Genomic DNA, 288358 nt, shown 5'->3' with positions numbered 1-288358 from the left:
ACAGAGTCCATAAATTACATTGAGAAGTGCCAAAAACTAAAATTTTAACCCCCGATCACATCCAGTTTGCAATATTGGGAACCATCGATTTAACTGGCAGACATTCAAAATAGATGCAATATTAGTGAATCACTTCCAAAGGTTATTTAAAGAGGTGTTAAGTAAAATGTTTAAATCGACAGGCAAAAAAAAACTTCAAAATTACCAAGCAAGAACAAAAGTGGTAAATTGAAAATAACAGAGAAAATGAAATCGCAGAGAGCTGGTCAATTAGAGCAGAGAACTCAGTGTCATAGCTGGAGGATTGTGTCCAATTCATTGTAATATGTGAAGTATTTTCAGGCCCTGGTGAGGCTGCCCAAGTGGAAATTTACTAGAATGGTGTCTGGATTGTGGAATTTCAGTTATGTGGAGGGGCTGGAAAAACTGAAATTTTTTTCAGGTTAGCAGGGAAGGTTAGGCAGTTTAATAGAGTTGGTCCCTACCAGATAGGGTTTTGTGGTGTATTTCAGGAGGTACTTGCCACAGGCTAAAGGGACAAGGGACAAGGGACAGATTTTAATCAGAGGCAAGCTGTTCCCAAAAGTTGAACACTACTTCCAGACAGCTGACATCTCCACCAGGTAAGGTGATGGTCTAATTGTATTATCACTATACGTTCATCCAGAGACCCAGGTAACATTCTGGAGATCTAAATTGAAATCCTGTCATGGCAGATAGTGGAATTTGAGTTTAATAATAATCCAGAAATAAGAATCTAATGATAACCATAAAACCATTGTCGACTTTCAAGGGGAAAAAAACCCATCTGGTTCACCAATTCCTTCAGGGCCTTACTTGGTCTGGCCTACATGTGACTCCAAACCCACAGCAATGTGGTTGACTCTTAACTGCATTCTAGGCAATTAGGAATGGGCAATAAATGCTGGTCTAGCCAGTGACACTCACGTGATGAATGAATTAACAGAAAACATGATATGAATGAAAATTCAAAGGCTTGGCAGTGAGCACGTGCGTGTGATGGAATAGGATTCCATCAGAGGATCCCACTGGCAAGAATCAGTTCAACAGATCATTGTGGGCTATCAAAGAGCTACTTGGACAAGCAGGGAGGTTCAAGATTAGCAGTGTGGCTCTGAGTCAAGGCAACATGGAAGATCTACATCCTACATACAGGCAGGTTCTGTGTCAAGGTAGCAAACAGGATCTAGATCAAGACAGTAGGGAGATTCAGTATTGGGGTGACAAGGAGATAATGGATCAAGGTAACAAGGAGGTCTGGATAAGATAACAAGGTTGTACTGGATCAACGTTAGAAGGAAGTACTGATCAAGGTAACAAGGAGGTACTGAACCAAGGTAACAAGGACGTACTGAATCAAGGTAGTAGGGAGGTTCCAGATTGTGTCACAGAGAGGTTCTAAAAGAAGGTAACAAGGAAATGCTGGAACAAGGTAACAAGAGAGTACTGCATGAAGCCCACAAGGAATTTTTTGGATCAAGGTCACAAGAACATTCTAGAACACGGTAGTAAGGTGGTTCTGTTTAAGGTCACAGGGATGTTTTTGATCAAAGTAACAACTAGGTCCTAGACCAAGCTAACATAGAGGATCTGGATCCTGATAACAAGGATGTTCGGGATCAAGGTAACAAGGAGAATCTGGTCCAAGGTAACAAGGACGTTCAGGATGAAGATAACAAGGAGGATCTGGATCAAGGTAACAAGGAGAACCTGGTTCAAGGTAACAAGGAGAACCTGGAGTTTCTGATTCAAGGTAACAGACATTTTGTATCATGGTAACAAGGTTCTGGGCCAATATAACATGGAAGTTCTAGATCAGGTAATAAAAATATAACAAGAAGGTACATGATCAAGCTAACAATGGGGTTCTGGATCACGTTAACAAAAGGCTATGGATCAAAGTAATAGATAGGTCTGGATCAAAGCTACAAGCAAGTTCTGGATCAGTGCCAAATGGAAGTTCTTGATTAAGCTCACAAGAAGAATCTGGTTTAGGGTAGGAAGGAGGCTCTGAATCAAGACAATAAAGAGGCTCTGTGTTAAAGTAACAGGGAGGGTCCTGATCAAGGTAAAAAGGAGGTAGTGGTCCAAGGTCATAGGACAGTATGGATCAAGGTACAAGGAGGTTCTTGTTCACAGTAAAAGGTAGGTTTTGGATTCAGGTAGCATGGAGTATCTAGATCCATGTATCAAGGGAGTACTGGCCAAAAGTGACTGGATCCTGATCAAGGTAACAAGGAGGTTCTGGATCAAGGAAACAACATGAAATGTTGCTGCTGCAGCATGTGGTAATATCTGGATACCAAAGTGATCCAGGATGAACTCATCTGTAATAAATGTTCGCATTTTGAGAAACTTCAGGTCAAGTTAAGTATCTGCAGCCAGAGCTGCCGAAAGTGAATCCCAGCAGGAAAGGGAACTGTTACTGGACATTTTATGTTACCTGTCTAGACTAGATAATTCAAATTTGATCTGTGATCAGAGACAGAGAATGTCACTGCAGGCAAGGCAAGTTTGGGTCCCTAGAGGATAGTACACAAGAAGCCTCAGTCCCTGCAATTGTCCAAGTTATGAAATTCTTACAAGCTGTGCAGACCAGAGTGGAGATTGCAGGGAGGATGAGCAAACTGACCATGGTAGTTTGTTACAGAGAGTCATTCAAGTTGGAGGAGCTAATAGCGATGTAAAAGTGGTCAGAGATAGTTAGGGGAATAGATACTGTTCTCTATAGCCTTGAGACCTGAAAGCTGTGTTTTCTGTACAATGCCAGAATTAAGGACCTCTCCTCATGGTTGGGCAATAACTTGGGGAGGGAGGGCAGGAATCCAGTTATCACTGCCCACGATGATACCAATGACATTGGTAGGACTAGGAAAGAAGTTCTGCTGACAGAATTTGAACAGTCAAGAGCTAACTTGAAAAGCAGAATCTCCAAGGTAATAATCTCTGGATTACTACCTGAGCCGTGGCCAAACTGGTCTAGTAAATAAATTCAAGGATCTGAATGTGTGTCTCAAACACTGGTGTAGGTGGAATGGGTTTCAATACTGACATCAGTAGAGTAGAAGGGTATTCCAGTGGGACATGCTTCACTTGAATTGTGCTAGGATCATGTCCTTGTGAATCAAGTAACTAATCAGAGTGGGGAGGGTTTGAGAGAGGGCAATTATAGGCTTACAAACAACAGGATTTGGTAATGGTACAGAGCAACTATTTGGATTCCAATACCCAGTGAGACAGGAAAGGATAGAGTGTGTAAACAGATCAAAGTGGAAAAAGGTGGTATAAAGGCAAGATTAATGGCTCTTTTCTTAAATGCATGAGGTTGTTGAAATAAATGAATTAATGGCTCACATAGAGATTATGAGATGTGATCTTATGGTCATTACAGAGACATGGTTACAAGTCAATCAAAGCTGTGAACTAAATATATAGGGTATGTCAACAGGACAGGCAAGAAAGGAAATGGTGGTGCGGTAACTTTGTTAGCACCAGATGGAATAAGTACAACAGCAAGAAATGATCTTGGATTGGAAGATACAGAATCCATAAGGGTGCAAGTAGAAATAAAGATAGGAGTAGAATGGATATGGGCAGCAGCCATTCTGTAGGAGAATAAACCAGGAGTCAAAGAGGACATATAAAAAAAGGCAGGGCATTAATCACAGATGACTTTCAACTTTGTGTAGATTGGGAGAAGCAAATTGGCAGAGATAGCGATGAGAAGAATTCATAACAGTGTATATGGGACAGTTTTCTGGAACAGAACCTTATGTAATACGCAAGCTTTATTAAATCATCTCAGAGTAAAAGATTCCCTGGGGAATAATGACCATAATAAGGTAGAATTTAGTATTCAGTCTGAAGTTGAGACCAGGAGATAAGAATATTTCTCCTGTAGCATTTTGTTACAATTTTGAATGCACAGCCTGAAAATTGATTCTACAGTAATTCTCCAAAGGCAACTGGTGGCTATCGCAAATGGACATATTTTAAGGGCATGGGGACAGAGGGAGGGAGTAGGACTAATTTTAAAGGGCTGCTAGAGGCAAAATAGACAAAATAGCCTCCTTCTACAGTTCTAAGCCTCTCTTGGGACCATGATTTGTCAGGAAATTGGCCAAATTTGGTTTTGGATCAGAGGCCTGACTTGAGAAGAAACTGATTAAAGACCCAATGATATTTACCCTTAACAGGGCTGAAACAAACCTAATTACCCACCTGCTGTAGAGGAGCATTCCCTAGCCCTGAAACCATCTCCAACAAAATGTCCAGTCTCGAAACTGACACAAAGCCCTGAAATGGTACTTTTGCCACACCTGCAAACCCAATCCTCCATGCACAGCTTCACAGGTCCAAAACATTGCAACCCAACGAAAGGCTTTCATACTAGTAAAAAATAATTCTAATGTTATACAGCCAACTTCAGTAGTCCCTATTGAATTAATTTAGTTCCTATGTCTCTATGCACATAATGTGCCCATACTAATTTGTGCCTAAAAAAAAATTGAGTTTTGTTTAAACAATGTAGCTGAGAATTGGAGTTATTGTAACGAGGTCAGCCAGGTGGACGTCCTAGAATCCTGACTGGACCCGATCAGCAGCCCCAAACAGGGAGTCCTGGCTGACAGATAAAAAGAGACATGTCTGAAATTCTGACATTCTGAGAGCTGGCTCTGAAGGAGCTGGACCAGTGTCAAGGACTTTCCACATATAAAGAGTGACTTAGTGAAAGGATAGCGGTAGAGTTATTTCAGTGGCAAGGAGAGTAGAGCCAGTCCTGAAGAAGCCGTTGCAAAAGAGTCATCTTTGAGTTGGCTGGGGGAATGATTTCTGGCATCATGCCATTATTTAGAAAGTGGGGGGAAGCATTTCTGGCATCGTGCCATTATTTAGAAAGCCTGGCTCTTTTGACACTGCTGTCAAAGACTGGACCCAGTGTGTGGAAAGAATGTGTTATATTCTTCTGGGCAAATGACATTGGAACTGATGAAAAGCAATGAGCAATTCTCAAACTATTCACAACTTCATCACCACAGATGACTTCCCACCCATAGCATCCAACCTCATCATTCACCGCCCGTTTCAATCTTCTTCCCAAAATCCACAAACCTGACTGTCCTGACTGACACATTGTCTCAGCCTGCTCCTGCCTCACTGAACTTATCTCCACTTACCTTGACTCTGTTTTCTCTCTCTGGTCCGAGAACTCCCCACCTATGTCCAGGACACCACCCACACCTTCCACCTCCTCCAAGACTTCCAATTCCCTGGCCCACAACACCTCATCTTCACTATGGGCATCCAATTCCTGTATACTTGTATCCCCCACGCAGATGGCCTAAAAGCCGTCCTCTTCTTCCTCTCCCACAGGCCCAAACAGTCCCCCTCCACCAACACCCTCATCCGCTTAACTGAACTCATCCTTACCTTTAACATCTTCTCCTTTAACTCCTCCCACTTCCTACAGACTAAGGGGGTGGCTCTGGGAACCCACATGGGCTCAAGTTATGCCTGCCTCTTTGTAGGATACGTGGAACAGTCCCTCTTCTACTGCTACACTGGCAATATCCCTCACCTCCTCCTTCGCTACATTGATGGCTGTACTGGCACCGCCTTGTGCTCCCATGAGAAGCTTGAACAATTCATCAGCTTTCATCACACCAGCCTCAAATTCATCATCTCCAAAACTTCTCTCTCCTTCCTGGACCTCTCCACTTCCATCTGTGGTGACCACCTTGAAACCGAAATCTATTTCAAGCCCACCGACTCCCACAGCTACTTAGACTACACCTCCTCTAACCCACCATCCTGCAAGAATGTGATCCCCTACTCCCAATTCCTCCACCTCTACACCCAAGATGGGGTGTTCTACTCCCGAACATCCCAGATGTCCTCTTATTTCCAAGACTGCAACATCCCCCCACTTCGGTGATCAAAAATGCCCTCAGTCGCATCTCTTGTATTTCCTGCACCTCTGCCTGCACATCCCCTCCCACCAACAAAAATAAGGACAGAACCCCCTTGTCCTCACATATCACCCCACAAACCTCTGTATCCTACGTATCATTCTCTGCCACTTCCACCACCTACAATCTGACCCCACAACCAAAGAGATATTTCCCTCCCCAACCCATCTGCCTTTCATGGGGACCGCACTCTCCATGACTCCCTCATCCACTCCACACTCCCCACTAACCCTATCACGCCTGGCACCTTTTCCTATAACCGCAGGAAGTGCTACACCTGCCCCTATACCTCCCTCCGCACCTTCATTCAAGGCACCAAACAAACCTTTCACATTAGACTGGGGTTCACCTGCACATCTGTCATCATGGTCTATTGCATCCGCTGCTCCCAATGTGGCCTCTTCTACATTGGTGAAATCAAGCAGAGGCTCAGTGACTGTTTTGTAGAGCATTTGTACTCTGTTCGCAACAAACAACAACACCTTCTGGTCACAAACTATTTCAACACCCCCTTCCAATCCCTGGGTGACATCGCCATCCTGGGCCTCCTCCGGTGTCTCAATGATGCCACCAGCAAACTGGACAAGTAGTGCCTCATATTCTTGCCTGGGAGCCTTCAGCCTGATGGCCTAAACTTGGATTTTGCCAGTTTCAAAATGTCCCCACCCCAGCCTCATCCCCCATGTCCATCTTCTCTCCCACCTTTCCACCCCTCCTACCTCACTGACCAATCCCAAGCACTCCTTGCTTGCACTCACATATCACCTTCCCACCTACCTTCCCTAGTCCCACCCCTCCTCTCTCTATTTCTAGCCCCCTCCCCCATTTCTGAAGCAGGATCCTCGATCCAAAACATCAGCTTTCCTGGTCCTCTGATGCTGCCTGCTGTGTTCCTCAAGTTCCACACTTATCTCTGACTCCAGCTTCTGCAATTCTTACTATCTCTGTACAACTCCCCTGGAGGCTTGTAGACCCACAGCTTTTTTAGTTATTGTGATCCTAATTTTCTAAGGCCTTGGAGACTAAAACTTTTCAAGAATTGATAGATTTAGTTAAGGAATGTTATGACTCCAAGCATCCTCTAATTCTGAAATGCTATAGTTTTTACTCAGCAATTCAAGAACCAGGGGAATCAGTACTGAGATTATCGACAAGATTAAGATGCCTGGCAGAGGCATATGACTTTGGGTGAATTCTGAATGAGATGGTGAGTGACTAGTAGGCACGTGGGACTAATGATGTAACCATGCAAAATCTCCGACTAGTGAAGCCCGTCTGGACTTCAAATTGGTCTGATGAAGCGTCTAGGCCCAAAACATCAGCTTTGGTGCTCCTGAGATGCTGCTTGGCCTGCTGCGTTCATCCAGCTCCAAACTTTGTTATCTTGGACTTCAAACAGGCACTTTAAGCGGTTTCATCATTGGAAAACATGGCAAGTGCAGCATATGAGTTGCAGGGTATTCCAAATGGAGGTGGACACCCTCACCAGTCTGACCAACCTTGGGGAACACCGCTTAAATGAAGGCAATTGCACAGCCTCACTCAGGGCATTTCTTGAACAGAGGGACACTCAGTTATTCCACACAGCAAAAACCCTAAAATTAAGCCAAGCCTTGGCCAAATGGTTAAAACTTTTATCAGGATCCAGGCCAGCAAGCCATTGTAGTTGCTGTGGGTGTGTCGTCTCAAGACAGCAAAGGAGATCTAAACTAAGTCAAAAAGAGAACTCATAGGCCAGTTTCCAAGATAGTACACACCCTGGAAAGTCCACATATATCTGGTTTGAAACAGTTAAATTGTTAAGCAACATCCAAATCAGAACCAATCAAAGTAATTGTCTGGTTAAATAGTCACCCAGTTCTAATTTTACTACAAGCAGTGGTAACTGAACCAGCTGCCTCTCATCAGGAACCTGAGCCGAAGTTCCCAGTCACCCAATTCTAATAGAGGTTGAAACTGGCGTGACCATTTCAGTGACCACAGAACCAGTTATTAACAAAGTTCATTCTGGACTCCAATCCTTGAGATTGCACAAAACCTTGGCCAGACTGAAAACCTATACCGGGGAACCCTTCCAGATTAAGAATACATCTTCGGTTCTGGTGTCTTGAAAAGCAGCTGAGTCCGTTATAACTGAGTATCGCAAAAGGCTCAGGCACAAGCTTGATGGAGTGAAATTGGTTGAGAAAGATACACATAGATTGGCTCAACATTTTTCAATTAGAAAATGGCTGCCTGAGTGAAGTCCTTATTAAATACCTGGAAGTCTTTCAGGAAGGGCTAGGGACAATCAAAGAAGCCAAGGCCACGTTCCATTTTGATCAGGAAGCAATTGCACGATTCTGCCATTTGCCTTATGGGCAAAAGTAGAGGCAGAAATCAGAAGGCTGGAAAATGAAAAAAATCATCAAACCCGTCCAGTTTGCAAAATGGGCATCACTGGTCATACCAATTTTGAAGCTCAAGGGGTCAGTTCACCTTTGTGGAGATTTTAAACAAACTGTAAACCACTTCTCACTGCTTGATAAATACCCAATCCCTCAGAAAGAGGAATTATATGCAAAGCTGGCAGGGAGGCTGCCTTCCATGAAGTTGAACATGAACCATGTGTACTAGCAACTAAGGTTAGATAAGGACTCTTAGAAGTATGCTACAACTAATACCCATAGGGGTTTGTACAATATACAAGTTTGCCATGTGGGGTATCATCAGCCTGTGCAATTCTTCAGATGAAAATGGAGAACATTTGTCAAGATCTACCTTAGAACGCCATTTATTCAGATGTACTATTACGAGGAAAGATCAATAAGGAACACTTAGAATTTGGATATAGTCCTTAAGATGTTTCTCCCAGGTGGGTGTACACCTTAGAAAGCAGAAATGTGTGTTTCACACACCCCAAGTGACCTATTTGGGCTACAGAGTCAACAAAACTGAGTTACACCCATTGGAAGATAAAATCAGAGCAATCAAAATTGTCCTGGTTCCCACGTCTGTACTGAAGCTTAGGTCATTTCTTGGGCTGCAAATTTTAAGGAAGGTTTGTACATAATCAGGTCTCCATCTTGGCATCCTTAAATCAACTGTTAAAGGCTCAGCCTTGGAAATGGTCACGTATCTAAGTCACAGCTCTCAGGGAAGTGAAAAAAAAGCTATCAGCCTCAAAGGTGTTGGCACACCATGATCCCAAGCGAGATCTGGTATTGATAAGCAATGACCCCTGCAAATACAGCACTGGGGTAGTATTAGCTCATAGGTGGCACAGAGGAGAGGGACACCGAATAGCATATGCATCCATGACTTTGGCTAATGTAGAGCATAAATACACCCACAAACAGAAAGAAGGTTTTATGGTCTTATTTGGAGTCAGGAAGTTCCACCAATGCCTTTTATGGATGTAGGTTTGTCAAAATAACCAATCATAAACCCCTACTAGGTCTACTTAAGGAGGATAAGGTGGTGCGGCCCATAGCTTCAGCAGTGGGCTCTAATACTGTGTATAATTACAAGTTGAAATATTGGCCAGGAGGCCAAGTGGTAAATGCAGATGCATTAGGCTGTCTCCCACTGACAGATGCACCACTGGTGGTACTGCCACTGGAACAGTCCATAGTTGTTAACAATTTTATGAATGCACTTACAGTCACAGCTGACAATATCAGACTTTTGATGCAGGAAGATCCAGTCCTGGCAAAACTGAAGCAGCTGCAGGTAATGGGGGAAACCAAAGGGCCGTCACAACCAGAACTGAAAACGTTTGGACCCGGAGAGACCAGATGACAGTAGATAATGGCATATCATTATGGGGAGCAAACATGTCTGTCCCAAGCAAAGGTCACTACCAGATACTGGCTGAAATCCATTAGGGGTCTCTAAAATGAAAATGTTGTGAAGTTGAGTCTGGAAGCCAGGCTTGGATGCAGAAGAAGCTGCGTTGGTGCAATGCCCAAAGTGCCAACAAGAACAAAGATTACTGCCATCAGATTACTGGGAATGGCCGCATAAACTCTGGGCTTGGTTACACTTTGACGACGCAGGTTCTTTCATGGGCTCAAAGTTCTTAGTCATTGCAGACACCCATTCAAAGTTCATCAAACATGGTTATGACAATAGAAAAACTGTGCACATCTTTTTAAATACACAGGCTCCCAGAAGGTCACAGATAACAGGCCATCATTTACCAAGGGGGAGTAGTCAAATGGGATTTAACATATAAGGTCAGCTTCACAGCATAAATCATCCAATGGACTGGCAGAAACAGCAGTCCAACCGCCAAAGACAGGCTTGAAGGAATAGCTGACAGCTTTGCTAGGTACCAAACCATCCCAGTTCCTATTTGATTATAGCATTGGTCCTCATGCAACTACAGGGATAGCTCCAGCAGAGTTACTAATAGGGAGACTACACCACGTTCTTCCTGGGACTGGGTTGGCAGGGGAACAGGTGCAATATAACGGCATCAAGAACACCATTGTCAGATGCCAGATGTCAGCAACGATCATCCTGAACAAGTACATGGGCCATAGAATGCTGCAAACTTGCAAATGGTGTGGGAGCAAAGTGTGCCCTGCTCCTCCAAACAATCAGAAAGGCTGTCAGAACCCATGGGTTCTCCATCTCTGTCAAGTTCTGAAGAAGCTTCTGAATCTAAGACGGACACGGCTGATCTCTCTGCATTGATGCCTTTGCTACCAGCAGAATAAAGTGAATTTCTCTCACGATGCTCCAGGCTCAAGAGGAGAACTCCGTACATTACATGCCGCCCATATCCAACGCAGAATCGGAGCAGCCTGAATCTGTGCTAAGACACCCAAGGAGGCGCCTCAAGAGAAGGGACCAGCTTATATCCACGGACTCAGACGGGGAGGGATACACTGATTGTAACGGTCAGCCAGGTGGACTTAGAATACATGTTCCTTGAATGGAGTTGATAATGGGAACTGCAGATGCTGGAGAATCCAAGATAATAAAATGTGAGGCTGGATGAACACAGCAGGCCCAGCAGCATCTCAGGAGCACAAAAGCTGACGTTTCGGGCCTAGACCCTTCATCAGAGAGGGGGATGGGGTGAGGGTTCTGGAATAAATAGGGAGAGAGGGGGAGGCGGACCGAAGATGGAGAGAAAAGAAGATAAGTGGAGAGGAGAGTATAGGTGAGGAGGTAGGAAGGGGATAGGTCAGTCCAGGGAAGACGGACAGGTCAAGGAGGTGGGATGAGGTTGGTAGGTAGGAGATGGAGGTGCGGCTTGGGGTGGGAGGAAGGGATGGGTGAGAGAAAGAACAGGTTAGGGAGGCAGAGACAGGTTGGACTGGTTTTGGGATGCAGTGGGTAGAGGGGAAGAGCTGGGCTGGTTGTGTAGTGCAGTGGGGGGAGGGGACAAACTGCGCTGGTTTTGGGATGCGGTGGGGGAAGGGGAGATTTTGAAGCTGGTGAAGTCCACATTGATACCACTAGGCTGCAGGGTTCCCAAGCGGAATATGAGTTGCTGTTCCTGCAACCTTCGGGTGGCATCATTGAGGTACTGCAGGAGGTCCATGATGGACATGTCATCTAAAGAATGGGAGGGGGAGTGGAAATGGATTGCGACTGGGAGGTGCAGTTGTTTATGGCGAACCGAGCGGAGGTGTTCTGCAAAGCGGTCCCCAAGCCTCTGCTTGGTTTCCCCAATGTAGAGGAAGCCACACCGGGTACAGTGGATACAGTATACCACATTGGCAGATGTGCAGGTGAACCTTTGCTCAATGTGTAAAGTCATCTTGGGGCCTGGGATAGGGGTGAGGGAGGACGTGTGGGGGCAAGTGTAGCATTTCCTGCGGTTGCAGGGGAAGGTGCCGGGTGTGGTGGGGTTGGAGGGCAGTGTGGAGCGTACAAGGGAGTCACGGAGAGAGTGGTCTCTCTGGAGAGCAGACAGGGGTGGGGATGGAAAAATATCTTGGGTGGTGGGGTCGGATTGTAGATGGCGGAAGTGTCAGAGGATGATGCATTGTATCCGGAGGTTGGTGGGGTGGTGTGTGAGAACGAGGGGGATCCTCTTTGGGTGGTTGTGGCGGGGGCAGGGTGTGAGGGATGTGTTGCGGGAAATGCGGGAGACGCGGTCAACGGCGTTCTCGACCACAGTGGGGGGAAAGTTGCGGTTGGGCGGGGGCGGGGTGTGAGGGATGTGTTGTGGGAAATGCGGGAGACGCGGTCAAGGGCGTTCTCGACCACTGTGGGGGTCTGCTCCCACAATGAGGAAAATTCCATCCACTATTCCCAATTCCTCCGCCTCCGCCGCATCTGCTCCCGCACATCCCAGATGTCCAAGTTCTTCAAGGACCGCAACTTTCCCCCCACAGTGGTCGAGAATGCCCTTGACCGCGTCTCCCGCATTTCCCGTAACACATCCCTCACACCCCGCCCCCGCCACAACCGCCCAAAGAGAATCCCCCTCGTTCTCACACACCACCCCACCAACCTCCGGATACAACGCATCATCCTCCGACACTTCCGCCATCTACAATCCGACCCCACCAACCAAGACATTTTTCCATATCCACCCCTGTCTGCTTTCCGGAGAGACCACTCTCTCCGTGACTCCCTTGTTCACTCCACACTGCCCTCCAACCCCACCACACCCGGCACCTTCCCCTGCAACCGCAGGAAATGCTACACTTGCCCCCACACCTCCTCCCTCACCCCTATCCCAGGCCCCAAGATGACTTTCCACATTAAGCACAGGTTCACCTGCACATCTGCCAATGGGGTATACTGCATCCACTGTACCCGGTGTGGCTTTCTCTACATTGGGGAAACCAAGCAGAGGCTTGGGGACCACTTTGCAGAACACCTCCGCTCGGTTCGCACCTCCCAGTCGCAATCCATTTCCACTCCCCCTCCCATTCTTTAGATGACATGTCCATCATGGGCCTCCTGCAGTGCCTCAATGATGCCACCCGAAGGTTGCAGGAACAGCAACTCATATTCCGCTTGGGAACCCTGCAGCCTAATGGTATCAATGTGGACTTCACCAGCTTCAAAATCTCCCCTTCCCCCACCGCATCCCAAAACCAGCCCAGTTTGTCCCCTCCCCCCACTGCACCACACAACCAGCTCAGCTCTTCCCCTCCACCCACTGCATCCCAAAACCAGTCCAACCTGTCTCTGCCTCCCTAACCTGTTCTTCCTCTCACCCATCCCTTCCTCCCACCCCAAGCTGCACCTCCATCTCCTACCTACTAACCTCATCCCACCTCCTTGACCTGTCCGTCTTCCCTGGACTGACCTATCCCCTCCCTACCTATACTCTCCTCTCCACCTATCTTCTTTTCTCTCCATCTTTGGTCCACCTCCCCCTCTCTCCCTATTTATTCCAGAACCCTCACCCCAACCCCTTCTCTGATGAAGGGTCTAGGCCCGAAACGTCAGCTTTTGTGCTCCTGAGATGCTGCTGGGCCTGCTGTGTTCATCCAGCCTCACATTTTATTACCCTGAATGGAGTTGTTAATCTGGTCCAATCATGTAGTCCTGGCTGGCAGACATAAACAGAGTGTCAGACATTCTGAGAACTGGTTCTAAGGGAGCTAGATCAGTGCCCAGGATTTTCGATGTATAAATCAAGGGTGACTTGATGACATACTGGCCTCTGCAGTTATTTCAAGAATTCTCCAAAACAAATTGGATAAAGCATATTTCACAATCATTGCTCCAGTTCATTGTGTAAATGGGAGTGGCATTTGAATTTGCTAATGTTGACATTACTGGGAGTGATTATACAGCAATTTTTGAAGGTGCAAATAAAAGGCTTGTAAAATCCAAACAGAAGATTTTAGTACATGCAGTACCTGTAAAGAGAAAGGACAGGTCTCTGTTGAATTAATTAATCTCAGGAAGGCAGCAGTTGATTTGCTACCATTGGCCTTAATACCTTGACGTTAGGAAGAATTAAAATGAATGACGCTGTTTATTCTTGACGATTGTTGTTTCAAAGTGTTATGTGGCTAATTTGCGATAGAATAATTTAGCATTACTGTTGACTAGCCTTGTGGTAAAGAAAAATCACTTGGGTTGTCTGTACCAATGAGATAGTACTATGTCATAGTAATCACAATCTCAAATAGAGGACAGGAAAGGGAATAAGTAGTTTGCATTTTTAAATGTTGTAATTCTTTTTCTTAAAAAAATCAAGTAGCTGCCAGCGCACAAGAAACAAGAAATTATTAATTTACTTGAAAGAAAATTCCTTCTTTCTTAAAAGCAGTGACTCATTGCTGGAGTATGACTTTACAAGGATCAAACACCAATAGTATCTTATACAAATATCATCACTTGCATAAACCTTGGTAGTTGACAATGAATACAGCTCATGGAACCCTTACAATAATTGTACAGTGGTCAGAGAAAATGCTATTAAAATGGAAGGAATGAATACAAAGATATCCTCTGTGATCAAAACTACACTCGACTGGAGATAAAAAGCCAATTATATCTGCTTTTGAATTGGGAAAACTCATTCAGCAATTTATACTGACTTCTATTTAAATTGGATACAGAGACTTCAGGTACAAGGAATTTTATAAATGTATGGGGCAAAGTGAATAGTTCAAATTAAATATACTATGGGTATGCAAACAATGCTGTTCTGGAATGTGCAGGAATCTGCCCTCTCTAACAATTACCTGCATATATGCAAATCAATGTTACATGGAAAATGCCTATTCATCTTCTTTGGAATACTACTTGCTTATCTGTAACAGCCCTTAGGTATGAATGACGCCTGCTCTGTTTAGTGCCTTTAATACGCCTTATTTGATAAGAACCAGTAACATTAAAGAATATTGGAACCATATTTTTCTAGTTGCAAACTGTCAATGTCAAAATATATTAGAAACTTTGAAGATTTGATTCAACACTTTATAGATAGTCACCCTCAGTAAATGTACTTAGATATTCTATCTAGCACCCAATCCAACGTCTCTGGCATTCTGTTCTGGTAAGCAAGCGGGATGGGTCCACAAAGGTAGATAACAATAGGTAGGAAAATCATTTACTTTTATTTCAAAATTGTGCAATGCTCCAGATACCACAACCATTATCCCCACCACCCACATTCTGCTAACTATTTCTGTCTACCTAGATCTGTTTCCTGACACATATTCCTTTCCAATAGTCCGTACTGCTTGTACTAGACCCATCTCTGAGAACATATTTATCACACACTTCCATTTTACTATTGACTAATGCATCAGTTTCTGTCGCTGAACTTGATTATGGGATGGATAAATTTCATATTTAGGGTTGAGAGGAGTTGAGGATAAGCAGGTCAGCCATGGTCTCATCAAATGGCAGAGTAGGCTCATTGGACTGAATGGTCTACTTCTGTTCCTTTATCTCATGTGGTTAAACATAATTAATTAATAAAGGCAAGTTATTCTTGCTGTTTAGGGAAAAAGGAGTTATTACAGCAAAATAATATGCAAAGTCTAGATCAACTTCCCAATAAGTCAGAGAATCCAACCTATGTTACAACAGCAAAAGGGAAGTCATTGTAATCACAAGCACTACCAATCATTAGGTTGTAACAGGTCCCAAAATGGCAGTAGGGAAGGCCTTGCAGAAATCAAAGGGATCAATCAGACTTGCAGGCTTCCAATAGCCAGTCTGTGCTATCTGTAGGAGCAGAGAGAATGTGGATGGTAATACCTTTGGGGTTCTTGAATGGGCATGGTTGCCCAGAAAGCAGCCACGTTGTTCCAAACAGGATTTAACTGATGAGCCAGCAACAAGGAGCTGCAGATAAACTCTCAAGAGGCAGCAGGAGGAAATTCTAAAAGTCCATAAGTGAGCTGGCAGATGAGCACTGATGTAACAGAGCTGCTGGCATGGTGCCCAATCTTAAACCCACTTCATACCCTTAAGTTTGCCATCCTACTCAAGGTCAGAAGAAATTCTTGTCCCCGTAATGTTGTTGTTAACTTCAATTCAGTTTGCCATGGTTTTATATTTTAATCCTGGGGGCATCAAATCTACACTAGTAATGTAAACCCTAGGACCAAGTAAGCTCATAAGAATTAGGAGCAGAGGAAGGCTATTCAGCCCTTCATGCCTACTCCACCATTCTATAAGATTATGGCTGATCACAGCACAAATCTGAAACAATTCCCTTAACTCTTCACTCTCTTGCAGATCAAAAATCTATCTAATGCAGTCTTGAATAAATTCAATATCTGGAATTCAGAACTGAAATAGGTGGCCTCAAATAGGTAATCATACTGAATGGTGGAGAGATTAAAGGGCCAAATGACCTACTTCTGCTCCCAATTCGTTGGGTTTTGCTCCAGTAATCAGTCACATATTTCTTGATTAAATCTCAACTTTTGAAAAATCTCATCCTGAAATTTTGCTCATCTTGAATTTAATTAATAATTGAGTTATGTACACATTTACAAACCACCCTTCAAGTCCATGATTTGAGTCAGTTTCATTTAACTGAAAATAAGTCATCACTTTTAAGCATAAGACTTTTAGCTATTAGCTAATATGTTAACACGTTACCAACATCACGAAATTCACCTACAAATAACATAATTTCCTCTCACTGAAAAAGTACATTTAATAAAAGGTTTTGTACATGAATCGATCCAATCAATTAAGGCTGTAAGAAGTAGCAATCAAATATATTATAGTTGCTAACTGGAATGTACTTTTCAAAGGGTCACCATCAGGAATTTCTTAGAAAATGTAACATAAGATCCAATGAACCGTAGTAAAGCTACTGGACTCGCATGGTAAATTATTTGATGTATTCAGGTATTATAAGCCACTGGCCCTTTAAAACAAAACGTGCTTAGCTTGGCTATTTTGACATTCTTTTTTGACGAATGCAATAATTTAATCTATATATAGGTCTCAATAAGAACATCGAGTGAGTATTCTGTATGATTAGCACAACATATTGATTGAGCTACAGTTGGGTAACTGTAAAGGTACAAATATTTGGACAGATACAGTTTTAATGCAAAAGCAATTCTAAGGTCATGAGTTTAAGTCTATGACAAACAGCTGTGAAATAAATGCAGTATTAAATCCTTGAAAAGGAGTTATTTGAAGGATTCTGGCACGAAAATACTGACAAACCACCACTAGTTGAGATGTAAGAGGCCTTCAAAAAATAACCTTCAACAATATCATAATTCTGAAGACTAATAAAGCCTCATGCCACTTGCATGTAATCTAATAAATTTGTAAAGTTCATCAAAACATTGTGAAACTATTCCCCTTTAATATCAAATTCGAGAGTCAGTTTACAGGAACAGCGTTTCTACCCATTCCCAGGAAATCATAGCTTATCTCTGCAATATCAAAAACTTGATAAGCATGTTCTGGAGAAAGCAGGCTGTACAGGGATCCATTTTTTTCTTGACTTTCTTGTAAAAAGTTAGCAATGGCCTTCCAGCGGCTTATTTCAACTTCATCATCGGTCCATTTGTTTGCTGGTAACATGGTGGAATGAAGAAGAGGATATGCACTGTCATGGTACACTTGGACAAATAAATTCTTCAGAAATGTTGCATCCCTCTGAAAATAACAGGAACAAGCTCTAGCTTATTTCAATAATGAAGATATTTAATATTCATTTAAAAATAAGATTAACTTTATGACTTTGTCGTCAAAGAATTTCAAAATTTAAACCAAAATAAAACAAAAGTCCTGAGTAAAAACATTCTATAGGATAGAGTCCCATGCGAAACAATAAGGAACTTATCTTGGTGTATTCTGCACATTTCATAGTAAAATACGAATGTAAAATGCAATAACTACTAATCCAAGGTATTGGTAGGTTTTTTAAACATATAGATTTACAAAAAAGACTCTTATGGCACAGTGGAAGTGACCCTATCTCTTTGACTGAAGGTCACCCATGTTGAAATTCTACCTGCCATGTAGGTGTGACACAACTTGTCTGAACAGACTGTTTAAAATAATTTCTGTATGTAAAAACAAACTTCAGAAATTGTAGTTGTACTGCCACTTCAACATTTTCAATTTTGCAATGACACAGTATTGTTGTATAGTTTAACACATTGAATATGATAGTATAATTCAGAAGTCAAACTGAATATCTTTCATATTTATACTTTAAATTTAATTGAGTTGCCTTTTACGGCCACTGGACATCTTTCAAAGCATTTGTCAGCTAACAAAGTACTTTTTGAAGTGTAGTTACTGATGTGGTAACGTAACACTGTCACCTCAGTCATGATATTCAAGGTTCACTTTCCAGGAGAATGAGAGATGCAAAATGCCAGCTGCAGAAAATTATAAAATGGATTGCTAGTTGCGGTAAATGTTTAGCTTCATGATTGCAGTTTCACAGAATATCGGCTGATTGTGTTATGTCATAATGTTATGATATCATGAAATCAGAGTATTCATTAATTAGCAAGATATAGACTACCATTTCTAAGATAACAAAATGTGGAGCTGGATGAACACAGCAGGCCAATTTGTGCTGCTGAGATGCTGCTTGGCCTGCTGTGTTCATCCAGCTCCACACTTTGTTATCTTGGATTCTCCAGCATCTGCAGTTCCCATTATCACTGACGACCATTTCGCCTCACTTGTTAACAGCATGCATTTATGGGGCAATGAATCTCAGAAGATTTAAAAACAGCATTTAATACTTTACCTTCATAGGCCAGCTGAGAGTTGCTTCCTTTTCAGACCATGCACTCTGTCAAATGGAAATCATACTTCCATCAATTGCAAAGGAAAATGTCGCTATTTGCGGTTACAGAAATAAAAATATTCAAATAAACATGTAGAGAAGTGTAAAGCATTTATTTTGTTATAAAGAACAGGGAAAGACTTTTGTCTAAGACTATTTACCTAGACTATTGTCTAAAGTAATGGTGAATGACTGAATGTTGTGGATGTGCTGCCAATCAAGCAGGTTGCTTTTCCTGGACAGTGTCAAGCTTCTTGATTGAGGTTTGAGCTGCACTATTCCAGGCAAGTGCAGAATGTTTCATCACACTGCTGACTTGTACCTTGTAGATAGGGGGGACAGGAGGTGAGTTATTTGCTACAGTATTCCTCGCCTCTAACCTGCTCTTGTAGCCTCTAATTATCTGGCTGGTCCAGTTCAAAATCTGATTAATGGTAACTCTCCCTGCAAGATGCTTATAGTGGGAGATTCAGTGAAACCACTGAATGTCAAGGAGCAAAGGTTAGATTGTCTCTTATTAGAGATGACCTGCCTGGTATGTGAATGGATCAAATGTTAATTGCCACTTTTCAGTCCAGGCTTGGAATTTGTCCAGGTTTTGCGACACTTGAACATGGACTACTTCAGTATATGAGAAGTTGGGAATGGTGCTGAACATTGTGCAATCATCAGCAAACATTCCTACTTCAGACCTGATGATGAAAGGTCGCTGAAGCAGCAGCTGAAGATGCTTAAGCATAGGACACTATCCCAAGGAGCTCCTGCAGAGACGTCCTGATGCTGAAATGACTGATCTGCAACAACTACAACCATCCTCCTATGTGCCAGTTATGACTCCAACCACCAGAGTTTTCTGCGATTAACACAGACTCCAATTTTACTAGGGCTCCATGATGTTGCGCTTGGTTAAATGTGGCCTTAATCTCAAAGGCTGTCTTTACTGGAATTTATGTTTTAACCAAGTTTATCATGAGGCCAGCAGCTGGATGGCTACGGTGGAACCCAATCGGTATGCTGCAAGGAGTGGTGCTGGGTCCACTGCTTTTCATCATATATAAATAATTTGGATGTGAATATAGGAGGTATGATTAGATTAGATTCCCTACAGTGTGGAAACAGGCCATTCAGCCCCACAAGTCCACACCGCACCTTGAAGCATCCCACCCAGACCCATTCACCTATAATCCACAGACCTCTGAACACTACAGGCAATTTAGCATGGCCAATCCACCTAGCCTGCACATCTTTGGGCTGTGGGAGGAAACCGGAGCACCTGGTGGAAACCCCCACAGGCAAAGGGAGAATGTGCAAACTCCACACAGTCGCCCGAGGCTGGAATCAAACCCGGGTCGCTGGAGCTGTGAGGCTGCAGTGCTAACCACTGAGCCACCGTGCCGCCCACCTAGGTATGGTTAATAAGTTTGCATATGACACCAAAATTGGTGGTGTAGTGAACAGCCAACAGGTTATGTCAGAGTACAACAGGTCCTTGATCAAATGGGCAATGGGCCGAGGAGTGGCAGATAGAGTTTAATTTAGATAAATGTGAGGTTCTGCATTTTGGTGAGGCGAATCAGGGCAGGACATATACACTTAATGATAAAGTTTTGAGAAGTGTTGCTGAACAAAGAGACCTAGGAATGCAAGTTCATAGGTTCTTGAAAGTGCAGACGTAAGTGAACAGGATAGTGAAGGCAGCGTTTGGTGCATTTGCCATTACTGGTCCCTGCACTGAGTATAGGAGTTGGAAAGTCATATTGCAGTTGTACAGGACATTGGTTAGGCCACCTTTGGAATACTTTGTTCAGTTCTGGTCTCCCTGCTGGTACAATAACAACTTTTAAAAGGCATCTGGATGGGCATATGAATAGTAAGGGTTTCAACGAATACGAGCCAAATGCTGGAAAATGCGACTAGGTTAATTTGGGATATCTTGTCATTGTGGGCAAGTTAGACTGAAGGTAACAAAGCGTGGAGCTGGATGAACACAGCAGGCCAAGCAGCATGTCAGGAGCACAAAAGCTGACATTTGGTCTCGGCCCGATATGTCAGCTTTTGTGCTCCTGAGATGCTGCTTGGCGTGCTGTGTTCATCCAGCTTCACACTTTGTTATTTTGGATTCTCCAGCATCTGCAGTTCCCTTTATCTCTGATCACAAGTTCGACTGAAGGGTCTGTTTTCACGCTATACATCCCTATGACTCTTAAGTGCCGAGAGGGTGAGCCATCTTGGTCTTGCCATAGGTCCAAGCAGTAAGATGCCAATTCAAATCACTCCATTTGAGATTAAGAAACAGCTTGATTCATTGGATAATGCAAAGGCTATGAGCGGTGACAGCATTCTGGCAAAAGTACTGAAGAATTGTGCACCAGAACTTGCTGGTACTCTTGGCCAAACTGTTCCAGTCCAACTACAATATTGGCATCTATCTGACAATGTGAAAAATTGCCCAGATTTGTCACGCACACAAAACATCCAAAAAATATAACCTGGCCATTACCTTCCCGTCAGTCTACTCTTAATCGTCAGTAGTGATGGAAGGTATCAACAACAACAGTGCTGTCAAGCAGCACAAGCTCAGCAATAACCTGCTCACTGACACCCACCACAGTCATCTGGACAGACTTGGTTAAAACATGAATTTCAGAGAAGACGGCCTTTGAGTTTAAGGCCACATTTAACCAAGTGTGGCATCATGGAGCCCTGGTAAAATTGTAGTCTGTGCTAATCGGAGAAAACTCTCTGGTGGTTAGAGTCATTCCTGGCACATAGGAAGATGGTTGTGATTGTTACAGATCAGTCATTTCAGCAGCAGGGCATCTCTGCAGGAGTCCAAAAAGCAGCCTTGCAGCAAAACCCTCTGTCTCCCATCTTCGAGCCACCCATGTATCCAAATTGCTAGTTTTCCCTGTATTCCATGTGATCTACCTTGTTAACCAGTCTGCTATGCAGAACCTTGTCAATCACTTTACTGAAGACCATATTGACCATGTCCACTGCTCTGCCTTCATCAGTCTTCTTCAATACTTCCTCAGAAAACTCAACTGTTAGTGATTTCTGGCTGAAGATTGTTGCTAACGTTTCAGAGTTATTTTTTGCACCGATGTGCTGGGTTCTCCCATTATTGAACAAAGAACAAAAGAATAAAATTACAGCACAGGAACAGGCCCTTCAGCCCTCCAAGCCTGCACCACTCCAGATCCTCTATCCAAACCTGTCGATTATTTTCCAAGGATCTGTATCCCTCTGCTCTCTGCCCGTTCATGTATCTGTCTAGACACATCTTAAAAGACACTATCGTGTCTGCCTCTACCATCTCCGCTGGCAACACATTCCAAGCACCCACCAAAGAACTTTCCATGCATATATCCCTTAAACTTTTCCCCTCTCACCTTGAAATCTCACCTACAAAACGGGATCAGTGGATTGGGTCAGTCAAATTAGAGAAACATTTTCAGAATGCAAGGAAAATTATTATCACAGAATGATTCAAAAAGCAGTCTTTCAAATTTAGAAACTTATTTAGATGAACATCAATTATTAAAGACCAGTGAAGCAGCAAATCTGGCGGATACCAATACTCTCTCTGACAGACCATTATATATGGAGTAATGGACATATGGAAATCTTTCACCTCTCACCTGACCTCGAGTTACTAGAAATGTTCTTTTCTCTTTCTTGCACAGTCAATTCTGATGGGAACTAAAAGAAATGTAGTGATTCCTCAGCATGTGGAAGATTGTAGCTAGCTCCTTCTAACACTTAAATCAGTCCATATATTGAAGATGGAGATATTTGTGGGTTATCTTCCTACAGGGAGTTGTTGAATTGTTCACCACCATTCACAACTGAATTTGGCAGGGCTGCAGAGTTTAGATCTGATTCATTGTTTATGGGATTACTTACCTTTGTCTATCACTTGCTGGTCACACAAGTAGTTGGCAAACAAGTAGTCCTGTTTTGTAATTGTGTTTACCCCTCATTTTTAGTTCTGCCCAGTGCTGCTCCTGGCATGTACTCCTGCAAGGATGCCACATGCTTATGGTAGACAGGAGATGTGCCAAGCAATGACATTACTGGTTGTGTTAGAGTACAATTCTGTTGCTGCTGATGGCCCACAGCATTTAACAGATCCAAGTCTTGATTTGTTAGCTCTGTTCAAAGTCTATTTGATATAGTATGTGAGAGTGCCACACAACACAAAAAGCAGCCTTGCAGCAAATATTATCAATGTGAAGGTTGGACTTTGTCTTCAAAACTCCTGTACGGTGGTCAATATTACCAACACTGTCATGGACAGATGCACCTTTGGCAGGCAGATTGGCGAGGATGAGGCCAACTACATTTTTTTCTCCAATTTTCTCCCTTGCCACTTGCTTTAGTATTGTCCTTTTGGACTCAATCAGTTCTAGTTCAGTGGTTAGTATGCTTCCTCACAGCGCCAAGAACCTGGGTTCGATTCCACCCTCAGGCGACTGTCTGTGTGGAGTTTGCACATTCTTCCTGTGTTGCGTGGGTTTCCTCCGGATGCTCCAATTTCCTCCCACAGTCCAAAGATGTGCAGGTTAGGTGCACTGGCCATGCTAAATTGCCCATCATGTGCAGGGATGTGTAGATCAGGTGGGTTATAGGGAGATGGGTCTGGGTAGGATGCTGAGGATCAATGTGGACTTGTTGGGCTGAAGGGCCTGTTTCCAACACTGTATGGATTCTGTGATTCCTGCAGCAGTCCAGTTGAACCACTCTTGGTGGTGGACATTGAAGTCCCCTACCCAGAGTACATTCTGCACACTTGCTACACTAGGAGCTTCTTATAAATGTTCTAAATGTTGCTCAACATGGAGGAACACTAAGTTGCCAGCCAAGGGAGTACAGCACATGGTAATCAGCAGGAGGATTCCTTGCCCATGTTTCTGATACAATGAGACTTCAGACACAATGAAGTCAATATTGAGGACTCACATGTTAACTCCTTCCCAAATGCATTCCACTGTGCCACCACCTCTGCTGGGTCTATGCTGCCAGCAGGACAATACATATTCTAATCAGTGGACATTAATTACTGGAGCGGATGGGGAGGTGTGGATTTTAGATGTGTTGGAATACTCCACTCTAAAAGGTGGTATAAAATCGAGAATGAAAGGCTGGTAAGAAGGACATAAAGATAGTCATGACCTGCAAACTTTACATAAGATTCTATTGGCTGTATTGGTGAATATAGGGCAGGTGCACGTTATCGAACAGGAAGTAACTTGTTGCAATAAACTGTAGTTTTGATAATGATCAGAAAATGGTAGTTACCCTAAGAGCATCTAAAATGTCAGTTTGTTCCAGCAGTTTCGGAAACGTCGCCAGCACTGGGTTACAGATGAGATCTGCAAAGAACGTATATAAAGTAAATCAATGCTGAAAGGTGCACATTATTATAGCACATCAGAAGTTTCTTCATTCAAAGTAAATTAAAAGGTACAACAACTGGCCCCACTGGTCTAAAACCAGTAGCGTCCTTTGGCAGAGTTACAATAGTTTGGGTGGGGAGTGTTATGCATTGTGTAGTTGATGGAGTTACCACAGTAAAATGGGAATAAACAGTATTAGCTATGGTTTAGCCAAGTTTATCATCTTAAAGCAGGAAACAGTGAAGAGGTGGCCCTTGTACAATAAAAAGGAGTGGCCATAATGTGGAGAAATTTGCGATACTTAGGTTATCTTTTCTTGGCACTTAAAAGGCTGAGGCGATTTAATATTCTGAGGTTTTGATAGAGTGGTATAGTAAAAGACTACTCCTCTAGTTATGAAATCAGTATCAAGTAGATGTTTATTGAAAATTGTTAACAGGAGAGTGAGGCCAAAGATTAGGAAAAGATCCTTTACTTCTCTACACTGAAGTAAGGAATTGTTTGCCAAATTAGTGGTGAAATCTTTGTTTGAATCCTTCAAATTGGCTTTCACAAAACAGAAATGATATCCCATGATGAAGAAGTAAAACTAACCCTCAAATAAAAGCAAAATACTGCAAATGCTGGAAATCTGAAACAAATAAACTTACCTAAATGGTTGTCTAGAACTGAGACTTATTAACTGTTTCTCTTGCCACAGATGCTACCAGACCTGCTGAGTTCCTTCAGAATTCTCCAGAATTGTTATTTTTTCTTTAAAAACTATCCTGTCTTGTCCTCCCTGACTTGTCCGCAATTTGCACTGTTAAGCACAGCATCCTCCACAACTCTTCTTAACCATAATCCAACTGAGTGGAACTATATATCACTTGACCATTTGATTCTTATCTATCCAGTCTAGCCAGGGAATCACGTACATTGGCTTCTCAGTACGGTTCCACACTGTTATCAAAGGATCTTATTGTCATACGTATATTATTCATTAACATTGTCCAAAACCAAAGGGCAGTATATTAACCATCAAGGCAGGAAACTTCATGATTCAGCAGATCCTTCTTTGTGGAAACAATCCCAGTATAGAATTTGTATTCCAGTTTGGGAGGGGGGTGCCTAGCCATGGCGAATTGCGAAAACATATCAGGCCTGCTGTTCGTAAGGCAGTTCAGTGATTGACATGGAGACATGGCTTTCATTAACAGGGGGATTGAGTTTAAGAGTCGTGAGATCTTGTTGCAGCTCTATAAAACTTTGGTTAGACCGCACTTGGAATACTGCGTCCAGTTCTGGGCGCCCTATTATAGGAAAGATGTGGATGCTTTGGAGAGGGTTCAGAGGAGGTTTACCAGGATGCTGCCTGGACTGGAGGGCTTATCTTATGAAGAGAGGTTGACTGAGCTCGGTCTCTTTTCATTGGAGAAAAGGAGGAGGAGAGGGGACCTAATTGAGGTATACAAGATAATGAGAGGCATAGATAGAGTTGATAGCCAGAGACTATTTCCCAGGGCAGAAATGGCTAGCACGAGGGGTCATAGTTTTAAGCTGGTTGGTGAAAAGTATAGAGGAGATGTCAGAGGCAGGTTCTTTACGCAGAGAGTTGTGAGAGCATGGAATGCGTTGCCAGCAGCAGTTGTGGAAGCAAGGTCATTGGGGTCATTTAAGAGACTGCTGGACATGTATATGGTCACAGAAATTTGAGGGTGCATACATGAGGATCAATGGTCGGCACAACATTGTGGGCTGAAGGGCCTGTTCTGTGCTGTACTGTTCTATGTTCTATGTTCTATGAGACAGGCGCATGCTAAGATAGGCTAATTAGGCCTCTGTTCTCTGATACTTCAGTCTAGTTGTATAAAAAATCTGTTAAGATCACTCGTCCATGAAAATTGATTTGGAGAAGCTGAGTGAGTGATTTGGACATGTTAAGGAGTTAGGCAAATGCATGGCAGATGAAGTACAAATGTAGATAAACGTGAGATTAATCACTTTGGTAGCAAAAATTAGAAGGTGAATTATCATCTGAATGGTGATAAATTGGGAAAAGGGGGGGTGAAACCTGATCGGGTGTCCTTTTACACCAGTCACTGGAAGTAAACACGCAAGTGCAGCAGGCAGTGAGGAAGAAAATCAGTATTTTGTCCTTCACATCAAGAGGGTATGAGTACAAGAGCAGGGATGTCTTGATACAATTGTACACAGTCTCGGTAAGACCACCCCCTGGAGTACTGTATGCAGTTTTGGTCTCCACATCTGAGGAAGCACGCTTTGGCTACGGAGTGAGTGCAACATCGATTTAGCTCACTGATGCCTGGAATGGCAGTACTGTTGGATGAAAAGAAACGATGTTTGGACTATATTCACTGGGTTTAGAAAAATGAGGGGGGAGTCTAATAAAAACTTACAAAATTCTAACTGGACTAGGCAGGTTAAATACAGGAGGTATTTTCCCAATGACACCTAAGGAGTCTAGAAATAGGGGTCACAGTATAGTGTAGGCCATTTAGGACTGAGATGAGAAGAAATTCTCTTCACTGAGAGAGTCGTGAGCCTGTGGAATTCTATGCCACAAAAAGCGTTCGATGCCAAAATATTGAATGGGTTTATACAATTATGAAGGTGGTTTAGGTCGATTTCAATTTTTCAGAAAGGTCAAGTGCTATTTTACGGAGCTTTTAAAATTTCCAATAAGTGCCATAGAATGTCCACAAGTTAAATCACAGGTGTGTTGCTGACAACTTAAAAGGAGTTGCGAGAGTGCAGTCAGTGGCCTTCAAAGGGCACATATTTTTGCCCTTCATGACAAAGGCACACAGTTGCCAGCTAGTAGAGATCCCTAGATAAGGGAACACCCTGCACTGTAGCAGCAAAGTGGCAAAACAGGCGCGGCACCATCACAAAATTGTATGATTAAGGTATGTGAGAGTCCATAATGTGAGGACAGAGAGAGGGGTAAGATTACACGCTGAAAACAACACAGCACTCACCAAGTAAACAAAGGAGAATGGTAAGTAGATGTAGGCCTGACTGTTGTGATCATGTGCATATATGTACAAAGAACGAGTGCTGAAAGTGGTTTAGGTTAATCTGGGAATTTGGACCTATGGTCCAAAAGAGGATTTGCTGAAATAGCAGGCCTTCCTTAAGCATTAGGGTTACCGACTGCACTCATATCGCCATAAACACTTCAACTCACCAACCTGACACTTTTGTATACAGGAAATCCTTCCACTCCCTGAAAGTGCAGGTCATATACAACCACATCATGGGTTTTCTGCAAGTCTGTTCACAGTATCTTGGAAGCTGGAGTATATCATGGTTAAATGAGAAGTTATCTGCTTTGGTCGTGAAAACAAGAAGGCGATTATTCTGAGGAATTCACAACTACCTCAGCTTTTTCAAACACCAACATGGGGGCTAACGGGTATCTCTAAAAAAGGTGGCTTTTTAAATTCTATTTTAAAGATATGGTTCCCAAACACAATCAACTTACAAAATTAATAACTAACATAAACAGCTTTGCATCAGCTTTTTCTCACAGTGAAAGTAGTCAAAACACACAGTAACTTTCATTTTTGGAGGTAGTGGCTTTTAGGTTGTGCTCTCACCAGCTTTTTGCATATTAAGTCTGTCTTTATGAAGTGTATCAGCAAGCAACTGTCGATAAAATGCCAGTAGGTGGATGTAGCAATTTGGGCCAACTAGAGTTTCTGGAAGTAAGCTGTAAAAAAAAAGTATGCACTTAATAGGGTTAATAGGGAGGCAGTCTACCTAACTACCATACAATAGCCACAGGACATTGGCCATCACCATTTCATAGATTCTGCAGTGTTCACTTAAGGATGTAACTTGCCAACAAAATGATTCAATTTCAGCATATGATTACATTAATTCTCTGCATAATTTCTTAGATATAATTTTGACATAATTTACTGAATATTACATTCTATTAATTTCTATTTGAATTAAACAGAAAAACGTTACTATTAGACGTGATCACACATTTCACAGATCAAGCATGTTGTTATCTGAAATCAGTGAAGTATTTTATCACACAGTGAATTTGTGGTATGCCCAATCATATCTTTATACATACCTGTGTTGAAGTCTCTCAGCCCGCTGAACCAAATTTCTTCCAAGCTAACCTCCACTGACGAAGTCCTTGCCCTAAGTGTGCACCATTCTCAAGTTTTGAGCCTATCCCCACCATGGCTTCTCTGGGTTTATCCTGAGGCCCATCTTCCACTCCCTTGACCCTATTCCCAATAAGCAGCTGACTATCCATTTCCCCTTCCTGATTCCTAGGCTAATGAAAAGGAATGCACACATCAGAAGCAGGAATAGGGCATTCATCTCCTCAATCCTGCTTTGCCATTCACTAAGATCATGGCTGGTCCTGATTGTAGTGCCAAATCTACAACCCCACCTCGCCCAAAAACTTTTAACTCTTTGCTTAACAAAAATCCAACTACCAATGCCTAAATGGTTTTCTCTCTGCTGTTCCATTTCATTCAAGTCAGCTATCACAACATAATCCTCAACAAAAAAAATCCTTTAAGCCATCTTTCCTTCCAAAATACAACCTGTAGCCAACCTAGCTAAGTCCAAAGTCTTTGGATATGCACTCCCTAATCTGCATGAATTTTTCTTGGAATTTCATTTTGAATAGCTTCATTTCAGTTTCTGCGGTGATTATAACAAGGTCAGCCAGATAGACCTCATAGAATATGAGTTCCCTGATGGGGGCTGCTAAACTGGTCCAATCAGAGATCCCTGGCTGGCAGATAATAACAGGAGTGTCAAACATCTTGCTCACTCTTGGAGCTGGCTCTGAGGGAGTTGGATCAGTTGGATCCACATGTAAGTAAAGGGTGACTTGGTGACAGGATACCAGTCTCTTTGCAATTATTTCAGTTTCTATCCCACCTCAGTAATTAAAAGCAACAAATCAAATTCCGTGTGACTGGGAAAGAAAAATACCATCCTCTTCTTTCCTGCCTTCTAAAAAAAAAGCAGCATTTGAACTTGACAACAGTGGGAGGCAAATTATTGGAAAGGATCAACCAACATTTGGATAGTCAAGGTCTGATTACGGATAGTCAGCATGGATTAATGCAAGGGAAGTCATGTCTGACAGATCTTTTACAGTTTTTCAAAGAGGTACCAAGAGGATAGATGAGGGTATGGTAGTGGGTGTTGTGTATATGGACTTCAGTAAGGCCTTTGACAAGGTCCCACATGGTAGGCTAGACATGAAATTTAAGTTGCATAGGATCCAGGGAGAGCTAGCTGATCGGATTCAAAATTGGCTGAATGGTGTGAAGCAGAGGGTGTTGGTTAAAGCCTGTTTCGAGTTAGGGAGGCCTGTGGCTAGTGGTATGCCACAGGGGTAAGTGCTGGGGCCTTTGTTATTTGTTATCTATATAAAAGATTTGGACGTGAATGTGTACAAGTTTGCGGATAATGCAAAATTAGGAGGTACTGCTGATAGCGAAGAAGGTTATCAAAAATTACAGAGAGGACCTTGATCAGATGGGGAATTGGGCTGAGGATTGGCAACTGCAATTCAATACAGATAAGTGTGAGGTGTTGCACTCTAGAAAGTCAAACCAAGGTAGGGCTAATATATTTAATGATAAGATCTTGAGGAGTGTTGTGGAACAGAGGGACCTAGGAGTACAAGTACGTAGTTCGTTTAAAGTGGCGTTGCAGGAGGACAGGATAGTAAGAAGGCATTTACATGCTGGCCTTCATCGGTCAAGGCATTGAGTATAGGAGTTGGGACGTTATGTGGCAGTTGAATATGTCGTTGGTGAGGCCGCACATGGGAGTACTGTGTACCGTTTTGGTCACCCTGTTATAGGAAAGACAGAGTTAAACTGGGAAGTGTACAAAGAAGATTTATGAGGATGTTGCCAGGACTATTAGGCCTGAGTTATTGGGAGAAGTTGTCAGGATGGGACCTTATTCCTTGCAACACAGGGGAATGAAGGGTGAATTTATTGAGGTGTATAAAATCATGAGGGGCATAGATAGGATGAATGCAAGTAGTGTTTTTCGCACGGATGGAGAATTAAAAACTAGAGGGCATAGGTTTAAGGTGAGAGGGGAAACATTTAAGGAAGACCTGAGGACAACTTCTTCATGCAGAGAGTGGTGCGTATATGGAATGAACTGCCAGAGAAAGTGGTTGACGCAGATACAATAGCAACATTTTTTTAAAAAATTGGATAGGTGCATGGATGGGAAGGCTTTAGAGGGATATGGACCAAATGCGGGCAATTAAGTGGGCACCATGATCAGCATGGATCAGTTTCCATGCTGTATTACTCTATGAGATGTAGGCATCGCTGGCTAGGACAAGATATGTTGCTCATCCATAATTATCAGTGTTGGTGAATTGCCACCTTGAACCACTGAAGCCTGTGTGGTGTTAGTAGTCCGCAGTGAAACAGTTTGAAGTCAAGATGGTCTGTGGCATGGAGGGGAACATGCAGGTTTTTAATTGTGTCTCCATATATCTGCTAACCTTCTTCTTCTAGGTCGTGCAGGCCAAGTGCTTGGAAAGTGCTGTTCAAGAAAGCTTGGTGATTTAATGCAATATAAATGGTACACATTGCTGCCACTATGCCTTGGTGATAGAAAGAGTCAATGTTGGAGGTGGTGGATGTGCTGCTAATTAGGTCAGCTACTTTTTACTGGATGGTATTGAGCTTCTTGAGTGTTGCAGCAGCTACAATCATCCAGTCGAATCAACAGAAAGTATACATATGCAAAAGGACATGAATGCCCTTGTCGCTAAGACAGTAAAGGCTAACATTCAGAAGTAGTATGCAATTAGGATAGTAAATTGATTGTTAGCCTTTATTTCAAGCAGTTTTAGGGACTGAAGTAATGAAGTCTTGCTTCAATTATGTAGGAGCCTGGTTAGATCGCACCTGGTGTACAATGTGCAATTTTCATCTTCATATCTCAGGAAGGATAATAATTGCCACAGAGGGGGTACATTGAAAGTTCACCAGGCTTATTGCAGAATTCTCAGCCTCTGGTCTGCTTGTGTAGCCACAGTATTTACTGGTCAGTGCAGTTCAGTTTCTGATCAGTAGTAACTCATAGGATGCTGGCAGTGGAGAATTCAGAGATGATAATGGCATTGAATGTTATTGGCCAATAGTTATTCTCTCCTGTTGGAGATGGTCATTACCTGGGCAGTGTGTGGCACAAGTGTTACTTGTCAATTGTCAGCTCAAGCCTGAATTTCAGTCTTGCTGTATTTAGGCGGACTGATTCAGTAACTGAGGAACTTTAAGTTGTGCTGAACATAGTGTAATCAGTGAACGTTCCCATGTCTAACGTTATGATAGGAGGGTCATTGATAAAAAGCTGAAAATTTTGGGCCCAGGACACTACCCTGAGGAACCCCTACAGTGACATAATGGGACTAAGATAATTGAGCTTTAACAACCACACCATATTCCTTTGTACCAGTATGGCTTCAATCAGCAGGGACTTTTTCCACCAAATTTCCATTGACTCCAATTTGGCTACAGCTCCTCAGTCAAATCCAGCCTTGATGTCAAAGCACATTGTCCTTATTCCTCCTCTTAAGTTCAACTCTTTTATCCATGTTTGGACCAACTCCGCCTAATTATCTGACTAAAATCTAGGGAATCTATTTTCACAATGGTACTCATCTACCCTGAGAAACCCTGGATAAGACCAAAAGACCATAAGACATAGGAGTGGAAGTTAGGCCATTCGGCCCATCAAGTCCACTCCGCCATTTAAATCATGGCTGATGGGCATTTCAACACCATGTCTCTGCACTCTCCCAGTAGCCCTTGATTCCTTTTGAGATCAAGAATTTGTCGATCTCTGCCTTGAAGGCATCCAACATCCCGGCCTCCACTGCACTCTGCGGCAATGAATTCCACAAGCCCACCACTCTCTGGCTGAAGAAATGTTGTCTCATTTCAGTTTTAAATTTACCCCCTCTAATTTTAAGGGCTGTGCCCACGGGTCCTAGTCTTCCCGCCTAACGGAAACAACTTCCTAGCGTCATTGCGCTGGTAATCATCTTCCCAAATTCCATAGATTCCAGAATGATTCTTGCAGACTAGAAGCTTGGAAGTGTTACCCAGCTATTTGATGGTGAAAAAAACAAGTAAACTACAGACCTGTCGGCCTGATATCTATAGCATGGAAAATGCTAGAACCTATCAAAAAGAAGTTGACAAATGGACATCCAGATAAAGTGAACTAATTGGCCTTAATCAGCATGGATTTGCAAACGGAATGTCGCCCTTGACAAACTTGTTGACAAACCTTTGATGATTTACCAACAAAACCGATAAAGGGGAGTCAGTGCATGTGGTATATTTGGCTATTCAGAAAGCTTTTGATCAGGTCCCCCACAGGAGTTCGGATGTCAAATAAAATACATGGCATAGAGGACATAGTACTGATATGGATTAAGGGCTAGCCAACAGACAAAAAACAAAAAGTAAGAATAAATGGGTCATTCTCACATTGGCAAACTGCAGTTAGTGAGATAGCGGAAGGATCAATACTTAAGCTCCAGCCATTCACTATATCAATATATGTCAATATTTAGGTGAGGAACCAAGTATAATATTTCAAACTTTGCAGATGATTCAATGCTGAGCGGGATAGTGTTCTGAGCAGCACTGCCACCAAGCTGCACAGCCATCACTGAAATTCCACATGCACAACATGCACACAATCACTAGGGCAATGTACTGAATTCCAGTTCAAGAAACTGTTGCTCTGAATGGATCTTAGAGGTCCACACAATGGAAAAAGAAAATTTATAAGGACTGGCGGTTGTGAAGAAGTCATAGAATATTTTCAGGAGAATTTGGACAGACTTCGTGGATGTGGTAGAATATAATGTGGAAAACTGTGAGATTTTCCACTTTGGTATGAAGAACGGGTGTACAGAGTATTTTTTAAATGGTGAAAGACTGAAAAGTGCACATAAGGACATGGGTATTCCTGTCAATAGATGCTGAAGGCAACCATTTAAGATGGCAAATGGAATGTTAGCCTTTATCGGAAGGAGGGTTCAAGAACTTAGAGAAGTAGTGAGGTCATGTTTCAATTATATAGAAACTTGATTAGACAGGACCTGGAATATTATGTGAAGTTTGGTCTCCTTATCTCAGAAAAGAGATGATTGTCGTAGAGGGAGCGCATTGTAAACTCACCAGACTTATTCCCAGGATAGTGAGGCTGTCCTATGAAGACAGATTGGGTAAAGTAGGCCTTATTTAAAGAGTTTCAAAGAATAAGAAGTGATTTCACTAAATCTACAAAAGACTTAAAGGGATAGACAGGGTAGAAACATAGCAAACAGGAACTGCAGCAGGCGTTCAAACCTTCTCTATCATTCAATATGATCGTGGCTGATAAAACACAATACTCGTTCCACATTTTCTCTCTATGCCCTTTGATCCCTTTAGAACTTTGATCCCTTAACAACTATAATTCCTTCTTGAAAATATCCATTGGTTTAGCCTCAACTGTTTTCTGCAGAAGAGAGTTCCTCAAGTTCATCACTCTCTGGGTGAAGAAATTTCTTCTCTTCTCAGTGCGAAATTCCCCATATCCTTAGTCTCTGATGCTGGTTCCAGACTCCTCGGTTATTGGGAACATCCTTCCTGTGGTTTACCCTATCTAGCCTTGTTAAAATTTTATAGATTTTGGTGAGATTTTGCTATAGATATCAGGCTGACAGTTTCCTAGTTTTTTTCACCCTTATATAGCTGGGTAACATTTACAAGCTTCCAGTCTGCAAGAATCATTCTTCTAAAGTCCAGTTAAAATAGTCCTAACCCATTTAGTATCTCTTGATACATCATCTTGCCATTCTAGGAATTAGTCTGGCAAATCATTGTTGTACTCCTTACACAGGCAGAACATCCATTTTCAATAATGACACCAAAATTGCATACAATACTCCAGATGTGGTCTCATGAAGGTCCTGTAGAATTGCAGCAAGACATCCCTGCTTCTGTCCTTGACTCCTTTTGCTATGAAAGCCAATATATGGGAAAAATCTAAACCAGAACAATGGGGAATTGTCAAAAAGGAAATGGATAGAGTACAGAACCAACATGTTCCCTGAGAAAATAGCAGATGGATAAATGGGAGGTTTTGCATTTTGGTACACCAAACAAAGGTAGGGCTTATATAATTAATGGTAGGGCTTTGGGTAGTAATGTAGAACAGAGGGACCTAGGAGTTCAGGTACATAATTCTTTAAAGCTTTCGTCACATATACACATGGTGGTTAAAAAGGTATTTGGCATGCTTGCCTTCATTGTTCAGACTTCTGAGTATAGAAGTTGTGAAGTCATGTTGAGGTTATACAGGGCATTGGTGATGTCTCTTCTGGAATACTGTATCCCATTCTGGTTGGCATGTTATTGGAAGGCTATTATTAAGCTAGAGACAGTTCAGGAGGGATTTACCAGGATGTTGCAGGATATGGAGGGTTTGGGTTATAAAGAAAGGCTGGATAGATTGTGCTCCTGAGATGCTGCTTGGCCTGGTGTTCATCCAGCTTCACACTTTATTATCTTGGATTCTCCAGCAACTGCAGTTCCCATTATCTCTAGATAGATTAGGACTCCTTTCACTGGAGGGTAGGAGGTTGAAAGGTGACTTTACCAAAGTTTATAAAACAATGAGGTGTATAGATAGAGTTAATGGTAGTTGTCTTTTCCCCAGGATTGGTTGGGGGGGGTGGTGTTCAAGACTAGGAGGCATATTTTTAAGATGAGAGGACAGAGATTTTAAAAAGACACGAGGGGCAAATTTTTTACACAGAAGGTGGTTCACATGTGGAAGGAACTTCCTGAAGAAATAGCAATTACAACATTTAAAAGACATTTGGATGGATAAATGAATAGGAAAAGTTTGGAAGAATATGGGACAGGTGGGATTAATTTAGTTTGGGATTATTTTCAGCATGGACTGGTTGTACTGAAGGATCTGTTTCTGCGCTGCATGACTCTATAAAAAGCCCAGAGAACCCTAGATGTTTTGGAATATTCAGGACTGAATAACAAGGAAAAGAGAGCATTTTAGATGCAATGAGATCAAATCATTGAAGATCCTAGTGGTATACAGGTAATGTAGAGGAACTTAAGAAAGCAATTAGGTGAGCAAAGAGGACATGAAAAGAAAAGGTGATTAAAATAAAGGAGAATCTCAAGATATTCCAATTGTCTATTAAGGAGAAGATGATAACCAGAGAAAGACTAGGACATATTAGGGACCAAGGAGACAATTTGTGCATGGATCCCTGACTTCAGTAAGGTGTTAAAAGATGTTTCACTTCTTTCTTCACTCAGGAGGATGTGGATACTAAATTTTGGAAAACAAACTGTTCATCAGATTGACAGGAAGGAAGGAGCTATTGGTGGGCTTAAAAGTGGACAAATAGCCAGGGTCAGATAAGTTCTATTATATACTGTTGTGTGAGGCAAGGGAGGAAATTACAGGGCTCTGACTCAAATTTTTAATTCCTCTCTGGTCACAGGGGAGATACACAGAGGACTGGAGGCCAGCCAACTACAGTGGTTCTAGTTTTCAAGAAATGTGGTAGAGATAAATAAGAGCGTTATCGACCAATGAGTCTCGCATTAGCGGTCGGAAAACTATTCGAGAAAATTCTAAAGGAGCGAAATTTCACTGGCATCTATGAAATACTTAAAGGGGAGAAATTTCACAGGAAACAAGGAAGTACTTAAAGCAATACAAAGGGTCAAAGGTTTTCAAGTAGATTTATAGCTCGGGTTGTGGGTGCTGAGGTTGGTTGGCTCGCCGAGCTGGTTTCTTGTTTCACAGACGTACGTTACCATGCTGGGTAACATCCTCAGGGCAGCCTCCGATGGAGCAGTGGTGTGTTTTCCCGCCTGGTATATAAACTCTGGGATCCGTTGAGATGGATTGCCTCACTTCCGGTTTTCCTTCATAGTGGAATATACATGGGGCCGAGTTCAATGTGTTTGTTAATAGCGTGCATTGTGGAGTGCCAGATTTCTAGGAATTCTTGTGCCTGTCTCTGCCAAGCCTGTCCTGGGATCTTGGTGTTGTCCCAGTTGAAGTGGTGGTTTTCCTTGTTCATGTCGATATATCACCTTGTTGACAAGTCAAACAACCTCAACAATACAAAGGGTAGAAATAGAGAAAATAGGAACAGGAGTAATTTCCACTTGGAGAGAAGAGGTTTGATCAGAGATAGGAAAATGTGAGGCTGGTTGAACACAGCAGGCCTAGCAGCATCTCAGGAGCACAAAAGCTGACGTTTCGGGCCTAGACCCTTCATCAGAGAGGGGGATGGGGTGAGGGTTCTGGAATAGATAGGGAGAGAGGGGGAGGCGGACCGAAGATGGAGAGAAAAGAAGATAGTTGGAGAGAGTATAGGTGGGGAGGTAGGGAGGGGATAGGTCAGTCCAGGGAAGACGGACAGGTCAAGGAGGTGGGATGAGGTTAGTAGGTAGGAGATGGGGGTGCGGCTTGGGGTGGGAGGAAGGGATGGGTGAGAGGAAGAACAGGTTAGGGAGGCAGAGACAGGTTGGACTGGTTTTGGGATGCAGTGGGTGAAGGGGAAGAGCTGGGCTGGTTGTGTGGTGCAGTGGGGGGAGGGGACAAACTGGGCTGGTTTAGGGATGCGGTGGGGGAAGGGGAGATTTTGAAGCTGGTGAAGTCCACATTGATACCATTAGGCTGCAGGGTTCCCAAGCGGAATATGAGTTGCTGTTCCTGCAACCTTTGGGTGGCATCATTGTGGCAATGCAGGAGGCCCATGATGGACATGTCATCTAAAGAATGGGAGGGGGAGTGGAAATGGTTTGCGACTGGGGGGTGCAGTTGTTTGTTGCAAACCGAGCGGAGGTGTTCTGCAAAGCGGTCCCCAAGCCTCCGCTAGGTTTCCCCAATGTGGAGGGAGCCACACCGGGTACAATGGATACAGTATACCACATTGGCAGAGGTGCAGGTGAACCTCTGCTTGATGTGGAATGTCATCTTGGGGCCTGGGATAGGGGTGAGGGAGGAGGTGTGGGGGAAAGTGTAGCATATCCTGCGGTTGCAGGGGAAGGTGCCGGGTGTGGTGGGGTTGGAGGGCAGTGTGGAGCGAACAAGGGAGTCACGGAGAGAGTCGTCTCTCCGGAAAGCAGACAGGGGTGGGGATGGAAAAATGTCTTGGGGTGGTGGGGTCGGATTGTAGATGGCGGAAGTGTCGGAGGATGATGCGTTGTATCCGGAGGTTGGTGGGGTGGTGTGTGAGAACGAGGGGGATCCTCTTTGGGCGGTTGTGGCGGGGGCGGGGTGTGAGGGATGTGTTGCGGGAAATACGGGAGACGCGGTCAAGGGCGTACTCGATCACCGTGGGGGGAATGTTGCGGTCCTTGAAGAACTTTGACATCTGGGATGTGCGGGAGTGGAATGTCTTATCGTGGGAGCAGATGCGGCGGAGGCGGAGGAATTGGGAATAGGGGATGGAATTTTTGCAGGAGGGTGGGTGGGTGGGAGGAGGTGTATTCTATGTAGCTGTGGGAGTCGGTGGGCTTGAAATGGACATCGGTTACAAGCTGGTTGCCTGAGATGGAGACTGAGAGATCCAGGAAGATGAGGGATGTGCTGGAGATGGCCCAGGTGAACTAATGGTTGGGGTGGAAGGTGTTGGTGAAGTGGATGAACTGTTCGAGCTCCTCTGGGGAGCAAGAGGCGGCGCTGATACAGTCATCAATGTACCGGAGGAAGAGGTGGGGTATGGGGCCTCTGTAGGTGCAGAAGAGGTACTGTTCCACGTAATCTACAAAGAGGCAGGCATAGCTGGGGCCCATGCGGGTGCCCATGGCCACCCCCTTAGTCTGTAGGAAGTGGGAGGAGTCAAAAGAGAAGTTGTTGAGGGTGAGGACGGGTTCGACTAGGCGGATGAGGGTGTCGGTGGAGGGGGACTGGTCGGGCCTGCGGGACAGGAAGCAGCGGAGGGCCTTGAGGCCATCTGCATGTGGAATGCAGGTGTATAGGGACTGGACGTCCATGGTGAAGATGAGGTGTTGGGGGCCAGGGAATTGGAAGTCCTGGAGGAGGTGGAGGGCCTCCCAAAACAGCCCGTTTCTATCTCCTTCCCAAACCGCACAGCCCATTTCTGTCTCCTTCCCAAAATCCACAAACCTGCCTGCCCTGGTCGACCCATCGTCTCAGCCTGCTCCTGCCCCACCAAACTCATCTCCACCTATCTGGACTCCATTTTCTCCCCTTTGGTCCAGGATCTCCCTACCTACGTCCGTGACACCACCCACGCCCTCCACCTCCTCCAATTTGTTCAATCACAAGGAAGCATCTCTTCATCGTACTCTCAGTTCTTCCTCTGATCCAGCTTGCGTTGTCTACAAATTCGGATAAACTACATTTAGTTCCCTCATCTAAATCATTAATATGTATATTGTGAATAGCTAGAGTCCAAGCACAGATTCCTGCCAAACTCCACTGCTCACTGCACACCACTTGGGGAAAAAAAGACCCATTTATGCCTATTTTTTGTTTCTTCTCTGGCAATCAATTCTCTTATCCATGTCAATACACTACCCACAATCCTCATGAGCTTTAATTTTACAGGTAATCTTTTATGTGGGATTATATCAAAAGCCTTCTCAAAGCCCAACTAAACCTCATCCACCAGCTTCCCCTTATCAACACTACTACTTAAACCATTGAAAAATCCCAGTAAATTTTTCAAGCATGATTTCCCTGTCATTGAACAACACTTGGAGGAAGCATTGAAGACAGCAAGTGCACAAAATGTACACTGGGTGGGGGACTGCAATGTCTACTCCCAAGAGTGGCTCAGCATCAGTACTACTGATCGAAATGGTTGGGCCCTAAAGGACATAACTGCTAGGTTGACAGCAGGTGAGGAAGGAATCGACAAGAGGGGAAAACATACTCAATCTCATGCTTACCAATCTGTTCGCTGCAGATGCATCTGTCCATAATAGTATCAGCTGGGGTGACGACTGCACAGCCTTTGTGGAGACTAAGTCCTACCTTCACTTTGATGGTAACCTCCTTCATGCTGTGTGGCATTACCACTGTGCTAAAAATGACAGATCTAGCAACCCAAGACTGAGTATCCATGAGTCCTGTGGCCATCATGAGCAGCAGAATTGCATTCCCGCACATTCATCATGGCCTGACATTTTCCCGCCAACTCAACCATTACCATCAAGACAGGGGATCAGCCCTGGTTCACTGGACAATGCAGAAGGGCATGCCTGCAGCAGCACCAGCCACATCTGAAAATGAGGTGTCAACATGATGGAGCTACCAAACATGAATACTTAAATGCCAATCAACAAAATCAGCAAGTGACAGACAGAGTTAAGCAATGCCACAACCAACAGATCAGATCTATGCTCTGCAGTTCTGCCACATCCAGTCAAGAATGGTGGTGGAAAATTAAACAACTCACTGGAGAGAAGGCTCCACAAATATCACCATCCACAATTATGAAAGAGCCCGACTCATCAACGCAAAAGATGAGGCTGAAGCATTTACAGCAAAGTTAAGCCAGAAGTGCCGAGTGGATGATCCATCTTAGCTTCCTCCAGTGGTCCCTAACAATACAGACACCAACCTTCAGCCAATTCGATTCACTCCATCTGATATCAAGAATGATTGGGGGCATTGGATACTGTAAAGCTACGGGCCTAACAATTCCAGCAATAGTACTAAAGACCTGAGCTCCAGAATTTGCTGCTCCCCTAGCCAAGCTGTCGCAGTACAGTTACAACACTGGCATCTGCCCAATAATGTGGAAAATCCAAACGAGCCAATTACCATCCTATCTGTTTATTCTCGATCATGAGTGAAGTAATGAAAGTGTCATCAACAGTGCTATCAAGCTCCACCTGCTCAGTGACACCCAGTTTGGGTTTTGCCAGGACCACTCAGCTCCGGACTTCATTACAGCATTGGTTCAAACATGGAAACAAACAGCTGAATTCCAGAAGTGAGGTGACAGCAACAGTCCTTGACATCAAGGCTGCATTCAACCGAGTGTGGCATCAAAGAGTCATACCAAAACTGGAATCAATGGGTATCAGAGGGCAAATTCTCTGTTGGCTAGAGTCATACTTGACACATAGGAAGATGGTTTTGGTTGTTGGAAGTTAATTATCTCAGCTCCATGACATCTCTGCAGGAGTTCCTCAGGGTAATGTCCCAAGCCCAACCATCTTCAGCTGCTCCATCAATGGCCTTCCCTTCATCATAAGATCAGAAGCGGGGATGTTTGCAAATAATTGCACAATGTTCAGCTACATTCGCAACTCCTCTGATACTGAACCAGTCCATGTTCAAGTGCACAAATTTTGGGCAATATCCAGGTTTGGGCTGACAAGTGGCAAGTAACATTTGCATCACACAAATGCCAGACTGAGGCCTTCACCAATAAGAGACATAGTAACTGCTGCCCCTAGACATTCAAGGGAGTTACCGTCACTGAATTCCCCACTATCAACATCCTGGGAGTTTCCAGTGACCAGAAACTCAACTGGATTTGCCACTTAAAAGTGAAGTTATGCATTTTGGAAGGAAGCAGAAAATAACAATTATTTAGAAAGGGATTTTGGGTGTACTTGTGCATGAGCCACAGTTAGCACATAGATTCAGCAGATCATCATTGAGGCTAATGAAATGTGGCTACCAAAGCAAGTCAGAGGCTTTGATTACTGTGGTAAGTAACTCATCTCCTGCCCCTCCTCCCAAAGCACGTCCACTATTCACAACGCACAGGTCAGGAGTGTGATTGAACATGCTCCACTTGCCTGGATGGATGCAACTCCAACAACACTCAAGAAGCTTGATACAATTTAGGACAAAGCAGCCCGCTTGATTTGTACTACATTCCCAAGCATCCACTTCCTTCACCACCAATGCTCAGTAGCAGCAATGTGTATTATCTACAAGATATAGTTTAGATATTCAGTATTTTCTAAGGTTTGCTGTAGCCCCTCAAATATGGTAAATAAGCAGGAGATCCTTTATAAAAATTCATCCCTCGACACATCCTCTTACCTATCATAAATGAATGATAAACATAAAACAATATTGATGTTATTTGCATACTCTATTTTGGTAAGGGATATGTCCACCTGTACTTTATAGTCAACAAAAAGTTTTATTCACAAACGAAAACTGTCTTTAGATTGCTACGATCTAGTCATACTAAAATATATATCTTACAAAATAAATTGCCAAGTCATGGGTTATAAATACCTACTTCAGAATAGCTCTCATTTGTCTAGTTGGTGACCTCAGCTTCACCAGCAGCTTAGGTTGTTTTCTGGACACCATCAAATGTTGAAAAAAAGTAGCTAAAGCAGAAGGAGCAAACTAGTTTAAAATATGGTTCACAGAATGAAGAATATTTAAATAAAACAGATAAATCTCACCTCTCTTGGAAATGGTTGGATCCACTTCTAAACCTTTTTCATAAGGTGTTCCACCATTCAATATAATTTCATAGGTCCTATAATAGACATGAAAAATACCAAACAATGGCACAAGCATCAATACTTTTAGTAGATATCCAAAATCTCCTTCCAAAAAATGAAACTGGTTGGATGGCCTGACACATAGCACATATTAATTTATGCTGCAGGAGTAGCAATGGGCACTGCGCAGGATATGCTAAACAAAGGAAGTAACTGAAAGTATGTGACACAAATGTGAACTCGGAAAGTTCTTGAAGTAGGAGCGAGGAAAGGAACAAAGTGAAGAACTTTAAGACTGCAGTATAGCAGACACCACAACAATTAATACATAGGGAAAGAAACAGCACTGTGAGAAAACAATACAAAGCAGATTTTTAACATTTCTTTTGTAAATACCTACTAAATTGAACTAAAACTGCTGAATATAATTTTAGAAAACATTTAAAACATTGGAGAAAATCACATGCGCCATGTGCCTGAATGCCCATTTTGAGCGTTCAATGGGAAAGACCATTATCTTGTTTCTATCAGTAAAAGACGCTACAAAAGGAGGCTGAAATTATCATCGCAAAGGAAAAATATGCTTATGACCAATGTAAGGAAGAAAATATAATTAAGAATCAACAGGAATATTGAAGGTGTGTGTGGGGGAAAGTGAATAAGTAAATAAGTGAAGATGAACCAGGAGAAAGGGCTAGCAGTTAACAAAGGAAAATCCCAAATTTTACTGTATGCCGACAAACAGAAAGAAGATAGGTTATTTGAGGAGTAGAGTCAGTCACAGACCAAAAAGGAGAAGGGATATTTTCTAATCAATCTGTTCGGAAATGTTATTACACAGCTCTGGAGCAGAGGTAAGGATACTATCACATGAGCCAAACTCCAAAAGGAGGACCTACATTTGGAGATAGGGTGCACAGATGAGATATTAAATTAATACTTTGCATGAGTTTTTACGAAAATGGATGCTACTGCTCAAAGGAGAAAATTCTGTCACTAGAACAGTTCAAAATGTACAGGTAAGACAATGTTACAATGTCATAGAGTCATACAGCCAGATCAAGTTTCCTCAACTGAACTAGCCCTATTTGCCAGCATTTGGCCCACAGCTTTCTGAACCTTTCCTATCCAAATACCTATCCAAATGTTTTTTTAAATGTCATTATTATACTTAGCTCTACTATTTCCTCTGGCAGCTCATTCCAAATATGCACCTCCCCATGAGGAAAAGGTTGTCCCTGTTAAATCTTTTCCCTCTCATCTTAAACCTATGCCCTCTAGATTTGGACTCCCCTACCCTGGGGAAAAGACCTTGGCTATGCACATTATCTATGCCCTTCATAATTAGATAAACATCTATAAGTTGAGCCCTCAACCTCCTACACTCCAGGGAAACAAGTCCCAGCCTATCCAGCCTCTCCCTGCAACTCAAACCTTCCTGTCTCGGTAACATCCTTGTAAATCTTTGTTTCCAGTCTTTCAGTTTAATAACATCCATCCTATAGCACAGCGACCAGAATTGTATGCAGAACTCCTAATGTGGCCTAACCAATGTCTTCTACAGCCATAACATGAAGTCCCAATTCCTGTACTCAATGCTCTGACCAATGAAGCCAAGAGTGTCAAAAAACTTCTACACTACCCTCTCTACCTGTGACGCCGCTTTCAAGGAACTATATGCCTGCACCTCTAGGTCTCTATGTTGAACGACATTCCCTAGAGCCCTACCATTAACTGTGTAGGTCCTGTCCTGATTTGTCTTATCAAAATGCAACACCTCACATTTATCTAAATAAAACCTCAATCTGCCATTCCTCTAACCACTGACACACTTGATCAAGATGCCATTGTATATTCTAAGATAACCTTCTTCACTGTCCACTATACCACTAATTTTGGTGTCATCCACAAACTTAGCAACTATGCCTACAATATTCTCACACAAATTGTTTTTATAAATGACAAACAACAGTGGACCCAGCACTGATCACTGCAGCACACAGCACATTGTAGACGTCCAGTCTGAACAACAACCCTCTAACACTACCGTCCGCTCCTACCATCAAGCCAATTTTGTAATCCAGTAATAATGGGAACTGCAGATGCTGGAGAATCCAAAATAACAAAGTGTGGAGCTGGATGAACACAGCAGGCCAAGCAGCATCTCAGGAGCACAAAAGCTGATGTTTTGGGCCTAGACCATTCATCAGAGGTGGGGGGGGGGGGGTGTTCGCCCAGCTCCACACTTTGTTATCTTTAATTTTGTAATCCAGTTAGCTAGCTCTCCCTGGATTCCACGTGATTTAACCTTACTAACTAGTCTACAATGCTGAACCTTGCTAAATTCCATATAGACATCAACTACTCTGCCTTCATCTACCTTCTTGATCACTTCTTCAAAATATTCAATCAAGTTTGTGAGATTTCCTATGCACAAAGCCTATCCCCAATCTTGCTTTCCAAATGCATGCAGATCCTAGCTCTCAAAATCCACTCCAACAACTTACCCACCATTGACATCAGACTCACAGCTCTGTATTCCCTGGCTTTTCCTTGGATACATTGTTCGCACTTAAAGTTAACAAAGCACCTGGGCTAGATGAGATGCATCTAAAGAATTCTGAAGAAATTTAACAGTAGAAATTGTAGAGCACTGGCCATAGTCTTACAATCTTCCCTGGATTTGGAGGAGATGCCAGATGACTACATAATTTCAAATATTATGGCCTTGTTCAAAAGAAATTGTAAGGATAATCCCAGCAACTACAGACCAGTTAGCTTCAATCTAGTGGTGGGGAAATATTATTTAGGATAGAATTAGTAATCATGTGAGTAGGTTGATTAGGAACAGTCAGCAGGGATTTCTAAAGGGGAAACTGTGTTTAACTGACTTACTAGAGTTTTTCTGAAAAGAACATTTTGAACATAAAGGATCAACCAGTAACATTATTGATGTAGTATACGTGGAATTCCAGAAGATACTTGATACAAAGGCACACACAACAGGCTTGTGAGGCAAGTTATAAGCCATGACATAAAGGTACAGAAGCAACACAGATACAAAACCAATTGAGCAATAGGAAACAGACAGTAATGGTGAATCAATATAAAGGATTGTTTGTAGTAGGGTTCTCTATCCTCAATAAATATTAAATGACCTAGATCTTGGTGTGTAGGGAACAATTTCAAATGTTGCAAATGACACTGAATTTAGAAGAATTGTAAACTGTGAAGAAGACAGTATGGGACTCCAAAAGGACATTGAAAAGTTGGTGGAAAAGGCGGTTGGATGACAGATGAGATTCAATGCAGAGACACGAAAGGTGATGCACTTTATCTGAAAGAAAATTGAAAGGCAAATAAGAAAGGCCATAACTCTAAAGTGGGTGCAGGGGCAGAATGTCCTGAGTATAGACGTGCACAGATCACTGAAGCTGGCAGGACAGGTACAGAGAGCAATAAACCAAATGTACAGGATTCAGCCTATCCCTGCTGCCCTTCTTGAACAAAAGAATGACATTAGCTCTCCTCTGGTCATCTGGCACTTCACCTGTAGCCAGCAAAGTATTAAATATCTTATCAGATACATCTTATCAGGCCTGGGTTTTTACATACCTTAATACCTGCTAAAACAGCTAATACCTCCTCCTTATTAATCTCAACATGTTCTAGAACCTGACTATCTCCACGTAAACCTCATCACTGATCCCCTGGTATCCAATTGGTACCACTCTTTCCCTGGTTTAAGAGCTTTTCATCTTACTCTTAGTATACTTATAAAAAGCCTTGGGAATTTCCTTGACCCTTTCTGCCAAAGATATTTTGTGGCCTCTCTCTGCCCTCAATAATTTCTTCTTTAATCGAACGCCTACACACTATACTTCTGAAGGATCTCCCCTATTTTAATGTGCGGTACCTGATATATGCTGTTCCTTGACATCCAGGATTCCCTGGATTTGCTGCCCTTGGCCCTTCAGTCTCAAGGTACACATTGGCCCTGAATTCTCACTTATATTACTTTTAAAAGATTCCCACTGTCCAAATGTAGATTTACCTGCAAACAGCTGCTCCCAAACTGTTTGCCAGATTATGACTAATGATATTGAAATTGGCCTTCCCTCAAATTAGACATGTCACTTCTGTACAGTGCTTATCACTTTCCGCAATGACTTTTAAACTTACTTCGGCCACTATCCCCAAAATGCTCGCCCACTGAAACTTCAACCACTTGACCACCTTTAAGGGGTGACATTGGCGTAGTGGTATTATCACAAGACCTCTAATCTAGGAACCCATGTATTGTTCTGGGACCTGGGCTCAAATGCTGCCACGGCAGATGATGGAATTGAATACAATTCTTAAAAATCTGGAATTAAGAATCTAACAGTGACCATTAAACCATTGTCAATTGTTGGGAAAAACCCATCTGGTTCATTAATGTCCTTCAAGGAAGGACATCTGCCATTCTTACCTGGTCTGACCTACATGTGACTCCAGACCCATAGCAATGGGTCTTAACAATTAGGGACGGGCAATAAATGCTGGCCAAGTCAGCGCCCACAGGAGGTAATCTGGAGAATACAACTTTGGTAGTCTTCCTCTTTAATGTATGACCTAACTCTTTTAATTCCTGTTGCAGGGTCTTTGTTTTTTTAAAACACGTGTCAGTGTCACTGACATATAGCAAAATTGCTGGCTGCTCATCCTTCCCTATAGCCGCTCTGAGACACCACTAACCCTGGCACTATGGAGGCAGCATACCATTTGACAGTCATATTTGCCATCAGAAAACCACCTGTCAGTTCCCCTTACAATCGAGTTCTCTATCACTAAAAATTTTACAGTCTTTGTCATCCCCTGATGTCATAAACTTGGCTGTTGCCTCTGAGATGCCATCACCTGCTCCCCCAACAGTATCAAACACAGATGTCTGTTTCAAAGAGGGTTAGTCAAAGGGGACTCCTACGTTGCCTTCCCACACTTTCTAGTCTTCCTGGTGGTCACCCAACACTTTTCGACCTGGGTAGCCCTTACTTGCAGTGTGACCAGCTTATTAAACATGTAATCCTCAACGTCCTCAGCATCATGAATGCTCCATAGTCCATCTGCAGCTTCAGCCACTCCATGTGGTCAATCAGGAGCTGCAGCAGACACACTTCCTCCATGTGGCTGAATGGGGACAGCTCCAGGCACCCACACAACCCATCCAGGTCAGCATGTGTGCACGGAGTGTCCCCAGCTACACCTCCCGAGAACTCTAGTTTCAGAGCTGGTGTGGCACTGGAGACACAGTGAAGCATCTGTGAGGCACAGTGCATCATGGATAGCACATATAGAGAGGTGGTCACACCACAGGCTCAGATTCTGCAGACCAGAAGGGAATGGGTGACCACTAGACAAAGCATGAGAAATAGGCAGGTAGTGCAGGAATCTCCTGTGGCCATTCTCCTGCAAATCAGATGTACTATTTTGGATACTGTTGAGGGAAATGACCTCGCAGGGGAAAGCAGAAGCAGCCAATTCTGCACCACGGTTGGTTCTGCTACTGAGTGGAGCAGTAAAAAGCATGCCAGGGCAATAATTATAGGGGGCTTAATTGTAAGGAGAATAGACAGTTGTTTCTGTGGCCGCAAACAAGACTCTAGGATGGTAAGTTGCCTCCCTGGTGCGAGGGTCAAGGATGTCTCGGAGTGGGTACGGGACATTCTGAACGAGGAGGGTGAACAGCCAGTGGTCGTGGTACACGCCGGTACAAATGACATAGGTTAAAAAAAGGGCTGAGGTTCTAAAGGCAGAACACAGGGAGATAGGAAGAAATTTGAGAAATCAGACCTCAAAGGTATTGATCTCAGGATTACTAACAGTGCCATGTGCTAGTCAGAGGAGAAATGGCAGAATATATCGGATGAACACATGGCTGCAAAGGTAGTGTCAGGGAGATTCCTGGGACATTCAGACTGAAAGGGGGGAATACATTTTAGGAGGCAAAGAAATGGCTGAGGAACTGAATACATATTTTAGTTCTGTCTTCACAACTGTTGGAGGATGCAAGATTTAGTGAGAGGGAAGAGCTGAGGGAGATCAATAATAGTAGAGAGATGGTGCTGGGAAAATTGTTGGCATTGAAAGCTGATAAATCCCCAGGGCCTGATAATCCACATCCCAGACTACTTAAGAAAGTAGCTCTAGAGATAGTGGATGCATTGGCAGTCATTTTGCAGGATTCTGTAGACTCTGGAACAGTCTCTGAAGATTGCAAGGTAACAAATGTCACTCCAATATTCAAAAAGGGAGGTACTGCGAAAACAGGGCTGGTGAGTGTAACATCTGGGAATGCGATATTGTAGTGGGAAAAATTCTCGAATCCATATCAAGAATTTTATAACAGAGCATTTAGAAAATGGTACGATCAAACAGAGTCAGCATGGATTCATGAAGGGGAAATCATGCTTGACAAACCTGTTGGAATTCTATGAAGATGTAACTAGTAGAGTTGACAAGGGAGAGCCAGTCGATGTATTATATTTGGAATTCCAGGAAGTGTTTGACGAAGTCCCATGTAATCCCACAAAATTAATGTGCAAGATTAAAGTGCATGGGATTGGGGGAAGTGTATTGAGATGGATTGGAAACTGGTTGTCAGAGAGGAAACAAGGAGGAGGAATTAATGAGTCCTTTTCAAATTGGCAGGCAGTAACTAGTGGGGTGCAACAGGGATCGGTGCTGGGACCCCAACTATTCTCAATATATATCAATGATTTAGATGAGGGAACAAAATGTAACATCTCCAAGTTTGCAGATGATACCAAGTTGGGCAGGGGAAGGTGAACTGTGATGAGGATGTAGAGATCCTTCAGCATGATCTTGACAGGTTAGGTAAATGGGCAAATCAATGGCAGCTTCAGTATAATTTGGAGAAATGTGAGATTATTCACTTCAAAAGCAAAACCAAGAAGGCAGATTACTGTCTGAATGGCTGTAAATTGGGAAAGGGGGTGTGCATTGGGACCTGGGCAATCTTGTGCACCAGTTGCCGAAGATAAGCATGCAGGTGCAGCAGGCAGTAAAGAAAGCAGACAGTATGTTGGCATTCATCGTAAGAGGTTTCGTGTGCAGGAGCAGAGATTCGTTGTTGCAGTTGTACAGGGTCTTACAGTGTGAGACCACACCTGGAATATTATTTTGGTTTTAGTTTTGGCAATTTTGGTCTTCTTTTCTGAGGAAGGATACTCTTTCTTTTGAGGGAGTGCAGCAAAGGTTTACCAGCTGATTCCAGGGGGTGGCGAGTCTGACGTATGAGGAGGGATTGACTAGGTTGGGATTGTTTTTGCTGGGGTTCAAACAAATGAGGGGGGGATCTCACAGAGACTTACAAAATTTTAACAGGACTGAACAGGGTAGGTGCAAGGATGTGTTCTGATGGTGGGTGCATCTAGAACCAGGGGTCACAGTACGAGGATTTGGGGTAAACGATTTAGGACAGAGATGAGGAGACATTTCTTCACCCAAAGAGTGATGAGCCTGTGGAATTCATTGCTACAGGAAGTAGTTGATGCTAAAACACTGAATATATTCAAGAGGTGACTAGATATAGCACTTGAGGGAAATGGAATCAAAGGTTATGGGAAGACAGCAGGATTAGGCTATTGAGTTGGATGATCAGCCATGATTATGAAGAATGGTGGGACAGGCCTGAAAGGCCAAATGACCTCCTCTTGCTCTTATCTTCAATGTTTCTGTGGAAGTATCCCTGGCTTCCCACATATCGCACGAGGAGCATTCCACAGAGCCGAGTTCTCCTGCCACTATGATTCTTACGAACTACAAACAATAAACTAGCAACCAAGTACTCAATCTTATCCACTACTCACCAAATCAAATTTTTTTTTCTCTCTATTCCTAACAAAGTACCAACCACAAAAATAACGGCTTTACGCTCTGTCTCCCTCCTGGTACTACTCACTCAATCCCTAAAGCTTAAAGCTGGTTCCTAAGCAGCCAATTCTCTTGCCCTTGTGTTAATTTTTGAACCCTAATGTCACCTCAGGAGGTCTGCCTCTGGGTTCAAAGACGGTTCGCTTTGCTTCTTTTCCAGTGCAGCTCCGATGGAGTCTATTCTCGGCACCCCCATTCCTCAGGCTTTTATCTGGACGCTCTACTGCTGCTATTCACACTCGGGCTTGCTCCACTCTCCTCCTGTCTAGTTGCTGCACTATTATGTCTGGTGCTGTTCCTGGCATGCCCTGCTGCAATCTTCATGGAGTTGATACTCAGGGCGACAACAATGGTAATTATGTCATGAGGTCGTGTTTGAATACAATTCAGCTGCTGATAGTCCACAGTGCCTCTTGAATGCCCAGTCTTGAGTTACCCTCTCCCTTTTTGGCATGTGGTAGGGGCATACAACATAATGGAGGGCATCCTCAATGAGAAGACAGGACTTCATTTCTATTTCATCTGTGAGGTGTTCACACTTACTGATACTGTCATGATCTGATGAATCTGTTGCAGGTAGTGAGGATGTGGCCAACTAGGTTTCTCCCTACTGCTAATTCCCTCAACAACTACTGCAGTCCTAGTCTAGAAGCTGTAACCTTTAGGACACAACCTTTAGGTTCACTCAACAATGATGCCGCTGAGCCTTTCTCAGTGATGACATTGAAATTCTCTACCCAGTATATACTCTCTGCCCTTGCTACCCTGAGTGATTAATCACTTGAGGGTGGGCAGAATGTCACATGGTAATTAGCAGTATATTTCCTTGCCCATGTTTACCTTGAGGGCATGAGACTCCATGGGTTCTGTCATTGTCATCCATAGGAAAAACAACCGTCCTTGTCTCCAGGTGAGAAGATTATGCAGGGTGACTTTGCTAAAGCATAGTACTGCAAATATAATGTCAGGACGTTTAAGCCCAGAAAGTCCTTGCAATTTAAGAACACCCTGCCAATAAAATTTGAAGTTTTATACTCACATGCATATATCATAAGCTAGCAAAACATAATCTTGTGAAAAAACCCAATCGATTCCAACAGGAAGTCCTTTCTGCTTATAGGGCCTACTATGACACAGCCTCAGAGGAGAAAATTCGACCAACTGTCTGTTCTCAATGACCTACATTGGGTTCCAATGTGGCATCACTTCAATCTTAAATTGTTCATGAGATAATGGGAACTGCAGATGCTGGAGAATCCAAGATAATGAAGTGTGAAGCTGGATGAACACAGCAGGCCAAGCAGCATCTCAGGAGCACAAAAGCTGATGTTTCGGGGCTAGACCCTTCATCAGAGAGGGGGATGGGGAGAGGGTTCTAGAATAAATAGGGAGGGGGGGGAGGCGGACCGAAGATGGAGAGAAAAGAAGATAGGTGGAGAGGAGAGTATAGGTGGGGAGGTAGGGAGGGGATAGGTCAGTCCAGGGAAGATGGACAGGTCAAGGAGGTGGGATGAGGTTAGTAGCTAGGAAATGGAGGTGCGGCTTGGGGTGGGAGGAAGGGATGGGTGAGAGGAAGAACAGGTTAGGGAGGCAGAGACAGGCTGGGCTGGTTTTGGGATGCAGTGGGGGGAGGGGATGAGCTGGGCTGGTTTAGGGATGTGGTGGGGGAAGGGGAGATTTTGAAACTGGTGAAGTCCACATTGATACCATTGGGCTGCAGGGTTCCCAAGCGGAATATGAGTTGCTGTTCCGGCAAGCTTTGGGTGACATCATTGTGGCACTGCAGGATGACCATGATGGACATGTCATCTAAAGAATGGGAGGTGGAGTTGAAATGGTTCGCGACTGGGAGGTGCAGTTGTTTATTGCAAACCGAGCGGAGGTGTCCTGCAAAGTGGTCCCCAAGACTCCGCTTGGTTTCCTCAGTGTAGAGGAAGCCACACCGGGTACAATGGATACAGTATACCACATTGGCAGATGTGCAGGTGAACCTCTGCTTAATATGGAAAGTCATCTTGGGGCCTGGATTAGGGGTGAGGGAGGAGGTGTGGGGACAAGTATAGCACTTCCTGCGGTTGCAGGGGAAGGTGCCGGGTGTGGTGGGGTTGGAGGGCGGTGTGGAGCAAACAAGGGAGTCACAGAGAGAGTGGTCTCTCTGGAAAGCAGACAAGGGTGGGGATGGAAAAATGTCTTGGGTGGTGGGGTCGGATTGTAGATGGCGGAAGTGTCGTAGGATGATGCGTTGTATCTGGAGGTTGGTGGGGTTCCATCCCAACCTCAAGTTCACCTGGGCCATCTCCAACACATCCCTCACCTTTCTGGACCTCTCAGTCTCCATCTCAGGCAACCAGCTTGTAACTGATGTCCATTTCAAGCCCACCAACTCCCATAGCTAACTAGAATACACCTCCTCCCACACACCCTCCTGCAAAAATTCCATCCCCTATTCCCAATTCCTCTGCCTCTGCCACATCTGCTCCCAGGATGAGGCATTTCACTCCTGCACATCCCAGATGTCAAAGTTCTTCAAGGACCGCAACTTTCCCCCCACAGTGGTTGAGAACGGCTTGACTGTGTCTCTCGCATTTCCCGCAACACATCCCTCACACCCCGCCCCCGCCACAACTGCCCAAAGAGGATCCCCCTCATTCTCACACACCACCCCACCAACCTCCGGATACAACGCATCATCCTCCGACACTTCCGCCATCTACAATCCGACCTCACCACCCAAGACATTTTTCCATCCCCACCCTTGTCTGCTTTCCGGAGAGACCACTCTCTCCGTGACTCCCTTGTTCGCTCCACACTGCCCTCCAACCCCACCACACCCAGCACCTTCCCCTGCAAACGCAGGAAGTGCTATAGTTGTCCCCACACCTCCTCCCTCACCCCTATCCCAGGCCCCAAGATGACTTTCCATATTAAGCAGAGGTTCATCTGCACATCTGCCAATGTGGTATACTGTATCCACTGTACCCTGTGTGGCTTCCTCTACATTGGGGAAACCAAGTGGAAGCTTGGGGACCGCTTTGCAGAACACCTCCGCTCGGTTCGCAATAAACAACTGCACCTCCCAGTCGCGAACCATTTCAACTCCCCCTCCCATTCCTCAGGCGACATGTCCATCATGGTCCTCCTGCAGTGCCACAATGATGCCACCCAAAGGTTGCAGTAACAGCAACTCATATTCCGCTTGGGAACCCTGCAGCCCAATGGTATCAATGTGGACCTCACCAGTTTCAAAATCTCCCCTTCCCCCACCGCATCACAAAACCAGCCCAGTTCGTCCCCTCCCCCCACTGCATCCCAAAACCAGCCCAGCCTGTCTCTGCCTCCCTGACCTGTTCTTCCTCTCACCCATCCCTTCTTCCCACCCCAAGCCGCACCTCCATTTCCTAGCTACTAACCTCATCCCACCTCCTTGACCTGTCCATCTTCCCTGGACTGACCTATCCACTCTCCACCTCCCCACCTATCTTCTTTTCTCTCCATCTTCGGTCCGCCTCACCCCTCTCCCTATTTATTCTAGAACCCTCACCCCATCCCCCTCTTTGATGAAGAGTCTAGGCCCGAAACGTCAGCTTTTGTGCTCCTAAGATGCTGCTTGGCCTGCTGTGTTCATCCAGCTTCACACTTTATTATCTTAAATTGTTCATATTTGTTTTCAAATTTTCCCTTGGTCACATTTCTCCTCACTTCTCTAAGTTCCTACAACCCCCTGAGCTTTCTGCATTCCTCTATTTCTAGTTTCCTGTGAATCCCCAATTTTTGCTTCACACCACTGGCAGCCATGTCTTTTACTGCTTAAGTACCAATTTCTGAAATTCTTTCTCTAAGCATCCTTAACCCCAACCTTCTCCTTCTGGATCTTTGACTAAGCTTCTAGTCATGTGTTTGAAAGTTCTTAATGTGGTCTAGTGTCAAATTTTGTATGACATGTTTTGTAATTTTTTATTACATTTAAGACACCAAATTGATGAGTTGCCATTGTTGTCAAACATTGATTATCTTCCTACCACTAGTCCAGGAAATAGCTCTGGGTTATAAGCAGCATAGCGCGATTCAACTCACATTATTAGACGCATCAATAAATGCTACAACAGGATCACCCCAGTTGAGGCACAATCCAATTTCCAGGCTCTGACTTCTAATTAATGAAGAGCTTTTGCATTTTAATATAATTTACTATTCTGGATCTTAATATGTCTATACCATTTAAAATTTGCTTATCAGATTTATCCTGTGTTGATATATAACATTTTATGAAGCAAATGTGAGTTGAAAATTTAATGTACATCTAGCACTGTTATTAATCTCAGGGTCTACACTCTCAACTGGGGCAAGAAAAACAAAACCAACCTCTTTCACATCTTAAAGTACATGGTTCACATATGGCCAATATTGCCAAGCTATTCAACAACAAAACATTGCTAAAGAATCCAATAATAAGTATAAAATTAAGATTTGCTTTCATTTTTCCCCTAATTGAGAACTGCTTCACAAAACATTTATTTACCTGTGAGGAACAGCATCTCCATTAGCAGTAAACAGTTGCAGAAAAGCCCATCCACAACTTAACTCCCCTTGGTGTCCAGTTGCCTGTGTTTTGGAAAAGGTTCAATTAAATAAAGAAGCCATAACATAAGAGAAAAATAATTTTGTTCAAGCTCAGACACAAAAGAACAGAACAATAAAAGTGTCACAAGTCAATATCTTGACTCCAATAGACTCTTCTGTGGAATTGAAGTTGGTTTAAAATGTTCCATCCCAATTTTCTACAACATAAAACCATCATTTTTGAAGCTCCCTTCAGTTCTAAAAAGTAGTCGTATCACACTCAAAATGTCAATTCTGTTTCTCTCTCCACAATACTGCCACACCTGCTGAGTTTTTATACCTCCTGTTTCCATTTCAGATCTCCAGAATATGCAATACTTTTAATAAAATTACAGCACTACATTTCATCTCTGATTCAAATGCTGCCAACTTCAATCCAATGAAAGCATAAGTAAATAATTTCTGCACGATCATTTCATTCAATTAAGTAGTCTATTTACTTCAAGAAAATCTATTGTACTTCAAAATTAATAGACATTTAACTGAGTAACAATGCACTGCTACACTCTAGATTATACGAGAGTTGTAAATTATTTGCTAATTATCAATCAATTTTTTGTATATAACTTACAGTACGAATATAGGTAACACCTAGCTCAAACAGAATACCAATATTTGGAGACTGGAAATTCGACCGAACAAAACAATCACCGTCCACCAGGCTAGGAAGTATGCCAGTAACCTGAAACATTACAGAAAATTATTTTGTTGTTACAATACTATATTAATAGTTCTGTATTTCAATAAATAAATCTCCCTGTTGGCATACTGAAGGACAAAGTATGAATCGGGATATAATGGAAGCTTGTAAGGGACACTAGAATAATTATGAGCGATTTTAATCTTCATATTGAGTTAAAAAAATGAGATGGACCAGGGTAACACTGAACATCAACACTGAAGTTGGTTGGCTCACCTAGCTGGTTTGTTGTTCCACAGATATTTTGTTACGGTGCTTGGTAACATCCTTAGTGCAGCCTCTGAAGAAGCGTCGGCGTGTTTTCCCACCTGGTTTTAAACTCTGGGGTCCACTGCAATGGACTGCCTCACTTCCGGGTTTCCTCCATAGTGGAATATATATGGGGTAGAGTTCAATGTGTTTACTTATAGCATGCTTCGTGGAGTGCCACGCTTCCAGGAATTCTCGTGCTTGTCTCTGCCTAACCTGTCCCAGGATCTTCGTGTTGTCCCAGTCAAAGTCATGGTTCTCCTTGTCCATGTGGATTGAGATGGGTGAGTATTGGTCCTGTCTTTTTGTAGCCAGTCGGTGTTCATGTACCCTTGTTGTTAGTTTCCTTCCTGTTTGTCCGATGTAGTGTTTCTCGCAGTCTCTGCAGGGGATCTTGTAGATGACATTGGTCCTGTCTATGGCAGGGAATGGGTCTTCAGTTCGGGTGAGCACTTGTGTGCCACTCTGATGCCCAGCAGTTGTAGAATTCTTGTGGTGAGTTCTGATGTGTTCCTGATGTAGGGTAGTGTGATGAGTGTGTCGGGGCATGTAGAATCTTTCTGATGCTGTTCTCGTAGGCATGTCCTGACCCAGTTCTTTGGATATCCATTATCCTTGAACACTTGGAAGAGGTATTCCTCCTCCTCTTGGTGTAGTTCTATGTTGCTGCAGTGCGTTGTTGCCCTTTTAAATAGTGTTCGCACGCAGCTTTGTTTGTGTGTGTTGGGATGGTTACTATTGAAGTTCAATGCCTGCTCTGTGTGTGTGGCTTTTCGATGTACTCCAAAAAGCCACACACACAGGCCTGGTTTCCAAAGCACAAGCACTGCTTGCCGACGAGAACACATACTGACCAGTACAAACTGACTCAATACCACAACTAGGCAACAAAATCCTATGCACGCTACAAAGACATAAACAAACAGGACAGATCAACAAAACAGACTTAAGAATGAAACCCGAAGGAACCAACACACCTCAATTCTACAGCCTCCCAAAGTGCACAAGCCAGAAGTTCCCCTCAGACCCATAGTCTCCCTACCAAGCACTCCATCGCACAGTTTAGCCAGAGAACTACAAAGAAGACTCAAGCATCTAGTCAACAAATCACCCCACTCCATCCACTCAGCCCAAGAATTCCTCAACTCCATCAAAGACATTAAGATAGAGGACGAAGAGACCACGATATCGTTTGATGTCACTGCCCTGTTCACATCAATATTCATACTGCTAGCAAGAGAAACAATGACAATACTACTTGAACAAGAACAGGACCCCAGTGAAACTTTTTCCAAGGACAACATGCTTAAACTACTGGACCTATGCCTGACCACCCACTTGACCTTCAACAGCCAAACATACAAGCAAATCAACAGGACACCCATGGGATCGCCTATCTCCGAACTCTTAGCAGTAGCTGTGATGCAAAGGCTGGAAAGGACTGGTCTTCCGCAAAGCCGACCTAAACTATGGATATGCTACGTAGACGACACCTTTGTCATCATTAAACAGACCAAACTAGAAGAGACACACAAACTCATAAACAACACCTCACCAGAATAAAATTCACTTGAGAGGAGGAGAAGAACGAACAACTCCCATTCCTGGACATCATGGTAGAGTGCAAGACAAATGGGGAACTGTAAACGAAAGTACACCGAAAAGCCACACACACAGACCAGAGTGTATCATCTACAAGATGCACTGCAGAAATTCACCAAAGTTCCTTCAACAGCACCTTCCAAACCCATGATCAAGGGCAGCAGATATATGGAAACACCACCACCTGCAAGTGCCCCACCAAGCCACTTATCATCCTGACCTGGAAATATATTGTCGTTCCTTCACTGTCATTGGGTCAAAATCCTTAAGGACACTGTGGGTCTACCTACAGCACATGGACTACAGTAATTCAAGATGGCAGCTCACAATGACCTTCTCAAGAGCAACTAGGAACTACCAATACATGCTGGCCCGCCAGCAATGCCCATGCCCCATAAGTGGATAGGCCTTTATTCACCAGAGTTTAGAAGAAAGAGGAAGTGATCTTATTGAAACTAACAAGATTCTGAAAGTGATTTTTTAACTCAGTCATGAGATGTAGGCTGGACTAGCATTTATTTTCGCTCCAAACTTGTCCCTGAGAAGGCATTTTGACTTTCTGAAATTATGCTGTCCATGTGCTGTAAATAGATCCACAATGCGATTACGGAGGGAATTCCAGGACTTTGACCCAGTGATGTGGAAGACACGGTGACATATATTCAAGTCAGGATGGTGAGTGGCTCGGAAGAGAACTTGAAGGCTTTAGTGTTCTCATGTATCTGCTGTTCTTGTCCTTCTGGATGGAAGTGGTCATGGTTTTGGAAGATGCTAGCTAAGGAGCTTTGGTGAATTTCTGTAGTACATCTTGGAGATGGTACATTCTGCTGCTGACAAAATCTATGGTGGATGGAGTGGATATGGTGCCAATTAAATTGGCTTCTTTGTCCTAGATGATGTCAAGCTTCTTGGGAGTTGTCAGAGCTGCATTCATCCAGGAAAGTGAGGATTACTTCATCACTAGTGCCTTATAGATGGTGATAAACTCTGGGGAGACAAGAGGAGAGCTGTCACCTAAGGATTCCTGACCTCTGACCTGTTCTTGTAGCCACAGTTTTTATATGATTAGTCCAGTTGACTTTCTGGTCAAAGATAATCTAAAGACGTTGATATGGGGTGGGGGGGAGGGTGGAATTCAGAGATGGTATTGCCATTAAATGTCAAGCTAACAGTTAGATTGCCTTCCCTTGGGGATGGTCATTGCTTGGCAGTTGAGTTGTGCAAATGTTATTGCCTCTTTTCAGCCCAAGCCTGGAAGTTGTACAGGTCTTTCTGCATTTGGACATGGATTGCTTTGGTATTTGAGTTGCTGCAAATGGTCATGAACATGGGTGCGGGCATCTGTGTACATTCCCACTTGACTTTCTGATAAAGGGAAGTTCATTGATTATTAATTGATCATTATTATTTGATAATTCATTGATTAAGCAACTGACAATGGTTGGGTCTAGGACACTACTCCAAATGAACTGCTGCAGAAATGTCCTCGAACTGAAATGACTGACCACCGGCAATCACGATCACTGTAGATGTTGGTGTGTTCGCCAAGTTGGGAGATTTGATTACTTTTGACATTTTGTCCCCCTACTAAGTGACATCCTCTGTGCTATGGAGCCTCCTATGAAGCGCTGTTGTCTTGTCCCAGTTCAAATTCATATGGTCTGGTTTTTGCTGCTTCCAGTAGGTGCCGGTCCCGGCTGTGTATGGCAATGGTCAGTGTATCGGGTCTAATTAAATATGTTTGTTGATGGAGTTTGCAAATGCATGCCAAGCCTCCAAGAATTCCTTGGTTGTCCTCCTTTTGGCTTGTCTAATGATAGTAGTGTTGTTTCAGTTAAAAGTGTCGTTTTTCTCATCTGTGTGTATTGAAACCAAGGACATCTGGTCACATTGTTTAGTTGCTAGGTGGTGTTTGTGGATGCAGGTTGCTAGTTGTCTGCTTGCTTGTCCCACATTTGTCCTCCACATGGTATCCTGTAGACCACATTTGTCTTGTCCATGGTATCTAATGGGTCTTTAACTCTGGTCGGTTGCTGTCTTAGTGTGGCTGCCAGGTTGAATGCTGTCATGATTTCTATCGGCCATAAATACTGCTCATGTTTTACAGGTTAGATGTTGAGGTGTTTCCACTAATCAGCGAATCTCAAACTAGAGGATATTGTTACAGAATAATGGGATGCTCATTTAAAACAGAGATGCAAAAGAAAGGAGTGGGAATAAATAGGTGTTTTTCCAGTTGGCAATCAGTGACTAGTGGTGTGCCTTAGGGATCAGTGTTGGAACCACATTTGTTTATGATTTATATAGATGTTTTAGAGTTTGGGAGCAAATGTAGTGTGTCAAAGATCGCAGATGACATCAAAATAAATGGTACAGCAAAGTGTCCACGGAGGATACTGAAAGTCTGAGGGACATAGATAGGTTGAGTGAGTGAGCAAGGATCTAGCAGATGGAATACAATGTTGGTAAATGAGTGGTCATCCATTCTGATAGGAATAACAGCAAAATGGGCTATTATTTAAATGGTGAAAAATTGCAGCATGCTGCTAATCAGATGCACCTGGGTGTCCTAATGAAAGTTGGTTTCCAGGTGCAGCAGGTAATGAGGAAGGCAAATAGAATACTGTCCTTCATTGCTAGACAGACAGAGTTTAAAACTAGGGAGGTTATGCTACAGCTCTATGGGGTGCTGGTGAGGCCACACCTGGAGTATAGTGTACAGTTTGGGTCTTCTTACTTGAGAAAGCATATACTGGCATGAAAGGTGGTGCAGAGCAGGTTCACTAGGTGGATTCCAGAGTTGAGAGAGTTGACTGAAGAGGAGAGATTGAGTAGACTGGGACTAGGCTCACTGGAATTTACAATGAGCAGGGATCTTATAAAAACATATAAAATTATGAACAGAATAGATAGAATAGAAGGAGTGCGTTGTTTCTACTGGTAGATGAAACTAGAACTAGGGGAGATAGCCACAAAATAAGGAGGAGCAGATTTAGGACTAAGTTGAGGAGGAACGGCTTCACACAAAGGGTTGTGAATCTGTGTAATTCCCTGCCCAGTGATGCAGTTGAGGCCACCTCAGTGAATGTTTTTATGGCAAAGGTAGATAGATTTTTGAACAGTAAAGGAATAAAGGGTTATGGTGAATGGGCAGATAAGTGGAGCTGAGTCCACAAGAAGCCATGACCTTATTGAATGTCGGAGATGGCCTGATGAGTCGGGTGGCCTACTCCTGCTCCTACTTCTATGTTCTTATGTTCCCAGAGAGTGATGAATGCTTGGAATTCTCTACCCCAGAGAATAATAAATAAATCATTGAAAATATTTAAAGAAATGGTAGATAGATTTTTGAAATATATGGAAGGTGAGGTCTATGAGGAGCCGACATAAAAGAAGCATCAGAGAATCCCTACAGTGTGGATGCAGGCCATTTGGCCCATCAAGCCCACACCAACCCTCTGAAGAGCATCTCACCCAGACTCACCTCCCTACCCTTTTCCCCAATGCTCTGCACTATGGCTAGTCCACCCAGTCTGCACATCCCTTCACACAATGGGCAATTTAACAAGGTCAATCCACCTAAACGGCACATCTTTGATTGAGGGAGGAAACCAGATCACCTGGAAGAAAAATGCAGACATGGGGTGAATGTGCAAACGCCATAAAGACAGTCGCCTGAAGGTGGAACTAAACTGTGTCCGTGGCACTGTGAGGCAGCAGTGCTAATCACTGAGCCACCATGCCACAGAAGTTGAGAATTGGGACTCATCAGCTATGATCTTACTGAATGACGGGACAGATTTGAGGGACCAAATGGCTTACCCCTGCTTCTATTTTTTATGTTCTCATGTGGATCCACAGTTTAGAAACAAGAGATTCCCAACTAACAACAGAAGGTCACTAGCTTTTGGATTTTCTTTCTTCAGAGAGCAGTGGAGGCAAGCATATTCAAGGCTGAATTAGACAGACTTGTGATCCACAAGAGAATTAAGGTTTATGGGGGTCAGGAGGAAAAATGGAGTTGAAATCATCATCGGATCAGCTACGATCTTATTGAACAGCGGAGCATATTGGAGAGGATAAATTGCCAATCACCTACTTTCATTCATAAGTGCTTATGATCTATTGTGATCTTAACTAACATTTCTTCCATAGCCACACTCCACTAAAAGTAGAATACTTCATATTTATCTAATTGTTTTGTGGGATATTGTACTGTAAATACCTGAATAAAAACACTTCAAAGTAATTCACATACATAATATTCCTGGTATATAGATGGTGCTGTGTAAAAACATACATTGAAACATCTTGTACTTAAATGGTAAGCAAATACTATTGCAAAACAGGACCAAGCTATTCAATTTATTAAGATCTATCTACAAATTTGTGAATTACAGAAATGGCTGTTTAAATTCTGTAATCATTAAATACCCTTACATCTTTTTTAGTGTGTTTACTGTGAAAACATTAACGGAGTCTAAGTCTATTGCCTCTGCAATAATGCATTTCTCATTTTCACAAGCTGAGAGGATCCTGGGGATATATGCATACACATCACGAAGTTGACCCAGCCAACTGAGCAAACAGTTAATAAGGCCTGCATAGTGCTTGCCTTTATAGTTAGAGACAAGAATTCAAAAGTAAGGAAGTTATTATGATCCTTTATAAAACACTGGTTTCAGTTCAACTGGCCTGATGTGTCTTATTTTTCCAATTCAGGAAGAATGTCAATGGCAATGGAGAGGGTACAGTAAAGATTTCAGAGATGACAGACTTTTGTGTTGTGAATAGAATAGTGAAGCAATGACTGCCCTCATTAGAAAAGTCAGACAGGAGGCTGGAAGAATAATTTTAAAAATCTGGAGTGAACTGGATACAGTAGACAAGAACCTGAGGAGACAGATTCAAAAATATTAGCAAAACAATCTGCGGAAACATCAGGGAAAGTTTCATATGCAGCAAGTGATTAAATCACACTGTAAATTCTATGAGGCTTTCAGGACAAAATTGAATAATTGAAAAGGTTTGCAGGGCTATGAGGTAAAGGTAGTGGAGGGAATGGAATCTCTATAAGTAACATAAACAGGAACTGATCATATCAGCCTGTTTTGCCATTCAATGTAATCATAGTTGGCCTTCAGCTTCTACTCTACTTTCTGTACTCCCTCCACATACCCCTTGACTTCCCCGAGGCACCAAAATCTCTCTTTCCAGTCTTATACATATTCAATGAGGGAGGATCCTCAACCCTCTGGGATAGAAAATTCCAAAGATTCACAACTTTTCAAGTGAAGAATTTTTTTGTCATCGCAGACATAAATATTTGGCTCCTTACCCCACAACTTGTATTTGAGATTTTCCCATGTAATTTCAGATTCCTTTCCTTCAAACACAAATCTAACCCATTCTTAAATACTGACATAAACTCTGTTAATCACAATCAATTGTGGTGCATTTCACAACCCCAGAACTCTTTTAAAGAAAAGTAGTGGTAAGTAATCCTACTCTTGGAGAAAAACTCCATGTTTTGGGATTCTTTGGTTGCCACGTTGCTCTGATTGTATGTATGTTGCTGAGAACCTGAAATAGGTAACAATGAATAAGTATTAGTTATAGAGTGCAACACAGAATCACTTCTGGTCTGTCTTATTGCAGGCTTCCCCAGTACATGTTTTCATGGACAATTATTTAGGCTATATTATAGCCTACTATTTAGCCAAGCAAAAGTATTAAAACTAGGCATAAATCTAAGTAACAGATTTCCTCAAGTTGTTCCAGACCTCTACATCACTGAACATGAGCAAGTACCAAAATCAAACAGAATTTGAATGAACGTTAGCCTCGGCATTGGATTAGGGACCCAGTTTAAAAAGCCACAAGCATCCAAGATAGGATTTGCCTTTCAGACTTCCCACATGACAAGTGCCTCGCCCATCAATGGGTGAATATATGCGATAGCAGGATAAGGTCCCACTCAAAGGCCTCAATTTGCAGTGTGAATGAAGGCTGTCCATTAACCTTTATGTCTCAGACTTAGCGTAGAGGTAGGAAGGTATCACTGCCCTCACCTCGCCATCCTCTTGTTTGAAAAATGCACACTCTCCTTGCCCGTTATAATACTCCCCATGGCAAGGGCATAAATCTCCACCCATAGGGTCATAAAGGCACAGAAGGATTCCATTCAGTTGAATATTAGCTGAGTGGCTTATTTTGTGACCTAGTGAATGCTTCATAAAAATTCACTTACCAAAAAACAGATTACAATTTAGAAATGCACATTATCTTTTTATACTCAGTTCATTCCTTTCCCTCCCACCACCGCCCCAGTGCACATTCAATCTGATCCAAATAACAGGTTGTAAATACTTGAAACAGATATTAGACTATGATTTTCCATATATCTTTCCAGCCCATCTTAAATACTGGAATGAACTGACAATTCCCAAGCCAATGGGGCAATACTTGAACCAAGAGTTTTGGAAAACTACAACCAAAGTATACACAATCCCATCATTTATTTCAGACCTTAGGATGGAAATCATCCAGTTGTAAGAACAAGTTCCGCTACAGACTTGAACACAAAATCTAGGTTAATACTCTAGAGCACAGTCGGAGGTGTCATTTTTTGAGGGATCCATAAACTTAATGTCTCATCTGCAGCGGTGGGCACAAAATGTCCTAAATCATTATAGTGAAGAGCAAGAGAGTTCACCTGATGCCTTAACTGATACATATCCTACAAGAAACGTTGCTAGGGCACATTGTCTCACCTTTACCCAAAGTTATTTGTGCAAACTCTATGGAATTCCACTCTATTCCTCCATTTCAGTAACTGTCAAACTTTAAAAAAGGTACATGAATGAATAAATCGCATTGGGGCATCTTGCATTTGTGAAAAGCATTATATAAATGGAAGTCTTTCTTTCTTTCAGTAGTCTTCAAAACTGGCATTTGATTTGGAGAACCCAGTTGTCCTCTTTGCAGCTTATACAGTCAACACTTTGTGCCTAGATGGCACAGATAACAATCCGCCTAGAAAGGTTCAACAAACGGAGGACTTAACCAGTAGATGACTTACCTTTTGGCCATCAAAAAGGCAGAAACGAACCTGCCTGCTTAGCACCTGCACAGCAGACCCAGGTAAAGGAACCATTCTACAGCTCCATAACGTAAACATATGTGATATGTGCGTCTTCACTGGATGGAGCTGTAAATACCAAAAGAAGACCACAAGACTTAGGACCATAAGTAGGCTTTTCAATGAGATCATGGTTATCTGATAGCCTTGAAATTCCACTTTCCTGTCTTTTCCCTATAACCTTAATTTGCTTAACGATTAAAAACTGTGGCTCAGCCTTGAATACATTATTGATTCGGTCATAAATGCGCAACTTCTTTTTCTGAGATTATGATCTCTGGTTCTAGACTCTCCCACAATGGGTAACAACCCTTCTGTGCCTACAATCACAAGTTTTCTAAGAATATTGTATGTTTCAATAGGATCAACTGTCTCTATTCCAAAGATGTGAGCGAGTTTCTGCATTCTAGGCAACAATAGATTATTTGAAAAGTATGCAGAACGGCATTTTATGTCAGCATATAGATGGTCCTACGGTGAAGGGCTGGGCCTAATTCTAGGGAATGAAACCAGACAGGTGCTCAAGGCGACAGTGGAGGAGCATTTTAGTGATAACGTACAATGTTGTAGTTGCTAAGTTTGTTATGGAAAAAGATAGATGTCTGCAAAAAGGGTTTTCCCCTAAGGTGAGATAGATTTTGTTAAAATAAGGCAGGCTCTGGCTAAAACAGATGAGGAACAGCTACTTGACACTAAATCTAGCAGAAAAAGTGGAAGACTTACAAAATGGTACCGGGGAGTACAAACCTAACATGTTCACTTTATGGTGAAACGTAGGAGCAACGAGCCTAGAGAAACATGGATGTCCAGGAATACTTAGGACTATATAAAAATGAAAAGGGAGACATGTAACAGGTACAAAGGGAACAAAACAACAGAGGCATGAAAGAGATTGGAAAGTGCAGGAGGACCTCAAGAAAGCAACTGGACAGCTAACAGGGAGGCATAAGAAAACACTGGTAGGGAAGATTAGGGAGAATCTGATGATATCCTTCAAGAATATGACCCATTAAGGTAGGTAATCTTTGTGTGAAAATGAATAGAGTGTTAAACAAATACTTCACATCTGTCTTTACTCAGGAGTAGGAGTGTATAAGTACAAAATTTGAGATAAGAGACTGAAATTCTTGGAACAAGATTTATAAAAGAAGTGAGGATGTATTGGAGGTTTTGGAGAATCTAAAAGTGGACAAATACCCAGGTCCAGATGAGTTGTATCCCAGGCTGCTGTGGGAGATGAAGGAGGAAATTTTCAAATCATCTCTGACCACTAAGGAGGTGCCAGATGACTGGCACTTTACAAGAAGTGTGGAAGGATATAGGCCAAGGAGCTATAGTTTAGTGAGTCTGACATCATTGAAATGGAAACCACTGGAGAAAAGAGTGAAGGAGAAAATTAATCGCCATTTAAAGTACCATGATTTGATCGGGGATTGTCAGCATGGCTTTGTAAGAGTGAAAAAACTGGAGGAATTTTTTGAGATGACCATATGTTTGGATGAAGGTGGAACAGTTTATGTGGTTTATATGGATTACAAGGTCCCACATGGGAAACTGATAAAGTAAGTAAAAGCTCATGGGATCCAGGATAACTTGGCAATATGGATTCAAAATTGGCACAGAGTTAGGAGTTGGAGGTAGAGCCTGTTATTGAGACTGCAGCCTGACGTGCAGTGGTGTGTCACAGGTATCAGTGGTAGTTCCTTTGTTTGTGATATTTATAAATGATGTAGATGAGAATCTGGGAGGACGATAAGTAAATTTACAGATAACACGGAGACGGATTGGCTAGTTGACAGAGAGGAAGAGGGTGTTAGGTGACAGGAAGCTATAAATGGATTGGTCAAATGGATCCTGATACATGTGAGGGCTTTGGAAGGAGAAAGAAGACAGGAGCGTGTTCAATGAAGGAAAAAACACTAGGAAGCTCAGAGAATAGAAGAACCTCAGGGTGCTTGTTCACAGATTCCATGCAAGTGGCAAGAAGGGTTGATAGGGCCATTAAGAGAGCATACATGTGTGGAACAAGCTGCCAGAGGAGGTAGAGGAGCTGGGTACAATTGCAACATTTGAAAGGTATCTGGATGGGCAGATGAAAAGGAAGGGTTTAGAGGAATAGGGGCCAAATACTGACAAATGGGGCAAGACACTTTGGGATGTTTAGGCAGCACGGACGAGTTGGACCAAAAAGGCCGTTTCCAGGTTGTATTACTCTATGACTCTTCATGTCCTGCATTCCTCTGAGCCTCCTAAAATATTACTTTCTTTGAAATGGTCATATATTTTTTCATTTTATCTTATTCTGCGCTACTTGATAAACAGCATTTGGCTGTACTATCATATTTCTTTGTGGGGAGGTATGTAAACTGTTCCAACAGATGACAAGATAACAAAGTGTGAAGCTGGATGAACACAGCAGGCCAAGCAGCATCTCAGGAGCACAAAAGCTGACATTTCGGGCCTAGACCCTTCATCAGAGGGGTGATCCCTAGACCCTCTGATGAAGGGTCTAGGCCCAAAACGTCAGCTTTGGTGCTCCTGAGATGCTGCTTGGCCTGCTGTGTTCATCCAGCCTCACACATTGTTATCTTGGATTCTCCAGCATCTGCAGTTCCCATTATCTCTGATCCCAATAGATGACAGGTTCAGTTGCCACTATATAGGTCATTCTAATTGAGAGTCTGCAGTGAGTTTTTGTGGGGCAGTAGTAGTGACCCTACCTCTGGCCTTGAGACCTGGGTTCAAATTCTATTTGCACCAGAGGTGTGTCGAAACATATCTGAACAGATTGATTAAAAATGACAGTCTGCAGAGTTCTTGTGAGTGGTGGTAGTGTCCCTAACTATGAGCCAGGAGACCCGGGTTTAGGTCTCAACTGCTCCAAAGGTGTGTTATATCATTTGCGAACAAGTTGATTAGAAAATTTTATGAAAGTCTGCAAACAATAACTGTCCCATCATCACCTCCAAATTTAATTGTGATCTCCCAAAATCCTATACAGATTGCCAGTGTGATGAGAAGCTAGAAGAACATTCCGCCTTTAAAAAAAGCAGCCTAGGAAAGCTGATGAATTAGGAAAACAAGTACAGCATTACAGAAATTTTACAGAGCAGAATATGAAAGAAATTATATCCTCCTGCCATCAGCATTACACATGACAATAAAAAAGGAACACTAAAAGGCAAAGTCAATCACTTAGTTCACCTGTTAGGCTGTACACACAAGGACAGTTTGACAAGAATGATGTTTGCAGGTAAAGGGCACCTGAAGCAAGTATCTTAGGTGTCCCTAATTTGCATGTTTCACATTATAATCAAAATAAATTCAAGAATATTTATTTAATAATTCAGAGACCGATAACAGGGTTTACAGATCACTAATTCCGAAGCTATATGGAACCCATTCACTCTATTAAAAAAAAACAAACTGAAAAGGTGGCTAAACCTCATATCTGGGATTTGTCCTACTGACCTCAAAAAATCACTTTGTCCAGCACTGAGAGAATGTGGAATTCACTTCCAGATTTAAAACTACAACAATAACTACATCCACATTCAAGATTAGAGTGGATATGATCGGATAATTTTGATTAAAACTGTGTACGCACTGCTGAGGCATATTGGCCAAATGGCTGTTTTCCGTGCTATGACAGGAACGGGAGTAGGCTATTCAGCCCCTGGAGCCTATTCTGTCATTCAACGAGATCATGGCCTAACTATATAATTGATTTTGGCCAATATCCCTTAATACTGCTTAATGAAATTCATCTCTGGTTTAAATTTAATAACTGGTCTAGCACTAACTGCCATTCATGGAAGACAGTTCCAAACCTATACCATCCTTTATGTGGAGACGTGCTTACTAACCTCTCTCCTAAATGATCTGACCCTAATTTTTAGACCATGCCCCATTAGTTCTAGAATCTCTAACCAGTGGAAATAGTTTATCTTTATCTGCCCCCATTAATATCTTGAGGCTTTGATCAGATCAACCCTTAACCTCCCAAACACTTGAAAAAACAGGCTTAATCTTTCCTCATAATCTAACCCCTGAAGTTTTTAAGGTCTTAGCGAAAATTTGTAGCTCAGGTTGCAGATGCAGTTGTTCGTTAGGTCACTGAGCTGGTTGTTCTGCGGTGTGCAGATGCTTCGTGACCTCTAGAACATAGAAAAGTACAGCACAGTACAGGCCCTTCGGCCCACCAAGTTGTGCAACACCTTTCTAGGCAACATCATTGGTGTAACCTCTAATCAAAGTGTTGGTATTCTGCTTCCTTCCGGATTTATGTGATCCTCTGATGTGATGGTCTTGTCGCGTTCAGTTCTGTTGTTTTAGCAGTGGTCTGTATATGGGGTGTATTTCTATGCATTTATTAAAGAAGTCCCATGTTGAGAACCAGGCTTCCAGTAATCTGCTTGCATGTCTGGTGTTCACTTGTCCCAGTCCAACTGATGGCCCTCATTGTCTGTGTGAATTGAGGCCAGTGAATATTGGTTGTGTCTTACTGCCAGCTGGTGTTTGTGCATCCTGGTCATCAGTTTCCTCTCTGTTTGTCCAATGTAGTGTTTATTGTACTCGCTGCATGGTATTCTGTATATCACATTGGTCTTATTTACTGCTGGTAAGAGGTCTTTAGTCTTTGATAACATTTAGCACATTCTGATTGTCATTTGGTAATATATTTTTGATGCAAGTAAATTTCTGGAAGCCTGGTTCTCAACACAGGTCTCCATTTACAAAAGCGTAGAAATAGAGATAACCCTTCTGGGGCCAAAATGGCAGCCTTCCTGTTCTTCTGATGCTGCTCGGCCTGCTGTGTTCATCCAGCTCTACACCTTGTTTTCTCATATTCTCCAGCATCTGCAGTTCCTACTATTTCTGAAAGGTAGAAATAGACCCCTTATACAGACTTCTGCTAAAACAACAGAACCAGAAGCAAAAAGATCATCACACCTGAGGATCATATATATGAGGGAAGCAAAATATCAACGCTTCGATTAGAGGTCACACTGATGATACTGCCTAGAAAGGTGACGAAACATCTGCACACCACAAAACAAATGGTTCGGCGAGCTAACAAACAACTGCAACTCCTGAAGTCAAGGTATCATCTGTGTAAACCTACACTGTACTCCATCCAAGCCCAACATATGCTTCCTAAGGTTTGGTGCCTAGATCTGCTCACAGCACTCAAAGTGAGGTGCTACCAGTTTTGTATAATTGCAGCATAACGTCTGCAATCTTATACTCCAGTCCTCTAGGTATAAAGGCCAGCATTCCATTCACCTTCTTGATTATTTTCTCTACCTATTAGTGGCATTTTAAAGATATATGCACCTGAACCCCAAAGGCTGTTTGACATTCACTGTTTTTAACTTCATATCATCTCAAAAATATCTTGATCCATCCTTTCTCATCCAAAATGGATAACGTTTCAGAGATAGTAGGAACTGCAGATGCTGGAGAATCTGAGAAAACAAGGTGTAGAGCTCGATGAACACAGCAGGCCAAGCAGCATCAGAAGAGCAGGAAGGCTGCCATTTTGGCCCTAGAAGGGTTATCTCTATTTCTTTGTGTTTGTAAATGGAGACCTGTGTTGAGGACCAGGCTTCCAGAAATTTACTTGCATCAAAAATATATTACAAAATTACGCTGAAATCCATCAACCATAGTTGTGATCACTGATCTAGTCTATCAATTGAATTTGTAAGTTTATATACTTCTGAATAACATTCCATATGGCAATGGTAATATAAACAAATGATAAACAAAATATACATTACTCACACCACCATGTACTCTGTCCCAGTGAAGATCTTTAAAGTATAATTTGGACTGGGTTAACTTAGGCTGCAAATAGTAACTCATGTGGAATTCATTTCCTGTGAAGGGGAAATGTAAAATCAGACCATAATTATTTGAACAATAGTGGAGGTAATCTAGGGATACAGTCAGTATACAAGATACCAGATCAAAAACTCTTGAAAACGAAACAAAATTGATGGAAAGAGCAGCACACCGATGACATGCATCTCCTTGCAGCTAGTTCAAACACAATTGTGAACCAATTTATAAAGTGGTTTCAACAGATTAAAATGCCCTAAGGCACCTCACAGAACTAAATTCATCAACAAGCCAAAAAGATATGAAGTCATACGGCAAGAGGCTTGGTCAGTCATAGGTTCTACGGAATATCTTAAAGGAGGAAAATGAGGTTGAGAGCCTAAGATGTATTGGAAGGGAATCGTAAGTTTTGTGGCCAAAACAATTGTAGGTATAGCCATCAACGGCAGAACAATTAAAATTGAGAATGCTCAAGAGGTCAAAATAGATGGACCTGAAGGAGATTACAGAGATAGAAAGGGATGACGACATAGAGGAATCTTTTTAAAAAACAGAATTTTAAAATCAAGACTGTGTTTGATCAAGGCTAGCTGCAGAGATAGTGGATATATTAGTTAATTTTTCAAAGATTCCTGGATTCTGAAGAAGTACTGGAGGTCTAGAAAACTGCCAATGTGACAGTTCAAAAAGGGAGGCAAGATGTGGGTAACTATAGGCCGATTTAGCCTAACTTTTATTCTTGGAAAAACACTGTAATCAATTATTAAGAAATTGACAGCAGCACATTTGGAAAATCATAATCTCATCTAGTACAATCAGCACGGCTTCACGAAAGGGAAATCATGACTGACTAACTTATTAAGAGTTTTTCAAGCACCAGAGTGGATAGAGAGGAGTGAGTAAGTGTTGTATTTGGACTTCCAGAAGGTGTTCAACAAAAGGTTAAGAATTAAGAGCCCCTGGTTGTGGAGATAATATATTTTCATGGATAGCTAATTGGTTAATGGGCAGAACACAATGAATAGGGATAATGGGTTCTTTTCCAGGTTAGCAACCTGAAAACAGAGGTGTTCCTCAGGGATCAGTGCTGGGACAGCAACAATTAACAATATATATTAATGACTTGGAGGAAGGAAGAAAATGTATCACAGCCTAATTTACATGCAACACAAAATTGAACAAAAAAACAAATTGCAAGAGGGAATCAAACAGCTCACAGAGATATTGATAGGTTAAGTAAGTGGGCGAAATGTTGACAAATGGAGTATAATGTGAGAAGGTGTGAAGCTTTTCATTTTGGAATGGAGAACAAAATAATGTTATTTCAACAGAGAGAAACTGCAAAAACCTACAACTCAAGAGGACTTGGAGGTACTTGTGCACAAAACATAGAAAGCTAGCATATAGGTGCCATGGGTGTTCAGGAAGACCAATGGAATGCTGGCCTTTGTCTCAAGAGAATTGAGAGTGGAAAAGAGGGAACCTCTTACTGTAACTGTACGAGGTGCTGGTGAGACCACATGTGGACTACTGAAGGCTTTGACACTGTCAATCAGAAAGCATTATAAAGCGTCCTTCTTCACTTTGGTGTACCTTGAAGTTTGTCACCATCCTTTGCCTCCTGCATGATGACATAGAAATGACAAATGGCTCCATCATTGATCCACTTCCCCTTCCACCACTGTCAAGTAGGTCTGTTCATCAGCCCAACACTGCTCTCAACCTACCTTACTGCAATGCTTCACCTCACTGCCAACAGGTTCCCCAGTGGAGTGGAACTAACTTACAGAACCAGCAGCAAATTATTCAAACTCCACTGCCTTCAAACCAAAACCAAAGTCACCACAACCAGTGTCATCAAGCTGCAGTAAGCAGATGACGCCTGCTTATGTGTAATCTCAGAGGATGACCATTATTAGCACCTTCATGGAGTCATGACAGCATAAGTCTCACCCTGAACGTCTGCAAGATGAGGGTCCTCCACCAACCTGGTCTGGTATGATGGAGCGAGCCCCTAGTCATCAAGGTCCATGGGAGGCCTTAGAGAATGTTGACCACTTCCAATACCACAGGAGTGTCCTTTTGGCCAAAGAAGCTATTGATGAAGTGATCCAGCACCACCTCCAATGTGCTAGTGCATCCTTTGGCCACCTAAGGAAAAGAATTTTTGAGGACAACAACATCAGATCTGACACCAAGATCCTGGTTTATTTAGCTCTGGCAGTTCCTGCCTTTTTATATAGCTCTGAGTTGTGGACTGCCTATACAGCAGATACCTCAAAGCACTGTAGTACCAGTGCCTACCAGTAGTACCAAGGCCGCCTGCTGTCATGACAGGGAATGGCTGAACCCCTCTGATAAGTAAACACAAGCCCTGATCTGTTATGACAGAAGTAGTGGTTCCTCTGTGATAATTACCCTGAAACATCCAGAGAAGCTCATCATTCCCCTCATAATCAATTAAAAGAATGGTTAAAAGAAAGAAAATCCCTGATCTTCTCTTAACACGTAAAAAGAAACAATTTATTTATTTAAGCTAACAAAGAACAATTAACAAAAGTGCTAACAAATGGACAATTCTCTCCTGGAAAATGAACTATTTCCTGACTGGACTAAATTATACTGGAATGCTGTTTAAATAAAGACAAGTCCCACTAATATAAACCAAATTAATAAGAAGCAATAAACTATAACTTAATCTATCCAAGTTCGTACAGCCTGTCTTCTGGAATATTCTATCACCTCCACTCTCTTCACAAACAGCTTTCTTCTGTTAATTCTGCTGTCAGGGATGTTTTATCTCCGTAATTTCTTCATTGAGGACTTTGAGCTAAAATATCGTGGTACTTTTCATTAATTAGATGGTTGCTCTCTGAGAGCTGAATGGTGCTAACTCTGGCAGGTGGCAGTTGTCTCTCTCCTTCAGATGGCAGTTGGTTCTCTCTGATTTTCCAAATGCCCTCATCTTATATACCCATAATGACATAATCAAATTCTTAAAATATGATTGGTTTCAGGTTGTCAACACCATCAGATTTAAAGTCAACTGGCTTTGAATCACTGAGTTTGGTTTTAAATTAATTGGCCACATTCAAACTCATTGATACAACATCAAAACAGACTGCTATTTTGCCTGCCACCTGTAAGGCTTTTTTGATACACATGGTTCACTTTTTGAGGCTTTCTGTACTGATAACTTCAGCAACAGCTCACAGACATACATTTTTAAAAATTTCTCTAAAGACAAAGCAGAAGTGTCTTCAAGGAACCACATATTTTAGCTGAGATAGTAGGAACTGCAGATGCTGGAGAATCTGAGATAACAAGGTGTAGAGCTGGAAATAACACAGCAGGCCAAACAGCATCAGAGGAGCAGGAGGGCTGACGTTTCGGGCCTAGACCATTCTTCAGAAAAATGAAGAAGGGTCTAGGCCCGAAACGTCAGCCGTCCTGCTCTCTGATGCTGCTTGGCCTGCTGTGTTCATCCAGCTCTACATCTTTATACATCAGGTATTTTAGCTTTCTGCCTTCCACTTCACAATTACTCTACCCAACTTTGTAACACTGCACAAGATCCTGTTAATTCACTGGAAAGAAGTCACACCAGACCAACATCCCCAGCATCAAGGCAGTGATCACCCTTGATCACTGGGCACATCATCCGCATGACTGACTTGAAACTCCCCGAGCAGGTGCTCTGCTCCAGCTTCAAAACGGCAGGCTAGTCCCAGGTGGACAGAGGAAGTGCTTCATGATACCTTTAAAGCCTCATTGATGAAGTGTGGCATTCCCACAGACACCCAAGAATCACTGGCCCAAGACCATCCAAAATGAAGCAGGGGTATCCAGGAAGGCGTTGAGCACCTAGAGACTTGTAGTCGGGTAAAAGCAGAAGCAAGGCTAAAACAGCGAAAGGAGCATTCTGCCACACCAATGCCCCACCCACCCATTCCTGTCACTACTTTCTGCTCCAAGTGCAATACAGTCTGTAAAAGCCACATCAGTTTGTACAGCCACCTACACACTCATCCTGAAAGTGTAAGAGAGTCATCGTCATCTGCAAAGGACCACCAAAGATGATGACGACTGTGAGGAGTTTTGGTCTTTTCACTTAAGGAAAGATATTATTTCACTGGATACAAAAGTTTACTACAATAATCCTTGGAATGGAGGGACTGTCTTATGAACAAAGACTGAACTGCTTGAGACTCTACGCATTGTAAATGTGAAGAACAAAAGGTGATCTCATTGAAATATATAGGATTCTTAACAGGTTTGACAAGATAAATGAAGAAAGGAGGTTTCACCTCATTGGGAGAGGCAATGGCCTGATGGTGTTACCACTAGATTATTAATCTAGGAACTCAGCTAATTTTCTGGACACCCAGGTTTGAATCCCATCTCAGCTCATGGTGGAATTTGAATTCAATTTTTAAAAAAGTCACTCCATTGAAGGGCAGCTTGGGATGGGCAATAAATGGTGGCCTGCCAGTGACACTCACATTGCATGAGTGTGACAAATTGACGAATTTGCCACCTCCTCTATTTTTTTTCTATCCCTGAGAAAAAGTGCATCACATAGATTCAACATCTTCTCCAACAGTACAGGATAGAGAACAGTACCATCCATCACAAAAATAAAATTACTGTTACAAACTGACACCTTTCTATTAATAACATTGAGCATTTTGTGTACTAATGTGGAGCCCACGTCCATGCATATAAGCACAACAATAAATTACAACCTGTTTATTGATTTTAAGCTAACTTATCATACCATTTGCTAAAAGCTGTGCAAGTGTTGATGCTCTGAATCCTTCTGGAATGTTTCCCATTGTCATTAGTCCTTCTGTGGCATTAATCTGTAGACAAAATAAAACAGTACAAATTAAAGTTGTTCTAGCAAATTAAAGTAGATCTTAAATAATTAAGATACCATAAAAAGCTGTTCTTCATTGAATAGCATTTGGTGATTGATATGATCACATTCACAAGAACATGAATATAAGCTCTGGCTGGTGTTAAACATTTTATCTGAAAACTGCAACTTCCAACATTACAACACTTGTCGAATACTATCACAACTACAATATGTCATTGTTAATGAAGTTAAAACATCTAAGGTACTTCTCAGAATCCCACCAATCACTAACCTAAATTAAGGGCTGAAGAGCATATAACTGAGTTAGTTGTTTACTTCAAATGATCAAATACAGGGAATTACTGATGTACGAATTTCTGACTTATGAACGCTCATACTTATGAATGCAAGCCCACATACGGGTTTAATTTTAAAGGCCTGGCATTCGAACATTTCCAGTGCTTACAAACTTCTTTGCATTGATATGCGTTGTGTTCCGACTTCCGACATACAATTCAACTTGTAAACTGACTCCACAACAGAGCCAGTTGGCAACCCAGGGACTGCCTGTAATTCAATTTTTAAACTCCAAGGCCGTGAAATCTGTTTGTATAGTATCACTTCAAGCTGTATTAACCAGATGTACCTACTGAGCAGAAGCGTAGCCCATGCTGAGGAACATGTTATCCACTGCATAAGCTCAAAAAGGTTGCAGGAGTGAGAAGAGAGTGATGGAAAGCATAAATTAGTAGAACTGGCCAACAAACGTGCAGGAAATATCATTTCCATTCACTCCTGAAGAAAAGCAAGTGTATTGGGATTGTTTCAAGGACCACTCAACCAGTTGCAGATTGAATGATTCTGACTTCCCCGTAAACAGACAACAGCTACAAGGGTTTGAAAAACTGCTGCTCTATAAGTTATATCTCACTACAATCACACCAAGTCATTTACCTCTGGGAATGTCGGCCACCAAGACAGCAGCCATGATTCTTCCATTCTGCAACAATCTGAAATAACCACTATCTTTACAGCTCCAAGATAATCAACACAGGATAGCTGCTCAGCGACAAGGGATACCCACTCCATGCGTGGCCCATGGACCCTTCAGCTGTCCCTTGCTGCAAGGTCAGAAGAACCATCTATCCTTATTTGAAATATTCTAATCAGATCGTCACTGCACACAGGCCTTTATCACTTACAGGTTTTTGAAATTTAAGAGAAGGAAAGCCAGAAGATTTTTAAAAATTCTTCATACTTGTTGCAGCATCACAAATATCTGGAGCAGAACCAGTGAAAAAGAACAACATAAATGGCATGCTCCTGTATAAATCATACTATGTAAACTACTGAGGTATTTCTGTCTTGCATTATTAGGTTTGACTGAGAGCCCAGACTCTCACGGAAAATTAAATGTTTAAAGCTAGAGCACAGGGCAAACTTTGCTTGATTTACAGCTATGTGAGATTATAACAAGTTATTTTCTGTAATTCTCTTTTGTTGATGGCTTTATTGGAATATACATTTATAGTTTCTGATGTTGATTCTCTGGTCTGGTTAATTAAAACTTTTTTTTGGTTGTAGGACAGCAGTTCCCTTTCAGGAAATCATATATCTGTTTTTTGAGAACAGCAAACCTTGTTTCAACTGGCACCTTATGGGCTGGCATTCTCGATAAACTGGCAAAAATTTTATACCCAAAATACTGGAAGTTCATTATATTATCAGGATTTCAGCTATGTCTGACTAGTCAGATGAGGCTGTGAGTGAGAAGGCTCTCTGCCGGTAAGTTTTATTTAAGGCAAATCTGCGTTATTATTTAAGTGATTTATGCTGTAAATAACATAGAATAGTAATGTGGATACTGCTGTATTAGAGTGTGTTTTTACATTCACTATGTGGACCTCTTAATCCACTAGATTATTTGATCAAATGGCACACTCCTGATCCCAATGGTGCTGATTAATCAAACATTTGCTATAATTTCAAACATGTCATTGCTACTACTGAATTACTGATTCTGGACAGAGTTTATACAAGTGAAGGACAATAAGACACCAGCAAGGGCATGTGAAGCCACGGTGGATGAGTGAGGGCCATAGGTTAGGATGGATTACTCAGGGCATGAGATTTTATGTGTTGGCAATGGCAATATTGAGCTGGTATGGGAGCTCACAGGGGCCACGGAGATTTCTGGAGAAATTTCTGAAGAAGGGTCTAGGCCCGAAACATCAGCTTTCCTGCTCAGCCTGCTGTGTTCATTCAGCCATACACCTTGTTATCCCTGATCCACTTTGATAGAATTAGTGGCTCCCCTGTAATAATTATCCCCAAAACTCCCAGAGAAGCTCATCTTTCCTCTCATAATCTATTAAAAGAATTAACAAACTGACAATTCCCCCGACACTATTAACTACTTCCTAACTGGTCTAAATTCTACTGGAATGCTGTTCAAATAAAAACAAATCCTGCTAATATAAACCCAATCAATAAAAAGCAATAAACTATAACTTAATCTCGCCAAGTTCACACAGCCTATCTTCTGGAATATTTTGTCATCTCCGCTCTCTTCACAAAGAGTTTTCTTCCGTTAATTCTGCTGTCAGGAATGTTTTATCTCTATAATTTCTTCAATGAGGACTTCGAGATAAAACACCGCGGTACTTTTGATTAATTAGATGGGCTTTCTCTGAGAGCTGAATGATGCTAAGTCTGGCAGGTAGCAGTTGGCTCTCTCCAACTTTCTAAATGCCTTCATCTTATATACCCATAATGACATAATCTTATAATATGATTGGTTTCAGGATGTTAATACTGTCATAACTAAATTCAATTGGCTTTGGTTTTAAATTAATTGGCCACATTCAAACTCATTGTCACAACATCAAAACAAGACCGCTGTTTTGCCTGCCATGTGTAAGGTTTTTTTTGATACTCTTGTTTCACTTGTGAGGGTCTCTGCATTGGCATCTTTAGCTGCTGCTCACAGACATACATTGTTTTAAAACATTTCTAAATACAGACAAAGCACAAATCTCTTAAAGGAACCACACGCTTTAGCTTCCTGCCTTCAAAATCATAATTACTCTACCCAACTTCATAACAAGAGGTGCAGGTAAGACTTTTTGAAGTTAGCTATCAAAAGCTTCCAGAATCCCCCAGACTTTAATTCACAACATGTAGATTGCCTGTCATGAGTAAGTTGGACTGATTCCACAAAATTTGCAGGAGCACTAGCCAGATCAAGATCCTTAGCTGATGCCAACAAAAATTGGAGCAGCAGGACAGTAGACAGGAATCGTAGAATTGGAAATCGCCACTAATTTTAAATGGTTCCGGATCCTTACAACAGTGCAAAAATCTGACCCTATATTTGAGCGAAGATCATAAGGATAATTTTGATGGCAAAGTCCTGTTTGGCAGAATGCATGTCACAGGTTCATCCTAAAGCATTTGCAGCATTTTTCCAACCTAAGCCCAGGGTAAGCCTCAAGATTAGCACTTACAAATCAGGTACTTCTGAGAAATAGTGGCTCAAATAAACTATAATTAACTAATTTGTTTTCTTTTATAATAGTTTCTCCTCTTGCCATCCTCCTGGCCTTCATTCTGTAGATGACAGAATTTGAAATGTATAACAAGGCGCAGAGCTGGATGAACACAGCAGGCCAAGCAGCATCAGAGGAGCAGGAAAGCTGACGTTTCGGCCTGGATCCTTCTTCAGAAAATTTTCTGAAGAAGCCTCTAGGCCCGAAAAGTCAGCTTTCCTGCTCCTCTGGTGCTGCTTGGCCTGCTGTGTTCATCCAGCTCTGCACCTTGTTATCTCAGATACTCCAGCTTCTGCAGTTCCTACTATCTTTTGAACTGTATAAGTAGCTTCAGTTTTCCTCTGGCTCCCTCTACTGTGTTCAATTTCCATACCAACAATTTAATTAAGCCAAGAATAGCTCTTGAAATAGTGATGCATTCAGGTTCATACCCAGCAGAAAGACTACCAGACACTAAAATGGAATTTTACTACATTCTACGAAAAAAGGACGTGAAGGAACAAACAAGAATAAGCTCTCAGTAACAACCGAGGCACCAAGAATCAGTTTTTCAACAAAATAATTGTTTAGACTAATCCCATTTCCTTCTCTTCCTACTTTTATATTTTTCTTTGCCATCTAAATATCTTTGAAAGGATAGCTCCATTTCAATCACCACTTGATCACATTTTTTCTGTTCTAATAATCCTCTTGTATGAATAAATTTCCACAACTTTGTGACTTTTTATTCTAGTGTTAGCAACCTCAATTTCTAAGCTCTTCATGATTAATTCCCAATGTTAACTCAGTCAGATTACCAACTAGAAGAGGAAGGTTGGCATTCCTGATTTTAATCCCACCACTATTTATGCCATGCCTCCAGTTGTCTTGGCTCTAAGCGCTGTAATTCTCCCTCAAAGCTCTCTGCCTTCAGATATCAAGTCAAATGACCAAAAGTTTTGTCAAAAAGTAATAAACAGCATCTAAAAGGAGTAAAGCAAGGTAGAGAAGTGAAGTGTAGGGACAGAATTCCAGTGTTTTGTGCCAAAAAGTTAAAATCACAGTCACCAAAGACAGAATAACTATAATTGGGAATGCACAGAGGCCAGATGTCTTGGGTTGTTTGCGGTTATGGAGGAGATTACAATGATAGGGAGGGTTAAGTCTATTGAGGACTTTGATCGTTTACTGGCATCAGTTTAGGGCATATGAAAGCCATCAATGAGTTTCAATTTTGGAAATATGAAAATGTACCGGGGCATACTATTCAATGCAGTAAGAAAAGCAGAAGTAGGCTGTGTTAAAAACTGCTACTTGGCAACAGTTCAATGCATTAAATGTAAATCCAATCTACTTCACTGGGTTTCCAGCAAAACAATGCCATCCTATTTGTCAAATGCTCTTCATATTCAAATCAACAACAATGACAAGTATAAATGATTCTCAAACAGCAATGAGTTGATGCCTATAATAGTTTATCAGGTGAATTGTGGACTAGATACAGGCAGGACGTTCATCCAAAAGTAAAAAGAAACTTAAGTGTAAAAGAACCCAAACTACTTTTGTGTACAACCTACTCATCTATTAAGAAGATAAATTAGAAATAATTAATCTTAAAATATGCTTACCTCTGAAACAATTTTTTTGACAGCAATCCTGTGTAATTGTGATTTTCCACTGGAAATGAATAATGAGAATTCAGTGAATATCTATATCAAGGCAAATTATATAAACTTGATTTATTTTAACTGACAAAAGAACTCGAGAGATGATGAGGAGAGTACTTCTTTATACATTGAATTATGATCTGGAATTTTTGCCCAAGAGATGAAGGAACCAGATGTATTCAAAGTTTAAACGGGAGTTGGGTATACAGTTCAAAATAAAACATTTGCAAGGAAAAGTGCAGTGGAGCACCAGTAACAGGATATTGTCAAAACACAAATCAGTAATGTGGTATGTGAGATATATGATATTTAGCCTGTACATCCCAAAGACTGGCAGATCACAACACACAGCAGATTCCTTTGGATATGAACATGAATTAACATATATGAATATAAACAGCATGTTAACTACTGGCCAGCCAGTGACACCCACATACTATGAATGAATTTTTTAATAATTCCATTTATATCCTTCTGTAACCTAACATCTTCCACATCATAGTCATCCACTTAGCCAATGTGTATTTCATCCATAAATTTACATATCATGCCTCCCACATTATCATCGAAATCATTTATGAAACATGCAAACAGTAAGAGAACCAGCACTGATCCCTGTGATGGACCACTTCACACTGGGCTTCAGGCACACAAACAACATTCTGCTACTACCACCCTCTATGTCCTATCACTAAGCCAATTTTGAATCTATCTTGCCAAGTTACTCTGGGTCCCATGAGCTTCTTCTTTATCAGTTTCTCGTGTGGGATCTTGGCAAAGGCCTTGCTGAAATCCATGTAAACTACACCAACTGCCCTACCCTTATCCAGACACTTGGTCACCTCCTCGAAAAATTCCACCAGGTTTGTGAGGTATCACCTCCCTCTGACAAAGCTGTGCTGACCATCCCTGATCAAACCTCAAAATAGAGATTAATTTTCTCCTTCACTATTTTCTTCAAAAGTTTCCCTACCACTGTTGTTAGACTCACTAGTCTGTAGTTCTGTGACCCATCTCTACCACTTTTCTTATAAAGTTGAACCACAATTACTGTCTTCCAGTCCTCTAGGCCCTAGTGAGTTGACTACATTTCTGCTCCCCAGTTGCCCACTAACTGTTTGGGGGCCTATAATACACTCCTAACAGTGTGATCACTCCCATTTTATTCCTAGGTTCTACCCACAAAGCCTCATTTGACAAGCTTTCCAAGAAATTATGCAACACCCTCTCCAGTTTAGCACCTTCCCTTGTCCTGCCTGAAGATCCTCTATCCCAGAATGTTAGGTTGCCAGCCTTGTCTCTCTCCAAGAGGAAGGATGAGGGTAGCGCAGTAGATGTTCTCTATACGGACTTTAGCAAGGCCTTTGACAAGGTTCCACATGACCTCAAGGTAGGTCACTTGAGATTCAGGGAGAGCTGGCTAATTGGATTCAAAATTGGTTCTATGGTAGGAAGCAGAGGGTGATGGTTGAATGTTGTTTCTTAGACTGGAGGGCTCTGACTAGTGGAGTGCCTCAGGGGTCGGTGCTGGGGCCTTTGTTATTTATATAAATAATCCGAATGTGAACATACAAGGCATGATTAGTAAGTTTGTGAATGATGGAAGATTAGGAGATAATGTTGATAGCGAAGGCGGTTATCAAAAATTACAGATAGATCTTGATCAGATGGGGAAGTGGACTGAGGAGTGGCAAATGCAATTCAATACAGATGCGTGAGGTGCTGCACTTTAGAAAGTGAAACCAAGGCAGGACTTATACAGTAAATGTGAAGGTCCTCAGGCGTATTGTGAAATAGAGGGACCCAGGAGTACATAGTTCGCTGAATGTTCGTTTATTGAGTGTAGGAGTTCCAATATAACAGTTCTATCAGTCATTGCTGAGGCTGCACTTGGAGCACTGCCTATGGTTTTGGTCACCCTGTTATAGGAAAGGCATAGTTAAACTACAAAGTGTGTAAAGAAGATTTACAAGGATCGGGGAGGCGATGGCCTAGTGGCATTATCACTGGACTGTTACTCCAGACACCTAAACAACATTCTGGAGACCCAGGTTCTAATCTTGCCATGGCCGATAGAATGGAATTTGAATTCAATAAATATCTGGAATTATGAATCTAATAATGACTGTGAATCTGTTGTCAGTTATCGGGAAAAACCCATCTGGTTCACTAATACCCTTGTAGGAAGAAAACTGCCATCCTTACTTGGTCTTGCCTTCATGTGACTCCAGACCCACAGCAATGTGTTGACTCTTAACTGCCCTCTGGGCAATTGGGGATGGGCATTAAATACTGCCTAATCAGTGACACCCTCATCCCATGAATGAATAAAGTTGTAGGAGAAGTTGGCCAGAATAGGACTTTATTTCTTGGAACGTAGGAAAATGAGGGGTGACCTTATGGAGGTGTACAAAATCATGAGGAGCATAGATAAGATGAATGCATATAGTCTTTTTCCCAGAGATGAGAAATTGAAAACTAGAGAGCGTAGGTTTAAGATGAGAGAGGATAGATTTAAGAAGAATCTGAGGGCAACTTCTTCAGGCAGAGAGTGGCGTGTATATGGAATGGATGCCAGAAAAAGTGGTTGAGGCAGGTACAATAGCAACATTTAAAAAAACATCAGGTTAGGTACATGGATGGCGAGGGTTTTGAGAGATATGGACGAAATACAGGCAATTGGAACTGAGTGGGCACCATGGACTTTTATTTAAACCAATCACGGGGTGAGGGCATTGCTGGCTAGGCAGCATTTATTGCTCGTCCCTAATTGAGTTCTAAGTCAATCACATTGCTGTGGGTCTGGAGTCACATGTAGGCCAGACGAGGTAAGGATGGCAGTTTCCTTCCCTAAAGGACATTAGTGAATCAGATGGGTTTTTCCAAAAATTGACAATAGGTTCACAGTCATCGTTAGCTTTTTGATTCCCGATATTTATTGAATTCAAATTCCACCATCTGCCATGGCAGGTTTCGAACCTGGGTCTCCAAAATGTTGCCTGGGTTGCTGGATTGACAGTCCAGCGATAATACCACGAGGCCATTGTCTCCCCAGTTTGGGCCAAAGGGCCCATTTCCATGCTGAGTTACTCTATGACTCTATGCCTCTCTCTGTGGTGGCTAAAACTGCAGTTCCACATATCAAACCATGCCTTTAGCTCGCTGTTTTACCTTTGATACTCCTGGAATTAAAGCAGAAGCCGCCCAGTCTCGCCATACTCCTTTGAAACACCACATGGCTGAACTCATCCTATATGAACTAAGACACTGTATCTCCTGCTCCAGCTAAACTAGTCTGAACTCCTAATAACAGCGCTAGCAATCCGCAAAGATGTTAGTCCTATTCTACTTCAGATACAGACCATCCCAATTGAGGAAGTCCCAACCTTCCGCAGAAATGGCCCCAGTGATCCCATAGTCTAAAACTCTCCCAACTGCATTAACTCTTGACCCATGCATCCATCTGCTTTGTTCTCTTATTTCTCTACTCACTAGCACGTGGCACGGGGAACAATCCTGAGATTACAACATTTGAGGTCCTGCTTCTTAACATACTGCCTAGCTCCCTGAACTCTTAATGCAAGACACCATCCCTCATTCTACCTTGTATCATTGGTACCAACGTGTATCACAACTTCTGTCCTATCACCCTCCCACTTCAGGATGCCCTGCAACCATTCACTACCACTCATGACCCTGGTAACAGGGGGGCAACACATCATTCTGGAGTTTTGTCTTCAGCGAAAGAAATGCCTGACTGTTCCCTAACTAATGAATCCAAATATCACTAGCATTCCTCCTTTCTTCTTACTCCCCTCCTATATAGTCAGACTTCTTGTACAGCCAGAAGCCTAGCTCAGACTGTACTCCCTCCTCAGCTTCCAGAATAGAAAACCAATCTGAGAGTGGAACCACAGGGGCCCACTGCACTACCTGCCTGCTTTTCCATGACTACCTGGTGGTCACACATTCCTTTCTTTCTCTGAATGTACTATTCACCTATCTCTCAGCATGGCAACTGTGGCAGAGTTGCCAGCTGCCACTCTGCCTCTGAAATGCAAAATTCAAGTTTGAGTAGCTGGAAGCACTTCCTGCACACGTGGTCATCCGGGATGCCGGTAGGGTCTGTGGCTCCCCACATGTGACAAGACTCACATTCCATTAGGGTGCCCTCGCCTGCCATGACGTAAACTTCCTTAGTCTTCTTTAAACTTCTTTTGTCTTCCTGATTAACCTACTTCTAAATAATTTTACACTTTTTTTTAATATAGTTGCAAGTTGAGCGCAAGATGAAAAACTTCAACAAATGAATGTTCAGGATCTGTCCTATTTTAACAAAAATTTAGACAGCTCACGCACTGACAAAATAGTTGACTGGTATTCATCAGTGTTGGATAATTTATATGCAGCAGTAAACAGAGTGGGAAATAAATCACACAATGGTTTAAAATGGTCCGTGGTGGAAATAAGACGGAAGACATATTTAACTCTTTATAAATGTGAAGTGATGCACTTAGGTAGGACAAACAAAGCAAGGGAATACATGATGAATGGTAAGACCCTGGGAAACACCGAGGATCAGAGGGACCTTGGTGTGCATGTCCACTGGTCCCTTAAGATATCAGGACAGGTGGACAACATGGTTAAGAAGGCATAAAGGATCTTTGCCTCTATTAGTTGAGGCATAAAGTTTAAGAGCAGGTTGGTCGTAATGCTAGTTTCACGGTCACTGAATCCATCTTTCAATGCCAGATTTTTAAGAGTTAATTGAACTTCAATTCCAACAGCTGCCACTGTGCAATTTGAATCTATGTCCCAGAGTACTGGCTTCAGTCTCTGAATTATATGCCTAATGACATTACCACAATCAGAGTATTCCACCTGTCATGCGTCCATTGGTTAAACTACTCCTACATTTTTAATCAGCGTCATTATGAATGTTAGTACTGAAATGATCAGATATCTACAACAACAAATGCATAGAACCCGCACACAAGCAATGTAAAAGAGACTTTGGAAGAATAGATTAGAAGAATGACAATCTGCTTCTGCCCAAAAATATTGCAATTGTATAGATTTTTAAGAAATCAGATTCTGCCCTTAACCTTCAGATGTGGAGATCCCCTAACAAGTAAAATAGAGAGGTCATGGAGACTTCAGAAGACAATACACCCACAATGAACTTTTCCAAGTGACAGCAAAAAATGAGCATCCTTTTGTCCTTCTTCTGCCAATTATGGAGTGTCCTTCAGATCGGTGGCATGTTCAAGTGGTCAGTCATACTTTCCACTCCCCAATTAGAATGGAACCCCAATTATCACAACAGAGGCAATAGTCAAGCAATCTGTATTTACCCTGACAGTTTAACTCCAGACACATCTATTTGCAATGCTACTTTACATTAACCAAATACCCAGGAGATTCAGTTATACAGTCATTGAGCTGTACAGCATGGAAACAGATGCTTCGGTCTAACACATCTATGCCACCTGATATCTTAAATTAAGCTAGTCCCATATGCCAGCATATGGCCTATATCCCTCTAAATCTTCCTACTCATTTACCCATCCAGATGCCTTATAAATCTTGTAATTCAATCAGCCTCCACCACTTCCTCTGGCAACTCATTCCATAAACGTACCACCTTCTGCATGAAGAAGTTGCCCCTTAGCTCCCTTTTAAATAATTCCCTTCTCACTTAAACCTATTCCCTCAAGTCTTGGACTCCACTACTCTGGAGGAAAGGCCTTGGCTATTTACCCTATCTAAGCTCCTCGTGACACACTACTATAAGGTCACCCTTCAGCCTCTGATGCTCCAGGGAAAAGAGTCCCTGGCTATTCAGCCTCTCCCCATAGGTCAAACCCTCCACCCCTAGCAACATCCTTGTAGATCTTTTTTGAACCGTTTCAAGTTTTGCAACATCCTTCTTATGGTAGGAAGACAAGAATTGAACACAGTATTCTGGCCTAACCAATATCCTGCACAGCTGCTACATGACATTCCAACAGCACCTCACATTTATATAAATTTAACTCCATTGTGCCATTATTCGGCCTACCTGCCCATTTGATCAAAGTCCCATTGTACTCTGAAGTAACTTTCTTGGCTGCCTACTACACCACCAATTTGGATGTCATCTGCAAACTTACTAACCATATCTCCTATGCTCACATCCAAATCATTTATATAAATGACAAAACACACCAATCCTAATGGTACACCACTGGTCACAGGCCTCAAGTCTGTAAAGCAACTATCCATCACTATGTCCTTGCTCCTATCTTCAAGCCAGTTCTGTATCCAAATGGCTAGTTCTCCTTGTATTTCATGTGATCTAACCTTGCAGGGTTAGTCTACTGTGAGGAACCTTGTCAAACACCTTAATGAAGTCCATATAGGTCACGGCCACTGCTCTGCCCCCATCAATCCTCTTTGATACTTCTTCAAAAAACTTAATTAAGTTAGTGAGACATGCTTTCCCACACACAAAGCCTAACTTGACTATCCCTAATCAGTACTTGCCTTTCCAAATACATGTAAATCCTGTGCCTCAGGATCCCTTCCAACAACTTGCCCACCATGATGTCACGCTCACTAGTCTGTTGTTCCCTGGTTTTTCATTACCACATTTCTGAAATAGTGGCACCACATTAGCCAACCTCCAGTCTTCCAGCACCTCACCTGTGACTATCGATGATACAAATATCTCAGCAAGGAGCCCAGCAGTCACTTCCCTACCTTCCCACAGAATTCTAGCATTCACCCAATCAAGTCCCAGGGGTTTAACCAACTTTGTGCGTTTTAACACATCCAGCACCTCCTCCTGTATAATTTGGACACTTTCAAGGTGTCACTATTTGCTTCCCCAAGTTCTCTAGCTTCCATATCCTTCTCCACAGTGAACACTGATGCAAAACATTCATTTAGTTTCTCCCCCATTTACTGCACTTCTACACATAGGTGGCCTTGCTGATCTTTCAGACACCCTATTCTCTCCCTAGTTATGCTACTGTCCCTCACATATTTGTAGAATCCCTTTGGATTCTCCTTTACCCTATTTTCCAAAGCTATCTCATGCCCTGTTCCTGCCCTCCTGATTTCCCTGAAGCATACTCCTTCTGCCTTTATACTCTTCTAGCGATTCATTCAATCCCTGCTATCTAGATCTGATTTTGCCGTTATTGGTCAGTGCATTGAGTAGAGGAGTTAGGAGGTCATCTTGTAGCTGTGCAGGACATTGGGGCACTTTTGGAATACTGCGTTCAATTAGTATTGAACTAATTGAATAGTTCCCTGCTATGTGAAGCTTGAAAGGGTTCAGAAAAGATTTACAAGGATGTTGCCAGGGTTGAAGAGTTTGAGCTTTAGGGAGAGGCTGAATAGGCTAGGGCTACTTTCCCTGGAACATCTTATAGAAGTTTATAAAATCGTGAGTGGCATAGATGCATGAATAGCGAAGGCTTTTTTCTCCAGGGTGAGGGAGATCATAGGTTTAAGGTACAGGGGAAAGATTTCTAAGGAACCTAACGGGGAACTTTTTCACACAGAGGATGGTATGTGTATGGAATGAGCTGGCAGAGGAAGTGGTGGAGGCTGATACAATTAAAACATTTGAAAAGCATCTGGATGGATGTATGAATAGCAAGGGTTTAAGAGGAATAATGGCCTAATGCTGGCAAATGGGACTTGATTATTTTAGGATATCTGGTCGGCATGGATGTGTTAAACCAAAGAGTCTGTTGCCAAGCTGTGCAGCTCTATGACTCTGTATGCTTCCTCCCTTCTCTTGACCAAAACCTCAATGTCCCTCGCCACCCAGCATTCCCTATACCTACCAGTCTTGCCCTTCAGCCTTAACAGGAACATACTGTCTCTAGACTCTCATAATCTCATTTTTGAAGGCTTCCCGCCTCCCAACAATCCCTTTACCTGCAAATATCTGTCCCCAGTCAACTTCTGAAAGTTCTTGCCTAATAACATCAAAACTGGTCTTCCTCCAACTTAGAACTTTAACTTTTAGATCCGGTCTATCCTTTTCCATCACTATTTTGAAACTAATACAATTATACAGTTTACTGGCTCCAGCCACCTCCTCTCTACCATGAATATGCAATCCCTTTACACATCCATTCCCCATCGGAGGGTCTTAGGGCTCTCCGCTTCATCCTGGAGCAAAGACCTGAACAATCCCCACCCACCACCACCATCCTCCACTTGGCTGAGCTTGTCCTCACCCTCAACAAATTCTCTTTCAACCTGTCTCATTTTCTTCAAGTAACAGGGGTTGCCATGGGTACACGCATGGTCCCTAGTTATGCCTGTCTCTTCATGGGGTATGTGGAATATTCCTTGTTCCAGTACTATTCCGGCCCCCACCCACAACTCTTTCTCTGATACATTAACGATAACATCGGTGCTGCTTCCCTCTCTCGTCTAGAATTGGAAAACTTCACCAATTTCACCTCCAATTTCCACCCTGCCTTCACTTTCACCTGGTCTATTTCTGACACCTCCCTTCCTTTCCTTGACATTTCTGTTTCCATTTCTGGGGATAGACTGGCCACTAATATCCATTAGGAACCCACCGACTCCCACAGCTATCTGGACTATACATCCTCACACCCCACTTCCTGTAAAGACTCCATCCCATTTTCTCAGTTCCTCCGTCTCCGTCGCATATGTTCAGGTGAGGCCAACTTCGACAAGGGAGCCTCTGGAATGTCCATATTCTTCCTCAACCAAGGATTCCCCAGCTCTGCTGTCAATAGGGCCGTCAATCGGGTCCAACCCATCTCCCGCACTTCTGCCCTCACCCCTTCTTTTCCCTCCCACAACAGCAATAGGGTTCCCCTTATCCTCACCTACCATCCCACCAGCATCCACATCCAGAAGATCATCAGACGCCATTTCCGCCACCTCCAAAAAGATGCCAACACCAGACACACATTCGCCTTCCCTCTCTTATCGGCCTTCTGCAGGGACCGTTCCCTCTAGGACATCCTAGTCCACACTTCCTTCACCCCAACACCTCCCCACAGCCCTACGCACCTTCCCCTGTAAACGCTGAAGGTGCAACACCTGCCCACTTATGTCCTCCCTCCCCACTATCCAAGGGCTGAAACATACCTTCCAGGTGAAGCAACACTTCACCTGCACTTCCAAGAATCTAGTCTACTGTATTCACTGCAATGTGGTCTCCTCTACATTGGGGAAATGAAACATAGACTTGGCAACCGCTTCGCAGAACATCTACGTTCTGCTCGCAAAAAAGGCCTGAACTACCTGTTGCTTGCCACTTCAATGCACACCCTGCTCTCCGGCCAACATCTCTGTCTCTGGCTTGCTACAGTGTTCCAGTGGAGCCCAACACAAGCTGGAGGAACAACACCTCATTTTCTGCTTGGGGACCCTACAGCCCTCTGGACTCAATATTAAGTTCAATAATTTTAGGGCCTAAATTCTCCCACATCCCAGCCCCCCATCCCACACACCACCAGGCCTTGTTACCACATAGCCTGCCACGACTCACCCACTGTTGTTAGTCACTAACAGTCCCCATTAACAACTATTCACCCTCCAAGCCTGATCGTTAGCAATTCCTTTGTCTGTCCAACAGTCTTTCTCTCACTTTGGGCTCTATCTAATCGCTTACTCCCTACCCCACCCACCTCCCTATTTTTTGCATATAACGTATGATTTTCCCAGCCACCATCAGTTCTGAGGAAGGGTCACAAGACTGAAACGTTAACTCTGTTTTCTCCTCCACAGATGCTGCCAGACCTGCTGAGCTTTTCCAGCAACTTTGTTTTTGTTCCTGATTTACAGCATCCACAGTTCTTTCGGTTTTTTTTCTTGAATGTTGTAATTGTACCAGCCTCTACCAGCTTATTTCATACATGCACCACACTCTGCATGGTAAAAAGTTGCCCCTTAGGTCCCTTTTAAATCTTTCACTTCTCATCTTAAACCTATGCCCTCTAGTTTTTGACTCCCCCACTCCAGAGAAGACACCTCGTCTATTTATCCTATCCATGGCCCTCATGATTTATTAAACCTCTAAGGTCTCCCCTCACCTGATTAGTAAGTTTGTCGATGACACAAAAGGTTGGTGGAATTGCGGAAAGTGATGAAGACTGTTAAAGGATACAGCTGGGCAGAGAGATGGCAGATGGAGTGTAACCTGGAAAAATATGAGGTAATGCATTTTGGAAGGTCTAATACAGATGGAAAATATACATTTGAAATATCTTCACTTCCTTTTCCAATGGGGTGGCATGGTGGCACCGTGGTTAGCACTGCTGCCTCACAGCAGCTCAATACCTGGGTTCAATTTCACCCTTGGGCAACTGGCTGTGTGGAGTTTGCATTCTTTCAGCGTCTGCGTGAGTTTCCTCTGGGTGCTCCAGTTTCCTCCCACAGTCCAAAGATGTGCAGGTTAGGTGGACTGGCCATGCTAAATTCCCTGTCGTGTCGAGGCTTGTGTAGATTAGGAGAGATATAGGGGGATGGGTCTGGATGGGATGCTCTGACAGTCAGCGGACATGTTTGGTCAAAGGGCCTGTTCCGACACTGTAGGGATTCTATTCTATGATTTAGTAAGTGGCAGAGCCCTTAAAAGTACTGATAGGCAGAGGGATCTGGGTGTCTAGGTACATTGGTCACTGAAAGTGGCAATGCAGGTGGAAAAAGTAGTCAACAACGCATATGGCATGCTTGCCTTCATCGGCCAGGGCAGTGAGTTTAAAAACTGGCAGGTAATGTTGCAGCTTTATAGAACCTTAGTTAGTCCACATTTGGGATACTGTGTTCAATTCTGGTTGTGTCACTACCATAAGGATGTGGTGGCTTTGGACAGGATATAGAAAAGATTTACCAAGATGTTGCCTGGTATGGTGGGCATTACGTATGAGGAGAGGCTGGAGAAACTTGGGTTGTTCTCACTGGAACGATGGAGGTTGAGGGACAACCCAATAGAGGTCTACAAGATTATGAAGGGCATGGGCAGTCAAACTTTTTCTCAGGGTGGAAGAGTCAATTACCAGGGGCCATGGGGTTAAGGTGCAAGGGGCAAGGTCTAAAGGTCAAGTACATAGTCGGTGGTGAATGCCTGGAACTCGCTGCCAGGGGACGTAGAGGAAGCAGATGCTATAGTGATTTTTAAAAGATGTCTTGACGCATGTGAATAGGATGAAGCTAGAGGGATACAGTCCACAGAAGGGTAGGGGGTTTTAGTTGTCGGCAGCATTTCAGTGCAGGCTTGGAGGGTCAAAGGGCCTGTTCCTGCACTGTAATTTTCTTCATTCTTTGTCACCCCTCGCCATCCGACACGCCAGGGAAAATAGCTCCAGCCTCTTCAGTATCTCTCTATGGCTCAAACTCGCCAACTCTGGCAACATCCTTGTAAATCTTTTCAGAACCTTTTCAAGTTTTACAATATCCTTCCTATAACAGGGTGAACAGAATTGCAAGCAGTATTCCAAAAGTGGCCTAACCAATGTCCTGTACAGCCACAACTTGACCTCCCAACTTCTATACTCATTGCACTGTCCAATGAAGGCAAGCATTCCAAAGGCCTCCTTCACTCTCCTTTATACCTGTGACTGCACTTTCAACAAACTACGTACCTGCAATCCAAGGTCTTTCTTCAGCAACACTCACCAGGATCGTATGATTAAGTGTGTAAGTCCTGCACTGATTTACCTTTCCAAAATGCAGCACCTCATATTTATCTAAATCAAACCCCACCTGCTACTCCTTGGCCCACTGGCCCATCAGATCAAGGTCCTGTTGTACTGAGGTAACCTTGTTCATTGTCCACTACACCACCAATTTTGGTGTCATCTGCAAACTTACTAACCAAACCTCCCATCCAAATCACTGACATAAATGATGAAAAGCAGTGGACCCAGCATGGATCCTTGTAGCACACCACTGGTCACAGGCCTCAAGTCAGAAAAGCAACCCTCCTCCACCACCCTCTGCTTGCTACCTTCGAGCCAGCTCTGTATCCACATAGCTACTTCTTATTGTATTCCATGTGATCTAACCTTGCTAATCAGTCTACCATGAGGAACCTTTATCAAACACCTTACTGAAGTCCATATAGATCACATACACTGCTCTGCCCTCATCAATCCTCCTTGTTACTTCATCCTTCTTATACAGGTCACTTCTACTCCAGAAGAGATTCCAATGATCCAAAAATATGACTACTTTTCACCTACACTAGCTCCTCAGCCACGCATTCATCAGTTTTATCCTCTTATTCCTGCTCTCATTTGCTCATGGCACCGTGAGTAATCCAGATGTTATTACTCTCAAGGACCTTCTTTTTAAATTCTTGCCTAACTTCCTATATTCTGTCCTCAGAATATCATCCCTTTCTCTTCCTAGGTCATTAGTTCCGATACATACAATGATTTCTTGCTGGCCCCACTCTCCTTTGAGAATATTCTGCACCCTCAGATATCCTTGGTCCTGACACCAGGGAGGAAACACACCATCTGATGTTTCATTGTTGGGTGCAGAAACGCCTGTCTGTGCCTCTGACTAGAGAGACCTCTATGACAATTGATCGCTTGCAACCTGATGTACCCCTCACTGCAGTACAGCCAGTCTCAGTACCAGACAGTTGGCAGTCGATGCTACATTCCCATGAGATTTCATCACCCCCATCACATTTTCTAGAACAGCACACTTATTTAAAGATGGCGAAAACCTAAAGGAGACTCCTGCATTACCTGCCACCCCTCCTACCTTTCTTGGAGGTAACCCATCTACCAAACTGTAACCGTAGTTTTTCCTCCCTTCCTGAAACTCCCATCCATCACACCCCTGACTCCTGTAAAATTACTCATTGCCTCTAACTACCGCTCCAACTGATCCATGCAGTCTGATATGATTCGCAACCAAACATAGTTCCTGCAGACATAATCATCAGTAACATTGAAATTCTCCATAACTTGCTGCATCCGACAAGATTACTAAATGCCATCAGTGCACCTTAACAATCTACAGACCCAGAATATAGCACAGTCTTACTGCTCTAAAAAGACAGAGCCAGGATTAGCACCTGTATTTTATATTTTTAAAGTTTAATCAAGAGACAGATTTCAATAAAGCAAATTTTTTTTTAAAAACCCACTATTCTATTGTAGATTTACAAAAAATTGTAAGATTACACTTTGAAAAATAAGCCATTTTTCTGCACCCACCTGCTGTGAGCACCCCACTCAGGTTTCTCCAACTGTGAATTTCACTGTTTGTTTATTTTTCTTGGAATGAAATCCCATGTTCAGAGATACTTGAAACTAAACAGCAGAGGCAATCAGCAGGGAAGGTTCACTGCTGGGTCACACAACTGTGCAGGTTTCCTTCCCAGTTTATTCACCTGCCATATGGCATTTGCTTCGTCTCTTTCTCATTTTATAAAAAAGTGCTGCTGCTCCAATTATTTTTCCGCCAAAGTTCTAAAACAATGCAACAGCTTATAAAACTATAATTACTGCTGTGAAAATTCAAAATGAAAACCCCTCAGAAAAGGAGAAGTTCCACCAATTTTTTTATCAGTACAATTTGTAGCTATATCTCAGAATCATTTATACTAAAAGAATAATTTACTGAACAAGATGAATGAGATGAGAACTTAATGGAAACAAATATCCATTGGAAACTGCAAAATTCCACAGAAGTTAACATTATACACTGCTGGATCATAGGACTGTGAAACTTAGGAAATCCATCTTGCTAGTCTCAAACATCAATGCCCTTCAAATGTCCAGCACCTAAAATATTTATCCAATTTTCAAATCATATTTCCACATTATCTGCTTTGCTGGGCACCTCAGCCCACAGGTTTACTGAAATAACCGCACAAAAGCCAGTAGCCTGTTACTAAGTCAACCAATGCCAACCAGCTTGGTGTCAGTCCCCTAAATGAGGAGATTCTAAATCTTCTGGCTATATTGGTCAGCCAGGTATTGCTTGATTGGCTCAGGTTAACAGCCCCAATCAAAGATCTCATAGTCTACAAGATCCAGCTGGTTCCAATCACTACATTTACCCTCCTTGAAAATTAGCTTGATCTGAACTCTTTAGCTTAAATCCATTTTCCATGGTTTAAAACTTGTGGCAATGTTGAAGAAACTGTCAGGAGTCAACTATTTACTTCCTTACATTTCAGAAATACTTTTATCTGCTCTAAAATATATGGCGTACTTTCAAAGAACTCTGTTCAGAAACAGAAGATCCTTGCGCAGCTATAATTGGGGACATTATGACTTAACATGAGCTTTATCCCTAACCTTAACCACTCACCAGTTGAAATCAACGCAAGTTAGCCTGACAAAATGAAAATAAATCTCTTTTCTCCTGCAACTAGTCATCTCTCATGACATCGGTTTTGGCAAATTTTCACCGTTACAATTGGGTTTGAACGAACAGAATAAAATTGGCTACATCTAAGCACAAATTAGTACTAAATTGAATGGTCCATCACTGAAGCTAAAAAGCTGCACAATGTGGAAAATCAAATAAAATCACAAAGAAGAGTCGGAGGCTGAGTTAAGGCAGTGTTCAGAGATCAAACTGATGGTGTGAATCTTCTATATCTTTTCTTTTCCCAGAACTGATCTCGCTCAACTTGATGATTCATTTAAACTTTGGGAAAATAGTTAGATGGAATCATTTTTAATGCAATATCAAAAAACAGCAATTACCTGATTCTTGGTTTCCAAGACTAGGCTGCTTCTCAAATTTCTCAAGTAGTTATCTTCATTTCTAGGGATTTTCTATTGTATATTATGATGGCTGTACTAATTTATACACCTGTTTAAAAATAATCTAGCATTGTAATGAAATACCTGGGTGCTTCAAATACTTGTTTAACATGTTGTGGCTTGTTTCCCAACTCTTCTTCATTTTCTTCATCATCATCATCGTCTTCTTCTTCATCATCATCATCATCATCATCATCATCTTCATCACTACTCTCGACTGCGACACTTGGTGATGTCTTACGACTCTGTTTGTGCACCTACAGGAATAGGGAAATTAAAAGTGATATTAAGATTTTTCACATGATACATGACTAAAACAAATTTAAAAGAGTAAGTACAAATTGATTTTACACACAGAAAATTAATACAACTATCACAAATATGCTTACGCATATAACCAATAACACGTGCTAGTGAAACCAAAAATGATAGCATTGATTCACTAACGTCTGATTTTCATAGCAAAACAATATATTCTAACAGGGAATTATTAAAAAAAAAGTCTTGCTAAAACTATAAAAGGCACTAGTCAGGCAATAGTTAGCAAAGGAAAGATATACCGGATAGTGAGGCAGTTCAGAGAACGTCCACTAGGTTGACCTCGAGAATCGCTGGATTTTCATATAAGTAGGTTGGGCCTGTACATATCAGATTTTACAAGAATGTGAGGTGACCTTTCTTAACATGCAAGATTTTTACAAGTCTTGACAGGGTAGATGTGGAGAGGGTGTTTCATCTTGTGAGACAGCCTTGGACAGAAGATATAATCTCAAAATAAGGGGTCACTAATTTAAAATAGAGATGAGGAGCAATTCCTTCTCCAAGGATAGTAAACCTCTGGAATTTTTCACTGCAGGGGACTGGGGAGGCTGAGTCATTAAGTACTTACAGGCCTGAGGTAGGTGGAGTTTCAATCAGTAAAGTGATATGGGAAAGGGCAGATAAATGGAAGTGAAGATTATATCAACCATAATTTCATTGAATGGCAGAGCAGACACAATGGGCTGAATGACCTAGTTATGCTCCTCCTTACGGTCTTATAGGTTCTCTAGTAAATATTTCAGGGCTTTTACAGGTGAATTTCAGATATGAAATCACTGTTAATGAGTCCCCATCAAATTTCCAACATTCCTCTACAGCTGCGATTCCTGGGTGACATATTGTGCATAGCTGAGACAGCTTGAATAATACCATCAGTGGCACATACACACAACCTTCTACATCACCTGTATCCACTGCCAGCAAGGAACAGCAATCTAAAGATAGAGGTGGCTATTCCCTTGTGGCAATGGCACTGGACAGGTCACACCAGCCTCACAGCACCACAGACCCGGGTTCGATTCCACCCTCACGCCACTGTCAGTATGCAGTCCGCACATTCTCCCCGTGTCTGCATGGGACTGTGGTGGGTGCTCCAGTTTCCTCCCACAGTCCAAAGATGTACAGGTTAGCCATGCTAAATTTTCCCATAGTGTCCAGGGATGTGTAGGTAGGGTGTCTTAGCCATGGGAATGTAGGGTTACAGTGTAGGGGAATGGGTCTGGGTGAGATGCTTTTTGGAGGGTCGTTGTGGGCTTGTTGGGCTGAAAGGCCTGTTTCCATATTGGAGGGATTCTATGACTGCAAACATTTGTTGTTCAAAGTGTATGGTCTACTCCCAGATTGTAACAGGTTAAAGTTCACAGCACAGCTAACAAAAATGTTGAATAGTGAATTTGACTTCAACAGGAAGGAAAAGTGCACTGGACTGAGATCCCCAATTCACCAAGAGTAGAAGGTGTGAAGCAAAAGCTCAAAAAATCAATCATGAACTGACCAAAAGACTAAGTGTCAATGCAGAATGTGAACTTTGGATTTATTTTTAAATGCTGTTATTAGCCATTTACAGTCCCTTTTACTACCTCCTCTGCCTTTCACTGACCACCTATAGCCTTTTCCTCCTTTCTTTTCTGCTGTTCTCTCTCACTGTCTGTCACCCTCTCTGTCTTCCTTACTCCAGGACACCCAGATGAATTCCAAGGAATTGCCAAGAGAGAAATATATGCAATTTAACTTCATAAAATGTTAAAGTTAATCGGGGGAAGGTTTTTGAGTGCTGAATTTAAATTTCTCTAGAGTTATAATAACAACCACAGCAGGAATGGGGTTTGAGGGAAGGGAGAAATGTTGTTTAACACTGTGTCCAGATTCAAAGCTGTCCTACTACATACAGCCCGAGAAGAGGATCCAGATTAAAAATGAATTCCCCAAAATTAAGTTTCAGAAACAGCTAATCAGCCAGTAGGATTGAAAGATACACATTGTGCTGGGTTGTCTTAACTTGCAGCAAACTTAGAGTCACCTTACACTCCCAGCAAGGTAGTCTTACAATGCAGCAGGGAGTGGTAATGATGTGGATTGCAGTTCAGAGAAACTCAAAGTTCAGGTACTGGGAGAAAAGTACCTTCAAAACATCTTCTGAACATCAATACTGCAATATTTGACATGTTTGTACTTTAACTTGAACGATGCCTTTTGATAACTGGCAGTGGTGGAAGTGGGGCCTTTAAATGGGGCCTGCTTTTCATCATTGATATAAATGATTTAGATGTGAAAATAGAAGGTATGGTTAGAAAGTCCGCAGATGATACCAAAATTGGTGGTGTAGTGGATAGCGTAGAAATACAATGGGATCTTGATCAGATGGGCCAGTAGGCTGAGGAGTGGCAGGAGGAGTTTAATTTAGAGAAATGAGAGGTGTTGCATTTTGGAAACACTAATCAAGGCAGGATTTATACACTTAATGGTAAAGTTCTGGGGAGTGTTGCCGAACAGAGAGGCCTTGGAGTGCAGGTTCATAGTTCCTTGAAATTGAAGTCGCAGGTAAATGGGATAATGAAGAAGGCATTTGGTGTGCTTGCCTTTATCAGACAGTGCATTGAGTATAGGAGTTAGGAGGTCATGTTGTGGCTACATAGGACATTGGTTAGGCCACAATTGGAAAACTGTGTACAGTTCTGGTCTTTCTGCTAATAGGAAGGATGTTGTGAAACTTGAAAGGGTTCAGAAAAGATTTACAAAGATGTTGCCAGGGTTGGAGGGTTTGAGTTATAGAGAGAGGCTAAATACTATGGAGAGTCAGTGGTTGAGAGGTGACGTTATGAAGGTTTATAAAATCATGAAGGTCATGGATAGGGTAAATATAAAAGGTCTTTTCCCCAGGGTGGAGGAGTCCATAACTAGACGGCATAGGTTTAAGGTGAGAGGGGAAAGATTTAAAAGGGACCTAAGTGGCAGCTTTTTCACGCAGAGGATAGCATGTGTATGGAATGAGTTGTAAGAGGAAGTGGTGGAGGCTGGTAGAATTACAACTTTTAAAAGGCATCTGGATGGGTATTATGAATTGGGAGGATTTAGAGGGATATGGGCCAAATACTGGCAAATGGGACTAGATTTATTTAGGATATCTGGTCAGCACGGAAGAGTTGGACGGGAGAGTCTATTTCCATGTTGTATGTCCCTATGACGCTAAATGAGAATTAATAAGAAAGGAGGCAGGAAAGCTGTCTGTGAATGTTCCTGTCCAGGACGTAGTGGCACCTCACTCTCCGCACCCTCTCGCTTGACTGGTATTAAATTCAACTTTTTTCAATAGCAGCTATACAGTCCTTACAGAGGTTGACACACAGGATCTACTGGCTGAAATTATATTTAGATAGGCTCTATCATAACTTATATAATTTCCTATTTGGACTTTCCATAAGTTGTTTACTGCAAAGCTCCAAATTGTCACCATTCATGACACCATCTTGGGCAACAATGCCGAGGTACAAAACCTTAGGTAAAGAGTACAATAATACAGAAATGAGCTATATTCTGTAAATGATTTGCTATAAAACTCAATATACAAATCTCAGTATACAAAGAAACAATTTACTATTTGATGACATACTGGTAATGCCAGTGACTATAATTCAGAGACTCCAGTTAAAATGCCTTGGGCATGTGAATTCAAATTCCACCATGGCAGCTAACAGAATTCAAAATTGTCGTAAATTTGGAAATGAAAGCTAATCGCAGTTGTGGTGACCATAACAAGCACATCATCATTTCTTATAAAAACTCAGTACGCCTTAAGGGATGGAAGACTGCTATCCTTATCCAACCTGGCCTACTTATGACTCCAGACCCACAGCAGTGTGGTTGACTTTTAAGTGCCTTGTGAAATGGCCTAAGCAAGCCCCTCAATTCATCAGCAGTAATGGATTGGCACCAAAAGCTAGTCTTACCAGTGATATCCACATCCCACAAAGTAAAGAAAAAAAATTTACCTGCAAGTAAGTTTTAGGGACCAAACCTTCCTCCCCTTGAGAATTTTCTGCGAGCCACCAGCCATCAGGTTTTTGATCGAGGATTCTTAAAACTTCACCTTTCTGTACCATTGGAACAAAGAAAGGGAACAAATCAATTATACAATGAGCAAATAATTTCTGTTGCAATTTAAATCATGGGGGTGTTGTTTCAAGCAATTAACATTGTCGCACTGTTGGTGCAGGGGGCAGGGATAAAGTCAAGTGAGCATCCCATTTTAAGGCTTGTGTGATCTTTATTTGGCTTTATGTTGATGCATTAATGGTTTTCAGGACATTTACAAACAACCCATTAGAAAGGTGGCAATACTGAAATTATTTTCATGTCCATTTTTCATTGATTTTTCACTTCATTCTCCTCCGTCTTCATACAGTAGGTGTTCAAGACTGCTCTACCATTCAATAGGATCATGGCTGATTTGCTTGTGTTTTGAATTACACATCCACAGCTATTCCTGGTGACCTTTAACTGCCATCTCGAACAACAATCAGAGTACCTGAGCCCTAAACATATTCAGTGATCCGATGTCAATTACCCAATAACAACGTTTAACACTTAGGGGAAACATGAATGACAGTGAACATTGTGCAATCATCAGCAAACATCCAATATCTGATCTTATGATAGACAGAAAGTCATTGATGAAGCAGCGGAAGATGGTTCAGTGTGGGTTACAAATAAACCCCTGAAACAAGATCATCTCTAACCATACCACCAATGACATCCTTAATTAATAGTGCTACCCCTCCATCTTTACCTAGCTTTCTGTTATTTTTAAAAACATAGAAAATAGGAGTTGGATATTCAAGACTCCACTGTCATTCAATATGATCATGGCCGTTTCACGGCTTAGCACCCTGTTCCCACATTCTCCCCATGTTCTTTCATCCTTTCATCCCTAAAATCTGTATCTTGAAAATATTCAAAGCTATGGCCTTGACTGCTTTCTGTGGTAGAAAATTCCACAGGCTCACCATTCTCTGGGTGAAGAAATTTCTCCTCATCTCAATCCTAAATGACCTTCTCCGTATCCTTAGGCTATGAGTCATGATTCTAGACTCCCCAGTCTTTGGAAACAGTATTCATGTGTTTACCCTGTTTAATCCCCGTAGAAATTTATAAGTTTCTACAAGATCCCTCATCATTCTTCTGAACTCCAATGAATATTGTCCTAACTGATCCAGTCCTGCCATCCCAGGTAAGAGTCTGGTAAACCTTTGTTGCACTCCCTCCATAGCCAGAACATCCTTCCTCACGTAAGAAGACCAAAACTGTGTACAAAATTCCAGGTGTGGTCTCACTATGGCAGTACAATACAGTTTCACCTATACAATTCCCTGCCCCTGTACTCAAATCCTCTCAACATAACACTTGTGTTCTTGCATTGGACACTTACTTTCAGCGCCCAATATACAAGGACACCCAGGTCTCAATGCATCTCCCCCGTCCCAATTCAGATCACAATCTGCCGTCCTGTTTTTACTACCAAAGTGGATAACCTCACATTATGGAGCAAGGAAGACAGAGAGTGAGACAGATGGACAACATGGGGGGTGGATCCAGGAACTACAAGTAATGCATGAATCTCTTGAACTCCACCATCCACAGATCCTTGACTAAATAAGCTGCTAACTTCACAATCACAGGGAAACACAGCTGACAGCAGTTAAATTCTAAAGCCTGCATACAATGAGGTTCTCTGATGCATTATGACATTTAAAGTTCCAAATCATCCTCGGGTTCATTGACTTTCCAAAGTTTGGCCTCAGTTAAAACCAGAAATGGATACACTGGGTGTTGGTTTGGATCAGGGCTTCTGAGACTTTAATGAACACTCTCTGCACCCTCAAAAAAACAGGCCCTTTTTGTTTGGTTAAAATTCAGTTCATTGTTTCTAATGAAGTATTTTTAGTCACTGCTGATCACAGATAATATTCAATGCTGATTTAAGTACAACTTAAAGTTTTAAATTATCAGAGCTACTAAAATTAATTCTTTACAGCCAACTAACTTATAAAAGACCTCAAGCAGTCACCACAGACGAGGCGTTTTAGCTATCTTGTCAGATAATGCAGAGGAATAGTAATCCTTTGATATACTACAGGTGAAGTTCAGAACCCTCTTCATTTCAGAGGCAATGCAGTGAGATTCAGTATCAAGGGATAGACTGACAGCTCCAAACAGCAAAGTTTTCCCAAGTTTCCAATGCAGTCAAGTCAAATTGAAATAAAACAGAATAATGGAATATGCCTTCCAAAACCAAAATATTTACCTTAAATGCCAGATCCCATTCCTCTTGAGCTTCAAAGTCACTGATTGTAATGAATAGTTCAACACCATCTTGTCCATCAAATTCCTCTCCATCGTCATTTTCTTCATCTTCATCATCATCTTCATCATCACCACCACCATCAACACCTTTCACAGTTTCCCTCTTCACTACTGTAGCCTGGCTCTTTACCTTCCTAGCAAAATCAGTTGCAGATAGTTATTGTTATAAAAACAAATATCTTGTATTAGACATTTCTATAAATTCTGAGTCACACAGTCCTAAATCCCATTCCATTTCAAAATTTGGCCTGAGTTTTACTGCACGTTAATACATTGTTTAACATTGTTGCTGTCACACAAAATCAGATCAGTAGTGGGTGCCTTTATTATAGGTTGTACACTTTAACTAAAGAGTTCCTTGGAAAATGCTACTTCGCAAACACTTTAGGCTCCAGGAGCCTAAAGATCAACCTAAAAGACTTGCCAATCATTTTAATTTTTGATATGGCTTGGCTGCGGTCAAAACACGACTCCATCAAGCATGGTTCATCAACAATAACAAGAATAGAACATATTTTAATCTATACCACCAAATTCTGAGATGTAGGATTAACCGTTCCACACTGTTACTATCGGTTGTATCTCAATATCATCACTTCTTGGACTTCGTCCCTTCCAGGTCAAGTCCTTCAGTTTTTCTATGACAGGATCAATTTTGTGGGATCTTTTTGCATAGCCTTCAGCACATTATTGTATCTCTGATTTTGTGATGACAAAAAATGATTTACTTTAGTTCTTTCATAAGATATGTGCATCACTGGTAAAACCAGCATTTACTGCCCCAGCCGGAACTTTCTTTGTGTTGATTGGTTTGCTCAGCCATTTACAGAAGGTAGTCAAGGGTCAGTCACATTGCTGTGGATCTGGACATTCTCTTCTCTTAACATTAGTGAACCAAACAAGTTTTTGAGTCAATCAATGAAAGTTTTATGGCACTATTATTGAGATTAGCAATGTTTAGTTCCATCTGTAAATATTGAAATTGTGTGATAGAATTACAGAAATCCTATAATGTGGCCCATTGAGTCCACATCAACCCCCCGCAAACAGCATCTTACCTAGACCCACCCCCCTTATCTAGATAACCATGTGTTTGCCATGGCTAACCCACCTAGCCTACACATCCCTGGACACTACAGAGAAATTTAGCATAGCCATTCCACCTAACCTGCACATCTTTGGACTATGGGAGGAAACCGGAGTACCCAGAGGAAATCCATGCAGACATAGGAAGAACATGCAAATTCCACATAGATAGTTGCCCGAGGCTGAAAGTGAACTCAGGTCCCTGATGCTGTGAGGCAGCAGTTTAAACACTGAGCCACCATGTCCAGTTGATCCCCAGGTTAAAAATAACTTGCTCTAATTAATTTGTGCTAACGACTGAGCCACCATTGCATACTTATGTGTCCTGTACATTTAAATGAAAGTCATTATTAAAAATCAAGCAGCCATACTAATGTTTACACCTCATAGTATTTATTATATGTTAATAACAACACCTTAGCAATCCTACTGCACCTTCCTTCAGTCCAAAAAACACCATTCACCACTACTGCTTCCTGTCAGTTGGCAAACTGCATATCCATACTGCCACAGTTATCAATTTTATTAGGGTTCCCTGATGCCAAACTTTAGTCACATGATGTCTTGATGTCAAGGGTAGTCATTCTTGCTGAAGAACTGTGAAATTCAGTTGACCATTCAGTGGTAAAGTGTCTGGCTTCAGAGAAAACTTCGAAAACATCCCAAAAATAATGGAAAATTGAGAGACAAAAGAGAAGGATAAACTTAAAACCACCATCCTCTCCAGCAAAAGTATACTGAAAAACTATTGGAACTACATGCTGACAGGTCTCCAGGACCAGTTGATCTGCATCCTGATGTCTTAAAGAAGCAATGGTATAGATATTTGATGTATTGCTTATAATCTTCCAAAATTGCACAGATTCTGTGTGTTAGGAAATAGCAATTATACTTTTTCTTTTGTTTTACTCATTCCTGGGATGTGGTCATCACTGGTTATATCAATATTTATTACCCATCCCTAATTGCCCTTGAAAAAGTAGTGGTGAGCTGCGTTCTTGGACCTCTGCAGTCTATTGTCTGTATTTAAACCCACAATGCCATAAGGGAGGATTTTAGGATTTTGACTAGCGACACAGACTAGTTACAGCAAGTTATTTTTAACCTGGGGATCAACTGGGCATGGTGGATCAGTGTTTAACACGGCTGCCTCACAGCATCAGGGACCTGAGTTCAATTTCAGCCTCGGGTGACTATCTGTATGTGGAAAGAAAGGAAAGAAGGAAATTCACAAATTTGCAGAATGCCGGACAGTATAGGCCAGTTAGCCTAACAGTGATCACAGGGAAGGAGCAAGAGTCCATTATTGAATATTATAGCAGAATACTTAGAAACTGAAAATTGGTTCAGGCAGTGCTAACAGGTGATTTTATTAGAGTTATAAAAATCCTGAACAGCTTGACAAGACAGACTTGAAAAGTATAGTTCCTCGTGTGCGTGAGTCCAGAACTAAGGACACTGTGTTTGAAAATCAGAGGTCACCCTTTCAGGATACAGATGAGAGGAAACTTTTTCTGTAAGGATTATGTGACTTTAGAATATTCTGCCTCAGGTCATGAATATTTTTGAGGCATGGATTGCATTGTTCCCTTGCCTAACAAGAAACTAAGGTTATTGGGGGTAGATGGGAACGTGAAATTTGGAACATAAGCAGATCAATCTTCCTTAATGGCAGAGGAGGTTTAAAGGACCAAAGACCTATTTCTGCTCCTAACTGGTATACTCATGACATATTTTGAGATACTAATGACACCACAGGATACGCAGATAGCACAGGAAATTTATCTCGAGGTTGACAGTTAGCCAAATTCTACAATGGTGGAGTGTGTTCAAGATTTTGAATGGGCTACTCCTGTTCCTCAGTTACACTGCAATCATGGTCTAACTTATATTAAATACTGTCAAAAATTCTGCTTGCTATTCTAATTGCTACATTAAGTACAAATTGTGATATGGCTGGTGTCAAGTTGAATAACAGAATCAGTTATCTGAACAGGACATTTATTCACCTAGTGCTACAACACGTTTTAGAACTAAATTCAACAACCACTTTATCTTACTTGTCAGTTTCATCCATTTTCTGTTTGGCAAGCTCTTTATTTAGTCTCCGAGCAACTTCTTGAAGTAGTTCTGACATGCCCTTCAGCCGTCTCTCTTCGTTTCGCTTCCGTTGATCATAATTACTTATAAGAGAAAGTTCATTTGTCTGAAAAAGATGATGTCTGGTAAGAGCATACCAGTAGATTTAAAGAACTGTAGATATGTTTAAACTAAGCTAAGTGTTCATTTTGGTTCCACACTATTACCTTTGGGTCAGCAGATTATACATTCATATCCTATTTCTGTGACTTAAAAATACAACATAAGCTGGGACTTTAATACAATCAAGAGGGATTGCTGCCATTTTTCAGACGTTAATCCATAAAATGATTCAACTTCTCAGGGGGGTGTAAGACATGGCACTGCCTGAACCGGAAGAGAGGATTATTCTGGTACTCAAGCTAACATTTACTCTTCAAACAATGTCAGTAAAGTAGGTTAGTTGCAGCTGCATGAACAAAAACAGAAGTTGCTGAAAAGCTCAGCGGGTCTGACAGCATCTGTAAAAAGAAATCACAGTTAACATTTCGGTCTGGTGACCCTTTCTCAGAATGATGGTAACCAGGAAAATGTTGGTTTATATGCAGAAGATAGGGTGGGGGGAGCAGGTAATGAGTAAATGATAGCTGGGGATACAGCCCAAAGAGAGACAAGAACAGTTTAACAGACAAAGGAGTCGAAAGCGATTTAGCTAGGAGGGTGAATAGCTATTAATGGAGACTGTTAGAGGCTAACCATAGGTAATGTGCAATGGCAGGCTATGTGATAACAAGGCATGGTGCATGGGTTTGGGGGTTGGGACATGCGAGAGTTCAGGCCTTAAAATTATTCAACTTGGTATTGACTCCAGAGGGCTGCAGTGTCCCCAAGCAGAAAATGTAGTGTTGTTCTTCCAGCTTGCGCTGCGCCTTGCTAGAACACTTCAGCAAGCTTCAGACAGAGATGTTGGCCAGGGAACAGGATGGTGCAGTAAAACAGCAGGCAAATAGAAGTTCAGGGTCTTTTTTGTGAATAGAACATAGATATTCTGCAAAACGGTCACTATGCTTCATTTCCCCAATGTACAAGAGACCACATTGTGAGCAGCGAATACAGCAGATAGATTGTGGGAAGTGCAGGTAAAGTGCTGCCTTACCTGGAAGGTATATTTGGGCCCTTGGACACAGAGAAGGGAAGAGGTAAATGGGCAGGTGTCACCTTTGCCAGTTGCAGGGGAAGATGCAGTTACACGACCTTACTTATTAACAGACATGGTGCTGAAATGCAACAATCTCAGTCAAGATGTGAGGTTTATCCCAAACCTATTTTGGGATGATACAGTGAGGATCAAGCTAGAAAAGGGCAATCAGATTTTGTTTCCAACTGAAGTACAACAAGTCTGTGTACTGTCACAAACATTCTTCGATCAGTATACAGGCCAAATATGCAGAAAATCAGATGATATTCCAGTGTGAACAGTGGAAATAAGAACATTCCAAGCTTGAATTACACTGAAAATACTTGCAGAATCAGAGGGAGTTTTACAAAATATCATTGATAGAGTAAATCAAAGGAGTTTAGAATATGAATTGACTATGAACTCTATAAACATTAATAGTTAAAAGGAATATATTAGATGAAACTAGAATTAAGATCAAAGTAGATGGTGTCACACTGGAACAGATAGGTATATTTGTCTTTTGAGGACAAAATAGAACAGAAGATTGCAGATCTGATGCAGAAGTTAGATGAAAGTCAGAGATAACTAGAAGTAAGTTTGTGAAGATGAAGAATGTGTTTGCAACAAAAGACTTCAAGTTGCAATAAGAGAAAGACTCATGAGGTGCTAAATTCTATCTACTTCTTCTGCATTCCTCAGAAACCTGGAAAATAAGTAAAGATCCATAAAAGAAAAAAAAGCATTTTAAATGTGGATGCTAAAATACATACTTTAAAATTCTAACAACAGACGATAAGACAAGCGAAATAGTACTGGAAATTTCAAAAGCAAAAAGAACTCTGAAAGGACGCATCCAGAAAAGAAAATGTCTGTAGTTAAACCATTTGATCAGAGCTGAAATGCCACAGAGATCTCTTTAAGAAGGCAAGGAGGAGGGCAGCAGAAACTTGGGTCAGCTTAGGTGTAGCTGGATGCTGAAGGTCACAGAGTGGATGCAGACAAGCTGCAATGGATGAGAGAATGTTATACAATGTTGAAAATTGTAATGTTAACAGCAGATCTTCTGGCAGCAGTAGCAACCCCAAACAGCAACAGCACAACTTTAGTGTCCAGTTGGGAGCAAGCAGAGTTCTCTTCATGAAAAGTACTGGACTTGAAATGTTAATTCTGGTTTTTCCTCACAGATGCTGCCAGACCTGTTTGCCAGAAATTCTTGTTTTTGTTGCAGTAGTGGAAGAGCTCAGTGATAGGAGGGTGAGAAAAGGACATTTAGAAATAAATATCACTAAATTTGGCTTTCTCGCCCCCAATTTTGCAGAGCTGTGTATGTTGTTGACTTCAGTCTTTTTGAATAAGTTGTGTCAGATACCACTTTAATAAGTGAATGCATGCAGTGAATTACATAAACTGTGATGTCAATCAGTATATTACACCAAGTAATGGTAGTAGTGGGTGAGCTGCTTTATAAAGATGAATTGAACTTTGAAGAGTGATGTCAAAACTCGGAACAGGCGCTATATTTATAGGTAGTGCATCAAATTAGCATGCAGGTTCATTTAGCAGTTAGGAAGGCAAATATAATGTTAGCATTTATTTCAAGAGAGCTAAAGAACAAGAATAGAAATGCTGAGCTGTACAAAGCTCTGGTCTGACAGCATGCGGAATATTGTGAGCAGTATGGGGTCCTGTCTCCACAGAAGAATGTGCTGGACTTGGAAGGGGTCCAAAGGAGGTTTAAAAAATGATTCCAGGGAAGAAGGAGTTTAGAAGGATGAGGGAGGATCTCATTGAAACTTAAAGAATACTGAGATGCCTGGGTAGATTGGACATGGAGAAGATGCTACTCCTAGAAGAGGAAATAAGATCCGAGGGCATAGAGTGAAGGGTCCCATTATAACTGAGCCAAAGTTGCTTGATCCAGGGAAATCACTGCTGTAGAAAGCTGTTGAGGCCAACTCACTGGATGTATTTAAGAAAGAGATAGCTAGGTTCTTGAATAGTAAAGGAATCGGGATTATGATTGGAGTGTATGGGATTGAGAAACATATCCAACCATGACTGAACGGCAGACCAGACTCGATGGACTGAACGGCCTAATTCTGGATGCCTGCGTCCACTGGCATACCACAGGTATCAGTGCTGGGTCCCTTATTACGCCTTTTCTAATTGCTTACAAAAGCAACAGTGTAAACATGACCCACAAAGGGTTCAGTAATTTGTATTTGAATAGTTCTGAAATTTCCTACTCTGTCCCTTGTTGTACAACAGTCCTTTCCCCACCAGTGTTCACAATCAAAAATAGCAAGCTGTTCAAAAGCAAGTAACGACAGCTCAAAGGTATTTCAACAGAATTTCTATAAAATTCCCTCGTTCAGAACTGGACACATCAGGTGTCCTGACAGAATGTAAAATATTCAAACAGCATTCGGATTAAGTTTTCTAAACTGCAATGTATCTGATGCAGAAAAACAAGCCATTAGGATTTTGTTAGCAATTATGAATCAAGAACTAAACAGACACCGTGCATTAGGATTACCACCCAAAGGAGAGCACTGGAGGCGGTACAAAGAGGATTCACCATAATGTTGTCTGGGATGGAGCACTTCAGCTATGAAAACAGGCTGGATGAGCTCAGTTTGTTTTCTCTGGAGCAGAAAGGAGTGACCTGATAGAGATATAAGATTTTAAGGGATGTGGGCAGGGTGAATATAGAATCCCTACAGTGTGGAAGGAGGCCATTTGGCCCAACTAGTCTGCTCCGACTTACTGAACAGCGTCCCACCCAGAGTCATCCTTCTACCCTATAACCCTGCATTTCCCATGGCTGACCAAACATCCCTGGATATTATGGGCAATCTAGCATGGCCAATCCACCTTCCCTGCACATCTTTGGATGACGAGAGGAAACCCACAGACATGGGGAGAATGTGCAAACTCCACACAGACTGTCAACCGAGGCCATAACTGAACCCAGGTCCTTGGTGCTGTGAGACAGCAGTGCTAGACACTGAGCCACCATGCCACATTTGGCCCCATTAGTCGAAGAGTCAATGACAATAGGATTGTCATTGTCATTTTAATGTAAAAGGCTGGAGGTTTAGAGGGGATCTAAGGAAAAATAGTTTCATCCAAAGGTTGGGGGGAGTTCTGAAATGCACTGCTTGGGAGGGTAGTTGAAGTGGGAAACCACACAACCTTGTAAAGTACTTGGAAGAGCAGTTAAAGTATCATGACATTCGAGGCTATGGGCCCAATATAAGAGACTGGGACTTAGGTAGGTAGTAGTTTTTTTTTGGTTGTACAGACTCACTAACTGAAGGGCCTCTGCATTAGTCTACGATTCTGTGATGAGCTAACAGATCAGTGAAAAATATGGACTACATTAAAAGATCAATTCAGACTCAGACTAATTGTTCATGGCATTACTTCCACTCCTATGTCTTATGGTCTTATGGTCTTCATATTTGTTAACTAGAGTTCATCAGTTAGATTGAAACCTACAGAATCCATAGACTATTTCATCAGCAAATGCAGAGAAAAAGGCTCCACGTATTGAATTGGTGATCTCACCCAGCACTGCGGAAGCTTTCCAGAAAAGTTTGCTAGATAAAGCAAAATCTTGTAGCATCAAACAGCTAATGAAAGATAGACATATTTACATATATTTATCAAAGTTGATGAAGTAAAATTGAATGATATTTCAATCACTAGGATTCCCAGACATATGGTCTTCTGCAGGCTCCAAAGAAATGCACAGTTTTAATTCAAGTTTACAAGTCATGTGGCAGCAAAAGTAGCTGGATGAGGAACCCAAAGAGTTCAGTTCTTTCAAGCTATAGAACATACCATCTGGTATCCCACCAGAGGAGTATACGTAAAATAGTTGAATGATCCGACCAAGTACACGAGATAATGAGTCGTTTAACACTTTCAATCTCATAGAAAACATCAAGATCATTAAACTATCCAAAGTATTCTCAAAATTTCATATGATCTAGCTTTGGAAGATTAGTAATTATCTATTATAGCTCAAAGATCAATATGGGAGTCAGGGCTAAAACACTAACCCTGCAAACTTAACAAAAAGTACACCCATACACATGATAAGCTATAATGAAATCGATACATGTAGAATCCTCAAGATACAACAATACATCAATTCCATGTGTGGAATCAATTATGCTGGAATGCAAGTATAAAGAATCTACTTTGATGTTGCAGATGTTTTACACTATAGGCACTACTGGACCAGCAACTGCAGGAATACCAGCATTTTTGCACTGGTCATAATAAATGGAATCAGTCAAATATTAGAAACACAACAAAAACCATTAGTCAAAAAAATAGTTACCTAATTCAATATGAAAGAAGAACAGAAACCTCACTTCCTTAAGAACCAGCAGATCTGCTGTGCATAGAAAGCTGAAAACTCACGTGTAAAAGACTAAATAACCATCTCAAGATAAAGCTAAACATAAGAATACCATCTCGGTGATAATGAAGTCTTTAGACTCACAATACTAAACAAAAAAAATGTGCAGCAGAAAAGTAAGCAAGATGAACCACAAACTACGAATCACCAATCCAATGAAAAGACTGCCATTGCACAGGAAGACCTGGAGGTATTAACATGCTCCACAAGAGCAGCCACAGAAACATTGGCATAAGTACAGGAAATACTGCTTGAGCAAATGACAAACTTGCAAAACAAAAGTGGAGATGCATAGCATATATGTCAAGGTATGACCAACCATTCAGAAGACTATCATGGTCAGAAACTAATGCCATAAATGATGCTTTAGTGACAGAAACCCAGCAGGATATAGAAGAAAACACACACCCTCTGAGTCTGGGTCTCCAAGAACATAAGGAAAAAAAAGTTGACAAGTCAGAACAACAGGCAGTATCATGGAAATCCAGACAAAATCACCAGCATGTCATCTGGATGCTTCAGTAAACTACCTACACATGAAAAATAGAATTATCTGTTATTGCAAATACTTAAACCATCTTTTGGAATGCAGGAGAATGCTGTACCTTTGCCTTTAAGAGGCTCTGACTGAGTGTGCATGCAGACCACAATGAACTCAGTTGTTCTGCTCTATGTCTGTTTTACAACTTCAAATGTGTTTTACAATTTTGAATAAACTAAGCCATACATTTAATCAATCCTTGATGACTGGTCAATATCAACAACATGGCACTGGTGATCAGGTCTGCCATGCAGGCAGAAAGGCTCCATCTCTGCTGCTCCCCTTCCCCAGTCCCAGTATCTCCGCCAAGTGGCCAGCAGCAAAAGAATGTCCTACTTGGGTGATGAGCAACAACTCCATAAGTCTACGCCTGGTGTCATTAATGGCAACTTTTCTCTGAGTTTTCTGAGATTTGGAGAGGGATGGGGGACCCAAGGAAAAAAATTAAAGGATAAAATTCCATAATTCAAAAATCATAATTCCACCAAATGGCAGAAATTTCTCATCCCAAATTAAATGTCAATACCAAGCAAATGAGAGCATGGAGGTTCTGTTGCAGAAAAAGGGCGGCACGATGACTCAGTCATTAGCACTTCTGCCTCACAGCACAGGTACCTGGTTCAATTCCACTCTCGGGCAACTGTCTGTGTGGAGTGTGCACGTTCTCCCTGTGTCTGCCTAGGTTTCGTCCAGGTGCTCCAGTTTCCTCCCACAGTCCAAATATGTGCTAGTTAGGTGGATTGGCCATGCTAAAAATTGCCCATAATGTTCAGGGATGTGTAGATTAGGTGGGTTACAGGGGGATGGATCTAGGGGGATGGGTCTAGGGGGGGATGGGTCTGGGTGAGATACTGTGAGGGTCATTGTGGACTTGTTGGGCCGAAGAGCCTGTTTCTACAATGTAGGGACTCTACGAAGAGTCAAGACTGCTTTCTATAACTTGAAATTGAGATTTTGGGTTCCACTCTATTGTTTTATAAAGTAGGGTGCTCTTTTACTGGAAGATGGGATAAATGTGTACTAGATGACTCAATCAATACATTGGCCAAAGACTCTTCCTACCGAATAACGGCTGGCCCCTTGAAAACCCTCCCCTTTAAAGGTAATCCCACCTGAGTAGGACATAGTTCCTGCCAGATGAGCAGAAATTACTGAATGAAAATTGTTGTAGCATATGAGTTTTTTTGCAATATAGGACATACTTGGGTTGATCTAGAAATACTCTTTATATTATAAAGGACTTCATGATGGTACAACCGCCCAATGGGTTGCATGAAGCAACTTTTTTTTTAAAAGCTTTCAGGCCAAATTCTAATTATCTGGCTGGAAACTTACTGACATATCTAGAAGATGCAAAACTGAAATGCCACAACCACTAAAAGACAAAAGCAACAAGCTTGTTAAATTTTTAACTTACTTTTTTCAACTTGTGTAATGTCTCCAAGGTTTCATCCACTGAATTCTTTAGTAGGATACACCTGTAGAAACCCCAAAGTATCTTGTAAAACTAAGTTGTTTACAAACTATACAACTAATGATCTCAAACACATTTACATGCACAAGCAAATGGTGGTGGTGGTAGCATGCTTCAAATTGCTGTCCCCCAAAATGCAATCAACTGAAAGGATACTATACATTCTAATGGTCACGATAATCTGAACATTATTTTAGGCAAGCGACATACCAAAGTTTATAGTTATGTATTAACCAAATTCCACAATTTTGGCTCCAATTATTATTTCTATAGATAGATGCAGATTCATCTAGCTGATGATACAAGAATTGAAAAGCTACAATAGTGAGGTCAGATTTCCAATACTATAACTAAGATGGACAACAAAGATGTGAAGGCAGTTTAGAATGCATGATGCTTTGCTCAAATAAACAGAGAATGCAACAGGATACCTGGCCCCTAAACAAGGGAGAGATTTTAAGGATGTCTTGAAGGAGTATAGCAATCCAGAGAATTGGGAATCCCCTGAGACTTTAACAGCTGAAGGCATGACTACCACTGGTGGAGTGATTTTAAAAAATTGGAGGTGCTCAATGTCGTAGGTGGCAAATTAAGCACATTATTCATGATTGAATAAACAATATGCATTCTTAAGATTAAGACACACATGTTTTTCAAGTAGACTGTGCCGTGTTGAAAACAGGTGGAGATTACTGTGATATGATACGTATATTCACTAAGTCTTCTTTTTACAACAAAGCTGTGGCTTGGAGAAAGCAATGCTGGGAAATGTTAAGCTTGTGGGAAAGCTTGATCAACAATCTAGTTATTTAAACGTACAATCATAAAGCAAGCCTCATGATCTCTGGATTGTAGAACAGTTAAAAAGGCAAGGGAAATCCTTGAAAAATTCCAAAGGAAAGGCTAAGATTAATAAACAGTGAAAGAAAAGATGGTACCGAACTATAATGCCTTAGATTTATACCCAAAGCACTTCACAGCATTGACGCCTAGACTGACACCAGAAATACGCAGATCATCTTATGAGAGCAGGTTGGATAGACTGGGCTTGTCTCCTTTGGAGTTTAGAACAGCAAAGTACGACTTGATTTAAGTGATAAGATTCTGAATGATCTTGCCGAGTGGACATGTAAAGAATGTTTACTCTTGTAGGTTAGTTCAGGACAAGACAGCAGTATTTTAAAATTAAGGGTTATCCTTTTAGAACAGCGATGAGGAGTAATTTTGTTCTCAGAGGCTTGTATAACTTTAAAGTTCTCTGCCTCACAATGCAGTGGGGCAAGGTCATTGAATGTTTTTATGATAGAGGTGGACAGATTCTTATTAGGCAAGAGTGTCAAGTGTTATCGGATAGACGGGAATGTGGAATATGTAACATAAATAGATCAGCCATTAAATGGTAGAGCAAGCACAAAGAACCAAATGGTTTACCTCTGTTTCCATTTCATATGTTTGTACAATCAAACAAAGTTTGACACAAGCAAAATAAGGAAATATTAGGGCAGATAGATAAAAGGTTGAACAAAGTAGATTTTAAAGAGTAGATTCAAAGATGAATGAGTTTTAAGCAATGAAGTGAGAGCTTAAGGCCTTGACAGTTAAAGGCTTGATTGCCAATTGTGCAACAATTAAATAAAGAGGTCAGAATTACAGGAGTACAGACATTAAGAGAATAGGACTGGAGAATATAACAGTAGAAGAGTGAGTCTATGGAGGGAATTGTAAATAAGGATAAGAATTTTAAATTTCTGCTGATAATTGGGAGCCAATGTAGGTCATCAAGCAGAGGAGTGATGGATAAATAGAAATTGCTGTAATGTAGGGCACAAGTACCAGACAGCAGGGATTGAAAGCTTTGTATATTTTCAATACTACAGTGAGTTAAGAAGCAGAGTGCAACATTTGACAGGAACTGTGACATCCCATAATCCTAACATGCAAGAAATCATTGTTTATATCAGTGAAAGAAATGTTAAGTTGCCAGTCAAAAATTTGGCCAGACGCAAGTACAACTATTAAAACAACTTAGACATCAGCATGCAAGCAGCTTACCTCTCATAAACTTTCTCTCTTTTTTCAGGCTGTTTAACTTCCTTCAACAAGGCATCAATCTTAAGACACAATTTAACAAAAACATAATTTGTGCATGTTTTATCACAGCTTTATATATTTGTAGGTCAGTGAATACATAAACATCAAACATTTTTAATGATGCCAGAACACTGGTTGGTTTTGCATTCTGAACCATCATCAAATTCAGAGATATTTCACATGGTTCAGTTTTATCAACAATGCCACATTTTAATGAAATCTATGGCACTTGAGGATAGATTAAGTATGTTCTGTGAGACATCATCAGTAAGTCTGAGTAATATAAATTATATAATGCTAAATTTATATCACAGAAAATTCAAAAACAGCATCAGATATTTTTCTTCATTTTTCCCCGTGGGAATTAGTGACACCAGTGATGGGGGAAGAGTAGCATCAGCAGTTATACAGCCTTAGAGCTGTACAGCATGGAAGCAGACCCTTCAGTCCAAATCATCCACCACTTCCCTTTGTCTCCTACTTACAAGGCACTGAACCTCCTAACAGATCAGCTGGCATTAATAAACCTAATGATTCAAATGCTGAACCCTGCTAGCACACAGTTCAATCTGATAATTTATGTTTCATAAACAAGTATACAGTTGAAAACAGTGAAATACTGATTTTTTTGGCCATAGATTATAAAAATCCGTGTAAGATTAATCTTGAATTAAACCCATTAATTTCTTTGGACATGGAATAATTCTATGGTTTAGCAACTTTAGCGAAATGAGCAAAGCATGTATTTCAATCTCTATATTCCCTACACAACTCTCTAAAGACAATATGCGCGATTTATTCAGAGATAGTAGAAACTGCAGATGCTGGAGAATCTGAGATAACAAGGTATAGAGCTGGATGAACACAGCAAGCCAAGCAGCATTACAGCAGCAGGAAAACTGACGTTTCTGGCTGGAAGAAGGGTCTAGGCCCAAAATGTCAGCTTTCCTGCTCCTCTGATGCTGCCTAGCCTGCTGCGTTCATCCAGCGCTACACCTTGTTATGCGGGATTTATTGTTCCTTCTTTACAATGAATGGCATTAAGCCAATTCAGAAGACATTAAGAGTTATTTGCAAACTCGGCAAAGGTACAGGATGGTAGGCAAATTTCCTACTTTACATTTTTGTATTGGGATGCCAACAAACTCCCATGAAAAACTTATTCTGCGCATTGGAAATTCATATTTATACTGGAAATTTGTCCAAATTGACAACTGGTTTGAGCAGCCCATTTATTTTGTTACTCAGTACATTTCAGATTTTAGAATATCCACACGTGCACTTGAACTGGAATGCTGGTGGCATGCAAACTTCCCTGAGTGGAAACACTAATCCAGTTTGGTTTTTAATGGCAGAAAAGCAAGATTAGTCTTTGGCAGCATAATTTATCAATTCTTTTTTCCACCGTACAGTGACAAGTCTACTGGAGTCCAGTAAATTTGCAATTCAGTTGCAAATAACCACTGGCCTGGCATCATTTTACCAAGTCTTCAATTATAGATATTTTTAATCAATACGTTCACATATGCTGTGACACACCTCTGGACATGATCCAGCCCAACCAGCTTAGAGGCAGGGACGTTACCATTGCACTCCATTTGGTTATACTCTTATTAATAACTCGTGTTTGACTTTGTGGATTTTATCTCCCACTGAATCATGAAATTGTTGCAATGCTGATGGAAGCCATTCAGCTCATTCATGTCTACACCAACTCTCTGACTATGATTTGGATGGTGAATCTGTGGAATTCTTTACTGCAGAGGGCTGTCAAGGCTGAGTCATTAAAGTATATTCACGGCTGAAACAGGTCAGTAAGGGAATCAAAAACAGAAGTTGCTGGAAAAGCTCAGTACGTCTGGTAACAACTGTGAAGAAAAAAACCAGAGTTAATGTTTTGGTTCCAGTGACCCTTCCTCAGAACTGATGGTAGCTGGGAAATGGTCGGTTTATTTGCAGAAAATAGGGAGGGGTACAGGGGAGGCAGCAAACGTTAGAATTGACCCCGAAGACAGGGAAGAGCAGTCAGATAGACGAAGGAGGTGATAACGTAGGACACTAGGATGGTGAACGGTTGTTAATGACTAACAATAGATAGTGTGTAAAGGCAAGCTATGTGATAACAAGTCCTGGAGTGTGGGGTAGGGGACTAGGACATGGGAGAGTTTGGGCCCTAAATTTATTGAACTCAATATTGAGTCTAGAGGGCTGCAAGGTCTCCAAGCAAAAATGTTGTTCTTCAGGCTTGTGTTGAGTTTTGCTGGAACACTGCAGCAAGCCAGAGAAATAGATGTTGGCCAGGGAACAGGGTAGTGTGTTAAGTGGTAGGCAGCAGCTCAGGGTCTTTTTTGCAAGCAGAACATAGATGTTCTGCGAAGCGCTCACCCAGTCTACGCTTCAATTCCCCAATGTGCAGGAGACCACATTGTGAGCAGCGAATGCAGTAGGCTAGATTCTGGGAAGTACAGGTGAAGTGTTGATTCACCTGGAAGGTATGTTTGGTCCTTGGAAAGGGGGAGGGAGGATGGGCAGGTGTTCCACCTTCGCCAGTTGCAGGGGAAGGTGCCATGCTGCTGGCTGTGTGTGTGTTTGGGGGGGGTGGTGGTTGAGTGGACCACAGTGTCCAAAGGGGAACAGTTCCTGTGGAAGGCAAAGGAGGGGAGAGGAATATGTGTCTGGTGGTGGCATCTCGCTGGAGGTGGTATCTGATGATCATCTGAATGTGGATGCTGGTGGGATGGTAGGTAAGGACAATAGGAACCCAACTGCTGTTGCACGAGGGAAGAGAAGGGCTAAGGGTGGAAGTGCAGGAGATGTGTCGGACCCGGTTGAGGGCTCTGTTGGAAATGGTGCTAGGGGATCCTCGGTTGAGGTAGGTGGATATTTCAGAGGCTCCCTTGTTGAAATTGGTCTCATCTGAACATATGCAATGGAGACAGAAGAACTGAGAGAATGGGATGAAGTCTTTACAGGGAGCAGGGTGTGCGGATGTACGGTCCAGGTAGCTGTGGGAGTCAGTGAGTTTATAGTGGATATTAGCGGCCAGTCTATCCACAGAAAAGGAAACAGAAATGGAGATGGCAAGGAAAGGAAAGGAGGAGTCAAAGATAGACCAGGTGAAAGTGAGGGCAGGGTGGAAATTGGAAGCAAAATCAATGAACATTTCCAATTCCAGACGAGAGAGGGAAGCAGCACCATTGATGTCATTGATATATCAGAAAAAGAGTTGTGGGTGGGGGCCGGAATAGGACTGGAACAAGGAATATTCCACGTACCCCATAAAGAGACAGCCAAAACCGGGGCCCATGCAGGTACCCATGGCCACCCCTCTAACCTGAACAAAATGACGTGAGTTAAAAGAGAAGCCGTTGAGAGTGAGGATGAGCTCAACCAAGAAGTGGAGGGTGGTGGTGGGTGGGGATGGTTCAGGCCTTTGGTCAGGAGGAAGTGGAGAGCCCTGAGACCCTCCTGGTGGGAAATAGATGTGTTAAGGGATTGCAAACTGGAAGTTTTAAAACCAGCTGAGGGAGTGAAAGAAATCATGGACGTATGTGGCCAGGGACTGAACCAGGGGAGAAAAGAGTGAGTCAAGGTAGGAAAAGGTAGTTCTGTAATGGAAACAAGAGATGTCAACGAAGGGAAAGGAGGAGTCAGAGACAGACCAGGTGAAAGATCAACAAGGGAAAAGTGGGGAAAAGTCAAGAAAGGGAGTTGAGGATTATCAGATCAGCCATGATCTCATTGAATGGCAATGCAGATGCAAAGACCTACTTATACGCCCATGTCTCACAGTCTTAATACATAATTAATTATATAAAAGGCATGTTTTTCGTTGCTGTTTGGTATAGATGAAACGCCGAAGCAAGCCGGACCCCTGTTGCAACGTCAGAGATAATCATCTCAACCACCGACGCCCGTAAGTCCGCAGCAGAAATCAGTGCAAGGCGATCCCTGCGGAAACCAAAGAGGATCGACCGGATCCATCAGGACCGTTGCGGCTACCTGGCTCTGGAGTTTGTTGGCGGTCAGCTGCACCGACAGCAGGGGCCCCTTCCGTAAAGCCATGGCTCAGGGACGATGACTCACTGCGGGGTCCCGCCAGCAGCAGTCAATCAATCGGCGGCCGTTTAACGGGCGTCCTTCCCCTCCCTCGCGGACACGGCCGTCGCCATGGCAGCAACGCTCGTGCTCGTGCCCGCTCTGCGGCGTCACAGACGCGCACCCGGGAAACGGCAGAACCCCGCCCACGACCGCAGCGCAACGCGTGCGCTGTGCGTCTCCCAATGGCGGTATTCATGCCATTTTCTCCATGTCAATAGCGTGCAATTTCCAAGATTGGTCTGCTTTTGGGAAGCATGCTCCAACTCAAAACTCAACGTACAACATTCTGGTCATGCGGTGCTCTCATGCATTGTTCTCAACTGGTCTCAGACGGAAGTATGTGCTTTGCTCATTGAATCTGTCCCAAGTGTCTCTTTCTGGATTACCAAAAAAAATTTGGTCGTTGCTATTTTGAACCTCAAAACAGTGGGGTCACTGAATATTTTTAAGGCGGGGGTAAATAGCCGCTTGTTAGGCAATGAAATTGAAGGTCATCAGGAGGAGATGAAAATGTGGAATTCGGAACATAAATAAGATCAGTCGTGATTTCACGGAATTGCCGGATGGATTGCTTCTCCTCCAATTTCATACGCATGTTTGTCATCACGTTGGATTTCTTGTGCAAAAAAAAGTGCACGAGATTTACTTCTTACTTTTAATATTGTAGTTTTGACTTCATCAAAGTTCATTTGTATGCAAATGAACAGCTTGAGCGAGAGTGAAAGAAACAGAATCCTGTTAAAAATTAAAAGTAGCCAAGATCTTAAGCAATGTCAACAAAACAACACGTAGGGTAGAGATAGAAGGAACTACAGATGCTGGAGAATCTGAGATAACAAGGTGTAGAGTTGGATGAACACAGCAGGCCAAGCAGCATCAAAGGAGCAAGAAGGCTGACATTTCAGGCCTAGACCCCCCCCTTAATTTTTCTGAAGAAGGGTCTAGGCCTGAAACGTCAGCCTTCCTGCTCGGCCTGCGGTGTTCATCCAACGCTACACCTTGTTATCTAACATGAAGGGTATGCAGGTTAGTTTTGATCTTAGAGCAGGATAACAAGTCAGCACAACATTGTGGGCCGAACTACCTGTACTGTGCTATGTTCATTACGGAGTTCAGAAAGAGACAAAGTGCATCTGCAAAAAACTGCAGGTGGTACAAATAATCAACCTTTATTAAAACAGGTATTGCAGGAAAAAAAACAGCATTGTATTGTTAACAAACTGGTGCGATTTCTTCACATTGGTTAGTATTCCACGCAGTAAAAAAAATCAGTCCGGTTAATACTTTGCAATGAAAATTCTGAACCCAAACTCCACCCCAAACCCATTGATTATGACAATGAAATATGTATACCTGCATAAATTGACTTAAAAAGATATAAAAAGAATAACCAGTGCAAAACATGCAAAGAGAAACTTGGAGCTCATCACTCCAAATTTATGCTAAAATTCCTGGTATGGCTGGAATTACACTAGTAGTGCCTGCAAAATGCCCCACTTATGCAAGACAATACTGTAGTCATTTCACTCCATCATGACAATGCTGCTTCTAGCTCCATATGGAGTCATCTTCTCCAATCTCATTTTATGCTTTCTCTGTGTATAATTTTTAGATTTTTATTTATTTTTCAGTTGCCCATCTAATTTCCTCTTAAAACGGTCTGGTTGACTGAACCCCAAATATCCACTTTATGCTTATAGAGCTAATTCTATGTTTATGCACGCCTCACTACTAAAATACTACCAAATTAAATGTTTATTTACTGTCCCCCCCAACAAAAAATGTTTTTTTCCACAGTTCATCATAGGCAGCATCTTTCCCAAAAGTAAATAGACGTTCAAAATCAGCTGAATTTGGCTGCTTTTAGTTCAGGACAATCTAAAGATCTCCTCAAAATCAATGTAAGAAAAAAAAAAGTGTTACCCTTGAAGACATTCCAATATTTATCCTTGAAATGTTAAAAAGCACAACTGTTATAAGAGGGGAAAAATATTTTGAAACTCACTCTGAAATAAAAGTTTGCCATTACTTGTTCCTATCCCTACAGCTTTTGCACTAGAAACATTATCTCATTTAAAATGTAGATACAAATTACCCTTAAGTCACTAAATATTTTGCACATTAAGAAACAGTGAGGAGCAAATCTGCTTCTTGGGCATAATCAAAGACATTCAAAACAAAAACAGCTTTCTGTGTAAACAATTCCTGAATCAGAGTTCAAAACAGAAGAGTCTTTTCTACAGGTGCCGCTTCACTTGATTGCTTCAGAAAACGGATTCTACCAGTATTTTCACAGTCACTACTGGCATCTCAGGTCTTTACTTCTGCATGTTATTGGCCTGTTTGTCTTGAGAAAAGAAACTGTAAAAGAGAATTACAATTAGCAGTATAATTAAATAAAGATGCAATCTTCAGCAGAATGAACTCTCTGCTCTGCCATTTTTTAAGTGATTAATTTTAAACCTGCGTTTCAAAAATAGTCTTTAATTATAGTGTTTTAATTACCTATTACTGTCCAATAATATTATTTCTAAAGTGCTCTCAGGCCTAGAAAATTATATTTTCTGCATTAAGTTGAAATAGTTGATTTTGAGAGGTTGGTGAAATGTGATATGGATTGGAACTGCAAGTTACTTGTCAGATTTATGGCTCAAAGAGTACTTGGTGGTGTAAAGGAAAGGCAAAAATAAAAGACAAAGAAATGCATTAAAAATGGTGCAGGAACATGGAGGTTTGCAGACAAAATAGAAGTGTTTTCTCTTAAAATCATGTTAACCCATAAAAACCAGACAGACATGGAAGCTTCAACAGTGTTTATTATGCCTATTGCAAGGGAGCTGCACTCTTCCAATAGGGGGAAATGGATCTTTCCCAAGCTGTTACAGAACATTTATGTACATGAGCATTACATTATATTATTATTGAGACATTCAAATATGATTCCACTCATCCACATCATGGTCAAATTCCACTTACGATATTTGAATAATAAATTAATATTAGAGCACATGTACAGGAAGGGAAGCGGGGACGAGTAAATAGATTGCCAATTGCTATGTCTTAACCTAAAAACTCTTCTTTTGGGGCAGGAGCGTCATCCCTGCCTCCTTGGCATGATACAACCTTACCATCTAGTCTCACACCTCACTGACCCATCCCTACAACTCCCTACCTGCTCTCACCTATCACCATCCCACCTATCTTCCCCAGCCCCACACCTGCTCTCTATTTATTTCTGAGCCCCCTTCCCCCTCCCGCTCCCCCATTTCTGAAGGGTCCTGACCCCAAATGTCAACTTTCCTGCTCCCCTGATGCTGCCTGGCTTGCTGTGTTCCTCCAGCCCCAACTGTTTTCTCAGCATTCAGCATCAGCAGTTCTTACTATCTCTTACTGGGTTACATCTGCTTATTTCTCTAGTACAATGGATTAATGTCTTAGGGTAGCATACCTTTCCTTCTTCTCATGAAAAGGAGCCAATTGTTTTGAACCTTTCATTTTTTATCTTGTCCTGTCTGTTGTGCTAACATGTCTGACTCCAAGCAAACGTAATATGCTGGGTTCATTAAAATTATTTTTCCTAAGTAACATTACTTGGTCCAAATACTATCCTAAGATTTAAACTTTTATTTTAACTTTTTTTCCCTTTTAGGCACATTATAAAAACTAACAATTGTAGTGGGGGGGGTGCTTGGTCTGGGTGGGATGCTGTTCGGAGGGTCAATGCAGACTTGATGGGCCTAATGGTCTCTTTCTGCACTGGAGGGATTCTATGCTGGCAGAGTCCAGAATTAGGACCCTAGTTTAAGGATAAGAGGGAAACCTTTTAGGACTAAGATGAGGAGAAACATCTTCACCCAGAGTGTGATGGGCAGTGGAATTCACTATCACAGAACATGGTTGAGTCCAAAGCATTGTGTTTTCAAGGAGGTATGTATAGTTCTTGTGGCTAAAGGGCTATTGGAGAGGGAGGAATTAGGGTACTGAGCTCAATGATCAGCCATGATCATATGAATAGTGGAGCAATGCTCCAAATGACATACTCCTAATCTTTACGTTTCTATTAAATTTCAGAAGTATTAGGAACCCTCATAGTTCTCAGAAGATATTTTCTCCCACTGGAAGAATATATTTTACTTGCTTAGGGCTTTGAGATGACGCTTAAGTATTAATGGTTATTTTATTGTAAGATTGATAAATATTAAAGATTTCTAACAATGATATTAAACTGGATTGTACTGGATTTAGCATTACATAGTTTGACAGATTTTTGGCAGTTATCTGCAAATTGATTGTTAATTTGTGAATAAAATTGTAAAATTGCTAAAATCTCAGTTTTTTTCTGTAAAATGAATTCTATTCTCCTACACTCCTTAAATGGGGAAATATATTCTGAACAGAGAAATCATAAACTAGCAAAATATCTGGGACATTTATGCATAGCTAAAGCTTATTGAACTAAACAGGCTCTCCGGAGGAAGGTAGCATTCTTGGGTAATTTCTTCCCTTGTGGAATTATTATGATAATACTAAAGATCTAAGACTAAGCAGTTATGCAGGTTGAATACCTTGAACTCAGTGGAGAGTTATCAAGAAACTACTCCTGATCTAAATTTGCTCCTAGCAAGAGCTAAAAGCTGTAACTTCCATTATGTGGGGTTGGGGGGGAGAGAGAGTAACTTTTATAATTTTGAAAAATCTGTCCTATGCATACAGGCAAACAAAGCAATATTTTATTCATCCCCCACTGTCCTGAGTATGTTACTGGTCAGAGTGGAAGTGGTTTCATAGAATCCCTACAGTGTGGAATTAGGCCCCTTGCCCAACAAGTCCACTCCGACCCTCAAGAGCATCCCATCCAGACCCATCCCCCAACCCTTTCCCTGTAACCCATCTAATGTACACATGCCTGAATACTATGGGCAATTTAGCATGGCCAATCTACCTAACCCGCACATCTTTGGATTGTGGGAAGAAACTGGAGCACCCAGCGGAAACCCACGCAGACACAGGGAGAATGTACAAGCTCCACATAGACAATTGCCCAAAGGTGGAATCAAACCCAGGTCCCCGGCACTGTGAGGAAGCAGTGCTAACCACTGTGCCACTCTTTGGGAAATCAGAATGAAGTCTTTGCCAGTCTCATTCAAGAGATATATGTAGTCAGAGTATTACAGCATGGAAACAGACCCTTAGTCCAATTTATCCATGCCAATCAGGTTTCCCAAACTAAACTAATCCCATTTGCCCACATTTGGCCCAAATCACTCTAAACCCTTCTTATTCTTGTACCTGTCCAATTGTCTTTTAAATCTTGTAACTGTACTCGCCTCCAGCACTTCCTGACAGTTCATTCCCTATACACACCATCCCCGTATGAAAAAGTTGCGCCTCAGGTTCCTTTTAAACCTTTCCCCTCTTATCTTAAACATATGCCCTCGAGTTTTGAACTCCATTACCCTAAAGAAAAGACTTTTGCTATTCACCTTGTCTATGTCTCTCAGTTTTATAAACCTCTAATAATATCACCTCTAAACCTCCTATGCTCCAGGGAAAAAGTCCCAGCCTATCCAGTCTCTCTTTATAGTTTAAGGATAACAGATACACCTTTTAGGACTGAGACTTATAACTAAAACCCTCCAATAACATCCTGGTAAATCTTTTATGCACCCTTTCTAATGGAGTTTGGAGATAACGGGATACTGGAGTCGGAGAAAACAGTGTGGAGCTGGAGGAACACAGCAAACCAGGCAGTATGAGAGGAGCAGGAAAGTTGACATTGACCCTCTGCTGCCTGGCCTGCTGTGTTCCTCCAGCTCCACAGTGTTATCTCATGCATAGGCAATGCTTACACCTCAGTCGCTAGGCTGTGGGGAGGCAATCTGGCAAGTATCCTCACTTCAACAACACATTCAAATATTACATTTTTAACAGTGCACTGATTTAGTGCTTACAGTCTGGATTAGGTGCTCAAGGCCATCACTGAGCTCAACCTCTCAAACTTATTACTCCAGTGGCACTCAGACAAATGTATTTTCCCCAGTTCTTCCATTAGAGACACACACACACAGACACACACACACGTAAATCTAAGGGGTGAATTTGCAATTACAGATACACTATTTTGTTCAAAAAGCACACTATTTGTGGACACAATCCGTGGGGCACTTTTCCCTGCAACCGCAGGAAGTGCTACACCTCTCCCCATCCCAGGCCCCAAGAAGACTTTCCACATCAAGCAGATGTTCACCTGCACATCTGCCAATGTGGTATACTGCTTCCACTGATCCCTTTGTGGCCTCCTCCACATCAGGGAAACCAAGGGGAGGCTTGGGGACCGCTTTGCAGAACACCTATGCTCAGTTCGCACTAAACAACTGCACCTCCCAGTTTCGAACCATTTCAACTCCCCCTCCCATTCCTCACACGACATGTCCATCCTGGGCCTCCTGCAGTGCCACAATGATGCCACCCAAAGGTTGCAAGAACAGCAACTCATATTCCACTTGGGAACTCTGTAGCCCAAAAGTATCAATGTGGACTTCACAAGCTTCAAAATCTCCCCTCCCCCTACTGCATCCCAAAACCAGCCCAGCTTGTTCCCACCTCCCTAACCTGTCCTTCCTCCCACCTCAAGCCCCGACCCCATCTCCTACCTACTAACCTCATCCCACCCCCTTGGCCTGTCCATCCTCCCTGGGCTGACCTATCTCCTCCCTACCTACACTCACCTTTACTGGCTCTATCCCTGCCTCTTTGACCGATCTGTCTCCCCTCCACCTATCTTCTCCTCTATCCAACTTCCATCCACATCTCCCTATTTATTTCGGAACTCCTTTCCCCTCCCCCATTTCTGAAGAAGGGTCTAGACCCAAAACATCAGCTTTCCTGCTCCTCTGATGCTGCTTGGCCTGCTGTGTTCATCTAGCTCTACACCTTATTATCCTGGGCATTTCTAGATTCCTGCTTTGGAAATAAAACCAATCTGACTCCACATAACAGTTTCTAAAAAGGCATCACACCAAAAGGCATTGTCTGACCTCAATGTCATGTCTTGTATTCGTTGATAAAACCTTTAGTTAACTCAGGTCATTGACTTTAAACAAATTTGGAGAGTTACACATTAATCAATCGAAATCTGCATCTCCTTTCTAACTGATTGAGGATTTGACAGTAGTCAGCCAGCCAAATCAGGGTTATTAAATACATTCACATCAGTTGTATAATCATTTTGCTTATAAATTCTGAGTCTCACTTCCTCTCTCATCACACCTAAGGAAGGGGCAACCTCCTCAAGCCCAAATAAACCTGTTGGACTAGAATCTGGTGTCATGTGATTTTTGACCCTGTCCAGTTCAGTCCAACACCTACTTCCATGTTATGAGGTACTGAGCAGCCTTGATGCCTTTTGAATGCGTGGAAGATACTGTTTCAATTCAATGTAGAACCGCTCCTCCGATACTGTACCTCCTTAATTGTTTTTACAATGCAATATGAATTACATTAATTAGTTAGTATCATTGTATGTTCATCTTCCATTCACAAATATTACCATGCTAAGGCCCTGTTTTCAGTAGCAGTTGAACAGTTCAACAAACAGCAAATTTAACTTTTAAACAAGTTTGTGTTTCTAATTGTAAGACCACAGAGGCAGTCTGTGATTGCAACAAGCGTTTGCGGGGACAAGCGCACAAAAAGATTCCCAAATGATCCGCTCACGCGACATAGTAAAAGGCGAATTCTGCTTCTTACTCCCAGCGGATTGAGGCGCCCTTCACTGTCCCCTACTTAAGCTAAATCCAGTTTCTTCTGCGTCTCGATCAGTTTCGACTGCAGCCGCTTTTTCCTCCAATCCAGGAACCTCCTCCTCAGGATGTTTGCCTGCCAGCCGATAATGACCCCCGAAGTGAAAGACAGAACGACGGCAAGTTGCAAAGTTCTCTCGGACACTTCAACCATGTTCACCCGAGTATAGGTCAGCGGTGAAGGGGAGGAGGAAGCCTCGAAGCGCGCGTGCGCTATCCGGGCCACGTTCTAGATCAGCTGAGAGCAGGAAGTATCAAAAGAGAGGTTACATTCGGCCTCTGTAAGAACCCAACAAACGCACGTCTGAATATAGCAAATTAATTCTTATTTGCACTTGTACAAAGTTTGAGTTCCCTCGGGTTTTTTTTTTAAATTTGGGTGGGCCTTGTCCCCAGTAATGGTTGCGCGATGGCTCCAAGAATCATTTCAATGATTCAATTTAGAAAGGGCAGTAGGGTGACCGTGTCGGTAAGGACAAGATTGGCCGTATGACTTCTATGGTTCTAATCGGGAGGTCCATGGGGAAGGAGGGATAGGAGAACAAGAAAGGAGACTTACTACGGGCTGGGGAAGTGGGAATGAGCCCTCGGCCCCACACGTTATTCCACAAAACCTGCCAATTACTTCATTGAACTCTCGACTTCTGACACTTCCAATCACCAAGCATGAACAAGACCCAACGCTCTAGTCATCTCTTAATTGCATTTAAAGTGGGTAAGATTCCAGGATAGGCAAAATTTAAAAGATCTCAATCTTCCCAAGTTCTGTCTGATCAAATTACAGTTAAAGAGGTAGGTAATATATTCCCAAAAAAGGGAAAGTTAGCGCAGGCCAAATGGTGAGCTCCTTAGATGATGAAATATAAAAATTAAAATGGAAGTGTGCTTGTGATGTCAGGTGTTGAATGTTCAGAGGGTAAGTGTAAAGCAAATTAGCACAGCAGAGACAAAGTATAAGAGATTAGCAGCTAAGTGGAATCCAAAGATCTTCTACAGGGAAATAAAGGTTAAAAGGAAGAATGGTTTTGGAAGGTGTTGTCCAAAAAGCATTTGAATTTATACAGTACCTCTTGTAGATAAAGTCAGAAGTCACACAATACCAAATTATAGTCCAACAGGTTTATTTGAAATCACAAGCTTTAGGAGGATAACCAACACGGACACACAGTCTGAAAGGTTACAGTACAAAAGACAGCCATTCTATAATTGTCTAACCCACTAGCCAGAATCCCTTAATATTGTACTAAGTGGAATTTGGCTACACTGTCAATAACATTTCCAACAGATTTCACCTTTCTCACCATGCTTTTTGTGTCTTATTTGAACTTAGGCTCGTTGTGAAAACTTGAAACTGGGAACCACAGCCACAGCTAAATTTTATTTGGATTTCATGCATTAAGACCATTATTTTCTGGATTAGACACTAAACTTTGGCGTCATGTGCCCAATCATTCAGTCAGAAAGGTCCTGGGGAACTGTTCAAATAAGGGGAGGAGAATTCTCCTAAATGTCTTAGAGAATATTCAGCCCTCGAACAAACTTGCTGAAACAGTTTGTAGAGTCAGAGAGTTTTATAGCACGGAAAGAGGACCTTTGATTCATCACTAGATGATTATTATCTCATTGCTGTTTGTGGGACCTTGCTGTGTACAAATTGTATTTGCTTTTCTGATGTTTGAAACAATTATTACAATTCAATGGCATTTCATTGGCTGCAAAGTGCTGAGGTCATTAAATGTGGGATCCAAATATAAGAGATTTTTTCTTTCTAAATTATAGAAGGACATTTACCCACCCTTCCAGTCTGTTGTACTGTAACTTCATTTGCAACAGGTTGCCTTCCATTATTAGCACTACCATTTTAATCATTTATAATGCAGCATCCTTCCTTCTCCCTTAAACTTTGTTTGTACAATGAGAATTGTGATACAAGGGTTTTTGATTCACCCACCAGAGGAAGCAACTTTTCATTATTTACCCAGAATAAAGTTCTCAAATTTCATTTGTCCATTTAATGGTTGAACCTCTCCTTTCAGTATTTCATGTCATGTTACCTGGAGTGCAAATTTCAAGACATTCAGGTTTCAAAGTTGCTGCTGTGGTTTGGCACAAATTCCAATGCTAAAAACAACAACCTAAAAAGTGGCCTATTCAGCCATCAACATATGAAGACAAGATAACAAAGTGTCAGAGAGTCTAGGCCTGAAACGTCAGCTTTTGTGCTCCTGAGATGCTGCTTGGCCTGCTGTGTTCACCCAGCTCCACACTTTGTTATCTTGGATTCTACAGCATCTGCAGTTCCCATTACCACTGATACAACATACAAAGACGCCTTATTTGAAATGGATTTGCTTGCTGTTTGTTAATCACCTTTTGTAGATAGATAACAAAGATGAATCTGACTATCTTCATTAGTTTATAATTCTAAATTCCTTCAGAGTGGCAAAACTATAGAAAGACATCATGGCTTATGGTTGTGAAAAATCATCGCATGATGGTGCAGATGTTGGCAGCAAATTTATTTTCAAACGTGGGAGGCAAATAATATATTCCTAGCAGGAAAGTACTTCTGGAAAGAGGACATAGAACATAGAACATGACAGCACAGTACAGGCCCTTTGGCCCTCGATGTTGTGCTGACCTGTCATACCAATCTGAAGCCCATCTAACCTACACTATTCCATGTACATCCATATGCTTGTCCAACGACAACTTAAATGTACTTAAAGTTGGCGAATCTACTACCGTTGCAGGCAAAGCATTCCATACCCTTACTACTGTCTGAGTAAAGAAACTACTTCTGACATCTGTCCTTTATCTTTCACCCTCAATTTAAATATATCAATGTTGGGCAAGGATTTTTTCTGGAAAGATTTGCTTTTTTTCTAAGTAGATCAACTATTGCCAGTGAAAGAGCTTGCTGCAACCACACTGAATGCTCACAAAAAAAGCAGCAAAACCATCTTTCAGTATGACTCAATGAGACTAATTTCTGATGAAGGATCATTGTGGCCTTTAAAGTTAGCTTTTTTTTGCTGCAGATTCTGTCTAAACTGCTGAGTATTTCCAGCTTTTCTGTTTTTCTCTGGGCTTGGCATTTGCCCCCTTTCTTTCTTAAAGTTGACAATCATGAATTTTGGTATAATAAGAAAGTTGACCACAAGAATATTATGTTGTGGTCCAATAGAAAGATTTATTAAAAATGGCAATGTAAAAGGTAATAGTTAACAGTTTGACAAATTATACTTCCCTGTTTTGGCTATGGATAATAAAGAGTACAAAACAGTAAAGCTTTCCAATTTTGAGCTAGTGACAGTGAAGGAATATTGACAGACTTGGAGAGGAACTTGCAGGTGGTGATGTTCCCATATATTTGTTACCCTAATACCCTCAATGGTGTTGTTATGGGTTTGGAAGGTGCTTTCTAAGGAGTATTGGTCATAGAGTCATACAACATGGAAACAGGCCCATCCACCCAGAGTGGTCCACACTGACCATGATGCCCACCCATCTAGTTCCAATTGCCTGCATTTAGTCTGTATCCCTCTAAACCCTCCCATCCATGTACTTATCAAATGGTTTTTTAATGTACCTACCTCAACCACTTTCTCCATTTGCCTATTCCATATACGCACGACTCTGTGTGAAAAAGTTGCCCCTCTGATCCTTCTTAAATCTTTCCCCTCTCACCTTAAATCTGTGCCTTCTGTTATGTTTCCATCCCTACGCATTCATCCTATCTATGCCCCTCATAATTTTATACACCTCAATAAGGTCACCCCTCGTTCTCCCATGTTCCAAGGAATAAAGTCCTTTCTCAGTCAACCTCTCCCTATAACTCAGGCACACTAGTCCTGGCAACATCCTCATAAATCCTCTTTGCACACTTTTCAGTTTTACTATGTATTAGTGGAGTACAATTTGTAGATAGAACACACTACTGCTCTTGTGCTTGGGTGGTCGTGGAGGGAGTGAAAAATGTTTGTGGATGTGGTATCAATCAAGTATTCTGGTTTGTTTTTGATAGTATGAAGCTTCGTGAGTGTTTTTGGGTTTGTTATGTGAGCAGCATTTGAGAACTTTGGATTTATGCTCGTAGAATTTGAAAGGATAAGGGGGAAAAAAGGCCCAGATAGTGTGGACATGGAAAAGATGTTTACACTAGGAATGGAGGGCACGTTCTCAGAATTAAGGGAGATGGGGAGAAATTTGTTCAGACAGAGGGTGTTGAACCTGTGGAACTCTTTGCTACAGAAGGTCATGGTGGCAAAGTCATTGAGTATATGTAAGACATAGTTAGATAGGTTCTTCATTAGTAAGGTTCTGGTCACCATATTATGGGAAGGATGTGATTGCACTCAAGTGGGTGCAGAAGAGATTTACCAGGATGTCCTTGGACTGGAAAATCTGTGCCATAAATCAAGATAGGGCAGGCTGTGTTGTTTGCCTTGGAACAATGAAGTTTGAGAGGGAACCTGTCAAGGTGGATTAGTTTATGTGTGGCAGAGATGGGTTGGATAGGAAAGCATGTTTTCTATTAGTCAATGACTAGCAGGAACAGATTTAAGATAAGTGATAGAAGGCTAAGAGGAGAGCTGAGGAAATTTCTTTCACTCAGAGTGTGGCTGGAGTCTGGCATTCACTGACCAACGTTTGAAACAGAAACTTGCATAACATTTAAATCTCTCTTGACTGCATAGCACCTGTTATATCTGACCTGCCAATGGAATAGGATATACTTAGTGATATTGTATCAAGGTTCTATGTGCTCCACATACAATACACCCTATGCTGTGTGTGGCTAGGAAAAGGAGAAAAAAATCCCGATTGGCGCTGTTATTTATATCCTATATCAGAGTTAACGTTTTGTGACCCTTCTTCATTGGTACGAATGGCTTGGGCTAGGTTGGAACCTTTATTTACTGATAATAATTCCCTGATACTGGGGAGCAACGTTGCACCAAGGTTCGTGAATTGGGTAAGCGGTATAATACAACCACGAGGCGAGTAGATGACTGATGATCGTTCTCTTCACAGACACTGCCAGACCTGCTGAGCTTTTCCAGCAACTTCTGTTTTTGTTCCATTCCTACCACTGCTTCCGTTCTACGTAATCTAGACCGGCTGTTTGCAGTACCCGAGCTCAGTGTATCGGTGAAATGGAGAGGGAGGGAGAGATCGGTGCAGACTCGATAGATCGAAAGGCCTCTTCTATGCTGCTCGACTCTGACTCTCCAGGTCCGGGAATTGTGAAGAGGCTGCTCCCCGGCGACCCTTTTGGTATCTTCCAAGTCAATAACTGCATAAGAATGTCGGTAAAAGAAAGAAAACGATGAATAATTAACATTTCAAATGTGAAGAGAACGGTAGAATTCTTGAACTCGTCCAATGAAAGCAAAAATGGGTTAGCAGGGTGTAGAGCTGGATGAACGCAGCAGGCCAAGCAGCATCAGAGAAGCAGAAGAGCTGTCGTTTTGGGCCTAGACCCTTCTTCAGAAAAAGGGTCATCCAGCTCTACAGATAATAAAGTGTGAAGCTGGATGAACACAGCAGGCCAAGCAGCATCTCAGGAGCACAAGAGCTGACGTTTCGGGCCTAGACCCTTCATCAGAGAGGGGGATGGGGTGAGGGTTCTGGAATAAATAGGGAGAGAGGGGGAGGCGGACCGAAGATGGAGAGTAAAGAAGATAGGTGGAGCGAGCAGTTTCAACGCCGAAGAGATTACAAGAGAGTTGCAATGGGAGAGAGATTCCCTGAGGTTGGTCCGGAGGGAGGAGGGTAACTTCTTCAGGTTAGGCATCCCTGGAAGAGACTTCGCAGTGTCCGGAGGGAGGAGGGTAACTCATCCAGCCTCACATTTTATTATCTTGGAATTCTCCAGCATCTGCAGTTCCCATTATCTCTGATACTATTTTAACCTCACTGCGAAGCCTCTTCCAGGGATGCCTAACCTGAAGAAGTTACCCTCCTCCCTCCGGACCAACCTCAGGGAATCTCTCTCCCATTGCAACTCTCTTGTAATCTCTTCGGCCTTGAAACTGCTCGCTCCACCTATCTTCTTTACTCTCCATCTTCGGTCCGCCTCCCCCTCTCTCCCTATTTATTCCAGTTCCCTCTCCCCATCCCCCTCTCTGATGAAGGGTCTAGGCCCGAAACATCAGCTTTTGTGCTCCTGAGATGCTGCTTGGCCTGCTGTGTTCATCCAGCCTCACATTTTATTATCTTGGAATTCTCCAGCATCTACAGTTCCCATTATCCAGCTCTACACCTTGTTATCTCATATTCTCCAGCATCTGCAGTTCCTACTATCTCTAAAGTAAAAAGGATCCATTGTGTGGACTTCAAAAGAAGACCTCAATCGCAAATTGCTTAAAGTACCTGTTCTCATCCTGCAACATTGTTTTAGCAGACTCCAAGACCTGAAAAATTCTACTTTGGTTTCTTCCGTGCTAGATCCACAGTTATTGGACACAAGGGCTGAGTGAAGCGCGAAGCAGGATTTGGTCACAAGCGGGTGTAAATAAAAATACAGACGGCAATAAATAAAACTGAGCGGGTCTCCGGCCAATGCCTGCCGTACAGTGTATTGGCTTGCCAGCCGACAATGATCCCGAGAATGAACACCAAGGTCTTGTTCCGAAGGGGGCTCTCACCCGAGTCTCCTATTTCCCTTTCCATACGAACAGATGATCCCGGGACAGCAGCCGGAAACAGGCGACGATAAGTTTGTGAGGTGCCTGTAGCTTTCTTGTGTATCTTATATTAAAACTAGGGCTGTCATCTCAGCTGGGACACATCGCTAGAGATTTGATCACCTGATATTTTGAACGTTTTTGTTTGCAATTTGCATTCCTGGGGAATACTTTTGTCATTGTTTTCTTTTAGATGCGAGCAGTTTTGTTTTGCAAAGGACAAATGCTACGTATTGCACTTGATAAAACAAACAGAGGTAGAACTTATACAATGAAACGCCGGGCTTTTGGTAATGTTGTAGAACAGAAAGACTAGGGTTCGGATACATTATTACTTGAGGATAATGTCACATATAGACAGGGTGTTTAAGAAGGCCTTTAGCACTCTTGCCTTCATTGCTCAGTTCTTTGAATATAGGAGTTGGGACTTCATGTTGAGATTATGCAGTCAATTGTGAAGCCTCTTCTGGAGAATTGTGTCCTGTTCGGTTTGCGCAGTTATATGAAGGATATGATCAAGCGGGACAAGATTCAGAAAGATTTACCAGGATTTGCTGGGAATGGAAGATTTGAATTATAGGGAGAGGCTGAATAGGCTGGGACTTCTTTCGCTGGAGCAGAGGAGGTTGAGGGGAGAGGTTTTTAAAAACATGTGGGTACAGATAAGGTGAATAGCAGTTGTCTTTTCGCTATGGTGGGGGATTTCATGACGAAAGGACATATGATTAAGACCGGAACTGAAAGATTTAAAAAAGACGAGGGGCAACCTTTTCACACAGAGAGTGGTTCCTGTGTGGAATGAACTTCCAGAGGAAGTGATGAGCGTGGGTACACCTTACAAGGTTTAAGCGACATTTGGATAAGTACAGGAATAAGAAATGTTTGGAGGGATATGGACCAAGCGCAGGCAGGTGGGACTAGTTTAGTTTGAGATTGTGGTCGGCATGGACTGGTTGGAGGGACAGGTCTTTTCCCGTGCTGTATGACTCTATGACTCTCTCTAAGTTCCAAGAAGCAGGAGTTCCCACCAGGATGTGAAGGAGGCGGATAGAGTGTGGGATAAAAAAGAAAAAAAAAATACACAAGATGGGTGAAGAAGATATGGGTGCAGGCACCTAAGGACATGCCACACACTACACTGGTTGGTTAATATATCATGCGATGTCCAACCAAAACAATATAAAGCAAAGTACTGGGGATGCAGGAGATCGGAATTGAAACAGGAAAGTGGTGGAGAAACTCCGCAGGTTTGGTAGCCTCTTTGGAGAGAGAAACAAGATCTGATGTTTCCAGACTGATATGACAAAGAACAGTCATGTTGGACATGAATACTTAACTCTATCACTCGCTGCACAGGTCCTATGCAGACATCCTGAGGTTTTCGATCCTTTTTCCTGTATCCTTTCCTGAACAAAAGTGGTAATACTTTCATCAGGTGAGCTGCAGCAATTCAAGAAGACAGCTCACCACACGTTTCTCATGGACAATTTCTGATAGATATCAATGCTAGTCTTGTGGGCAATGCTTACCTACCATGACTGCAAAAAAGACTACACGCAGGATCTATGAATCCATAAGACCATATGGAATAGGAACAGTTATAGGCCATCCAGCCCCTCAAGCTACTTGGAAAAATGATTAATCACTGCAGTTGTACTAACAACAGGAAAGAATGCAGTCAACACATAGATTTCCCTTCTAATGGAGTCAGCCCAAAGAGCTGAATTGCCTACTCCTGCTCTAAGTTCTTACATTCAAATCTATGATCATATAATTAATTCATTGATCATCTACCAGGTAATGGTAGAATACTGAGAAGTGTAGAGGAAATATCTGCGGATCTCCAAAGATTTCAGGTTGATAAGGCATACCAAGAAAGCATATGGAATCTTTTCCTTTATTAGCTGAGGTTAAGTATATTACAACACGGAGGTGATGCTGGAACTGCGTAAATCATCAGTCAGTAACCACTTGTGGATGTAACGTAGGAATAAACAAAGTGAAATTTCCCAGATCTTGGGGTCTGCTAAAACAATCTTGCAGGATGAGAAAGGAATACTTTAAGCAATTTATGATGATTGTCCTCTTTTGAGAGGAGAAGCGCAACAATGGATAATTTTGATAATTTTACAAATTACAGATCGTGCTAGTGTTGTGAAACTGCAACCAAAGCAGTGCGATGAAGGGTCCCATACAAATGGATATCCTGGGTCTGAGGAAGACTCCTCCTACTGCTAAGGTACTACTCTGTTCCTCTCCACATATTCTGTCTGAACTGCTTTTTTTTAAAAAACATACTCATGGAAAATGGGTATTACTGGGTCAGCAGTTATTGCACATTCCTGGTTGTCCTTGAGAAGGCGGTGGTGAGCTGCCTTCTTAAACTATAGGCTGTAGTACATGTGCTGTGGGTAGACCCACAATAGTGTTAGGGAGGGAATTCTAAGATTTTGACCCAGTGACACTGAAGAAACAGCAACATTTTTCCAAGTCAGGGTGATGAGTGGCTCCAGAGATAGTAGGAACTGCAATTGCTGGAGAATCTGAGATAACAAGATGTAGAGCTGGATGAACACAGCAGGCCAAGCAGCACCATAGGAGAGCTAATGTTTCAGGCCTAGAGACTTCTTCAGAAATGGGGGAGGGGAAAGGGGTTCTGAAATAAGAGAGGGGAGGAGGCAGATCGAAGATGGATAGAGGAGAAGATAGGTGGAGAGGAGACAGACTGGTCAAAGAAACAGGGATGGAGCCAGTAAAGGTGACTGTAGGTGGGGAGTTAGGGAGGGGATAGGTCAGTCCAGGGAGGATGGACAGTCAAGGGGGAGGGATGAGGTTAGTGGGTAGGAGATGGGGTCGGGGCTTGAGTTGGGAGGAAGGACAGGTTAGGGAGGTGGGGACAAGCTGGGCTGGTTTTGTGATTGGTAGGGGGAAGGGGAGATTTTGAAGCTTGTGAAGTCCACATTGATACCATTGGGCTGCAGGGTTCCCAAGCAGAATATGAGTTGCTGTTCCTGCAGCCTTCGGGTGGCATTGTTGTGGCACTGCAGGAAACCCAGGATGGACATGTCATCTAGAGAATGGGAGGGGAAGTTGAAATGGTTCGCAACTGGGAGGTGCAGTTGTTTAGTGTGAACCAAGTGTAGGTGTTCCACAAAGCAGTCCCCAAGCCTCCATTTGGTTTCCCTGATGTAAAGGAGGCCACAACAGGAACAGCGGATACAGTATATCACATTAACAGATGTGCAGGTGAATACCTGATTGATGTGGTAAGTCTCTTTGGGGCCTTGGATGAGGATGAGGGGTAGGTGTAGGGGCAGGTGTGGCACTTCCTGGGGATGCAGGAAAGGGTGCCGAGTGCGATGGGGCCGGAGGGGAGTATGGAGCAGACAAGGGAGTCCTGGAGAAAGTGGTCCCTTCGTAAAGCAGATAAGGGTAGAGAGGGGAAAATGTTTTTGGTGGTGGGATCAGATTGCAGATGGCAGAAGTGTCGGAGGATGATGCATTGGCTTTGGAGGTTGGTGAAGTGGTACATGAGGACGAGGAGGATTCTGTTTTGGTTGTTATTGCGGGGAGGTGGTATGAGGGATGAGTTGCGGGAAATGTGGGAGACATGGTAGAGGGTGTTCTTGACCACGGAGGTTGGGGGGGGATGTTGTGATCCTTGAGAAACGAGGACATCTGAGATGTTTGGGAGTGGAATGCCTCATCCTGGGAGCAGATGCGGCCGAGGCGAAGGAATTGGGAATAGGGGATGGCATTTTTGCAGGCAGGTGGTTGCGAGGAGGTGTATTATTGGTAGCTGTGGGAGTAATTGGGCTTGAAATGGATATCGGTTTCCAGTTGGATGCCAGAGGTGGAAATAGAGAAGTCCAGGAAGGAGAGAGAGGTATCAGAGATGGTCCAGGTGAACTTAAGGTTGGGTTGGTAGTTGTTGATGAAGTGGATGAAATATTCGAGCTCCTCGTGGGAGCACGAGGCGGCACTGTTACAGTCATCAATGTAACAGAGGAAGAAGTGGGGTTTAGGGCCAGTGTAGCTATGGAAGAGGGATTGTTCCACATAACCTACAAAGAGTCAGCCATAGCTTGGGCCCATGCAGGTATCCATGACCACCCCCTTTGTCTGTAGGAAGTGGGAGGAATTGAAAGAGAAGTTGTTGATGGTGATCACGAATTCGGCTAAGCAGATGAGGGTGTCAGTGGAAGGGGACTGTTTGGGCCTGCGGGACAGGAAGAGGCGGAGGGCCTTTAGGCCATCTGCATGGGGAATGCAGATGTATAGGGACTGGGCGTCCATGGTAAAGATGAGGTATTGGGGACGAGGGAATTGGAAGTTTTGGAGGAGGTGGAGGGCATGGGTGGTGTCACAGATGTAGGTAGGGAGTTCCTGGACCAAGGGAGAGAAGTGGCTTCGAAGGAAACTTTCCAATGTGGTCTTCCCATGTATATGCTGCCCTTGTCCTTCTAGATGATACTGGTCATGAGTCTGGAAGGTGCTAAAGAGCTTTGGTGAATTTCTGCAGTGTACGTTATAGATGGTACACACTGCTGTTACTGACTGTCTGTGCTGGAGAAAATCAGTATTTGTAGATGTGGTACTAATCATGGATGGTGTCAAGCTTCTGGAGTGTTGTTGGAGCTGTACTCACCCAGGCAAGTGGGGTGTGTTCCATCATCTTGACTTGGGTCTTGTAAATGGTGAAGATTGTTTGGGGAGTTGAGAAGATGCGAAGACATGGGCACAGTTCACAAATGATTCTTTGCATTCATCTTAGGGGAGTTAGGAGATGAGCTACTTACTGCAGTCTCCCTAGCCTTTGACCTGCTCTTGTAGCCAATGTTTTTATACGGCTCATCCAGCTTAGTTTCTGGTCAATGGTAATTCCAATGATGTTGATAGTGGGGGAATCTATGATGGTAATGCAATTGGTTATAATTATCTCTGACTGGAGATGCTCATTGCCTGGCATTTGTGTGGCACAAACTTTACTTGCCACTTATCAGCTGAAATCTGGATATTGTCTAGGTTTTGCTGCTTTTGAATTGTTTCAGTATCTGGGGAGTTGCAAATGGTGAACATTGTATAATCATTGGTGAACAGCCCCACTTGTGACCTAATGATGGAGGAATGGTCATTGATGAAGTAGCCGAAGATGGTTAGGCACTACCCTGATAAAACCCTCCAGAGATGTCCTGGAGCTGGGGTGATTGATCACCAACAACTACAACCATCTTCCTATGTGCCTGGCATGACTCCAATGAGCGGAGAGTTTCCCTCCTGATTCCCATTGACTCAATTTTTGCTGGGACTCCTTGATGCCACATTCAGTCACATGCAACCTTTATGTCAAGGGCTGATACTCTCATCTTATCTCTGGAATTCAACCCTTTTATCTATGTTTGTGCCAAGGCTGTAATGTGGTCAGGAGCTGAGTGACCCTGGTGGAACCCAAACTGGGCGTCACTGAGCAGGTTATTGCTGAGCAGGTGCTGCTTGATAGCAATGTCAATGCACCTTCTAGCACTTTACTAATGGTTGAGAGTCAGCTGTTGGTGTGGTAATTGTCCACGCTGGATTTGTCCTGGTTTTCTTTGTACAGGGAATACCTGAGCAATTTTCCACAATGTCAGGTGCCAGTGTTGTGACTGGATTGCAATCAGTCTGGCTAGTGGTGCAGCAAGCTTTGAAACACAAGTATTCAGTACTCTTGTGTAAAGTTATCAGGACCTTTTGCAGTATCCAGAGCCTCCAACTATTTCTTGATTCACTCCTTGTGATATCAATTTTGCTGAAGATAGGCATCTGCTAGGGAACCTTGGTGGAGGCAGAGATGGCCAAGATTTCCTGCATGTTCTGTCTTTATTTCTGAGCAGACGATTGGTTTCCTTACTGCCTCTGCAGTTTTGCAAGGAATTGCACATGTGATAAATATATCAACAGCAAGACCACTAAGGAACAGACATTTACTTAAGACTAAAATATGCTTTAGTAAAGCCAGGCAGTATTTAGTACCCCATTATCCTGTTTCTAAATGGACAACAGAACATACAAAAACAAAGTCTTGATTTGTATTGTAGATGTTCTGGTTCCATAATGGATTCAGTGGGATGTAACAAAATACTCAATGATTAAGTGATGCTAATTAACAAGTTTATTGGTGGTTTTATAAAAACCTGTGGTGGATATATTTAGCGGTAAGTTAATGTATTGAGCAGTAAGTATAAATATTAAATTAGATATATATGCATAGCAGTAGATAAATATATGTATGTATATCACGCAATTATATACATTAAGCAGTAATCTACATTAGAAATACATATAAATTAATGTGTGGAACTGTTAGCTTAGCCTTCTTTTAGACATGTTCAACAAGGAGTCTCCTGCCCATCTGGGATCCTTTTTTATGATGGCTTATCCGGAGAATCCAGGGTTCCTGGCACAATTCACAATCCCGGCCCAAGTAGAATTCCTATGAATAGGGCGAAGTCTCCAGTATTAATGCCACACTGAATCTAAGATTACATGCCGCAACATCAATCCGTGGTACTTTCATAACTTTTTCAGACATTCCATTATATAGGAAAACACCTCTAGGTGGCTCAGTGTGACAGCGAAGTTGGACAATTCTCACAACAGTGTAATATCATGCGATCATTCCTCAGACAAAACAAGGCGCTTTCGCATTTGTCAGGACTCATGAAGGTTTAAACCCAAAACGTCGACTTTCCGGTTCCTCAGATGCTGCCTGACCTGCTGTGTTCCTCCATCTCCACTCTGTATTGACTCTGACTCCGGCCTTTTTCCTCATGTACTTCACTTTATTTCAATTGCTTGTTGTCTTGTCCCGTTAACCTTTAACAATTAACCCTTGATGATCTGGTTTGAAGATATTTTTAATCCTACTGCTACAGTAGATGCCACTTTACTGAAACTCTTACCCACGCTTCAGACATCAATGTCCCGTTCAGTCCTCTCGCATACATCAAACTGTTTCTTCTTCACTACAAGAAACATGATCTCAGCTTACACCATCTACTGTCTAAATAGTTATTTTGCATACTTTGCAAACCTTCAGATCCAATTGACCATTCACTTTTAATTCAGGACCACTTTTAATTGGCATTCAGCATCTATTGTTAGCCACTAATCTGTTACATTTCTGAGATGATTCTCACCCGTCCAGGATATCTCATACATTTATACCTGCTCATTTTGCATTTAGAGGCAAACATGCAAGTCAAGATTACAAAGTTTCACTTATATTCTAAATCCCAATATATTATTTTATTACAGAGGTATGTGGAAACTTATACGTACCTGACTTAAAGCTGCAAAATTTGCATGCATGGTCTTATTACTTCTAAAAAATTATTCTAAGAAATTATTTTCTCATAGTTGGTTTGAAAACCAGTGATCAGCTACAAATTTCCTTCCCTCTTTAGAGCTTTTGGGGTGAACTCTGCATTATCATGTCTTTACAGTTTAAGTAAACAGTATTCAAATGTCCAAAACAGGTGAGTATATCTTCTCCTTCTGACAATGTAAGTGATGCTGTCCAATATTCTGAATAATTCACAATATAGACCATTGATATTCATGATATAAGATTTTTTTTATCATTAGTCAAAAGTAAAATGATTCTAATATACACTAAAATATACAGTCCATATGTTAAAGATTTTGAAAACTTTATCTTTCTTATGGTCCAGTATAATAAATCATAAACCTGCCCTAAAGTCATCATGGATCCAGCTACAGTATATGGACTGCAGCAGTTCAAAAAGGCAGCTCACCACTGCCTTCTCAAGGGCAACTGGGGATGGACAATAAATGCTGCAGTAGTTCTGAAGAAAGGTCACTGGACTCTTGATTTGATTTATTGTTGTCACATGTACATAAGTACAGTGAAAAGTTTTGTTTTGTGTGCAGTACAGGCAGATTATAACATACAAGGACAAATAGATCATAGGGTGTTTAGACAGAGCGAGGCATTCAAGGTTACAGCTGCACAGGAGGTGCACAAAAGTAAGATCAGCCTTAGATTAGAAATGTGAGGTCCATTGAGCAGTCCAATAGCAGCTGGAAGAAGCTGTACTTGTACGTGTTGGTACGTGTGCTTACACTTCTGTATCTCTGCCTGACAGAAGAGGTTGGAAGAGAGTACAACCGGGCTGGGAGGGGACTTTGATGATGTTGGCTACCTTTCCACAGCAACAAGTAGTGTGGTTGGAGTCCATGCATAGGAGATTAGCTTGGGTGATAGTCTGGGCTGTGTTCGTAATTTTCTGCAGTTTCTTACGGTCCTGGGCAGAGCAGTTGCCATACCAAGCTGCAATGCACCCAAGTGCTTTCTATGATGTATCTGTAAAAGTTGGTGAGGGTCCTTACGGGCATGCCAATTTTTTTAAACCTCCTGAGGAAGAAAAGACATTGTTTTGCATTCTGGACTCAAAACATTAACTCTGTTTATCTCTCCACAGATGCGGCCAGGCTGCTGAGTTTCTCCAGCAATTTCTGTTTTTGTCTGTTTCATATTTGCAGTATCCACAGTTCTTAGTTTGATATTCTCATGTTATATTTCACAGGAATGTTCATCTTGCAATATTTGAAATCTACAGAAGTATTTGAAAAAAAATGTTTCTTTTACTATGAAGTTCCAGTCATAATTTTATGGCTAACACGAGGGGTCATAGTTTTAAGCTGGTTGGAGGAAAGTATAGAGGGGATGTCAGAGGCGCGTTCTTTACACAGAGAGTTGTGAAAGCATGGAATGCGTTGCCAGCAGCAGTTGTGGAAGCAAGGTCATTGGGGTCATTTAAGAGACTGCTGGACATGCATATGGTCACAGAAATTTGAGGGTGCATACATGAGGATCAATGGTCAGCACAACATCGTGGGCTGAAGGGCCTGTTCTGTGCTGTACTGTTCTATGTTCTATGTTCTATAATCTTAAAAAAAAACCAGCATACCTTCCCAGTCTGATTTAAGACCCTCAAATTATTGGCATTAAATAACTCTCAAGTCATTCGTTATTTATCCTAAGATTATTTTTGTTTATTATACAATTTTGATCAAAGAAAGTCATAGCACATGACACAGAAAGCTACAATTTGCCATATTGATTGTTGAGATCATGCAATTAATCAATTCTCTAGCTCATCTTATACCTTTATCCATCTTGTGGCTAAGTCTCACTATGTATATTGCATTCCTTACTAGGCCACATTCTGAAATATCTTCCACTTAATTTGGATATCACCAGCACTACCCAACATTTGTTGTTCATCTCTAATCGCCCTTAAACAGAATACCCTGCTAGGCCATAGTACAAAAGTTTAACCATATTACTGTGTGTTTGGAGTCACAAGTAAACCTGACAACGTAACAATGTGTGATTGTGTGCCCTAAAGAACATTTGTGAAACAGATGGATTTTTACAACAGTCAGTGATAGTTGTCTTGTCATTATGAGTGACTTTAGGTTAAAATTCCATATTTATCAATTGGATTTAAAACCTCTCAGCTGCTGTGGTGGAAAGAGAACCAAGGCCTCACTTGAGCCTGTGGATTTCTAATCCAGAAAGATAACTGTCTCAATTTCAATGTTAACTCAAAGCAACCAAACCCAAATTTGAAGTCCAATTTCTTTGATGCACTTCAATTTCAATTCCTCCAATCAATACTGACACTATTAAACTTATATCCTGAGTTGATTTAACTACATCATTATTATCGGGGATGATCGGAATTTATATTCACCACTTACTCACTTGGTTCCAATGTCTTCTGTCACATTCAAGAATGAATTGTTTTTGGAACTGATTTTGCTGCTCCTGGTCGTCAAAAAGAGAAAGTGATCTACATGTAATGAAACTTTTATTTTTGACAGAATTCCGGCTTGCTGTTGCTTATTTTGTGCCCTGTGTAAAGTTAAGAAAGAAAACATTCCCGATTGGTGCTGTCATTTTCCCGTTTCTATCCTGTATCATCAATCAATTCCTTTCATCAATTCTACCTGCTCCCATACTTATATATTTCCATTTACCCTATTCATGAGCCCTGCACTAAAATTATTCTCCAATACCAGGGAATTTTTTTAAAAAGTCATTAATAGGATACGGGCATCATTTACTGCCCAGAGTCAACTATGTTGCTGTGAGTCTGGAATCACATGTAGGCATAGCAGCATTAGTGAACCAGATAGGATTTCCCCCCCTACAGATTCACAGTCACCATTAGATTCTTAATTCCAGATTTTTTAAAAATTGAATTCAAATTCTACTATTTTCCAGAGCAGGATTCAAACCCAGCTCCCCAGAGTATCATCTGGATTAACAATCCGGCGACAATACCACTAGGCCATCGCCTCCCTTTGGTAGCACTAAACAAAGAATCCAATCGAAACCAAGGTATTGACGCATTTTCAACCAGTAAATGAAAATTCCACTTGAACTGCTGTGTGAAAATATCCCGCCTCGGTGAATCGCTTAACAGCCCTTTACTCAAGGTAGCGTCCGTATAAAATGGAGAAGTCTAATTCTTGGAGATGTAAAATGAAACTGTAAAGAATGCTTCTTTTGCGATCTTCAAAGTCAACATCTGTTGAAGAACGTCAGTAAAAAAAGGAAAACGACGAATAATTAACATTTTAAATGGAGAGAACAGCAAAATTTCTGAACTTATCCCAAAAAAAGTCAAAATCACACACTGTATGCACTAATGCATCCAAAAAGAGAACCTTAGTCACGGATTGCTTAAAGTATCTTTTCTCATCCTGCAAGATTATTTTAGCAGACTCCAAGATCTAGGAGATTTTACTGTACTTTGGTTTCTTCTGTGCTAGATCCAGTAAGTGGTTGGAGATAAGAAGCGGGGTGAAACGCATTTACGGAGTTCCGAACGCTTTGATCAGATTAAAACATGAAGAAGAATGCAGCAGATCAAAATGATTACAGCTAAATGCGTCCACGGCCAGTGCCGGGTCTTCCAGTGGAGGGTGTTGAGCAGCCAGCCGACAACGATCCCCAGAACGAAGATCAAAATCTTGAAGATCACGCTCTCCGTCTCTCCCATTTCCCGTTCTGTGTGGGCACAGTATCATAGAGAACTGCAGCAACCGAGGGGAAAGGGAAATCTCGGCCTGAGCAACTAAAATCCCAAACTTGGAAACTGTGCACCTAGGGAGTATCTTCGTTATTGTTTTCTTTTTAAAAAGGCTGGCAGCTGTTTTGCAGAAGTCCAGAGAACAGGAGCTCCCACTGGAAGGCAAACAAGGGAGACCACGAGTGGACAAAAGGAGGAAACTTAAGATGGGTGAGGCAAATGTGGGTGGTCCTTTGTCCTATCAGCAAGACGTTTGACAACTCATGGACAAAGCTGAGTACCGAGGGTGAGATGAGAGTGACTACTCTCCACACCAAAGCAGTATTTGGTTTGACCAGGTAGGCCTAATAAAACTGAAGTTGATGGGAATTTAGGGGAAAACTCTGGATGTGAGTTTGCTCGCTGAGCTGGAAGGTTCGTTTTCAGACGTTTCGTTATATTTTTTCAAATAAAAAAAAGGTACTTTATTCGTAAGATGTACAAAAAATAAAACATATTTACACACCTACCCAGTCATGCAAGCCGCTCCGGGTTACCCAGGGGGTACATACACCAACTAAAGGAAAAAAAAGGAAAAAAAACAAAGCAAAGAAAACACCCCGGCAGTCGTCACCCCGCACAGTCCCAGTTGGCCCCCTGACCAGTTGGGGAAGGCGCCAGCTGGGCCCGGTTACCAGATAGGGTTTTTTTTTCTATTCTGGACGAGGGGTTTCATACCGTGGTCTTTCCCCACCGCGCCTTGGCGGCGGCTGCCCCAAGCTTTAGCGCGTCCCTCAGCACGTAGTCCTGGACCTTGGAGTGCGCCAGTCTGCAACACTCGGTCGGGGTCAGTTCTTTCAGCTGGAAGACCAGCAAGTTGCGGGCAGACCAAAGAGCGTCTTTCACCGCATTGATGGTCCTCCAGGCGCAGTTGATGTTGGTCTCGGTGTGGGTCCCGGGAAACAGCCCGTAGAGCACGGAGTCCCGCGTCACGGAGCTGCTCAGGACGAACCTCGACAAATACCACTGCATCCCCCTCCAGACCTCCTGCACATAGGCACACTCCAGAAGGAGGTGATCAACAGTCTCGTCCCCCCCGCAGCCACCTCGATGGCAGCATGCAGTGGCGCAGAGATTCCGGGCATGCATAAAGCATCTCACTGGCAGAGCCCCTCTCACCGCCAGCCAAGCAATGTCCTTGTGCTTGTTTGAAAGTTCTGGCGATGAGGCATTCTGCCAAACGACTTTGGCAGTCTGCGTGGGGAACCACACGACGGGATCCACCCTCTCCTTTTCCCGAAGGGTCCCGAGGAAACTACGTGCTGACCACTGCCTGAAGGCCTTGTGGTCAAAGGTGTTTCCTTTCAAAAATTTCTCCACGAAGGACAGGTGGTACGGAACGGTCCAACTACTCGGAGCGTTCGGCGGCAACGAGGCCAGGCCCATCCTTCACAACACCGGGGACAGGTAGAACCTCAGTAAGTAGTGACACTTGGTGTTTGCGTACTGAGGATCTACGCACAGCTTGATGCAGCCGCACACAAAGGTAGCTGTCAGGGCGAGGGTGGCGTTCGGTACGCCCTTTCCCCCATTTCCCAGGTCTTTGTACATGGGGTCCCTGTGGACCCGGTCCATCCTCGATCCCCAAATGAAGTGGAAGATGGCCCGGGTGCCTGCAGCGGTGCAGGTCCAGGGAATAGGCCAGGCCTGCGCCACATACAACAGTACCGAAAGCCTCTCGCACCTGACAACCAGGTTCTTACCCGCGATGGAGAAGGACCGGAGCGTCCACCTGCCCAGCTTCTGCTTCAATTTGGTGATACGCTCCTCCCAAGTCTTAGTGCATGCCCCAGCTCCACCAAACCAAACACCCAGCACCTTCAGGTAGTCTGTCCTGACGGTGAAGAGGATGAAGGAGCGGTCGTCCCAGTTCCCGAAGAACATGACCTCGCTCTTACCCCTGATAATAAAATGAGAGGCTGGATGAACACAGCAGGCCAAGCAGCATCTCAGGAGCACAAAAGCTGACGTTTCGGGCTTAGACCCTTCATCAGAGAGGGTGATGGGGTGAGGGTTCTGGAATAAATAGGGAGAGAGGGGGAGGCGGACCGAAGATGGAGAGAAAAGAAGATAGGTGGAGAGAGTATAGGTGGGGAGGTAGGGAGGGGATAGGTCAGTCCAGGGAAGACGGACAGGTCAAGGAGGTGGGATGAGGTTAGTAGGTAGATGGGGGTGCGGCTTGGGGTGAGAGGAAGAACCGGTTAGGGAGGCAGAGACAGGTTGGACTGGTTTTGGGATGCAGTGGGTGGAGGGGAAGAGCTGGGCTGGTTGTGTGGTGCAGTGGGGGGAGGGGACAAACTGGGCTGGTTTTGGGATGCGGTGGGGGAAGGGGAGATTTTGAAGCTGGTGAAGTCCACATTGATACCATTAGGCTGCCAGGTTCCCAGGCGGAATATGAGTTGCTGTTCCTGCAACCTTCAGGTGGCATCATTGTGGCACTGCAGGAGGCCCATGATGGACATGTCATCTAAAGAATGGGAGGGGGAGTGGAAATGGTTTGCGACTAGGAGGTGCAGTTGTTTGTTGCGAACTGACCGGAGGTGTTCTGCAAAGCGGTCTTCAAGCCTCCGCTTGGTATCCCCAATTTACAGGAAGCCACACCGGGTACAGTGGTTGCAGTATACCACATTGGCAGATGTGCAGGTGAACCTCTGCTTAATGTGGAATGTCATCTTGGGGCCTGGGATAGGGGTGAGGGAGGAGGTGTGGGGGCAAGTGTAGCATTTCCTGCGGTTGCAGGGGAAGGTGCCGGGTGTGGTGGGGTTGGAGGGCAGTGTGGAGCGAACGAGGGAGTCACGGAGAGAGTGGTCTCTCCGGAAAGCAGACAGGGGTGGGGATGGAAAAATGTCTTGGGTGGTGGGGTCGGATTGTAGATGGCAGAAGTGTCGGAGAATGATGCGTTGTATCCGGAGGTTGGTGGGGTGGTGTGTGAGAACGAGGGGGATCCTCTTTGGGCGGTTGTGGCGGGGGCGCGGTGTGAGGGATGTGTTGCGGGAAATACGGGAGACGCGGTCAAGGGCGTTCTCGATCACTGTGGGGGGAATGTTGCGGTCCTTGAAGAACTTTGACATCTGGGACGTGCGGGAGTGGAATGTCTTATCGTGGGAGCAGATGCGACGGAGGCGGAAGAATTGGGAATAGGGGATGGAATTTTTGCAGGAGGGTGGGTGGGAGGAGGTGTATTCTAGGTAGCTGTGGGAGTCCGTGGGCTTGAAATGGACATCAGTTACAAGCTGGTTGGAGCTGGTGTCCACCCGCCTGTCCTGCAACTGAGATGGAGACTGAGAGGTCCAGGAAGGTGAGGGATGTGCTGGAGATGGCCCAGGTGAACTGAAGGTTGGGGTGAAAGGTGTTGTGAAGTGGATGAACTGTTCGAGCTCCTCTGGGGAGCAAGAGAAGGCGCCGATACAGTCATCAATGTACCGGAGGAAGAGGTGGGGTTTGGGGCCTGTGTAGGTGCGGAAGAGGGACTGTTCCACGTAACCTACAAAGAGGCAGGCATAGCTGGGGCCCATGCCGGTGCCCATGGCCACCCTCTCAGTCTGTAGGAAGTGGGAGGAGTCAAAAGAGAAGTTGTTGAGGGTGAGGACGAGTTCGACTAGGCGAATGAGGGTGTCGGCGGAGGGGGTCTGGTCGGGCCTGCGGGACAGAAAGAAGCGGAGTGCCTTGAGGCCATCTGCATGCGGAATGCAGGTGTATAGGGACTGGACGTCCATGGTGAAGATGAGGTGTTGGGGGCCAGGGAATTGGAAGTCCTGGAGGAAGTGGAGGGCGTGGGTGGTGTCACGGACGTAGGTAGGGAGTTCCTGGACCAAAGGGGAGAAAATGGAGTCCAGATAGGTGGTCCCCTCCCCCCACTGCACCACACAACCAGCCCAGCTCTTCCCCTCCACCCACTGCATCCCAAAACCAGTCCAACCTGTCTCTGCCTCCCGAACCTGTTCTTCCTCTCACCCATCCCTTCCTCCCACCCTAAGCCGCACCCCCATCTACCTACTAACCTCATCCCACCACCTTGACCTGTCCGTCTTCCCTGGACTGACCTATCCCCTCCCTACCTCCCCACCTATACTCTCTCCACCTATCTTCTTTTCTCTCCATCTTCAGTCCGCCTCCCCCTCTCTCCCTATTTATTCCAGAACCCTCATCCCATCCCCCTCTCTGATGAAGGGTCTAGGCCCGAAACGTCAGCTTTTGTGCTCCTGAGATGCTGCTTGGCCTGCTGTGTTCATCCAGCCTCACATTTTATTATCTTGGATTCTCCAGCATCTGCAGTTCCCATTATCTCTCGCTCTTACCCCTATTGACTTTGGCACCCGAGGCCAGTTCAAACTGGCTGTAGATGTACAATAGCCTACTCACTGACCGATGATCGGTGCAGAAGACGGCGACATCGTCCATGTACAGGGAGGTCTTGACCTGAAGGCCTCCGCTGCCTGGGATAGTCACGCCCTTCAGACTCACGTCCTTCCTGATGGAGGTGGCAAACGGCTCCACACAGCACACGAACAAGGCAGGAGAGAGCGGGCAGCCCTGCCTGACTCCAGATCTGACAGGAAAACTGTCTGATTCCCACCCGTTGATCGAGACTGCGCTAACGATGTTGGCGTAGAGCAGCTGAATCCAATTGCGGATGCCCTCCCCGAACCCCAATTTGGAGAGGACGTCCCTCATGTAAGCATGAGAGACCCTGTTGAAGGCCTTCTCCTGGTCCAGGCTGACGAGGCAGGTGTCCACCCGCCTGTCCTGCACCTAGGCGATCGTATCCCTGATGAGCGCGAGGCTCTCAGCGATCTTCCTGCCCGGCACAGCACAGGTATGGTCAGGGTGAATCACTGACTCCAGGACAGACCTGACCCAGTTGGCTATGACCTTGGCCAGGATTTTGTAGTCCATGTTCAATAGTGAAATGGGACGCCAATTCTTAATTTCTTCTCTCTCCCCCTTCTTCTTGTAAATGAGGGTGATGATGCCCTTCCTCATGGATTTGCACACTTCCCCTGCGCGAAGTGCACTATCGTACACCTCCAGCAGGTCCTGGCCGACCAGGCCCCACAGAGCGGAATACAGCTCGACCGGTAAGCCGTCGCTCCCGGGAGTCCTATTCCTTTCCAAGAACTTGAGGGCTCTGGCCAGCTCATCCAGGGATATCGGCCGGTCCAGCCACTCCCTCGTGCCATCGTCGAAGACCGCCGTGATAGACGACAGGAACGACTCGGAGGCCGTGCTGTCCGTGGGTTTCGTGTCGTACAGTCCGGCATAGAAGGATTGCTGATCCTCAAAATGTCGGGCCGAGACGACGTCACCGAGCCGTCGTCCTCCTTCAGCCGGCTAAGCACAGAGCTCTCTTTGTGCACCTTCTGAAAGAAGAAACGCGAACACGTCTCGTCCTGCTCCACAGAGCGGACCCTGGACCGGAAGATTATCCTGGAGGCCTCCGCGGCAAAGAGCGAGGCTTGCTGGCCCCGCACCTCGCGGAGGTCCTCCGTGACATCGACCCCCATCAACTGCAGAAGGAGCAGGTTCCGCACCCTTTTCTGGAGTCGCGACAGCTTTTCCCGCCTCTCCCTTGCCTTCTGAACACCCTTGAGGACAAAGAACCTCTTGATGCTCTCCTTCACCGTCTCCCACCAGTCGCCTGGAGACTCAAAGAGGGGTTTAATGGTTCTCCAACCGGCGTACTCCCTCTTAAGCTCCTCGACATTCTCTGGGGTCAACAGAGTCGTGTTGAGCTTCCACATCCCCTTGCCGGCCGGCTGGTCGTCCTGTAAGTGACAGTCAGCCAGCAGGAGGCAGTGGTCAGAGAAAAATACCGGCTCGACGCCGGTGGACCTGATCGAGAACGCCCGTGACACAAACAGGAAGTCTATCCTTGAGCGGATAGACCCGTCTGGCCGCGACCAGGTGTACCTCCGCTGCGCTCTGTCTGCAGGGGTGCTGAAGACGTCGAGCAGCTTGGCGTCCTTCACCGTGCCCATCAGGAATCTGGATGTGACGTCCAGTTGACTCCCCCGACCCGCTGTCCCCACGCCGGATCTTCCATCTGTATCGATGATGCAATTGAAGTCTCCACCTAGGATGACCGGCCTGGACGTAGCCAGCAGGTGTGGAAGCCGCTGCAGGACGGCCAACCGCTCACTCCGTACCGCTGGGGCGTACACGTTGATCAGCCTCAGGGGAGCATTCCTGTAGGTGATGTCAGCCACTAGGAGGCGCCCCCCCCCACCACCTCCTGAACTTGAGAGATGGTGAAGTTGCGCCCCCGCAGCAGAATAGCCAGGCCTAAGGAGCGACAGTCGTTACCCCCCGACCAGATCGAAGGCCCACAGGTCCAGGCATCGGACCATTTCCTGTACCTGCCGAGGTGCGGTATCCCGCACTCCTGCAGAAACAGGAGGTCCGCCTTGATGGTGGTCAGGTAGGCCAACATGGATACACATCTTGCGGTGGACTTGACACTGCGCACATTAATGCTCGCAACTCGTACCCCCATTGTGGGCAGTGACCGCAGTACCGTCCCCAAGTCCAAGGTCCAGCCCCTCCATCTGTCCCTTCATGCCCATTGCCTGGGCTAACTGCTGGACGCTCTCCGGGCTCAGGAAACCGTCCGTGCTGCCTTCTGGGTGGCATCCCCCCGTCAGGGGTGCAGAGGCAGGAGGGTCCGGCTCCGGGTCAGGCTGGGGACGCGCTGTTTCCTCCTTCCCATCTGGAAGTTCTGGGGGGCCCAGCGGCACTTGACTGGGTGTCGGAGGGAGCCTCAGGACGCCTCCCGTCACCTGGAAGCGAGGTGCTGCTTTCCTTCTCCCTCGAGATCTTTAACTTCTGCTTCGGGCGGGCCCTCTCCGAATCCCCCTCGTCAGAGGAGCTCTTATAGCCCTCCTGTAGCTGCCTCTTCCCACCTGCTGGTTACGGTTCCTGGGCCCGTCGATGCACCTTCCTCCTCGATTTCCGGACTGTTGTCCACTCCCCTGGGTCGCCTGTCGCCGCCTCCATCGACTCCGGGTTGTTGACGGGGAGCGGAGCCTGCAGGGGCGCTTTGCTGGCCTCGGGCCCATCCTGCGGGGCTGGGCCCTCCTGCGCAGCCTGGCCCTCCTGCTCATTAGTGAGGTCCTTGCTGGGCCCTGGTGCCTTCCTCTCCTCCGGGGGCGCTGGCCCCGCATTGCCCCTGCCGGCGACCTGGGCGTAGGTGGTCCCCCGGTGCGGGCATGCCCTATAGAGGTGGCCCGCATCCCCGCAAAGGTTGCAGCGTTTCGCTTGTGGGCAATCCTTTGCAAGGTGTCCCTCCTCCCTGCAGCTCCTGCAGATGGTGGCTTTGCAGTCGGCCGCCACGTGACCTGACCTACCACAGGCATGGCAGACTTTAGGTTGCCCTGCATAGGTCAGGTAGCCCTTGCTCCCGCCGATCGCGAAGCTGGACGGTGGGTGTACGACATTCCCGTCTGCACCCATCCTCAGGGTCACCTTGACCTGCCTCTTACTGGTCCAGATGCCAAAGGGGTCCATGATGTCAGTTAGGTCCCCTTCCACCTTCACGTACCTTCCGAGGAAGTTCAGGACATCAACTGCTGGCACATGTGGGTTGTACATATGTACAGTCACCATACGGCTCCTCTGCACTGGCATCACAAACAGCAGGACAGCGGTCAATACAGAGAGCGCGCCCTCACCTCCTTTCTCCTTGTAAACTTCCAGGAAGCGCTCGCAAAGCTTGGCACTCCTGAAGGTCACATCGTAAAAACTTCCTCCGGGGAAATCCTGCAGGCAGTAAATGTCCGCAGCAGCGAACCCACAACAGTCCAACAGGACCCTCTTCACGAAGAAGGTGCGGTCCACAGGTGCACCTTCATCCACCTTCTTTACGGAAACACGGATGGTTTTCCGGACCCCCTGACCTGGGGCACGAGCACTTGCCGCAGCCATCGTTGCAGGTTGGCTGCTCCCCTGAACCAGCGTTAGGCCGAAGCCAGCATTAAGATCCACTGGTTGCAAGGGTGCACAGCCAACCCGACGTCCTCCTTTCACCTCCAAGACAGCACTCTCCTCCTCTCGGTCCACAAGAAAATGGTTCTTTACTTTGTTCCAGATGTAAGCTGGTTCACTGAGCTTGAAGGTTTGTTCCCAGACGTTTCGTTACCATTCTAGGTAACATCAACAGTGAGCCTCCGACGAAGCGCAGGTGTTATGTCCCGCTTTCTATTTATCTGGTTAGGTTTCCTTGGGTTGGTGATGTCATTTCCTGCATTGGTGATGTCATTTCCTGTTCTTTTTCTCAGAGGATGGTAGATTGGCTCCAAATCAATGTGTTTGTTGATGGAGTTCCGGTTGTAATGCCATGCTTCTAGGAATTCTCGTACGTGTCTCTGTTTGGCTTGTCCTAGGATGGATGTGTTGTCCCAATCAAAGTGGTGTCCTTCCTCATCTGTATGTAAGGATACGAGTGAATAGTGGGTGATGTTGTTTTGTGGCTAGTTGATGTTCATGTATCCTGGTGGATAGCTTTCTGCCTGTTTGTCCAATGTAGTGTTTGTCACAGTTCTTGCAAGGTATTTTGTAGATGACGTTCGTTTTATTTCTTGTCTGTATAGGGTCTTTTAAGTTCATTAGCTGCTGTTTTAGTGTGTTGGTGGGTTTGTGGGCTACCCTGATGCCAAGAGGTCCGAGTAGTCTGGCAGTCATTTCCGAAATGTCTTTGATGTAGGGGAGAGTGGTTATGGTTTCTGAGCCCGTTTTGTCTGTTTGTTTGGGTTTGTTGCTGAGGAATCGGCGGACTGTGTTCATTGGGTACCCATTCTTTTTGAATACACTGTATAGGTGATTTTCCTCTGCTCTTCGTAGTTCCTCTGTGCTGCAGTGTGTGGTGGCTCGTTGGAATAATGTTCTAATGCAGCTTCGTTTGTGGGTGTTGGGATGGTTGCTCCTGTAGTTCAGTATTTGGTCCGTATGTGCTGTTTTCCTGTAGACGCTGGTTTGAAGTTCCCCATTGACTGTTCGCTCTACTGTGACATCTAGGAATGGCAGTTTGTTGTTGTTTTCCTCCTCTTTTGTGAATGTTATGCCAGTAAAGGGTATTATTGATGGTCTTGAAGGTTTCCTCTAATTTGTTTTGTTTAGTGATGACAAAGGTGTCATCCACACATCTCAAATCTCGCTAGAACCTATGGGCGCAAGACGCTAAAACTGGCCCGAAGATGGGAAACCAATGCCATCCGACAGAGTGCCACCCGCGAACAGCTGTACTTCCTGCATGAATGCCTAAGGAAACAGGTACTACCTAAATGTCTCAAATACAAACCTCCCCTTAACGCCCTGCTAGCCAAAAGAATGCTTCGAGAAATGATCAATGACGCTCACAACCGACTCCGTAAATGCAACCAGGAAATTTCGCACCAAAAAACTTTACTCACTAACGCGACAGACCATGATGGACAGACACAGTACAATGAGCCATAGACATCAGACAGCGGCAAATGCAAAAAACGAAAAAACTAGACCTGCAGAATAAACTAGACAAACTCACACAAAATAACAACACAGACAGCACAGAAGCATGGATAAAAAAACTTATCTGACCGACCATTAACAGACACTGAAAAAGCCGTCTTAGTAAGAGGATTAAATTACAACTTCTAGGATGCGGACAAGGAAGATTTCTTAGCAGCGTTAGAAGCAACACTGAAAGACGACAAACTCACGGAAGAAACCCAGCAAACCATCAGACAGACAATTGCACCAACACTAAGCAGGAAAAATGAAGAAAACACACTCAATACACAAGAAAGGAAAGCCCTAAAAGGACTCAAAAAAGATAAAAACATGGTTATCCTACCTGCAGACAACGGACGCTTGACAGTCATCTTAAACCGAACAGACTACATTGAGAAAGCAAACGCACTGCTTGCAGATACTGACACTTACCAACAGGTGACGATAGACCCCACCCACAACTAGAGAACCGAATCACAGCCTTACTCAAAAAACTTCAAAAATCTGGAGAATTAAACAAGAGAGACTTCCAAAAAATGAAACCAGATGGATCCAACACACCACGCTTCTATGGGCTACCAAAAATTCACAAACCAAGAGCCCCCCTCAGACCCATAGTGTCGCTACCTGGAACACCAACCTACAGATTAGCCAAGGAACTACACCAAAGACTAAAACACTTAGTAGAAGACTCCCACCACTCCATTTGCTCCACCCAAGAATTCCTGAACACCATCAAAGACACCAAGATAGAAGAGGATGAAATAATGGTCTCCTTTGACGTAACAGCCCTGTTCACATCCATCCACATCAACCTGGCCAAAGAAACACTGACGACACTATTAGAAGAACAGAAGACACATACACCAGACACCACCAACCTCATCAGCAAGGACAACATCATCAAGCGAGTGGACCTATGCCTTACCACCCACTTCACTTTCAATAACAAAACCTACAGACAAACCAACGGTACACCCATGGGATCTCCGATATCAGGGTTCTTAGCAGAGGCAGTAATGCAGAGACTCGAACTAACAGCTCTGCCAATCATCCAACCCAAACTTTGGGTCCGCTATGTGGATGACACCTTTGTCATCACTAAACAAAACAAATTAGAGGAAACCCTTCAAGACCATCAATAATACCCTTTACTGGCATAACATTCACAAAAGAGGAGGAAAACAGCAACAAACTGCCATTCCTAGATGTCACAGTAGAGCGAACAGCCAACGGGGAACTTCAAACCAGCGTCTACAGGAAAACAGCACATACGGAACAAATACTGAACTACAGAAGCAACCATCCCAACACCCACAAACGAAGCTGCATTAGAACATTATTCCAACGAGCCACCACACACTGCAGCACAGACGAACTACACAGAGCAGAAGAAAATCACCTATACAGCGTATTCAAAAAGAATGGGTACCCTATGAACACAGTCCGCCGATTCCTCAGCAACAAACCCAAACAAACAGTCAAAACGGGCTCAGAAACCATAACCACTCTCCCCTACATCAAAGACATTTCCGAAATGACTGCCAGACTACTCGGACCTCTTGGCCACAGGGTAGCCCACAAACCCACCAACACACTAAAACAGCAGCTAATGAACTTAAAAGACCCTATACAGACAAGAAATAAAACAAACGTCATCTACAAAATACCTTGCAAGAACTGTGACAAACACTACATTGGACAAACAGGCAGAAAGCTAGCCACCAGGATACATGAACATCAACTAGCCACAGAACGACATGACCCACTATTCACTCGTATCCTTACATACAGATAAGGAAGGACACCACTTTGATTGGGACAACACATCCATCCTAGGACAAGCCAAACAGAGACACGTACGAGAATTCCTAGAAGCATGGCATTACAACCGGAACTCCATCAACAAACACATTGATTTGGAGCCAATCTACCATCCCCTGAGAAAAAGAACAGGAAATGACATCACCGACGCAGGAAATGACATCAACAACCCAAGGAAACCTAACCAGATAAATAGAAAGCGGGACATAACACCTGCGCTTCGTCGGAGGCTCACTGTTGATGTTACCTAGAATGGTAACGAAACGTCTGGGAACAAACCTTCAAGCTCAGTGAACCAGCTTACATCTGGAACAAAATAAAGACCCACTCTCTTGTGGACCGAGAGGAGGAGAGCGCTGTCTTGGAGGTGAAAGGAGGACGTCGGGTTGGCTGTGCACCCTTGCAACCAGTGGATCTTAATGCTGGCTTCGGCCTAACGCTGGTTCAGGGGAGCAGCCAACCTGCAACGATGGCTGCGGCAAGTGCTCGTGCCCCAGGTCAGGGGGTCCAGAACACCATCCGTGTTTCCGTAAAGAAGGTGGATGAAGGTGCACCTGTGGACCGCACCTTCTTCGTGAAGAGGGTCCTGTTGGACTGTTGTGGGTTCGCTGCTGCGGACATTTACTGCCTGCAGGATTTCCCCGGAGGAAGTTTTTACGATGTGACCTTCAGGAGTGCCAAGCTTTGCGAGCGCTTCCTGGAAGTTTACAAGGAGAAAGGAGGTGAGGGCCCCCTATCTGTATTGACTGCTGTCCCGCTGTTTGTGATGCCAGCGCAGAGGAGCCGTATGGTGACTGTACACATGTACAACCCGCATGTGCCAGCAGTTGATGTCCTGACCTTCCTTGGAAGGTACGTGAAGGTGGAAGGGGACCTAAATGACATCATGGACCCCTTTGGCATCTGGACCAGTAAGAGGCAGGTCAAGGTGACGCTGAGGATGGGTGCAGACGGGAACGTCGTACACCCACCGTCCAGCTTCGCGATCGGCGGGAGCAAGGGCTACCTGACCTATGCAGGGCAACCTAAAGTCTGCCATGTCTGTGGTAGGTCAGGTCACGTGGTGGCCGTCTGCAAAGCCACCATCTGCAGGAACTGCAGGGAGGAGGGACACCTTGCAAAGGATTGCCCACAAGAGAAAAGCTGCAAACTTTGCGGGGAAGCGGGCCACCTCTATCGGGCATGCCCGCAGCGGGGGACCACCTACGCCCAGGTCGCCGGCAGGGGCAATGCGGGGCCAGCGCCCCCAGAGGAGAGGAAGGCACCAGGCCCCAGCAAGGACCCCACTAATGTGCAGGAAGGCCAGGTCGTGCAGGAGGGCCCAGCCCCGCAGGATGGGCCCGAGGCCAGCAAAGCGCCCCTGCAGGCTCCGGTCCCCGCCGACAACCCGGAGTCGATGGAGGCGGCGACAGGCGACCCAGGGGAGTTGACGACGGTCCGGAAAGCGAGGAAGAAGGTGTGTCGACGGGCCCAGGAACCGCAACCATCAGGTGGGAAGAGGCAGCTACAGGGGGGTATAAGAGCTCCTCTGACGAGGGGGATTCGAAGAGGGCCCGCCTGAAGCAGAAGTTAAAGATCTCGAGGGAGAAGGAAAGCAGCACCACGCTTCCAGGTGACGGGAGGCGTCCTGAGGCTCCGTCCGACACCCAGTCAAGTGCCGCTGGGGCACTGGAGGGCCCCCCGGAACTTACAGGTGGGAAGGAGGAAACGGCGCGTCCCCAGCCTGACCCGGAGCCAGACCCTCCTGCCTCCACACCCGCGACAGGTGAATACCTCCCGGAAGGCAGCACGGACAGTTTCCTCAGCCCGGAGAGCATCCAGCAGTTACCCCGGGCAATGGGCATGAAGGGATCGATGGAGGGGCTGGACCTTGGACTTGGGGAGGGTACTGCGGTCACTGCCCACAATGGGGGTACGAGTTGCGAGCATTAATGTGCGCAGTGTCAAGTTCACCGCAAGATGTGTATCCATGTTGGCCTACCTGACTGCCATCAAGGCGGACCTCCTGTTTCTGCAGGAGTGCGGGATACCGCACCTCGGCAGGTATGGGAAATGGTCTGGCACCTGGATGTGTGGGCCTTCGATCTGGTCGGCGGGTAACGACTGTCGCTCCTCGGGCCTGGCTATTCTGCAGGGAGGAGGGACACCTTGCAAAGGATTGCCCACAAGAGAAAAGCTGCAAACTTTGCGGGGAAGCGGGCCACCTCTATCGGGCATGCCCGCAGCGGGGGACCACCTACGCCCAGGTCGCCGGCAGGGGCAATGCGACTTCACCAACTCTCAAGTTCAGGAGGTGGTGGGGGGGGGGCGCCTCCTAGTGGCTGATGTCACCTACACGAACGCTCCCCTGAGGCTGATCAACGTGTACGCCCCAGTGGTACGGAATGAGCGGTTGGCCATCCTGCAGTGGCTTCCACCCCTGCTGGCTACGTCCAGGCCGGTCATCCTCGGTGGAGGCTTCAACTGCATCATTGATGCAGATGGAAGATCCGGCGTGGGGACAGCGGGTGGGGGGAGTCAACTGGACGTCACGTCCAGATTCCTGATGGGCACGGTGAAGGACGCCAAGCTGCTCGACGTCTTCAGCACCCCTGCAGATGGAGCACAGCGGAGGTACACCTGGTCGCAGCCAGACAGGTCTATTCGCTCAAGGATAGACTTGCTGTTTGTGTCACGGGCGTTCTCGGTCAGGTCCACCGGCGTCGAGCCGGTGTTCTTCTCTAACCACTGCCTCCTGCTGGCCGACTGTCACTTACAGGACGACCAGCCGGCCGGCAAGGGGATGTGGAAGCTCAACACGACTCTGTTGACCCCAGAGAACATCGAGGAGCTTAAGAGGGAGTACGCCGGTTGGAGAACCGTGAAACTCCTCTTTGAGTCTCCGGGCGACTGGTGGGAGACGGTGAAGGAGATCATCAAGAGGTTCTGAATCCTCAAGGGTGTTCAGAAGGCAAGGGAGAGGCGGGGAAAGCTGTCGCGACTCCAGAAAAGAGTGCAGAACCTGCTCCTTCTGCAGTTGATGGGGGTCGATGTCACGGAGGACCTCCGCGAGGTGAGGGGCCAGCAAGCCTCGCTCTTCGCCGCGGAGGCCTCCAGGATAATCTTCCGGTCCAGGGTCCGCTCCATGGAGCAAGATGAGACGTGCTCACGGTTCTTCTGTCAGAAGGTGCACAAAGAGAGCTCTGTGCTTAGCCGGCTGAAGGAGGACGACGGCTCGGTGACGTCGTCTCGGCCCGACATTTTGAGGATCAGCAGATCCTTCTATGCCGGACTGTACGACACAAAGCCCACAGACAGCACGGCCTCCGAGTCGTTCCTGTCGTCTATCACGGAGGTCTTAGACGACGGCACGAGGGAGTGGCTGGACCGGCCAATATCCCTGGACGAGGTAACCAGAGCCCTCAAGTTCTTGGAGAGGAATAGGACTCCCGGGAGCGACAGCTTACCGGTCGAGCTGTATTCCGCTCTGTGGGACCTGGTCGGCCAGGACCTGCTGGAGGTGTACGATAGTGCGCTTCGGGCAGGGGAAATGTGCAAGTCCATGAGGAAGGGCATCATCACCCTCATTTACATGAGGAAGGGGGAGAGGGAAGAAATTAAGAATTGGCATCCCATTTCACTATTGAACGTGGACTACAAAATCCTGGCCAAGGTCATAGCCAACTGGGTCAGGTCTGTCCTGGAGTCGGTGATTCACCCTGACCAAACCTGTGCTGTGCCGGGCAGGAAAATCGCTGAGAGCCTCGTGGTCATCAGGAATACAATCACCTACGTACAGGACAGGCGGGTGGACACCTGTTCGTCAGCCTGGACCAGGAGAAGGCCTTCGACAGGGTCTCTCATGCTTACATGAGGGACGTCCTCTCCAAATTGGGGTTCAGGGAGGGCATCCGCTATTGGATCGGCTGCTCTACGCCAACATCGTTAGTGCAGTCTCGATCAACGGGTGGGAATCGGACAGTTTTCCTGTCAGATCTGGAGTCAGGCAGGGCTGCCCGTTCTCTCCTGCCTTGTTCGTGTGCTGTGTGGAGCCCTTCGCTGCATCCATCAGGAAGGACGTGAGCCTGAAGGGCGTGACTATCCCAGGCAGCGGAGGCCTTCAGGTCAAGATTTCCCTGTACATGGACGATGTCGCCGTCTTCTGCACCGATCATCGGTCGGTGAGTAGACTATTGGACATCTGCAGCCAGTTTGAACTGGCCTCGGGTGCCAAAGTCAATAGGGGTAAGAGCGAGGTCATGTTCTTCGGGAACTGGGACGACCGCTCCTGCATCCTCTTCACCGTCAGGACAGACTTCCTGAAGGTGCTGGGTGTTTGGTTTGGTGGAGCTGGGGCGTGCACTAAGACTTGGGAGGAGCGTATCACCAAACTGAAGCAGAAGCTGGGCAGGTGGACGCTCCGGTCCCTCTCCATCGCGGGTAAGAACCTGGTTGTCAGGTGCAAGGGGCTTTCGGTACTGTTGTATGTGCTGCAGGCCTGGCCTATTCCCTGGACCTGCGCCGCTGCAGTCACCCGGGCCATCTTCCACTTCATTTGGGGGTCGAGGATGGACCGGGTCCGCAGGGACACCATGTACAAAGACCTGGAGAATGGGGGAAAGGGCATACCGAACGCTACCCTCGCCCTGACGGCTACCTTTGTGTGCGGCTGCATCAAGCTGTGCGTAGATCCTCAGTACGCAAACACCAAGTGTCACTACTTACTGAGGTTCTACCTGTCCCCGGTGTTGCGAAGGATGGGCCTGGCCTCGTTGCCGCGGAACGCTCCAATTAGTTGGACCGTTCCGTACCACCTGTCCTTCGTGGAGAAATTTTTGAAAGGAAACACCTTTGACCACAAGGCCGTCAGGCAGTGGTCAGCACGTAGTATCCTCAGGACCCTTCGGGAAAAGGGGAGGGTGGATCCCGTCGTGTCGTTCCCCACGCAGACTGCCAAAGTCGTTTGGCAGAATGCCTCATTGCCAGAACTTTCAAACAAGCACAAGGACATTGCTTGGCTGGCGATGAGAGGGGCTCTGCCAGTGAGATGCTTTATGCATGCCCGGAATCTCTGCGCCACCGCACGCTGCCCTCGAGGTGTCTGCAGGGGGGACGAGACTGTCGATCACCTCTTTCTGGAGTGTCCCTCTGCGCAGGAGGTCTGGAGGGGGATGCAGTGGTATTTGTCGAGGTTCGTCCCGAGCAGCTCCGTGATGCGGGACTCCGTGCTCTATGGGCTGTTTCCTGGGACGCACACCGAAACCAACATCAACTGCGCCTGGTGGACCATCAATGCGGTGAAAGACGCTCTTTGGTCTGTCCGCAACTTGCTGGTCTGCCAGCTGAAAGAACTGACCCCGACCGAGTGTTGCAGACTGGTGCATTCCAAGGTCCAGGACTACGTGCTGAGGGACGCGCTAAAGCTTGGGGCAGCCGCCGCCAAGGCACGGTGGGGAAAGACCACGGTATGAAACCCCTTGTCCAGAATTGAAAAAAGGGCCCTATCTGGTACCTGGGCCCAGCTGGCACCTTCCCCAACTGGTCAGGGAGCCAACTGGGACTGTGCCGGGTGACGACTGCCAGGGTATTTTCTTTGCTTTGTTTTTTTTTCTTCTTTGTTTTTTTCCTTTAGTTGGTGTATGTACCCCCTGGGTAACCCCGAGCGGCTTGCATGACTGGGTAGGTGTATAAATATGTTTTATTTTTTGTACATCTTCTGAATAAAGTATATTTTTTCAAATAAAAAAAGGTAGCGAAATGTCTGAAAATGAACCTTCCAGCTCAGCAAGCAAACTCACATCCAGAACCTCAACCTGAGCTACAAATCTTCTCAAAACTCGCTAGGGGAAAACTCTGATGGAGTCATACCAATTGCATGTAACAGTGATTGGCTTCCAACAAACACAATCAATTGTTGCAGGACTTCCTCCTTGCCTTGACCTATGCTGAGCCTGCTTGGTCAGGTCAAAGTGAGAATGTTCACTGATGTCTACCGGGTGTGATGTGAGGAAGAAACTTTTTTTGTGTGATGATTGCAAATGATATGCAATTCACTGCCTATATGGTGGTTTAAACAGAGACCATCAATGATTTTGCAAAGAATTTGGATGGCATGAAAGAAATAAATTGAAAGGCTAGAGGAATACATTGAAAGAATGGGACTGACTGAATTGTTCTGGAGACAGCGGACATGGACTTAAATGAGCTGAATTAGCCCCTTACACATTGTACTACAGAGTTTTTACCTTCAGCTTAAACCAGGCTTCTCATGGTTTTGTTTCATGCGCAAGACTATTTTCTGATGAAGGATCTAGGCCCGAAAAGTCAGCTTTTGTGCTCTTAAGATGCTGCTTGGCCTGCTGTGTTCATCCAGCTCCACACTTTGTTATCTTAGAACCAATCTGTTAATTGAACTTTATGCATCAAACACATTGCCCATCCTGAGATGAACTGAGAAATTGCGCCAAGTGCAGCAGGCTCAGTAGATTAGGTGTTTTGTACAAAGTCAATCTGAACTCAGAACCAACATTTCTGAACATTAGCTGAATCTGGATTTAATGAGGGTAAACTCAGTGGGACTAAGAGGTATCAAGGGGCCTCCCGCACATATCTAACTTTCCAGGGGTATTATTAAAGAATGCTGCCTGAGCCAGTAGTGGCCTACATGTACCAATAATGTAGGTGGAGAGGAGTACATGGCCTGAGATAGGAAATTAGCAAGCAGGACCTCCAAAAGTAGAAATCTCCAAATTACTCCCAGTACTACATTTAAGTGAATATAGATATTAAGCACAGCATGAATGAATGCATAGCTGGAGAGATGGTGCAAGAAGGAGTGCTTTAGTTTCTTTGAGGAAGCTGGGCCCTGTACATGCCAGACAGATTGCATTGAAACAAAGCTGAGACCAGTTTCCTTGCAGGGTGACTTTCTAGTGCTAAAATAAATTTATTTCAGATATCCAGCATGTTTTAATTTGATTTTTTTTAGTGCTGCTGGGGAGATGCAAAGTAACTTGACTGTGTGTGGACACCAGGAGGTAATATTGGAGAGGAAGATGATATGCAAAGAATATTGGGAGAGATAGATATTACTAGAGAAGAAAACACAAAGTTTTCGTTGAGTTCAGCATGAGACAGGCGATAGTAAAGCATGTACATGAATGCGCTGAGTGTGTTAATGAGTTTGAAGAGTTGCATACAGGATATCAATGGGACGTACATTGTGGCACTAACAGAGACTTGGCTCTTAGAAGGGCAGGAATGGGTATTAATTAATCCTGGATACAAGGTTTTCAGGAAAAATAGGAAAGGAAGGAAAGAAATGAAGTGGCAGTATTGATTAAGAAGACCAGGGTGGTGTTGGAGAGAAGGGGTATCCCAGAGGGGCATAGAGTGGAATCTATTTAACCTGAGCGCAGGAAAAAATGAAATTATATTGCTCTGTATAGCATGTTAGCTGCTAGCTATTGGGTAAAATGTAAAGGAGTTAATTTAGAAGGCAGTTACAGAGCTGTGAAGAACAATTTGGGTGGAGGGCCTTGTTTTATTCTTTAAATATAGTCTGGAATAGTGGTAGCATAAAGAGCATAGAGAGGCAAGAATTCTTAGTATTTGTTCATCAAACTTTTCTACAGCTGTATGTTTCCATTTTAATTAGAAAAGTTACCTTAACTTTTGAACACTACATGGGCCAAGAGGATGAGGGTTCTACATGGAAACACTTAGGACCAACAATCACTATCTTGTGAGGTTTAGGTTGTCTGTGGAAAAGGAAAGGAGCAATCCAAATAAGAATAATTAACTGAGAGAAAGCCAACTTCACTGGAGTAAGATTGGATCAGACCCAGATAAATTGGAATCAGATTAGCCACAAAAGTGTAAATGAACAATGGGCTACCTTTAAAAATCAGGTAGCTCAGGTACAATCTCAGATTGTAACTTCCTTGCAAATGTATTCCTTTACATCTTTCCCAATCGTTTGTGGTTTATACATTACACAGAGCAATGTTATTGCACTGCTTTGTTCCTGAGTTTAAACAAAATAGATTCCATTCCAGGCTTCCTTTCTCTCTAGCACACTATTCTTCTTTGCTTCGTTTCTTATTTTTTCTGAATCTCCAATCCCAGGAAGGGGAAAGAACATTAATATAGGAAATTGTGAGCTTGTCTACTTTGACACTAAGATTAAAAAAGCAGATTATCATTTAAGTGGAGAAAGACTTTGGTACAGAGCAATCTGGGTATCCTGGTACGAGAATAATAAAAAAAAAGCTAGCATGCTGGTACATTGACTAATTGGGTCAGCAAATTTAACGCTGCCCTTTAATGTAAGGGAGTACAAAGGAAGGGAACTGTTCAATAGTTGCACTGGGCCTTAGTTCAGCCAATCTGAAATGCTATGTAAACTTAAGTGGGTATATAATTGCATTGGAAGCTGTTGGAGAATGTACGCTCAGCTGATTCTTGTGATGAAGGGGTTGTGTTATAAGGAAATGTTGAGCAGGATAGGCCTATACTTATTGGGATTAAGAAGAATGAGCAGTGCTCTTCACAAAACATCTAAGATTCTGAGGGTACATCACAGGGTAGACAAGGACAGGATGACCCTTTTGTGAAGTAGTAAACGATAAGTCACTGAATATATTTTGTGGCTGAATTGATACAGATTTAAGATCAACAATAGAGCAAAGGATATTGGGGCAGGTAGGTGCTGCTGAAGTTTGGTGATATCAGCAGTGCATCTTAATGAAGTTTTGCAGCATAGAAAAAGGCCCCTTAGCCCTTCATGTCTGCACTGATCATCAAGATTCTATTTATTTGTATCCTTATTTCCAGTACTTGGCCCATAACCTCATACGTTTCTAACCAGAGTTGGTCCACAGCTTGAACCCAGAACCTTCATGTACTAATTCTCTGCAGGTCCCAAGCAAGAATCTTACCCCTGAACCAACAAGCCAGTCATCTGCAAATTTAGCGAAAGTACTTTCTATCCCCACATTCAAGTCATTAACACTGATTGTAAATAGTTTTGAAAGTCTAAGTCCCCTGCTTTGTCGGGGTGGTCACCACAAAAAAAAATCAAAGTTGATCAGGCAGATTTTCCGCTTCTGAATTCATGCAGATGCCCAGGCTAATGATTTGGGGAATTACAAATTCCAATTCCTATTCAAATTTGTCAGAGTATCTTCACCAAATGGAATAAAGCTTAGAAATATTACAAGAATTCAAGAAGGCAGTTCACCACTACCCTCTGAATGGAGTTTAGAAGGTGACAAAAAACATGCTGGCCATGCAAGTGAAACCAAGATCTGATGAATGATTCTTTAAAACATTCTTCAATTTTAGGAACGAATCGAGGCCAGGGCTCCTTCCAGAAACTAAGGTGTTAAAATTAAAGTATCCTCTGAGGTTTTGGAGTAGATTTCAGCGAGCCAACCAACCACAACATTAAAGTATCCTATTACTTTATACCGCTGTGAAAAATGCTGCATATTTCTAACATTTGCTAAAAGGTTTTACAACATAGAACACAGTGCAGCACAGTACAGGCCCTTTGACCCACGATAGTGTGCTGACCTATTATCCTATTAAGATCAACCTATACTGCATACATTACATTTTACTATCCTCCATGTGCCTATCCAAGAGTCGCCTAAAAGTCTCTAATGTATCTGACACCACTGCTGGCAGCACATTCCACACGCCCACCACTCTCTTGTGTGAAGAACCTACCTCTGGCATTTCCCCTATACATTCCTCTAATCACCTTAAAATTATGCCCCCTCGAAATAGCCATTTCCACCCTGGGAAAAAGTCTCTGGCTATCCGATCTATCTTTGCCTCTCATCATCTTGTACACCTCTATCAAGTCACCTCTCATCCTTCTTCGCTCCAATAAAAAAAGCCCTAGCTGCTTCAACCTTTCCTCATAAGACCTGCCCTCCAATCCAGGCAGCATCTTCTGCACCCTCTCTAAAGCTTCCACATCCTTTCTATTATGAGGCGGCCAGAACTGAACACAATATTCCAAGTGTGTTCTAACCAAGCATAGCCTTGCACCTCTTAAATTCAATTCCCCTGCCAATGAAAGCCAACACATCATAGGCCTCCTTTACAAGCCTATCAACTTGGGTAGTAACCTTGAGGGATCGATGGATGTGGACCCCAAGATCCCTCTGTTCCTTCACAATGCCATTAACCTGTATTCTGCATTCAAATTCGACCTTCCAAAATGAATCACTTCACACTTCTCTTGGTTGAATTCCATGCACCACTTCTTTGCTCAGCTCTGCATCCTATCAATGTCCCGTTGCAACCTACAACAACCCTCCAGGCTATCCACAACTCTACCAGCCTTTGTGTCATCGGCTAACTTACTAACCCACCCTTCCACTTCCTCATCCACGTCATTTATAAAGATCACAATGAACAGAGGCACCAGAACTGATCCCTGCAGAACACCACTGGTCACTGAGCTCCAGGTTGAACACTTTCCATCTACTACTATCTTCTGTGATAATGGGAACTGCAGATGCTGGAGAATCCAAGATAATAAAATGTGAGGCTGGATGAACACAGCAGGCCCAGCAGCATCTCAGGAGCACAAAAGCTGACGTTTCGAGCCTAGACCCTTCATCAGAGGGTCTAGGCCCGAAAAGTCAGCTTTTGTGCTCCTGAGATGCTGCTGGGCCTGCTGTGTTCATCCAGCCTCACATTTTACTACTATCTTCTGTCTTCTATTGGACAGCCAGTTTTGTATCCAGACAGCCAAGTTTCCCTGAATCCCATGCCTCCATACTTTCTGAATGAGCCTATCATGGGGAACCTTATCAAAACCTTGCTAAAATCCATATTCACCACATCCACTGCTCTGCCTTCATCAATGTGTTTTGTCACATCCTCAAAGAATTCAGTAAGGCTTGTGAGGTACGACCTGTACATCACAAAGCCATGCTGACTGTTTCTAATCAGCCTGTGCTTTTCCAAATAATCATTTCTAATTTCTAATCAAACTGTGCTTTTCCAAATAATCATAAATACTATTCCTCAGAATCCTCTCCAATAATTTGCCCACCACAGAAGTAAGACTAACTGGTCTGTAATTCCCAGGATTATCCCTATTCCCTTTCTTGAACAAGGGAATGACATTTGCCACCCTCCAATCTTCTGGTACTACTCCAGTGGAAAGTGAGGGCGCAAAGATCATCGCCAAAGGGGCAGCAATGTCTTCCCTCGCTTCCCATAGTTACCTTGGGTATATCCCACCTGGCCCAGGGGACTCCTTGTGTTTTTCAAAATTTCTAGCACAACCTCCTTCCTAACATCAACCTGTTTGAGCATTTTTGCCTGTTTCATGCTGTCTTCACAAATGTCAAGGTTCCTGTCACTGGTGAATACCGAAGGAAAGTATTCATTAAGGACCTCCCCTACCTCCTCTGACTCTGCACACAAGTTCCCTCCACTAACCCTGATTGGTCCTACCCTCACTCTGGCCATCCTCTTGTTCCTCACATTAGCATAGAACACATAGGGGTTTTCCTTGATCATACCTGCCAAGGCTTTTTCATATCCCCTACTAGCTCTCCTAAATCCATTCTTCAGTTCCTTCCTGGCTACCCTATATCCCTCTAGAGCACTGTCTGGTCCTTGCTTCCTCAACCTTAAGTAAGCTTTCTTCTTCCTCTTGACTAGATGTTCCACGTGTCTTGTCATCCAAGGTTCCTTCACCTTACCATCCCTTCCTTTCCTCAGTGGGACAAACCTATCCAGTACTCGTTTTCCTCCCTAAGTGTTTTCCATGAACTTTTATTTGTTTTAAATTCTACGTAAAATGGTGATTTGTTCCCTAGGTATGGTTCCAACATTATCTTCCAGTTCTTTGTCCAAGTGACTCTTCAGTGGACATTTTGTGTCTGGAATTCTACTAAAAGATGGAGTAGATCAAACCATAAATTTTTATTCATTCATGGAATGCAGGTGTCACTGGCTAGGCCAGCCTTTATTGCCCATCCCTAATTGCCTATTTCTGTGGATCTGGAGTCACATATAGGTTAGGCCAGGTAAGAATGACAGATTCCCTCTCCACTTCTTGTGTACTTGGGCACCGTCCATTATCCGATGAGCTATGAATACTGCAATCATCAGTGAGCATGTAGACTTGTGGCCTTATAAAATTGGCAAGGTGATTGAAAAATTGAAAATGATTTGTCTTCAGACACTGCCTTGAAGAAACCTACAGCAATGCCCCACAGTTGAGATGACCAGCTTCCAACAAATGCATAATCTTCCTAGATAATAATGACAGCCAGTTGGTAGCCTTCCCCCGATTTTCCTCATTTTTGCTAGTACTTTTGGACAGCACAATCAGTCAATTGGTACTTAAATGTCAAGGGTAGTCATTCTTAATTGTTTTCTGCATATTTGGAGTAGGCTGTCATGCTATATGTGATCATGTGATCCTGGCAGAACTCGAATGTAAATAGGGTCTGTTTCGTTATCCCAGCCTTCTAGTGCCTCAACGCATGTAAATACAGTCCTGTATGTGTAGGAGATGCCTTTTTTTTGGATAAAGTCAAACTTCAACGTTTGTTTCTCTCGCTGATATGCTACTTTAAGAACCGAACTGCATTTGTGACAATGTGCATATGCAATTTTTTTGTAATGATGTATATTTTTGAAATTAAAAAAAATCCTGGTAGAACCCAGATTGGGGGTAGATTTATCCCTGAAGGACAATGATAATTTTAAGACTTTCCAATTGCCTACTATTGGACAAGAACGCATTTGTACGTACATGCATTTTAACTGAAGTAGGGAAATTCTATTCCTAACTTATTTGATGCGTAGTCGTGTAAATCTGAATAGGAATAAAGATACAAGTATGTTTTTATTGAATAATTAATTTCTAATATATACTCCAGGCGGGACGTTAGAATTAAGTTTGACACTTTTGATAGAAAAGCTCTCCGATACTTATTCCCCCGAAGACAAAGGTTTATGACTGAACACATAAGTACAACAAACATACAAACCCGAACTGTACGCTCTCACAGCAAGATTCTCTTCTCAACATCAACTCACTCCGTTTTGCAAAACCCAACAACTTCTCCCCCCCCCCCCATTCCGGAGAGAGGGAAATAAGGGGAGTTAAGTTAAAAAAAATGCGCTCGCACTTTTCCGTTGCTTTTTCCTCCCGTTATCCCATGACTTTTTTTCACAAGAAAAAGAGTTCGATATCTTGCAGCTGACAAAAAAGTCACTTTTTTTTCGGGTTGGAGGCAAATCGCAGCAAGTTAGCACACGTGAAAATAAACAGGAGGAAACACGAGGAAAAGATTCAGCTTCCCCCCAAAAAAAATTGATGAGAGGACGGAAACTGGAGTCAGCGGAAAAAAAATCTTTCCTCTCTCGTGTTTCCCTTGTATTTTGCGCTTCTCTCTCTCTCGACGGTTGCTGAGGCGGGAGGGAAGAAAGTATTCGGTTAGTCTGGACAGCGGGACTACACTGAACAGGAAGATGCCGGCTGCTGTCGAGGACCGGGATAAAACCGAGGAAAACCTCAGCGAAAAATTTCACAGACTCCAGATAAACTCTACCCAGCCGATCGTAGACGACGAAGTGAGTACTTCCCACCCACCCTCGCTCATTCATTTCTGTACAACAAAGCAAACTTCATTTTCAGTCTTCTTGCATTTCTTCCCCCCCCCCCCCCATCGCTCTCTTTTTCCACCTTTTTAGATTTTGGTTTCTCTGACGAGCAGTCGCTTTAAACATTTTTTATGGCGGGGGGGGGATGAAGAAGAAGGAAATCACTGCAACCTCTAGGCAAAAAAAACCTGTTTCCACTGATAAATGATTAGATCCAGACCGAACCCTCTGGAGCTGGCTTTCCCCACAAATTCGAGTGACTCTGCGGCTTATTGAAGTGGGCGGGAGCTCTCGTCCCAAGTTAAATAGTTTTAATAGTTTTTGTAGTATTTTTAGTTGTGGTTTCTTTAAAAATTGTTACACTTTTAAGCCAAACAGAACGCCCCTCTGTAATTTTAAAAACCATTACCCACCGTTAATGTTTACCCTGATAGATGGAAAATTGTCGAAATGTTTTGTTTTTGTCATTCGGGCTGTCCCCGGGAACTCGAGTCTAAAATCGCATTTGTGTAGCCTACAAGTCAAACACTCGAGCACACTTTTTTCGTGTACTGTCCTGTGACTGACCAGTGAATCTGCCCTCCTCATTCTTCAGAGCGAACTTTTAGTCCCAACTCGGGCACGATTCGTTGCGAGAAATACATAATGTTCCCAACCCACCCCATCCAAATCTGCAACCTACTAACGGACTCGTCTTTCAGCAGAACCATCTCCGAGAGAGTACAAGCTTGAAGGGCCGAATGGCTTACTTTTACTTATGGGACTGTGTGGTCCAATGCCTGCTGAAGAGTCATCTAGACTTGAAATGTTAGCTTGGTCTCTCTCCGTCCACGGATGGAGTCTGACCTGTAATTTCCAGCACGATTTGTTTTCAGCACAGATTCCAGCATCTGCAGTAATTTGCTCCTAAAGAAATCGTCTACATTGAGCAAGGGGCTAACTTTTTGCATAATCCTCGAATGTATTCTCGGGTATTGCTGTCTGAACAAGCATTATGGTCAAATAAGCAGGCGATTTATGACCTGAAGCGGGGGCATCACGGAAACGAAGGGCTCCTCCGTGCGGAAACACACACCCCGGTAAAAATGGGCTACAGTTGCTTTCGTCCTTCCATCTGAGCAGATTACTTGTTACTTATTCATGGGATGTGAGCATCAAAAACTTGGCCAGTACTTATTGCTCATTTCCTAAATGCCCAGGTGGTATTCGAGAGCCAACCATGTTGCTGTGGCAAAAACAGACATTGCTGGGGAAACTCAGCAAGGCTGGCAGCAAGAAAGCAAGGTGGGGGGGGGGTCACTGGACTCAATGTTAGCTCTGCTTTCTGCTGTCCATACAGGGAGTCTTAAAAATAGAGATCTTGCTAAAGCAATGCAAGTCAGACTAGTAATACTGCAAACAGTGTTTGTCCCATTATCCAAGGAGAAATTTGCTGTCCTCGGAGGCAATCCAGAGGAGATTTACTAAATTGACCATGGGCGTGGAAGGATTTTGTTGAAGAGACATTGATTAGAATGGTCTTGTACTCAATGAAGTTTAGCAAAATATGGGGAGACCTTATTGAAATCTTTAAGACATGTTTCTCAGGTAGGTGTGGAGAGGGTATTTTCTCTTTACTGAAGCATCTCTGAGCAGAGGGTATGATTTCAGAGTAAGTGGTCACCCGTATAAGACAGATGTGGAGGGTAAAGCATTTGAGGAAGATTGTATTACAGAGGGCTATGTTGGGTATCTGCAAGGCTAAGATGGAGAAGGTCACCAAATAAGCAGGAAAGTGGAGTTGAGGATCATCAGGTGGAGCAGACCCAATGGTTGCTTCTTGCTCCTATGTATCATTGCATTAACAGAATTCAGATTTCACTAGATATCATGGGATTTGAGAATTTGTCACCAGAGCTTTAGCCTCTTGATTCCTAATCCACTATGCCACCACCTTACCTGTAAAACCAACAGCTGCTGAAGTCAAGCTCCCTGGTCACAATGATATAACTTGTACTATTGGATTTTGAATTCCATTGTCCTATTTAATACAAAGAACAGTACAGCGCAGGAGCAGGCCCTTCAGCCCTCCAAGCATATGCTGACGCATTTTGCTCTACCCATACTAAAACTGTCTTCACTTACAGGATCCGTATCCCTCCATTCCTTTCCTATTCGTGTATTCTTCCAGGTGCTTCTTGAACACTGTTTTTGTGTTTTCTCCCATCACCTCCTCTGACAGTGTACTTCAGGCACTCACCACCTTTTGTGTGGAAAACCTTGCCCCCCACACCACCTACCCTTGGCACCTTGAGCCTGTGTCCCCTGTAATTGACCCCTCCACCCTGGTAAAATTACTCTTACTTTTCACTCTACCCGTGCCATTCACAATCTTTTAAACCTCTATCAGATTGCCCCTCAGCCTCCTGCGTTCAAGTGAAAGCAAACCCAGTCTTTCCAACCTTTCTTCATAGGTAAAAATGCATTGCTTTACATTTGTCCAGATTACACTCCATCTGCAAATTTTTGCTCATGCCTCAAACTGATCTATATCCTTGTCATTATCTGCAACTCCACCAAAATTGGTATCACCTGCAAACTTACTAATTAGACCAGCCACCTTTTCCTGCAAATCATTTATGTAGACTACAAACAGCACTGCTTCCAGCATTATTCCCTTTGGAATACCAGTAGTCATAACCCTCCATTCTGAAAAGCATCCTTTCACCACAGCCCTCTGTCTTCTATGATTAAGCCAATTCTATATCTATCTTTGACATTTTGGGTTGAGACCCTTCTTCACAAATGGGGAAGGGGATTCAAATAAATAGGGAGACAGGGGGAGGCGGATAGAAGATGATGGGTTAGGGAGAAGATAGTGTGAGAGGAATCACAGGGTAAAGAGGTGGGGTTAGAGCCAGTGAAGGTGAATGTAGATGGGGAGTTAGGGAGGACAGGCAAGACAAGGTTAGTGGGTATGAGATGCGGGTGGGGCTTGAGGTGGGAGGAATAGTTAGGGAGGCAGGGACTAGCTGGCCTGGTTTTGGGATATGATCAGGGGAGGGGAGATTTTGAAGCTTGTGAAGTCCACATTGATATCCTTGGGCCGCAGCGTTCCCAAGCGGAATATGAAATGCCGTTCCTGCATCTTTCGGGTGGCGTTGTCATGGCAGGGCAGGAAGCCCAGGATGGACATGTCCGAGGAGTTTGGGGGTGTGGAGTTGAAGTTGTTTGCGACTTGGAGCTGCACTTGTTTATTGTGAACTGAGCGTAGGTGTTCCACAAAGCGGTCCCAAGCCTCTGCTTGGTTTCCCCAATGTAGAGGAGGCCACAACAGGAACAGCGGGTACAAAATATATCACGTTAACAAATGTGCAGGTGAACATCTGTTTGATGTGGAAAGTCTTCTTCGGGCCTGGGGTGGCGATGAGGGATGAGGCATAGGGGCAGGTGTAGCACTTGCTTCAGTTGCAGGGAAAAGTGCAGGGGGTGGAAGGATTTCCTTCCACTTTCCTGCTCGGCCTGCTGTGTTCATCCAGCTCTATACTTTGTTAGCTCGGATTCTCCAGCATTGGCAGTTCCTACTATCTCTATGCCAGCTCACGTGCAATGCTATGTGACTTCACCTTGTAGAATAGTCTGCCATGAGGGACCTTGTCAAAGGCTTCACTAAAATCCATGTAGACAACATCAACCACTTTGCCCTCATCAATCCTCCTCTTCGCCTCCTTAAAAAACTTGATCAAGTTACTGAGGCCCCTAACTCCCCTTTACAAAACGCTGCCTATTGCTAATAAGTCCCTTTGCTTCTAAACGTGTATAGACCTTGTTTAAAGTTCTTGAAGATTTATAGCTCCAGTTGTAGACTTGTTCACCGAGCCGGTGTCTTTTGATTGCAGACATTACGTCACCCTGCTAGGTAACATTGTCTGTGCACCTCTGGTGAAGTGTTGATGTTGTCCTGTTTGTTATTTATATGCCTCAGTTTGCTGGGTTGGTTGGTATTATTTCTGGTTCTATTTTTCAGTGACTTATGTATTAGCTTCAGTTCAGTTCAATGTGTTTGTTGATGGAGTTCCAGATGGAATACCAGGCCTCCAGGAATTCCCTGGCATGTTTGTGTTTGGCTTGTGTTTTTATGGCTGTGTTGTCCCAGGTGAATTTGTGTCCTTCTTTGTATGTTGAGACCAGTGAGAATAGGTCGTATCTCTTCATGGCTAATTGGTGTTTGTGTATCCTTTATTGCCAGTTTTCTTCCTGTTTGGCCTATCTAATATTCCTGAGAATCTTTTCCAATAATTTCTGTACCACCAATGTGAAATTCACAGGCCTGTAATTTCCAGGATTAACCCTGTTACTCTTCCTAAGCAATGGGACAACATTGGCTATTCTTCAGTTCTCTGGGACCTCACTTGTGGCCAAAGCGGATACAAAGATGTCTGTCCATGCTCCAGCAATTTGTTCTCTTGCCTACCTCAATATTCTGGCGTAGATCCCAGGGACTTATCTTCCTTGATACTTTTTAAGACGCACACCTCTTCCTTTTTTTAATAGCTACTGGGTTTACAAATTAAACACTCCCTTCCCTGAGATCATCCCCCTCCAATTCCTTCTCTTTGGTATATATCAACACCAAGTACTTATTTAGGACCTCACCTGCCTCTTCTGGCTCCGCGTATAGATTCCCTCTTTTGTCCTTGAGTGGGCCAGTCCTTTCCCTGCTATCCTCTTGCTTTTTATATAAGTATGAAAAGCCTTGGTATTCTCCCTTTAATCCTGTTTGATTTTTCATGACCCCCTTTGGTGCTTCTAGTTCCTCACTTAAGTTCTTTCCTACCTTCCTTACATACTTTTGAGGACTTCATCAGTTCCCATTCTCCTAGACCTTATGTATGCTTCCTTTTTCTTTCTGACCACGGTCATAACATCTCTAGCCATCCAAGGTTCATGTAACTTGCTGTACCTGTCTTTCATTCTCGCAGGGATGTACCATTCCTGAACTCTTATCAACTGCCCTTTGAAATACTCTCTCCTGTCAGATGTGGATGTACACTCAAACAGCTGCCTGCAATCAGCATTCTCCAGTTCCTGCCTAATATTGTTGTAATTCTCCTTCGCCCAATTTAACACCTTCACCTGAGGACTGTTGTTATCCCTATCTATGAGCATCTTAAAGCTCTCTGTTATGGTCGCTACTCCCGAAAGCAACCCCACTGAATCTTCACTCATCTGGCCGGGCTCATTTCCCAAAACCGGGCCCAGTATAACCCCTTCCCTGGTTGGACTGTTTACTTACTGTGTCACGACACCTTCCTAAGTGGTCCTTCCAAATTCTGCTCCATCCAAACGCCTAGCACAAAGTGAGTCCCAATCAATACATGGCAAGTTAAAATTGCCCACAGCAACAACCTATCTTCGGTCCACCTCCCCCTCTCTCCCTATTTATTCCAGTTCCCTCTCCCCATCCCCCCGCCCCTCTCTGAAGGGTCTAGGCCTTAAACATCAGCCTTTGTGCTCCTGAAATGTTGCTTGGCCTGGTGTGTTCATCCAGCTCCACACTTTGTTATCACAGCAACAACCTTGCTACTTTTACAACTTTCCAAAGTCTGTCTACAAATTCTCTCCTCCTATCTCTCATTGGTCATTGGGAGGCCTGTAGCATACTTGCAGCAGTGTGATTTCATCTTTCCTATTCCTGAGTTCTACCCATACTGTCGCACTGCACAAGTTCTGTGATGTACCCTCCCTCAGTACAGTTGTGAGATACTCCTTTACCAGTAACCCGTGTCTTCCACTCCTTTTACATCTCCTAATGTCGCACCTGAAACATATAAATCCTGGGATATTCCACTGCCAGTCCTGTGCCTCTTTCAGCCAAGTCTCTCTAATTGCAATTAATGTCATAGAGCTTTGGTTAGGATCAGGAACAAAGTTCATCTACCTTGCTTACTATACTTCTTGCATTGAAACATGCCAAGACAGGAAAGGGTTGTCCTCATGCTCACTCTGTCCCTCAAGAAACAAATAGAACGTTGAGAACTTTGAGAATAACAACTATATTTCCTATTGCTGATAGACAGAATTTTTGGACTAACCCAACACATTTTAATTGTGCAAAGTTCATCCCAAGCTAAAATGCTATCCCTTAGCCTCTGAGTAGTAAGGATCGGGGCAAAGATAAGAAATTTAGGGGTCCCACCAATTGTGGCGGGGACAAGAACGTGCTAAAATATCTATTCTCCCAAATAGTTTTTTAAAAAAAGCTTATTGAAGGATGCAGGAATAATGACAGGGGTGGGTGAAATGAGCTCCTAAGAGCAAGGTGGTTGAATTGTCTGGTTTTTGTCTGCTTTAAAAACGTGACTGGTAGATACTCATTCAGAATGTCAGTGAGAACTGTTTTATGCCATTGCTGCCAGCTTACTTATGTGTTCACACTCCAGCTTGGTCTGACTCTGCTCCAGTTGATTGGCATTGTCATTTGACAAGCCTGCACAAGCTTGGTTTACCATTCCAGTGTTTCATCTTTTGCTTGGTTTATCTTCTATTAGATTTCTTATTTTGCTGGTAAATGTGCCACAATAGGAGTTACAGGCTGTCTGAATTTGACTCGTCGAGATTTCACACTAATCTGCATTAATAAGCATACAAATTGGAAAGGCCTTGAAAACCCAACCTTGCTCCACATCCCTGCCAATCCCCATTAGCCTTTCCCTCCTTGACTATCCAGAGCCTATCTCTATCTTTTAAACGGATTTAAAGATTCTGCTTGCCTCTGTCTTTCTCAAAAGAGTTTCAAATATGCTCAACTCTCTGTAGGAAAAACAAAATCCCATATCTGTCTTAAATTGACAACCTCTGAGTTAGTTATAGATTCTCTTGCAAGCGGAAACATCCTTTCAACGTCCACTCCACCAAGAACTCTTCATGATTTTACATCCTTCAATCAAGTTGCCTTTACCTTATCTCCCAGAGGATACAAGTCAAGGCTGTCCAACCTTTCCTTGTGAAACAATCCATCCGTTCCAAGTACTAAACCAATCACTCTACCATGAAGAGCTTCTGATATAAACGCATCAGAAATAAGACCTGTACAATGCACGTACTCTCTAGATGTGGTCTCACCAATTCCCTGTGAAACTGTTTGTGTTCCGTTCCCCTTACAATAAATAATAATGGTCTCTTAGCTTTCTGAATTACTTGATGCTTTTGACTATCTGTTTTTGTGAGTTAATCGAGCTTTGTTTATTCCCAAAGAAATGGTGTTTCTTTCAGAAAAAGCATGGGATATGTGTGGAGATGGAGGGGCCGTTGTTTCTTGCCTGGTTGAATATTGTCATTAATTGCTCATTGCCAGCAGCAAGGCTCCAGCACACTTCTTTTCCAGCCACTTTGCATGTGATAATTTGTTTTTCCCAGTTATTATTTTGGCTGGTTAATGCTGTAAAGGTGATGTGAAGAATGGTTACCAGGTCACTTCCTGGAAATTGGCACAGCTAAGCACCGTGCTGTTTCAACAGAAACACATTGCGTTTCTGGAGCAACAGCTGGTTTTGTTTGGATTGCACTTATTATTGTGCACATTAAGAAGTCGTAAGTATTCCTGGCAATAAGGGGCTGAGATCCCAGAGTAACTTTTTTTCCACCACCTTCCATGATCCAGCATAGCTGTGGTCTGTTGCAGTGCCCCAATCCTGTGGAACTCTGTTTTGATCTGCACATGCACACAAATGGGAGAGTCAGGCGCGATTCAAATTAGAAAGTTGTGAACTGATGTTGCCCTGTACCCATGGTATGTCAGGTTTGGAAGCCCATTCTGCCAAGATGTTAAGTGGAGCGAGGGGACTGCTTCATTGAGTGTCTGTGAGTATAGAATTGAGGCTGGAAGGGATGGAGGAGCCAAATTGAAACTTTTTTTTTTTAATCACTTTGCTTTCCAACCTCCAATTCGTTGCCACTATTATTCACTTCTTCCAAAACTTTCCATCTCTTGGCATGACCCATTTGGGAAAGTGCAGTCATACTCAAGACCCATTGTTTCTGCGATCATGACAAAGATTTTAAAAAATTAACCAAATTACTCAGTCTTGAGTTTTTCTGACTGACTAACTCAGGTTAAACTTTTCATGTTAAGTACAGAAACCTGAAAGTAATATTTATTACAACTTGAACCACAGGCAAACAAAATCTAAAGTTATCAACTTAACACTGACTTGCTTTACCCCCTTTGTAAATCCTTACACTCACATGCAAATAGACAAACAAAAATACATAGATGTGGGTGTAGAAAAATATTAGAGAAACACAGTTCAATAGCACCATCCCACAGGGTTCAGTGAGGTATCCTTTGCTTCTCCAAGTTCCTCTGATCTTGTTTGAATCCATTCAATTTTTTTACTGTACACACAGGGTATGCTAATTGTTCAGTCTCAGTTGCTGGTTAGAGGCAGAACCTTTATAGGTGAATGATGAACAAGAATACCTATCTTCCAATTCTTTTACTTTGAAAGTTTTTTTTGAGGGAGTGTGGAGTCTTTCTAGAGCTGTATTCACACCTAGGCTATCCACCTGCCCAATCGGAGAGTTGTTGCCATGCTGATGGCTGACCCTCGTGATTACTTTTTCAATCAACAGGCTGTCTGTGGGCAAAGTTGCCTGAAACACATGCCTGCAGTGCCAATGACTCTCCACTTTCCCCCCACTGCTTAAACAAAGTAACAGCATAAGCACAAAATGCCATGTATTCCAGTAACTTGTTTTAAAAATGCAACAATTCCTTCCACAGTTCTTGATTTTAAAACCCGCATCCATTCTTCTCTTTGGGTCCACAACAAAGAAAGAAAATTAGTCTTTGCGCACTAGATAGTTGAACTGTTTTGTCTCTCGTTTGTAGCACAATTTCTGGAAAGCATGGTAATTTCCAATGTTGCAGTAAACATACTTGGCAAAGGTCAATCTAGTAGTTAATTGACGCTCTTTCCCAATTCAAAAAAAATGCTGGCAACCTTTTGAACTTGAGTGCTGCTTCAGACAGGAATTCATGCAGAATTTAGTATCGACAAAGGGTATATTTCAGATTTTGATAACCTTAAATGGAGACACAAAAATGCTGATCAGAGATAATGGGGACTGCACATGCTGGAGAATTCAAGATAACAAAACGTGAAGCTGGATGAACACAGCAGGCCAAGCAGCATCTCAGGAGCACAAAAAGCTGACGTTTTGGGCCTAGACCCTTCTTCAGAGAGTGGCATGGGGAGAGGGTTCTGAAATAAATAGGGAGAGAGGGGGAGGCAGACTGAAGATGGATAGAGGGGAAGTATAGGTGGGGGGGAGATAGGTCAGTCCAGGGCGGACAGACAGGTCAAGGAGGCGGGATGAGGTTAGTAGGTGGGAAATGGCGGTGTGGCTTGAGGTGGGAGGAGGGGATACGTGAGAGGAAGAACAAGTTAGGGAGGCGGGGGTGAGCTGGGCTGGTTTTGGGATGCAGTGGCGGAAGGGGAGATTTTGAAGCTTGTGAAGTCCACATTGATACCTTTGGGCTGCAGGGTTCCCAAGTGGAATATGAGTTGCTGTTCCTGCAACTTTCAGGTGGCATCATTGTGGCACTGCAGGAGACCCATGATGGACATGTCGTCTAAGGAATGGGAGGGGGAGTAGGTCAGATTCAGGCTTAGCTTAAAGTAAACCAATGTTCCCAGATGAAAGATAGTAGGAACTGCAAATGCTGGAGAATCTGAGATAACAAGGTGTAGAGCTGGATGAACACGGCAGACCGAGGAGCAGGAAAGCTGATGTTTCGGGCCTAGATCCTTCAGAAAGAAGAATGGTCTAGGCCTGAAACGTCAGCTTTGCTGCTTGGCCTGCTGTGTTCACCTGGCTCTAAACCTTGTTATTGCAGTTTTCCCAGAGCAAAGTCTCTCTCAAGAGAGAAATGTGCTCTGCAGGTTGGCAAAGTCTCAGGTTCATGCTACAGCTGTTTGTTTCCATCTAAGCCATAATGTGAGATAACAAGGTGTGAAGCTGGATGAACACAGCAGGCCAAGCAGCATCTTAGGAGCACAAAAGCTGATGTTTCGGGCCTAGACCCTCCTTCACACTTTTTCTGATGAAGGGTCTAGGCCCAAAACATCAGCTTTTGTGCTCCTAAGATGCTGCTTGGCCTGCTGTGTTCATCCAGCCCCACACTTTGTTACCTCGGGAACTGCAGATGCTGGAGAATCTATTATCTCTAAGCCGAAATGTGAGCCTTTTTGATAATTGTCAGTGCTACTGGTCACTCCTGGAGTGTAAGCATGTGCTCTTGTGATGAATTGGTCATCTTCTCTGGGAGGAAGATTAGAGTTCCATCTCAAGATGTGATATCTGTGGAGATGTCATAATATGGACATGCGTACAGGTAATCAGTTGGATAGAGTTCAAACCTGGCTCCTTGCTCTCTGCTCAACCCTTTTTGTTTTTGTTCCTGTTCCTCTATTGCTGAAGTATCCTGCTTTCAACTGTTGCCCTTGAGAAGGTGGTGTTGAGACTTTCTTGAATGGCTGCAATCCACGTGCTGTAAGTTGATCCATGATGCCTTTGGGATAGAACTCCAGGATTTTGATCCAGCGACAGTAAACGAAAGACCATATATTTCCAAGTCAGGATGGTGAGTGGCTTGGAGGAGACCTTTTAGAGGTGGTAGTATTCCCATGTATTTGCTGTCCTTGTCCTTCGAGGGATTGGCTGGTGCTGTCTAAGGCTATTTAGTGAATTTCTGCAGTGCATCTTGCAGATAGTACACGCTGCTGCTATGGACCATTGGTGTTGGAGAGAGTGAATGCTTGTGGATGTGATGTCAGTCAAGCGGGCTGCTTTGTTTTGAATGATGTCAAGCTTCTTGTGTGTTTTAGAGCTGCACCCATCCAGGCAAGTAGGGAATATTCCATCACACCCCCAATTTGTGTTTTGTAGATGGATGGGTTTGGGAGTCAGGGGTGAGTTACTTACTGCAATATTTCTAGCCACTGACCTGTTGTAGCCACTGTGTTTATATGAAGTATCAAGGTGAGTTTCTGGTTAATGGTAGCTCCATATGTGTTGATATTGGGGAATTGAGTGATGGTAACACAATTGAATGTCTAGGAGCAATGATTGGATTGTCTTTTATTAGAGATGGTCATCGCCTGGCATTTGTGTAATGCAAATGTTTCTTGCCCCTTGTTAGCCCAAGCCTGGATATTGTCCAGGTCTTGCTGCATTTGGACATGGACTGCATCAGTACCCAAAGAATCCTGAATGGTGCTGAACCTTGTGCCATCGTCAGTGAACATCCCCACTTCTGACGTTACGATGGAGGGAAGGTCATTGTTGAAGCAACTGATACAGTGACTATGATGTAGGGCTGACGAGGAAAGCTGTCACTTTCAGGGAAGTGAGAGCTGGGTGAGCAGAAAGAGAATGTTGAAAAATTAGTCCAGCTATTTGTCTTCGGTTGTCTAGAATTGCTTGTGCACCTAAACTAAAACTGGACTTGTGATTCAAATGTGCTGAATCTTCTAACTTCACATGACAATTGATAAAATTGTTGCCATGTTGAAAAGGGATGTATTTGTTTGCTATCCATTTAGAGCTTTATTTAAGGAAAATAAAGCTGCTGCATTAATATAGTGTGTTTTATGATCGCAGTATGGTTCAGTGACTTCTAGCCAATATTTTAAAGTGTAGCCATTGTTGTGACTTATGAAATCCAGCAGTTAAGACCAAGACACTGCTAAGGTTACTAAGTGGTAACTCATTTGGAATCACATTCTTTCCTGTTTAATATTTTACAATTTAACAGCAATTTCAACTGGCTGCAGCTTATGTCTCAGATGCGCAGTATAACAGAAACATTCAATTTGAAACTTCACCACAGGCAATCAGGTAAGGCTTTATTGATTTTATAATCAAATATTTTGGTTGGGTTTCAAGACGTTTTAGTTGTGGGTTGAGAATTACAAATACAGCTATGTTTAGTAGTTCAGGAGACTCTTAGGGGGGAAAGGCTATTAATTTATCCTACTTAGCCTTTTAACACAGTGGCAAAAGAACAAATGGCAGTCTTTTTTTAAACACAGTGAGTTGTGATCTGGGATGCAGTAATAGTGATAGAGCTACATTTCAATTATAACTCATGAAATTTGATATGCACTTAAAGGTAAAAAATTTGCCAAGAAATGTGGGAAGTGTCTCTGCTCAAATTGGACAGCTATCTCAAAGAACTGGCAGAGGCACAATGGGAGGAATGACCTCCAATGCTGTAAAATTCTAAACTTCATCTTGATGAATGCAAGTTTTGTTTTAAAGAAAAAAGCATCAACAACATGTCTTTTTTTCATCAACACCTGAAACCTACATAGACTAAAATGGTTTTACAAAGGGAAAACGTTGACTTAAAATGGCTGCAGCAATCAGCTGACCATGGGTTAATTCAGCTTCTTGAAACGGTGAGATAAATAAAGATTGTCTGAGTCAAAATTAACTTCCAGATATTTTCTCTTGCTTGCAGGAGGCACTGGGTGACTGGTTGACACATAGGCTCTGATTTGTTGGTTAAGAGCCACGGCTTACAGCAACTGATGAGAGAAATAAATTCAGAGATAATGGGAACTGCAGATGCTGGAGATTCCAAGATAATAAAATGTGAGGCTGGATGAACACAGCAGGCCAAGCAGCATCTCAGGAGCACAAAAGCTGACGTTTCGGGCCTAGACCCTTCATCAGAGAGGGGGATGGGGGGAGGGAACTGGAATAAATAGGGAGAGAGGGGGAGGCGGACCGAAGATGGAGAGCAAAGAAGATAGGTGGAGAGGGTGTAGGTGGGGAGGTAGGGAGGGGATAGGTCAGTCCAGGGAAGACGGACAGGTCAAGGAGGTGGGATGAGGTTAGTAGGTAGCTGGGGGTGTGGCTGGGGGTGGGAGGAAGGGATGGGTGAGAGGAAGAACCGGTTAGGGAGGCAGAGACAGGTTGGACTGGTTTTGGGATGCAGTGGGTGGGGGGGAAGAGCTGGGCTGGTTGTGTGGTGCAGTGGGGGGAGGGGATGAACTGGGCTGGTTTAGGGATGCAGTGGGGGAAGGGGAGATTTTGAAACTGGTGAAGTCCACATTGATACCATATGGCTGCAGGGTTCCCAGGCGGAATATGAGTTGCTTTTGTAGCTGTGGGAGTCGGTGGGCTTGAAATGGACATCAGTTACAAGCTGGTTGCCTGAGATGGAGACTGAGAGGTCCAGGAAGGTGAGGGATGTGCTGGAGATGGCCCAGGTGAACTGAAGGTTGGGGTGGAAGGTGTTGGTGAAGTGGATGAACTGTTCGAGCTCCTCTGGGGAGCAAGAGGCGGCGCCGATACAGTCATCAATGTACCGGAGGAAGAGGTGGGGTTTGGGGCCTGTGTAGGTGCGGAAGATGGACTGTTCCACGTAACCTACAAAGAGGCAGGCATAGCTGGGGCCCATGCGGGTGCCCATGGCCACCCCCTTAGTCTGTAGGAAGTGGGAGGAGTCAAAAGAGAAGTTGTTGAGTGTGAGGACGAGTTCCGCTAGGCGGATGAGAGTGTCGGTGGAGGGGGCCTGGTCGGGCCTGCGGGACAGGAAGAAGCGGAGGGCCTTGAGGCCATCTCCATGCGGAATGCAGGTGTACATTGGCTTTGTTCAGACTTGAGGTTTTTTTTATTTAAAGATAGCTGCTTTATTTTCAGAAATCTGATGGTTTCTGACCAAACCTACAAGCTGTTCAGCTACATGGGAGCCAATCACAGTTCTTAGCAGGTAGAAGGCCTTTGTCATTGACAACTGGTAACTATTCCATAGATCAATAAACTACCTGCTGCCAGCCAAGTTTCCCCTCTTAAACACACTCTGGCTGCAGCTCGTCTGTAGCAACCCACTGCTTTAACAAAAGGCAATGTAAGCAGCATTGTATGATGAGCATTGAGGACTTTGCTTTTTAATTTTAAAAAAATGCAGTCACCCTTTTCACAGTCCTTTTTTAAAAATAATTATTTGCCCATTTCAGTCCACAATCAAAAATACTTTAAAATAACAAGATAGTCTTTGCACTGTATTGACACACCATTTTGTGTATGTTCATGTGCACCACACTGCTGCTAGCCGAACTGACCGCCCTCAATTGTTTGTCAGCATAATTCTTTGCACATTCAGAATTATTCAACAAATGTTATTTGATTGCAGAATTATATTAAATGTTGGATGCTTGTGTATTTTGCAAGCACAAGCTGGTTGGATAAGGTCGGAATCTTGCTTGTTGAAGGGCTATGCCATTTGATATGATCCACCACACTTCAGGGCCTCCAGCCCGCACATACTGGCATTGAAACTCGCACTGCATTACTTAGTTGTGTCACAGAGATATCATCTTTTTGTCTTGATAAATGCATACTGTTGGTGACAAATCCCACCTAAGTTGAAATGAGCCACCACAGTGCAAAACAGCTGGATTCATCTTTTTGCTCAAACATTAGAGATAACTTGCCTTTCCAGGGCACTGTTGGGTACATTGTGCACTTTTCAGGATCATGTATAACTTCTTCAGGCCTTTTCTTGAGTTTGCATGATATACAGCAAAGAATGGTCTGATCAGAGTAGCCATTATGCTGCAGGATGGATTTGAGGGTCTCTATTGAATCATTAAGTTTGCAACGTGAAGAAATTTGAGGCTGTTGATGAAGCCAATCTTGATTGTAGAACTATGAAATTGCCAATGTGTATGCTAACTTTGTGGTTTTTCCTGAGCCATTTGACTGTGCTCTCTTCCGAGAGCTCTGGAGCTAGGTGATTGAATGTGTTCAAAGGTGAGTTTCGCAGATTTCTTTTGGTCTACAAGGGAGCCAAGAGTTTCTAGGATGAGACAAGGGAATGCTGCAGCTGGGCAATTCAAAATGGAGCCTCCATATGATCAACCAGAGTCTTAATGAATGACAGGCCATTCAGCCCACTACCTACCCTAACGCACTCCCACTTGTATAATTTGATCACGTGAGGGATAAATAATGTTCACAGCATGAGGTCCAATTAACAGATTGTTGACTTTCTGACTCACTTTGTTTAACCGAATTCCTCATTATCTATAATATTCTGCATTATAATGTCAAACAATTTTCCAACTTTCTCTTGTCTAGATTTTACAAATTGTACAACCACTGGTCTACACAGGGAATCACTTATTTTTTTATCCTTGTGGATCTTTTCCTTGGCCTTTTTGAAGATCCTGCAGTCTATCTACTGCCTATTTGGGTGAGTGCCTTTCGGTGACTATATTACTAATGCATTCAGTCTTCAATATCTTCAAACTGATATGCAGCATTCTGGCGGAAGGTCACGCTCCAAAGCCGTAAGTCTAATCTTTTACTTTGCAGATGCCGCCAGACCTCCTGAGCTTTTCCAGCAGCTTTTTGTTTTTGTCCCTGATTTACAGCATTCACAGTTCTTTCGGTTTTTCTTCAAAATTATTTTCTTCCATGTTTGGTATCACGCTTGTGATTATCTTCGCAATCAGCAGGAGGGCATCAGAGTCTCATTTGCTCGCATTCACGTAGAGGAGAAAAATGTCTTGTCCTGAGATGTGAACAAAAGGGTAGTGAATGTGGAATTCTTTTAGCACTCACAACGGAGTATATATTCAAGGCTGAGAGAAACTGGTTTTTAATCAGTGAGCGAATTGAGGATTGTGGAGAAAAGGTGGGAAAATGAAGTTGTGGGTTATCAGATTAGCCATGATCTCACTGAAAATGGAATAGGTCCAATGAGCTGAAAGGAGAAGTGGAAAGCCTATGTCTTGTGGTGTGAACTGCCTTGAATTGCTGCACTTTGTGGATAGATGTAGTGCTGCTGGTGAGTTCCAAGATTTTAACCCAGTGGCAATGAAGCAACGGTGATATTTCCAACTTGGGATGGTGTGTGATGTGGAGATGAGCTGGCAGATGTTGATATTACCATGTATCTGCTGCCCTGGTCCTCTTAAATGGTAGAGGTTGCAGCATTTAAAAGGTGCTGTTGAAAGAGCCTTTGTGATTTGTTCTATTAAATTTGTAGGTGGTGCAGGGAATGAAGGACGAAAGTGGTGGCAGGGTGGGGGGGGGGGGGGGGGGTGCGGTGGGGGCGCGTGTACCAATTAGGCCAGTGTCGTTATGAATAAAACATGTACGTGCCTCTCAGTAATTTAGAAAAGATGCTAGGCGTGAGCATATCCTTTAGCATGATTAGATCGTTCAGCAAGCCCTGCCCAATTGGAATATTACATCTGACTGAACATCTTGTATGGTTTTGTTTATAGCCTGTACTCGATGTGACTAGCCAGAGGAACATGTCAGTTGTTTTGATCCGTTAAATGTTGGGAGGTCTGCTCTAGATACCTGACATCACACTGATATTGAAATTTATTCGCCATGTTGTATAGGGAATGTAGGAGCGGAGAAACATGGGTTTGTATGTGCAGAGATCATTGAAGCAGTGGAACAGGTGGAAAGAGTATTAACCAGGCTTGCAAATCCTCTTGGTTTTACTAGTAGGACCATAGAGTATGAGAAAAAGATCGTGATGTTGAACTTGTATAAAATGTTTGGTAGGTCTCACCCTCAGCAATTGTGCGTGCCACATTCTAGGAAGGATGAGAAAAATTAGAGTGAAGAATTTACAAGAATGGTTCCAGAAATGAAAACTTCAGTTATAAAGTCGTACAGCATGGAAACGGACTCTTCGGTCCAGCTCGTTCATTCTGACTAGACATCCCAATCTGATCAAGCTCCCATTTGGCTCAAATCTCTTTCAACCCTTCCTATTCATGTACCCATCCAGATGCCTTTTTAAATGCTATAATTATATCAGCCTCGACCCCTTTCTCTGGCAGCTTAGTCCATACAAGCAACACCCTTTGCATTACAAAGTTGCCCTTCAGGTTTTTTAAAAAATTTTTACACTCACCTTTAAACCTTTTGCCCTTTTTTTAGTTTTGGACTCTCACACCCAAGGAAAAGACCTTGGTTTATGATTGATGAAGAAGTTGGGATTGTTCTCAGGAGAGAAGGTGGCATGGGGTAGATTTGATCGAGGTTTTCAAAATCTTACATGAGCTGGCTGGAATGGATAGGAGAAGCAGTTCCTGCTTGTAAAGGAAATAAGAACAAGAGGACATGTGATGTGCAAAAGAAGGGGTGATGAGGGGAAAAATATACTTCATGCACGAATTGCAAAAGGTTAATCTGTAGTATAGCAAGTAATTGAGAATGCAGTAGAATATTACTTAGTGCAAGGGGAGCTGAATACCAAGGTGTGGAGGTTATGTTTCACTCACTTATGCAGGACATCAAAGCAACATCTGGAACATTCTGCACAGTATTGATCATTTTCCTTTGGGAAAAGTGTAACTGCATTGAAGCAGTATGAGTTGCAAGACAAAGACCTGTTTGACCGTTAGCCCTTATGAGAATGGCTACTTCATTTAAGTTATTTCACTCGAGTTGTGATTTTTCAAGAACTGGATCACAACATTTGACTAAGTACTTGTCGTATAGATCAGTTTTGATGCCATCCAGGACACTTGCTCTTTAAGAGCAGAGAAATCATGAGCTCTACTGTAATGATTAAGAATCAGCCCAGATAAAAGATTGGGGAATGTTTCATTTAGTCTGTTGACATTTAAAGTACTTTCTCAGACTGTCATGCTGATGATGATCCTTACATCTTTATAGCTACTGAAACCAAGCCAAACCCTGTGAATGTTGAAATCAGGAATTTAAAACAAAATACTTGAAATCCAACAAGTCTTTTAGCCTTGGAAATCAAATAATTAATCTATTGAATCTGATAATGACTTTATTCCGAACGGAAGAGAGTTGGGAAAAGTGGTGGGTTTTACTGATGGCCTCAGTTTATAGTCTAAATGACTTGTACCTTGGCTGTATATTGGAAAGCTGTCAATGTGCAGTGCCTGTATGTGGGCTGTCTAGATCTTGTTCCAACTAATTGAACACTCAACTTTCAGTTTTGGACCCAGACTACCTGAGATACTAACTTTCCTTATTTTCAAAAGCAACCTTGGCACCTGCTATCTTTACAAGAAGTGTTTGGAGAATGAGTTAGTGGAATGGTTTTACAACAACTTCCAAGAGCAAAGTTATTTTAGATCCGGTAAGGCAGGATTAGGCAATAATTGCATAGTAAAAGATGTCTGGGTGGGGGAGGGAAATGTTCATAACACAACTTAATTCCATATTACAAAATGCATTCTTGAGTCCAAAACCAGAATCATGAACTTAAGTGCAGCCAGTTAAGTAGATATGAGTGAATATGAAGGGTGGCTCAGTGGTTAGCACTGCTGCCTCCCAGCACCAGGGACCAGTGCTCGAAGCCAGCCTCAGGTGACCGTGTGGAATTTGCACACTCTCCCTGTGTCTGCGCGAGTTTCCTCCGGGTGCTCCGGTGTAAGTTTGGGTAATTTAGGATGGCTAATCCATCTTTAGTGTTCAGGTTGTAGGTGTAAGTGGAAACGATGCAAATTAGCATGCAGGTACAGTGGGAAGTCAAATGGCATGTTGACCTTTTTATTGCAGAGGACAGGAGTCAACAACTGAAGAATTCAGCTCCAATGTAGAGTCCTCTAGATCAGAATGTTAGCTTGCTCTCTGTCCATGGATGCCGCCTGACCTGTTGTGATTTCTATTATTTATTGTTTTCAGTGAAGAATACGCCAGTCTTGCTACAGATATAACGAGGTGTAGAGCTGGATGAACACAGCAGGCCAAGCAACATCAGAGGAGCAGGAAGACTGACGTTTCGGGCCTAGAACCTCTTTCAGAAAAAGTCTTGCTACAGCTGTGGTTAGAACATGCCTGGGTTACTGGGTGCAGTTGTGGTCACCAAGTTATTACCTTTACAGAACAGTCAAAGTTTGCTAGACTGGTTCCTGGGATAAGATGTTTGCCCAAAAACAGGCCGAATGAAGTGGGCCCAGACTGTCTTTTCAGTATAGAAGGATGAGAGGTGGGGGGTCATTTAAATCAATAAGATTTTGAAGTGGCGCAATAGGATAGTTGAAAAATAATTTTTCAACTAGTTGGAGAATCTAGCACGTGGGTGCAAAGTGTCAGGGTATAATAGGTTGACCGTGTGGGGCTGAGAAAATGTTTTTACTCAGATTGTGAATTTTCAGCAATTTCCTATTCCAGAGGATAAAAGATGCTCCAACATTAAGTACATTCAAGGTTGAGAACAGAGAGCTGTGGGGAGTGGGCTAGAAAGGTGATTTAGGTAGAAAATCAATGAAGGTTGCATTTGATGTTGAAGCAGGCTGAGGAGTCCATTCTTCCCCTAATTTCTGTCAGAAATTTGCTACATTAGTTTCCATCAGCGGACTGTGAGATGCCTCTGGACTAAATGCATGACTTTATCTTTCAGATACAGACTCCTCCGTTGCCCCTGTTTATAGAATTGGGAATAGCGGGTTTCCTTCTACTCCACTTCTCCTTTCCCCCAGACTCCCTGTAGTTTTATATGTTGTCATCTTAAATGCGAATCGAATGGTATACACCAATTAAACAAAGGATGCCGGAAAACCTCAGCAGGTCTAGCCGCATCTAGGAGGGAGATAGTGTTAGTATTTCGAGTCCAGTATGATCTCTTCAGAAATGTGTGTGTATATATAGATATTACAGCAACAGGGTGTTATCTGATATTGTGCCCTTGCCCCCGATTCACTAATTACCAATAGAGGCCAACTTCTCCAGAGTGTGGTTGTTAAATAACCGTTGTCAGTAAATTTCATTCCAGGGCCACACTGATTTAGAACATGGAACAGTACAGCACAGAACAGGCCCTTCAGCCCACGATGTTGTGCCGACCATTGATCCTCATGTATGCACCCTCAAATTTCTGTGACCATATGCATGTCCAGCAGTCTCTTAAATGTCCCCAATGACCTTGCTTCCGCAACTGCTGCTGGCAACGCATTCCATGCTCTCTCAACTCTGTGTAAAGAACACGCCTCTGACATCCCCTCTATACTTTCCTCCAACCAGCTTAAAACTATGACCCCTCGTGTTAGCCAGAGACTATTCCCCAGGGCAGAAATGGCTATCAACACTATCTATGCCTCTCATTTTCTTGTATATCTCAATTAGGTCCCCTCTCCTCCTCCTTTTCTCCAAAGAAAAGAGACCGAGTTCAGTCAACCTCTCTTCATAAGATAAGCCCTCCAGTCCAGGCAGCATCCTGGTAAACCTCCTCTGAACCCTCTCCAAAGCATCCACATCTTTCCTATAATAGGGCGACCAGAACTGGACGCAGTATTCCAAGTGCAGTCTAACCAAAGTTTTATAGAGCTACAACAAGATCTCACGACTCTTAAACTCAATCCCCCTGTTAATGAAAGCCAAAACACCATATGCTTTTTTAACAACCCTGTCCACTTGGGTGGCCATATTAAGGGACCTATGTATCTGCACACCAAGATCCCTCTGTTCCTCCACACTGCCAAGAATCCTATCCTTAATCCTGTACTCAGCTTTCAAATTCGACCTTCCAAAATGCATCACCTCGCATTTATCCAGGTTGAACTCCATCTGCCACCTCTCAGCCCATCTCTGCATCCTGTCAATGTCCCGCTGCAGCCTACAACAGCCCTCTATACTGTCAACAACACCTCCAACCTTCGTGTCATCTGCAAACTTGCTGATCCATCCTTCAATCCCCTCATCCAAGTCATTAATAAAAATTACAAACAGTAGAGGCCCAAGGACAGAGCCCTGTGGAACACCACTCACCACTGACTTCCAGGCAGAATATTTTCCTTCTACTACCACTCGCTATCTTCTGTTAGCCAGCCAATTCTGTATCCAGACAGCTAAATTCCCCTGTATCCCATTCTTCCTGACCTTCTGAATGAGCCTACCATGGGGAACCTTATCAAATGCCTTGCTGAAGTCCATATACACCACATCCACAGCTTGACCCTCGTCAACAAGATCAGAGATTTTCCAGAGCTAACTCCCAAAGTTTACGTTCCCTTTTTACTCCACCAGGTAACTTCGACAGTGGAGTTCATTTGTCTGCTAATGTTTACAGTACGTCTTCTCCATTTCTCAAAAATTACTCCCACCAAGGTGTTTTGGAGAGATGCGAAGAACATCTGTGTCATTGTCAGTATATCGGTGAGTATGTAATCTTAATAAATATAGTGCTATATTTGTCTGGAAAATCAGTTGTGAAGTGCTGTCAAGCAAAATATCCACAGTTGGAGTGCACGTGTTTCTCTAGATCTTGCAAATATTTCCCCTCGGCTAATGCAATCCAAAAGGATTGTCTGGTCACTCATTCACTAAGGTTTGCCAATCTTTTTCTGAGTAAAAGATCTGTCACGTGCTTGCATGTAGGCAAATTATGCCTGCAATACTTAAGATCAGATATTAACCATGGATTGTAAGGTATTGCAAGCTGAAGACAGATTGTCAGGAAATATTGTACTTTAGTCTTGAGGTCAATGAAGTAATCTGTAGAGTCATCTAGACTTGAAATGTTAGCTTGATGTCTCTCCATGCACGTTGTCTAATCCTCTGTAATCTTCAGCTTTGGTTGTTTCAGGACAGATTCCAGCATCTGCAGTAATTTGCTCCTGTACAAAGGTTACTTGTCCGTGATTCCATTCTCGAGCCCATGTGATTTTACTTGAATTTATGACTTAAAGGCCCAATAGAATGTTTGAATATTCTGCCTGTATTTCAGCTGTTCGTTTTACAGTTTTTCTTTTCCTTCTCCTTTTTAATGTTTTCAAGGTAGTTTTTTTTTAGAGGTATGTTCTGGAACTGACCAGAAAGCAGGCTAGACTTGTTATTGTTTAATGTGATGTAATTAATAACCTCTCTAGAATCATAATTGAACTTTTCACTTTGCCTAGCGTTTTGAGGGAAGAAGAGTTGGACCAAGACTTGAAATTTAAACTCAGATGTGAGCATGAAATTTGAGCTGGCTGCGATGAATTGGGGTATTATGATAGGAGATGGATCGAGATAAGCAGTGCAGATATTTAAAGGGGCATGTCAAAATCCTCTGAATAAGTACATTCCAGGTGATAAGAAAATCACCAGGGTTTTCTGTAGATAAAATGAAATGAGTAAGTGAAGTGCGCTTTGGCCCTCTAGAGGGTGCGAATTGAGCCTGAAAACTAGATAACTAATAATTTTTATGTTCTAAATATTGTTTCTGTCTTTTAGAGTAGTATGGACAAACTGGAGACTGAAAGAAGGACCTAGTGCAACTTTAGTCACTAGTGAAGTGGTACTGAGAAAACTGAAGCTGTGCGTTCACATTTCTCTGGGTCCCAATGGACTTCATTTAGGGTTTAAGGGAGGTGGCTGATGAGCCAGAAGATACATTGGTGTTAACTTTCCAAAATTTGGTAGATTCTGGAAATCTTTCATTAGACTAGAAGATAACAAATATAACCCCTCTATAATTAAGAAGGGAGGGAGGTAGAAATCCACAAACTAAAGTTAGTTTGATGTCCCTCGGGGGGGATGGTGTTGGAATTGATCATTAATGAGGTTATAACCAGGCACTTGGGAGCTCTCAGTAATTAGGAAAAGTCAACAAGTCAACTGGAAAGCATGCATAATGAATTCATTGGAATTGTATAAAGAAGTAACAAGTGTTGATGTATTGTACTTATATTTTCAGAAGGCATTTGACAAGGTTCCACTGAAGGTTAAAAGCTCGGGGGAGGAAAAGCAGCTGTGGATTCTGAAAATCAAACAAAAGCAGAAAATGCTGTAAAAACTGAGCAGACTTGGCAGCATCTATGGAGAGAATTTAGAGTTAATGTTTTGGGCCCAGCAACCCTTCCTCGGAGTAGCCTTCCCTGAGGAAGGGTCACTGGACCAAAGACATTAACTCTGATTTCTCTCCACAGATGCTGCCAGACTTGCTGAGCTTTTCTAGCATTTTCTGTTTTTGTTTCTACATGATGTTATCGTGCAAAATATGATCTCATTGTGTAGAGTGTAATATATTAACATGGATGGAAGATTGGCAAGCAGAAATCAGTACACAATATATATTTCTTTTTAAGATTAGGATGTGACAAGTGGGATCCCACAAGGATCTGTGCTTGACCCTCAACTTTTTACAGTTTGACTTAAGGATGCAGATAGACAGATATAGCTGGGTTAAATGGGCGAGCAGGCAGGAGTCAGGCAGCTGGAGTATAATGTAGAAAAATGTGCAGTTGTTCACTTTGGAGGGAAGGATAAAAAAGCAGAGTATTTCTTAAATGGGGAATGACTGAAATTCTGGGGTGCACAGGTATTGAAGTGTTCTAGTGTATAACTAATGAAAGACTAGTGAACATATACTATATAATCAGGAAGGCTAACTTGTCATTGTCCTTGTGAGAATTTAAACATAAAAGTAATGGTCAAAAACAGAAGTTGCTGGAAAAGCTCAGCATCTGTGAAGGAAAAAACAGTTAAAGTTTCGGGTCTGGTGGCCCTTCCTTGGAACGGAAACATTAACTGTTTTTTCCTGAGCTTTTCCAGCAACATCTGTTTTTGTTTCTGATTTACAACATTTGCAGTTCTTTCGGCTTTTGTATAAGGGTGCTTATGCCTTGGTTATACATGATATTTGTGAGACTACCTCTGTCACACTGTACACATTTGGTCACCTCAATTTACATTCTTCCTCACCTATTGAAAGTGCTTGAGAGGAGATTTTCTTTGACACAAATGGCATCCTTCTGTGGCGTAACAATTCTGTGATACTAGATTGATGCCTGTAATGAATGGATTCTTTAATGAGGAAAGATGGGACTGAATGGCCGCCTTCCTGCTTGAGCTTAGAAGAGCAAGAGATGATTTGATATGAATTTTATAGGATCCAGAATTGTCTTGACAGTGGGTATGCAAACAGTATCACTTCTTATGGTCTAGAACGAGGGGGCTCTGTATTTTATGGAAAAAATAAAAGAAAATTAGGCGTCTTCCTTGTTGGATAGATGAGACTTTTTTTTTCTCCTGAGTGTTCTGTGGCTTTGGAACTCTCTGGTCTTAAAGTGGTAGATTCTTCTTAGACAGCTATCAGGGGTAGATGAGAATGAACAACTTGAAAACTCATCAGCCATGATCTTACTGGAGGGCAGAGCATGAGGGGGCAAAATGATTTTCTTCCCCTAATTTGTATGTAAATCACTGACTTGTACTGGAGAATGGCCCACAGGTGTCAACCATCTCTAACACTTTGCCCAACCTTTCATGTGCACTTGCCATTAGAAGTGCAGTAGGTGACAAGAGTTTGATACATCCCATTTGTTTATGTTCCCCTCTAGCTCCTATCTCCTCATGGTCATCCCATCTCAATTGAAATTAACATTAATTTTTGACAGATCTTGCAGACTATTATGTATTTTAAATTATGCACTTCTTCACTTCCAGCTCACGATGATAGATATGATTGTATACTTGACTCTGAGAGAAACTGGGTATTTTGCTGTTAGATGGTCGAGAGTCTTGAGGCCTCTGTTCTGCGTGAACTTTACTGAAAGTCGTCAGGTAAGTGTTATTTTCTATGTGTTTAAACATGGAAATACATGTCTACAACTAAACCCTCAACTGATTTTAAATCTGGCAAGATCAGATTGATGGGAAATATTTCACCCGTGCTGTCTGTTATAAAATGCTGCTTGGTGTAAAACCCCAGAAACAATAACAAATACTTCCAAATGTTAATAAAAACCGTAAGAACTGCGGATGCTGCAAATCAGGAACAAAAACAGAGGTTGCTGGAAAAAGCTCAGCAGGTCTGGCAGCATCTGTGGAGGAGAAAACAGAGTTAACGTTTCGGGTCCGGTGAAGAAGTTCTGAGGAAGGGTCCCCAGACCTGAAATGTTAGCTGTTTTCTCCTCCACAGATGCTGCCAGACCTGCTGAGCTTTTCCAGCAACTTTGTTTTTGTTCCTAGTTTTTCTTCAAATGTTAATGTTAGTGTTTCCTGTATTGCAGCTTCGAAGAGCCTTCAGGAATATCCGCAACACTCTTCCAGAGATCACCTATGTGTTTGTGCTGTTTATGTTCAGTGTTGCAGTGTTTTCTCTTATGGCTTTGAAACTGTTTGCGAAAAGGTAAAATGAGTTAAATTTAATATACCTTCTAAACAAAGGCAAGAAAGTTATCATAAACATCTTCCCCCTGCAGTTTGCAGTGTCACACTCCAATATCTCATCCAAATGGCCTTTTTTTAAAATAAAGTGTTCAATGAATGGAAACTCAAGAGCATGCCTAAGCACTTTGTTTCTCATGTGCAGTATTAAAGTCAGCATCTGCTTTGTAGGCTTAGATGGTGGTGTTTTTCAACAAGTTAATTGTGTGTAAAAATTGGATAAATGACTAAATACAATTTTAGTTGTTTGGGGATGGAATGTTGCCCAAATCACGGAGAGAATGTTTTTCATGTAATGCAATGGTATTTTAAATTTTTTTAACATTATGGTATCTTACAGGAAACTCATGACAGTAGAAGGAGCCCCATATTTCAGTAACTACCTTGACATTTTCTTCGATCTCTACGTGCTGGTGACAACAGCAAATAGCCCTGATGTGATGTATGTACTTCTAAGTAATTTGAATGTTTGTGGTGATCTGACCATATGCGAACATTATGGAATCTATTGACTTTGACTCCCTCAGCACCTGGATAGATTGTGGAAGGCAGTTGATAACCTAGGATTCTTAGGACTTGGCCTTCTGTCTAGGATGTAGTGGTGTTTCACCTTGGAGCTGTAGATGGGTTCAGTCCAAAACTATATTTGTAGAAAGTTTATCTCCTGAAAAAGGAGCTTAACTACCCATGTTTGACCGTCTAAAAAAGGCTTTGTTTTGTGAAAATTCTGCTAAATAATGCAGTCAGTGAGGTTTCAGTGTATTCAGATTACATTGTCACTTTTAAAAGATACCAAGGTGGTTATACCTTTTTTATAACCTACCTTCTTGAAATGTGCATTGTAATAATATGATTGTGTCTCCATTATTTTGTTTAGGTTAATTTATGGTAGATAACAATAAATGTCTGTTATGGTCATGCACCAAGTTATAAACTTTGCTTTTCAAAGTTTCATGTCCTTCTGTAGCCCAAGGTTTAAATTGCAAAATTATTTCAATTACTTTTGTCCTGTACAGGATCCTGCCTGGGCACAATGAGAACTGTGCCCAATTGTAGGTTCTATACCCATACTGGTTCATTAATGTTCTTTAGGGAAGGAAACTCACATCTTTACCTGGTCTTCCCTATATATGACATCAGGCCCACGGCAATGCGGTTGACTGCTCTCTGGGCAACTGGGGACGGGCAATAAGTACTGACCTAGCTGAGGTCCTCATCCGTAAATGAATTTTTAAAATAAGGGGTATTGATGTGCTGGAGAAAGGGTTTACAAAATAATATGGCTGTCACCAGAGCCAAGAGAGAACTTTTTTTATATAGGGTGTAGCATTTTTTTGCCCAGCTTTAATTCTCCTCTCTGGTGAGCTGCTGCCTTTTAGACATTTCAGTCTTTAAAAAAAATTGGATAGCTACAACCACATGGCTTTTAGGAACAGCCCTCCAGGGTTTTGACCTAGCAGCGCTGATGGAATAGTCATCTATTCCCAAGTCAGGATGGTAAGTGGCTTGGAGGGTAACTTGAAGTTGATGTTCCCATAGAACAGTACAGCACAGTGCGGACCCTTTGGCCCACGATATTATGCTGAATGTTTACCCTAAATCTAAGGTCTATCTAACTCCACCACTACCTTTTATACTATCATCCAAATGCCTGTCTAATAGCTGCTTGAAGGCCCCTAATGAGGCTGACTCCACTACCCTCTCCAGCAATGCATTCCACACCCTTACCACTCTGAGTAAAGAACCTACCTCTGACGTCTCCCTGATAGCTACTTCCACTCACTTTAAAACTCTGCCCCCTTGTAATAGATACCTCCACCCTAGGAAAAAGTCTCTGGCTGTCCACTGTCATTACACCTATGATCATTTTGTACGCCTCTACCTAGTCACCTCTCATTCTTTGTTGTTCTAAAGATAAAAGCCCTAGCGCTCTCAACCTTTCCTCATAAGACCTTCCCTCCATTCCAGGCAACATCCTGGAATATCCTCTGCACATTTTCTAACGCTTCCACATCTTTCCTGCAATGAGGTGACCAGAACTGTACACAATATTCCAGATGTGGCTGAACCAGGGTTTTGTATAGCTGGAGCCTAACTTCACGGCTCTTGAACTCAATCCCTCTATTAATGAAAGCTTACACACCATACACCACCTTAACAACTCTATCCACCTGGATGGTAGCTCTCAAGGAACTGTGAACATGAACCACAAGATCCTTCTGCTTCTCCATACTGTCAAGAATCTTTCCGTTAACCCTATATTCTGCTTTCAAGTTTGTCCTTCCAAAACATCCTCCCACTGTTCACTTTTCAGGGTTAAACTCCATCTGCTACTTCTCAGCCCAGCTGTGCATTCTGTCAGTGTTCGTTTGTAACCTAGAACAGCCCTCCGCACTGGCCACCTTCGTATCGTCTGCGAACTTACTAATCCACCCTTCCACTCCTACATCCAAATCATTTACAAAAATCACAAATAGAAGAGGACCCAGAACAGATTCTTGTGGTACACCACTGGTAACTGAGCACCATGCTGAATATCTTCCATCCACTACCACCCTTTGTCTTCTAAAGATCAGCCAATTCTGAATCCAGTCTGCCACATTACCCCCTATCCCATGCTTCCTTACCTTCTGCATGAGAAATGTATCCCACGTATCTGTTGTCCTTGTCCTTCTAGGTGGAAGTAGTAATAGGTTTGGAACGTGCTGATGGAGGACCTTTAGTGAATTTCTGTAGTGCATCCTGTAGATGGTATGCTGCAGCTTCCATTAAATATCAGTTGTGGATGGTGTACATGTTGATTCCAGTTAATATTGGGGGATTTGAAATCCCCTCCTTAATATTACTTTTTGTTTAAACTTCTGGGATTTGTCTGTCCTTCTATCTGTATATATCTGTCTCCATATATCTGTCCTTCTAACAATCCCTGTCTGTTTGGGAATCCAGCAATATGATTGATTACTGTTTTGAGCTCTACTCATAGCTTCATTTTGCGGAACCTAACAGGATATCATCCCTCATTGTGTTAATTGATTCCTTGATCAATGTTATATTATCCATGCCTAGTATCTTGTCATCCCTTATTACCTGATGTGACAACACTCATGTTGAACAACCCACCAGAGACACAACCTGCATCAGAGAAAAGAGAATAGGAAGGTGTGCTGAAAGACTGGACAAGGAATATAACTATGACTCAGACTAGTTGGGTGAAATGGCCTATGCGTGCAATGTGTTCTACCTCAAGTATAGCAGAAACGAAATAATTGAGCTTATCCTGTTCTCTTAAAGGAAGCAATTCTGAAAATTTGTGGGAAATGCTTGGGGGGGGAGAACCCTGAATTTAGGCAAGGAGTGTCTGATGCATTTCTCTTTGTTTGCCAAATGGGTCAGATGCATTGTTAAATATGCTTTTGACCAGTGAATTCCCCTTAAGTATTCCAAATCAATAAAAGGAGAATTCTTATTTGAGGAGCAACTATTAAAATCAGTTTTCCAGACTTACAGTCCAAGAGGAAGCTTTGTCCACAGAAACTGACATTACTGCATGATTCTTGTCAAACAGAGAAATGAACAGTAGGAATGGTTACCTGTTTAGCTCTGCAAGTAAGATCCCAAGTTTCTTTGTAGATTAGTCAATCTCCACCATTCTACTGCATAAACCCACACCCTGGCTCCAGATTTAGTTGCAATATTTGAAGTTGAAGACTGTGGAAATGATCTTTTTGAAAGCCTTCATTAGAAATTTGGTCAGACCTATTGAGTAACAATGTTTGATAATATTGCTAGTAAGGGTGGATAACTTTGCTTGATCCTAGTTTGAACAATATTCAATATGGGTCAAATAATGATATACTTGTGACAGTTATCTCTTTTTTTCAGGATGCCTGCTTATGAAGTCAGCTGGGCATATTCAATTTTCTTTGTTATTTTTATAATAGTGAACACTTATGTCTTCATGTCTCTCTTCTTGGCTGTTGTATATAATGACTACAAGAAGCATTTAAAGGTAGGTATGTATTTGTGTGGAGGATACCCAGACCACTGCATAAGTATTCTGTGATTTAAATTGATGAGATTTTTCAGCTCCCCTTCCCCTATATACCTGTTCTATGTTTATGTTCCAAGTTAACCATTCAGATAACTTTAAAATACCTATTCTCTTTTTTTTTAAAAAAAACCTCCATCTGTCATGCAGAATGCATTTTAAAAAACCTTTTGCAATGTTACAATAAATAGTCCAATGATATTGAAATTCCTTCTGGCCTATAATTAGCCCTATTGGCTACTTTGCAACATGGATCTCTAAAGTATCTATTTGATTTTGGCTTCTATAATTGTTTTCATTACGCTGAACTGACTCATTGACTACTTTTGCTGCTTATACATGTCTTGATTTAAAAGCACCTTGTGTAGATACTATGGTGTTGATCTTGCAATGTTTCCGATTACGGCTAGGATTAGAACTTCTCAAAATGTGAAAGAAATAATGTTTGGGTCACCAGAGTTGGTGAGAAATGTGACAGCTTTGCTGTACAGAAATGTGTACCAGTGACTTTATCCGTGTAAGTCACAGCTCTCCAAAGATAATTCATTGTGTGAAGTGTTGTGTGTGATGCACTGTATAAATCCATTCAAATTTTTAAGATGTCTGCAAATGTGTTCAAGGGTCTAGTCTGCAGCATTACTTGTGAAATCATAGTAATTCTAGTCAGGGGTCTTGTCACTACTCTCAATTTCTCAGGGTAGGGCAGTTGACATAGTGTACGTGGACTTCAGTAAACCTTTGATAAGGTTCCACATGGTAGGATATTGGAGAAAATGCGGAGGCACGGGATTGAGGGAGATTTAACAGTTTGGATTAGAAATTGGCTTGCTGTCAGAAGGCAACGAGTGATGATTGGAAAATATTCAGCCTGAAGTCTATTTACTAGTGTGCCACAAGGATCTGTTTTGGGACCACTACTGTTTTGTCATTTTTATAGATGACCTTGGACGCAGGAATAGGTGGATGTGTTAGTAAGTTTGCAGATGACACTAAAGTCGGTGGAGCGTGGAAGAATGTTGCAGGAGACTTGGATAAACTGCAGAATTGGGCTGAAAGGTGGCAAATGGAGTTCAGTGCAGATAAATGTGAGGTGATTCACTTTGGGAGGAATAATAGGAAGGCAGAATACTGGGTCAATGGAAAGATTCTTGGTAGTGTAGATGTGCAGAGGGGACTTGGTGTCCACATATGTAGATGCCTGAAAGTTGCCACCCGGGTTGATAGTGCTGTTAAGAAGGCTTACGGTGTGTTATGTTTTATTGGTAGAGGGATTGAGTTCCAGAGCCGTGATGTCATGCTGCAACTGTACAAAATGCTAGTGTGGCCTCACTTGGAATATTGCATCAGTTCTGGTCGCCCCATTACAGGAAGGATGTGGAAGCATTGGAAAAGGTGCAGAGGAGATTTACCAGGATATTGCCTGGTCTGGAGCGAAGGTCTTATGAGGAAAGGCTGAGGGACTTGGGTCTGTTCTCATTGGAGAGAAGGAGGCTAAGAAGGGATTTAATAGAGACATACAAAATGATCAGAGGATTAGACAGGGTGGACAGTGAGAGTCTTTTTCCTAGGATGATGACATTGGCTTGTACGAGAGGGCATAGCTACAAATTGAGTGGTGATAGATTTAAGACAGATGTCAGAGGCAGGTTCTTTACTCAGAGTGGTGAGGGTGTGGAACGCCCTGCCTGCCAATGTAGTTAACTCAGCCACATTAGGGGCATTTAAACAGTCCTTGGATAAGGATATGGATGATGATGGGATAGTGTAGGGGGATGGACTTGGATTAGTTCACAGGTCGGCGCAACATTGAGAGCTGAAGGGCCTGTTCTGTGCTGTATTGTTCTATGTTCTATGTACTTAGCATTATTGACACTGTCATCATGGAAAGATGATGCCCTGGGACCACAAGGCCAGGGATGAATAGGAACATGGAAGAGACAGCCATGAAAGTAGCCAGTGTGCCAGACTGGCAGGTTGTAAGAGTTGGAGAATTATCCATTGGCAGGTACAAAAGCTTACTGCCTGCAAGAGTGGTAGAGGTAGAAACTCTTGTAACATTTACATATTTATGTGTACATTTGCCATCCCAAGACATACAAGGTGGTGGGCCAAGTGCTCAAAAATGAGATGATAACAGATAAAGAGTTTGTTTTTATCTGGTGCAGACTGATGGGCCTTATCCAGTGCTATAGACTTCTGTTTCTGAGTCCATGCTCAAATTCAGCAACACCTGGGCAATATCCAGGCTTGGTCTGGAAAGTAGCAATAATATTCACACCACACAAATGCCAGGCACAGACTATCTCCAACAAGAGAGAATCTAAGCATCTCCCCTTGACATGCATTGACATTGCCATCTTTGACTCCTGTGTTACCATTCACCAGACTCTGAACTGGACTAGTCACACAAGTGTTTTGGCTTGTAGATCAATTTCAGAGGCGAAGAATTTTGCAACAAGTAACTCATCTCTTGAATCTCCAAGTGTGACCACCATTTACGAGGCACGAGTCAGGAGAGTGATGAATACCTCATCCGTTGCCTGGATGGGTGCAGCTTCAACAGCACTCGAAATTTGACATAATTCAGGTCAAACAGCTTGTTTGATTGACGTCATATCTATACACCTCCAGTGTTAGCCATGCCCCCCGAATGAATTTTTAAAAATGTAATTTGAGAGAGCTAGAGAAATGATGCCATTTTCAATGTTCTTGGAACTTTTTCTGAAAAATAAGCTATTTGACACTTTTTTTAAGTTTGTGTTTGGCTTGCATTGGTAATGGAAATATATTTGGCAAATTAGTATAAATTTTGAAATCTTTCAAAGAGTTTTAGTCAATAAGCTAACCCTTTTGTGTTTTCCAGAATGAAGTAAGGAAACTAGTCTATATGAAACATCGGAAAATGATAGAAGCATTTAACCTCTTGAAAATAACAAATGGAACAGAGTTTGTAGTTCCGGATTCTCACTGGAGGCAGCTGGTGAAACTTGTGGCACCAGAAATTCCCAGCTCTCATCGAGAGCTACTGTGGAGAGTTTCAGATGATGAACAGAAGGGCTTTGTGGGTGGGTATTTGCAATAATAAACTTTTTCAATGAAAATTGTGGTCTGGTGACATGAAACTCTGTTATTATCCTTTAAAGTACTGCCTAGAAAAGGGAGAAATTATTATTAGTTCATTACAGACTTTCCATTTTTCTGTCGGGATGTCTCCATGTTGTAGGTTCATGTAATCCCTTTGGACAGAGGGACGAAACTGGAGCACCCAGAGGGGACCCACACAGACACTGGGAGAACGTGCAAACTCAACACAGTTGCCAGAGGCTGGATTTGAACCTAGGTCCTTGATGCTGTGAGGTGGTAGTGCTAACCACTGAGTCACCCTGCCCGGTTGACCCTTGGAGCAAGAATCTCTCATTCTTAAACTAACTAACCTGGAGAAGAATAAATGAGTTATTAATATCCATCACCTTGTTTTCAGAGCAGAATCCAATTGCGTTTTAAGGGATATCAAACTTTGAATCACTTGCTGGAGACCTTGAATCTCCAGCAGTCTGGGTAAAAGAGGATAAATCAGGGCTCATTGAGCTTTTATTGGGTGAGAATCTTAATTTGTAAAGACCAAATTATATGCTGGAATTGGATTTCCCTTTTTTTGGAAAAACATTTTATTTCCCTTTTTGCCCTTTGACACAATGCCTTGTGGATTTATGTCGAGAACATGTCCTTAGTCACATTGGCTGTGAACTTGTACTGGACCCTTATCTAATTTCTATTTGCTTGTTGTCTGTCACACAACAAAAATGTACTGTCCGTTATGTTGTAACAAGAGTTAGTCATAATGTAATTTCTGAATTTTGAACTGTGGTGAAATTGAATGGCAGTATTTCACTTCTGTAATATGATTATGGTCTGGCGACTTCCTTCTGTCACCCACATCTTCAGTTAAGTAGCTTGATATAAATTGCTGCACTTCTATTTCTACAGTGTCTTAGTAAAGTGGAGCTAGTGAAAGACAGTTTAGCATCTGTAGTACACTGGCTATAGCAGTCAAGGCTATGGCTGAGTGCTGGAAAATAGGTTTAGAAAAGACGGATGTTTGACCAGTGCAGGCACGATGGACTGAATGGCCTCTTTCTCTGCTCTGAAACTGACTCAATGGCTGATTTGTCATGATCCACCAGACATCTAACATGCTTATCAGCAGACTCGAACAGCTTCCGTGCTATTATTAGACTTCTGAATAGACCTCTCAAGTTTTAAATTTAATGTTCATCTTGTTCTTTATACCTCTGTTCGATCACCTTAATGCATTTTGTATAGTATGATCTGCCTGTGCTGCACACAAGACAAAACTTTACACTTAATGTAGGTCCATGTGACATAGTAACTCAAAGCAAATCAGTGTTTTACAGCCAGCTAAGCACTGTTGTTTGTAGGTAACACAGCAGCCCATTTGAATTTAGCAAGTTCCCACAAATAGATATGTTCTTTAGTTATAAAGTCAGTTATACAGCACGAAAACAGATCTTTTTGTCCAACTCATCCATGCTGAACAGATATTCTAAATTTAATCTAGGCCTATTTGCTGGTATTTGGCCTGTATTCCTTTAATCCATCCAGATGCCTCTTTAATTGTACCAGCTTCCACCATCTGCTTTGGCAGTTCATTCCATACATGCACCAGCCTCTGCGTGAACAGGTTGCTCCTTAGCTTTTGTTTTAATCCAGAGCACTGTGGTCTTGGATGTTATTCAAGCTGTGCCCCCTTAGTGAGTATTTTTGTCTTTTTGTATTATTTGTCCTGTTTCTTTTCCAGTTTAAGACCCCAAAAGACAATTTGAATGTTCTCGTTTTGTACAGACATTTGCAGCTCCTGTTTATTCGTAGCATACTTGCGTTTGGATTATTTAACTGTCTCTGACTTAAAATTTTTCTTTTGTTGCAAAACTGGAATATTTGCACCAGCAACTCCACTGTACACTGTATAATTCATCAGAATTTATCCAGGGTTAATGTACTTAAAACATTGCCCAGTTGCTGGATGACTGGGAGATGAGTGTAAGCTATCTCATTGCAAAAGCTAAAGTACAAGTGCACTTTGTGTAGAAAACAGAGAGATTCTTCAATGTAATTAATGCCGGTTGTATTTCAATAGGAAGAGAGTCCTTCATCCGTTTGGCAGATCTCCTGAATATACAGGTTGTACAGATGAAGGAAAGAACTCATCCATTGGAAAAATGCATACCAAACATGTACAATTCTGCAGTGAGCCAGTTCATCCGGAGAATAGTCAAGCATCAGTATGTAACAATGACTAACTGATTTATTTCCACAAGTTTGAAGGCTTGTTTTAAGTTATGTAATTTTAATGATAACAGAAACCAATTACTGGTGAGCTTTATGCTAAGGACAACTACAGATCAATTTGTATCAGTGATAATGGGAACTGCAGATGCTGAAGAATCCAAGATACCAAAGTGTGAAGCTGGATGAACACAGCAGGCCAAGCAGCATCTCAGGAGCACAAAAGCAGACGTTTCGGGCCTAGACCCTTAGGCCCGAAACGTCAGCTTTTGTGCTCCTGAGATGCTGCTTGGCCTGCTGTGTTCATCCAGCTTCATACTTTGTTATCTACAGATCAATTTTGGTGTTTTTTTTTCAAACTTAGCTTATTTTACATACTGTAATCTCTGCAGTATGCCAACATATCCCATGACCTTGAAATATTTTTCAACCCCGATTGATCATTTTAATATATTAAAGCCTGAAATGTCTGATGTGTGGTAGAATATGTTCAGCAATTTATTTTGTTTTTATTTCCAGCGTCTCTTGTATCTGCATAGAAGAGTATCAATACAATTGTTTGCTATATCATGCTGACTGCTTTTATTGATTTTTACCATTGGTTTATTATAATCATTAAAAGGTTTTCCATTTTTAGCTCATGTCCATCATTTGTAAAAGTGCTTTGTAGTAATGTCAGTAGGCTAGTATACTAGACCCCCAGACTGATGATGTTGGGACATGGTACAGAACACACCATTTGATCAGGTGATGAAATTTGATTTGTGATTTTTTTTATTTGTTTGTTTTTCTATGAAAATGGCCTACATCGGTAACTTTTTTTGGGGGGGAAAAAACTCATCTGATTCAGCAGATTGAGAAGGTCTGGCATATGTGTGACACCAGACCCATAGCAATGTGTTTTGGCTTTCAACTGCCCCCTGGCAATTAGAGATGGGCAGTATATTCTGGCTTAGTGATGCTTGCATTCCCTGAATGGACTTTAAAAGTTGTGTAGCCTATTTGAAACATTCTAATAACTACATCCTGAGTATTTGTAATCACTTTCAAAACCCAAGGGAAACTCATCAAAAAGCCATTAAACACCATGGAATGAATTAATTGCCACTTTATTCCCTTCCATTTTAACACAATTATGCTAATATCCTGGAGGTGAGATTTCAAATCCCACCATAACAGATTATTGAGTTTATATTTAACGAACAAAATGGGAATTAAAATAATGACTGTTGACATTAGTAAGCCAAGTTTTTATTTCTTAATGTCATCTTTTAAGGATGGCAAGTTTCCATCTTTCACTGGTTTGGTCTATATGCGATGTTAAGCCTATGACTGTTAACTGCTCTCTGAAATGCCAGTTGTAGCAAATGTCTAGGTCGAAATAAAACAATGAAACTGGAGGGAGAGCCTGACATCAACTTTTGCACCAGAAATGACAATGGGGTCAGCCCAGCCCTTATGACCCTGGAAGTCCTCCTTAAAATATTTGGGGCTTGTGCCAAATCTAAAACTCCCACAGACCAGTCAAGAAATAGCCTGACATAGTCATGCTGATGGTTATGTTTTACACACAATGTTTCAGGTACCATTGTCGCCACCCCGTGCATGTCCTGTCCCATTTGCAGGAGGCACCCACCAGAGATGACAGCACAGTAATACAGTCAGGAAGGAATTGCCCTGGAAGTCGTCAGCATTGAAATTCCAGACCCATGAGTCTCCAGCCATTGGCAAGGAAAGATAAGGCTGATTTCCCACTTACCACCATCACTGTGATGAATCATTGTCCCCATGTTGAACACCACTTGAAAGAGGCACTGTGTGGCAAAGGTGCAAAATATACTCTGAGGGGGATTTCATTGTTAATCACAAAGAATTTCAGCACTACTGACCAATTCATAAAAGATCTAGCTGTTAGGGTGAGTCTGCAGTGAGTAGTTAGGCAATCAACAAAAAGGAAGAATCTAGTTGATCTCAAACCTACCAATCTACCTGCTGCAGATGTGTTCATCTGTGACAGTATTAGCGAGAGACCCACTGCACTGTAATTGTGAAGATGAAATTAAAGTTTGAATTTGCCTTGAAGACAGCTTCTGCTTAGTAGTGTGCCAGTATCACTGGGCACAATGGTTCAGACTTTGAATCTATAAACTGAAAACCAGGCGTCCATGAGGTGCTGTGGGTTATTGGTAGCGTCAGAGCTTCGTCACAATTTGTAACCTTGTGGTATGGCATAATCCCCAATTCTACTCAATTTACTTGCTGCCCTGGGGATGAACCCTGGTTCAAGGAGGGAGGCAGGAAGGCAAACAGAGCAGCATTAAGCATAGGTTAAAAATGAGCTTTCAATCTGGTGAAGCTATTGACATGCCAAAGAGCAGAAGCAGCATGCAGTGGGCAGGGCTAAATGATCTCACAATCAACATGTCCGATCCAACCCTAACCCTATTGCACCCAGTCAAGCATTGTCACGGATAATTGAGCAACTAACAAGGGGAGGCATCACAAATATTCTCCTGCTCAATGATGGGTTTAAGAGACAAGACAGGTACTAAAAATAATCTTCAGCTAGAAGTGCTGTGTTAATAATCCATCCGCATCACTTCCTCAGATGCCCGTCTTCCAAATAATTCAGTTTACTCTGTGATCTTAAAGTGGCTGAAGAATCTGGATATTGTAAAGACAATGAGCCCTAATTGTATTTCAACACTACTCTTGTTGCCTTGTGTGCCAGAACTGGCTATGCCCTAGCCAAGTTGTCCAGTATAGCTACAACAAAGACTACTAGCCAACAATATGGAAAACTGCCTCGGACAGCTCTATTGTCTGCTCTTCCTAATCATCAGTAAAATGATGGAAGGGATTGTTGCCTTTGTAATCAAGCATAATTGCAAAGGAATAACCTGCTCACTGATGTGGATTTAGATTCCGCCATGGTTATTCAGCTCCTGACCTCATTACAGCTTTGGCTCAAGTATGGACAAAAGAGCTAATGTCCCAGATGTGAGATGAGTGTGACAGCCCTTGGCATCAAGGCAGCATTGACTGAATAAAATCAAAATACAGCAGATGTTGGCAATCTGAAATAAAAGCAGCAAGTACTGGAGAAACTCAGCAGGTCTGGAAATATCTGTGGATAGAGAAACATTTTAAATTTAGTATGACATTTTTAGAATTTTGATTCTGAAAAACAGTCACAATGACTTAACACTAAATGTATTTCTGTCTCCAAAGATGCTGGACCATCAGAAATAAGAACTGGTGCGGAGCATTTGTCTCCTCTAGTCTGCACGCTCATTTAATAGATTGTCCTGTAACCCTTAATTATTCGACTGATCAAGAATCTATTTATCTTGACCATCAACATACAAAAGGACTTTGCCCATAGCTCTATATGCAAAGTAGTTCTAAAAACACAACCCTCAAGAAATTCCTCTGCATCTCAGTCTTAAATTGGTGCCCATTAATTCTGTGACCATCTTCTGGTCCTAGGCTTGCTGTTGACAGACAATATCCCTCAGTACTCTGTCAATATCCTCAAGAATCCAATATGAGATTACCACTCATTTTTCTAAATTCCTATGACTCCCATTTCATCTATCCTTTGCTCATAAGACAATCCATCCATTTCCAGTCCTAGTGAACCTTCCCCAAACTGCCTCCGATTTAAAAATTAAGGCGACCAAAACTGTTCTTGGCACTCGCGCTGCGATGTCACCAGCATCTTGCACAGTAGCAGTAAGACTTCCCTACTCCAACCCTTTTTGAAATAAGGAACAATTGCCTCCCTGATTACCTGTGTGTTAGCTTTGTGTTTCAGGCACAAATACCCCCAAGTTCCTTTTCTGTAGTTTCTCTGCTTTTAATTAATATTCTGTTCTTTGTTCTCCCTTCCAAAGTGAACAACTTTCTATTTTCCCACATTATACTACTTTTGCCATGTTCCTGTCCATTTAATTAACCTATAAATATCTCTCTATAAACTTTGTATTCTTCTCACAACTTGCCTTTCCACCTATTTTTGTGTTGTCTGCAAACTTGTGACAGTATAGTTACTTCCTTTCTCCAATATATTGTAAACAGCTGCAGTGCCAGCACTGATCCTGTGGAACCCCACTGGTCACAGATCGCCAACCTGAGAAACATCTCCACCATTTCCTGCCCATTAGCCAACTTTCAGTGTCAATACACTACCTCCAACGCTGGTCTCTTACCTTATGTCTCAGCCATTTGTGAGGGACCTTGCCAAATGCCTTCTGGAAGTCCAAATACAAATCCCATCTAACTACCCTGGTTGAGACTTCCTTAAATCTCTAACAAAGTAGTCAGATGCAGTTTCCCTTTCATGAAATAATACTCACTTTTATGTTTAATTACTTTATGACTTTCAAAATAATCTGCTATTACTTCCTTTTAATAATTCTAACAATTGATGTTAGCCTACAGTTGTGCAGTTTGCCTGCCTCCCTTTTTGGATAGGGTCGTCCTATTAGCAGTTTTCCTATTTTCTGGTACTTATCCAGAATCCATGGATAGTGCATCCACTATCTCTCTAGCTACCTCTGTTCTGCTACACTGATGCATTGACCTGTCTGTGTAGCTTGCAAAACAACAACTTTCACTGTGTATCTTAGTACATGTTTCAACGGTAAATCAAACTTTAGGATCCTTTGCCAGACCTGTTGAGTTTCTCCAGCATTCTGTTTGTTTGTTTCAGATTTCTAATGTCCACAGTATTTTGCCTTTTTACCACAGTGTGAATACTGGTGTCGTGAACCCTTTATAACAGAATATAAGTCACAGAAATAAACCATTTGACCAAACTAGCCTGGGTTTAATATTTGCTGTTCAGCCAATAAAGTGAGGTTCTGAAATATTTGTGTGTTTTTATCTTTTACAGAGGTTTCCGTTACACATACGATGTTATCATTGTTATAAATGCTATTTTCATTGGTGGTGATGAGGCAAACCCTTTAATATCCAAGGCAGAGTGGGTATTTTTGACTCTTTACTTAATTGAAATACTGCTGAAACTCTTCACGTATGAACCCAGGGCATTTTTTGGCAAATCTCAATTTTGGAATTGGTAATCTTTCACTTTTTTTATTTTCTCAATTTTGTATACTATTCATGGTTTTTATCCTGGATACGTAACTATAACCATTTTTAAATACACATTTTAGGTTTGATTCTCTAATAATTGTTGCAGCTCTGCTGGGAACTATAGTCAATACTACACTGAAGTCATGTAAGTATTGGGTTTAGTTTGTACTTGGTACTACCTCTAAAATATTGAAAAGAGAGTGCGAGTTGTTGATAGCAATGTGAATGTTAATTAATCTGATAAAATTGCATACATAAACATCTTAATTTTAAAAAAGTTAATTACAGATAAAAATAATATTTAAAACCACTGTTTGGCTTTCAGTCAGAAGATGTGGTTGTGATTCTGTTGAGCCATTCCCAACTTTGGGTTTGAGACTCGAAGTCTGTGTCACAAGCAGATACATGAAAGCGCATTTACTGTGAGATTCCCACCAACTTTACTAGTTGGATGTTGCCAATCCTGGGCCTTGACTAAGATGAGAAAGTTCCATGGGTGGGATGGTGTACTGAGGAGCAGCAAAGAACATGTAAAATCTGATTTCTTTTATATTGCTTGATAAGGTTACACTAATGAAGGATTGTGGTAGGCAAAGCTTAGTGCCCTCGGAGTAATAACCATGTTGTGATTCCACACAAACCAACGGTTAAATGGCTATGGTATGCAGTAAGCTACAGAACTTGAGGGCTCCCAAGATTAAGTTGGGCCAATCTCATTGGCAGGGAGCTATCTCCTCTTCCAATTAATCCGTCTACAGAATAAGTGAGAACAATGACAAAATTCCGATAATCTTCACTACAGTAGTGCTGTGGTTTTTCAGTAAGATGTTACAATGTTGCAATTATTTAATTAATCTGTTCTTAAATTGCAACAAATGTAGTTAAGTGCAATATATTAATTGGTAGACCAGCACTAATCAATTAACCATTTACTATTTTTACATGTCTACTCATGAGTGCAAAAGTGAGTTTTAATATACGTTAGAATTATGCAATATTTTATAGAATCTTACAGTATGAAAGGAGCCCATTGTGCTTGTGCTGATTACTTGAAAGAGCTATGGTTGTTTTTATGCCATAAGTGATCAGAAATAAGCAGGGCTATTTCTGAATTGTGGCAATAAACAAGTCTGATTTTTGACACTGAACCATTTTCTACCTCCTTGGAAAACAGATTGGCATCCAACTGTGAGCTGGTGGGATAAATGTAATCTTGGTATCAAATTGTGATGAATCCTCACGTCTTGTAAATTATATGGACTTTTGTTGCTGCTTTGTAGTTACTCCTAGTAGGAGATCTGCGGCCACACTTGTCTGTTTTGCACACTCCCATCTAGGTCCACTGTGACATCCATCATCCAACTGCAGATCCTAAATTGATCCCATTTTGCATTCTGGATAAGATCTCTGTAGCTTTCCAGCTGTATTCAAATAGCTGAAATCGTGATTTGTGTGTTTTTTTTCAGATACTTTTTTATAGTTATTCTTTGTTCTCATAATTGGAGTTCAATCATTTAAGAATCATAAGCTTAATTCAACCCCCCACCTCCATTAAAGTGATCTTGAAAATCCATAAGAGAATCTTCTATCACATTTGTAGTAAATCTTAATGAAACACAATCTGAGTTTAGACCTGGAGTGGGAGCCAGAAGGAATTTTTTTAGCCTAAGAACAGCCTAATAAATATCCAGATGTAAACTTGGAACTTTTTATATATGCATCATTATCGATGAAGCATGCAATTGTGTTTATAATTAACAATTCATTGCTGAAATAAGGGATTGACAATAAAAATGAGGGATTTATTCAGAGCCAAAGAGGGATAGATTTACTTAAGGTGAGGAGAGGAATATGATGAGGTTGAGTACTTCCTGTTTAAATAATTTGCCCTTTTCACGCAGAGCAAATGTTCAGAATTAGATTTACTTATAACTTAAAAATCAAAGGCAAGAACATCAATTTGTGGTATTCCTAAATGATAGAATGCTGCTGTCACAAAGGGCCCATCAAAATAAAATCATAATGTGGTGTTTGTGAATACCAAAAAGACAAGTGATAGTTTGAAGAAATACTTTAAAAGAAACTAGTTTAACACCGAAACAATAAGCTTGTCTATATATAGGCCAAATGATGATAGTGATCAGAGAAGAACTCATAAGATGCTACAGTTTATCCACTTCTTTTACACACTTCACAAACATGGATTATAAGTAAAGATTTGTGGAAGAAAGTAGCTGCCTCTGAAATGTAGATGCTCAGCTATAGCTAAAAATGTCATAAATACCATAAGACAGATGAAGAGGCATTTAAAATTGTGGATTCATAAAGAACTAGATAATTGTGGGATATTTTAAACTTCCAATTGCCTGTTTTACATCCATAGAATCTCTACAGTGTAGACCCAGGCCCTTCGGCCCGATAAGTCCACGCCGACCCACAGAGCATCGCACTCAAACCCATCCCCCTATAACCCACCTAACCTACACATCCTTGAACACTACGGGCAATTTTAGCATGGCCAATCCACCCAGTCTTCACACCTTTTGGGCTAATGGAGGAAACCGGAGCACCTGGTGGAAACCCACGCAGACGTGGAGAATGTGCAGACTCAACACAGGTTGTCACCTGAGGGTGGAATTGACACCCCAGGTTTCTGGCGCTATGAAGCAGCAGTGCTGACCACTGAGCTAGTGTGCCACTCCATTCTTCTGAAAAGAAAATTGACTCTTGAGTAACAGCAACACCCTACTTACAACTTATGCTGTCCGGCTGTGATCCATATGTTTCAACCCGTTCTTAATAATCTCTCTTGTCCAGGTGGCAGGTGAGTATGCAAGAGATAGTGGCTCTTGGAAAAACTTCCAAACCCAACTTCTAGCGCATATATTTAATATCTTTGGAGGACTTGACTTGTATCAATAGAACGTTTTGAATTTTATTTTTTAAAGTTTTTCGTGGGCAGGCATGTGACAAGTGAGACTAATTTACGCTGCTCTGTGTATTTCTGGTCATCCTTGAGAGAAGGTGGTGGCAAGCTGCTGCCTTCAACAACTGCTGTTTGGTTGTCGCCTTGATAGTTAGATGCTTGTTCCCGCAGTTCAGACTGTTATCAGCACTCAAGATGTGACTGTTTCAGACAGAGCATTTGGCGTGAGCATTGAATAACAAAGGTACAGAGTACTGTGGAAAGGTGCAGCTCATGGTCTTCCCAAATGTTTGCTGCCCTCGTCCTCCTTTTGAGGGAGATTGTAGGTGTTACCGTTTAAAGAGCCCTTGATGACTTGCTGCAGTAAGTATCTTTGTAGATTATGCACCCAGCAACTGCTGTTTTTTTTATTGGTTGGAAGCTGTGAAGGTATAAAGTGTTGAATGTGGCATTAATCAAATGGTCTGGTTGGTTCTGTTGTGGTGTTGAGCTATGCAGGAGAGAGATCCATGACAGTACTGATTATGTACAGGACATCAATGGACAGGCTTTGAGAAGTCAGAGGTTGAGTTGCTACTCTGCAGAGTGTCCAAACTCTGCCCTGCACTCAATATTTATGTGGCTTGTCCAGTTAGGTTGCTAGTCTGTCGGGACCCTGTGAGTTGATAGTTGGGATTTAACAACAGTAACGGGAGGAGGTCAGTCATGGCCTGGGACGTGCATGGCACTAATGTCACTTGCTACGTGTCAGTATCACATTTGTATTTACAATTATAAATTCTAAATGTCATTTTGTTCAGGCCTTGCAGTGTGCAGACAGAATCGTTCACTATCTGACCAGGTGAGAATGGATTTGATTGCAGAAAAGTCATAAGTGAATGTCCCCAATTCCCCACTAAATGGAGGGGGTAAGGTCATTGAAGCAGCTGATGAAGTGGTGAGGCCCAGAATGCGAACTGTGGAACTTCTGCAGAGATGACTTGAAGCTGAGATGATCGGCCTCTAACAACCACAGTTGCTCAGTGGTTAGCACTGTTGCCTCACTGAGCCGGGGGGAATGTCGGGTTATGGGGATAGGGTACGGGGCTGGGGCTGGGGCTGGGTCTGGGTCTGGGTCTAGGTGGCATCATGTTAGTAGAAAATACCACGTTTTGTAGCCACCGCATAGCAGCAGCTTACAACATCTTCCTTCACCTGCTGTTCAGATCTTTTGAGATTCTTTGTCTTTCCAGAGTATTTGCATAGACTGAGTACTTTTCAGATATGAAAGTTGTGGCTTTTAGCTTAGTTTGAGTTTGCTGACTACAGCAAATAATGGCTAATCTGACCATATCAGTGTCCCACACAATAAATTTGCTGTGCTCTATATCTGTGTTGACCTTGCTTATAAGTGAGAAAATTGAGTAACGTTATGCCCTGAGAAATTCTTGCAGTACTCTCCGGGGGCTGAGATAATTGGTTTCTAGGATGCACAAGACTCCATCCAGTGGAAGATTTTCCGTTGATTCTGACTCGAGTTTTACTGGAGATACTTGATGCTACATTGGTCAAATGCTGCCCTAATATTAATGCCAGTCACATCCACCTCCTCACCTCCATTTCTTTCAAAGAATTTAGCATTCTGCGTAAACCTGGATTTTGGGAGTCAATGGACTTAATACACCTCTCGGCCTACTAGGCACTTCTGTGAAACTCCTTTCAAATTTAATCAGTCCTTGTTCAGACTACTATAATCTGCTACAACACAGACAGCCAAATTAAATCAGCTTTGCTATCTCTGTATTTGCAACACACAAATTAAGATACTCAATGATATTCAAAATTAACCCATTCGTCTGTCACCAGACTCTTCAAATAAATGATACCAGGCACCAAGTTTGTAGTTCAAACAAAAAAATTAGGAATATATTGGTAATACAGTAGTTTTAACGGAGCAATATTAAATTGCAATGTTTTCTAATTAATGTTTATGATTTTAAACTCCATCTTCTTTGATTCTAGCCTCCATTCACACCAAGACAGACAGACAGATAAATACATACACTTTAGGGATAAATCAAAAGGTTTTCTTTTTAAAAGAAGAGACGTAACTGGCCAGTTCACTCGAGCAGTCTCAATGATATGTAATCTAAGGGATTGTATTTTGGCTTCAAAAGAGACCAATGCATGCAAATAACTTCCAGTAGACTGAGGAATATTCAGTCAATATGCGTAACAGATTCTATTCTCCCATCTTTCAATAAGTTCATAATGGGAGTATAACCAGAGAACAGTCAAACCTCTGTCCTATAGCTTTCATAGGCAAAATCCTTCTGATTTAAACTCCATTCAAAAACCAGTTCAAACTTTGATTTCTTTTTATCAGACTGGTTGCTTCCTTATGAGGCCCCAGTCAACATCTGTTTGAGCATAGTGTGTATCCGAAATGGGATAAGGCTAGCGGGTTCTTTTGAACAAGGATCTACCTACAATTAACTTTCAGGCCTGGCCTCATAAACATGTATCAGGTTGTTTGTTCTCTCTTTATTCTTTCCAAAAACAAGCTGCTGCTGACAGTCCAAAGGTCACCTTCAGCTCTCTGCTCAGTTCACACCTCCAAAGTGCAAATGATTTTTAAAAAACTTAAAATAATGAAGATCTCAAAAATGTGCTTAGTTCAAGAAGCAATTGCTAAAAAGTGCTGTAATTTCTTTTGTTAACTGCTCAGCCAGTGGATACAGCAGCCAACAAGTTTTGGATATTGTGTTCATCTTGAGAGTACTTCGATTAATCCGGATCATTGACAGCTTCCAGAGGTAAGAGCATAAAACTGCACTTTGTAAAATGAACAGTAGTTTTTGTTCCATGTGTCCATGTGTGTTGGTGTGGAATGGGCGTGGGCAACACTTATGGCGAGTGCTTCTATTCTCTGTGCTTTTGTTTATTTCCAAATGGAATAGTATATCTGCTTGACCTCTATCGATCATTATGCCATGCATTCAGTGGTTGTCATCAGTTGTCATTTCTGCAGTTGTAAAAAAATGTGTGTGTTGGAGCCTTGCTTCATATATTAATATTCTAAAGCTTGGAACCAACTTGATTATTTTTTTCCTGAGCAAAGGTGTATAAAAGTAAAATTGCTGTAGACTTAGCAGACCAAAGGTCTGCGCTCTCTTGTCAGAGAGGGAAAGACAGCTGATGGTGCTTTAACTAGGATGGGGTGGTCACCATGCCTCGGGCAAGAGGTGAGATTTGAAAACGTGGGATCTTCATTGTGCTTTCAGCTAGTATGTACCAAAGTTATGCTGTGGTGTGGAACTAAACTCACCATTGCTTTCTACGTGTAATGTCAATGTAAAATGTTTAACAGCACGATAGTATAACAAAGTGCTTTGAGGGTTTAGTCCTGGCTGACATCAGTCCCAGCCTCCCAAATTGCCTTGATCTGTTGCAATTCACCTAATCAGTAAAACAGGTTCATGGCAGATGCCATTTCCCTGGCCCTACACCAATCCCTGGAACATCTGGATAACAAGATTCCCAAGCCAGGCTCTTACTTATCGACTGGAGCGCTGCCTTTACCACCATAATTCCAAACAAATTTATCTTTAAACTCTGGTACCTCGGTCTTGGCTGCCCTGTCTGTAATTGGACCCTCAACTTCTTGACCAACAGACCACAGTGAGTAAAGATAGGCGACAACACCACCTCCATGATAATTCTCAACACTGGTGCCTCACAAGGCTGTATACTCATCATCCCTACAATACTTCCAATGCACCGATGACAATGTGGCCTAATTCTGCACAAACTCCATTTACAAGTTTGATACCACTGTTCTAGGTTTGTTCTCAAACAATGAGTTGCACTGCAGGAAGGAAATTGTCTTTACATCATGCTATTAAGCCCTCAATCTCTCCAAAATCAGCAAAATGAAGGAGCTGGTCATTGACTTTGGAAGCAGAGAGCAGGGCACACTCCTGATTTCATCAATGGCACTGAGGTGGAGATGGATGACAGTTCCTGGGAGTGATGTTCACCAACAATCAGTCCTGGTCCACCCACGTTGACACTATGGCCAAGAAAGCCCAGCAATGCCTCCTATTCTTCAGGAGACTAAGGAAATTCAGTATGTCCATAAAGGCAGTCTTCCCAATTTTTATAGATGCACAGACAAAGCAAAATACTTGGATGTGTCAAATGTGGTCTGGCAACTGCTTTTCCCAAGACCAAAAGAAACTCTGGAGAGTTGTGAACATAGTCTGGTCAATCACACAAATTGCCCTTCCATCCATTGACTTCATCTATAATTCCTGCTGCATCAGGAGAGCACCCAACATAATCAAAGCCCCCTCCCACCCCAGTTATACGTACATCCACCCTCTTCCATCAGGCAGAAGATATAAAGGTTTGTATACACGTATGAACAGGTTCAGGAACAGCTTCCTCCCCGCTGTGATCAGACTTTTGAATAGTCCTCTTTAATGTTAATGTTAATCACTGCACGTTCTCAGCAACTGTAACATTGTATCCTGCACTCTTCTTTTGCCCCGATGCACTTGTATGATGAGCTGCCTGTAAAGCATGTAAGGCAACGCATTTTTTTCTTCTCTACCTTGGTGCACATGACAGTAATAAATAAAATCAGATAACACTGTTTAATGTCCATTGTCTTCCAGGTGGCCCTGGTACTTGGTTTATCATATTGACAACTGTCATATAGATACTTTTTGAATTGCAGTCAGTTATCATGTTTGGTCTAATGCTTTGCTGTGCAATTTGAAAGTTTAAGGAGTGATTTTGATGAACATTTTTGTTTTACTTGAGCAATCAGTTGGTAGGGAAAGACTATTACTGTAGGGTAAGGGCGTCCAGGTCGGATTGGGGAGTGGAGGGAGAGAGTACCTTAAAAATTAACCCCACTTCGTGGAAAGACCACATTTTTTGGGACTGTAAACTAGATACTGATTTAAACCAATGGTATTGTGTGAAGAGAGATTTGCACTTTTAAAAATCAAGTTTATGTGAGCATTGTATATATGAAGTTTTTAACCTTTCCCTGGAGCATCAGACAAGTGGCACTGGTGTGCTTCTGGAATAAGAGGCAGTTGTCTGAAAGCAACATTTTCTTACATTCTTGGACAATGATTATAATCTGTGTGTGAACAATATTGCAGAAGTTTTAACCTGTAAAGAGAAACAACACAAATCTCTCTTCTATGGAGAAGTAACATGCAATCTCCTGGCAGCTGTTGTTACTGGCTATTTCTGTGTAAACTGCTACTTCTGCAAATTGTGTTGTTGAAAGGAAACAAGGAAATCTCCTTTTAGGAACTCTGCAAAGAGCAAATTCTCAACCAGTGAATGAAATAAAGTATTACTGTGCAAAGAATTAAAACCAGTTGAAGGATACGGAGAGAAACCACTCCATGTCTGTGATCTGGATTGGTGTATTCAAACAGTTTCCCCAATTTCTTCCTCTACCACTTTGTTTCTTCCAACCGCCCAATACTCAATTGCCTGTAGTGTTCAGGGATGTGCAGGCTAGGTGGATTAGCCAAGGGGAATGCAGGCTTACAGGGATAGGGTAAAGGGCGTGGATCAGAGTGGGATGCTCTTAAGAGGGTTGATGTGAATGGCCTACAGGGATTCTGTGATTGTCCCTTGACAGGTAGGTAAGGGCTTGAGTTATCCTGAGGCTGAGACCAGTTCTTAACGCTTCTGTGCAGAAATGGCATTGTCATCCACATACTTTGTTTTTATTCATTAACAGGATGAGGATGTTGCTAGCTCGGCAGCATTTATTGTCCACCTCTAATTGCCCTGAGGGCAGGTGAGAGTCTGGAGTCACATGTAGGTCAGACCAGGTAAAGGTGGCAGTTACCTTCCCTAAAGGACATTAGTAAACCAAATTCTGTTTCTTTTCAGCCATTGTGTAAAAACACTTTGCAATAAATACCTGCCAATATCTTTCCATAAAGGTGAAAGATTGGATCATCAAATCCAGAGAACTCTTGTATAAGGTTTTAAGAAAAAGGAAGTTTTTATAGTAGTTATGAAAGGCTGAAAACAGCGGTTGCCTTAAAAGAATATAGAAAATCTAGCGGTTACTTAAAATAAAATAAATGTAGGTAAATGAAGAGGGGACATGAGTAATCACTGGTGTATAACATTAAGGAAAATCCAAAGGTGTTTTCTAAATGTATTAGGGGTAAGAGAATAGCTAGGGAAAGAGTCGGGCCCTCTGGGATCCTAAGTAGCAAGATGTGTGTGAATCCAGAAGAGACAGCTGAGTGTTAATTGAGTACTATGCATCTGAATTCACTGTTAAAGGATGTTCCAGGACCACCATTTACAGTTTAAGGGTAGACCATTTAGGACTGAAATGAGAAGAAGTTTCCACACCCACATAGTGGTGAGCCTGTGGAGTTCTCTACCACAGCAAACGTTTGAAGACAAAACATTGAATGTTTTCTAGAAGATGTTAGACATAGTTCCTGTGCCTAAAAAGGACCAAAAGGGTATGAGGAGTTGATTCTAAATGGGAACAAGGTACTGAGTATGGTGATCAGTCATGATTAGATTAAATGGTGGTAGAGCAGTCTTGAAGAGCTAAATTGCTTACTTCTGCTATTTTCTGTTTCCATGTTACTTATTCCTCATTATCTTGTGTTTGTAGAAGTGTTTTGTCCTCCCTGTTAAGATAACTATCATTTTATTCTCATTTGCAGCTTGGTAGGGTTTAACTTATTCTTGCCCAGTGCAATGCATTGAATAGAATAAAGCAGCTGTAATTGCACAGTCGACCTGCTTAATGGCGAGTTTGGTTTGTAACATTCTGTCCATTCCAGTACAAATGTCCTTTTCACAATACGATAAATGATTACTGACAAACCATCTCTGACACTGAAATCTAATAAGTAGTGCAGAATCTTTCAAGTTTGTTTTTTAAATTGCCTTTAAAACACCTTACTGCATAAAAAGGGTTCTAATTAATCTTTCTTTCCCTTTTTTATTCTTTGCTGTATCTGACTTATCATTGATTCTGCTCACTCTAATTGTAAAGCCCATGTTGTCTTATTTTTCTTATGTTTTTAACTGTGAACTGAAATGAGAAAAAACTGCTTTAAAGCGGAGGATTGCTGAATGGTATGAAAGCAAGAAACCTAATGCTTATTGTAAGCACTATTTAATGCAGTTGCTTGTTCGAGTAGCGGTTTAACTGTGTTTGCAGCTGAGCTGGAGCTGACGGATTGTTTACAGGTGGAGCAAAATAAAAATCAGTTAGCGTTTCGAGTCTGGCTCTCAGGCGGGGTCACCAAACCCGAAATGTGAACTTTTTTTTTCTTCACCAATGCTGCCACACCTGCTGAGCTTTTCCAGCGTCTCTTGCATTTGTTACTGATTTACAGCATCTGCAGTTCTTTCAGTTTTTATTTAGTTGGTACAAGTAGCTGGTTTGTATACTAGTGACCAGTTAGTAATGACAAAGGCGTTCTGTCTGCCGACAAATGGGATTGGTTCTCTGGTAACTGAACAACTTGGGGCCATGAACAAGATCCAGAAAAGACTTCAGATCACCACCAGCTCAGGAGCACACTTTGTTCCCTGAATTAAAAGTTGTTTTAAGTCTGAGGAATCTCAATTTATCTTTCTTTTGGAAATTGCTGAAAATTGTAACTTTTAAAAAGCTACCTGACTCAATTATAAGTGAACCAGCCACCCTGTGCTTCTTGCAAATTAGTGTAAGCATCCGAAGAAGGATAAGTGAGCAGCAGCGTTCTGATCTGCGCAAGAATCTTAGCAACCCTGTAAACAGGAGCCACTTAACTGTATTCCCAGTCTTGCCCTGCATCCATAACACAACTTTTCTACCTGTGTGCAAGAGAGAATAATGAGGAGGTTAGTGTTTTCATTGGTTTTCATATGCCAACAATTCATAGATTCTAGCCACAGGTAAGCAACTAATTGCTTGTAATAAATAGCTATTTTTGGTAAGTACCGAAACCTGGTCTGTTTTTTGACAGCCTTGTTCTAAAATACAGGTGAATTGTGGAGTTCTTGTTATATAATTTCGTAAGTTCATATTTCTATGTACTTCAAAAAATCTTTAATTTTTGTGACACCTCTGGGAATAGCAGGGTTTGATTTTCAGTGCACCATGTGAATAAATTGTGACATAATTTACACTATCCTGGTCCCTGCATCATTCTCAGTTGTTCTTTTTGGTAATGAAGATACATTTTCCAGCTCTTATCTGTCTCCTCTACTTCTCACTAATGGCTAGCCATTAACAGCAACTTGCTTCACACACAGTGCAAAACCTAAACCTACAATGTCAAATCAAAGTTATAAATGACTGCAAACATCAGAAGATGACTTTGCCATGTTTCAGGAATTTTGGAATCTTCATCTGCTGAAACAACTGTTAAAAGCAGAAAAAATTGATTTACTTTATACTCCCTCCCCCACAAAAATCAAAAGCCTCTGTATGATAGTGTGGCAGGGGTTTGAGGTAAACCTGCAGGATTTTCCATAGCAGTGGGAAGAATTAAATAAAGTGAGGCCATTGTTATTAGGAGAGGTTAGTTCTTAAGTTGTTCTGTTTTCTCTTAAAGGTTCAGGGTTCTTCTGAATACACTGGTAAATCTTATTCCTACAATGCTGACCTATGCAGGACTTGTTGTGGTAAGTAATTGTGCATTGCCTTGTTTTGGATCTGTAAGCTCACACTTAAACTTTAATCTAATTGCATTTTCTTTTAGGTTGTGTACTACATATTTGCAATAATTGGAATGGAAGCATTCAAAGGCAGAATTCAGTTTTATGGTGCTAATTCCAGTGACCCTGCAGCCAAATACTGTGGGAATCCAGCACTGAAGGGTTCTCAGTTTGCTGCTCTTAAATACTGCAGGAATAACTTCAATAATATTGTTTCAGCCTTCATTTTGCTGATTGAACTAACTGTGGTTAATCAATGGCATGATATCCTTTTCTTAAAAAAAAATTAATTACAAGTAATTGTTCTTTCCCCAATGGAATCGTACAACTCATTGCTGGGCCATTTGCTTCATATTTGATGGGGTCACTGAGAAGCAGTTAGTAAGGTGTCTCATCATTTTAATTTAATACTACTATTGTGTACATTGGGAAGTGAGATCACTTAAGAATAGGGCGATGATAAAACTAGCTTCAATTTATGGTGCAAAACATTCTTCTAAAGACTTTTCTTAATCTTCCAACTTTTCCATTGTAAGACTGAATTAATTTGGGGCTTTTTAAAAAAGTTTCGTAAAAAATGAAAAGCTTAAACTTACACTCTGAAGAGATGAGCCACCTTTCTCCTGGAGAAATAGACGTGATAATTCCATCAGTCCTTTGGAACTATACACACACACAATTGGGAAAAGGCAAGTTAAACCATGACACAGGCTTGCAATATTGTTTGAGTGCTTTCTAATATAATAGAGGTAGATACCTCACAGGTTTGGCTTATGAAACTTTACTTTTTTTGAGAAGTTGCCTGCCTTAACAGATGTTACAATGTTGTGTTGTTCAATAGACAGCTGATAAGTTTCCTTTATGTATTAAAACAAGAATAGATTCTTCTAGCTTGATAGTATTAATAAGGAAGCTGGAAGTTCCAAGGAAACCTGGGGTAGCATCGTGAGGGCTTCTATGAAGTGGATAGTGGCATGGGGTTACATATTTCAGGAAACAATACTTGTTGAATAAAGCAGAATAGACTCATTCTGTACAGTAGGCTGAAAGCACTAAGGAATAAAATGCTTATCCTAAGCTCTGCTCAAACAAAAATGTTATGAATGAATGTTTGTACCCTCCACAGCCAGAGATTCCAAATATTTAAGGATGTAATATTTTGACATGTAATGTCCCTATAGTGGGAAAGTAAATTGATAAAAGTGGATGGATGTGTTGAAACAAGATTAATTTGGGAAAATGGAATTTTATAGAAAGTAAAGATTTCATTCTTTAAGAAGTGCAACTAGGCTGAATTTACCAGCAGTAATGGAGGTTTTGGGGAGTCAGTTGTAAAATGAATGCTTTTCTGAATGGCGAGGTGGGCAACAAAAATGCAGCCAAGTCAACTTCATATTAGGGAAGAAATGATGTTATTGGAGAGAGTGCAGGAAGAATGATTCCATGGATGAAGAATTCCAGTTTTGCAAATTATACTGGAGAAGCTAAAATCATTAGTCATGGAGAATAGAAGACCAAGAGGATGTCCAAAGATGTCAAGGTTAGGTAGATTGGTCATGGGAAATAGAGTTAGGGATAAGGTGGGGGGTGGGGAGCGAGGATGGGTGGGATGCTCTTTGGGGGTCACCGTGTACTTGATGGGCCAAAAAGCCTGCTCCCACATTATAGGGATTCTGATTCTAACCCTGTACAGCATTTGGTAATCTGAAATCTATCAGTCTGTATCTTAAACTTACTGAAAGACTGAGCTTCCGCACACCTGTGGCAGAGAATTCCAAAGGTGCGTAACCCTCCGAGTCATTATTAGGACCCATGTAGTAATTCCAGTATTTTAAAATTGTGCTGCCTTGTTCTAGACTCCCCAACCAGGGGAAAAATCTGACCATCTACTGTGTTTTTTTTGTTCCTTAAATATTTTGGAAGTTTCTATAAGATCACCCCTTGTTCTTCAAAACTGTAAAGAATATCGGCTTAGTTTGTCCAAACTGTCTTCGTTACACTCCTGCCATCTGATGAACTCTTGTGCTTCCTGTCTGGGAATGCCTTTCCTGAGAAAAGGAGAGCCTGTTAGTGAGGCTCTTTCCACCTGTGCTTTTAGAAATATTCACTGCTGCCTTCACTCTCTGGGGAAGAGTGTTCTGAAGACTCAGCATACTCTGAGAGGAGAGAAAAAGCCCTTCTCATTTCTGAATTAAATGGAAGACCCTTAATTTTTAAACTGTCTTCTCTTCCACAGAATCTCTCAGTTCTTGAGGTGCAAAAGAAGGTCATTTGGCCCATCATGCCTGCACAAGCTCTTCAAACAAGCCTCACTTATATATGCCAGTCTCCTCCTATCTCACCCATACCCCTCTCACTATTTCTATCCCAATAACCATCCAATGCCCTCTTGAATGCTTCAATATTATCTATGTCCACCACATTTCCAGGCCATGCGTTCCACACCCTAACCACTGTGTGAAGTTCCTTTTTTCCCCTCTCGTCACCCTTGCTTCTTTTACAAGATTTTAAATATATACTGTCTTGTTCCTGTCTGTCCCTCCCTCCCCTTTTGACAGGGAGCAGCTTTCCCCCATCTACAGTATACAGTGAGCTCATGATTTTGAAAATCTCCTATCAAATCTCTTGGCTGCCTTCTCTCCAAAGAGAACAGTCCCAACTTCATTAATATATTCTTGTAATTTGAGTTTCTCAATCCTGGACCTGTTCTTCTCAGTCACATCTGCACTCACTCCATTGCATTCTCATCTAATGAGGCACTGACAAATACTCAAGCTAACAAATGTACAAGTTCAAAATCACTGCCTTTCTCTTGTATGCTGTGGCCCTATTTGTAAAACTAAGAACACTGTCTGTCTGCCTTATCAACTGCCACTTTCAATGATCTGTGCACATTTACACCCATGCCAATTGGCTCCTGCATTCACTATACATTCCTATAGTTCCCCTGTATGAATGGCTGCCTGTAACATTAGTGCCGTGATTGCTTTGCTCATCCACCCCGTAGGCTTTTTTTTTTGTGGCATAGACAGGCTTCAGAAATTCAAACCCAGCCAATTGCAAAAGCCAGGGCACCTTCACTTCTGCTTTTGCCTACCTCACTTGCAGAAGTGTCCTGTCTCTGACCATTGGTCAAATCAGAAGACCAGTCCTAAGGAGTGCAGCCACCTCCCTGGAATTAAATGTCCACGTAACTATCTGCTTCCCTCATCTATCAGCTCAATGACTCTGACCTGAAGCTCCTCAAACTCTGACTGCAAACATATTTTCTTTGATTCAAACTAATATCTAGGACCCCCCCCCCCCCCCCACCACTGATATCCTACAGTCATGACACATCATCTTCTTCCTCTGCTATCTTTATTATGTCCCCCTATGGTCAGTCCACAAACTGGTCCTGGGTCCTATTAAATGAAGTGGTGTTTTTCTCCCTGCTGCTAAGTGGCTATCCCTGTCCTGTTTCATCTTTTAAAATGGAATGATTGCTTTCCCTTTACAGTTCACTAAGCTGCTGTCCCACTGGCTCTTCTGACATTTTTTAATTTTAAAAAAAAAATTGTTTCTCACAGTGAGTGTTTATGGTCTGCAGTACACTTCCTAAAAGTCTGGTGAAGGCAAATTCAATAGAGCTGTTCTTTGAAAAATACACAAGGTTATGAGAGCAGGTCAAAAAGCAGACATCAGTGACAGTGCTCCTTTGGGAAACTGGCGCAGACATGATGAGCTGAGTGGCCTCCTTCCGCACTGTGGTGACTGTGTGGGGCTGGTGCCAAGCAAAGCAAACTAGTTAAGGGAAAATGGTTAAATTTTTTCATGATATTAACGGGAAAAGACAGGGCAGATAAAAATAACCAATAAAGCTGTTTGTAGATTATAGAACTAGAGGTATGATCTAAAAAAGGGGCAGATCATTCAAGAGAGATGTTAGGAAGTATTTATACATGCAGAGTGTTGTAGAACTCTAGTGAATAATAACCAATAATTTGAAATAAGTGTTAAGCATATTGAGTTTAGTCATAGTACTTTTCCAATAGTTAGGACTTCCTTTTTACTTTTGCGGTTTTTTTATTCCTTAACAACAATACTTATTGCAGCTGGATTTGTGAAAGTAACTCACTTAACTGCAAGGATCTTCTTCGTCATCTTTCACATAATGGTTGTTATTATACTAATAAAGTAAGTCCAATTTTTTGTGTTGTTTTATTCAAGTATACCTTGGTGAGTTAACATGAATGTGATGTTTGTTTTCTGTTCCTCCCCTTCTTTCAAAAGCATCTTTATAGCATTTGTATTGGAAGCATTTTTTGTGGAACATTCATTGGCCAGAAGTGCTGTAGAAACTGCTGTTGAGAAGAAAATTCAGGAGCTTGGAATGGGAGATTGTGTGTAAGTAAAGCAGGGATGAGTATGTTGCTCAAAAGTTGGATGTGTTACCAATCCTTTTTAACCTGCATATTTAATTTAGGGACCACTCCCCTGGAAATCTAGTTGAAGTCATGGAGACAAATGAAAATGATCTTGGCAGTACTGATGATTCAGACTTGAAATCCAAACTGAGATTTAAAATAGCTTCAATTAGTAAGTATATATACTGTTTGCCTTTCATACTAAACCAGGTTCTTGTATGCCCTTCTGACTGAATATTTCATCCAGCCTCCACATTTCAACCACCATCCTTTTTTATTGTCTTATGAGAAAACAAATTATTATATTTGCTGCAAAAAAGCTGGACATACAGCAGATCTTGTTAGACTTTGTAGACAACTAGACTGTAAAACTGGTAGCACTTTAAACTTGTTTCATTGATTGTGCTTTGGATAATTGGATATAGCTGAATTTTTTTTTATGTTCCAAAGTTGGGGAGGTGGGAAATGAACAGTTTGCTTCTAGCAAAGTATATTAAATAAATATTTACAAATTTTATTCTATGTAATTGCAAGAACATGCATCCCATTTAAAAGTATCCCATTTAAATTTGTTTTTCCTTTAGAGATGGGAATTTGCATGTTGCAGCAAGTGCGACTGACTTCATGAGCCAGGAACACACTCGAGGATTATGACAACATATGCTTTTATTGGGTGCATTTAAAGGCTGTGGTGGTGTTAAATCAAATTTAATAGAATTGTGATTCCAGATGCTAATGTATACAATTTTATTGTTTTTGATTGGACTTATGAATTTTAACATAACTATACCTTTAATCTAAAAACTAATAGAACTAAAATGTTTGGTGCAATGTCTGAATTCATTACGGATGTGGGAAAATGGGACTTGCTTTTATAGTTAATAAAATGTGAGGCTGGATGAACACAGCAGGCCAAGCAGCATCTCAGGAGCACAAAAGCTGACGTTTCGGGCCTAGACCCTTCATCAGAGAGCTCTCTGATGAAGGGTCTAGGCCCGAAACGTCAGCTTTTGTGCTCCTGAGATGCTGCTTGGCCTGCTGTGTTCATCCAGCCTCACATTTTATTATCTTGGAATCTCCAGCATCTGCAGTTCCCATTATCTCTTGCTTTTATAGTTTTGGTTTTTTTTTTCACCTCTGGTAACTATAGGCAAGTTAACATCTATCAAAGGGAAAATGTTAGCCACTGTATCAAGCAGGGCATGTTGATGATTTCGAGTATTCAGAGTCAGCATGGCTTTATGAAAGGGATATCCTATTTGACTAATGTTTTGGAGTTCTTTTGAGGAGGTGACGCATTCTGTGTGGATAGAGGGGAACAGCTGGATATTTGGGATACTAAGGTTTCCTGAAGCCATGCTACAGGGATTGGTGCTGGCCTCAACTATTTAAAATTTATTTAAATGATCTGGATGAAAGCACAGATGTTGCCTAATTTACCCTGGACATAAAGATAGGTAGGAAAGTATTTTGTGGAGAAGATAAAAGGTGGTTATGAAAATATAAATAGGTTGAGTGGACAAAGATCTGTTAAATAGTGTGGGGAAAATATGAAGTTGTCTGTTATGGCAGGAGGAATAAAAGAAGTATTACAGGCATGTGTATATAATGAGATTTCAGGGTTCTAAGATGCAGAGGGATTAGGTGTTCCTTTATGAATTTCAACAGATTACTATGCATGTACAGCAAGTAATTAGCCAAGTTCATAAATTGTCAATTATAATGGGACTGGAATTCAACAGAGGGAGGCTGTCCTTCAGTTATACATGCGGGAACAGGAGTAGGCCATTCAGCCGCTGGACCCTGCTCCACCATCCAATAAGATGCATGCCTTGTGGCCGAACTCCTTATGCCTGTCATGGGCCCATATCCCTTGATAGCCATATTTAATAATAAAAAAAATGGCCATCTCAAATCTAAATTTTAACAACGGAATTAACATCAACCACCATTTGAGGAAGAGTTGCAAACCTCAAACTCCTTTACATGTTATAAGTATCTTCTAACGTCTCTCCTGAATGGTGTGACCCTACTTCTTAGACTATGAGCCCTGGTTCTAGAATCTTCAACCAGTGGGAATATTTTATCTCTTTCTATCCTGTCTTTCTCTGTTAATGTCCTGAAGACCTCTCTTAGATCACCTCTTAACTTCAAATTCTAGTGAATAAAGGCCTAATTTGTCTAACTCTGAAGTCCAGGTATCATCTTGTAAACATGCTGTGAACTCCCTCAAGAGCCAAAACATCCTTACTAGGGTGTGATGCCTAGATCTGATCTCAGTACTCTGAATGGGGTCTAGGTAGGATTTTGTATAACTTCAGCATAATGTCAGCATCCCTATACTCCTCCTCCTTTAGATACAAAGGTCAGTATTCCATTAGCCGCCTTGATTAATTTCTACATCTGTATTATTTTAAAGAGCTATGCTCCTGAACCCCAAAATCTGTTCAGACATCCACTATATTTAACTCTGTGCATTTTATAAGACTAAAAAAATTCCATGCAGTATACTTCAGTCCAAAATGGAAAAACTCTCACTTGCTTATTAAAATCCACCTGCTGCATATTTGCCTATTCACCCGATGTATCAATATCCTGTTTTTAATATGCTGCCAACTATACTGTCTACAATGCTCCCCAATTTTGTTGTCAGTAAATTTGGACATTTTGGCTTTTCTTTCCATTATCTAAGTTGATTATGAATAATTGATGTCCCAGCACAGATCCCTATAGGATATCACTAATCATATTGGTCACCTTGTTTAATGAGGGAAGTAAATGCTTTGGAGGCAATTCAGAGAAGGTTTAAAAGACACCTGGAATCAGTGGGTTATCTTAATAGGAAAGATTGGACAGATTACATTGTATTTACTGGCTTATAGAAGAGTAAAATGTGACTTAATGGAAACATGACATCCCTGGCATTGAGCAGTCTTGACGGGTGGATTTGGAGGAGGCTATGTTGCTTTCTTCTAAGGGAGAAACTACACTAAAGATCAATGTTTTAAAAACTGGGGGTCACCAGTTTGAGAGACAGATGAGATAACATTTTTTTCTAAAAGTTAATGAATCTTCTTGGAATTCTGCTTCCATCACTCTTTTCAGGAAGAGTCATTGAATATTCTTGAGGTATACATAGATGGAATCTTTTAAAGGATTGCAAGGTTATCAGGGTAGGTGGAATGACAGAGCAGGCTCAAGGGACTTAATGGTCTATTCCTGTTTTGTTTGTTTGTAGATACACCTTGCAGATGTCTTCATAACATGTAAATTTGGCAGCCATAGTCATACAGCATGAAAACAGACTCTCTTTGGGCAGCTTGGTCAGCATGGATGAGTTGGACAAACTGAACTAGTCCCATTTGCCCACGTTTGGCTCATCATCTTAAACTTTTCCTCTTTATGTACCTGTCCAAATGTCTTTTTAAACGTACTAGCACTTTGGCAGTTCATAACGCATACAAACCGCCCTCTAGAAAAAGTTGCTCCTCTGGTCCCTTTTAAATCTTTCCCCTCTCTCGTTAAACCAATGCCCTCCTAGTTTTAGATGCCTCCTAGGAAAAATAACTCGGCTATTCTCACCCTAAGCATGCCCCTCATGATTTTATAAAACTCCTTTCAGGTCACTGTCTCAGCCTCCTACACTCCAGCGAAATAAGTCCTAGCTTATCTAGCCTCTCGCTATAACTCAAACCCTCAAGTCATACAACCCTGTGAGAGGAAAAACAATTTCCTCACCTCTGTTCTGAAAAAGTGAGCCTGGATTTTAAACCAGAACCCCACCCTGGTCTGGACTGATTCCATGAGAGGACTATTTCAGATCTCACTTTTCTAAATTCCAGTAGAAACAAGCCTAGTCTGTCTGACCATTCCTCCTACGGTAACACGCAAATTCCAACTATCAATCCAGTAACCTTTCTTTGAACCACCTCCAACACATTTTGCATCCTTTCTCCAATCTCCACATCCTTACTTTAGGTTCAGTTCCTCTCATGATTAAAGGACAGCTAGTTGCTGATTGGCTGAGGCATTGTTGGATAAAGCACAATTGGGATCGACTTGCTGACCAATCAATGCCCTTTTCTCCTGAAGTTTGGATCTCTGGCATTTGTCCTGATAAATGTAAGAAACGCTTTAAAGGCTCGCCCTCCTCTTTTCAGCAGTACCCATGGTTTACTGCTGCCAATGACCACTAAGAACCATTGAGATTTTTTTTCAACACAAGCACCTTAAGGCAGAGCACCTGATGCTTGGCCCATACCCAAAATGCCTATCATTCAATTGCTTGACCTTAAGTCTTCCAAAACCATTTCTCCACCCTGAGCTTTTTATGGCTAGTGGTCACCAGTAGAGCAGACGAAATGTTTTGGGGATATCTTCAAAGCTTCAGTGGAAATAATACCGCTTCAACTCAGACAATCTCTTGTCTAAGATCATCTAAAATGGAGAAGTATCCAATAAGCAGTCAAGTTTTGTCCACCTAGGCCAATTGCAAGCAGGAGGAGCTGATATAAAGTTATGTTTCCCCACACCTGCTTCAGCAAATACCATCTACGATACCCATAGCTTAGTCTGCACATCTGATACTGGATTACTTGGTTACCTCATGACCCACAAAAGTGGAAGAAATACATCGCCACTACCCAGGAACTGCCTAAGGAGACTATATTGACAGCAATTACCATTTCTGTACAAATGTAACTTAATAAAATTCCTGTTTTTGAACTTAACTCTCTGTAAATATTGTCTCTAATGCCACTTTTAAGATGCAATTGGTATGTCTGAGCTTTGTGCTCTGCAAATGGAACATTTTGACCAATCTGCAGCTGCATTAAATTTTAGATTAAAAACCTTGTAGAAGTGTTTTTGATTTATACTGTATTAATAAAGTATATTCCTAAAACAGTTAACTGGATTAAGTTAACTGATTTCACAAATTTAGTGTGCAAAAATTTCATTTTTGTAGTTGGCAGAATCTGCAGTAATCATTTATACATTGCGGCTATCTGTTACAACAGTTTATACTATTGTGCATTAGGGTAATAGCAAATCCACAGAACCTGATGTAGGGATAATGTTTTGCATGTTTCACTGAGCATAACATTACTTGCGAGCAATGTTTTAAATCACTTTGTCTTCTATGGAACAGAGTGTGATTAAAACTAAATCAAGTTAAAATTACTTTTGTCTACCTTCTGCTTGTCAGTTGTTCTTTTCCAAAGCTTTGATTCCCTTTTAAAAGTATGACTCCAGAGGTATCAATTTCTCCCAAATAACTCTCTTGAAAGTAGCCTTTATCCACACAAATGTTGTTTCCAAAACCTTTTGAGGATAGACAAGGTTGCAGAAACATTTTGACGCACACAATGTGGCTTATTTTTATTCCCGGAACTTTGTATAATTTTCCCCTTGGTTGTTCAGATTGGGAGTGGGGGAAGAAAAGGACTTTAGTTGTAAATGCCATGTTAGATCTTTGTCTTCACATTTGAGTTTTACCAAGTTTTGTGGAGATCATTGCTATTAAAGGGTTTTTCTAATTACTAAATGATAAACTTGTTTTTTTTTTCTTTGTAGGATACAAGACTGTTGATGCTTTGCTGCAACATATGTTTGAGGAGGAGCTAAAACCAGAAGATGAAATACCAACTCTTGAAGAGATTGATAATCTTTCACCAAATGATTATCTGCCTAAGCAACCCACTTTTGATAGTATAGCATAGCCGTTTACAAGTTATCTTTCAAAATGAAAAATGTACTTTACACCCGCTTTTATATTCTCTACTGAAGCCTGTAGTATGGGACTTGAGGGATTATTCTGCTATTTTTGAGCAGTGTGTACTTTAACATTGAAGACAATTGTGGATTCAAATGAATTCTTGCACTGAAATGATCAATGATCCTCATTAGTTTTATTTTTCTGTGGAACCCTTTGTTAAACACACTGACAGTAATAACATATCACATGATGCTATTATGTTAATAGGCAGTCAGTAGCTGAATTTCCATGTAGGAGGACTGATCCTGGAAAGAAAATGTTACAAGTTCAATCATTCAACTGGGGTGTATTCAAACTGTTCTTAAATGATGAACTATCGAGTTCTAAATTAACCCTACCACTGTCACAGGCTGGGCCTGCATGATTATATCATTTTAACCCCTTTTGCTCCTGCACACGTTATTTCAACTCCTAAATTATCATAAGAACACTTCTACAAGTCATGCATAGGCACAGGAAGTTTGTAATGTAGTACCATCCACAACTGAGGAGTTGGTCCTTTTTAATTTTATGAAATGTATCAACATAATATGAAAAATCCTGAGTTCTATGTGAGAGTGGTTCTGAATGGGGAGGGGGGGGAAAAAAGTGTCCAATAAGGACTTCTAGCCAACCCACAATGATACTTGTGGTTAAAAGGGGCTCTTTTAGGGTAGAAGTTCCTGAAAGATTACCTTAGCTGTGATTTCAAAGAATCCAGCCTCAATAATTTAATTCAAAGAATCCCTGACATTAAATATTGAAATGTAAATTGGTAGACATTCTATATTGCAATACAGTCCAAGATAAATCACAATCATTTTATGCTGCTCCTGTGACCAGAAATTACACTCCATTCAAGGTTATAATGCAGTTAATGTCTGAAACTTCAAGTGCTGTGGGATACTTGCAGCTTGACTGACATATTAACTGAACAAGTGTTCCGATGCAGCATTCAGTTTCTTAAGATGTGAAACAACTATTGTCGTTTAAAAAAATCCAATTAAACCATTTTACTTTCCATACATTTTTAAAATAAACTCTACATACTCTTTAACAGACACAAGTTTTGACAGGAAACAAACTCACCATAAATTTAAATGACTGCTATTAAAGTGGCATATTTATAAAAACTCAAGGTTGAGTCTTCCCACAACATGTAGATTGTAAGCAATCTCAAGAACTCTTATTGATAAATTGGAAAGTAAGAAGGCAAGGCTTGGCCTATGTTTGCTGGAAAGAACAATGGCACAATCTTATGCTTTAAAGATTTTGCTGTCAATTTCTGTTATAGAATCTAAGTTCCACTATTGAAAACATACATTGAAATAACAGCAATATTTAGGGCATACAAAAATGAAGTATGAAACTATTTACAATCTACATTTATAGACAGCCATCCAATTTACATTCTTTTTTGTGAAGGTTTATTTTCAAGTAAAAGCACCAGTAACCGCTGCCGAAGTGGTTTCAGTTTCTTTGTATAGTGTTCTTTAAAGAGTGACACTAGCTTTTCCCGTAGGTCACAAAGTGATGGCAGAGTCTGGCAGCTGGGAACATATAATAAGGTATTGAAAAAATGATTCCATAAATCTGCATGATGACCTCTGAAACAAAAAAATACACAATTAAATATCTGTTTAGTAACTTAGCCATAGTTCAATGTGACAGTTATTTAGTATGACAAGAAAGAAAATTACAGCACAGGAACAGGCCCTTCAGCCCTCCAAGCCCGCACCGATTTAGATCCTCTATCTAAACCTGTTGCCAATTTTCCAAGGAACTGTATTCCTCTACTCCTGCCCCTTCATGTATCATCCAGATACAGCTTAAATGACACTATCGTGCACCTGTCTACGCAGAGCGTGGTGGGTGCTTGGAACACGTTGCCAGCGGAGGTGGTAAAGAACTTTCCACGCATATCTCCCTTAAACTTTTCCCCTCACCTTGAAATCGTGACCCCTTGTAATTGAGAGCCCCACTCGGGTGGAGGGGAGAGAAGAGGGAGCTTCTTGCTATCCACCCTGTCTATACCTCTCGTGATTTTTGTAGACCTCAAATCAGGTCCACCCTCAACCTCTATCTTTCTAATGTAAATAATCCTAATCTACTCAACTTTTCTTCATAGCTAGCACCCTCCATACCAGGCAACATCCTGGTGAACCTCCTCTGCCCCCTCGCCAAGCATCCACATCCTTTTGATAATCCCCTAATGAAACTTCAACCTGGCTGGGCTCGTTCCCCAACACCGTGTCCAGTATGGCCCCTTCGTGAGTTGGACTATTTACATACAGCTCTAGAAAACCCGCCTGGATGCTCCTTACAAATTCTGCTCCATCCAAACCCCTAACACTAAGTGAATCCCAGTTAATGTTGGGGAAAATTAAAATCGCCCATCATCACCACCACCCTGTTGATTCTACATCTTTCCATAGTCTGTCTACATATTTGTGCCTCTATCTCATGCTCACTGTTGGGAGGCCTGTCATACAGCCCCAACATTGTTACTGCACCCTTCCTATTTCTGAGCTCTGTCCATATTGCCTGATTGCTCGAGTCCTCCATAGTGCCCTCCTTCAACACAGCTGTGATATCTTCTTTGACCAGTAATGCAACTCCTCCATGCCTTTTACTTCCCTCTCTGTCCCACTTGAAGCATCTATATCCTGGGATATTTAGTTGCCAATCTTGCCCTTCTCTCAACCAAGTCTCAGCAATAGCAATAACATCATACTCCCAGGTACTAATCCAAGCCCTAAGTTCATCTACCTTACCTACTACACTTCTGGCATTGAAACAAATGTGCCGCAGACCACCCATCCCTCTGTGTTCGTCATCTGCTCTCTGCCTACTGTTCCCTTTAGTCACACTGATTTCATTATCTATTCCACTTCATAGACAATTCCAGATATACTGGGGATATAAAACTGACCTTTGAAAAGTTGCATTGACTTTCCAGATACCCTGTTCTTTCTTCAATTTCAGATAAGTGCCAAAGAGAAGGCAGTGAATTGTGGCAGCAATTCCGAAGTAGTCTGTCTAAAGTCACAGAAAAATATTAGCTGAAAAGTAATATTTTAAAGGGAATTATTCAAAGTATTGTTTGATGAGTAACTTGAGAAATCTTCTTGCTCAAGTGAAATTACAAAAGAATAGAGCATTTGAAAGGACATGTTTTTTAAGTCATCCATCTGGCAAGATCAGTCAGCAGTTATTGTATATTTCTAACAGCTTTTGACAAAGTCTACGTGTTCGTCAACCATGCTGTTAGGGAGTTTTAGGATTCTGATGATACCTGGTTTGGAGAGGGATATAACCATGCATCTGCACCTGTTACTCTTTCAGGTGGTTTTGCTTGGAGGCCCTGTCAATGCAAGATGGTGGTGGATGTGGTGCCGGTTAAACGGGTTTTTTCCTGGATGGTGTCAAGCTTTGAATGTTGTTGGAGTTGCACACATCCAGGCAAGTTGAGAATATTGCATCACACTCCTGACTTGTGCCTCGTAATTGTAAAGGCTTTGTAGAGTCGGGAGTTTTATATGTGGCAGAATTCTTGTAACCATAGTATTATGGCTGGTAACCCCAAGATATTAACACTAGGGGATTCAGCAAATTGAACACCAGAATGATTAGGTTTTGTCTCATGGAGGATATTAATTGCCTGGTACTTACCACCCAAGCCTTAATGTCTGGGTCTGGTAGCGTGCAATCAGTGGATTACTTCAGTATGTGTAACAAAGCAGGGCATATTATAGAAATAGTAGGAACTGCAGATGCTGGAGAATCTGAGATAACAAGGTGTAGAGCTGGATGAACACAGCAGGCCAAGCAGCATCAGAGGAGTAGGAAGGCTGATGTTTCAGGTCTGGACCCTTCACAAATGGGGGAGGGGAAGGGGCTTCTGAAATAAATAAATAGGGAGAGGGGGGAGGCAAATAGAAGATAGATAGAGGAGAAGACAGGTGGAGAGGAGACAGACAGGTCAAAGAGGCAGGGATGGAGCCAGTAAAGGTGAATGTAGGTGGGGAGTTCGGGAGGAGATAGGCCAGTCCAGGGACGATGGCCAGGTCAAAGGGGCAGGATGAGGTTAGTAGGTAGGAGATGGGGGTGGGGCTTGAGGTGGGAGGAAGGACAGGTTAGAGAGGCAGGGTCGAGCTGGTCTGGTTTTGGGATGTGGTAGGGGGAAGGGGAGATTTTGAAGCTTGTGAAGTCCACATTGATACCATTTGATACCATATTATCACCATGACTATCTTACATTATACTGTGTAATAAACCAACTATTGAGAGTTTTCTCTAAGTTCAGTTTTGCTATACTTTATACTCTGTCCTATTCTGCTTTTCTATCAACTGCAGTCACTCTAACCTTCCCTGTAGAATTCAGTGCCACTTGGAAGGTGTTATCAGTAGTATCATGGTCACTTGGTAACTATTGTGGGCAGACTGGAGCAGTACCTGGAAACCTGCCCTACAGCAGACCTGGTAGGTCTTAAATCAGAACATGGTTGATAAACGTGTACACAGAAGATTAAAGTTAAATGACGTACCTGGAATGTCCATGGCTTTTCTGACAGCATTTCAATACACTGGAAACCTGATGTCTTACAGTTTTCCACAAAAACTGTATTTTGAGGGAATAACTTCATATCTATGCTTTGGCCAAAGTCAATCAACGTTAATCCTTGGGATAATGTGTCATCAACGCCGCCTGCATCATCTAGGAACCTAGATTCAACATATAATATAGAATCTTATCATAGTCAAAAAATCATTAACAACTTCTAGCTGAATAATATTTAATGACCCTGCCTTTTGAGGCAGAATTCCAAAGTTTCACAACCCTGAAAAGATTTCTCATCTGTCCTAAAAAGGATTAGTTCTAACTTTTAAACAATGCCCCCTGGAAGTGAAGAGTAAAAATCTTTTCCTTGTCAGTTTACTTGTGGGGAGGAAATACTGGAGCTTAGGGCACCGGCAAATGAAAGTAAGGGCGCCAAATGGTACATCATTTAAAATTAGGGATGCTTTAAGAGGCCAGAATTAGAGGAATGCAGATATCTCAGAGTTATAGGGATAAAGGGGCAAGGCCATGGAGGAATTTTAAACCAGGTATAAGAATTTTAAAGTTAACTGACTTCCAGTTGAGCAACAATGTAGGTCACTGTATAAAAAGGGCTTAGTAGGAGTTATAACATGAAGTGTGGTATTAGACCATCAAGTTTACGCAAGGTAAAATTTGGAGTTTGTTTGAACAGTCAGGTTTGAAGAGAAAGGCGTGAAGGGGGTATAAGGAGGAGATGAGCTGAGATAGGTGATGTAAGGCCATTTGAGGTGGAAATGCACCATCTTGGTGATGATGCAAGTGTGCTCAGAAGATCAGAGTCAAAATTCACCAAAGTTGTGAGTGGATGGACTTAGTCTTAAAACTGGTTCCAGGGAGGGGGACTGAGTTGACGGTTAGGAGAAGGAGTTTAGAGTCAGGTCCAAAAACAGTAGCTTCACACTGCTCAATATTTTAGCTTGTAAAATCTGTGAACAGAGAGGCAGTCCTGCTAGCGTCTATCCACAAACTTAAGCAGGAGATGGATGTCAGGTGCCAAATTTGGACAGATTTTGCCATGGAATTTGGTATGACACAAAGCCATGGATCACTTATGGGGTACATCTATAACAGTGCACAGGATAGATCAGAATTTTTCAGAAGGAATAACAATGAAGTTAAAATCTTTGTTATAAATTTGGTAGACTTTTAGTGAAAGAAACAAAAATACCAACCTTTCTCCAAGCATGAAATTGTCAGGCTTTATGTCACCATGAATTATTCCAATACTATGCAGCTGTTCCACCATATTCAGAATGTGAATGGCAAAGTAGATCACCAGAATCTGAGGCATTGCTTTTTCATTTATTGTTTTGTATAGATTAACTGCATTCTGAAATCAAAGAAAATACTGAATTTTACCAGAGCTACTAGGAACTGCAGATGCTGGAGAATCTGAGATAACAAGGTGTAGAGCAGGATGAACACAGCAGGCCAAGCAGCATCAACGGTGCAGGAAGGCTGACATTTTGGGTCCAGACCCTTCTTCAGACATTTGTGAAGAAGGGTCCAGACCCAAAACGTCAGCTTTCCTACTCCTCTGATTCTGTTTGGCCTGCTGTACACCTTGTTATCACTGAAGTTTACCAGCGATTTTCAAAGACAGTCATTTCTATATGTTCAAAAGCAAGTTTTCAAAATGAGTATACTTCCTCCTCTCCCTCATCTCCACAAAATATGCCTTTTTGTCTTTATTGCGCCCTTTGCAAGGTAATTCATTCCTCAATGGTAGAGCACTTTATAATCTATTCAGGAGAATCTACAAATGCAGAATACTTATGAATCTTTTATTACACAGGAGCAGTCTAAGTAAAAGAACAATATATCAATGAGGAAAACTTAGATTAACAATTACCACAGAACTAGACATAGCAACGTGTAGTTTTGGTTTTACGTGAACCGTTGCTTAACAGTTTTTGGACGTTGAGATCATTTAAGATAGTACTACATAAAAGTGACCATAAAGTCTTTTTTAGCCTTTTGAAAACACTTAGTCCCATTGCCATGCCTTTAAGGAAGCTTATTTGTGGATGTTTTTCATACCAGGGTAAGCCAATCTTGATCATCCATGAAAAAGATGCTTCATTCTTTTGCTGCTGTTCTCAAATCTTCTGAACTTGAAGACTGATTTTTCTTTGTTCCAAGTAATAAATTCTAGTTCTTTTGACCTTTTCTATTCCTGTCACCAAAGTGAATTGTTTGAGGACAGAATGTTGAACATTGACCAATATAAAGCATTCAAAACGAGATGACTTCAATAATTTCCAGTTCCAATGAAAGGTTATGGCTGAAATATCAACTCTCTTTCTCAGTCTGCAGATGTTGCCTGATCTGCCGCATAACTTCTGCATTTTAAATATTGTTTAAAAACATTGTGTTTGTTTAGTGCTCTGCCATTCCTTAACCAGCCTCAATAATTTATCCTCCCAACTTTAATGATTTCTGTATCTGAACTAAGATTCCCTGGTCTATTTTAAAGTTTGATACATTTCAACATATACATACTCTCTTATCTCTCAAAGTCATTTCCTTTCCACATTCTGCCTTACAGTTGGGTGTTTAGTCTACTAATTTATGAAGCCACCACCTCTTCTCCTATGGTTAGCTCTCCTTTCTCTTATTGTGTTTGCAAAATTTGTTGGCATCCATACATCCAAGCTCAATTCATGCAAATGGTCCCAACACCAACTTCTGGAGCATGCACTAATGACATGTAAATCTGAATTAATTAACTGCTGCTTTTTTTATCATATTCTCACAAATATTGAAAATTCACGTTCATGCCCTGTACCATCATTTCAAACAAACTTTCAAGGAACAATTTGAATAATATACATCAGAGCTGGCACCACAATCATTTATGCACCTTTCGAATAAGGAGAGATTCTCTTTTGGAACATTAAGTTTCATTGTTCTAATGCGTTACCCGAAGTTGCAGACTAGATCGTTAATACACAAACTAATCAGCAATGTTGCTTATAACCTGATCTATTTCCATGTTATCTAGTCAGTATGAAAACAAATAAGAAGTGAATTCACCTGATTAAATAAAATGCATTGTTTAAACAGGTACAACTACCTACATCATAGCCCAAGCCACCTTCCTGGAGAGTTTGGATAAACTAATCTCTGAACAGGAAAGCAAATACTTAGTATGACTGTGCCAAGATTAAAGCATGAGATTTAATGTTACAGTTTACCTAACTTCAAACTGGTTTTCCCACATCAATGTTATCAAGTGGCAATTGCTCACTAATAACCTAAACCATTGCAGTTTGGATTTTGCCACAATCGCTCAATTCTAGACATCATTATAGGTTGCTTCAACTTAGCCCAAAGACCTGCATTGAATAGAAATAGCAAACATATCAAGATAACACTTGATTACTGCAGCAAGAGAGCTAATAGAATTGCAGTTATTTGGAATGAGGGTGGAACTCTCCACTAGCTGGATTCATATTTATCAAAGCTGATTATTGGAAACAAATCTTAACCTCAGTAGACTGCTTCAGAAGTCCGTCATTGCAGTGTGCTAAGGTCGACTGCTGTCGGCTTCTTCATCAATGACTTTCCCTCCATCTTAAGGTCACATGTTCACTGAGGAACTAACAATGTTCAGGTCTATTTGCAACTCCTCAAGATGGTGGTAAAGTAGCCAACGCCCATATGTAGCAAGGCTCCATGTGACATTCAGATTTGGGCTAAGCAATGATGTTATCATCTGCCACTTGCCTGGCATGAGATGTCACCAACAAAAGACTCCAGATGTGCCCCTTGACATTTGATTGGCCTTACCATTATTCAACCACCCACCAAATCCTGGGACATAGACAGCAGACGTTTAGTGTTACCACCAGGTGATTTGTGTGGCAAATGACTCTGCTTCAGACACCACAAAGCCATAGCTTCTAAGCTAGGCTATATGGTCACTTTGGAGGTTCTATGAATGCTGATCAGCATACTGATGTACTGATTTCTGGTTCCAGAAGCCTCTGCCATGCGTGGAACTTAAGAGGTCTAAGCAATGGAGAATTTCTTTTGAAACAGGGAATGTAGGTAATGTCCACTGGCTTGGAAGGGCACAGCTCAAGGGCACTGAGACAAAATAGCATGCTTAAATAACACCCTGTATATTCTCTTAAGCTAACATCCTACCACTGCTGCATCACAAATAGAAGTCACACATCAAACTGAATTGTAAGTATTATCTTACTCTACTGTTGCTGATCAAAGTCCTAGAAGTCCCTACATTATAGTTGTGTGAAAATATGAACTACAACAATTCAAGAGTTATGTATTTGAGTGATGTCGACGACATCAATTCTGAGTCAATAAAATAGCCATTTGGATAGAAAAATCCATGGAATATGTCTTAAGGATTTAAGTTTAAAGTAGAATTCAATCAGCTCCTTAAAAATTAAGTGGACAGAACACAGTTGTGCATTTAAGGTCTAACAAAAAGTACATCATTTCAGAAAAGTGTTAACTTTTTAAGTATGCAGTTGATGCAACAAGAAATTCAGCATTGCTAGTGACCAGTTCCAGTGCAGACATGATTAGCTCAATTCTGATTGAAGCAAAATGTCAATAGCATAAAGCATTGACATAAATCCATTGTACTGATTTTCTGATAGGATGGACCTTTACCCTTCATTAGGCACCATTTTTGGGAGGGAAGGTGGTGATGTAGTAATACGGTCTAGTAATGTCTGAACGAGTAATCCAGAATCCCACATGAAGGTAATAAAAACAAAGTGCTGGAGGAAGCCAGCAGGAGCTGTGAAGAAACCAAGTTAATGTTTTGAGTCCAATATGACTCTTCTTCAGAACACAGTACTTTGTTTCTTTCCAAGCTCCTGTTCTGGGGACGGCTGGTTCAATCCCAACAAGGCAGATGGCAAAATCGGAATTCCTAGGAATGAAAACCTGGGATGAAAAGGCTGCCTAATGGCAGCCATGTGTCAGCTGTTGTAAAAATTCATCTGGCTTATTAATATTTTTAGGGAGAGAAATCTGCCATCCTTATTTGGTATAGCCTACATGTGACTCTAGACCAACAGCAATGCAGTTGACCTTTAACTATTGTCTGGGCAATTAGGGATGGGCAATCAATGCTGGCCCAGCCAGTGACATCCAGGAACAAATACATGTATTTTTAAAAAGTCCAAATAAGAAATGACATTGTAGAGTCAGATAAATTGAGAAAGAATTCTAATAACAGAAACGAAATTTGCCAGGTCTGGGTAGGATTGGAACTAATACAGCAAAATTCACCAAACCCACTTTTGAGATTTACAATGGAGTTAGGAAAAGGAAAATTAAACAGTTGGAAAGTTGATCATATAGTTATATACAGATCAGAATTCTTCTTCCACTATTACTATTGTCCCAGAAGGTAACTGTCAAAACATCTACCATGAATCCTAATATTTAGTTTAGGTTATTCACTTTTTTAGAAAAAGAAACAGTAAGAATGGATTTACTGAATAGAGAGAGCCTGGTTATTGGACTTGGATGTTCTAGTTCATGAGTCACTGAAAGATAACATTTAGGTACAGCAAACAGTGAAGATGATAATTGGCATTTTGGCCTTTGTAACAAAAAGATTTGAGTATAGGATTGAAACGGTAGAACTGGAAATATATAGAGCATTGCTGAGGCCGCACTTGCTGTCTTATGTACAGTTTTGTTCTCCTTACTGAGAGAAAGCTGTACGCCAACAGACTGGGCCCATATTCTCTGGAGTTCAAAAGAATGAGAGGTGATCTCATTCAAACGTACAACATTCCTACAGGAATCAACAGGGTAGCTGCAAGAAGAATTTTATACCTGGGTAGGGGCATGGGTTCTGGAACTAGGGAACACAGTCTCAGAATAAAAAAGCAAGCCATATAGGATTGAAATGAGAAAGCATTTCTACACTCAAAAGGTGGTGAATCTTTAGAATTTTCTGCCCGAGACTAAGGAATATGTTCAAAACTGAGACTATTAGATCATTACAAATTTAACAAAAAAATCAAAGGATATGATGACAGTACAGGAAAATAGTGTTGAAGCAGTTCTGTGACCAAGGGCATGTTGAATGGCCTACCACTGATCTTATTTCTTAAGTTCATATGGATAGGACCCAGTGAACAGGTTTGAACACTTACTTTCCTATTTTTTTGAAATCTATATGCTTTCAGAGAACTCTGTGATCCCTTTGTAGAATTGATGTAGTCGTCTTAGCTGGTAACCAAAGTGTCTCAGGATGTTTCAGCAATTTGAATTGCATCTGTTATTTAGGGCTTACTCAAATGACAAATGACATTGTCTAATGTAGAATTAAAGTAATCTTTTAAGTAGGTCACAATTGGTTTCTAATTTAAATACGCAGCAAAATAAATTGAGTGAAGCAAATACCAGTAAAGTTCCAAAGCTGTACAACTCTCCAACCAAAATACTGCCATTGTTAAAGTAGTGTCCAACGTGGATATTATTGTAGAGGTTGCATAACTTGGGTTTCAGTCTCTCCTTTAGCTGAGTACTTATGTAGAATTCCCAGGGATTGGATGTTTTTTGAACCTGGAGAACAACAAAAATTGTGTATCATGTCATATCACATTCAGTTCATAGTAGATAAATCTAAATTTTTCAAACATAGTTCTTATTCCTTTCTTAAATCAATTATTTTCTTTACAAAAGTCTTTCTGTGATGCAGTTCCATAGGCTCCAGCAGGGACTTTTAAAGTCCTATGAAGTAAGCCATTTGATTTATCACACCTGTGCTAGCTATTTGTAAGAGCTATACAATTAATTCCACAACTCTGTTCCTGATAAATACTTTAGAAAGGAAAATTTCAAGCTGTCACACTTTCTCATGACAGATGACATCGAATTGCTTCCAACACCCTTACAGACAGTAATAGTCCCAATCATAACTATTCCCTGTATAAAAAAACCATTTCTCATCTCCCTTCTGAGTTTTTTTGCCATAATGGAAACTTTTACTCTACATGTACTCTACCATAACTCCTCAACTTTGAACACCTGTACGAGAACATTCTTCAATGTTCTCTGGTTCTTGGAGAACAATGCCAATTCCTTTAATCTTGTGACATAATTAAAGTTCCTGGTAATTCCCTCTGTATTCTTTCTTTCTTAAATAGATTTTTAAAAAGTTCAGGAGAACTTCTTCCTTTTGTACTCTATGGCTGTAAACCAAGGATCGTATATACTTTATATGCAGGCTTCTCAATTTGCATTGCCATCTCCAAAGATTTCTGTATATGAATCTCTCTGATTTCATTCTTATCTTCAAATGCCTTTATTAAAAAGGGCTTTGCTGCTCCCTAACGCAATCAAATTCTGTCCTACAACCCTCACAGATAACAAAGTGTGAAGCTGGATGATCACAGCAGGCCAAGCATCATCTCAGGAGCACAAAAGCTGACGTTTCGGGCCTAGACCCTTCAGAGAGTTCCCATTATCTCTGACTTCAACCCTCCAGATGTCTGCACTCCCATTGATTCTGGCCTCAAGTATATCCTTTATTTTAAACAATCCACTACAGGTGAAAGTAGCTGCCTGCGCTTTGGAATTCTTCCCCTGAAACTCAATCTCTCTTGCTAGTCTTAGGCATTCATTCAAACCTACCTTTTTGGCGAAACTTTTGACCATCAGCCCTAATATCTCATGTGGCTCAGTAATGTCATAGATCAATATTTGATTGTGGTTTGGGACGCTTTGATACTTCTCTGTGCCTGTATTGTTGTGAAAAATTTCACCATTTTCTTTAGATGAGTTAGTAATGCCCCTAGACTAGTAATCCAGAACCCAGGGCCATTATTTTGGGTATATGGATTTGAATCCCACTGTAGCAGATGATGAAATTTGAATTCAATTTTTTAAAAAAAAAGTCTGAAATAAAAGACGCGCAGAGCATTGACATGTAACCACTGTTGATTATCATAAGAACCCATCTGGTTCACTCATGTCCTTCGGGGAAGCTAATCTGCCAAGCTTATTTGATCAGGCCTACAGGTGATCCCAGATAATGTCAATGTGTCTTTTAACATATTTGTGAAATGGCCTAGCAAGCTAATTTAATCTAATTCTTCATGGTGTCTGCACAAGTGCCTTTTAGCTATTCAGGGATGACTACTAGAATCCGTTGAAAGAATCATCTGTAATTGTTCCTTTCCAGAGTGTGAAGTGGGGAACTACCACAAACTGTCAACTCTGATTTGATGGCTCAGTAAAGGCTTCAGGAAACACTTCTGTCTTCTGATCCTCATATCCTTTAATTCCAGACTCATTTAACTTAATAAATTTAAACTCCCCAGCTGCTATGGACACCCCCCCAACAGTTTATGTTCATTCAATCCTGAATCTTATGCAACATGACAAGGGTTTTGATTACTAGCAGGAAGACAGTGAGACTTCTGCATTGTCTGTTTTAGTGAGGCTTAACTGCATCTCTGCCATTAGGACACTTGTCAAATCAGTATGAGGCCTTCCTTCAAATTTAAGGACTTGGGTGTGGAGCCTCACATTCCAAAAGCTGCCACACAATTGGAGGCTTTTAGCAGCAAACACATCCCAATGCCAGACCTCCTAATCAGATTCTGAGTGCTTTTGAATGAGATCCATCTGAACCACAGAATCCATAATACAGAGCAGCACTTGCTCAATTATTATGCTTCCAATTAGTGAGACCACACCTGGGGTACTGGGCATAATTTTGGTACCCCATCTTGAGGAGGGATGCTGTTGCATTGGAGGCAAGTCAGAGGAGATTAACTAGAATGGTTCCAGAGATGGTTTATCTTTTGAGGAGAGATTGAGCAATTTAAGTTGTACTCCCTAGAGTTGAAAAGAATGAAAGGAGATCTAATTGAGATATACAAGACATTAAAAGGACAAAGTAGACGTACAGAGGATGTTTCCTTATTGAAGCAATTTAGAACGAGACATCATAGTCCTAGGATAAGAGGTATCAGATTTAAAAGAGATGCGGAGAAATTACTTTTCTCAAAGGGTCGTGAATCAGTTAAATTGAATACCCCAGAATGCAATGGATTCTGGGACATGAAGTGAATTTAAGGAAGAGACAAGTTTTTAATAATAATGTTTTATGGATTATGGAGAGCGGACAAAAGTGGAGTTGAGAACAAGATGAGATCAGCCACAGTCGCATCAAATGGTGGAGCTGGACCAATGGGCTGAATTGCCTGTTCCTGCTCCGAGTCTTATATTCCCAAATGGCAAGCATGTTTAAGTAGGCATATGCAAAAGCAAAGGTTACCCAAAGAACTTCTTAAAAATAGAGTTTTAGGACATTTATAATTCTCAATGTTATGCAGATTATCTCAACCTTCAGGCTTGTAGCAAATCCAACAATCCACTCTCTAAATTCATCTTATTAATTATGTACCCAGCTAAGCAACAAATCAGGGAAGTAAGATGAATCAACTTAACTATCAATCCTAGATGGCTCTAAACATCACATATTGATGTCCTGTGAAGGTAGAAGAGATGCAAACTCTCACAATAATTAACTATTAGGTGGTCCCACTCTGCTTTTTCCTATCCTGACAGATAAATACAATTTCCACTTGCTAACCCCATTTATACACACTTGAACAACTGCAGATGTCCCATACGATATACAGGTGTCAAAACTTCTGAAGCTTTCAACTACAAACAGGTAAATTTCTGTGCTTGCTTCTAGAAATCCTTGTCTAACATTAAATTCAAAGTATTTAAGTGCTTGTACAAACAGCTAAGAGAAGTTTTTGTCCTCAAAAACCCAGTTATGTCATCCAGAGAAATCAATGTCGAAGCTCAAAAGCAAAAAGCTCATGAAGTCCAAATAATATTCATATTATATCTTTGCTCCTGAAGTTTCTATATTTGAACTCAAACAACACTGATTAATAATAACATGTGCCAAAATGAGCAGAGAGTGAGTAGTGGAATTGTGAGCATAATGCTTTAGTACACTAGTAATCAAAGTGCAACAAAATTTAGGCTGATTTCCAAAACAGAAACACATTGAACTCCGCAAACAAAAACAAACTTCTCCGTCTTACCTTTAAGCAGACTTTTTGTTGGTTCCTCACATCAGATAAATTATTCATATCAACAATGGTAGCTTGATAAACATGAGCAAATGACCCCTGTCCAAGCAAATGACTGACATGGAACATTTCATTCCCTAAATACAGGGAGAATTGTATCACAAAAATTGCTCAGACCTTGTAACTTAATTGAAACCAGTTGATAAATAAGCACATTGTATTAAGTATAGAATATGAAGAAAATGAACAAAATAAAACAATATTGATCATTAAGAAATAATATCTTCATATTAGTTATCCTAAATAAATCTCCATCCTCTGTAAAACTACTTTTTCGTAAAATTGACATTAGATTGAATCTGCAAAAAAAAACTTGAGTGCTGGAAATTAGAAACAAAAACAAATTGTTGGAAAAGCTCACATATGCTGCAAGGCATGCTGGAGAGAAAGCAGTGAAAGAAAGGTTACTGGACCTGAAACATTAACTCTGCTTTCTCTTCACAGATGTTGCCAGATCTGCTGAGATTTTCCAGCAATTTTTGCTTTTACTACATTGAATCTGAATTGGGTAGCTATCCAGATCTTCATCTACATTTTCTTTCTTCTCAAATATTTTTCTAGTAACAATAACCAAAAAATACATCAACTTGTTCTCAAGTTATAAAATACCATTCCATTGTTGATACACTTAGGATGATTAAATATTCCAACATTAATATCCACATCCCCATTTTAAAAATCCCTCAACAGCAAAGTCCTTTCCTCTTCCTGCAGCCTCATAAGCCATTGAGGTCTTTACATACTTCCAAACTCCTACACACATCAACTTCAATGGCTCCATTGTTTATGGCCATGCCCTGGATCTCCAGAACCCCTTTCCTAACCCTCTCCTGCTCTCTTAACACGCTCCCACAAACCCTTTCTCGGAAGATTGTTAGATGACCATCACCAATTTTGTGATTAGGGGTTGTTTCTAACCACATCCTCTTCCACCAACTAAAGAAAACTATTTTTGTATCAATTCATTTGAAACCCTTTATCATTTAAAACAGCTGTGTGACCAGGCTGGAGGATGAAGGTGATCAGCACACAGACGCAGACACAAAAGAGAAAGTAGACAAAGACAGGAACAGAAACATAAAATGCATTTGAGGTTAAGCTAGCAAAGCTTAATGAAAATATTAGTACTGTTTGAAATTAAGAAAAAATAAAATTACAGATTCTTGCAGAACTAATAATATGATCAAGCTTGAAGGGGCTGAATCTTAAAAAGTGATGTGAATTGCTCAAGCATGTGAAAAAGAATTTGCTTTAGGAGGACCAGATCATGGACCAGGTGTTGGAACACAACAGTACTGGACAGGAACAGGACCTTTGGCCAACTGTGCCAACCAAGACGCTATTCTAAACTTAACCCATCTGTCTGCAGATGGTCCGTATCCCTCCATGCCCTGCATGTTCATATGCTTGTCTAAATGCATCTTAAATATTACTGTCGCATCTGCTTGTACCACCTCCCCTGGCAGCATGCGCCAGGCACTTACCACACTGTTTAAAAAAAAACTTGCCTCACACATCTTCTTTAAACTTTTCCGCTCTCACCTTAAACCCGTGGCCGAGTATTTGTCCTTTAGATCCTGATAGAATCCAACAATCCACTCTAACCATGCCTCTCATACTTTTATACATTTCTAACAATTCGCCCCTGACATTCTCGCAGAAACAATCCAAGTTTGTCCAATCTCTTCATATAGTTAATACAGTACAATCCAGGCAACATCCTCAAAATTTTCTTTGCACCCTCTCCAAAACCTCCACATCCTTCCTATGCTGTGGTGACCAAAACTGCACACCATACTCCAAATGTGGCCTAACTAAAGTTTTATACAGCTACAACATAATTTGCTGAATTTTATACTCACTGTCCTGACCGATGAAGGCAAGCATGCCATACGCCTTCTTCACTACCTTAATCCATTTGTGTGGCCACTTTTAGGGAGCTGTGGACCTGCATCCCATGATCTCTCTGTATATTCATGCTCGTAAAGATTCTGCCATTTACCACATGCTTTCCTTTTGCATTTGACCTCCCAAAATGCATTAGCTCACACTTTTTTGTCTGGATTAAACTCCACCTACTATTTCTCTGGCCAACTTCTAACTGATCTATATTCTGCTGTTTCCTTTGACAACCTTCTTCACTATCCATAATTCCACCAATTCTCATGTCAGCTGCAAACTTAATAATCAGACTACTTATATTTCATCCAATTTACTTATTGATTACAAACAGAGGTCCCAGCATTGATCTTTGTTGAACACCACTGGTCACAGAACTCCAGTCAGAAAAACACCCCTTCACAACTATCTTCTGTCTTCTAGGACAAGCCAATTTTGCATCCAACTTACCATAGGTCCCATGAGACTTAACTTTCTGGACTAGCCCACTAATAGGGACCTTGTCAAAATGTTTTAGTAAAGTCCATGTCCACAACATCTACTACCTCACCCTCAATCATCTTCATGACTTCCTCAAAAAACAAAAAAAATTTGTGATAAGACCTTCCCCGCACACAGCCAAGTTGAATCTCCCTGTTAAGTCAATTTGTTTCCAAATGTAAGGAAATCTTGTCCCTAAGAATGTTCTCCAATCATTTCCCTACCACTGATGTAGGGCTCACTAGCCTATAATTTACTGGATTATCCCTGTTTCCCTTCTTTAACAAAGGAACAACATTGTATACTCTTTAGCCACAGGAGAATAACCAAAGATCTATGTCAAGTCTCCAGCAATGTCCTTCCTTGTATCTTGGGTTAGATCCCATTAGACACTGGGGACCTATCTGCCTTAATGTTTTTCACAACAATTAACACCCCTTCCTAATGTTACCATCATACATCATACTTTTTGGTGAGTACTGATGTGAAGTACACATCACAAATCTCACCCATTTCCTTCAACTCCATGCATAAACTCCCTCCTTTGTCCTGGAATGGACCTACCCTTTCCCAGAGTAACCCTCTTGCACCTAATATAAGTATAAAATGGCTTGAGATTCTCCTTAATCCTACTTGCCAAGGACATTTCATCAACATTTTAGCCCTCCAAATTCCTTGTTTTAAGTTCCTTCTTGCTTCTTTTATATTCCTCAACAGCCTTGTTTAATTTCAGTTTCATAAACCTTGTATGCTTCCTTTTTCTTTTTCACAAAACTTTCAATAACTCTAGTCATGCAGGCTTCCTGAATCTTGGCATCTTCATCTTTCATCCTCACAGAAACATTCTGGTCCTGACAGGCCTTCAAAAGACTTTCACAAAATCAGTTGTGGACTTACCTCAACACTGCCACCCTAAATCTAACTTCTTCGGTTCCTGAATAATACCATCGTAACCAGCCTACGCCATTGTAAAACTTTCAACTGACGACCAGTCTAATCCTTATCCATAGCTATCCCTCCTGGATGAACCTGTTGTTGGTCAACTAGTTAAAAAGTACTCTGGAAAGCTACAGCATCAAGGTTGGCATGTTTGAAGCGAGAGAAATTGGTAGATGTGGCTGCAACCTTCAGACTGAATATGCCCTTCGATGAATTAGACTCGAGAGCTGAACTGATTGAGTTCTGAAGACAATGAGATTACATGTGGCATCACACTTAAACGTTGAATGATGAGGATGCAGGTGATTTCATAAGATGTATCTGAGATCTATTGACTTGAAAGTAACCTTTTGTTTGGATTACAATCTACTTGTTAATTCATGGTTAATTTGCATTGGTCCTAATCCTTGTCAAGTTAAAAAGTGACAAAAGTGAAATCTTGTATGTAATTTATTAACAGGGAGGACATTTAGTAACTCGAATTATTTTGGTTTACAGTTCCCTTGTGGGTATTGTAACATCTTCCACCGTCAAGAGAATGGAGAAGGGAAGACATTTTCTCATTAATCAAATTAAATGCAGTAAACAAATCAGCTGACAAAATATTTGTGGGTTTGTTATTATTACTAGCTTTGCATTGTGTCAAATAAGAATATCTTGCGTGCAAAGATTTTTAAAATTAGAATTAGTTACTAAATTAATTCTAACATTTCAATGTCTAATTCAGTTTAGAGCAGGTTTACATGCAGACAATTGCCAAAAACTCTGCGCATATTGCAGCTTAGTCGGCACAAAATAATAGCAAATTAAATCTCGACCCTTGCTCACATAAAAGAAATATAAAGGCATGCAAACTGCTGAAGTTGCTACTGTAGCGTAATTACAGGAAAAAAACTATGGATAGCAAAGCAACCTATACATTTTGCTCAGAAAAGGCACAGATAAAAATATAACTAAGAACTAGAAAAATATTCGCCACTTGCGAAGATCTTTGCATCCTCGCTCTCCACTGGAGTCGTACCTGAGGACTGGAGAGAGGCAAATGTAATTCCTCTCTTCAAGAAAGGAAATAGGGAAATCCCCGGCAATTATAGACCGGTAAGTCTCACGTCTGTCGTCTGCAAGGTGTTAGAAAGGATTCTGAGGGATAAGATTTATGACCATCTGGAAGAGCATGGCTTGATCAAATACAGTCAACACGGCTTTGTGAGGGGTAGGTCATGCCTTACAAACCTTATCGAGTTTTTTGAGGATGTGACTAGTAAGGTTGATGAGGGTCAAGCTGTGGATGTGGTGTATATGGACTTCAGTAAGGCATTTGATAAGGTTCCCCATGGAAGGCTCATTCAGAAGGTCAGGAGGAATGGGATACAGGGGAACTTAGCTGCTTGGATACAGAATTGGCTGGCCAACAGAAGACAGCGAGTGGTAGTAGAAGGAAAATATTCTGCCTGGAAGTCAGTGGTGAGTGGGGTTCCACAGGGCTCTGTCCTTGGGCCTCTACTGTTTGTAATTTTTATTAATGACTTGGACGAGGGAATTGAAGGATGGGTCAGCAAGTTTGCAGACGACACAAAGGTCGGAGGTGTCGTTGACAGTGTAGAGGGCTGTTGTAGGCTGCAGCGGGACATTGACAGGATGCAGAGATGGGCTGAGAGGTGGCAGATGGAGTTCAACCTGGATAAATGCGAGGTGATGCATTTTGGAAGGTCGAATTTGAAAGCTGAGTACAGGATTAAGGATAGGATTCTTGGCAGCGTGGAGGAACAGAGGGATCTTGGTGTGCAGATACATAGATCCCTTAAAATGGCCACCCAAGTGGACAGGGTTGTTAAGAAAGCATATGGTGTTTTGGCTTTCATTAACAGGGGGGTTGAGTTTAAGAGTCGTGAGATCTTGTTGCAGCTCTATAAAACTTTGGTTAGACCGCACTTGGAATACTGCGTCCAGTTCTGGGCGCCCTATTATAGGAAAGATGTGGATGCTTTGGAGAGGGTTCAGAGGAGGTTTACCAGGATGCTGCCTGGACTGGAGGGCTTATCTTATGAAGAGAGGTTGACTGAGCTCGGTCTCTTTTCATTGGAGAAAAGGAGGAGGAGAGGGGACCTAATTGAGGTATACAAGATAATGAGAGGCATAGATAGAGTCGATAGCCAGAGACTATTTCCCAGGGCAGAAATGGCTAGCACGAGGGGTCATAGTTTTAAGCTGGTTGGTGGAAAGTATAGAGGGGATGTCAGAGGCAGGTTCTTTACGCAGAGAGTTGTGAGAGCATGGAATGCGTTGCCAGCAGCAGTTGTGGAAGCAAGGTCATTGGGGTCATTTAAGAGACTGCTGGACATGCATATGGTCACAGAAATTTGAGGGTGCATCCATGAGGATCAATGGTCGGCACAACATTGTGGGCTGAAGGGCCTGTTCTGTGCTGTACTGTTCTATGTTCTATGTTCTATGTTCTATATTAACTAGTACATACCTAAATAAAGATTGATTTTCGGTCTGACGGCAGGCATATTGTCCTCCCAATTTAAAAAAGAGCTATAAGAAGTCAATGGCTTAGCTAGATTTGACAGAAGTTCACTTATAAGATTTTTGTCCCAAGGATTCTTGATGACTACACCTAGAAACAAAAGGAAAAAAAATCAAGTTTTCATATATTTCACTTTAATGCATTAAAAATTTGAAATTTTTAAACTTATAACATTGAACATGACTTATAGTATTGAACTTCAACAGAGCAATACAGATACTTAGCAATAGGACCTTCAAGGACTTAAACATAAATCCCATGTTAAAAGTATATTGCACCTCATAAATGCAAATAGGACAAGAAAGAAATGAGCCATTCACTCATTCCATCCAAAGACTGTGCAACCTTTTGCATTCTAGGCAAGAAACTAAAATTGTATCAGATCGCAATGGAATGGTCGATACTACTACTGACAAGTTTCATCTTATTAGAGATTTAAACATCTGCACATACTTAAGATATGCCACTACTTATTTTGGCTATTGGCAAAAGTCTGATAACATGTCCCGCTCAAGCTGGAAATGGATTAAAAGCTCACAAAACTTGAGATAAATATCAATTATGTTGAATTAAAGAAAAGGAAACTATAAACCAGTCAACCTAATCAACACAGTCAATAAGCTTCTAATGTTCAGAATAATGTTAAGGGATAAATGCTTAGTTAGAAACATATGGGTTAAGTAAACACAGCCAGCATGGGTTTGTGAAGGGCGAGTAACATCTGACAAATTTAAGTGAGTCCTTTGAGTGTTCTAAAAAAGGAAAAAATGTTGTGTGCACAGATTTCAAAAAAAGATAAAATTCTGCATAAAATACTAATTGACTAAAATGAGGCACAAATTATTGACTGTACCTAGAAATGGAACCTGGAGAAGATAAGAGAGCTGTAGAGATTAATTAGTAGCATATAGTTATTTGGATGGGCAATGTAGTTTGCTTTAATAATATTAACAAGTATTCAGAACAAAAGAAGCATTATTTCCAGTCCTCTTCACTTGCTAAGGTCCATCATAATTTGTTTTTAAGTGACTACAGATACAGACTGGTTTCAGATTTACACACACTTACAAGCAGCCATTTGGCCCACAGTGTCAATGCTAGTCAGTAAAGGTCTGACAACAGTAATCCCATTCTCCAGTTCTTGATCCATAGCCCCAATGTGCATGCGTGAACATCTAACCACTGCTTAAATGGTACTACAGATCCTTACTCCTCAACATGTTTTCAAGCAGAGTTTCCAGATTCCTACCAGCCACAGTGGAAAAAAAAAAATCCTCTGCTACTCTCGTCCTAACTTTCTATCTCTTAACTTAAATCTATGGTAGCTACATGGGAGGATTTGACAGGCTGGGATTGCTTTTCCTGGAAGCAGTGAAGGTTGAGAGGAGACCAGACAGATGTAAAAGATTGAGGGGATGGATAGGAGATACTTTTTCCATTAATCAAGGGGTCAGTAACTAGGAGGTCAGTCATCTCAGCTCCAGAACATCTCTGCAGGTGCTCCTCAGGATACTAGCCTTGGTTCAACCATCTTCAGCTGCTTCATCCATGATCTTCCCTCCATCATAAGAAGTGGGAATGTTCACCAGTGATTGAACAATGTTCAGCACCATTCGTGACTCCTCAGACACTGAAGCAGACCATGTTCAATGCAACTAGATCTGGACAATATCCAGGGACCAACAAGTGGCAAGTGACATTCATTTAAAACAAATGGCAGGCAATGAGTATCTCCAATGAGAAACAATACAACCACCATCTCTTGGCATTCACTGCTATTACAATCACTGAATCTCCCGCTATCAACATCTTGGAGATTACTACTGACCAGAAACTCAAATGGATTCGCCAAAACACAATGGCTACAACAGCAGCTCAGAGACTAGAAATTCTGCATCATGTAACTCACCTCCTGATCCCCACCAAAACCTGTCCACTAGCACAAGTCAGAATGTGATGAAATACTACCCACTCACCTGAACGAGTGCAACTCCAACACTCAAGAAGCTTTACACCATCCAGGACAAAGCAGCCCACTTGATTGGCACCAAATCCACAAGCACCCATTCCCCCCACCACCCACGTACAGTAGCAGCAGTGTATACTATCCACAAGATGGACTGTGGATATTCATCCAAACTCCTTAAACAGAACATTCCAAACCCACAACTACTTCCATCTAGGAGGATCTGAGCAGCAGATACATGGGAACACCACCACCTGCAAGTTACCCTCCAAGCCTCTCATCATCCCGACTTGGAAGTATATTGCTGTTCCTTAACTGTTGCTGCATCAAAATCCTCGAACTCCCCCACTAACAGCATTGTGGGTCAACCCACAGAACCTAGACTGCAGCAGTTCAAGAAGACAGCTCAACATCATCTTCTCAAAAAGCCGCTAGGGACAGGCAATAAAAAATGTTGGCTAGCCAGTGCTATCAAGGTCCCACAACTGAATTTTTCAAAATTTAAAAATAAGTTTCAACCACAAATACCAACAGCATGACCCTCTCTTCCACAATGCTCACCTCACCTCTGACCCTCTTTCACTGAAACCCTCAATTCATGCTTTTATCATATCTAAAACTTAATTATCCAATTTCCCCCCTCTCCAAACTTCCACAAACTCTACCTTGCTCAACTCTATCAGCTATTTGTTCCTTGACCTAAAATTTCCATGCAAGGGGAGGAGGGAGCACAGTGGAAATATCACTGGGCTAATAGTCCAGAGCCACAGATTAGTGTTCTGGGTTCTGCCTAGGTTCTACTTTGGCATTTGAATTCAATTAAAATAACATGCAGAATAAAAAAAAACTAGCCGAATGGGAATCACATAACTACTGTAAATTGTCATAAAAAATTCATCTGGTTTACTAACGTCCTTACCTGATCTGGCCTACATGTGAGTCCAAATCCACAGTAAAGTCATTGACTCTTCTGCCCTGTCAGCAGTTAGGGATGGGCAATTAATGTTAGCTTTGCTAGCGATGCCCACATCCTGTGAACGATTTACAAAAAAAAACACTCCACCTCGATTCTTGCTACTAAAAAATGACTGCCTACCAATAAACAAAACTAAATATTTCCATAATTTTTCCACCAGCAGTCTCTTCTAGCTGTTACTCTAATGTTCAGCCAGATCTTCCCCATATTCTGTAACACTCTATCCAAAATTCTACCTTCCACTTCTTCCTTAACTATCTTCTCAAAATTCTTTGTTGCCTCATCATCTTCCCCAGTCACTCCCAAATTTTTTCCTCATGGTTTATCATCTAGTTTCTTGTCTACTTCCATGCGTGAATGTTCTGGGGGCAATTCTGTATTAAACGAAAGTAAGGAAGTAGATATTTAAAAAATAAAAGAAACTTAGTGACATAAAACACTAAGCCACCACATTTTGAATATTTTGAAGAATAATTATTGGTGGCAAACATTTTAAATTGGTGATATTCCCTTACACTTCTACAATAATAACTCCTCTGTTTATAGGAAATATGGCACAGGTAGTTACATTTACCAGTTTCTGTTGGGGTTTCAACTGGGTCCTCAAACTGTTGATCACTGCAGTACATTTCCTGCAGGCAGCAAAATGACTGTTCAGGTTTAAGGCAGTCTTCAAAGTTAGGCACGCTGCATGATTCAAGATTATCTTCGATCATGTGAAATTCTTCAGAAATTGGTGCATTATTGGTTAGATGCTGACAATTAAGGCTAGAGTCAACGGCAGGAGGTGATATCCTATTGCTTGCTTCCGACCCTATATGCTGAGTAGGACTGTAAAAGAATGTTTGGATGTGGCAGTGAGAGGCAAGTAGGATGAAAGAAAAGGGGAAAAAAAAAGATTAATTGATCACCAATGGAATTGTTTAGGCTCATAAAATGAAAGGAAGCGATTACCAAGAACTACTTTTGCCATCGTGGAATACTACTGTTTTATCTAATGCTTTAATAATTATTATTATATTGATTAGATTATTTTGAAAATTTCAATGTATTAACTGAATCAACTTACTGGATTTAATGATAAATTTAACAAGTTACTAAAACCTACAGAAAATATACAAAGTTGAAACCCTTTCAATATGAGCATATCTTACCTAATTTTTCTGATTTTGGCAAACTGTATGCATTCCTCATCTGATGAAAGAGCCACCACGTTCTCATCATTGTTAACGTCTGCGTTTTCTGGCAGAAAACAAAACTATTACTCTGCAGCTCATCCAGTTTTGATTGTATACTGTTCAAATGCATCATATTCGTTTAGTTTTCATTTTGACTTTCATCCATGTTTGTAAATTAAGGCCATTCACTGTTACCATTTCCATTTTAACATGGAAATAGTTTTCTAAGAAAAAAAAGGAGCATGCTCAAACTGCCACTCTTCTACCTTTGCCAACCGTCCTGCTGGCCACTTCCTTCTCCCAAGCCTCCCACTCGCCACAATCATCCTGTGTTCATTCCATTTTATGCATGACGTCACGCACCCCCTTCTCGCTTTGCATGGTCCCTCTCATTCCCTAACTGACTTCCTCACTCACATGGCCCATCTTCCTGATGCAGAATCAGGAGGTAGCAGTGAGTGAGTGGAGGGGTGCCCACAAATTGGTGGAAAGAGTAAGTTATTAACACTTATTAAAATTAGCAAGAGAGTTAGTAAAAAGATTTTTGGCTAATTTAGCTCAAGGCAGCCAACATGTTTTTAAAATATAAACATTTCCATTCAGGATCTTAATCCAAACTTTTCTTATGGGAAAAGCATTTCAACTGAAAATCATGTTTGGTGAGGAAGGCATTGGGAATGTTAAATGAAGGCTAGCTGTACTTTACAGTTTGCAGTCACTATGTGAAGATTAACCCCTTGCTGATAGTTACCTTGACTTTCCTCTGAATCTTGCTTTGACTGTGGTGGTACCCCATAGAATGGAGTAGATGCTAGAGGGGCTGCAAGGGCAAAATCCTCTGTATTGTTTGGGTTGATTACCAAGGATCGGTTGTCACAAACAGCCCAAACAGCCTGATCATCTATATCCTGAGCAAAAATGATTAAAAGTCTGTTTCATACTTTATAAAACAGGTTAATTAACAAAAAAATTAGCATTGGCAAAGAACTTCCTTGAGGCTACATTACAACATTATTGATTTACTGGGACAGTCTTCATTTTATTACTCTCCAACATAGTAAAGTATTGAGTGAAGGGCAACGTTAAGTGATTTTCAGTCTTTCTATTCCTCATTCTGTTTTGGAGGTTGGGGCTGAGCAATTTATGACATCATAATGATTATGCGACATCACAAAGTGGTTTTGACCAGCAGAGTTATGAAAATACAGAATGAATTCAATTTGAAAATATAGATAATTAGCATAGATGGAATATGTCGTGACTACTTTGGAAGTATAACATACTAAGTTGTGAAATGAACCTGAAGGTATTCAGCATCTGTGGAAGGAGAACAGTTGACATTTTAGGCCAATGAACTTTCAACAGAAACATGAAACATTCCATCAGAACATTGAAACAATGTCATGAGTGATTTAAGATTGTGATTAAATATATTGTTTTGAATTTGGCTTTTGAACTAGCATCATGTAAGTTTTGGCCTGTGTGCATGAAGGACAAATAATTAATTTTATGAAGCCCCCCAAGTCTTAGACGAGTATATGTTAGAGAACAGATGACTAAGGCTCTCCTGAACTGATAATATGGGTTTGTGTTGCATTGTGAAAATTTTACCATAAAGAGAGAACAAACACTGAAAGTCATTTGGTTTAGCAGAAACAAGAATTGACTTTTGCTTCAGAAAAACCCAGACTGGGAAGTTTTTGAATTCTGTTTTCAGAGATTGGCTGGGATTAGATGCAAGTCAGTTTTTCTGGAGAAAGGAATCAAAACAGTTAAGAAATAAATTACCTCGGTAGAAGAGTATAGTTTGAAAATTCTAGATCAGCATTGTTAGTTAGAAATTTGAAGGGATTATTTGAAGCTAAGAAGGTTCAATGTCAGTTATATGAATAATCAAGGAAAAGGCTATCAAGACGACAAATTGAAGAAAACAGTAAAATCAAACAAATACTTAAGACAGAAGAGAGAATTCTCTCTGTACTATTTTAGTACAGTAATGTGTAAGTGTTAGGATAAATGGGATTTTGTTTTGCAATGTGTTTCAAAACCATATAATACAATTTGAATGTGAATTGTTCTATTTTATCATTTCTTTTTTGATTAAAGCCAAGGTTAGACCATTGCCAGTTTATGTTTCAGTGAAAGACCACAAAAATAAGTCAAGTAGGAGAATGGCGGGCGGTGGGGAACAGATTTCATACAAACTTACAAAATTCTAACAGAATTGACAAGGTAGATACAGGAAGGATACTTCCAAAGGCAAAGGAGCTGCAGTCTAAGGATACGGGTAAACAGGTGACTGTTCACGGATTAGTTCACAGGTCGGCACAACATCGAGGGCCAAAGGGCCTGTTCTGCGCTGTATTGATCTATGTTCTAAACTATTTAGGACGAAGTTGATGAGAAATTTCTTCACCCAGAGATTGGTGAGCCTGTGGAATTCACAACTACAGAAAGCAGTCAAGGCTAAAACATTGTATGGTTTCAAGAAGAAAAAGAAGAGTCAGATATAGCACCTGGGGGTCAAAAGGGATAAAAGGATAACGGCAAAAAGCAAGAACTGGCTGCTGAGTTGGATGATCAGCAATGATCACAATGAATGGCTTAGCAGGCTCAGAGGGCTGAATGGCCTACTCTTGTTCCCCTTTCCCAACCAGCCAGATTTCAGTCTGACACCTGACATGTCCAGCTCAGAACATAACACCACCAAAGTAGTGACTCCTATGTAGTTTATACAAAGTACCCAAAGATGGCTAATAAAGTTCCGCTCACAACTGCAACAAGAGTTTAGCTTTAGGTTGGCTCAGCAGCAATTTTACTTCTGTTATCAAAAGGTGTAGGTTCAAGTTCCACCTCCGAACTAATTTCTGAAGGAATATGGTATTGTAGAAGTGCCTTCCTTCAGATGAAGATGGTGAGTCACCAAAGATCTTGTCTTTTTGTTCCGTGGTTCATCAAAAGGATATTATAGATCATGCTTCTACTTTTTCAGGTGCCCTGCTAAGATTTCTTCTTGAAACAAGACCATACTTTACATAAAAACCAAAAGAACTGTGTGTGCCCTGCAAATTAGAAATAAAAACAGAAGTTGCTAGAAAATCTCAGTGTTAATGTTTTGGGTCCAGCGACCCTTTCTCAGTTCTGGCCTTCTGAGGAAGGGTTGTCGGACCTAAAATATTACTTCTGATTATTTTCTTCAGATGCCGTCCGAATTGCTGTGCTTTTCCTGCAACTTTTGTTTTTGTACCAAATTGAATGGTTATTCACTTCAGAGTCTGGTCTAGAACTTTAAGCAAAATACCTGTTGCAACACTACGTTTTAAAAAAGTGTACAGGTAGCACTCAAACATTTCAGCTGATATTGGGTAGGAAAATTAAAAGGATCTCTTACCTTTACTTTACCAACCATCAACTGTTTCTCTGACAATTCTCCCCGTGGCGCCGATTCTACAGGTTTACTGTTCAAATCATTTTGTATGCTGCAACATTGCAATGCTAATTAACAAAACACCAAGTGGCTTTGGTTTATCAAAAAAAGTTACAAGAAACTGTGCTTTATATACCTATTCATACTTCCAGGATCATCTTCAAAGATAGAAAATGGTACAGTAGGAGGTGGAGCAAAGTTCATACCCAGAATTTCCATGGATTGATGGTTGTCTTGAGGAAAAAGGTGGAGGCAAAAAATAAAATTAAAGAGGTAATATGCAATTGTAAGCAGTGATAGAACACGACTTGAAACTTACTTCAAGGTCGCTTGTGTAAGTACATCCTTGGCTAATGAGAACATTGGAGAGGATTGCAGGAACTATGCCTCGAGCTGAATGGTCTACTCCTGCTTCTGTTCATACTATCTAGAAAGGACTCTTTTTGGTCCCAAATGGATAATCTCACACTTGCTTACTTTGAACTCCATCTGTCACTGTTTTGCCCATTCAGCTAGTCTAGCAATACCTTGTTGTAATTTGATGTCACCACCTACACTGTCTATACTGCCTCCTAACTTTGTATCATCAGCAAATTTCTCATGTACACAATAAGTATAGGAAAAATAGTGTGAAACATTATAGGATTAAAAGATTAATAGGATGCAACAGTACAATTTCAATAACCAGTGCTTCAGACTGAACTGCCCCTCAGCCGCATTACTCCGAGAAGGCGTATTACCCTGAGAAGGTGCATTACCCTAACAAAATTTCCAGGTTTCCATCCTATCATTTCCTCACGTTAATGTAAAACAACAATTCTATAGCGTAACAATACAAGATATTCGGTTCTCATTCAAGACCTACACCGCAGAGCATCAGCAAGCTTAAATAAAGTAACAGCAAAGAGGAGATCAACTGGGAGGTAATAATTAAGACACAGCAAGCAAAATATAGTAATAAAAGTATAAAAAATGAAAAGAAAACCTGCAAGTATCAACATTTTTAATAAAACTATCATGTGTTATGACACACGTCTGAAACAGGTGGAATCCAGGACTTCTGGTTCAGAGGCAGGAGAATTACTACTGAGCCACACAAGCCCGCCTAAACTGTATTTGTAAATATTTTCTAATGAACCTGATCGGAGATTTTATTACACGCCTCTGCAGAAGGTGGGACTTGAATTTGGTTCTCCTGGCACAAAAGTAGGGACACTACCACAAGTGCCCACCATGAGATACGACGTAAGTGTACTTACTATAGCTATTATAATCAACCTGTTTTGGGATGCTAAGACACATATCTTGGGTGGATGGGACTTGAATACCTGGGTCTTCTGGTCCAAAGGCAGGAACACAGAGTAGTTTTATAGTCACTGCTGTAATGAAAGTTCTTGCACAAAACAGAAGTTGGGCAAACCATAAAGAGATAAATGGCCAGGATACTAAATGCCAATTAAAGTGTAAATATCACCAACAACACAAGGAGAACTCCTTATAAAAAGTGTCATGGGATATTTTACGTTCACCTGAAAAGAAAGATAGGGTTTCAATTTAAATTTCAAGTCACTAACCTTCAATGAAATACTATTATGATTCAATGGAAAATGTATTGAGCCAAGTTCAAAACAATGTATGAAGTTAAATCCAAAACTATCATAGCCAGGTCAGCTGACTAGCATTGAGCACTAATAGACACTTATAAGATTTATAGTCATGACTTACAGTTTCACAATTTATAATATTCTAGTCATTTTTATGACCTTCAACTAAAATGTGAATGCCTTATTACAAATATATTGTACTATAGCTCTTGCTTTTTAGAAACTGAGCCATCTCATTTTATATATGATAGCACAGGAAAGGCTACCATTCTATTGTGGGTTGAATTGTAATGCAGGTTCTAAAGAAGGAATTCCAGAGGATTAACCTGTGGCAAAAGAAAATTAAATTCCTCAAGGATGGATTGTAGCACTTCAAGGAAGCATCTCACCATCATTAAGTAGTTTAAAAACTAAATTGAGAATATATTAATGAACCAGTATATCATGATAGTATTATTTTAAAGTAAAAACATAAATAAAGTAAAATGTTTCTTTTAGTATTCAATAATTGTCTTAATATTGAACACATGCATGCAGTGCATTAGTATTGGTGGGCGTTCAAGTCAGCCAATAGATCCAAAATTAAAATAACTAGAACTATGGCAAAGGAATAGAAGATAAACAGACTTACCATCCTTTTTACAAAATGCTTTGGAATCTCCATCCTGCATTTCTGTTCGATCCTCTGCAAAAGCACAACCATGTTCATCAACTTGAGGTAATTCAGGAATCACTGGTGCCTGAAACATGTCCATTATAGCATCTACAACAGGAAAAGACAAATTACCTTCAGTCGTGCTTTTACAGCTTGGACTATATTGCACACTCATTCTAAATTCAATTTGTAATTTACATAAATTTATAAGTTAGAGATAATAAATTTTTCAATTTCTGAGGTAGTTCCATTTTTGGGATTTTGCCAACTATCTTAGTTCAGGTTATTTTGGTCCCCTCAGTGTCAATTCTAACTTACCAAACCTTCACCAGCGACCAACTTTGCCTTGAAATCTAGATGATCTTTCGGTACGTTACACAGGAAGCTTACAGTTTGCTTTTATACATTTGTGGAATATGGGCATCACCAGGCCAGGCCACTGGCACTATTGACAACATCTCTGATCATTTGCCAACAAATGAGAATTGGCTGATGGGTTGGTAAGTGTTTGGATTGTCCTGCTTTTTAAAAGAAAGATTTTCCCACTAATTTTCATCTTGACTGTACATGCCAAATGTTTCAGCTGTACCAAAACAGTTTAGCTAGAGACATAAAACTTTTGCCTGAAATACAAATTTTCATTGCCAACCCTGGAATATTGACAGAACCAATAACTTTTGCTGTATGCGGTGTACTCAGCCATTATTTTGATATCACATGGATTTAGGCAAATTGCCTGAGCCAGCATTTATTGCCCAACTATAGCTGCTTTGAGAAAGTGTTCGTGAGCTACCTTCTTGAACCACCACGGTTCACGTGAAGATAGATCCACAATGCCATTAGGCAGGATAGTCCAGGATTTTGACCCAGTGGCACAGAAAAAAAAAGAACAGTAATATATTTCCAAGTGATGGTGAGTTGCTTGGAGGGAAAATTGCAGGTGGTGGTGTTCCCATGTACCTACTGAACTTGTTTCTGATAGTGTAAGAGATACAATGGGTCACATATCCAGAGATAATCATGAAACACAATTAAATTGTTGATGGTGGCTCACAGCATCTCAGATTAAGTGAGTTTTGAACTTCTAAATGCTACGTAGAAGCTTTGCCAAACAATGGACAATGTACTCTGCATGTATGAGAGACTGTTTCCAGAATCAGTGGTTAATTCAAGTAACACCATAATGGATCGATGCTTCAGCAACTGGTAGGTTGGTAAGATTGTAGCTGTATGTTTTTCTTCCATGTTAGCTTTTACACCGCCCGCCACAAGTTCAATCTCACAGCCAGATCCTTTCCCAATTGAATAGTTGGGTAAGTGCTAGCCCTACCAAGCCATTTGCAACGCCCTTACTGCCAACAGTGTTTTTCCAAGTACTGTGCAACATTAAGTAGCATTGATTCTTCAGTTGAGGGATGATAGGGAGTGATAGCTAGCAGGAAATTTTCTTGTCCATGTTTGCTTTTTGACGGAAATCATTACAGAGTCTAGGTCAAAATCAATTTCAAGACTGCCAAGTCTCCTTCTGTCTATTCTGCCACTTTAGCAGGTCTATCCTGCTGTTGGGGCAGGACATTCCAGAAATGTTGATGGAGGAGTGAAGAAGTATTGCTAAACACAATTCCGTTTTGCCTTTGGCTCATAGTTGTCCTACAATGCACCTTTTTTTTAAAATTAGAGGTTTGCAATTCAACATTTCACAATTTTCACAAAGCAATGTTAAATGAAATAAATTTCTCACCTAATGCTTCTTTGGTATAAACAGTTGGTGAAGGTAGCACTTTGGATGGAGTAGCTTGAACCAAGCCAAAAGAAGAGTTTGGCGTGTGGGATCTATTCGCAATTGATCCAGAAACATTTCCTGTCAGAATTGAATATTAAAGCCAATAATTTAATATTTAAAGATTTCATTCCCTAACTTATGATTACTAAGGTGGCAGAAAAGAAAGTTCAAGAACAAAAATGCCATTCTCAGAGCCTTTGTCTTTTATTGATATCAATAAATACTTGCACAGCAGACAAGTGTGCTTAAGAAGAATACTAAGTTACATGGAGCCAAGAAGTGACACACTGACCACAGAAATAATCGCTACCTTCCATGACCAAAATTAACGATTGACAAAGCAAAGTCAAGAAATGTGAGGCTCAGATAAATATGCCAAGTCTATATACAAACTGCCTACAAACAACTTTGTTGCTGCTGGCTGCTTACTCGCTGCAGGAACTTTCCACCACTGCCGTGGTGCCTAAACAGTGGTTTAGTAATGGCTTTTATGGTGATGGCAGACAGTCCATTGACTGTGTGATAAATGCAGGAATAGTAGCTGAAGACTTCCAAGTTCACAAGAGTTAAAGCTATGAAAGAAATACTTACTGGACAGCTGTTTCTGTCACTCCATCTAAATTGTAGAAAAATTGGAGGTATGTCATTTTAACCAATGCACTGGTACAACCTCAAGTACTAGAGAGCAAATTGCAACTTATGTATGTTCATGTAAAGCCAGAACAAGGACTGAGTGTGGCATGTCTAGGTTTAATCACAAATTCATGTGCATGTTGCAACCCTGGATCTATGGTGTTATAGATTACTTTTTTTGGAGTGGGGGGGGGGGGGGGGGGGGGGGGAGGGCACGGTGTCAGAGTTCCTGAGGCAATGTGAACTTTACTGTACAAGTTTTAGTTTGGAGCCATGGACAGTGATGGCATAGGCTGCAAATTTCTTTCCATCGCAGAGCTGACGAGGAATCTGTCCCAGAGTTGCAGCTTGTTGTTGGTGCATGTCAGAAGGATTGGCAGGTTGATAACCGACTTGTTTGGCCCGATTGAGTGTGGAGAGTTATTTATCCACCTGTTTCAAACTTAGTATAAGAATGAATATCATTTTCAGTGGGTTTTTCAAAAGACATTTAAAATTGCCACAAAACAGGTTATTACACAAAATTATAAATGACAAACTGTTTAGGATTTGGTAAATGAACAGTAACCAGAGAGTAGGAATAAATGGGTCATGTCAGCCTTTGTGGCATCACAAGGATCACAGCTTATGTCTTAGTTATGTACAATCTAAATAAATGGTAATGATAGTTCAAGTCTCCTTAATATACAAAACTAGGTGGAGAAACTAGGAGAAAATGCAAGGGAGTGAAGGCCTAGCGGTGATAACATGAGACGGTTAATCCAGAGACCCAGGTACTGTTCTGAGGACCTGGGTTCGAATCCTGCAGAGTCTGCTTGTGGAATTCAGATTCAATAAAAATCTAGATTTAAGAATCTAATATTGACCATGAAACCATTGTTGATTGGCGGAGAAACCCATCTGGTTCACTAATGTCCTTTAGGGAAGCAAACTGCCATCCTGCATGCCTACCCACGACTTCAGACTCACAGCAATACGTTTTTTTTAAGATTCTCTACAGTGTGGAAACAGGGCCTTCGACTCAACAAGTCCACACCGCCCCTTGCAGCATCCCAACCAGACCCACCCCCCTCTAACCCACACACCCCTGAACACTACGGGCAATTTAGCATGACCAATCCACCTAGCTTGCACATCTTTGGACTGTGGGAGGAAAACGAAGCACCCGGAGGAAACCCACGCAGACACAGGGAGAATGTGCAAGCTCCGCATACACTGTCGTCTGAGGCTGGAATTGAACCCAGGTCCCTGGCGATGTGATGCTGCAGTGCTAACCACTGAGCCACCATGCCCCCCTAACTCTTAACTACCCTCTCAGCAATAAATGCTGGCCTGGTCAGTAACAATCAGTGAATGAATAAAGTAAAGGGAAAAAAATTATACTGGAATATGACACAAAGAAATGGAAAGTTGTCTAATTTGATAGAAAAAGAAATAGAAAACCAAAATATTCTTAAATGGTGAGAAACTGGAAAATTCATTTGGGACTTAATGTCCTTGCACACAAATCACAAAGTTAATGTGCAAGTAATTAGAGAGGTAAATGACATGATATTAGAAAGAAGTTGACGTATAGGATAAAATTTTACTACAATTTACATAAAGGCCTTGGTGAGTCTGGTGTAGTTTTGGTCTTCTCACCCAAAAACAAACTAAATTCGGAGGGAATAACGGAGATTCACTAGACGGATTCCTCAGGTGGGAGGAAATGTCCTACGCTGAGAAATTGAGTAAATTAGGCCAAAACCCCCTAAAGTTTAAAAGAAGGAGAAGTCATTTCACTGAAGAAGGGTTTGAAGGGGTTGAAATGGAAATATTTTGACACAAATATTCATTAATTTGCTGTGTATTTCCAGTGTTCAGTGGCTTTATTTTAGAGTTTCACTTTTTGACTTTAGGAATATTGTTGACTGGAGCAAACATTACTGCTATTGGTATTTTTCAATATGCAAGCTCATTGGGAAAGATATCTAATTGCACACTGAATGATGCTAAAAAGGTTAAAGGGCACATAGTTCTCCAGCATCATGAGACAACCTCAGCTGCTGAATGCCCTTGCTTCCACGGGCCATCAAATGGTAATCAAGCACCTAGGCTATCTAGCAGCTTTAAACTGTTCTGAAAGAAAACTGGGATTAAACTAGCTAGTGCAGTATCATTTGGAATTAAGGCCAAATGAATCAAAACTGTAAACTAAAAAGTAGACCTCCTGTATGATTCTCACAACTATGTTATGAAAATACATGAGTGCGTGCGTATACACACAAACACACACACACACACACTTTAAATACTAACTTCATTCTTGTTTCATGATAGTTTTCATGAATGTTATTTTGCAAATGTGACAACAGCTTAAGTAAATGTTTTCCAAATTCAATATACATTACCATCTTTTGGTTTCGAGAGCGGGGTCCTAGAACTGTTACCACTTCTATTCATAAACCTAAAAGATTAAAATTTATTACCTTATACAACTGCACAGTCATTATGTTTTATTTAAAACTGTTAGTCTGAGGCACCACAGTTCATATTCTTCCATTTATTTTGTCAAAACTCAAGCAATATTTTTCTTTTGAATTCATAGACATTGCAGGCAATTACAATTTTACACAGGCTTTAAGTTACTGCCTTAGAAACCCAGAGACCTGGATAAATTATTAGGAAACAAAATTCCACCAAGACACCTGGGAATTTAAATTCAGTTAATTAAATAAACATGGAATAAAATCTTAGGGCTAGTCATGGTGATGGTTAAAGTACCATGTTCATCATGATCTTTAGGAAATGAAATCTGCCATGTGGTGTGTGCGACAGCCCAGTACAACGAGGAAGTCTGCAACCCTAGCAAATCTGCACAAAAACAGAAGTTGCTGGAAAAGCTCAAACAGGTCTGGTAGTATATGTGAAGAAAAAAAATCAAAGTTAATGTTTTGGGCCTCGTGACCCTTCCTCAGAACTGGAAATCCTAGCAAATCTGTTACTGATTCTTCCTGTTGTAGGCAAGAGAAAATACAGTTAGCTCCCTATAAATAGTCCATTTGCAATAACGGATAGCAAGCCGAAAGACATAGCTATTAGCCAGGGATTGAGATTAGAGGAAGTCCGATATGTAAAAGATTTATAACCATAGGGCAATGCAACCCCGGGGGAGTGTGGGTCCTTACCGCTGTGTAAAGCACATTCAGCCACATTAGGTTAAATGAGTTTATTGACTAAAGCAGTGAGCTCCAAAATGGCAGTACAATCTAAAATCGACTACTTTGTCACAATTTGTCTGCCCTGCATACTTCCAATGGAATTGGCCGAACAATGACATCTAGCACAATCCACAGCTGAATTGTGCATGTACATACCAGATGTCATTTTGGTTCGAAATAGAATCCATCCATCAAACAATGCTTAGAATTAAAACCAATATTACACCCTGATTATTTAAGAAACACTGGAATATTGGACTTGATAAGTTACAGCAAGGTTTGCTTGACTATGGAGGTATATTTCAGATAAAGCATGCTATCTTCAGGAAACAAGGAACAGGAAGAAGAAAGTGCTAGAATATGTAAACATCTTGCAGGGTTTTTGTTTATTTGTTGCCAAAATATGGAAGACAATGATATGCAACTATTTATTTATTCCACCACAGACACCAAATGATCAAAACTGAGTGACTCTAGTCCCATACACAGTAGAACAGAATGGGGAGGTGGGAGGGCAATAAAGTTGTTTTTATGAAAATTCTAACAATTTTCTTAATTTTTTCTGTTGTCAGCCCACAATTAATCATTTTGCATTGTGTTACTTAAATCACAAATGACAGTCATTAAGCTACTGTACAGATAGCCAAGAGGTAATGTGTCAATTAAGACACTGAAGATACGAGCACTGAAGTATTTGCAAAGCACCAGAAAAAATCAAAATCAAACCAGAAAGGAACATTCAAACTGAGTTTCTAAAAAGGTTTTAAGTAAACAGAGTTTATCATTGCCAAATTTGTTTTTGGGACACTCAATACTGGCATTTTAAGATTAAAAAAGGTAGCAAAAATACTTACTGTTCCCTATTGTTGCTCTCATTTAAACCTGTAACTATGGATCTGGATAGTGGCTCCACTTGTGCCCACGTATCACTGAACTCTTTTTCTGCCTCTTCATAAATTCTAAATCCGGATTGAAAGCCAGGAGATTTCAATTTACGATTTACCGTTGGCAACAACGATGACATCTCATATTGGGGTTGTTGCAGATGAGCTGCAGCAAAACTTGTATTTGTGACATTTCCAGCACAAACATCTAAAGATGAATTTTGTTCCTTTTCTTCCCTTTTGTCCATTTTCATTTGCAAAGCAGGAGCTGAAGATTCCGCAACAGACTTGATTGGTTGATGTGATGGTGCAGTAATCATCTGCAAGGCATTTTGGGTTGACATCTGCATAACATAATTTTAAACATTTAGAAAGCACATTAAAGGCACTCTGAATCAACATGATGAGTCTTTTTTTAAAACTAGGAGGGTTACAAAACTTTAGAATTTTCTACTCCAGAGGCTGTGAAAGATTAGTTGTTGAATATGTTTTAAATAGAGTCTAAGAACTTTCAAATTACCAAATTTGTAAAGGAATGAGGGGATAGAGGTACTGAAGTAGATGAATAACCACAACCATTTTGAGGTGCAACTTCCGAATGGCTACATACTTTAAATATCAGTGTGATTATAAATGTAGTAGTTAGAATAGCCATTGTGAATGTTTTTAGCATATAATATGCACATCCACATTAAAATTTTGCTCTGCTCCAACAGTGATACTACAGTTAAAAAATGGAGTTTTGTTTAAGTTGGATGGTTGGTTTGCAATGCAGAGTGACAACAATGTTCAATTCCCATAATGGCTGAGGTCACCATGAAGGCGCACCTTCTCAAACTCGCCTTTTGCTGTTGGCATCATGACCTTCAAGCTAATGAAAAAGCAGCCTACAATCCTGTAGGATTATGGTAACTTTCTGTTCACAGTATAAAGCAACCAGGAGTATTAGTCATTGTGTATTTTCTTTTGAAAAGCTTGCAAAGTATACTAGGTAACTGGAAAGTCAGTTAAGATTAGGTTAGAATAGAATAGCATGGAAAAGAATAGGCTTTACTATCTCACATTCTCTGAGTATATCCAGAAGTTTATACATTGTCAATTACAGTGCCAACTTAGATCCAAAAAGTACCTAGGCACAGCTTTTTCAGTTACATTATCTTAGACAACAGAGAAATAAAATGTCCAGCATTGCAGAAAAGTTGCAATGAGAGTGCAAGGTGAAACAGAGGTGTTGAAGACTGCAAGCACTCTTGAGGGAATGTAGTGCAATAAAAGTGTATGTAGCCATGACCATGCTCCATAAATTATGGAAGCTAATCCTACCATTAAAATAACCTTATGCGTCAGCAGTATATATAATACACATATTTCAATAGTATATTCCTTCACGGTTTAACTGTATAAAATATAGGGCAAGGTCAGCTTTAGTAATTTAAAAGGACATACGTGTTGTTTAACCAAAGGGTTTTCTGCATGCTACAGCTGGTTTCATGGCATTGCACGCAATGGGTTGTGTTCTTTCACTGATATGATTTTAAAAAAAGCAATAAGCAGGTATTTATTCCAAAAACACTAAAAGAAATCAAGTTGCATTTTTATAAAAGATATGGAAAACTAATGAAGTGTCTGCTAATGTAGAAGCAACACACTGCACAGCTGAAACAGTGGTAAACATTCTTTTGGTTATGAGAATATCTAGTGTTAAATTTTCAGGATGAGGAACAAAATAAATCTAGGTTGCTAGGTAATACTGATCAAATTTCACTAAAAATTGTGTACATTTAGCTTTATTTAAATATTATTTTTTAGAAATAGAATCCCTGCACTGTGGAAACAGGCCCTTCGGCTCAACAAGTCCACACCGAACCTCAGAGCATCCCACTTAGACCCATCCCCCTATAACCCACCTAATCGACACCTCCCTGAACACTATGGGCAATTTAGCACGGCCAATCCACCTACTCCTGCACACCTTTGGACTATGGGAGAAAACCGGAGCACTCGGAGGATTATCTTGTACCCAAGAATTTCAAAATGTAATTATGAATTGTATTTTTATAAATGCATTAAAAGCTTTACAAAATCTCAGATAGATATCTTTTCTAAAGGCACAGATCTCACCTGCAGTATTTCTTGCTCCCGTTCCTGAGTTAACTTCAGTTGCACTTTTAGTTGTTCCAGTTTTTGCTCCAGTGATCTGATCTCATCAGATTTGGAGGCTGTACAAATCTTCTCTTAATTTTTTTTTGAAAAAAAAATAACAATTACCACTTGAATTTTTAAACAGACAACTATATTTTGTATTTAAAAATTAGGGCAGCTGATTACATGCGATCAGCATTTTTTATAATAGAATGCTGGGTGGCAGATTATTTCACTCTCAGAAAACGAAGACCATTAATAGGGCAAAGGAACTTTATCATTATGAGTTTAATCAGTTGCAACAGGTTGCTGAGAGGTGTCATTTAAACTTTATCTTCAGAAAAGTAAAGCTAAGACATTTTAGATACAAAGCCAGGAAAATGGCCAGAGTCTCCCAAAAATCTGCAAAAACACCTTATTCATATAAAAGCAGTTGCCCCAGGATTGAAGCATTTGGAGAATTCAAAATAAGCCATTTTAAGAGGGAAATCAGGAAGCATAAAGCAACTCAAAAGTGTCTCCCTGAAAGACCGTGGCATATTGAAAAAATGAAAAATGTATTTACAGATGAAGAACAAATCATTTTTGTTAGGCAAGTACGTGAAAAGATATGAAGCAAAATCAGGGTAATGAAGTTGTAATAGCTCAACCAAAATAAAAATAACTTGCAAAATAGGTAACTGCTGTTCCTTTAAAACAACTTCCACATGAAATAGACTAAGTTCCCATTTTTGAAGAGTCCTGAAAGTTTTCAGGTAAGAGACTGTCAGAGGTGCCATACTTTGGATTGTGTTAAATCGGAGGCCTTGCCCTTAAGTTGAATGCAAACAAACCTGTGGCATTAACTTGAAGATGAGCTGGGGAGTTATCCAGGCTCTCATGGTCGATATTTGTCGCTCAGTCAACACCACAGTTAAGTTTTATCAGGTTCGTGGATGTTTGGCAAGTAAACTATTTCCTACATTACAACAAATTATTCAAAATTGTCTCATTCCTTGTCAAGCACTTAGGGATCTTTGGTGGTTGTGCAAAAATCACAATATAAGTTTAAGTCCTTTGGCTTAAATATCCGTAGAACCCTACAATTTTTAAAAATGGAATACTTGGAAGGCATTGTTTCAAAATTTTTGTTTCATAAAGTACTGACTTCAGTCATGCCTTTGACAAACAATGTTGCAACAGCAATGAGCAACAAATAAAAGGCTGGCAACCCTGACCACCAAAGAAAGCAGCAAAACTGAAAGCATCTCAGCCGGTAAGCAGCGCAATTCGTGAATGGCTACAAGTTATAAGTAAAACACATACTCCATTCCTCCTTTTCTTTTAGTTGGTTTCGCATAAAGTAATCCTTAGCTCGAATTTCTTCAAAACACATCTCTTTATCTCCAGAAAAGAGAACATCTTTATGGTACATGATGACTTGCTGAACTTCAACTGCTCCCTGGCTTTTACCTTGATTGCCATTTTGATTCACAATCTTAGGTGCATTTGAAATTCTAAATGGTTAATAGAAATGAGAAAACTTGTGAGATAGTTAATGAGATCATGTTACATAACCAAATGAAAATTATTCACTGTTGCACAAAGATCTAAATGGAAGATGTCATGTTAGATACAAAATAGTTAGTTTAAAAACCTGTAATGTGTTGGTACTCCAAAATAAGAACTAATATAGATCATTACAATTTATTCTGTAGAATTTGAAAAAAACAAATTTGGAGCAGCAGTAAGTCATTCAGCCCCTCGAATTGAATAGCAAAGCAGATAAGCCCATAGCTGATCTGATTACTCCACATTTTTCTCATATTGATCTGAGTAAGTTGACACTCATCCAAGCCTAGCTTTAAGAAAAAACAAAAATATTGGAAATTCTCAGGAGGAAAGGGTGCTTCTATGGATTGAGAAGCAGAATTAACATTTCAGATCAAAGACTAATTGCTACAACCTGATGAGGATTTCCCAGATTTTATGCTTTAGTTTGAGTTTTCCAATTAATTAGCTGAGTACAGGAACCATAGAAAAGTGGTTAGCAGTTGTTTTCAGACTAGCGGAAGGTTTATAAAAAAAATTAACAGTTGTAAGTGCCACTAGCTGGGCCAGCATTAATCGCCCATTCTTGACTGCTCTCAAGAAGATGGTGGTGAGGTCCTTTCTGAACCACTATAGGTTATATAGTGTAGGAACCTCCATAATGTTGCAAGGGTATATGTTAATGATCTAGACTGTGCACACAGGACAAATTTCAACATTTGCAAATGACAAAACATGAACATATTGTGAACTGTGCAGAGAATACTGTCGAACTTCAAAATGACATATCTACAGTCTGGTGAATAAGCAGACAAGTGTCAGTTAAAATTTGATGCAGAGAAATGTGAAGTGCTTCATTTTGTCGCAAGAATGTAAGGAGATAATACAATATAAAGTATATAATTTTAAAAGTAGAGTAAAAGCAGAGGAAACTGGGTGTATGAGTACATAAATCTTTGAAGGAGGCATACAAGTTGAGACAACAGATACTAATATATATAGCATACTAAGCTTTATCAATAGGGGCACAGAGTATAAAAGCAAGCAAGCTGGGTTGTTGACTGGTTTGCCAAGTTGACAGGATTTTGTGCAAACATTTCATGTCCCTTCTAGGTGACACTATCAGTGCTGCACAGCTTCCATAGAAGTGCTGTTGTTCTGTCTCATTCTGATTTATATGGTTCAGTCTGTCATGGTGGGTACAACTTGTGTAGACAATGTTACTTTGGCCTCAACTGGAGATTCGCATCAAATTCTGGACAGCACATTTTAAGAAGATATGAGGAGATCTGATGAGAGTTCACAAAAATGCCCCTATGCACAAAGATTGAAGAATTTGGCCTGTTTTCCAAGGGGAAAAAGAAAGCAGAAGTGAGATTTGATAGAAGAATTTAAAACCATTATGCACCTGTTCAAATACAATTACTTACAAATTATCAGACTCTGTACCACAAGGAGCAAACATTGGTTGTTTACTGTCAGAGCTTTTCTCTTTGTTGTCTTGTAGTAGCTGTGGATGTAAACCCTACAAAAAAGTTTACAAGTACAAATTTCAACAGCCAGTCTGAAATTTTGATTTGAAGTTGCATGCACTAGAAAAAATACATTGCTGACAAATTTTATCACCTCCTTCTCTTCATAAAGCATTATCTCTTTGCTTGGAAACCAATAGTATCTTATCCAAGTAATCACCTCTTAAAATTGCGCAAGTCTTGACAAGTAAACTGATTGACTAAGGCGGCATCATATCCAAGCACAACTCCAGTGAAAGGACAGAACTAAAAATATTCCACCATTTTCAGAAGACAAAGCAATGCAGACGTTTATCATAGAAATCTATTTGCTGTCAACTTTCTACAGACAAGCTCATATTACATTGTCATCTTAAATTTTACAGTTTTACATAATTAAAAATGGTTACCTGAGATCTGGGAACTGTCTCTGAACCCATGGGTGCAGCATTCAAACCCATCTTATTCAAAGCAGACAAATCTCGACTGACTGATTGGAGATTTTCCGAAGGTTCATGTAGAAGGCCTAAACACATAGAAAACTTAATTTAAGTGCTAATGTGCAGATTTTTTACAGTTACAAATACTCAGCCATATTGGTACAATTCCTCCTAAGCTAAGAAGAAAATTTAGAATCTCAACATATGAAATCTGATTGGAGTAAGCTTTTCAGCCCCATAATCCTGTTCTGCCCCTTTATAAAATCATAGCTGACTGGATTTTGTGGACTTCAGTCTGCTGCCTATTCCCAATAACACAACTTGTTTTTGATTCGTGGCTACTTTTTTTGTGTTTGGGGAGGTTGCTTTTTCATTTTTGCATGATGCCATCAAGTAAAAACCCTTCTATATTTCTGTTGACAGCCAGGATGCTTGGACTCTCAGAAGCAGACTCAGCATAATTCATCAATATCTTCAATAATTACCAACTCCCCACTAAACTTGTAGCCACAACATACGAGGAAGGCCTTAATTTCCTACATATCACAATATTTTGTGCACATTGGCACAAGGCAGCATGCATAAATTACCAAATTTTAAAAAAAAATAATTACCCACATTTCTAGATGCAAAAAGCCATCACCCGAAACACAATACACAGACCAGAGAGGTCAAAGCTATTACATTTCCATCATACCCACACAAAGCTGGAATACTTCACTCAACACTTAAAATCCTACTTTCTGCAGCTCTGAAATCTGTCCATTTCACCCTTAAATATGCATAATGAACTCAGACTTGATAGCCCTCTGCAATAAAGAATTCCACAGATTTAACGCCTTCTGAAAGAAAAGGTATCCTCCTCATCTCGGTCTTCAATGGTGTCTTCTTATCGAAATTATGTCCTCTGGACTTAGACTTTACATATGGGCAAATCATCTCTCCTCCCAAACCTCTTAGGAGTCTTACATGCTTCAGTAATGTTTCTTGAACGCCAATAAGTACAAGCCCAACTTACGCAACCTCTCCTCGTAAGAAAATCCTTCCCTACCTGTGATCAACTTAGTTAAACCTTCTCTGTGCTGCCTTCAATGCCAGTATATCTTTCTTTACACAAAGGAACCAGAATTGTTCACAGTATTTCTTTTGTGGTATGAATAGTGCCTTGTATAGTTTAAGCAAACCCTAAATTTAATTATCACGTTCATCATATTACGAAATACAGTGAAAAGTTTTGTACAATGTCGCCATTCTCCAGCAACATCTGAAAACACAGGAAAATAAACCAAAACACAGAATATAGAGGCAGAAAAAGGAAGTAATGAAGAAGGTGTCCAACTTTACAGTCCTTCTTGTTCAGTACTCCATCATGATGGCCAGGCTCAAGTCCCTTTTGCTGCGCTGCCACCACTGGAACGTGAGTCACCAATCTTTGGGATCATCTCACCATATCTCACCCAGCACCTTGCTGCCCCCCCCCCCCCCCCCCAGAGTCCTCATTGAGCCTCACTAATGCAGGCGCCACCGATGCTGTTTGCATACCACACCAGCCTAAAATCGACTCTGCCGCCACCATGAATCTACTTCAGGCCCATCTCACTGATGCAACTGTTGCTGATGCTGCCAGGTCTTGTACTGGGCCAAACCTGCCTCCATGAATCTGCGCTGGACGCAAATGCCACTGGGAACCCAAACTCGCCTCTGCAGCAGCAGATATGAATCGGCACTACAGTCATCTCGATGATGTAGAAGCAACCAGGAGCCCAAACCTGCCTCCAACACTGCTGCCACGAGTCCGCGTTGTTCAGCCCACTCGTCTCTGCTGTCACTATGACCAAGCTATTCACCAAGAGGTAAGTAAAATGAAATAGAAGAAAAAAAAGAGGAGAGAGAAATAAAGAAAATATGCACAAGAAAAGAAAAGCAGATAGAGCGGATGATCCTGGACTCAGTAGCCCCACTCCACCACCATCTACCAGAAGCCCTCCTAATTGATGTATTCCATTCCCTTTGAAATTAAGGCCAACATTCCATTTGCCGCCTTTACTATCTGCTGAACTTGAATGCTAGCTCTTTGTGATGCATCTCTTAGGATGCTGAAATCTCTGTGCTACAGCTTCCTGCAGTCTTTCTCCATTTAAATCATATTCTGCTCTTTTATTCTTCCTACCAAAATGAATAACCTCACATTTTCCTACATTATATTCCATTTGCGAAGTTTGCTATCTTGGTCCACTTCTTTACGGCAGCCACCTTGTCAAAGCACCTTTCAGTGTAAACACAAACTGCAAGACCTGTTCTTTTGCCTGCTCTCTATTTAATATCCAGACCCCAGAAACTCCTTTCAGGTGAAGTATTTGTCTTGGTCACCAATGTGACAAGCTTTATATTCTAGGTTTAATTTTTTGAAGTTAAATTCCACCATTTGGAACCAAGATGGGATTTGAAACAATGTCCCCACCAGAAAATAGTCTCAGACATGGGTTACTAGACCAGTGACATTACCACTAGGCCATTGTCTCTCACACTAACATCCTTCCATAGTGTTCAGAATTAAATACAGTATGCCAACTGAGACCAAATCAGTGACTTTACAAAATAATTCTAGCATTAACATTTATTTACCACAGCAGAAAACAAGACTAATATTTTATTTTAAAAGATTGAAACTCACCTTTTTGAGATCCAAAAAGCATACTGTGTTGATTCCCTACATGGTCAGGTTTAGATCTTACGGGGTTTTCTGCTCTAACTGGAAGAAGATTCTGAGATGCTCGATCCCTAAAACACCTATTAAAAATATAGTACAGATCAATTGTCTCTTACTCACAATAAAACAAAGCAAAATATATATCAAATAAGATTTTAAAAATGTTAATAGTGATATATCAGCAACAAATCATTATTTATGCAGCAAATGTACCTAAGATTATCTTTGTAGTATCTGGTGTATCATAGAACAGTACAGCACAGTACAGGCCCTTCAGCCCACGATGTTGTGCCGTGGAATAATCCTAATCCAAAAATAAAATAACCTAACCTACATGCCCCTCAATTCACTGCTGTCCATGTGCATGTCCAGCAGTCGCTTAAATGTCACTAATGACTCCGCTTCCACGACTACCACTGGCAAAGTATTCCATGCGCTCATAACTCTCTGGGTGAAGAACCTCCCTCTGACGTCTCCTCTATACCTTCCTCCGAACACCTTAAAACTATGACCCCTCGTGGCAGTCAATCCTGCCCTGGGGAAAAGTCTCTGGCTATCGACTCTATCCATGCCTCTCATTACCTTGTACACCTCGATCAGGTCACCTCTCTTCCTCCTTCTCTGCAGAGAGAAAAGTCTGAGCTCAGTCAACCTCTCCTCGTAAGACAAGCCCTCCAGTCCAGGCAGCATCCTGGTAAACCTCCTTTGCACCCTCTCCAAAACCTCCACATCTTTCCTATAATAGGGCGACTCGAACTGGACACAATATTCCAAGTGTGGTCTCACCAGGGTTTTGTACAGCTGCAGCAAAACCTCTTAAACTCAATCCCCCGTTAAGGAAAACCAAAACACCATATGCTTTCTTAACAACCTTATCCACTTGAGTGGCAACTTTGAGGGAGCTATGCACTTGAACACCAAGATCCCGCTGTTCCTCCAAACTGCCTGTATCAGGAAGTTTTATTTTAAAAATAGTGAAACATTGAACCTTACATACACAAACAGACATTCAAAACATTACATAAACAGTGAAGATATCTTTTCCTGCAATGTTTTGATCGTAACATTTTTACATTATTCATTTATGGAGTGCAAGTGTCACTGGCCAGGCCAACATTTACTGCCCAACCCTAAATGCCCACTCTGTGGTGATGAGCTGCTTTCCTCGAACGACTATAGTTCTTGGGGTGTTGGGACGTCCATTGTATTGTTAAGAAGGGAGTTTCAGGATTGTGATCCAGCAAAAGTAAAGGAACAGCAAGTGATCCAAGTTCAAGTCATGACAGTGTGGGGCTTGGAGAGAAATCTGCAGGAGGGGGCACTCCCATCCATCTGCTGCCCTTGTCTTTGTGGGTGGAGAATGTAGATTTGAAAGGTGATGATAGAGGATCCTTGTGCATCACTGCAGTGGACCTTCTAGATAGCACACACAGCTGTCAGTGTGCTGGTTACAAAAGGAGTGAAAGTTGAACGCAGTGGATGGGGCTGCCAATGAAACAAATCGCTTTGTCATGGATAGTGTCAAGCTTCTTGAGTATTGTTGGAGCTGCACGCATTCAGGCAAGTGGCATTCCACCACACTGCTGACTCGTGCTTTAAAAAAGGTAAATAGATATTAGGGAGATAGGTCCTGAGTTACTCGCTGCAGAATTTCTAGTCTCTAACCTGCTGTTAAAAGCCGCAGTATTTATATGACATGTTGACCAGAAATTCAACCACTGTTCCTTGAAGATGTTGATGGTGGGTAACTCAGCTATGGAAACACCATTGAATGTTAAGGAGTAATAGTTAGATTTTCCCTTGTTGGAGATGGTCATTGCGTGGCACTTGTGTGACATGACTCTTACTTGCCATTTGACCCCAAACCTAATCAGGTCCTGCTATATTTGGGCAGAGACTACTTCAGTTTCTGAAGTGTTGTGAATGATGCTTAACTTGGAGCAATCAGAGAACATCCTCATCGGTCATTGATGAAGTAGCTGAAGATACTATCCTGAAGAATGGGGCTCGATCTCTGCACTAGAAGACTTGGGTTCAAATCCCACTTGCTCCAGGGGTGTGGAATAACATTCTTGGACAGGTCGATTACAAAACAGCTACCCGAGAAACTACTGCAGTGGCATCCTGATGCTGAGAGGACTGATCTCCAATAAGCACATTCCTCGTGCTAGTATGACTGGTGTGCTAGTATTATGAGGTAACACATTTAGGAAGGTCAAACAATAAACAGGAGTATAGAGAAGGGTAGATGAAGTGAGAGATCATGGCATGCACGTGCACAGGTTCCTAAAGATAGCAGTACAAGGAGATAAGGTTGTAAAGAAGGCATATGGAATACTCATCTTCATTGACAGAGGTACAGAATACAAAAGTAGGGATAATATGAGGAACGTGTAGAAGACACTGGTGAGGCTATAACTGGAGTATTGCATGCAGTTCTGGTCACCACCTTGCAGAAAGGATGTGATTGTTCTTGAGAGAGTGCAGAGAAGATTTACTAGAATGTTGCCAAGGCTGGAGAACTGTAGTTACAAGGAGAGGTTGGAGTGGTTAGTATTACTTTCTTTGGAACAGAGAAGACAGAGGCATGACATGATTGAGGTATACAAAATTGTGAGGGATAGAGATATAATAGGCAGGAAGAACCTGTTTCCTTTGCCAGAGAGTTCAAAAACCAAAGGTCATAAGATTCAAGATGAGTGACAGACGGATTAGAGGGGACGCTAGAATGAACTTTTTTTTAAAAACGCAGAGAATGGTGGGTATTTGGAAATCATTGCCTGAGTTGGTGGCAGAGGCAGAGGACCTAAATTCTTTTAAAAAGTACCTGAATCTGCACCTTAAGTACTATAGGCTGCAGGGCTGTGCGCTATCTACAGAAAGCTTAGATCAGAAAGGGTATCTGGGTGTCTTTCAGTCGACATGGATGAGATGGGATGAATAGTTGACTTCTGCACTGTGCCATTTCTAGGGACCTCCGACTCCAAACAATGGAGATTGGTGCCTGATTCAAATTAATACTTGTTTTGCTTGGTCTTGGCAGTGCCATACATAGTTAAATGCTAGCTACCACAATCTGAATTTTCTTCTTCAAGTATTTACCCCCACTTAAAAAGAGTTACATTTATACATAATGCTTCTTAACAATGACTGCTTTGTTGAAGCCTCTAATAGCTTTCCTAACAGCTTCTTGTGTTTTATTTTTCATGCACATTAAAAAGTCTTTTGCAGCATTAACCTATATTAATGCAAATTGTTGAATAAAATTTGCACAAAGTGTTGTACTAAAGTATATATTTTGCTCATTTAGTTTCTTCTTTTTAAAGTGGAAACAGATTGAACAGCATTTTAAGAAAAATGGTAATATTTACCAATAAGAGGAAGAAATAAAAGGTACACCCAAGGGCTCTTGAGATTTTCTTATGGGCTACATTTTGGTTTTATGGGACAAAATTTTTCATTCTTACTGATTCATTTATTAGATGATGCAATTACAAAACAACTTTTTGTATTTGTGTTGAACTATGTAGTTTTTGAATCCTCAGAAGCAGAGGTAGAATAACTAATATTTTCAATAATTGCTAGCTCTCCAAAATACTTAAAGCTACAATGCACAAGGAAAACATTAATCTTTTGGGCACCAAAACAACTAAATTGGCAGAAGACAGCAGGCACACATGGTTCTTCCCAGTAAAAGACTTCCCTGGAGTTTCACTCACTCACTTGCCTTCCCCTCCTTCTTTCTTACCTTGTTTGCTGTTCCTCCAACCTGAAGCTGTTTCTCTCACACGTTATGTTATTGATAGGCTCCCTAGGTAGTATATTCAGACAGAACCAGTCTGTGTTTGGATGAGCAGCTCCTCTCGTGTTCTGCCCGTTTACTTCTGGTGGTGGCTTTTCTGAACATTCATTCTATGATTTAATTTTCCTGGCAGTTTTGGGACATCAGGGGTGAATATGTGTGTAACTTGTGTATTTTGAGCTCAGGAACATCAAACCAAAGTTCCATCCAATTTATAAGATAAGATGTCAGTTCAACGCAAATAGATTTATTTTATATTCAATAACATTTAGGTCAAGGATAACATGATTCAGGTCCGGGTAAACCTTCCTGTATTTTGTTGTTTGTAATATGATTTTTATATCCCTTTCACTAGCACTATTTTCCCTGGCACAAACAGAAAAACAGCTAAGATTTCAGCATATTTACATCATGGACACCAACACTCAACTAACTGGATCACAGACTTTAATTTTTTAAATTTTTTTTATATATACTTCCTATTTTGAAACTGTTAAGCTAGAAAGTGGTGTTATCGCCATATCAATATTCTCTAGAGGAAAAAAAAAGGGCTACCCTATCAGGATTGATTTGAATCCATTCAATTATACGTGCTCAAATATATACAACATAGATTATTTGATTCCAGAGCAAAACAATTATGATGAGCATATGATAATAAAACGTGAGGCTGGATGAACACAGCAGGCCAAGCAGCATCTCAGGAGCACAAAAGCTGACGTTTCGGGCCTAGACCCTTCATCAGAGAGGGGGATGGGGGGAGGGAACTGGAATAAATAGGGAGAGAGGGGGAGGCGGTCCACCTCCCCCTCTCTCCCTATTTATTCCAGTTCCCTCCCCCCATCCCCCTCTCTGATGAAGGGTCTAGGCCCGAAACGTCAGCTTTTGTGCTCCTGAGATGCTGCTTGGCCTGCTGTGTTCATCCAGCCTCACATTTTATTATCTTGGAATCTCCAGCATCTGCAGTTCCCATTATCTATGATGAGCATATGAACTGATCTTTATCATAAGCAAGCAAACCCACTTAAAAAGTTAACTCAAATCATCAAAGTTACTTGCATCTCTTCTAATTTTCATTCAGTAAGAAATGTGTGAATTCTGCCAAATGCATTTTATTTCAGATCTTCAGAAGAAATACAAACCAATCTGTTTTTGCCTTCAAAAGAAATAATTGACAATTTGTTTCTAACCCAGGTCACAAAACTGAGATAGTTCTTTAAATACAAAGCTGTAGATTAATCTTTCTCAACTCCACCTCCCAGGTCTGCCTTACCCATAGTGATGTATTAGCATGTCCACTGGTTCTGCAGAATTTTGAATGCCTTTCTGAAAGATGCTATCAGCTATCTGAAAGTCGCCTTTCATTTCCAGCACATTTGCCCAAGCAAGATAGAGGGCAGCTGATTTTATGCCAACCTCTTGACTGTACATGTAGTTGTAAAAATCAAGTGGTGTTGTGCTGCAGCTTATCTGGAAAAAGAAAGAAAACTCAACGTTATATAAAATTAAGTTAACAATTGTTCAGAGGAGCTCTCAAACAATCAAGTATTATATGAAGATAAAATTTAAAACATTTAAATGTATGGGAAAACTCTCCACTGCCAGAAATCATACCTGCCACACAGGAAAATTGATAATGTTTGTTGCAGCCAAAGCAAAACAGCATCCTGAATTTCTGCAGGAATTCTTTACACTAGGGCTCTAGGCCCAACAAATCTTTGGCTACATCAATGACATGTCTTCCATCACAAGGCCAGAGTGGGATGTTTACTGATGACTGCACTGCATTCCACTTACAAGTACTTAAGAGGCAGAAGCCCATGTCTGCATGCAGCAACACATGGACAATATTCAAGTTTGTCATTCATGTCATAAAGTGCCAAGCAATGAATAGCTCCAGAAAACAAAAAAAAAGTAACCTAGACAGTTAATAATATTACCATTACAGAATCCATTTATACCAACATCCTTTTTTTTGGGAGGCAGGGTGTCACCACTGACTAAAATCAAAGTTTGTAAAAACAATCTTGTAAATATAGTGGCTACAAAATCAGATCAGAGACTGATAGACTGCAGCAAATAATTGACCTCCTGACTTACAAAATTCTTTACAAGACATAAGTCAGGCATTTGTTGGAATACTGTCCACTTAACTGGCACTCCAACACTCATGAACTCAACTGCATCTCTTATACAAACTACCCAACTAGTCTCATCTTATTTACAGGTAAATTAGAAAGCTGACAAAAAAGAATCCATTTAGGAAGTGTAGGGAGAGACGGGGTAGCTTGCACTAGGTAGTTACAGCCAAGCTGTATAAAGTATGGTAACAAACATGTCTGTGTATGCCATGTGTGCTTTCCTTCCTATCCAACCAACAGGTGAAAGACGCACACTCATTTTATCCTAACAAAACTGTGTCTTTGGAAAATCAAAATAATTTTCAGACAACCAATAAAAATATTATAAAATTGGGGATTTACAAAGTCAGAGATCAAGACCATGGGAAAAAGAAGCATGAAGCTGAAAGAAGCATCACCCCCATTATGGTTTTTCTACTACACCTTTCTTTAATCTCCTTAGGCTGCAGTATTACATTATAAACACAAATACAACCACTAAACTTCTTTTTCCCCTAGACAATTTCACCTTACTTTTTAAACCAAGAAATCTGCATGAAGGACAAAACCATCACACAAGATACTACCAAGGTTAAAATATGTCGAAGACAGTGAATAGGGTAATGTCAAATTTCAATTTTAGAAGTTTGTAAGTTGTAGCAATAAAGGAAACTAAAATATCCCACAGTTCTGAAGTACAACAGGACACAGCAGGTGCTTAAATTCCAACAGATACCTCTTTGTCCTTAGCATTATAATACAAAATATTTTTTAAAATATTTCCAAGCCAACTGGTTGCAAGTCCACTCAATGCACATTATCTTGTTTATTATCATAAATATCAAAATCTTAACTGAATAAAACATTTATATAGAATACTTGCCAGTTTCAACCAGTAGTTGACATATCTTGGATCATTGGAATACTTCTTGTCACTCATAAAATTCTTTACAAGTTTCTCCAACACTGAGACCAACACATCTTTCTCTGTAGGGGGAAGTAAAGGTTCTACCCACTGTATAAACCTAGAGTGATAGGAAATGAGGTAAACAACTTTTCAAACAATGGAGAATTAAGAAAAATCTTGAGGAAAATTCTAATTTTTACCTGTCCCATAGATCCAATGGATCATCACCTGCATAGCTCTGCACCTTAGCCTCAAACATTCTGCAGATATAAATAAATGTTTTATATTAGTCTGCCCACATCCCTCATTTTTAAAAAGTATTACATAATTTATGATCACAGCTGTTTTCTACAAAATGCAAAGAATATTTTGGCAAAAAGCAGAACTCCCTTTAAAAAGGCATCTCCAAGATGTTCAATGGAAATATTGTACCAAGACATACAGGTAACTTTGATCACCAATGGATATCAGCCTTAGTTCAGCAATATCGCTCACCTAGATTAGAAGTTAACTGGTTGAAACACTATTACATATACTTGAGAAAGAAGACCCCATAATTACAGAGTGGCCTTGACATATCATCACTAGCCTATTAATCTGGAAACTCAAGGTGATGTTTGGGCAGATTGTGGAATTTGAATTCAATAAATAGCTGGGTCTATTGATGAAGGTGAAATTGTTGTCAATAGTCAGGAAAATTCTTTATGGTTCACTAATGTCTGTCAGGGAAGAAAATTTGCCTTTGTTCCCTGACCTGACCCAAATGTGACTCCAGGCCCACCGATTGATGCTTAATATCCCCTGGACAATTATGAATAGGCATTAAATGCTGGCCTAGCCAGTGATGTCCTTATCCCATGAATGGATTAAAACATAAACAGTATAGACTCAGAGTTGTACAGCAAGGAAACGGACCCTTTGGTCCAACTTGTCCATGTTAACCAGATATCCTAAATTAACCTAGTCCCATTTGCCAGCATTTGGCCCAAATCCTCTAATCATTTCATATTCATTTTCCCATCCAGATGCCCTTAAATGTTGTAATTGTATCAGCCTTCACCATTTCCTCAGCAGCTCATTCCATATCCACCACCCTCTGCATGAAAAAGTTGCCCCTCGAGTCCCTTTTATATCTTTCCCTTCTCACCTTAAAACTATGCCCTCTAGTTTTGGACACCCTGGGGAAAAGATCTTCACTATTCATCCTATCCATGCCCCTCATGATTTTATTAACTTCTATAAAGGTCACCCCTCATCCTCCAATGTTCCAAGGAAAATATCCCCTGCCTACTCAGTCTCTTCCTACAGGTCAAACAGTCTAAACCTGGCAACAATCTTGTAAATCTTTTCTGAACCTTTTCAAGTTGCACAACAACTTTCATACAGCACGGAGACCAGAATTGAATGCAGTATTTCAAAAAAGGCCAAACCGGTGTCATGCGCAGCCACCATATGACATTCCAGCTTCTATACTTAATGCGTTGACAATAAAGGCAAGCCTACCAAATGTCTTCTTCACTATCCTGTCTATCTGCGACTTTACTTTCAAGGAACCATGAGCTTGCACTCCAAGGTCTCTTTGTTTGGCAACACTCCTACCATTAAGGACCCTGCTATTAAGTGTACAAGTCATGCATTGATTTGTCTTACCAAAATGCAAAACCTCACATTAATCTAAATTAAACTCCATCTACCACACTTTGTTCCAGCAGCCCATCTGATCAAGATCCCCTTGTATTCCAAGGTAACATTCTTCAATGTCCACTACACCACTAATTTTGGCATCATCTGGACACAAGAGGACAATTTACCATGGCCATTTCACCGAACCTGCACATCTTTGGACTGTGGGAAGAAACCAGGGCACACAGACATGGGGAGAACATGCAAAATCCATGCAGACAGTCATCCAAGTCTGGAATCATAACAGTGTCCCTGGCGCTGTAAGGCAGCAGTACTAACAACTGAGCCACTGTGCCGCACTTCTATTACTATTCAGTAAAATATTTTTGGGCCAACTAATAACGGCAATCTAGCTATTCTACTGTATACGGTATTGTATAATTATCAATGGAAGATTGATCCCAAAGGCATTCAACCAGCATTCCTTCTAATTTGGGTACTGGCTGTGCGGACCTCTGAGGCCTATGCACAGCAGTGATTTCCAGAAGTGCAAGTCAATGCCACGATCGGCATGCTGACGCTGATCACTATGCATGAAACATTGAACTGGCTGCGGGCCCACGCAGCTTAGAGGAAACGTTATGTTCAACACAGTAAAATGTTAAGCAATCAAGTTTGATTGATATCCAATTCAACATATTGCACATTCATTTTCTTCACCAGAAATGGTAATTACAATCCACAAAATGCAATGCAGTAACACACTGAGGCTCCTTAAATGGCATCTTCCAAACCTGTGATCTCTACCCTCAAAGCTACAGATACATGGGGACAATCCCCTCTGAAAATTGCTCTCACATCCCAACCTGACTCTTCCATCACTGTCACTGGGTTAAAATCCTGGAATTTCCTGTGTGTGTCTCTACTCCACAAGGAAAGAAGTTGCAATAAGGCAGCTGTCAGCCACCTTCTCATAGGCAATAAGGATATGTAATAAATACTGGCTTAGCCAACAATACACACATCTCATAAATGAAATTAAAAAAACACAAGAACATCTCTTGGGAATTTGTAAAAGTTTAGCGATCCCAGTCCAGATAACAATGCAGAAGTTCTTGTGATGTTATCCATGGAACCTTTTATTAATTCAAGTCCAAATTGTTTACACCTCCTTCATGGCTCCTTCACAACTCTGGAATGAATCAAGTGAACTTTCAAAAGAGTAAGGACTATTAGGGGCCAAAGTAACAACGTGTGTGTGGAGCTAGGAGACAGAGTCTATAGGCGTGAGGCTGGAAAAACACAGCAGGTCTGACAGCATCAGAGGAGCAGGAAAGTCAATGTTTCAAGCCGAAACCCTTAAAATGAAATAACACGGGCCCTGAACCAAATTTTTTAAATTATCTACAGCCTCAGGGGAAGTACCAGAGGACTGGAGGACAGCTAATTTGGTTCCATTTTACAATAAGGGTGGTAGAAAAAAGCCAGGGAACTACAGACCAGTGAATATCAAAACAGTGTCAGGGAAACTATGAGAAAAAATGTTGAAGGATAAAATATCTCCCTTTAGAGAACAAAGGTTTAGTCAGGGAGAGCCAGCACATCTTTGTCAGAGGGAGAAATCAGCCTATCGAATTTGATTGAATTTTTCAAGGAAATGACCAAGCTTGTTGATGTACTTTATATGGATTTTAGTAAAGCCCGAGACAAAGTCCCAGATAGGAACCTTATTAAAAAGAAAGTAAGAGCTCATGGGTTCCAGGTAACTTGGCAAGTTAAATCCAAAATTGGATTAGTGGCAGGAGACAGAGGGTGATAGTAGAAAGCTGTGTGACTGGAGGCTGCTGGTAATCCACAGGAGTCAGTTCAGGGTCCCTTACAATTTGAGAAATTTGTAAATGGATGTAGATGAAAATGTTGCAGTGGGGGTGGGTGATAAGAAAGTAAGCAGAGAATAAGTGGGTGGGTAGTGATAATAAGTCAGTTTGCAGATGACACAAAGATTTCCTAGGTGGTGGACAGTGAGGAGGAAGGTCTGAGGTTACAGGAAGATACAGATCAGGCCAGGTGAGCAGATGGAACTCAACCGTGATAATTATGAAGTGATACACTTTGAAAGAAACAAGTCAACTGAGCACACAGTGAACAGCAGAGCACTAGGAAGCTCAGAAAAACCAAAAGGATCTTGAGGTGTTTGACCTCATGTCTCTGAAGGTTGCTAGATAGGTTAACAGGATAGCTAAGAATGCAGAAAGAATGCTTGCATTTATGAGTTGAGGCATAGTCTGTAAGAGCAGTGAGGTTATGTGGGAACTGTGCAGAACTTTGACTAGGTCACAGTTTGAGTACTGTATTCAGTTCTGGTCACCACACCTTAGGAAGGATGTGAATGCATTACAGCGAATGCAAAGGAACTTCACCAGGATATTGCCTGAAATGGAGCATTTCAGTTCTGGAGAGAGTCTGGATAAACTCTGGTTTATTTCTTTGAAGTACAGACATTGAGGGATAGACTTGATTGAAAGGTCTAAGATTACGAGGGGCCTGGACAGGGTGAATAGAAAGCAGCTATTCCCCTCAGTCAAACGGACAAGAACAAGGGAACAGAAGGGGAAAGGCAAGAGGTTTACAGGGGATTTGAGGAGAATATTTTTCCACCCAGAAGGTGGTGAGCATCTGGAATGCACTGCCTAGGAGGGCAGTTGAAGTGAGTAACTTAATCTTTTAAAAGTACTTTCTTGACCACTTGAAGTGTCATAACATTTAAGACAACAAGGTGTAGAGCTGGATGAACACAGCAGGCCAAGCAGCATCAGAGGAGTAGGAATGCTGACGTTTCGGGCCGTGCTGAATATCCTTGTCTAATCTTTGCCTCTCCAATCATAGAACCATTCAATCCAGAAGAGACCCTTTGATTCTGTCCCATATCCTGCGGATGATGTTAAATGTTATCGAGATACTAGGAACTGGAGATGCTGGAGAATCTGACATAACAAGGTGTAGAGCTGGACGAACACAGCAGGCCAAGCAGCATCACAGGAGCAGGAAGGGCTGATGTTTCAGGCCCAACAAGTCCACACCGGCCCTCAGAGCATCCACGCAGAACCATCACCCCCACCTCATAAACGAACTAATCTACACATCCCTCAACACTACAGGCAATTTAGCATGGCCAATCCACCTATCCTGCACATCTTTGGACTGTGGAAGTAAACCGGCGCACCCAGAGAAAACTCACACAGGCACAGGGAGAATGTACAAGCTCCACACAGACAGTCGCCCGAGGCTGGAATCGAACCCATGTTGGTGGCGCTGCGAGGCACCACTGAGCCACCGTGTCCACAGGGAGATGCTTACACTGTTACTCTTTTCTAATTTACACATTTGCAGAAATGATTACTGCCAGCAGTTTTTGAACAAAAATACTAACAAGCTTTCCCTCCTACCCTGCTTCCTCCCTGTGGATTTTAATTTCAGCCGTTACTGCCTTTAAATGCGGTGTAAGCAGGTTCAATGGAAGCATTCAAGAGATCATCGGACGATTATTTGGGTACAAATGGTGACGGCGGGGAGACTGGCACTCGGTAACGGTACTCATGTGAAGAGCCAGTAGATAGAACGACGGGCCGAATGGCCTCCTTCCGGGCCATAACAATGCCGCGATCGCCTTCCTACACTGGTTTCTCACTGAGCGATCGGGGCTTCGTGACTGTCCCGACTTCCCCACCAACCCCCCCAGGGGAGAAGCTACTGAAATGCACTTACTGCCAGCACTCCTGAAAATCCAAGTTCCCGCCGCTGTCCATGTTGCTGCAAAATCCGCTGCCGTTCCTGCACCCGGGTCCCGGGCGCTCGAGCCCTATTTTTCAAATTACAACCGCAGCCGCGCTGCTCAACTGCCATTGGCCGAGCAGTGCGTGTATCTCTCACCTTTCACCTCACCCGCAGGCAGCCAATCAACGCTTTGTAGCGTGCGCGCGCTTTCAGACCTCCATCGACTCTATGTTTCCTGTCGTCTCGGCCGCGCCCCGACGTCATCGGTGCGCGCTCGCTGCGAAGCGAACGGAAAGGCGCGTCCCCAGCGCGTGCGCGATGTGGATGTAGTCGTTGACAGTTCCCGTGTCGACTGCCGATAGCAGTGCTGGCTGTACCGGAGGTTCCCCGGCGATTGCGAACGCCGCCGCTTGTATTTGGAGCGCCGGAGGCATTTTGTGGAATCGGACAGCCCAGGACGAAACTGAAACAGAAACTGATGGAGACATTTCTGAAGAAGGGTCCCGACCCGAAACGCCAACTTTCCTGTTCCTCTGATGCTGCCTGTGTTCTGCTGTGTTCGTCCAGCTCCACGCTGTGTTATCTCTAGCTCCATCAGTTCTTACTGTCCCTGATGGTGAAACTGGTGATTTCTGTGGAGTCCAGTGACCCATCTTCAGAACATTCTGGGCTCTGGAAGCCTGCTAGATGAGACCATGTCGACCCGAACACACCACTCCCACCAATGACTCAATTTGCCCCATGC

General features: G+C 42.0%; 4 protein-coding genes across 9 annotated transcripts; 1 reads left to right on the top strand and 3 right to left on the bottom strand.

The window, feature by feature from the left end:
* Window positions 1–15000: 15000 nt before the first annotated feature.
* nphp1 (nephronophthisis 1) lies at window positions 15001–118298 on the bottom strand. Of its 3 annotated transcripts, none has more exons than XM_048530994.2 (21): window positions 118113–118298; window positions 114072–114130; window positions 111963–112023; window positions 104374–104519; window positions 101169–101361; window positions 98857–98958; window positions 94631–94803; window positions 79728–79776; window positions 74489–74573; window positions 69655–69749; window positions 63808–63936; window positions 62235–62309; window positions 54747–54857; window positions 54075–54157; window positions 41579–41655; window positions 41407–41500; window positions 27695–27807; window positions 27287–27424; window positions 23995–24068; window positions 18655–18699; window positions 15001–17543 (listed from the first exon to the last, which is right to left on the bottom strand). In XM_048530994.2, exons 1-21 carry the CDS (start codon window positions 118173–118175, stop codon window positions 17265–17267), a joined length of 2244 nt encoding a protein of 747 aa, XP_048386951.2. In that variant the 5' UTR covers window positions 118176–118298; the 3' UTR covers window positions 15001–17264. The 3 variants fall into 3 exon arrangements, with proteins under 3 accessions (XP_048386951.2, XP_048386952.2, XP_048386953.2); XM_048530995.2 differs by having other exon boundaries at window positions 27287–27421; XM_048530996.2 differs by lacking the exon at window positions 27287–27424.
* A 1057-nt stretch (window positions 118299–119355) lies between these two features.
* Window positions 119356–126217, bottom strand: LOC125452968 (mitoregulin-like). Of its 2 annotated transcripts, none has more exons than XM_048531983.2 (2): window positions 125997–126217; window positions 119356–120572 (listed from the first exon to the last, which is right to left on the bottom strand). In XM_048531983.2, the coding sequence occupies exon 1, from the start codon at window positions 126165–126167 to the stop codon at window positions 125997–125999; it is 171 nt and encodes a 56-aa protein (XP_048387940.2). In that variant the 5' UTR covers window positions 126168–126217; the 3' UTR covers window positions 119356–120572. The 2 variants fall into 2 exon arrangements, with proteins under 2 accessions (XP_048387940.2, XP_048387939.2); XM_048531982.2 differs by having other exon boundaries at window positions 125961–126213.
* A 42284-nt stretch (window positions 126218–168501) lies between these two features.
* On the top strand, window positions 168502–230314 carry tpcn3 (two pore segment channel 3). Of its 3 annotated transcripts, XM_048530788.2 has the most exons (20): window positions 168502–168752; window positions 180583–180665; window positions 183918–184032; window positions 189813–189941; window positions 193215–193331; window positions 193781–193899; window positions 194278–194379; window positions 197820–197946; window positions 200849–201050; window positions 203144–203288; window positions 208190–208375; window positions 208473–208537; window positions 214026–214113; window positions 219916–219985; window positions 220063–220282; window positions 224104–224194; window positions 224291–224404; window positions 224484–224596; window positions 225009–225097; window positions 229999–230065. In XM_048530788.2, exons 1-19 carry the CDS (start codon window positions 168651–168653, stop codon window positions 225050–225052), a joined length of 2232 nt encoding a protein of 743 aa, XP_048386745.2. In that variant the 5' UTR covers window positions 168502–168650; the 3' UTR covers window positions 225053–225097; window positions 229999–230065. The 3 variants fall into 3 exon arrangements, with proteins under 3 accessions (XP_048386745.2, XP_048386744.2, XP_048386746.1); XM_048530787.2 differs by lacking the exon at window positions 225009–225097 and having other exon boundaries at window positions 168505–168752; window positions 229999–230314; XM_048530789.2 differs by lacking the exons at window positions 168502–168752; window positions 180583–180665; window positions 225009–225097 and adding an exon at window positions 187473–187613 and having other exon boundaries at window positions 183917–184032; window positions 229999–230314.
* On the bottom strand, window positions 230312–287732 carry bub1 (BUB1 mitotic checkpoint serine/threonine kinase). Its single transcript, XM_048530785.2, has 25 exons — window positions 287605–287732; window positions 282417–282476; window positions 282193–282334; window positions 280463–280659; window positions 275352–275467; window positions 272648–272763; window positions 272157–272251; window positions 270502–270692; window positions 269176–269288; window positions 267025–267398; window positions 265361–265416; window positions 262296–262415; window positions 260531–260662; window positions 258432–258528; window positions 258260–258347; window positions 255620–255776; window positions 254845–254932; window positions 254265–254521; window positions 250695–250838; window positions 244853–244977; window positions 241182–241343; window positions 235955–236112; window positions 234727–234904; window positions 233112–233218; window positions 230312–231786 (listed from the first exon to the last, which is right to left on the bottom strand). Exons 1-25 carry the CDS (start codon window positions 287643–287645, stop codon window positions 231585–231587), a joined length of 3516 nt encoding a protein of 1171 aa, XP_048386742.1. The 5' UTR covers window positions 287646–287732; the 3' UTR covers window positions 230312–231584.
* Window positions 287733–288358: the final 626 nt, after the last annotated feature.

Source organism: Stegostoma tigrinum, chromosome 4 (genome assembly GCF_030684315.1).
Source record: "Stegostoma tigrinum isolate sSteTig4 chromosome 4, sSteTig4.hap1, whole genome shotgun sequence".
Taxonomy (NCBI): domain Eukaryota; kingdom Metazoa; phylum Chordata; class Chondrichthyes; order Orectolobiformes; family Stegostomatidae; genus Stegostoma; species Stegostoma tigrinum.
Note: the sequence above shows the minus strand (reverse complement) of the source record. Positions and strands in the feature narration are given on the sequence as shown.

Bases quoted from the DNA above. Each gene is read 5' to 3' on its own strand.
- LOC125452968 (XM_048531983.2), bottom strand. From the start codon at position 126,167: ATGGTTGAAGTGTCCGAGAGAACTTTGCAACTTGCCGTCGTTCTGTCT.
- tpcn3 (XM_048530787.2), top strand. From the start codon at position 168,651: ATGCCGGCTGCTGTCGAGGACCGGGATAAAACCGAGGAAAACCTCAGC. The intron at 194,380-197,819 runs GTATGTACTTCT...TCTTTTTTTCAG, and splicing joins GCAAATAGCCCTGATGTGAT to GATGCCTGCTTATGAAGTCA. The intron at 208,538-214,025 runs GTAAGTATTGGG...TTAACTGCTCAG, and splicing joins CAATACTACACTGAAGTCAT to CCAGTGGATACAGCAGCCAA.
- nphp1 (XM_048530994.2), bottom strand. From the start codon at position 118,175: ATGGCTTTACGGAAGGGGCCCCTGCTGTCGGTGCAGCTGACCGCCAAC. The intron at 54,858-62,234 runs GTAGGATTACTT...GTAATGTTTCAG, and splicing joins CATGGAGTTTTTCTCCAAGA to GTTACTGGCATACTTCCTAG. The intron at 18,700-23,994 runs GTAACTACCATT...TCCATTTGACAG, and splicing joins ACATTTTAGATGCTCTTAGG to AGTGCATGGTCTGAAAAGGA.
- bub1 (XM_048530785.2), bottom strand. From the start codon at position 287,645: ATGGACAGCGGCGGGAACTTGGATTTTCAGGAGTGCTGGCA. The intron at 272,252-272,647 runs GTAACCATTTTT...ACTTTTTTGTAG, and splicing joins AGACAGTTCCCAGATCTCAG to GGTTTACATCCACAGCTACT. The intron at 269,289-270,501 runs GTATGTGTTTTA...AAAAAAATTAAG, and splicing joins AAAAGAAAAGGAGGAATGGA to AGAAGATTTGTACAGCCTCC.